The sequence below is a fragment of the Columba livia genome, chromosome Z (genome assembly GCF_036013475.1).
Source record: "Columba livia isolate bColLiv1 breed racing homer chromosome Z, bColLiv1.pat.W.v2, whole genome shotgun sequence".
NCBI classification, from domain to species: Eukaryota; Metazoa; Chordata; class Aves; order Columbiformes; family Columbidae; genus Columba; species Columba livia.
In genome coordinates, this window is record NC_088642.1 from 20,007,243 (window position 1) to 20,295,600 (window position 288,358).

At 42.8% G+C, this 288,358-nt stretch overlaps 5 protein-coding genes and 1 long non-coding RNA gene across 9 annotated transcripts in view; 2 read left to right on the forward strand and 4 right to left on the reverse strand.

Annotated features, from left to right (window-relative positions):
* Positions 1-27,759: 27,759 nt before the first annotated feature.
* Positions 27,760-208,974, reverse strand: ADAMTS12 (ADAM metallopeptidase with thrombospondin type 1 motif 12). 3 transcript variants are annotated; one of them, XM_065047518.1, is made up of 23 exons: positions 208,516-208,974; positions 202,598-202,959; positions 142,477-142,651; positions 118,763-118,959; positions 116,712-116,795; positions 114,902-115,026; positions 113,156-113,305; positions 110,391-110,534; positions 109,479-109,623; positions 105,388-105,480; positions 105,028-105,173; positions 103,998-104,167; positions 82,582-82,715; positions 75,367-75,487; positions 71,321-71,565; positions 69,787-69,928; positions 56,517-56,643; positions 49,120-49,330; positions 45,128-46,276; positions 38,628-38,780; positions 36,523-36,696; positions 32,600-32,753; positions 27,760-30,537 (listed from the first exon to the last, which is right to left on the reverse strand). In XM_065047518.1, exons 1-23 carry the CDS (start codon positions 208,640-208,642, stop codon positions 30,302-30,304), a joined length of 4,764 nt encoding a protein of 1,587 aa, XP_064903590.1. In that variant the 5' UTR covers positions 208,643-208,974; the 3' UTR covers positions 27,760-30,301. The 3 variants fall into 3 exon arrangements, with proteins under 3 accessions (XP_064903590.1, XP_064903589.1, XP_064903591.1); XM_065047517.1 differs by having other exon boundaries at positions 75,358-75,487; positions 208,516-208,794; XM_065047519.1 differs by lacking the exon at positions 32,600-32,753 and having other exon boundaries at positions 75,358-75,487; positions 208,516-208,794.
* Positions 75,905-79,021, forward strand: LOC110361217 (uncharacterized). The gene is made up of 3 exons (XR_010469265.1): positions 75,905-76,026; positions 77,946-78,051; positions 78,941-79,021. It is a non-coding gene; the product is annotated as an uncharacterized LOC110361217 (long non-coding RNA).
* Positions 208,975-217,490: 8,516 nt separating the features above from the next.
* On the forward strand, positions 217,491-223,310 carry RXFP3 (relaxin family peptide receptor 3). Its single transcript, XM_021292300.2, has one exon. It carries the CDS (start codon positions 217,965-217,967, stop codon positions 219,300-219,302), a length of 1,338 nt encoding a protein of 445 aa, XP_021147975.2. The 5' UTR covers positions 217,491-217,964; the 3' UTR covers positions 219,303-223,310.
* Positions 223,311-228,672: 5,362 nt separating this feature from the next.
* SLC45A2 (solute carrier family 45 member 2) lies at positions 228,673-247,264 on the reverse strand. Its single transcript, XM_005506011.3, has 7 exons — positions 246,719-247,264; positions 245,426-245,602; positions 241,452-241,777; positions 237,579-237,722; positions 236,128-236,251; positions 234,941-235,146; positions 228,673-231,771 (listed from the first exon to the last, which is right to left on the reverse strand). The coding sequence occupies exons 1-7, from the start codon at positions 247,152-247,154 to the stop codon at positions 231,547-231,549; spliced, it is 1,638 nt and encodes a 545-aa protein (XP_005506068.1). The 5' UTR covers positions 247,155-247,264; the 3' UTR covers positions 228,673-231,546.
* A 2,518-nt stretch (positions 247,265-249,782) lies between these two features.
* On the reverse strand, positions 249,783-271,457 carry AMACR (alpha-methylacyl-CoA racemase). The gene is made up of 5 exons (XM_013368173.3): positions 271,063-271,457; positions 268,046-268,189; positions 265,312-265,472; positions 258,663-258,849; positions 249,783-250,581 (listed from the first exon to the last, which is right to left on the reverse strand). The coding sequence occupies exons 1-5, from the start codon at positions 271,310-271,312 to the stop codon at positions 250,172-250,174; spliced, it is 1,152 nt and encodes a 383-aa protein (XP_013223627.2). The 5' UTR covers positions 271,313-271,457; the 3' UTR covers positions 249,783-250,171.
* Positions 271,458-276,529: 5,072 nt separating this feature from the next.
* Positions 276,530-288,358, reverse strand: part of C1QTNF3 (C1q and TNF related 3) — a 17,192-nt gene continuing 5,363 nt past the window's right edge. For both annotated transcript variants that reach the window (XM_065047520.1, XM_005506003.3), the window contains exons 2-6: positions 287,835-287,946; positions 285,090-285,244; positions 281,524-281,653; positions 280,050-280,149; positions 276,530-278,588 (exon numbers count right to left, since the gene is read on the reverse strand). In XM_065047520.1, coding sequence (XP_064903592.1) covers positions 278,429-278,588; positions 280,050-280,149; positions 281,524-281,653; positions 285,090-285,244; positions 287,835-287,946 — 657 coding nt within the window. In that variant the 3' untranslated portion in view covers positions 276,530-278,428. The remainder of the gene's footprint in view (positions 278,589-280,049; positions 280,150-281,523; positions 281,654-285,089; positions 285,245-287,834; positions 287,947-288,358) is intronic.

A 288,358-nucleotide genomic window follows, 5' to 3' on the forward strand; every position in this document is an offset into this window, starting at 1 on the left:
CACAGCCCCTGCCGGGCGCCACTCGAGCCACGGGAGCCCGCGGGCCTGCAATAACAGGCGGCATCATAAGGCCTTTGGCTCCCGTCTCTTGTTACTGCTAGCCCTTCTTCCTGCTCCCAGCTTCTCTGCCCACCCATGCAGATCTTTTCGTTCAGGGAGAGAGGGGGAAGGCAGACAGCCTTGGCAACCGGTGCCACTTGCTCTCGGGACAAAGGGACAAAAAAACAAAATCAAAATAAACAAGGCCAAATCCCTAAGCACGGAGAAAGTCCAATCACTGCAGGAACTTGTGGGCGTGTGCAGCCTCCCCGCAGCCCGCTTCCGCCTCCTCAAATGCACGATCGGTGCTTTGCAGGCCCAGGAGGGCTTGATGGTCATCAGGCAGCACAGCAGTGAGGCTCTTCCCTCCTGGAGGCCTGTGCGAGGGGGGCTGGAGAAGGGGATGCCGTGGTGCCTGGAGATGGTGCACTGCAAGCCCTGAGGAGCATCTGCCAAGGTGTTCTTGGGGGCCGACAACAACAGAAGGCGACCTGGTAGCATCCCTGTTGAAGCACTGCCCATAGGGTCAGCCGTCAGCCACACCCGTAGCGTCAAGTCACAAATTCACAGTATCACAGTATGTTTGGGATTGGAAGGGACCTCAGAAGATCATCTAGTCCAATCCCCCTGCTGGAGCAGGAACGCCTAGGTGAGGTCACACAGAAACACGTCCAGGCGGGTTTTGAATGTCTCCAGCGAAAAAGACTCCATGACCCTCCTGGGCAGCCTGTTCCAGTGCTCTGTCACCCTCACTGGGAAGAAGTTTTTTCTCAAATTTAAGTGGAACCTCTTGTGTTCCAGCTTGATCCCATTACCCCTTGTCCTATCATTGTTTGCCACCGCGAAGAGCCTGGCTCCATCCTCGTGGCACTCACCCTTTATATATTTATAAACATTAATAAGCTCACCCCTCAGTCTCCTCTTCTCCAAACTAAAGAGACCCAGCTCCCTCAGCCTTTCTTCAGAAGGGAGGTGCTCCACTCCCTTAGTCATCTTGGTTGCCCTACGCTGCACCCTCTCCAGCAGTTCCTTGTCCTTCTTGAACTGAGGGGCCCAGAACCGGACACAATATTCTAGATGGGGTCTCACCAGGGCGGAGTAGAGGGGAAGGAGGACCTCTCTCGATCTACTAACCACCCCCCTTGTTATACACCTGAGGATGCCTTTGGCCTTCCTGGCCACAAGGGCACAGTGTTGGCTCATGGTCATTCTGCTGTCCAGCAGGACCCCCAGGTCCCTTTCCCCTGCACTGCTCTCTAAGATGTAATTTCCCAGCCTATACTGGAACCTGGGGTTGTTCCTGCCCAGATGCAGGACTCTACACTTTCCCGTGTTAAATTTCATCAGGTTATTCCCCGCCCAACTCTCCAGCCTGTCCAGGTCCCGCTGGATGGCAGCACAGCCTTCTGGCGTGTCAGCCACTCCTCCCAGCTTGGTGTCATCAGCAAACTTGCTGATAGTACACTCAATTGCCTCGTCCAAATCGTTAATGAATATATATTGAATAACATTGGCCCCAGTACTGAACCCTGAGGCACTCCACTAGATGCTGGCCTGCAACTAGACTCCGCACCATTGACTACCACTCTCTGGCTTCTCTCCTTGAGCCAGTTTGTAACCCACCTCACTACTCTACTGTCTAGACCACACCTCCTCAACTTAGCTGTGAGGATACTGTGGGAGACTGTGTCAAAGGCTTTACTGAAGTCAAGGTAGACCACATCCACCGCTCTGCCATCATCCATCCACCTTGTTACATTCTCATAAAAGGCTAGGAGGTTGGTCAAGCATGACTTACCCTCGGTAAAGCCATGCTGACTGCCCCTAATAACCCTCTCATCCTTGATATGCCTTGAGATGGCACCAAGGATAAGCTGTTCCATTACTTTCCCAGGGAGAGAGGTGAGGCTGACCGGTCTCTAATTACCCGGGTCCTCCTACTTGCCCTTTTTGAAGACTAGAGTGACATTTGCTTTCCTCCAGTCCTCGGGCATCTCTCCCGTTTCCCAAGACTTGGCAAAGATGATGGAGAGCGGTCTAGCAATGACTTCAGCCAGCTCCCTCAGCACCTGCAGATGCATCCCATCTGGACCCATGGATTTATGGATGTCCAGACTATTTAATTGCTCCCTAACCCAGTCCTCATCGACTAAAGCAAACTCCTCCATTGACCTGGCTTCATCCAGGGTCTCAGGGGTACAGGGCTCCCCAGGACAGCCTCCAGCAGAGTAGACAGAGACAAAGAAGGCATTCAGTAGTTCTGCCTTCTCTGTATCTTCTGCCACCAGGGCACCCACCCCATTCATCAGTGGGCCTACTTTGCCTCTGGTATTAGTTTTATCTGCTATGTATTTGAAAAAGTTCCTTTTGCTGTCCTTGACCTCTCTCGCCAGCTGTAATTCCAAGGAGGCCTTGGCTATCCCAGCTGCCTTCCTACATCCTCTAACAGCAGCCTTATATTCCTCCCAAGTGGCCAGCCCCTGCTTCCATGGCCTGTCAACTCTCCTCTTCTGCTTAAGCATACCCAACAGATCCCTATTCAACCACACAGGCCTCCTGGCTCCATTCCTTGACTTCCTACGTGTGGGGATGCTCTGATCCTGAGCGTGGAAGAAGCAATCTCTGAATGCAATCCAGCTATCTTGGGCCCCTTTTCCTTCAAGCAGTCTTGGCCATGGGATTTCCCCCAGCAATTGCTTGAAAAGGCCGAAGTTAGCCCTGCTGAAGTCCAGGGTTGAAATTCTACTTGCTATTCTGTTCCTGCCACACAAGATGCTGAACTCCACCATCTCGTGGTCACTGCAACCCCGGCAGCCCTCAACCTTTACTGCTTCGACCAGACCCTCCTTGTTAGTGAGGATGAGATCCAGCAGTGCACCTCTCCTAGTCGGCTCCTCCACCATCTGCATGAGGAAGTTATCATCAACGCACTGGAGGAACCTCCTGGACTGTGGCTGGCTGGCTGAATGGTCCTTCCAGCAAACATCAAGGAAGTTAAAGTCCCCCACAACAACCAGGGCCTGAGACTGTGAGGCCACTCTCAACTGCCCATAGAAGGCCTCATCAACTTCCTCAGCCTGACCTGGTTGCCTGTAATAGACACCTACAACACTATCACCCCTGCCAGCCTGCCCCTTAATTCTGACCCATACGCTCTCAGCTCGCTCCCCATCCGCTCCTGGGCAGAATTTAGTACGTTGTAGTTGCTCTCTCACATAGAGAGCAACTCCACCACCACGCCTGGCTGGCCTGTCTTTCCTGAAAAGGGCGTAGCCATCCATGACCACATTCTAGTCATGTGAACTGTCCCACCATGTGTCTGTAATTGTCACCAGATCATAATGTCCCAACCGAGCATAGGATTCTAACTCCTCCTGCTTATTCCCCATGCTGAGCGCATTGGTGTACAGGCTAATTCAAAGAGGATGGCGAGGAGTCAAGGAATTCCCTGGACCAATCTGGTGCTCAGAAGCGTGGGTAATACGGACACGGGCGGCCAGACAACCAACGAGGAAAATGCAGGCTCATCTATACAACAGGCGCTGACGGGGTCAGAAAGACCTACCCGCCGTACTGCGACCACCTCCACGAGGAAGAAAAGAAGGGTTGTAGTTGTAGGTGATTCCACTCTGAGGGGTACAGACTGGACAGACCCTCCTCTAAGAGATGTCTGCTGCCTTCCAGGGGCCGGGCTTATGGACATCAGCATGGCCATCAGCTAGCCTGGTACGGTTCTCGGACTACCACGCGTTATCGATCTTCCACGTGGGTGGCAACGAGGTTGTGACCCGTAGTCCAAGTGCCACGAAAAGACACTTCAGGGCCTTGGGACAATTGGTAAGGGAATCGGGAGCACAGGTCATTTTCCCGTCTCTCCTTTCAGTTGCAGGCAGTGACATTATAAGAAACAGGTGGACGCAGCCTATTAATACATGGCTGTGTGGCTGGTGGGTTTTTTGATAATGGGATGACCTACGTGGCACCGGGTTTGCTGGCATTGGATGGAGTTCACCTTTGTCAAGGAGGGAAGAGGGTCTTTGCACGTGAGCAAGCAGGGCTCATCGACAGAGATTTGAACTAGACAGGATGGGGAAGGGGGATGATATGAGGCTCGCCCGTGACAAGCTGTGGGATGGGAAACCAAGGATAGAAAGGGCTGGGGTGCTAGAGAGGACCCTCGGCCTCTGGCCTTGAGATGTTCTGGCCTCACTGGAGCACGCTTGAAGTCTGATGGAGGTGAGCCAGGGACTCCTGAGGTAACAGAGGCCACCAGAAAAACACCGGTGAAATACTTCAAAGGAATTAAGGGGTGTTCCTCTAGGAAGGTGGTGCGGCCAACAACCCAGCTGAAGTCCTTCTACACCCATGCTCGCGGCACAGGCAACCACCAAGAGGAGCTGCAAGCCACCGTGCTGCTGGAAGGCTCTGACCTAGTGACCAATACCGAAATTTGGTGCAACAGATCCCGTGACTGGAGTGCGACAATGGGTGGCTACAGGCTGTTCAGAAGGGACAGACGAGGATGGAAGGGTGGAGGGCTTGCCCTCTCCATCAAGAGATGGCTAGGGTGTGAAGAGCTGTCTCTGAAGAACAGCCACGAGCAGGTTGAAAGCTTATGGGTAACAATCAGAGACATCAGGGCAACAAAGGCAACTGGTGTCTACTACGGTCTGCCCAAGGAGGGGGAGACTATTGATGAAGCCTTCTTACTCCAGCTACAGGAGGTACCGCACTCGCAGGCTCTTGTACTGCTGGGGGGCTTCAACCGCCCCGGCATCTGCTGGAAAAGTAGCACGGCGGAGCTGTGGGCAACCTGGGAGTCTCCTGCAGTGCATTGGGGGTGACTTCCGCAGGAGGGTGATAGGCAGCCCGACCAGGAGAGATGCAATACTGGACCTGATGGTCACCAACACAAGTGAGCTAAATGTCGACGTCAAGATTGGAGGCAGGCAGGGCTGCACTGATCAGGCGCTTGTGGAGTTTGCGGTGTGAGGGGAGTGGGACGGGTGAAGAGCAAAGTCAGGACTCTGAATTTCAGAGAAAGCAACACGGGTGTGGACAGCAACACCACCTGCATTGTTAGTAACGCTAGGACCTTTTCTGCATTTTTCATGCTATTGTTTTATTGTGTTATAAGGAGGTCTAGAGGGCTGGGCTCTCTTAGGGACCAGCCTGAGGACCCAGCTGCCAGTCCGGCCATGGTTTGGTAGGCCCTGAGGGACCCTCCCAGCGTCACTGATGGTGGGGTGGCTTCTTGCGGGGCTGGGAGGGCTCCTCAGGGCTGCCGGCCCTCCTCTTCGGGGCTCGCCGGGGCCTCCCAGGGGAGCGTTGGCTGCCCCGGCTGGAAGTGGAGGGCCCGGGCACAGCCTCCTCGGCGTCCTCCTGCAGTTCTTCTTGCTCCCCGTGGGTGGAATGGGGAGCGTTGGGGGTGCTGCTGGGACCCCCTCGAAGAGCTGGGCTGTGGGCAGGAGGCTCCCCGTGGGAGGCCGCAGGGCCCGGAGCCGGATCATGGCTGCTCTCCCGCTCTCCAGCAGCAGGGGTGTCCTCCAGGCCCAGCTGACGTCGGACCTCCCCGCTGCACAGGCGCACGATGGTGTCGATGAGCTGCTGGACAAAGCTCCTCGTGCGCCCGCCCAGGGAGGCCTGCAGCACCCGGACCAGAGACTCTTCGATGAGGCCGAAGCGGCGCAGGCTGGAGATGAGGAGTCTCTGCGCTGATGCTGCCTCCTGGGCATCCTCTAAGAGCTGCCCCAGCTCCTGGCGCAGCCAGGGCAGCAGGGGCTGGAGGACAGCGGGGTGGACGCGGAAGATGGCCGCCCAGGTGGAGGCATGGAAGCCGCCCACTGGAGCCCTGGGCAGCGGCCCCGCGGCCGGTGGCCGGGCCGCTGCAGGCTGATGGAGGCCGTGGGCGGCTGGGTGTCCGGGAGCCCCTCCAGTCAATGGGACGACGACCAGCGGTACGGGTGGTGGAATGACCCGCTCCTCATAGTCGTCGTCTGCCCGCACCGAGTGCAAGATGGAAGTCACCCTCCTCTTGCAGAGGGGGCACTCGGGCTTGGTCTCAGCCCACCGCACGATGCAGGTGTAGCAGAACTGGTGGAGGCACGGCAGGACGTAGCTGGCCTCCTCCCAGCTGTCCAGGCAGATTGGACAGCGGGTGTCCAGCTCCGCGGCCATGCTCTCCACGTGCGGCGGTGGGCTGTGGGGAGCTGGGGATGTCACGCTGCTCCCTCTCGCTGGCGCTGCAGCAGCGGGTGTCACGCTAGGAAAGGAAGAGAGGCCACAGTCCATCGCTGGTCCGGGCAGGGCTGGAAGCAACGCCCAGGCCCCTCAAGAAGGAGAGCCTCCCGGCTGCCCAGGGTGAGCTTTCCCCTCTCAGCTCACCTCTGCTGCTGCAAACGCTCCGCCTGGGTGTCCCGGCTGCCTGAACGAGCCAGGGCCGGGCAAAAACCTCCAATGGCTCTGGGGTCGCGCACTGAGAGTTGCACTGAAGAACTCCCCGAACTCGACCTCAGCACCAGGAACCGCCTCACACAACACACCAACCTCACGTCCTCGCTCAGCTGGCGTGCGGGCAAAAACCGAGTGGGTCAGGCTCGGCGCCCGGATACAAGCAGCGAGGGATGCGTGGTCACAATCCATCTCTCGGTGATGTCACCGTCCATCGCTCAGCGACATCATCGTCCTTCCCTTGGCGAAGTCACCACGGGCCATCCTCTCCCACAGTGCTCAAGCACATATGTGGTGTCACTGCAATGCCACTGTCCATTCCATGCCCCATCTCCTGCCTTCAGCTCAGCATCGGTGTTTCACTCCGGTCACCGACCCCTCGGCCGCGTCTCCCCGTGGTCCCGTCAGGTCACTATGGCCGTGGCTGACGTCTCCAAGCACACACGACAAGAGGGTTCACTTCAAAAACGCCTCCTGCCCCCCTGGGAGGCTGCAGCACAAAGTCCCACGGGCTCTCCCCTCACCCCAGCACTGCTGGCCATCCCTCGGCGCTCCCCTTCTTCCTCCCACAGAGGGTCCCAGGCAGCACCTGGCTGACTCTCAGGGATCCCGTTCTGCCCAGGGGGGATCGAAGCCCACGGCTGCCTCCAGCCCCGAGCCCTGGCTGTCCCCTTGCCAAAGGTGGCTGCACTGCATGCACCCTGTGGAGACTTCACAGGACATGGTCCCTTCTTTAGAAGGGTCTTTGTGTTCAGTTCCCAGTGCCCCTTGGGCCAGGCTGCGTCTGGAGTCTGCAGGGTGACGTGGGACACAGCACCAAGCACCCCAGCGACTGTGCCTGCCGCGAGCCATTGGAGCAGCTTTGGGAAGAAGCGGGAGCCTGTTCCGAATCAAACCTTGGCTCGGTCTGGGCGCTCACGGGTGGGAACTGCTGGCAGTGCAGCTCCGGGACCACGAAGAAGACGGCCACGTGCCGTGCCGGCAGCATCCCGCCTCCCCATCCACGGCCACTGCGCTTGCGGGGCCTGGCCGGGCATTTCCCCGCGGGCTGTCAGGACAGGCACAAGCCCCACCGCATCTGCCGCCCAGCGGCACGGCTCCAAGGCCATCTCCCTGCCCAGGACCGTCAGTGGCACCCAGAGATGTCGTGTCTCTCGAGTCCCCGCCAGGAGCCAGGCGGCGCAGTGCCCTGAGAGGGACTCGCCTGTCCCCCCCAGAGGCTGCGTCAGGCTCTCTCCTGAGCAAGACGTGGTGCGGGAAGGTGCCCTGCCATCCTCCTGGACTCTTCTTTGGGGCACTTTGGAGAGCACTTGATCAAACGCAGGGACTTGGGTTCCCCACAGCCCCTGCCGGGCGCCACTCGAGCCACGGGAGCCCGCGGGCCTGCAATAACAGGTGGCATCATAAGGCCTTTGGCTCCCGTCTCTTGTTACTGCTAGCCCTTCTTCCTGCTCCCAGCTTCTCTGCCCAGCCATGCAGATCTTTTCGTTCAGGGAGAGAGGGGGAAGGCAGACAGCCTTGGCAACCGGTGCCACTTGCTCTCGGGACAAAGGGACAAAAAAACAAAATCAAAATAAACAAGGCCAAATCCCTAAGCACGGAGAAAGTCCAATCACTGCAGGAACTTGTGGGCGTGTGCAGCCTCCCCGCAGCCCGCTTCCGCCTCCTCAAATGCACGATCGGTGCTTTGCAGGCCCAGGAGGGCTTGATGGTCATCAGGCAGCACAGCAGTGAGGCTCTTCCCTCCTGGAGCCCTGTGCGAGGGGGGCTGGAGAAGGGGATGCCGAGGTGCCTGGAGATGGTGCACTGCAAGCCCTGAGGAGCATCTGCCAAGGTGTTCTTGGGGGCCGACAACAACAGAAGGCGACCTGGTAGCATCCCTGTTGAAGCACTGCCCATAGGGTCAGCCATCAGCCACACCCGTAGCGTCAAGTCACAAATTCACAGTATCACAGTATGTCTGGGATTGGAAGGGACCTCAGAAGATCATCTAGTCCAATCCCCCTGCTGGAGCAGGAACGCCTAGGTGAGGTCACACAGAAACACGTCCAGGCGGGTTTTGAATGTCTCCAGCGAAAAAGACTCCATGACCCTCCTGGGCAGCCTGTTCCAGTGCTCTGTCACCCTCACTGGGAAGAAGTTTTTTCTCAAATTTAAGCGGAACCTCTTGTGCTCCAGCTTGATCCCATTACCCCTTGTCCTATCATTGTTTGCCACCGCGAAGAGCCTGGCTCCATCCTCGTGGCACTCACCCTTTATATATTTATAAACATTAATAAGCTCACCCCTCAGTCTCCTCTTCTCCAAACTAAAGAGACCCAGCTCCCTCAGCCTTTCTTCAGAAGGGAGGTGCTCCACTCCCTTAATCATCTTGGTTGCCCTACGCTGCACCCTCTCCAGCAGTTCCTTGTCCTTCTTGAACTGAGGGGCCCAGAACCGGACACAATATTCTAGATGGGGTCTCACCAGGGCGGAGTAGAGGGGAAGGAGGACCTCTCTCGATCTACTAACCACCCCCCTTGTTATACACCTGAGGATGCCTTTGGCCTTCCTGGCCACAAGGGCACAGTGCTGGCTCATGGTCATTCTGCTGTCCAGCAGGACCCCCAGGTCCCTTTCCCCTGCACTGCTCTCTAAGATGTAATTTCCCAGCCTATACTGGAACCTGGGGTTGTTCCTGCCCAGATGCAGGACTCTACACTTTCCCGTGTTAAATTTCATCAGGTTATTCCCCGCCCAACTCTCCAGCCTGTCCAGGTCCCGCTGGATGGCAGCACAGCCTTCTGGCGTGTCAGCCACTCCTCCCAGCTTGGTGTCATCAGCAAACTTGCTGATAGTACACTCAATTGCCTCGTCCAAATCGTTAATGAATATATATTGAATAACATTGGCCCCAGTACTGAACCCTGAGGCACTCCACTAGATGCTGGCCTGCAACTAGACTCCGCACCATTGACTACCACTCTCTGGCTTCTCTCCTTGAGCCAGTTTGTAACCCACCTCACTACTCTACTGTCTAGACCACACCTCCTCAACTTAGCTGTGAGGATACTGTGGGAGACTGTGTCAAAGGCTTTACTGAAGTCAAGGTAGACCACATCCACCGCTCTGCCATCATCCATCCACCTTGTTACATTCTCATAAAAGGCTAGGAGGTTGGTCAAGCATGACTTACCCTCGGTAAAGCCATGCTGACTGCCCCTAATAACCCTCTCATCCTTGATATGCCTTGAGATGGCACCAAGGATAAGCTGTTCCATTACTTTCCCAGGGAGAGAGGTGAGGCTGACCGGTCTCTAATTACCCGGGTCCTCCTACTTGCCCTTTTTGAAGACTAGAGTGACATTTGCTTTCCTCCAGTCCTCGGGCATCTCTCCCGTTTCCCAAGACTTGGCAAAGATGATGGAGAGCGGTCTAGCAATGACTTCAGCCAGCTCCCTCAGCACCTGCAGATGCATCCCATCTGGACCCATGGATTTATGGATGTCCAGACTATTTAATTGCTCCCTAACCCAGTCCTCATCGACTAAAGCAAACTCCTCCATTGACCTGGCTTCATCCAGGGTCTCAGGGGTACAGGGCTCCCCAGGACAGCCTCCAGCAGAGTAGACAGAGACAAAGAAGGCATTCAGTAGTTCTGCCTTCTCTGTATCTTCTGCCACCAGGGCACCCACCCCATTCATCAGTGGGCCTACTTTGCCTCTGGTATTAGTTTTATCTGCTATGTATTTGAAAAAGTTCCTTTTGCTGTCCTTGACCTCTCTCGCCAGCTGTAATTCCAAGGAGGCCTTGGCTATCCCAGCTGCCTTCCTACATCCTCTAACAGCAGCCTTATATTCCTCCCAAGTGGCCAGCCCCTGCTTCCATGGCCTGTCAACTCTCCTCTTCTGCTTAAGCATACCCAACAGATCCCCATTCAACCACACAGGCCTCCTGGCTCCATTCCTTGACTTCCTACGTGTGGGGATGCTCTGATCCTGAGCGTGGAAGAAGCAATCTCTGAATGCAATCCAGCTATCTTGGGCCCCTTTTCCTTCAAGCAGTCTTGGCCATGGGATTTCCCCCAGCAATTGCTTGAAAAGGCCGAAGTTAGCCCTGCTGAAGTCCAGGGTTGAAATTCTACTTGCTATTCTGTTCCTGCCACACAAGATGCTGAACTCCACCATCTCGTGGTCACTGCAACCCCGGCAGCCCTCAACCTTTACTGCTTCGACCAGACCCTCCTTGTTAGTGAGGATGAGATCCAGCAGTGCACCTCTCCTAGTCGGCTCCTCCACCATCTGCATGAGGAAGTTATCATCAACGCACTGGAGGAACCTCCTGGACTGTGGCTGGCTGGCTGAATGGTCCTTCCAGCAAACATCAAGGAAGTTAAAGTCCCCCACAACAACCAGGGCCTGAGACTGTGAGGCCACTCTCAACTGCCCATAGAAGGCCTCATCAACTTCATCAGCCTGACCTGGTTGCCTGTAATAGACACCTACAACACTATCACCCCTGCCAGCCTGCCCCTTAATTCTGACCCATACGCTCTCAGCTCGCTCCCCATCCGCTCCTGGGCAGAATTTAGTACGTTGTAGTTGCTCTCTCACATAGAGAGCAACTCCACCACCACGCCTGGCTGGCCTGTCTTTCCTGAAAAGGGCGTAGCCATCCATGACCACATTCTAGTCATGTGAACTGTCCCACCATGTGTCTGTAATTGTCACCAGATCATAATGTCCCAACCGAGCATAGGATTCTAACTCCTCCTGCTTATTCCCCATGCTGAGCGCATTGGTGTACAGGCTAATTCAAAGAGGATGGCGAGGAGTCAAGGAATTCCCTGGACCAATCTGGTGCTCAGAAGCGTGGGTAATACGGACACGGGCGGCCAGACAATCAACGAGGAAAATGCAGGCTCATCTATACAACAGGCGCTGACGGGGTCAGAAAGACCTACCCGCCGTACTGCGACCACCTCCACGAGGAAGAAAAGAAGGGTTGTAGTTGTAGGTGATTCCACTCTGAGGGGTACAGACTGGACAGACCCTCCTCTAAGAGATGTCTGCTGCCTTCCAGGGGCCGGGCTTATGGACATCAGCATGGCCATCAGCTAGCCTGGTACGGTTCTCGGACTACCACGCGTTATCGATCTTCCACGTGGGTGGCAACGAGGTTGTGACCCGTAGTCCAAGTGCCACGAAAAGACACTTCAGGGCCTTGGGACAATTGGTAAGGGAATCGGGAGCACAGGTCATTTTCCCGTCTCTCCTTTCAGTTGCAGGCAGTGACATTATAAGAAACAGGTGGACGCAGCCTATTAATACATGGCTGTGTGGCTGGTGGGTTTTTTGATAATGGGATGACCTACGTGGCACCGGGTTTGCTGGCATTGGATGGAGTTCACCTTTGTCAAGGAGGGAAGAGGGTCTTTGCACGTGAGCAAGCAGGGCTCATCGACAGAGATTTGAACTAGACAGGATGGGGAAGGGGGATGATATGAGGCTCGCCCGTGACAAGCTGTGGGATGGGAAACCAAGGATAGAAAGGGCTGGGGTGCTAGAGAGGACCCTCGGCCTCTGGCCTTGAGATGTTCTGGCCTCACTGGAGCACGCTTGAAGTCTGATGGAGGTGAGCCAGGGACTCCTGAGGTAACAGAGGCCACCAGAAAAACACCGGTGAAATACTTCAAAGGAATTAAGGGGTGTTCCTCTAGGAAGGTGGTGCGGCCAACAACCCAGCTGAAGTCCTTCTACACCCATGCTCGCGGCACAGGCAACCAACAAGAGGAGCTGCAAGCCACCGTGCTGCTGGAAGGCTCTGACCTAGTGACCAATACCGAAATTTGGTGCAACAGATCCCGTGACTGGAGTGCGACAATGGGTGGCTACAGGCTGTTCAGAAGGGACAGACGAGGATGGAAGGGTGGAGGGCTTGCCCTCTCCATCAAGAGATGGCTAGGGTGTGAAGAGCTGTCTCTGAAGAACAGCCACGAGCAGGTTGAAAGCTTATGGGTAACAATCAGAGACATCAGGGCAACAAAGGCAACTGGTGTCTACTACGGTCTGCCCAAGGAGGGGGAGACTATTGATGAAGCCTTCTTACTCCAGCTACAGGAGGTACCGCACTCGCAGGCTCTTGTACTGCTGGGGGGCTTCATCCGCCCCGGCATCTGCTGGAAAAGTAGCACGGCGGAGCTGTGGGCAACCTGGGAGTCTCCTGCAGTGCATTGGGGGTGACTTCCGCAGGCGGGTGATAGGCAGCCCGACCAGGAGAGATGCAATACTGGACCTGATGGTCACCAACACAAGTGAGCTAAATGTCGACGTCAAGATTGGAGGCAGGCAGGGCTGCACTGATCAGGCGCTTGTGGAGTTTGCGGTGTGAGGGGAGTGGGACGGGTGAAGAGCAAAGTCAGGACTCTGAATTTCAGAGAAAGCAACACGGGTGTGGACAGCAACACCACCTGCATTGTTAGTAACGCTAGGACCTTTTCTGCATTTTTCATGCTATTGTTTTATTGTGTTATAAGGAGGTCTAGAGGGCTGGGCTCTCTTAGGGACCAGCCTGAGGACCCAGCTGCCAGTCCGGCCATGGTTTGGTAGGCCCTGAGGGACCCTCCCAGCGTCACTGATGGTGGGGTGGCTTCTTGCGGGGCTGGGAGGGCTCCTCAGGGCTGCCGGCCCTCCTCTTTGGGGCTCGCCGGGGCCTCCCAGGGGAGCGTTGGCTGCCCCGGCTGGAAGTGGAGGGCCCGGGCACAGCCTCCTCGGCGTCCTCCTGCAGTTCTTCTTGCTCCCCGTGGGTGGAATGGGGAGCGTTGGGGGTGCTGCTGGGACCCCCTCGAAGAGCTGGGCTGTGGGCAGGAGGCTCCCCGTGGGAGGCCGCAGGGCCCGGAGCCGGATCATGGCTGCTCTCCCGCTCTCCAGCAGCAGGGGTGTCCTCCAGGCCCAGCTGACGTCGGACCTCCCCGCTGCACAGGCGCACGATGGTGTCGATGAGCTGCTGGACAAAGCTCCTCGTGCGCCCGCCCAGGGAGGCCTGCAGCACCCGGACCAGAGACTCTTCGATGAGGCCGAAGCGGCGCAGGCTGGAGATGAGGAGTCTCTGCGCTGATGCTGCCTCCTGGGCATCCTCTAAGAGCTGCCCCAGCTCCTGGCGCAGCCAGGGCAGCAGGGGCTGGAGGACAGCGGGGTGGACGCGGAAGATGGCCGCCCAGGTGGAGGCATGGAAGCCGCCCACTGGAGCCCTGGGCAGCGGCCCCGCGGCCGGTGGCCGGGCCGCTGCAGGCTGATGGAGGCCGTGGGCGGCTGGGTGTCCGGGAGCCCCTCCGGTCAATGGGACGACGACCAGCGGTACGGGTGGTGGAATGACCCGCTCCTCATAGTCGTCGTCTGCCCGCACCGAGTGCAAGATGGAAGTCACCCTCCTCTTGCAGAGGGGGCACTCGGGCTTGGTCTCAGCCCACCGCACGATGCAGGTGTAGCAGAACTGGTGGAGGCACGGCAGGACGTAGCTGGCCTCCTCCCAGCTGTCCAGGCAGATTGGACAGCGGGTGTCCAGCTCCGCGGCCATGCTCTCCACGTGCGGCGGTGGGCTGTGGGGAGCTGGGGATGTCACGCTGCTCCCTCTCGCTGGCGCTGCAGCAGCGGGTGTCACGCTAGGAAAGGAAGAGAGGCCACAGTCCATCGCTGGTCCGGGCAGGGCTGGAAGCAACGCCCAGGCCCCTCAAGAAGGAGAGCCTCCCGGCTGCCCAGGGTGAGCTTTCCCCTCTCAGCTCACCTCTGCTGCTGCAAACGCTCCGCCTGGGTGTCCCGGCTGCCTGAACGAGCCAGGGCCGGGCAAAAACCTCCAATGGCTCTGGGGTCGCGCACTGAGAGTTGCACTGAAGAACTCCCCGAACTCGACCTCAGCACCAGGAACCGCCTCGCACAACACACCAACCTCGCGTCCTCGCTCAGCTGGCGTGCGGGCAAAAACCGAGTGGGTCAGGCTCGGCGCCCGGATACAAGCAGCGAGGGATGCGTGGTCACAATCCATCTCTCGGTGATGTCACCGTCCATCGCTCAGCGACATCATCGTCCTTCCCTTGGCGAAGTCACCACGGGCCATCCTCTCCCACAGTGCTCAAGCACATATGTGGTGTCACTGCAATGCCACTGTCCATTCCATGCCCCATCTCCTGCCTTCAGCTCAGCATCGGTGTTTCACTCCGGTCACCGACCCCTCGGCCGCGTCTCCCCGTGGTCCCGTCAGGTCACTATGGCCGTGGCTGACGTCTCCAAGCACACACGACAAGAGGGTTCACTTCAAAAACGCCTCCTGCCCCCCTGGGAGGCTGCAGCACAAAGTCCCACGGGCTCTCCCCTCACCCCAGCACTGCTGGCCATCCCTCGGCGCTCCCCTTCTTCCTCCCACAGAGGGTCCCAGGCAGCACCTGGCTGACTCTCAGGGATCCCGTTCTGCCCAGGGGGGATCGAAGCCCACGGCTGCCTCCAGCCCCGAGCCCTGGCTGTCCCCTTGCCAAAGGTGGCTGCACTGCATGCACCCTGTGGAGACTTCACAGGACATGGTCCCTTCTTTAGAAGGGTCTTTGTGTTCAGTTCCCAGTGCCCCTTGGGCCAGGCTGCGTCTGGAGTCTGCAGGGTGACGTGGGACACAGCACCAAGCACCCCAGCGACTGTGCCTGCCGCGAGCCATTGGAGCAGCTTTGGGAAGAAGCGGGAGCCTGTTCCGAATCAAACCTCGGCTCGGTCTGGGCGCTCACGGGTGGGAACTGCTGGCAGTGCAGCTCCGGGACCACGAAGAAGACGGCCACGTGCCGTGCCGGCAGCATCCCGCCTCCCCATCCACGGCCACTGCGCTTGCGGGGCCTGGCCGGGCATTTCCCCGCGGGCTGTCAGGACAGGCACAAGCCCCACCGCATCTGCCGCCCAGCGGCACGGCTCCAAGGCCATCTCCCTGCCCAGGACCGTCAGTGGCACCCAGAGATGTCGTGTCTCTCGAGTCCCCGCCAGGAGCCAGGCGGCGCAGTGCCCTGAGAGGGACTCGCCTGTCCCCCCCAGAGGCTGCGTCAGGCTCTCTCCTGAGCAGGACGTGGTGCGGGAAGGTGCCCTGCCATCCTCCTGGACTCTTCTTTGGGGCACTTTGGAGAGCACTTGATCAAACGCAGGGACTTGGGTTCCCCACAGCCCCTGCCGGGCGCCACTCGAGCCACGGGAGCCCGCGGGCCTGCAATAACAGGCGGCATCATAAGGCCTTTGGCTCCCGTCTCTTGTTACTGCTAGCCCTTCTTCCTGCTCCCAGCTTCTCTGCCCACCCATGCAGATCTTTTCGTTCAGGGAGAGAGGGGGAAGGCAGACAGCCTTGGCAACCGGTGCCACTTGCTCTCGGGACAAAGGGACAAAAAAACAAAATCAAAATAAACAAGGCCAAATCCCTAAGCACGGAGAAAGTCCAATCACTGCAGGAACTTGTGGGCGTGTGCAGCCTCCCCGCAGCCCGCTTCCGCCTCCTCAAATGCACGATCGGTGCTTTGCAGGCCCAGGAGGGCTTGATGGTCATCAGGCAGCACAGCAGTGAGGCTCTTCCCTCCTGGAGGCCTGTGCGAGGGGGGCTGGAGAAGGGGATGCCGTGGTGCCTGGAGATGGTGCACTGCAAGCCCTGAGGAGCATCTGCCAAGGTGTTCTTGGGGGCCGACAACAACAGAAGGCGACCTGGTAGCATCCCTGTTGAAGCACTGCCCATAGGGTCAGCCGTCAGCCACACCCGTAGCGTCAAGTCACAAATTCACAGTATCACAGTATGTTTGGGATTGGAAGGGACCTCAGAAGATCATCTAGTCCAATCCCCCTGCTGGAGCAGGAACGCCTAGGTGAGGTCACACAGAAACACGTCCAGGCGGGTTTTGAATGTCTCCAGCGAAAAAGACTCCATGACCCTCCTGGGCAGCCTGTTCCAGTGCTCTGTCACCCTCACTGGGAAGAAGTTTTTTCTCAAATTTAAGTGGAACCTCTTGTGTTCCAGCTTGATCCCATTACCCCTTGTCCTATCATTGTTTGCCACCGCGAAGAGCCTGGCTCCATCCTCGTGGCACTCACCCTTTATATATTTATAAACATTAATAAGCTCACCCCTCAGTCTCCTCTTCTCCAAACTAAAGAGACCCAGCTCCCTCAGCCTTTCTTCAGAAGGGAGGTGCTCCACTCCCTTAGTCATCTTGGTTGCCCTACGCTGCACCCTCTCCAGCAGTTCCTTGTCCTTCTTGAACTGAGGGGCCCAGAACCGGACACAATATTCTAGATGGGGTCTCACCAGGGCGGAGTAGAGGGGAAGGAGGACCTCTCTCGATCTACTAACCACCCCCCTTGTTATACACCTGAGGATGCCTTTGGCCTTCCTGGCCACAAGGGCACAGTGTTGGCTCATGGTCATTCTGCTGTCCAGCAGGACCCCCAGGTCCCTTTCCCCTGCACTGCTCTCTAAGATGTAATTTCCCAGCCTATACTGGAACCTGGGGTTGTTCCTGCCCAGATGCAGGACTCTACACTTTCCCGTGTTAAATTTCATCAGGTTATTCCCCGCCCAACTCTCCAGCCTGTCCAGGTCCCGCTGGATGGCAGCACAGCCTTCTGGCGTGTCAGCCACTCCTCCCAGCTTGGTGTCATCAGCAAACTTGCTGATAGTACACTCAATTGCCTCGTCCAAATCGTTAATGAATATATATTGAATAACATTGGCCCCAGTACTGAACCCTGAGGCACTCCACTAGATGCTGGCCTGCAACTAGACTCCGCACCATTGACTACCACTCTCTGGCTTCTCTCCTTGAGCCAGTTTGTAACCCACCTCACTACTCTACTGTCTAGACCACACCTCCTCAACTTAGCTGTGAGGATACTGTGGGAGACTGTGTCAAAGGCTTTACTGAAGTCAAGGTAGACCACATCCACCGCTCTGCCATCATCCATCCACCTTGTTACATTCTCATAAAAGGCTAGGAGGTTGGTCAAGCATGACTTACCCTCGGTAAAGCCATGCTGACTGCCCCTAATAACCCTCTCATCCTTGATATGCCTTGAGATGGCACCAAGGATAAGCTGTTCCATTACTTTCCCAGGGAGAGAGGTGAGGCTGACCGGTCTCTAATTACCCGGGTCCTCCTACTTGCCCTTTTTGAAGACTAGAGTGACATTTGCTTTCCTCCAGTCCTCGGGCATCTCTCCCGTTTCCCAAGACTTGGCAAAGATGATGGAGAGCGGTCTAGCAATGACTTCAGCCAGCTCCCTCAGCACCTGCAGATGCATCCCATCTGGACCCATGGATTTATGGATGTCCAGACTATTTAATTGCTCCCTAACCCAGTCCTCATCGACTAAAGCAAACTCCTCCATTGACCTGGCTTCATCCAGGGTCTCAGGGGTACAGGGCTCCCCAGGACAGCCTCCAGCAGAGTAGACAGAGACAAAGAAGGCATTCAGTAGTTCTGCCTTCTCTGTATCTTCTGCCACCAGGGCACCCACCCCATTCATCAGTGGGCCTACTTTGCCTCTGGTATTAGTTTTATCTGCTATGTATTTGAAAAAGTTCCTTTTGCTGTCCTTGACCTCTCTCGCCAGCTGTAATTCCAAGGAGGCCTTGGCTATCCCAGCTGCCTTCCTACATCCTCTAACAGCAGCCTTATATTCCTCCCAAGTGGCCAGCCCCTGCTTCCATGGCCTGTCAACTCTCCTCTTCTGCTTAAGCATACCCAACAGATCCCTATTCAACCACACAGGCCTCCTGGCTCCATTCCTTGACTTCCTACGTGTGGGGATGCTCTGATCCTGAGCGTGGAAGAAGCAATCTCTGAATGCAATCCAGCTATCTTGGGCCCCTTTTCCTTCAAGCAGTCTTGGCCATGGGATTTCCCCCAGCAATTGCTTGAAAAGGCCGAAGTTAGCCCTGCTGAAGTCCAGGGTTGAAATTCTACTTGCTATTCTGTTCCTGCCACACAAGATGCTGAACTCCACCATCTCGTGGTCACTGCAACCCCGGCAGCCCTCAACCTTTACTGCTTCGACCAGACCCTCCTTGTTAGTGAGGATGAGATCCAGCAGTGCACCTCTCCTAGTCGGCTCCTCCACCATCTGCATGAGGAAGTTATCATCAACGCACTGGAGGAACCTCCTGGACTGTGGCTGGCTGGCTGAATGGTCCTTCCAGCAAACATCAAGGAAGTTAAAGTCCCCCACAACAACCAGGGCCTGAGACTGTGAGGCCACTCTCAACTGCCCATAGAAGGCCTCATCAACTTCCTCAGCCTGACCTGGTTGCCTGTAATAGACACCTACAACACTATCACCCCTGCCAGCCTGCCCCTTAATTCTGACCCATACGCTCTCAGCTCGCTCCCCATCCGCTCCTGGGCAGAATTTAGTACGTTGTAGTTGCTCTCTCACATAGAGAGCAACTCCACCACCACGCCTGGCTGGCCTGTCTTTCCTGAAAAGGGCGTAGCCATCCATGACCACATTCTAGTCATGTGAACTGTCCCACCATGTGTCTGTAATTGTCACCAGATCATAATGTCCCAACCGAGCATAGGATTCTAACTCCTCCTGCTTATTCCCCATGCTGAGCGCATTGGTGTACAGGCTAATTCAAAGAGGATGGCGAGGAGTCAAGGAATTCCCTGGACCAATCTGGTGCTCAGAAGCGTGGGTAATACGGACACGGGCGGCCAGACAATCAACGAGGAAAATGCAGGCTCATCTATACAACAGGCGCTGACGGGGTCAGAAAGACCTACCCGCCGTACTGCGACCACCTCCACGAGGAAGAAAAGAAGGGTTGTAGTTGTAGGTGATTCCACTCTGAGGGGTACAGACTGGACAGACCCTCCTCTAAGAGATGTCTGCTGCCTTCCAGGGGCCGGGCTTATGGACATCAGCATGGCCATCAGCTAGCCTGGTACGGTTCTCGGACTACCACGCGTTATCGATCTTCCACGTGGGTGGCAACGAGGTTGTGACCCGTAGTCCAAGTGCCACGAAAAGACACTTCAGGGCCTTGGGACAATTGGTAAGGGAATCGGGAGCACAGGTCATTTTCCCGTCTCTCCTTTCAGTTGCAGGCAGTGACATTATAAGAAACAGGTGGACGCAGCCTATTAATACATGGCTGTGTGGCTGGTGGGTTTTTTGATAATGGGATGACCTACGTGGCACCGGGTTTGCTGGCATTGGATGGAGTTCACCTTTGTCAAGGAGGGAAGAGGGTCTTTGCACGTGAGCAAGCAGGGCTCATCGACAGAGATTTGAACTAGACAGGATGGGGAAGGGGGATGATATGAGGCTCGCCCGTGACAAGCTGTGGGATGGGAAACCAAGGATAGAAAGGGCTGGGGTGCTAGAGAGGACCCTCGGCCTCTGGCCTTGAGATGTTCTGGCCTCACTGGAGCACGCTTGAAGTCTGATGGAGGTGAGCCAGGGACTCCTGAGGTAACGGAGGCCACCAGAAAAACACCGGTGAAATACTTCAAAGGAATTAAGGGGTGTTCCTCTAGGAAGGTGGTGCGGCCAACAACCCAGCTGAAGTCCTTCTACACCCATGCTCGCGGCACAGGCAACCACCAAGAGGAGCTGCAAGCCACCGTGCTGCTGGAAGGCTCTGACCTAGTGACCAATACCGAAATTTGGTGCAACAGATCCCGTGACTGGAGTGCGACAATGGGTGGCTACAGGCTGTTCAGAAGGGACAGACGAGGATGGAAGGGTGGAGGGCTTGCCCTCTCCATCAAGAGATGGCTAGGGTGTGAAGAGCTGTCTCTGAAGAACAGCCACGAGCAGGTTGAAAGCTTATGGGTAACAATCAGAGACATCAGGGCAACAAAGGCAACTGGTGTCTACTACGGTCTGCCCAAGGAGGGGGAGACTATTGATGAAGCCTTCTTACTCCAGCTACAGGAGGTACCGCACTCGCAGGCTCTTGTACTGCTGGGGGGCTTCAACCGCCCCGGCATCTGCTGGAAAAGTAGCACGGCGGAGCTGTGGGCAACCTGGGAGTCTCCTGCAGTGCATTGGGGGTGACTTCCGCAGGCGGGTGATAGGCAGCCTGACCAGGAGAGATGCAATACTGGACCTGATGGTCACCAACACAAGTGAGCTAAATGTCGACGTCAAGATTGGAGGCAGGCAGGGCTGCACTGATCAGGCGCTTGTGGAGTTTGCGGTGTGAGGGGAGTGGGACGGGTGAAGAGCAAAGTCAGGACTCTGAATTTCAGAGAAAGCAACATGGGTGTGGACAGCAACACCACCTGCATTGTTAGTAACGCTAGGACCTTTTCTGCATTTTTCATGCTATTGTTTTATTGTGTTATAAGGAGGTCTAGAGGGCTGGGCTCTCTTAGGGACCAGCCTGAGGACCCAGCTGCCAGTCCGGCCATGGTTTGGTAGGCCCTGAGGGACCCTCCCAGCGTCACTGATGGTGGGGTGGCTTCTTGCGGGGCTGGGAGGGCTCCTCAGGGCTGCCGGCCCTCCTCTTTGGGGCTCGCCGGGGCCTCCCAGGGGAGCGTTGGCTGCCCCGGCTGGAAGTGGAGGGCCCGGGCACAGCCTCCTCGGCGTCCTCCTGCAGTTCTTCTTGCTCCCCGTGGGTGGAATGGGGAGCGTTGGGGGTGCTGCTGGGACCCCCTCGAAGAGCTGGGCTGTGGGCAGGAGGCTCCCCGTGGGAGGCCGCAGGGCCCGGAGCCGGATCATGGCTGCTCTCCCGCTCTCCAGCAGCAGGGGTGTCCTCCAGGCCCAGCTGACGTCGGACCTCCCCGCTGCACAGGCGCACGATGGTGTCGATGAGCTGCTGGACAAAGCTCCTCGTGCGCCCGCCCAGGGAGGCCTGCAGCACCCGGACCAGAGACTCTTCGATGAGGCCGAAGCGGCGCAGGCTGGAGATGAGGAGTCTCTGCGCTGATGCTGCCTCCTGGGCATCCTCTAAGAGCTGCCCCAGCTCCTGGCGCAGCCAGGGCAGCAGGGGCTGGAGGACAGCGGGGTGGACGCGGAAGATGGCCGCCCAGGTGGAGGCATGGAAGCCGCCCACTGGAGCCCTGGGCAGCGGCCCCGCGGCCGGTGGCCGGGCCGCTGCAGGCTGATGGAGGCCGTGGGCGGCTGGGTGTCCGGGAGCCCCTCCGGTCAATGGGACGACGACCAGCGGTACGGGTGGTGGAATGACCCGCTCCTCATAGTCGTCGTCTGCCCGCACCGAGTGCAAGATGGAAGTCACCCTCCTCTTGCAGAGGGGGCACTCGGGCTTGGTCTCAGCCCACCGCACGATGCAGGTGTAGCAGAACTGGTGGAGGCACGGCAGGACGTAGCTGGCCTCCTCCCAGCTGTCCAGGCAGATTGGACAGCGGGTGTCCAGCTCCGCGGCCATGCTCTCCACGTGCGGCGGTGGGCTGTGGGGAGCTGGGGATGTCACGCTGCTCCCTCTCGCTGGCGCTGCAGCAGCGGGTGTCACGCTAGGAAAGGAAGAGAGGCCACAGTCCATCGCTGGTCCGGGCAGGGCTGGAAGCAACGCCCAGGCCCCTCAAGAAGGAGAGCCTCCCGGCTGCCCAGGGTGAGCTTTCCCCTCTCAGCTCACCTCTGCTGCTGCAAACGCTCCGCCTGGGTGTCCCGGCTGCCTGAACGAGCCAGGGCCGGGCAAAAACCTCCGATGGCTCTGGGGTCGCGCACTGAGAGTTGCACTGAAGAACTCCCCGAACTCGACCTCAGCACCAGGAACCGCCTCGCACAACACACCAACCTCGCGTCCTCGCTCAGCTGGCGTGCGGGCAAAAACCGAGTGGGTCAGGCTCGGCGCCTGGATACAAGCAGCGAGGGATGCGTGGTCACAATCCATCTCTCGGTGATGTCACCGTCCATCGCTCAGCGACATCATCGTCCTTCCCTTGGCGAAGTCACCACGGGCCATCCTCTCCCACAGTGCTCAAGCACATATGTGGTGTCACTGCAATGCCACTGTCCATTCCATGCCCCATCTCCTGCCTTCAGCTCAGCATCGGTGTTTCACTCCGGTCACCGACCCCTCGGCCGCGTCTCCCCGTGGTCCCGTCAGGTCACTATGGCCGTGGCTGACGTCTCCAAGAACACACGACAAGAGGGTTCACTTCAAAAACGCCTCCTGCCCCCCTGGGAGGCTGCAGCACAAAGTCCCACGGGCTCTCCCCTCACCCCAGCACTGCTGGCCATCCCTCGGCGCTCCCCTTCTTCCTCCCACAGAGGGTCCCAGGCAGCACCTGGCTGACTCTCAGGGATCCCGTTCTGCCCAGGGGGGATCGAAGCCCACGGCTGCCTCCAGCCCCGAGCCCTGGCTGTCCCCTTGCCAAAGGTGGTTGCACTGCACGCACCCTGTGGAGACTTCACAGGACATGGTCCCTTCTTTAGAAGGGTCTTTGTGTTCAGTTCCCAATGCCCCTTGGGCCAGGCTGCGTCTGGAGTCTGCAGGGTGACGTGGGACACAGCACCAAGCACCCCAGCGACTGTGCCTGCCGCGAGCCATTGGAGCAGCTTTGGGAAGAAGCGGGAGCCTGTTCCGAGTCAAACCTCGGCTCGGTCTGGGCGCTCACGGGTGGGAACTGCTGGCAGTGCAGCTCCGGGACCACGAAGAAGACGGCCACGTGCCGTGCCGGCAGCATCCCGCCTCCCCGTCCACGGCCACTGCGCTTGCGGGGCCCGGCCGGGCATTTCCCCGCGGGCTGTCAGGACAGGCACAAGCCCCACCGCATCTGCCGCCCAGCGGCACGGCTCCAAGGCCATCTCCCTGCCCAGGACCGTCAGTGGCACCCAGAGATGTCGTGTCTCTCGAGTCCCCGCCAGGAGCCAGGCGGCGCAGTGCCCTGAGAGGGACTCGCCTGTCCCCCCCAGAGGCTGCGTCAGGCTCTCTCCTGAGCAGGACGTGGTGCGGGAAGGTGCCCTGCCATCCTCCTGGACTCTTCTTTGGGGCACTTTGGAGAGCACTTGATCAAACGCAGGGACTTGGGTTCCCCACAGCCCCTGCCGGGCGCCACTCGAGCCACGGGAGCCCGTGGGCCTGCAATAACAGGCGGCATCATAAGGCCTTTGGCTCCCGTCTCTTGTTACTGCCAGCCCTTCTTCCTGCTCCCAGCTTCTCTGCCCACCCATGCAGATCTTTTCGTTCAGGGAGAGAGGGGGAAGGCAGACAGACTTGGCAACCAGTGCCACTTGCTCTCGGGACAAAGGGACAAAAAAACAAAATCAAAATAAACAAGGCTAAATCCCTAAGCACGGAGAAAGTCCAATCACTGCAGGAACTTGTGGGCGTGTGCAGCCTCCCCGCAGCCCGCTTCCGCCTCCTCAAATGCACGATCGGTGCTTTGCAGGCCCAGGAGGGCTTGATGGTCATCAGGCAGCACAGCAGTGAGGCTCTTCCCTCCTGGAGCCCTGTGCGAGGAGGGCTGGAGAAGGGGATGCCGTGGTGCCTGGAGATGGTGCACTGCAAGCCCTGAGGAGCATCCGCCAAGGTGTTCTTGGGGGCCGACAACAACAGAAGGCGACCTGGTAGCATCCCTGTTGAAGCACTGCCCATAGGGTCAGCCGTCAGCCACACCCGTAGCGTCAAGTCACAAATTCACAGTATCACAGTATGTTTGGGATTGGAAGGGACCTCAGAAGATCATCTAGTCCAATCCCCCTGCTGGAGCAGGAACGCCTAGGTGAGGTCACACAGAAACACGTCCAGGCGGGTTTTGAATGTCTCCAGCGAAAAAGACTCCATGACCCTCCTGGGCAGCCTGTTCCAGTGCTCTGTCACCCTCACTGGGAAGAAGTTTTTTCTCAAATTTAAGTGGAACCTCTTGTGTTCCAGCTTGATCCCATTACCCTTTGTCCTATCTGCTGTCCTATCTGTCCTATTCTGCTCTCCACCAGGACCCCCAGGTCCCTTTCCCCTACACTGCTCTCTAATATGTAGTTTCCCAACCTATACTGGAACCTGGGCTTGTTCCTGCCCAGATGCAGGACTCTACACTTTCCCTTGTTAAATTTCATCAGGTTATTCCCCGCCCAACTCTCCAGCCTGTCCAGGTCCCGCTGGATGGCAGCACAGCCTTCTGGCGTGTCAGCCACTCCTCCCAGCTTAGTGTCATCAGCAAACTTGCTGATAGTACACTCAATTGCCTCGTCCAAATCGGTAATGAATATATTGAATAACACTGGCCCCAATACTGACCCCTGAGGCACTCCACTAGATGCTGGCCTCCAACTAGACTCCGCACCACTGACTACCACTCTCTGGCTTCTCTCCTTGAGCCAGTTTGCAACCCACCTCACTACTCTACTGTCTAGACCACACCTCCTCAACTTAGCTGTGAGGATGCTGTGGGAGACTGTGTCAAAGGCTTTACTGAAGTCAAGGTAGACCACATCCACCGCTCTGCCATCATCCATCCACCTTGTTACATTCTCATAAAAGGCTAGGAGGTTGGTCAAGCATGACTTACCCTCCCTCGGTAAAGCCATGCTGACTGCCCCTAATAACCCTCTCATCCTTGATATGCCTTGAGATGGCACCAAGGATAAGCTGTTCCATTACTTTCCGAGGGACAGAGGTGAGGCTGACTGGTCTATAAGTACCCGGGTCCTCCTACTTGCCCTTTTCGAAGACTAGAGTGACATTTGCTTTCCTCCAGTCCTCGGGCATCTCTCCCGTTTCCCAAGACTTGGCAAAGATGATGGAGAGCGGTCTAGCAATGACTTCAGCCAGCTCCCTCAGCACCCGTGGGTGCATCCCATCTGGACCCATGGATTTAACATCGAATTATCAGAAGCCCTCAAGAATCTTCACAAATTTTCTTTTTGATTATTGTCTTTTCCGTAGGCATCTGATGGTAGCCTAGCTATTTAAGAACTTCTGATTTTCATGTATTCACACAGACTCCTCCCAACAGCCAGGCACCTCATCTTAGATAGACATTTGGCTGCTCTGAAGGTACTGCAGTTATTGCTCAGGCTCCTGGCTTTTACTCCTGCCACCGCCATGTCTGTAGGAGAGACTTGTACTCCTTGGCTAACACACCCCAGGTTTTGTTTCTGTGGGTGTGCTGGATATGTCTGCATTTTTTCATTAAGAGAAAGGAGGAGTTTGGGATCAACCATTCGATGAAATAAGCAATATCTTTGTGTGAGCTCCCCATATTCTGCCACCTGCAGGCATCAGGTCTGTGGAGGCTGCAGTGCTGGACAGCAGCAATAAACCACATTTCTTATTAATCACCATTCTGTAGCAGGATGAGTCTCTGTAAACACAGTCAGATCAGTCAGCCCAATGAAGAGAGAGGCGTCTGGCACCAAGTCCTGTTCTCAGATAACCCACTGAAAACAAGAACATCTAGAATATCCGCTTCAACAGGGCTGAAGTTTCTCTCTGAATTCTCCAATGTACTCTGTTTCTGTATCCACAAAATTAATCTATCAGTGCTGCTGCATTAAGCACCTCCATCTAAAACGCCACTCCTCAAATCCCTACTTCTCTCTCACTTTATCTATCATGAGGCAAGTGTGTTCTTGCTGGCAAAGAAGCCTGTAGACCTATAAATCTCCGGCTTATAAGGTCTAGTGCCGATGGTGCCTTGATACCACAAAGCAGCTATTTTAATATTTAGGTATTAATGAGACTCACACCTACGCACAACCCCCTGTCCAGCCCGCTAGGGCTGTAGAGCACAAGGGCAGACCCTTGGTGAAAGCCAGCTGAAGAAATAAGTCCAGTTTGATGGTGAGGATGCTGACCTGGCCTGCAGCTCACCCAGAGCTGGTTCACACCAGGACTCCAGTCAGAAACTGCCACAAACCACACTCACCCTTGCAGTCAGCAGCCTTAGAAAGGCTTAGAGAAGGAAGGCACCCAAAACGTCGGTCAGTGAGCTGCAAGATGGTACCTGACAGTTTAAAGCACACGCAATGTAGGGTTTGCTATCACTATGTGTGACACGTAGATCTCCCTCAGCAGTGTCCTGGGTCACAAAGTGCCTATCCATCTAGAGATGGATAGATGGAGGTTGCATATACAAGAATTAGCAGACAATCAGTCAGTGATTACTTATGACATGTAGTAAATGACTTCTCCCTGTAGCTATCCCTGGATAACTACATCTACATTACATACACTTAAGTCTGCTTAAGCATGAGCAATATCAAGTGCTCCTCATGTATTTCCATGAACTGTTACAGCCAGTGACTGACAACTGCTTTTCTACAGAAGTCACGGGGGAAAATGGGCAACTGATAGCTCAAACTCACCCACACTGCAGGGACTCTTTCTACTCAAACCACTGATAGAATCACTAAAGCCACAAGTACAATGTTTTTCCTGCATGCTGATTTCATTTTGAGCTGATGCTAGGCAGGCAAAAGGCCATTCCTTTCACAGGTGCTGCATGCTGGGCCAGGCCAAAGAAGGGCAGCGAGCCACACCACACAGTGCAGGAGATGGAGAAACTGCTCATCAGTCTGTGTGTTGTGCAGCAGGTCATCCAGTGAGGGTCTAATGAGCCTTTGCAGTGGAGAGAGCTGCCACTCAATTCTCAATTCAGTTCATTCCTCTCCCTTACAGAACCTGTGTATGATGCTGCCCCTGTGGGCTGGAGATCCACACTCAATTTGTGAGGCAAGAAAGAGCAACTTACTGCAACTTCCTTAGGGTATTATGGGGCTGAACTCCCGGATGGATGCACGGGTGGAGTTTGGTACCTGAGTGCAAACTGGTGGTGCTGTCTACCCAAGCATATATGTCAAACAGTGAGTGATGCCTGTGCTCCCAGGTTGTGTGACAAGGACAAGGTCAGTGTGACTAAGTTTCTGGGCATCAGCAGTACTTGCAAAACTTGAGTATTGAAAAGATTCCAGGGGATGGGGTGGGGGGAGTGGGAGAAGTGGGTATGATTATATTGTGTACAACTGTTCAGGAAAACAAATACAACCCACAATAGAAAAAACAGACGTGCATATCTGCTGCAAGTTGCTAAAGCACATCTGCTTGGACTAGAAGTGGTGAGATGTCGTCTATCTGACAGGAAATAACTAAGCCTACTAAGGTATATTTTTATTTAGCACCATACTTTACTCTGCTACTTTTTCCCTCACACTTTTTAATGGTCTGTTTTACATTGGAATATCAAGCATCAAAATACCTCAATGATGAGGAATTCCCCTGGAATATAAAATATACTTTCTAGGCTTTTTTTCTTTGGAATTCCATATTATTAATCTTCTTACACTGGAAATATAAAATACCAGAGACATGAGACATAAGCAATGCCATTTATTGAAGCTTGAAACAAGTATGTCATCATAGTTTACTTTTTAAAGCTTGAAATGTTAGAACAAGCAGTGAATGTGCCAAATACACATTTTTTCCTGAGCAACCTGTTGAAGCTGACGTATCTCAGGCTAATATGATAATATAATGGTATCTCTGCACTTAATACTCTATTCAGTTTTGAGAACAGTGACCATCTGGGCTAGGATCATAGAGCCACCTTTACTTAAAGAGTTATGTCATAAGTAAGAAATCTTGCCAAATCGATGGGAGAGATTACTGCACATATTGTTAACATAGAGGAGATATTAGGCTGATGAGTGCGATCTAAGAACCTATGTAAATACAGCAGTGGCACTGCTTTCTTAAAACTGTTGTCACAATCTTTTCCCTAAACTTTTAAGCTGAGTAACAGTGATGACTGTGCTTCCCTGGGTAAAAAGATTATTTTGTTTAATGTCCATAATATAATTTATTCACTTTTATCCATTTCATAAGAAATCACAGCTCCCTGAAGAAAACAATGAAGCCAGAAATGGTTTTACTCCACACTAGCCATAATGAACACTGGAAGAGACAACCCCCTCCAAGTGCTTTTGCTCCCACCTGCACTATATCTACTCAGTCAGCTCCTTTCTTATTAGCTCACACACCTGATGGTCCACTTCTGCTGACCTCTGCAGGTAAAATGCTGCAGGTACTTCTGAGAACAGGAGAGAATGCTTCCTGAATCAGCTGGGACACCTCCACTCCTTCACATGAGTCAATATTTCTGTGTCCAGTGAAAAAGAACTGCCCAGATTTCTATTGTTCAAAGGGTCAGTAGACATTCAGGACCTCAGAAGGACATAAGCACACTATGAAACTTGACAGGCATTATGTCTGGCATTGGCCAGCAACACCATAGACATGTATTATTTTAAGACTATGTGCATGTATGCTATATACACAAATGCATGCATATGCACCATTGGAAGTTATCCCCTACATCTGTTATACTAGCACCATATTTTTAACAGTGGATTTTAAGTTTTATCAGCACCTATAACTGGGGTTATACTGCCATCACTGAGGTTAATGAATCTAACCTTACCATGCTGCATATCCTGAACTCCCAGAGACTTCAAGTGAAGAAGTGAGACCTTAGCCAAAGGTCGCAAACCTATGAAAAAGGACAATGAGGCTTGTGGCCTTCATTAGGTTAATACATTATAGCCAGACCCAAACATTCTATTAACTTTCAGAAAGATCTGTCTAGAAAGAGGGCTATTGCTAGTCTCAGCTCTGTAACCACAGTGACACTTGGATTCATGGCTATGCATCTCCACTCCACATTGCATAAAATGTGACATTTCCCTGTATTACAATCTCAAATTGTCAGGTAGCTAGGGAGTAAATCTGAGACTTTCAAAAGAGCATGAAGAACCAAGGTGTCCAACTCCTACTGAATTTCAAAGGGATGTAAATGTCAGACTCCATCCAGCTCTTTTGAAAATGCCCAGTTTTTCTTCCAAGGGTCCAGTCTGGTCTCCCTAAAGTTTACCCTGCCATTTTCTGCAATAGCAAAACAGATACGCTGTTTGGCTAGTGCTGTCCTAATGCCTGAGGCCTGGAGCTATGCAGATACTCTGGGTCTCAGGCTCCATTCCCAGGCGCCGTCACGTCATTGTGATCAAGGATTTTCATGGAGAAAAGTTTGCTGTGAGTGAGGTGATAGAGTGTGGATGTGGGCTTACACTCTACTAGGAGATACTGGATTAAATGAAAGCTCTGTCACTGAAGGTGGTACATGCAGCTTTGCTTTCATGGTACCAAGAAATGTTGCTTAAAACTTACGTGGGAATTTAATATTCCAGATTTGGTGTGTATTTTGGGTTAGAGGAAGACATTTGCAGCAGGAGAAAACCGATCAGGACAGGCTATTGTTGAGGTATCCTTTAGAGGTTCAGTCAAGTACTAAACATATTTTCATTTGAAAAATCCAAAGTTTCAATTTGGCTTGCATATTGTAATCAGTTATTATAAAACTATGCTTTTAAATTTATGAAATTAGCAAATGATTTAGAGAAACACTGCCACTTCACTTTGATTCCTAAAACTAGAGAAGTGAGAGAACATAGAGGGATCTGGCCCACAGCTCAGGTCTGTTTCAGCTGCCCTGTGAGCCACCTTCACTCGGAGCTCTTGAATCTTAGTGGTGCTCATGTTTCAAGTGGGTTTCGGAAAAGAGATGGAAGAAAGAACAAGTAAAACATTAATTTAAAAAAAATACAAAAATTCTTGCAAGCTTGTTTCTATCCCCTATGCATGCCTAAGAAGTACTAGCTGCTGGTACATTGCAAATTATATTACAAACGTTGGACTATTACAGACAAAAATTTGAAACAGTAAATTAGGACTGATAACCCTAAGGGATGTGTTTCCCCAGTTTTGATCACAGATTTTCATTTATGTTGGATGGTTCATAAGAAAAAGAAGAAACGTAAAACCTGTAAAAAGAAGCCCTACTCAAAGCACCTAGATAAAACAGCTAGTGCCGAGCAGCTTGGTTGTTGTTTCCTTGGTTTTGAGGTGATTTTCTTCTAGACTTAGTGTAATTCTGTTGTTTGAGGCCTCGGTGATCCCAATATCTTGCTTTGTTACGAATTCGGGGCTGGCTACAGGTGAAGCAACACTGAGTCTGTACGGATGGCAGCAAGCACTTGCCGATGCCTTTCAGCCTCTGGCAGAAGTGAACTGACAGCTGGTCTTTGCTGCAGGGCAGTCCTATGGTAGACAAGATGAGAAGAATTAGTTGTATTTTACTGACAAATTACCTGTATTTCTGGAATTTTAAACTGCTTTATGCCAGACAGTCATGCCTGTTAAGGTTCTTATTTATGATGGCCTTATCTTCCTTTATTATGGGTCAGTTTGATCCCCTTGAAATTTTAGGGCTTCTAAGTGAAGAGGTCTTATTCAACTTTTCATTACCTTCTGTCTTGGAAAACACAGCACTCTTTTATTACCATTCAGTGAGGCTTTACTTTTGCAGTAGACAGAGCTGATCTAAGTTCTTTGCTTTAATGCTTCTACTTTTCAGAAGTGACAGAGAAAGTGTAGCAACAAAGATTTCCAAGTCTGGTACTTTCACAGTCTTGTAACTGTGCATTTAAGACAAGTGCAGGGAGCTGGCAGTGTGCTGCAAAGCCATGCAGGGCAGCCAGAAGAGCACTGACAAGGCATGTGAATCTTCACGTTCAGCTTGACTACGCTTCGGTTTCTGCAGCGCTAGAACAAGCCAGGGACTGGTACCATCTATATTATGGTGCTGCTAGCTCTGTGGTAGCTTTAACAAACTGAGATGTGTCAGATTTAGTTAGGTATTACAAAATGGGTGTCCTGACCTACAAGATAGCTGGTGGGAGACTCGAGGTTTGCAAAAGCAGGAAGGTGGTGGATTAGTCAAATGCAAGGTTGTTGTTCAGCAAATCCCTCAACACTAGAACTAGGGAAACTCAAGATAGTTTAAAACAGATAAAAGCATTTATTTTCACAAGAGGCTGTGAAGCTTTGGAACTTGGTGCCACAGGAGGGGGGAAGCAGAGAGCATTTGAAAAAGGGATGCAACATATTAATGGAATAAGTTCTGTAAACTTCAACTAAAAGACATGAGAACAGGTGCCTTTAATAGCACTAATAAGTCACCTGGGAAGGCTGGAGGAATATCATGGAAATTAATCACAGGAAAGGACTGAGCTCCTATATTTTCCCTAAGTAGCATCCTCTAATGCCATTGCTGGAGACACAACATTGGGCTGCATGGACCACTGGTCTACCCAGAAGGGAATTACGTTTTACTGGCCCCCTGGGCTTTTACTCACAGAAATACCTACTCTGTGTAGGTAGTATTTATTTGAGTCTGTCTTCCTGAACATGAGATGGACAAGAGATAAGCAGACCAATTCAACCTGAGGGCAAAAACATGTGCTAAAGATCTTTGAGCAGTAGAAGGGATGCATCACTCTCAAGTGTATGCCAGTTCCGAATTGCCCTTGGGACTCAACCTCTTAACTCATTTCCAGATTGGACCCTTACTTGCTGACTTGCTAAGAAAGAAAAATCCTCCAAAAGGCCTTTGAAGACTCTTCCAGAATGACATTGAGCTGTTGCGGTTCTTACCTAAGGGTACCTCTTAGATACTGCAGAACACAGACTACAGATAAATATACCCTTCCATAAGCTTCCTCCCTCCTCTGCCACTTCTTTTCTGGGCTATCACCGTCTACACAACTGGGCTCCTGGACCCTTGAAGGAGAGAGGCTTCTCTCTACCTCTTCATTTTGGAGACAGTCTCACACTGTGTGACACTGAATTCATAATGCCAAGACTGTATCTGGCTTCACTGCCACTCAGATTTTTCTTACAGTGTCTCTCTCACTTTGCTTTCTTGCTCCCAGTCCAGAATTTGCAGATCCCATAGGGGTATCTGTCTTGAGAAATGGCATTTGTTTGGACACACAGCCTGCAACGTAGCCCGTGAGTTACCTAAAACAGGTCAATACAAGCAGACCTATTCTTTTAGTTTTGGCATCATAAATTACAGATGCGCGCTCAGAAAACTGCATTCCTCATCATGGCAACACAAAGCCAGTAGGGCTAGAGAACATGACAATGTGATTCTGCCAACAGTGCAGCTGAGCAGTAGCAGGTAAGGCTGAATTATAATTACTGAGCCTGCAGTATTCACAACAAGCTGATAAACTGGGTCAGCTCCTAGTGTTTTGCAGAATTTAAACACAAATTGAGAGCTTTTCAGAAACTGTCTGATACAGCTGTATTATTGTACCTGTGCTTTTCCTGCATTCTTGAAGATTGCACTTCTGATGCTCTGTGGGCTTGGGCTTATCCACACACATACTGTCATCTTCAGTTTCATTAGTTTCTATATTCATGCACTTTGTAGCTCTTTGCTGAATGCCCCCTCCACAAGAAACGGTGCACTGAAAGAGAGTAATTTTAATATATACAAAAGTCTTTTACACGGAACTTGGGTAACATGCCAATATTTGAGCTGTCATGTGACAGAAAGCTAATATGATCCAGAACAAATGACACTAAAGTACTTCATGTACTGTATTCTCTGTCCAGACACATCCAGGGTGCATCATAGACAGATATGGCAGGATACAGTAGAGTGGTAAATAATAAAAATTCAGCATTCTTGAAGGTGTAACCAAGGTAAGAGGACTGTTTTCTACAGGGGAGGGGAAGGGTGATCTGAAATGCCAGTCCTACAAAGTAAGAGAGCAGTAATCCAGATTAGTATAGGATACAGACATATTTTGTATCCTGTGTTTTCTCGTATTCTAAATTAAACGTAAGTAATCAACTGCAATGTTAGGTTTAGAAATGAATGAGTTGAAGATTTCAAAAAAGCTCAGCAAGATGTTTTTCTTTGGTGATATTCACTCTGTGGTTACTCTTTCTTTATGACCACAAAACAACTGCCAGCTGCTTGTTCTGGCTGCATACAGATGGCCATAAAAAACAAACATTTTCAAAACATGTTCCTGTACTGTTCTGTAAATGTATTTAATTCTTCTGGCATCCCAGTGCGTCTGAGAATTCCATTTAATTTTAAATTATTTTTCTCTTCAGATAAATAGTGGCCAGCAAGATAAATACTTCAACAGATAGAGAATGCCAGCAATGAAGAACAAGAGATCAAGAAAGGACTAGTAACTCTCTTAATTTTTCTGAAAATCATCCTCTTTCTATCATATATCTCTGTGCATAAGATAAAATATTACTGCTGTGAAGCACATGCAAACATTTTAGGTACTCTTGAAGCAACTTTATTTTAATGTTTAAAATGTTTTCCTTTATAAAGTAGAATAAATGCAATTAATAAATCAGCAAAATAGCTACTATAACATTCTGTTATTCAGTTGCTTATTTTATGCATATCCCAGTATTTTCATTTCCATATTTATGTGTTAGAATTGCACTAACTCTACATTACATTATAATCCCCACCTGACTGCTTTATGTCAAAAACAACCCATTAAATTTTCTGTGTTAAATGACTCCCTGTTATTTTCTTATTTGAGGCTCCTGGCTTTCATTGTTCTTTCAATGTTCTCTTCTGCTGCAAGGACTACTTGTAATGTATGAATAGGTTTATTAAGGAAATTGGAGGGAAAGGTTTATTAGATATACCAGTTTATTTACAACCATACATGTATGACAGACACTGAAAGGTTCCCCAATGATACACCCAACACTTGTCAATTAGATTTCCAGAAGCCGAAGTAGAGGGCTGCTGGTCAAAATTAAGAATTTCTGTTTGTATGGGCATGTCCAATAATCCAAAAATTTGCTTTAAAGCTCAACAGAACAGTATTACAATGACTGGAGAGGCTCTGGAAGCACAGACAGAACAAACAGCCTGGCTGTACTTGGAAGGATTCAGCTAGCCACGTATCAGAGACTATTATTACCAATTCAACCTTTTCCCTCCCTCTCTAAAGATGCTTTTATTCTGCCATCCTCTTGAAATGTTGCCTTACTCTATATCTAACTGAACACGGTTGAATTTACTACCCAATAGTCTCTTCCGGTGGAAAATTTTAAAGGAGTAATGGAAGAATGTCAATAGTAACTCCTTTTTTATTAGAAAAGGGGGAAAGAAAAAATAAAACACCACTACCACCAGACCTCTATCCAACAACATCCAATGCAGCAACAAAAAGTAAAAGCTACAATATCACCTGAAGGAACTGAGATGGGCTGGCTCTGCAATGTTTAGTAATATTTTCAAAAGATTTTTTTTTGTAGCTCCAGCTATGCATAAGAAACTGTACTTGCCATAAGCACTGAAGTTCACAGACAAGTGGATAATATGATCAAATACAGCCAATTTATGAAAACAAATGAAAAAAAAAAAAAAGAACTGAATCCTGCCAGGCCCCATGTTTGGTTAATCCACTGTGTACAAGGTGGCCTGTTACATGATGCAATGACATTAGGTCTTTTTGTCTAGTCACAGTAGCCGCCTTCTGGGCAACAGATACTTTGCTTTTGATGGCCACCACCACATGTTCTCAAACACTAACAAAAGAGGTGCACAAACCCAGGAGGAGAGAGATGGGAATAGATGAAAAATGCAAAACAGACCATAAAGACAGTAAGAAATCATCTCAGTTTAGAAATGTGGAGCCACAAGTGAAAAAAACACCATATCACTGATCCACGTGATTTAAAAGATGTAGAGGGCATCCTGGATACCAAGTCTTACAGCCCAGATATGAAGAAAAGCTTTACACTGAGGTATTTATTTAATTGTGTGTTTGGAAGGAAACAGGGAAGAAGATATTATTGGTCAAAAAAACTTGGTAAAAGGCTTCTTCTGACATGTATTAATGCAAGTAATATAGGACAGCACAGAAGAGACAACAAGAAGAGGCAACACAGAACTGTTCATGCAGCACCACCAGCAAAAGTAACTTCCCCAACAGGAATGAGATTGGAACATTAATCCTGCACATGTTTGCAGGATTAATCTGCTCTATTTAGTGAAGACACCACAAATTCATGAGATCCAACATCTGGTTTTATGAGGAAACTGAAGACATTAAAATTCATCCAATGCATACAATAAAAGCATCATACAAAGACAGTGACCCATGTTATTTTTTAAGCATTCTTTTGTCCATAATTGATTACCTTTTATTGATTTTATTGATTACCTATTATTACCTACCAACTAATTTTTCTACTATTATTCATTAGGTCTACAGTAAAACATTGAAATACACAGAAAATTTTCTACTCTGACATGAAATAAGGCACCAAAGGTGCCAGATAGACTTTGAATAATGCTTTGTTCCTATCATACAAGGAATTGCATCCCTATGGATAGAGAACTAGAGCTGACATCTGATAAATGAACCTCTTCAGTCTCATTCTGTCCAGTATCCTCAGCATGAAGACAATTGCCAGGGTTGGACAAGTGGTTTTGTAAGATATTTGAGTGCCCAACAAGCACAATCATTTGGCTAGTTTTATTTTTCAACCCTTGCTGACTGCTCTGACAGGAAGCCCTGCATTACTGTATATAGGATGAGGTCTCCTCCTTATTGCAGGTGTGACTTTGCAGGTGTGACTTAGAGTGGCCTGTAAGGAAGCAATGTGATCACCGCCCTTGAAACACACAAGCATCAGGTCCATGGTGCCACAAACATTGCGGTGCTTTCACCAAAGCTGCTTTTAGTGGGAAAAAAACACTAAAATGTAATCACATCACATGCTTTAGCTGACATAAATATGTGCCTGGCTGCCTACAAATGTTTGTTGGCACAGATTTATATTGCAAAGTGACACAAAAGTCTGATTTATCTTAAGTCTGACCTCAGTTTCTGGCCCCATAAAATTACAGCCCAAAAGTGTGAAGGAAAAGTCTAAACTAATCATAATGAGAAAGTAACATTAAAATGGCAGCAAAAGGGATTACTCCAAAGGAACGTTTCAGGGTGTGGCAATCAACAGTTCTACCTGTATGTCACATGCAATCCTAGGCATGACTATGGTCAATCTTATGAACATCTATGATAATTTTTACTGTAACCATACACAAGGACTGCAGAGCCTCTGAGTGGTACTGTATGTCTTCCTTTGTGCAAAAGTTTACCTACCTACCAAGGGATCTAACAGTTACTGCCAAGCGACAGCTAATTGCTCATTCCCAAAGCTTCTTTTAAAGAACAATACCTCATTCCAGGGCTCCACATGCCACTGAAGGCAAGGCTCCATGTTACAGCTCGTGTTGACTTGTGGTTTATATCCAAGCAGCTGGCAATGAAAAGGCCTGAGAAGTCGCTTTTCACGAACATCAATGCAGTGAACATCTCGGGTCTTGAAGCCGCCGTTGCAGTTAGCAGAGCACTGTACAGAAAACAGAAAGGGGCACATCTCCAAATGATGCTCTGCTGAGCAGCTGTTCCTTCCCCGGTCACAGAAGAGAAGGAGGGGCTTTGAACATCCTGACTCAGAGAGGGAATTTCCACTTTAACATATAAACAATCTGTTGTTAGGCTTAAAAATGGTGGTTTTCATCACAGCAAATCAGAACATGCTGGGTAAATATTTCCTTGTCTTCACTGGAATACCCATTAGCAACATGGATACATATTTAATTAAGAAATCCTGCAGCTATTTCCAAGAATGTCATAGTGAAAGAGGCATAATGCAATAAATACAAAAACCAAATCCTGTATGCAGGGGAACTGTCAGTTCTTTAGTTTTTTCTATGGGAGAGGGGGAGTGTGGGAGGAAAGAGGCACAGCTGTGTGAGCTGATTTCTCATTCAGTGCTGGAAGAGGTAGGTGTCCATGGCAGCAGATTGCTCAGGCTGGCAAAAATGCTCCTTCTCTTCATCCACAGACTTGAGTCCCTGCTACCTCTGGGAGACAGTGGACTCATCCCATACCAGCAGTTCACATTCTAACTTTCCTTGCTCCTCCATGGCACCAGAAGGATCCATACCCCCATTTTTATATATGAAATTGTAATTAGTTTGTATAGTTCAGTTGCTGAAAAATAAGGGTGGCGAACACAACAGAAATCCACTAGGAAAAGCCATTTTGTTCAAACTGGCCTTACAAATGGACTGACACTTTAAACCTTCTGTTTCCTGTAGTATTTTATAATTAAATCTGATTTCTAGCTATTTTCTGAGACATAACTGTCAACCACTTGTTGCAAGTACAATAACATTTATGAAGAAAAAGTGAAGGTGAAATATGCCCTACTGCAACTGCGACTGCAGAATGTGTATGCATCATTTAAAAAAAAATTCAAAGGCTTAAATGTGGTTATGTAACGGCTTGGCCTTGCCTGGACTTTTAAAAAGGCATGTATTTAATGTAAAAATCAATTCTATGTCAAAGAGCTCAATAATATAACAGGTTTTGTAACTACAACCTTTCTTACAGACTCTTATTTGTATCCATCTGCCCTCTAGTCCAATGACAACGTTGTCAGCTAAAAAAATGTATACTGAGAAAGTTTGAGAGATCTGTCTTTTGCTTTGTTAAATCAACATTATTTCAGATAGAATTTTGTAGTTTTTCTCTTTTGAGTCTTGAAAAATAACCCACTGTTTGAAGCCTCAATTTTAGACATTGTTTAAACAAAATGCAACAAGCTTCAATAAGTCACCAAAATCCTTCCATCAGTTCATGACACTTCTTACAATACTAAAAAAGAACTCAAATGCAATTCCTTGGGTTCCAATTACCAACATAGACACTCTCCTGTCTCTTGTCCAGGCCTGTGTACATAACAAGGACCAAATAAGACAGTAGACATAACAGTCATTCTTGCCAGTATATTTTTCTTTAGTAATTGTAATGTAAAACTTTGAGCTTACATGAATGGGGAACAGACCATGTCACATAAGAGACTAATATCCACTGGCAAGGGTGAACAAGAACGTGCCAATTCGCTCTCCCAAATTCCCACCTGCTTTTTAAAATTCGGATATGTCTTTGGAGGCAGAGATCAACAGGAAGTCACATGCAAATATGTAGAACTTTGCCCTAGGATCTTCACAAAATATGGATGAGAAGCCCTGCTTTATCTTTAGATGCAAGAGTTAATGATCATGACCCCCATACAGGAAGAACAAAATTTGCAGCAGATGTGTTTCCATAAATAACTTAGTCAGGAAATTAGGAAATTAGTGCTGAATGATCAGCTGGGAATCATGTGTGCATTCACTGAGTAAATAATTATTTTTAAAATGAAGTATTTAGAACTCCCTACTCTTCAAAGTTAGCAAGTTTACTGTTCACAACAGCTCTGAATGAAGTTACCTTGCTCCAATTTCCTGTTTTCCAGCTAGCGCATGGGCGGAGATAGCATTTTCTTGCAGTATCAGGCTTTTTCTTGCGCTGACAGTGAGATGTGTTTCCACTGCTGCACTCCACGTGTCTCCAGAAAGCCCCCATTCCACAGGTGGTAGAGCACTGCACAAGGATGAGAGGACAGCCCAGGGGTAAACTCAAGATTAAGCAAATAACTCTAGAAACAATCCAGAGACCTAAATAAAAACAACTACAGCCATTTTAGATGACCTAGATTATCTGAGATACCCCAAAGAGGATTAAAAATTAACCTAAATCTTACTTAAGGTTATGAAGGAGGGCTTTTTGCCGATTTGTTAAGAAAACACCAATTCTGGTTTATAACATGCACTGCTCTTCTTTGGCAAACTCGTTGCTTACTGAGACATTCTAAATCTGTATCAGCTGTTCCGCTGTTTCCTTCCGTGAGCTTTCGGGATCCAAGGCAAAATGCCATTGCATCTTATCTTCATCACTGTTCCCTCTCTATCCCTAATACTGTTGATTAAATATTCAGCAAATGGAGTGCGTGACGCTGAAAATCTGAAATAAATTGTGTGAGGGTCTTCAGAAAACTGTTCAGGAAAAGGAGTTTTGAAATGAAGGATTCAGAAAATGGCTGTTTCCAACATTTGGGAGGGTTTTAGTGTCTGAGGTAAGAGAATATTGATCATTCCAGTCCACATCCAAAGACTGCACACTCTTCACTGAAAGTCACCTTCATTATATTCTGAAGCAGGAAGAGGTGAAAAGTGGCTGGAGACACCCATTTACCTTTTTCTCCCTTAAAAAGGGTGGGTCAGTGAACTATACGCATAGGGTCAAATTCACACATGTCAAAGAGCCTGTAGCTAGCATGGCAAACAGCATCAATAATCTTGGATTAAGACTGCATAGAAATGAAGAAAGCGACTGCTATTGTGTGTTTTGAACGACCTAAACACAACTGGGAGAGTTTAACAGGGAAAGCTGAGTAAGTATCCCCAGGAAGGCAAGCAAAGCTAAGTTGAAGTTAAGGCCATTGAAGACATGAAGCTGTTACCAGATTCAATCAGAGAAATGGAAAAATGTTTAAGGGTCACAACAAAGAATTTTTTTTAAAACTGCACCTTATGAAGAGTACAAATCTGCAAGGCGCCTGCAGCATGCCGTCTCCAGCTTCCGAGATTCCCAGGACATTTGACCAAGAGGCCACAAAGATCCTGCTAAAGGATCATTCAGGATCAAGTCTTTTTCCTGTCACAGTAAATGTCTGTTACAGTGGGAAGAGGTGCAGGCAAATTTTCATGACCAATAGGAGGTGCAGAATGAGCAAATCTGGTGGTAATGGGGTATCTTTGGTAGCCAGAAAGCTCTTAGAAAATGACAGCCCAGAACGACCCAGGAAAGTGATAGGAAGGAAATTAGAAGTAACAGAGGCAGCAGTGTCATTCAGCACTGTTTTGCCCTACTCTAATTAGCGCTCTCCCTTGGGAGGTGTCAACAGTGTCAAGGGACATGTCACACCATTCCATCGCAGTAACTATCACTATTTTTGGGCACTAGTATAGACATACTCTAAAGAGCAAAGAAATGTCAGAATATTGGCAGTCACTAAAAGAGAAAGATGGAGAGCATAGCAAAAGATTCATCTAGGTAGATGTGGCAGTCTTGAAATACCAATGCCTTGGAGAGATGTCATTTAAAAACAGGCACAAAGTTTTACTAAGGATAGGTAAACAGCAAAAGCAAAAATAAAGTCAGAAAATTGTAGACAAAAATAAATTAAAAGTAATGAACAACAAGAAAAGGTTCTGTGAATGCTAGAAACAAGGTGGTGGGGGGAGAAATATGAAACTTTTAGTTAATGAGAAAGATAATAGCTGACTTATTTACAGAATCACAGAATGGTTGAGGTCGGTAAGGACCTTTGGATGTCATCTTGTCCAGCCCCATGGCTCAAGCAGGGCCACCTACATCCAGTTGCCAATTTGGATTCAGAATATCTCCAAGGATGGAGATTCTACAAATTCACTTTTCCACCACCCTTTCTTCTTCAAACTTGGGAAAAAACAAACAAACGAACAAACAAACAAACAAAATCAAACCAAAAATTAAACATGCCAGGATTCACATGAAGTTCAGGAAACAACAGCTTGAATGAAAATAGCAAAAGACTACTGAAACATTAAGGAATAGTAAAGTTAGATGCATTAAGCATCCTCAAATTTATTTCATCAGCTCTCTGAAAGTGAATGTATTGACCTTATCTCAATTTTCATTCAAGTACTCTTGAATAATCTTTGAACTGTTGAGAATAATTTTTTTTAAAAATAGATTGGGAAAGTCCCAGAGGATTAGAGAATAACATCTTTCAAGTTATCTTTAGGAAAAGAAGTAAGTGGATCTGTGTTCTAACGGTACACTTCATGCAACTTCACTTCACAAGAAAATACAAAAGCAAATTATTAAACAATCAAGATCAAAATGGTAAATAATAACCGAGATGGTAAAGCAATTAAAAAGCCTACATAGGCCTATATAGAACAAATTATTCAATTCAATCTAAAATCCTTCTCAGAAAGGGGAACCTGGTATAATGAATATAGAGAGCCAGTTCATGTGATGCCTTTTTACATGATCTCATAGATCATTCTTTCAGCAAATGATGGAAATATGGTCTACGTTAAATAATTACAAGACTAGCGCACAGCTAACTGAAAAACTGTAATAAACTGTAATAAAGTGGTCCACAGTAACTCAGTGTCAAAATGAAAAGACATTTCAAATATGGTCCTGTGGAGCTCTATTCAGAGCCAAGAGCCGAGCTCTCCTCAGTATTTTCATTAACTAATTGAATGACGAAAGCCAGCATGCACTCATAACATTCGCAGATGATGCCAAGTTGGGAGAGTTGGCAGGAATGTTGATGGACACAATCTGAATTCAGAAACATCTCACCACTTACCCGCTGTCTGCACCCAGACAGAGGGCACCAACAGGATCTCGGTGGTCTAGCTGTGCTTTAACTCCACTGCCATGGGATACACAAAGTCATCTCTTGCTGTTCTTTTTAGCCCTGCATTGCCATTAATTTGCATCATGCTAGACAGACCCAAGAGAAAACAAGGTACAGAGAAACAGACCTTTGATAGCCTTCACCACCAACACTGAGACACAGAGGCAAATCAACACAAGGAGGTTTCAAGATCTGGACCCTTGGCTGTTCTGATTAGCTTAGTTTAAAAAGGCCATCTGAAAAATGAGGTAGCTTGTTCATGTACTAGTCCCTCATTTTAAGTATCATGATTGGAAGAGTACAAAATCCATTAGCATAAAAATAACTCTGTTTACATAAAAATAAAATTTTACAGTGGGAAGGATATTAAATAGAAGTTTGTAAAATGTGAGTGAGCACCCTGATGACTATATTCTGTAATTATAGTTGCCAGAACTGGTGGCTGCCCAGTCCCTAGCCCTGACCCCAAAGTAACTAATGTCGCAGACACAGCAAGGCAAGAGCACAGAAACATAACTCATGAAAAGCCTGGTACTGGGTATTGGCAAAGAAAAGTCAACAGCAATACACAAAAACAGTAATCACTTATCTGAGGCCCTAAAAACCTTTGCAATCTATATTGCTCTTGCACAGTAAGTAGAAGTTACCCAAGTATTATAACTACTCAGTAATAATCAGCTATCAGGTGAAACTGGGAGAAGCCATCACCTTTCAGATCAAGTATCTTCCAAATGCTTTACATCTCAATAGAGCTTTCAAACTCCCTGTAAGCTATACTTGTTTCATTTACTGAAATGGAAAGACAGTGCTTTTGAAAGTGAGTATTATAGGACGTTAACCTCTGTTCTGATTGAATTTTGTCACCTTTAGAAATTAAAAAAGTTCATTTTGGCACAGCCATTAATACAGATAAAATGACCGTTCATTTCTACATTCAAACAAGACATAGTATGACACTGTAATTATCAGCTGCTGGATCCAAAGAATACTGTACAAACACAAGCACTGACCTGAAAATTTTAATTTCTACGCCAACGAGACAAAATGCTTTTAATTTACCTGCTGCTACAACCCAGTTCCCACACACAATCACCTAAATTTCTAAGGTGCACAACTCCATATTACAATGTCTTCCCAAGGGCATGTGCTGGACAGATTACAAACCCTGGATATACCAGCTCAACTTTGGACTAATATCTTTGCTTTGTAGATTCAAACTGGTTTTACCAGGCTGAATGCTGCTCTGAGTTCAGAGCCATTTGCTTAATGGTGGATACAAATGTTGATGGTTGGATGAGATAGAAATGCACCACAAAAATCTGTTACGTTAATAGCCAACTAAAAATATGTTTAAGTATCCATGGTATTAATATGCTTCATACAGTACAAAAACTAGCTTACCTACATGACACTGGTCATGTGTTGAGTTAGAAAACATATAATTTAGAGAGAAATTATATGTAAGTGAAGGTTAGAGCATAATAGCACATCTATAGCTCACTTGCATTATGTACTTATTTGGTAATACAAGCATATTCATGTGGTGTCTCCAGGATTCATCTAATAGCTTAATTTTTTGCTGTGCTCTAAAACAAAACTCTTAGGATATTTCTAGTTATAGCCAAACCCGAATGGCATGTTCCTGGAAGAGGAACAGAATTAGAATTACAAATGAACAGGACAGGATAGGATACAACAAAATATTTCAGTTGGAAGGACCTAGAATGATCATCTACTCCAACTGTGTGACCACTTGAGGACCGACCAGAAGTTACAGCAGGTTTTTAAGGGCTTTGTCCAAATGCCCCTTAAGCACTGACAGGCTCGGGGCATCAACCACCTCTCCAGGAAGCCTGTTCCAGTGTTTGACCACTCTCTTGGTAAAGAAATGATGCCTCATGTCCAGTCTGAACCTCCTGATGTAGCTTTGAACGTTTCCCATGTGTCCTGTCACTGGATCCCAGGGAGAAGAGCTCAGCACCTCCCTCTCCACATCCCCTCCTCAGGAAGCTGCAGAGAGCAATGAGGTCCCCCCTCAGCCTCCTTTTCTCCAAACTAAACAAGTTCAAAGTCCTCAGCCACTCCTCACAGGACATCCCTCCAGGCTTTCCACCAGCTTTCTTGCCCTCGTCTGGACACATTCAAGGGCCTTCACATGCTCATTAAATGGTGGGCCCAGAGCTGCACACAGTGCTCAAGGTGAGGCTGCACCAACGCTGAATCCAGCAGGACAATCCCCTCTTCTGACCACTGGTTATCCCATGTTTGGTGCTCCCCAGGATGGGGTTTCTGTCTTGGCTGCTCATCATGTTGAGCTGCTGTCAGCCAGCACCCCCAGGTCTCTTTCTGCAGGGCTGCTCTCCAGCCACTCCTCTCCCAGTCTGTACTGGTGTCCAGCATTGTGCTGTGCTGGGTGCAGAATCCAGTATTTGGAGTTGTTACATTTCATCCCATTAATCATTGCCCAGTGCTCCAGTCTATCCAGATCTCTCTTCAAGGCAACTTGTCCCTCAAGAGAGTCAACAGCACCTCACAGACTGGATCATCAGCAAACTTGCCACTGGTGCATTCAATTCCTGCATCCAGATCATTGATAAAAATATTCAATAGGACTGGTCCTGGAATTAAACCCTGAGGAACAACACTGGTGATCCACCACCAGCCAGATGTAGCCCCATTCACTACAATCCTTTGAGCCCTGCTGTCCGGCCAGTTCTTCACCCAGCACATTGTGAACCTGTCCATCTCACACCTGGACAACTTGCCCTGAACAATGCCATGAGGGACAGTATCAAAAGCCTTACTAAAATATAAAAAAAATATATCCGCCACCTTCCCTTCACCCACTAGGTGGGTGACCTTTTTAAGAAGGATAGCAAATTAGTCAAGCAGGATTTTCCCCTTGCAAGCTCATACTGACTATGCCTGATGATTGCATAGTTCTTTAAATGCCTTTCAACAGTACCCAGTACAAACTTCATAATTTTTTCCAGGAACTGAGGTTACACTAACAGGTCTGTAGTTCCCTAGGTCTTCCCTCACACCTTTTTTGTTAATTGGAATAACACCAGCTGGCTTCCAGTCAGTATGGATCTCCCCAGACTCCCAGGACCTTTGGTAGATGATTGAGTGGTCCTGCCATAACATCAGCTAGCTTCTTCAGTACTCTGGGCTGAATCCCATCCAGCCCCATGGACTTGTTAATGTTCAGTTGATAAAACTGGTCCCTTACAATTCCAGTGTCCAGTTTTGCAAAATTTTACAGAATCCATAAATACAGCCACATTCTATTTAAGCTATCTAATATTAGATATTCCAAGTTACCTTTTTTTTTTTGTGTGTGTAACAAGTATTTTGAATGTATGATACTCATTTCAGATAATCATGACAAACTAAGAAGCTTTATTTCCTCAGCACTGGTTCAGACAGCTGTTCACACTCTCTTATTTCTTAGGAGTTAAAAATAACTTACCTCACTCCAGTTGCCTACTATCCAGTAGGCATCACCAGGCAAACTGTTGGATGTTATGAGGTGGCTGTTTTCTGTGATGTTCAAGAAAACACCCCCAGATCTTGCACTTTGGTTTCTGAGAGGATGCTTGAGAGTGTTCAATTGTGTGCTGGAGGTGATGGTGTCAAGTAGCTTAATTTCTCTTCTGTTGTTGGTCTGGTCTCTTGGTACAGGAGCAAACACAGTGGGCATTACTGCGACGGATGCTTGTGGTGTAGTTACTTCTACAACAGGTGCATTGACTTGCAGACTGATAAAGTTTGCTGTTGTTGGAAATGCCAACCCTTGTGCTCCTCTGCTAGGAGGAAGGAGTGTAGAAGGGCCATGGTGATGAGATGCTAGGGAGGGCCGAGAAGTCATGCTCTCATTTTGAAGGACAGGAGAGCTGGTATCTGGGGTTGTGCTCCTGGTTCTAACTTCAGGACTGAGTTCTGTGCTGTAAAGGAGATCAACTGATTTCTCACTGCTTCCCACTGACCCATCAATGTCATCAGATTCTTCAGTTAAGTAATCATAGCTGGAAGTTATTTCTGGACTACTGGTGAAAGAGGAGACAGGAGTGTCCTCACTTCTTTGCACCTCATTCTCTACAGTAGAAACTAGCTCACTTTCAGACATATTTTCAGCATGCCTTATAATTTCAGTACTTAAGCTATTACGAAAAGGCCGTGAAGTAGTATTTTGGTGTGAAATATTTTCAGTAGAAACAACTGGATAATTGTAAACATCACTTGGTCCAGCAAAATTGTTTTGTAATGTTTTGTTGGCTGTTCCTTCTTTTTCTGAGACATTGCCCAAACCAGATGATGTAGTCAAACAGGGAGTTATGCTTTCAGACATGGGTATTTTTGTTGTTGTATGGGACCTTGGGCTTGGTGTGGATATTCTGTGAGATGGACTCTGTTCAGGATTAGGGGTTGTTTTTCTAATTATGATCTTTCCTCTTCTGGGTACCAGTGGGGGTATCAGAAATCTTCCAGCAGAAGGACATTGCTGCAGACCACACAGGGCCTTAGAGTTCGGTCTCTTGGAAGTATCACATGGCTCATCGTTATTTTTGGCACAAGTGACATTACGAGTCCTTATTCCACCACCACAAGTAACTGTGCACTGCAAACAAAACAGATTTAATATATCTTTTCCCTTCATTCTGCTGCATATATCAATAACAAGAAGTATCAGATGGCATCTGCTTATAGTAAAGAAGCATCATTATAAATAATCAATAAGAAAGGTTTTATTGAGGAATAAGCCCTTCATTCTAGTGATGTTCTGCTATCATGGGGCATTTTCCAAATTTTTATAAGAGTAAATGTCACCTTGGGGAAAGAACAGTGTAAAAAGACTACCCGATAAAAACAAAATATGAAAATAATATACTAAAATTTGATTTCTTCAATGAATCACAAAAGTTATTTAGCCAATACCTTTTCCACCACAGTTATAAAAAACAGCCTAAAACCCTGCCATCAGAAACATATCTGACTGGCTCAGTGTCAGCTACTCACAGTGCCACAAACCCACTCTGATCATCCATGCAGCCCACAGATCCTTGTTTACTTTATGAAATGGATTTTTCATTAAGTCTCAGTGCAATCACCACATGCTGCCAGGGCTGCTAGCATGTCTCTCCTAAATTACAGACTATTGAAAGTAATTAATCTGGCTTCTATTAAATAGGAGCACTGTTGTGTATGAAGGGTGCTGGAAGCTAAGGAGACCCAGTTATTTTGTGATGTTTTCCATCCTCAGACATGATGACACAGCCATGCCTTCGGCAGCTGTTGCGCTGCTGAGGACTTTTTGAAATTTCAACACACTTTTCTGGTTTGAGATCCTGAGGCTGGATGACTGGCTGGGTATGAATAGAGATGTTACATACAACCTACTTGAGGAATTCCTCCCAGGATGCAAGGGAGCCCAACCAGATGAATATGAACCAGGTGAGAGCTAATCTAGGTCATTGGACAGTAGATACAACAGTACCTTTGTGTTGTTAACACCTGTCACTCTCTGTTGCTAACATCTGTAAAATTACATCAGCTCTGCAGCAACAGGTATAAGGAGCAAATCAGAGTAACCTCGAAGTAGGTAAGTTAATTAGCTGTTCTGTCTGTCCTCCTTGCACTTCCAGCTATATAGCACATTTAAAGTACTCAGAGCTATGCAAGTTTCCATCAGCTGCAAATTGACCTCTGAAGTTATTCAGTAAAGAATTTTCCTTATTGAGGAAAATAGCAACTATTATTTTGCTACTTACACAGAAATAACAACACACTTACTTCGTCAGACTTTGCCAGTTGGATGATTCAGATTAGCATTTGTGTGAGTTAAAAGGAACATCCAGCCTCATTAATTTTATGGGGTAATGGCTGCCTCTCACAATTAGCTTTGAAAATCTCTGCTTTAGATTATGACCATGTATTAAAAAGAGATTTCAGAACAGCTACAACACTCTATCCTTATTATCCTCATAATTAAGTACATTCAGGTGGTAAGATACAGCATGATTTCTAACAGCCAGATAAATTCAGAGCAAAAGGAAGTTTTGCCTATGTAAAATCTCATCCTTACATTCAACAACAAAGAACATTCTGCAATTACAAGTCTCCTAATGATCCTGTGATTTGTGCAGGAGAAACAGTCTGTCCTATGCTCCCTTCTCAATTTCTACAGGTATAGAAATTGATTTTTGTCAGTAACCTTCAAATATAATCCCACAGTACATGAGCATGGGCTGTATTCTGTAACAGCACGCTATTTCTATATAATCATTCTGCTAGCCATTGACTCTCAGTCTATTTTTTCACAGGTAGTTAAAAAGTGGTGACTACTCAGTTCACAAAACAATTAGCACTCAGTGTTTGTGAGCAGCATAAACTGAATTAATACTGTCACAAAATGCAGTTAGGTCATTTTCTGAATCTGCTCTCAAGCACAATAGTGAGTTTAGTTTAAAAAAAAAATAAAAAAGAAAATAAAAAGAAAAAAAGAAAAAAAAAAGGAAAAAGAAAGGAGAGGAATTTTCCAAGAGGAAAATCTTTGAAGTTTTGAAAAATACAGTACCCTTCATTTTTATTGACGTCCAAAGTGGAAAATATTTGCTGTGCGTTTGTTGTTATGACTGTCAGCTACACTGATAACTAAACTGCCTATTTGTGAGACGAACCATGAGTAAGTCTTAGTAAAACAGAATCAGAATAAAACCATTTTATATTTTTTACATGACTCAAAACCTGCTTTCCTTCACAGAAGAAATATCTTAGTGCATTTTTAGTTTAGGGGACCCTGAATTTTCCTTGATTTCAATGGAAAGTGAAGTTGTGAAGCAGCTGCAAATACCAGCATCCTAATCTAAAGGAACCTAAGAAGCGTGAGGTCCTTCCACAGACTAAAAACTATGACAAAGAACAACAAATGCGTGCTCCTTCTTAAAACTAACAAATATTGCAGCACATATTACAGTTTATTTAAAATATTTAGTGTACTGCAGTCATCATTTTGATGACCTCAAATTCTGCAGTTCATCAGCTGCCAGTGAAATAACTGTGCAATATTTAATGAACTCTTGAAGAATGCACAGACATTCCAGTGTTTGTCAAGGTTCCAGACTAATACTAGAAGTAGAAAGCTTGCATGCTGTGGCAAAAACATCTGGTCGCCAGTAGTGATGAGTGTTTCATAGGTGCTTGAGCATGCAAGCACTCTCTTCCACAGTTCCAAAAACTCTGCAAGCCAAACCCCCAGAAACAGCTAACATGCAACAGTTGCTGAGGGATTTAGGAAGCAGTGCAGCTGTTCTTACTCTGCACAAAGGATTTGTGAAGACACATTAACAAAAAAACTTTTCAAAAAGACAAAAAAGCAGGTTATTGTTTCTCCCTGGTGACTGTAACAAGTCTTTAGGGGAAAAAAAAAAAAAAAAGTTCAAAATTCAGTTGACATGAATGTACCTCAGTCCAGTTGCTCACTGTCCAGTCAGATGGGCACAAGACATCTCTGTTGCATGACAGATGCGTCTTTGGTTTGAGCAGGTGCTGGCAATCCGTGGCTGCCAGCGCCTGCTCATCAGATCCCACCGTCTGGATGCAAAGTACAGTTCGCTTCTTCTGGCCTGTCGGGCCACAGGTAGTTGAACATTTCTGCCATTCTCCTGCCCACCACCTGAAAACCAGGGGGTTAAGAAACATCATCATTACACAATCCATCACAAGCACATAAAGGAAAAAGTCAGAGACCAGAAGAAAAAGCACCAGTAATTTCAATCCTGGGTTCAGACACACACTTTTCATATTAAATCCAGGTCACTCAAACTTTCCTGTCTGCCTTGTGCTCTAGTACAAGCCAGTCACTGAGGGACACAGAGTTCTAGACAGCAGCAGGCGCTCTGATTATGTTTCTATAACACATTAAGAACCCACTGAGTAGACAGAGTTTCAAATCCAAATTGGAGGAACCGCTAGGAAGTTTAGTAATCTATTTAGTCTATCCTATTGTTTATATGTGTATTGTTGCCTCAGTACAAAAAGAGTTAACAAATGAAAATCACCAGAGGGCCTGTAACTACAGCAGGGAGGTGGAAATGGTCCCCTCACACATGTCTATAGAAGTGCTCAAACTGGCCCTGTGTCATTTCCAGAAGAGGAAGCAGCAAGGCACCCTTAATATCTGGTTTAACTTAGTCTTTCCCCAGCTTCATCTGCCTCTTTCTTCTCATGTTGATGCAGACTGGGTCAAATATCTGCATACCTGCTATCTATAATAAGAAAGGAGGGCAAATACTTCTGGTTTTCTATTTGAGAAGCATTGGCATCAACTGTGAATTCTGCAACTTGCCTACAGATTCCTCTTTATACTTAAAAAACCCAAGAAACCACATGTGTTTTTCTGTCCAGTTTGGAGTAACCTGGGCAAGAGTATAGCTCAAAACTGCTGTATAAGAAATCAGGCCCAGCTATGAACTCTGTGCCACAAAAGCTCCTCTACAATATTACTTGTTCCTGAGTTTTAAAGCAGGTCATGACAAAGCCTTACATTGGAAACAAAACAAGTATATATTTAGAAAACACCTTTCTATACAGAAAGGTGGAAAAATTTGGTTTAGGCTTACAACTACAATTCCATTGTATTTTTTTCCTTTTAAGACTAATGAATTTAGAGCAAAATAATCTCATTCTGTTAAATACACCAAAGATCGATGTCCTGATTTATTACGGTTTTTACTCCTCCTTTTGTCTACCATCTTACTGCATTTCTAGCTTCTTCAGTTTGCTTACAATCCTTTTCCTCTTTCCTCTGTAGTTTCCATGTTTCTCTTCTGTTTCTTGATTAATTTAATCTTCAACTGCAAATGAGCTGTCACTGATGTGGAAGGCACTGATATCTATTCCTAATAATTTGAAAAAAAAAGAGACTCAGAGCAATCAAGCTATGCACACAGCTCATTTGTGCAACCATCTGGTCTTCCCTGGAGTACCTACACCTGTATTCCTTTTTTTTAGTTACGTATACATACTTAATTTCCTTTCAAATTACTCTATAAGCCCTTTGGGGCACTGACTGTTTTGCTACATGCTCTTGAATGCAGCCCATTGCCACCACAACCCTGTGTGAGGCCTCTGGACATTGCTGTCATGAAAGAAAAAAACATTTTTCTCCTTCTCCTGCCTTTCTTTGTATTGTTTCTTGCTATTCCAGGCCTCTGTAAACAGCAATGGAAAACTAACAAGTGGTTAAAGACAAAAAAGCGCATGCACCTCAGCAGAAAACAGCAATAAAAAAGAGAAATATATATTATCACAACCTGAATCCAGCAATTTCAGGGTTGTTTTCATCCATCGCCTCTTCTTTCCAATTTTATCATCTCTAGTATTTTGTAAATTGCTGACACCTTGGCACAAATGCAACTCACAGTATGTGAATTGCCCTATTAACTTTAATGGGACCAGATCATGTATTTCAAGCTACAGGCATGCTAATCTGACACCACCTCCCTCACTGTTTTCAAATGGCTCTGAGTGAAGGTTCAGTAATTTGCAGGTTTAAATATGGAACTCCTAGCCATAAATTACCAGAGCCTGCTACACAACCTATCTTGATCAGCAGTAATGGTGCATGATTCATTACTGCACACAAAACATTTTTATAAAGTCATGGAAGAAAGCAAGGTGATCTAAAGTTCGGAAATCCCAGAATTAAGATTTTATCCTATTACAACTTTATGGTCAATCTTAAAACTACATTTAGCCACATAACTTTTTCTATAGAGTCCTTCCTCATTCAGTACAGGGACCAGATGGTACTGGTGAGTGAAGCAGTTAATTGCCCGGCATCTTGTTTACCACACACACGTCAAAAAACTTGCTTTGACCGAACGTTTATTCTTATCAGTAACTAGAGTTTATGAGGGTGCATTTTGCATGTTTGCATTCTAGGGTACATGCACGTGTCTTAAACACGCAAGCATGAGAAACGTAACGTGGAATCACACGCACTCTTGTCTCTCCATGGTCTCCACTGAGGACTTCTGAACTGCGGCAAGAACTGCGCGAAGAAAGGCAAAGCAAGGACAACAGGACATCTACTATTCATTTATCTTTTCTGGTACAGGATGCCCCAAAGCAGGTTGTGGACCACGCAGCAGGTAGCAGCGCCCACATGGCTGCTTTGCCAAACACTTTTTATCTTGAAGCTTCCGCTGTCTCCTCACACTGCAGAGACATAACCAAAACTGGGAGTGACTGCTGAGCACACATCCAAAATTGACACAGCAATTTGAGATCCAAACATGTGGCTTCTAAGTTGAAATGACCAAGCTGTTCGACCTCTCAGCTGTAAGCTGAAGAATGTAGAGCAGTTCCAGACAGACTTAGTTTTGGGCAAGTGATAAGCAAGGCTTTGTTCACATCACACATATAGAGAGATGCTTGGCAAAGAAAAGGACATAGGGAAGAAAAACAGTAGGTAGCTGCGCTGATTGTGATGAGAGACTGGGATGAGTTGTTGGAAACTGAAGCCTGATGGGAGTTGCCATCCAGTACTTGTTCCTGACGGCATCCATTTCTGGTTTCTGATGGCATTTACCACTACAGCAACTGAGTGGTTCTTACATATTCATGCATCACCTGGGCCCCGCGAAGTGACAGGATTGTCTTATCTCCAGGGGCAGGCATGGCATGGAAAGATTGTGCTGATGAACAAACAAACAAAATGCATGATTTGGGTAATTGATTTGTCTGAGTGCTAATTTTCCCAAGGTTGTCAAAGTAGGGAGCAGTCTGTGCAGTGAAAGCATAACCTCACTTGGTTATCAGCTGCTGCTGTGAGTGCTCAGCTCTTCTTCAGTCTGGCCTGGGAGAGATGTAGGGAGAAAATCTAATTCCCTCAGGTGGCATTCAGCTGCCTTAAATGAGACCTATCTCCTTTTCCTATCACACTGAGTTTCCAAGGTCTGTAACAGTAAAGGCAGGGCCCAACAGCCTTGTTCATTATACAATCCTCATCTATACTCAAACGATGTGTGTCGAATGAGGTACGGATCCTGTTGAAAAAGCAGTTGCATGGGATTCTGGAACCAAAATTTGCTATATTAATGCCTATAGGGCTGAATGTTCCCTCCTCCCACCATATGTGTCACACCTAAAGACAGACTTGTTTTCTTTCACTGCATATTTCTATGGCATCAGGCACAGCAGATACCAACAAGGTACTGATTTTCACTCTGTGTATTATAATAGAAACAAGATTTCCTGTTATTATGCTGTTGGAGTTTACTAAGCAGTTTGGAAGCAGGACAATAAAGTCAGAGCAGAGAAAAAGCAGGAGATCCCAAGTGCTTGTAAAATAATCTATGATTACTCTGTTTAAGCGGGTAGTCAGACTAAAAGGCTCTGGGAAATTTTCTTCAGAGGAGAGAGCAAAACTTTCATTTATAACACTATAACTAGCTAAAATCTCACTCTTTTTCTTCAAGTAGTATCTACTGACTTTTATCATTAACACTTAGGGACCTAAATACCTGCCTAACAAAGAAACATATAAATGGAAACCATAACACATAATATAATGTGGAATCGCTTAAGTTTTATATGAGTGTTTGTATGACATTTTAACTCTCAACTGTTCAGCTATCTTTATTTTGTTCTGAGTCAACATGTGGCATAGGTGTACTGTGACATTTTAAATATTTTATTTGTTTTGCTCCAGATTCTTTTAGTAGAAGGTGTGGGAAAAATAAAGGTAGACCAAATCAGCTAACAAACAAGAATGTTAAGACTTGGGCTTCTCAGAAGCTTGTCAATTTAACAGTTTATGATTAACTTCCTGAAACGGATTAATGAGATAAGATCGGGTTTGTTAGTAATGTTATTCTTTGCCTGTAGCTACTGTTAAATTATCTAATTCTGATTTAGCATCTAGTTGCTAGTTTCATGGTAGCATGTTTTCCATCAGCAGGACTTAGAAGATCACAGGAGGGAGGGTTATGCAAGATATTTTCCTTCTCAGTTTAGACAGGATATTCCTATAAAGAAACTGGTTCACTGTTAGGAAGCGCTAGATCATGTAACAGTTTCAGTCCCATGGCTACAGCACTAACCAGAGGTCCCCTGCATCAGTGCTATGTTTAATGTCACTGTCCTCAACTCCAGCATAGAATTTAGCCGTCACTCTACAGAACACTTGTTCTTCAATTACGCTGCATCATACCATACAGGACAGCCACACCTTTCTGCAGCATTCAGATTTTCTTTAGAACCAACAAAACTGTGCTATCCATGGGCTTTAAGTGCCCTCTTGCTTTTCAAATGGAGATGTGTATCTATCTGTCTGGACTAGAGGTGACACATATGCCATGGAAACTAAATACCAACTAAATTCCATGCTCGGACTACAGCCTGGAAGTGAGACCACATCTATAAAATGAAGGGCTTGCGAAGGGTGGATAGGAATCCTTTCTTCACTGCCATCTCTTTCAACAGAAGAACTTGGGACCATCGACAAAAGCTAGTGAGAGCCAGATAAAAATAATTAAAATGAGGTGGTGTTTCACACAGTAGACGTTTAAGCCATGGAACTTCTTGCAGAGGAAGTTGTATGCGGTAGAGGTTGTGGAGGTAGGCTGGACAAGTACTTGGAAAAGAGGTCTATTGGAGGTCACTGATTAGACAAGCCATAAATGCCTCTGGAAATGCCTCAAATTAAGAAAAATTACAAGCTGGAAGAGCATTAGGGATATAATTTATGACTGCCTTGTCTTTACTCTTCCTTAGGCATGTAGGCCCTTGTGGGAACAACAATTCCAGCTAAAGGGCCTTGGACAGATTACACAGAAGTATGTTTTTTATGAGTGTAAGAAGTGATAGCCCAGGCCAGTGAGAATGGTATCTTGGGTCGGAAAACCGCCCCCATATGTATGATGTGTGAATGTCCTTGGGCCTGTTTTGTGAATGAGTGGGAATGTAACTGAAACAAACATAACATGAGTGTAGTGTGTTTTTAATAACAATTATTGGAAAAACATCTTATGTAACATCTTAGTCCAGGCCCGTATCTGTAAATCCTATAAATCGTCAATGGCTAATAAAGAGGGCCTCAGTCTGGCTCAGCTCTCTGCTCTGCCCGGCTCTGTGCCCCTTCCTGAAGGAGCTCTCTGTCTGTGCGTGCATCTCTGTCTGCGTCCCAGTCTGCATCGTTTCTAATCGCTGCAGGCCCTGCTGGGAGCCAGAACAAGGACTTAGACAGACCCTTGGTCAAACTACTACAGTCACTCTTCTTTTATTGAGAGAAAAATAAATGTGCATCGTGACCCTAGAACTAAATACATATGGGTTTCCTGCACTGCATTTTGTCAGTATTTTGCTCTCCTCAGAAGGATAACTTGTCCATTCCTCTACAATGCAGAATGAGCCTGAGAAGCATCAGTCATGCTGGCAGCCTATTAGAATGTTTCTGCATGGCCTGCAGAAGAACTTGGTTCACATGTCACATAACTCTAAAATCTGCCCAACAAGGGACAAATTCCACTCCCTCATTTTCAAGAGCAGGTCTGAATAGTGCAGTCACTTCAAACAAATGGGATAAACTGAGTTCATTTGGAACTTTGTAATAAATCACATAGTTTATACATGCTATAAATAAAAAACACCACCACACACGTGGGTAGCCTCAGCTCTTAACTAGTCAAGTAATTAAAAAGTTTAATCCATCAATTGATTTCCTAGCAATCTACACAGAATTATAGAATGCTGGCAGCTTATGCTTTTAAGAGTCATTTATAGAGGCTGCAAGTGCAAAGATGTTGCTCCCAGAGGAGGCATCATATACTATTGTGAAGATACATGGAAACAACTAACAAAACCAACAGCCATGCAGAATTCTTTACATTAAAGCTTCATGAAATTCACTGCTGGCAAATATAACACAATACACTTCAAGGGAATTATTGTAAGGACTTCGATTTCATTCTAATTTAACTGGAATTATGAGGGAAAGACTGTTATACCATTGCAAACAGCATGATAAACAATTTTTGAAGACAATGAAAGAAAAAAGCAAGATGTTGCAGCACCTGAAGCATGAAACTAAACCAAATATTGATCCCTTCCAGCAAATCTATGCCTATTTTACAAGCCCACAGTTCTGCTATCACATGGAATGTTTGCTGTGCTTAGTCTTCCTTAAAATTGTACGACCCTGTAGTCCTCCCTAAAATTGTACAACAGAGAAAACAGAGATGAAGAGGAACTAAAATAACATTATGGGAAGGGAAAAAAATATTCCCATGCGATCACAGAATAAAGAGAGCTGCACTTCACTGAAAGGGAAAAATAAGAAGGGACATGGTAAATACATGCCAAACAAGTGTCATAAAGAAGGTATAATAATTAGAATTATAGAGGTGGGCATTTCCACTCACCCTCCCTCATGAAAAGGACAAAAGAGTATTAAAAAATACTGAAAAACAGTATCAAAAGGCTTAAAAAACCTCTCTGCAAGTTAGGTTTTGGAACACCCAGTAATACATTATCATTCAAGCTAAGACAGGAATAAGACTTTCAAAATAAATCAGAATTTTCAGTTTTCAGGCATATCTGCACCTAGTATCTATACAGATGAGAGAGCAATCTCTGCCATTCACAGCACAGACCGCTCAGTAATTTGCACTGGAAACCCCTCAGGGCAGCTCACTTCTAATTTGCCCACTACTGGGCTTCTGCCACCTTGCTCAGAAATGCTTGGGAGCTCTCACTGTGGCAGGCCACAGATGACACTAATCTGGTATTAGAAACAACATTCTCCTCTGAAAAAGGCTGCTGTTTAACATTACCAGAGCCCTACCAGTCCCCATTACCTAGGCGGACAGTCCTTTTCGTAGCATTTCTTTTGTCGCCCTTTTGGCTGCGTTGCTGGATCACAGAAGGAGTTTTTGATCATTCCACTCCCCTTCCGCATGCAGTGGGCAATCTGGCGCCGCACCCCTGAGAGAGAAAGACAAAGAAAAGGAAGAGTAATCCCTATTGTTTGGGGATGAGCTGCAGAAATCCTCTCACATGCAGAATTCAAACTGGTCATACTCCACATCCCAGAATACAGTAACAGCTGTGAAAGTCAGTTCTGCTGAACATCTGAATGAAATCATAGAATTCTTCTTGTTGGAAGAAACCCTCAAGGTCATAGAGTCCAAACATTAACCTAACACTGGTACTAAACCATGTCCCTAAGAACCATCCCTACACATCTTTTAAACACCTCCAGGGATGGTGACTGCACCACTTCCCTGGGCAGCCTGTTCCAACGCCTGACAACCCTTTCCATGAATAAATTTTTCCTAATATTCAATGTAAACCTTCCCTGGCACAACTCTTGAGGCTATTTCTTCTCATCCTATCACTTTTTACTTGGGAGAAGAGACCAACACCCTCCACGCTACAACCTCCTTTCAGGTAGTTGTAGACAGCGATAAGATCTCCCCTCAGTCTCCTTTTCTCCAGGCTGAACAGACGCAGTTCCCTCAGCTTCTTCTCATCAGACTTGTGCTCCAGGCCCTTCACCATCTTCAGTGCCCTTCTCTGAACTCTCTCCAACACCTCGATGTCTTTCCTGTAGTGAGGGGCACAAAACTGAACACAGGATTCAAGGTGGGGCCTCACCAGCGGGGGACAATTGTACAGGGGGACAATCACTGACCTGGTCCTGCTGGCCACACTATTCCTGATACAAGCCAGGATGCTGCTGACCTTATTGGCCACCTGGGCACACTGCTGGCTCAGCAACCCTTAATCAAGCTGCAAAGGTGTTATGCAGAGCTGTTTTGGATTAGACAGATCAAGCAACATATTAAAAAGCACTATCTTTAATCTCAGTTGTTTTCAGCCTCAGAAATGGCTCCTGCAGGCTCTGAAGCAGGTTAAAAGGGCTGTGAATGGTTCTTGGTTTACTCACAGATAAGAGGCAACACAGCAGCATAAAGCAATTCACAGCAAGGGTATTTTTGCTAATCTTTTCTTCGTACTTCTGGGAAGGCTGTGTAAGCACAATACAAACTGGAGTGTATCGAGCAGAACTATAACTTCGTGATTTCTAATGCTGAAATCCACTTTTAAGAAGTTTCGGTACAAATCTTGACCAAAAATGATGACACCATAATATGAGGAGAAAATCTTCTGTTTTCTAAATAATACACAGCACTTATCAAAAAAGGCAAAGCACAGTAAAGACAAGAGATAGAGACATCCCATGCATAAAACTGGGTTATTTCCTAACAGTTAAACCTACAGAAAATTTCACTCGTTTACAGAAAGGAACATGAACCAAAATACTTCATTACCTTAGCATTAATCTAAAGAAAGCCAGGCTTCATGGGCCTGCCTTCCACAGAGTTTTGCAATAGTTTGAGGTAGATCCTGTGCTGTACACCCAGTATACAAAAACTATCGCAATATCAAAATTTGTCTGTAGCCAGACTAATAAGAGGGATTAGAATAGTAGCATTAAACCCAAACAAATTCTGAGGACTAATAAATACTGAAGAAGCCTTATTTATTAACTCCATTAAATTAACTGTGCTATTAATTCACAGCAATCAATATGCACATGGCAGTTCACTGTATCTCTGACTTTTAGCCTCCTCCTGGGAAGCAAAGTGCCTAATAGCACAGTTACTATCACGTCAGGGCTAAGTGTTGGGCTATTTTGCCACATGTTTAGGAATCAAGCTTCTCCTTGACCTCAGACCTCATAATAACCAGTGTGGGAAACTATCTGGAAAATAAAACAGTAATCCATAGATAATACTTGCAAAATATGAAACTATCCCTCTATACAACATCTACTTATAAAAATACATTTTTTTAAAAAATGCCAACTCTAACAGTAGGAAATCCAAGGCTAGCAACAGAGGTAATTTCGGTGGGAGAACGGAGCATGGACTTGTGTGAAGGGGAAGCCTGAAAACAGATATTACTGAAAATGGCCTTCAAAACATAAGGAAATTAAAAACTTTCTATGCAACAATTTGCCTTGGTTGATGAGGACTGGGTTAAGGAACAGTTGGGCAATCTGAACATCCACAAATCCAGGGGCCCAGATGGGATGCACCCACGGGTGCTGAGGGAGCTGGCTGAAGCCATTGCTGGACCGCTCTCCATCATCTTTGACAAGTCTTGGGAGATGGGAGAGGTGCCCGAAGACTGGAAGAAAGCAAATGTCACTCCAGTCTTCAAAAAGGGCAAGAAGGAAGACCCAGGTAATTATAGACTGGTCAGCCTCATCTCTGTCCCTGGGAAAGTAATGGAATGACTTATCCTTGGTGCCATCTCAAGGCATATCAAGGATAAGAGGGTCATTAGCGGCAGTCAACGTGGCTTCACCAAGAGTAAGTCATGCTTGACCAACCTCATTGCCTTTTATGAAGATACAGCGAGGTGGATAGATGATGGCAGAGCGGTGGATGTGGTCTACCTTGACTTCAGTAAAGCATTTGACACAGTCTCCCACAGCATTCTCATAGCTAAACTGAGGAAGTGTGGTCTGGATGATCGGGTAGTGAGGTGGACTGCGAACTGGCTGAAGGAAAGAAGCCAGAGAGTCGTGGTCAATGGGGCAGAGTCCGTTTGGAGGCCTGTATCTAGTGGAGTGCCTCAAGGGTCGGTGCTGGGGCCAGTACTGTTCAATATATTAATCAATGACTTGGATGAGGGAATAGAGTGTACTATCAGCAAGTTTGCTGATGACACCAAGCTGGGAGGAGTAGCTGACACACCAGAAAGCTGTGCTGCCATTCAGCGGGACCTGGACAGGCTGGAGAGTTGGGCAGGGAAAAATTTAATTAAATATAACAAGGGCAAATGTAGAGTCTTGCATCTGGGCAGGAACAATCCCAGGTTCCAGTAAAAGTTGGGGAATGATCCATTAGAGACCAGTTTAGGGGAGAGGGACCTGGGGATCCTGGTGCACAGCAGGATGACCATGAGCCAGCACTGTGCCCTTGTGGCCAAGAGGGCCAATGGCATCCTGGGGTGTATTAGAAGGGGGGTGGTTAGTAGGTTGAGAGATGTTCTCCTTCCTCTCTACTCTGCCCTGGTGAGACCCCATCTAGAATATTGTGTCCAGTTCTGGGCTCCTCAGTTCAAGAAGGACAGGGAACTGCTGGAGAGAGTCCATCGTAGGGCAACCAAGATGATTAAGGGAGTGAAGCACCTCCCTTATGAGGAAAGGCTGAGGGAGCTGGGTCTCTTTAGTTTGGAGGAGTCTGAGGGGTGACCTTATTAATGCTTATAAATATTCAAAGGGTAGGTGTCATGAGGATGGAGCCAGGCTCTTCTCGGTGACAAACAATGGTAGGACAAGGGGTCATGGGTTTAAACCGGAACATTAACAGGTTCCACTTAAACTTGAGAAGAAACTTCTTCTCAGTGAGGGTAACAGTGCACTGGAACAGGCTGCCCAGGGAGATTGTGGAGTCTCCTACTCTGGAGACATTCAAAACCCGCCTGGACACGTTCCTGTGTAGCCTCATCTAGGTGTCCCTGCTCCGGCAGGGGGATTGGACTAGATGATCTTTTGAGGTCCCTTCCAATCCCTAGCATTCTATGATTCTATGATATTTTGGTAATTCCATAGAAGCAGATGCCAACCTCTGTCTCATTCTTACAGCACCTTAAGATACCGGGTCTGTGACACTATGAGGAAATGCTATAGCCTTCAGAGTACTTTTCAGACTTGTGACTGAGATAAATAAGACGATGACCAACAAGACCACAGGATTTGATAACTGAGTCCCCTCCAGTCATACATGAAGGCTGTTTTTCTAGAACAAGGATTAGTTTGTCTTAGAAGGGAGAATTACAGGACTGCAACCCTGTGCTCCCACTAATACTCTTTGCTGAGGCATTCAAGTTCCAGGGCACATGGTGTGGAAGGAGCTGCATGACTCTGTAGCATGGTGGACATGGCTTCCCTGCCCCCTGGGGACTTCAGGCAGCAGAATGGCTCCCAGGGAGCCATGCTCTGTTCTACGTTATTAAAGATGTAACTGTGCTAGTTAGCAACCTTCCTGCTAGTTGCCAACAGAGCAGATCACAGAAATACATTTCTGTCCCTTTCAAAATCATATGTTGCTGTTACAAATGAAAATAATAGAACATTTTTGCTTTGATAATTTTTAGTGCCATTTCAGCTGCTGTAATTCACTTTAAAACCACCATGAACCTTTGCAACAGTTTTGTTTTGCAGCTGTGTCTTCTCATAAAATATTTGCTGATTGCTGGCACCAATAAACTAACTTATTCACACAAACAATTTTTATTATGGAAATTATATGAACTTCTCCTGTAGTTACAAAATCTGGAAAGTTCTGTGATGGATGTATATATTTAAAGAAGCCATGAATGCACAGTTTTTTCATCATGACTACATACAGTTCAGTTCCAAATTTGGAAGGAATCCTACATGCATATATCTATTTGCATATCTATATGTAGCTATATATATGACATAATGAAATACAGGTTTTTTTTCAGCTTGAACAACTTGAACTGGAAAACACAGAAGGAGTAGAAAACTACACACTGACTGCACACTGACTGCACACTGACCCTGCCCTACCAAACATTTACAGTTACATAACTTATATGCATAATATTCTATTTAAGTCACAGATTAAAAATTCTAAATATACTTAAAAACTCAGCAAAATTGGAAAACTAAACACTGTTTCTATAAGGGTCTGCCAGGACTGCTGTTTTCCTCACTTCTTACTTATCTCTGACCTCAGTGGTAGCTGGTCCCCACTGACAACTGTTTTGCATGCACCAAGATGTTGGCTGTATTGATCAGGACATTGCCTCTGCGGCCATAACCCCACTGCAAAGATCTTGCTTTTTCCTCTGGAGGGGTAACATGCCCTTCCTTTCTGCTCACCTCAGCACTCATTGCACCTTAGGTATCGCTACCATCACTTCACTGTCTCCCTTGTGGTAAGACTCACTTGCAAGTAAAATATTAAGTTAGCTGAAGCAGCCGTTCCCACACCCATGTTTCTTTACACAGAAGTTAACCATCTCAGCTCTAAAAAAAAAAAAACCCTATGAATATTTCTGGAAAAACAAAACAAAACAAAATCCCACAAAAACATCAACAACAAAACATAACAAAAATCAAACCCAAACAAACAAAAAAAATCAAACAAGAATGACAACAACCAGATTAAAGAACAGTGTTCATTTCACAAAATCTATTCAGAGATCGCTTCTACCTCCCTCTGCCACTTCACCACCAACGCAGGACTTTCTAGATAGAAAGTTGACCCATTCAGCTTCTGATTTCTCACTTAGCTTGCAAAACAAGGTGCCAGTTTAAAAATCATTTGGCTGTGGAAGGTTTTTGAAACAGCAATTAGAATTCTGGTGACTGAATAGCCCTTAGTTTGGGCCAAATTAAGGCTGATAACAGAAATGAAGGACCAGAAGCAAACATACAAAATGCGTATGCAAAAGCGCATATTTGATTGCAAAACTAATTTGAATGTGTAATTGTCACAGTGACGCATCACATCAGGTATTCTGCAAGGAGTTCACTTTGGTATTTGAATGAATGGATTATATTCATTGCACGTACAAGCTATATGCAGAATACAAGTCTGAGCCTTTACACTCTTGGTGTTAAAAATCTTAGACTCACAATAGCAAAGGAAAATACAATGACCTCTGTTTTTTAAAATCCATGCCACAAGTTTAGTTCTACATCTCAGTTCAGGAACACCTGGAGGTAATTTTGCAAAGCAGCCCTGATAACAGTTGTGAAAGATTTAGAGGGCACATAACAATTAACCCCGAAAACAAATCTTACAGTTAAGTCCTTTTACAAAGCTTTGAAAATTTGCCAATTACTGATGTTATCTATGGGGAAGTAAATTGTTGAAGTTGCCTAATATTCTCCCTTAGTTGCTGCTGTGTTGCGCTTCACTTCTTGTTGTGTTCAATGCCACTCAAAGGTAGTTTTAAGAAACACAACTGAAGCCTTTAAACAAAGATGAAGGATTTACACTTGTAATTTCAAATTGACCATTATTTAAAGAAAGAATGGGTAGCTGGTCTAGAAGAAAAACCTCAATGTGGCATTTAAATTAATCCTCCTACAGAGAAGCTTAAGCGCTTTACATGTTGTCTTTACCTTAGGCTCTTGGCCAGAAAGCGCGGAAGTTTGTAAGACACTATCTGGTGTGCACACATCGTGACTGCAAAGCAATTCCTTTCTGCATGAAGCAAATGGCAGCCAGAGATTCAAACTGCACTGCACTGAGGACAGGGCAAAGCTTATGATTCTTACCATATATTATTTCTTTCAGAATTCTTTTGTCAGGAAATGGATTGCAAAATAATACCTGCATTGTTTTCTACACTGCAAATAGATATCAGGTATTGCAATGTGTTCTCCTCTTTCCTGCATTCAGTGTTACATATGTTTTCTACAGAAAACACTGATGTTTAAAGACAGTATTTTTAGCCTGTCCCTCAGGGAGACAGAGGGCCCAACATACAGAACTGACCCTCATTGTGGGGAAGTTTGTAGTCTACCTAGAGCCCGGATCAGGGACATCACCAGGATGCTCCCCAGCCTGGTGCACCCAGCAGACTACTACCCACTGCTGATCTTCCAGACAGATGGGGAGGAAGCTGTATCTCAGTCTGAGGGGAATGAAGAAAGATTTCAAGGCCTTGGGATGGATGGTAAACGAGTCTGGGCGACAAGTGATTTTCTTTTCCCTCCTTCCAGTTTTGAGTGATGACATGGGATGGAATAGAAAAATTCAGTCCATAAACAATTGGCTACAAGACTGGTGTTACAGGCAGGGCTTTGGATTCTTTGATAAGGGTTGGTTTTACAAAACACTGGTGTAAACAGTGATACGCAGGAAAGGTTTATCTCACAGGGGCAAAGGGAGGCTGGGACAGGAATTAGCAGGGTTCATTTGGAGAGCTTTAAACTAGACTCGAAGGGGGATGGGGTTGTAGCTGGGCTTGCATCAGTGGGGCAGCACTCTAGAGTTGATGAAGCCTGGGAGGCCTCCCATCCCCCTAGGGTGAAATCAGTGTGCTCAGCTCACTCCCTGAAGTGCCTGTACACCAATGCACGCAGCATGGGGAATAAGCAGGAGTTCGAAAGCGGTGTTCAGGCAGGAGATTATGACCTGGTGGAAATTACAGAGACATGGTGGGACAGCTCACATGACTGGAATGTGGTCATGGATGGCTATGTGCTTCTCAGGAAAGACAGGCTGGCCAGGCATGGTGGTGGAGTTGCTCTTTACCTGAGAGAGCAACTACAATGTAGCGAATACTGTCCAGGGGCAGATGAGGAGCGAGTTGAGAGCCTGTGGGTGAGAATCAAGGGGCAGGCTGGCAGGGGTGATGGTGTTGTAGGTGTCTATTACAGGCAACCAGATCAGGCTGAGGAAGTTGATGAGGCCTTCTATGGGCAGTTGAGAGTGGCCTCACAGTCTCAGGCCCTGGTTGTTGTGGGGGACTTTAACTTCCCTGATGTTTGCTGGAAGGACCATTCAGCCAGCCAGCCACAGTCTAGGAGGCTCCACTAGTGCCTCGATAATAACTTTCTGATGCAAATGGTGGAGGAGCTGACTGGGAGAAGTGCACTGCTGGATCTCATCCTCACTAACAAGGAAGGTCTAGTTGAAGCAGTAAAGGTTGAGGGCTGCCTGGGCTGCAGTGACCACGAGATGGTGGAGTTCAGGATTTTGTGTGGCAGGAACAGAATAGCAAGCAGAATCGCAATCCTGGACTTCAGCACGGCAAACTTTGGCCTTTTCGAGCAATTGCTAGGGGAAATCCCATGGGCAAGGCTGCTTGAAGGTAAAGGGGCCCAAGATAGTTGGTTAGTGTTCAGGAACTGCTTCTACCAAGCTCAAGATCAGAGCATCTCGGCACGTAGGAAGTCAAGGAAGGGAGCCAGGAGACCTGTGCGGTTAAACAGGAAATTGCTGGTTAAGCTCAAGTGGAAGAGGAGAGTTTATAGATCACAGAAGGAGGGGCTGGCCACTTGGGAAGAATATAAGGCTGTTGTCAAAGGATGTAGGGAGGCAACTAGGAAAGCTAAAGCCTCCTTAGAATTAAACCTGGCAAGAAGGGTCAGGGACAACAGAAAGAGCTTTTTCAAATACGCGGCAGATAAAACTAACACCAGAGGCAATGTAGGCCCACTGATGAATGAGGTGGGTGCTCTGGTGACAAAAGATACAGAGAAGGCAGAGTTACTGAATGCCTTCTTTGTCTACTCTGCCAGAGGCTGTCCTGAGGAGCCCCATACCCCTGGGGCCCCAGGGGAAGTCAGGATAATGGAAGAGTTTGCCTTAGTTGATGAGGACTGCGTTAGGGAACAACTAGGCAATTTGGACATCCATGAATCCATGGGTCCAGATGGGATGCACCCACAGGTGCTGAGGGAGCTGGCTGAAGTCATTGATGGACCGCTCTCCATCATCTTTGACAAGTCTTGGGAAACGGGAGAGGTGCCTGAGGACTGGAGGAAAGCAAGTGTCACTCCAGTCCTCAAAAAGGGCAAGAAGGAGGACCCTGGTAACTATAGGCTGGTCAGCCTCACCTCCATCCCTAGGAAAGGGATGGAACAACTTATCCTTGGTGCCATCTCAAGGCATATCAAGGATAAGAGGGTCATTAGTGGCAGTCAACATGGCTTCACCAAGGGTAAGTCATGCTTGACCAACCTCATAGCCTTTTATAAAGACATAACGACAGGGATAGATGATGGCAGAATGGTGGATGTGGTCTACCTTGACTTCAGTAAAGCCTTTGACACAGTCTCCCACAGCACCCTTCCCCTCTATTCTTTCCTGGTGAGACCGCATCTGGAATATTGTGTCCAGTTCTGGGCCCCTCAGTTCCAGAAGGACAGGGAACTGCTGGAGAGAGTCCAGCGTAGGGCAACCAAGATGATTAAGGGAGTGGAGCATCTCCCTTATGAGGAAAGGCTGAGGAAGCTGGGTCTCTTTAGCTTGGAGGAGACTGAGGGGTGACGTTATTAATGTTTACAAATATATAAAGGGTGAGTGCCACGAGGATGGAGCCAGGCTCTTCTTGGTGACAGCCAATGGTAGGACAAGGGGTAATGGGTTTAAACTGGAACACAGGAGGTTCCACTTAAATTTGAGAAGAAACTTCTCAGTGAGGGTGACAGAGCACTGGAACAGGCTGCCCAGGGAGGTTGTGGAGTCTCCTGCTCTGGACACATTCAAAACCCACCTGGACACATTGCTGTGTAGCCTCGTCTAAGTTCCTGCTCTGGCAGAGGGGTTGGACTAGATGATCTTTTGAGGTCCCTTCCAATCCCTAACATTCTGTGATTCTGTGATTCTGTGAAATGGTGTTATTGTAGGCTGACCAGACCCACTTTTTCAAACTACAAAAGACAGAGGAACATAAAAGAAATAAAGGAAAACACGAGCACATTTGCATCTTCTCTTTCTCAGTTGCAGTGAAGTCAGGGAAGCACACAGCGTGATGCTACCTTGAGGCCAAGAATCTTTTGGGTTGATTCTGAGAATGGACAGCGTCAGTCTACAAAGACACTATATTATTCATCATTGGGAATTTTTCCAGCTACATTTCCCTTGGATGAGGAGATCTATCATGGGGCTAAACCCATATTTTTTCTCTTAAGACAGATGAGGCTTTCCTGCACCAGCCCATTCCCGTGCCTGTAGCTCCATTTCTCACTCCTAACTCAGCTTCGATCTCTTGACTCCAGAAAGCATTTATTTGCATTGCTCTGCTCTCAGTGGTTACAAAAAGCCAAAGTGCCCTTGGATTTACTGCTGTCACATTGAGCAGTCAAGATGAGAGACCCTGGGCTGAATCTTTAGATGGGTCTAGGTTTGCCAAGAGAACAAAACTCTAATTAAGGATCAATTTATCCCAGTGACTATGGCTGTCAAAGTGAGTTCAAATGCCTGCCTTTCTTGGCCCTCCCTTTTACGCTGAAAAACTAATCGGTTATTATTATAAAGTGATGACCTCAGAAGTCCTTAAAGGTTATTTTACTCTCACACTTAGCCTAAATAATTGCAATTTTTCTTATCTCCTTGACTCCCATTGTAGGCTTTCCTTCAGTAAGACTTATCGCGCAGCATACTGGTAGCAGAAGATTATCTTCTTGCCTACTTCAATGCATTTTATCTTAGAAACCTTTCAAAACTCTTCATATACCTGGGATTTGGCACAACAGGTCTGTTACTGCCAAGGGCAATATATTGTGAATCTAAACATAAGGTACGTTAAGATAAAATCAATCTCATCATTTAAAGCCAGAAGGAAGTCGCGTGGAAGTCAGAGAAGGGTGTTGCTTAATCCAGCAACACTGGGAACATTCAGTTCTGCCTTAATTCTGTTTCCTGATCCTGAACTGAATTCAAGGTGCTCAAACCACAACAATGCGCAACCATGTAAGACTTTCTGGTTCTAGGTCAACAACTACTACTATGCCCACTCCCTGCTAAATGTAGCAAGACTCAAGAGTTTCCAAATTTCCATAATCACGGAGAGTTAACATTTACCAAATAAACCTTCTTTACTACTACACTCTTTTTTTTATGCAGCTGAACTCCAGGTTTCAGTGTGGGGTTTGTTGTTGTTGTTGTTGTTTTTGGTTTTTGTTTGTTGGTTTGTTTGTTTTTCTGATGTGATTGTGCTCTGCTCATCTGGGCATAAACCTGCTCTATTACAGCACCAGCGTGGTGCTTAGGAGGGCTTTGACTCGGTGCAGAGCTAACATGACAACAGCTTGTCTGGTCCACGTTCAGACAGCCCAGAGCACAGCCAGATTAAGCACGGAGTATCTGGAGAAAACTGCAGATAAGCAGAGCTCCACTGGTCCAGGTGATGCACTGAAGCTCTGTGCCCAGGTCTTCCCTTTTCTTCTGCACAGGGAGTAAGAAGCAGAACCCTGACTGTATCAGATATTAGCAGGTAACATCCTCTTTTAGACATGTTCAGTTACTTTAAAAAATGCATTTATCTAAAACAAAAAGGAGAAAAGGGTCTGTTCATTCCTTTTCTCCTGTCCATGAAGGAATGCAGAGAACTGGGAAGATTTCTGTGCTTTTTTGAATTGTGTTGCACCTTTTGGTTCCCCTGCAAACTCACGTCAACAAGTCCACAATCTTGCCTGAAACATATAATTTTTACTTATCCAAAGAAAAAGCCAATGACTGCATGAAATATTTACTAAACGCCCTACAGCAGTAAGCAGGGGAAGCCACTTATTAAATAAAAACTGAAAAATACCCCACATATCCTGCATTACTCTATTTAAATAAGCTATGTAGCAGTTAGAAATCAAAGCCAAGTCACACAGTTCTTCAGCCAGAAGGTAGTACACAGGGTTATAATTTACTTAGTAAGAAACAGTTCTGGGAAATCTGTGGCTGATGTCAAAAAAAAAACCAAAACAAAGCAAAGCAAAACATCATAATAAACAGTCTAATAATGCTTTTTTCTCTCTCCTTGTTATCATCCCAATTGTTACACTGAACACTAATCACAACTAGGTAACAGAGCTAGAACATACAGAACGCAATTAAGCAAAACACTTGTTTTAGGTATCTTTTTTTTTTTCTGTTAACCAAAATGTACATGGTGTTTTGTGCTGAGAGACTGAGAAGTCAAAAAAAAAGAAAAAGCCAGAGAGATATTTACACAAACATATATATATATATGGATGGATGGGCACACATCTCTAAATTGGCCTTTATATATATCCAAATATTTTTTTTATAATATATGAATGTTTTTGGAGTGGGGTAATTTACACTATTCTTCTAAATTTCTTTTAATTTTCTAAAGTTAATGCCAATGCCCTTTGTCCAAATCACTGAAAACGCACTATTTTAGTTTTATTTCCTGACAGGAAAGATTTAAAAATCATTACTCCTGTAATCATTGCTGCTTCTAGACTCCCAACTGAAGTTTTTACAGCATTGGTTTGTCTTTTACTTTCTGAAAAGTAGTTTAAAAAAGCAATAATTATTAAAAACAAACCAAACCAAACCGAAACAAAACAGAAAACAAAGAAAACCAAACAAAACAAACAAAACCCAAATGCAAACCCTAGTATTAGAAAGAAAAAAGGCTTATTTCATGTTTTGTCCAGTGTCTGTAACAGTGATCTTTACTGTTCTGTAGAGTTTTCATACAGACGGTCAACGAACAAGGTTCCCATCAGATTTCCAGGACTCTTCTGCACAGTCAAACCAGGACTAATTCAGACAGAAGGCCGCAATCTCTTCCCCAAGTGCAGACGATCTTTCACACATAATATTTTTCTCGTATTTTAAAAATTATTCTCACAAAGAATGGCTTTAAAAGCTTTACTTTTGTAAAGAAACCTTCAGTCTTTTTATCATTATCAGTTTACAGCTAGCATTATCTTCATCTCATTGATGTGTTAAGTACTTTAAAGAAAGTTTTCCCGCCAGCATTTTCTGTGCATTACCAAAGGCAAACTTCCAGACCTGTTGTTAGATCCTCCTTCACGGTTGTCATTCTGCTTGTCTGGTCTGATATAACGTGCAGAACTACAACATAACTGCAGCTACTCCCAAGCCACTGTACTGAGAGTGACAAAGATACATAAATTCTAAAGACTGATTTAAATACAGCAATTATTGAGCAATGCACAGAAAGCATTGTTGCTTATCAGGGCAGAACAGAAATGAAGAATATTTTTTGTAGTTATTATATTGAAAAGACTCAATAGGGAAACAGGAGCAGGTCGCAAATTAGTTTGCTGGGAAGCAGGGTTACTGTGAAAAATATTGACAAGAAATTATGAGGAAAATATAACTATAGTTCTTCAGTTCACAGAGGTTGAGAATTTCAGGGCAGGTGTTATGGAAATCTATTTGCTTGAAATTATTTAATAATATTTTATTTTAATGCCAAAATACTTCATAATAACCATGTGATCTGCTTTCCTATGAAATGTAGATTAAAGGACATTACCTCTTTGAGAGTGCTGTCTGGATAACTTAAAAGATGAGATTTGCCAGTAATGAAGAGAAACAGTAATAGAAAAAGGACATGAGTAATTACCTCTTCCACAGGTAACACTGCAGACTGTCCAGTCTCCATACTGCCAAAAATATTCTGGCTCTCCAATCTCATTCTCATGACTTTCTTCTTTACGTACAGTATATTCATACTTGATTCCAGGGTTAGTTTCTTGAAAAAGTAGCTGGAAAAATAGTGGAGTTTATTTAAGTTCTTACAATTTTAATAGTCTGCTGGCCCAAAGCTTTCAAAGTGTGAAAACAGAAAAACCAGCAAGGTTTAAAGCAGCCCATTTTGGAGCCCACTATCAGTTCAGAGAAGCAGACCAACAAAACTTCCATTTGTGCTCTGACAGGAATGCATGTCTGTCTTTTTAAGACACAGTTGCTTGCCATGCACTTTTGTGAGCACAGGTGGGAGTAAGTGGGTCAGCACAATTGGTATCCTATTGACTGTAAGAAAAGATAATGGAAAGTCCATCCAAGGCACTGTCAAATGTGCTGCTGATTACGAGCTATTACCTATCACCATTATAAATTCTAATTTCCCTATCCATATGAAATAGCTGTTAGAAAACAACCAGTAGGTCAGAAAATGACAGACTTTATTCAGATACTATTTCAATATTATTTTTCAGTGTTTCTGGATTAAGAAGGAAAATTCCAATTGAGAAGAGCCACTCAAAAAATTTACTGTTTGGCTGATGAGAGGCAGAAAAGAAAAATATCATCAAGGGATAAAAGACTTCAGCATGAACTACTCTTCTTCCTAATTGCTGCCTTGACCTTGTTTCTGACAGTAAACAATGAGCACCCATTGGATGTGCCTTCTCACCATACACTCAAAGTATGGAAGTGGCTCCTGTAACATCCCTAATACTTCTTTTAACTGCATGGTGGATACAGAGGCAAACAAGCCAGAAAAGATACATTCAGAGAACAAAGGGATAATTTAAAAGTAATTTTGCAGAACTAACAGAAGTAGATTACATTTAAGTTAGAATATATAAAGCAACATAAAAAAAACAAAAGGGAGCGACCTCAGTGGACGCTAATTGGATCCATTTCACTTACCATAAGCTATTAATCCATCTATCTAATGCTGTATTTTCTTGCGCAGTGTAAGCTGTCCCTGCTGTCAGCCATCCCTAGCTCTCACTGTTCACAGTCCGACATCAGCTCCTTTTTTGTGATAAATAGTTGCTTTTGAACTGGGTCTAGTTCAAATCACAGCCACATGTTGGTTTAAGCTGGCACAAGACCCAAGGAAGTTTTGGCAAAGGACTGACCAACTGCAGGTGGAAGGATCTCCATCCTAGAGGCAGCACGGGATCAGACCCACCTTTAATAATCATCTGAGTATAACACTAGACATCTGTTTTCAGGCAGGATGAACAAATCTTTCAAGAAAGGAGTTTATTTCTCCCCAAAATAGCTCAATTGATTTTCACAAGACAACATGCTAATACAATATTTTATATATAAATATATGTATTTTTTCAGCCTCTGTTTCAGAGCCAGAGCACATTCTGCTGCTAACCAAACCCAGTAAGTTCTGTTAGTGATCTCCTGTTTACCTGAATCCATATTGATTCATTGGTGGGTCCTGGAGCAGTCAGATTTTCTAGATCCCCTGTTCTGTCATACTGAAATATCGTTCCTGCCACTTTGTATTCTCCGTTCCACTGGATGATAAAGCCTCCATTCAGGTAATATTTTTCTGGGTCTTTACTTCGCACAGCAAGGAAATTTCCTGCTTCTGCAACTTCCATGACTTTGATTCCCCTCGCACCTTTTGGAATTAGCCCAATATCAACGTATCCTAAGAGACAAGAAAGGTTCACAGAGGTGAACAATAAAAATGCTATTGCATTTTACTTATGTATCACATAAATTAAATATCAGCTTTTCTTGAAAAATTATACAAAGGTGCTATCACAGAGCTTGTATTTCAGTTAGTTAATAGTGTGTCTTTCCAAACTAGGTTTTGCAGCATCAGCTGGGGAATACAAATATGTATTGTGGCATTTATAAGTGATATGGAGCTGAATGCTTTTCTGATCTACTCCACAGATGAGCATCACTATCTCCATAACCATATCCAAGGTTTTTGGCATACTGCAATGGGAAATGACAGGGATTCTTAGTCAGTTAACAGCCTTTTGTGGGAAAGGTCTTTTTAGTTTTCATCAGTCACCAGTGTACAGGTATGTACAAAATTCCATCTACCTTCTGTTAAGTAATTCAGTTTCTCCCCAGCTGTTTCCCACAGATAGCCTCGCTACAAAAAAAAACGTATTTCATTCAAATGCCTCAAATTACAATGATCAGCTAAACAGATATTTATGAACTACTGACTTTCACAAGGAAGTTCAACAGCTCTTCATGTATAAAGTTATCTGTAAAAAGAGATTTTTGGTATGTGTGTTAAGAATGAACCCAGACCACCTATTACAGAATTTTGTTTGCATCACAGGCAATATATGACATCAAGATCTGTGCTTCACACCTCAAAGGGACCTGCTCTTGCTATTGAAAAAAAACTGTAAAAGGAAGTCCACATGGAAATTTGAACAGAAACTAGACATCTTTCTTGCTATTGCTCCTGGCTGGGCTTTAGAAATCAGAAGGATGACACCTCTGCAAGTAAGTGCCCTGGGAGCCTGAGCTGCAGTTTCTGCTGGTTTACCTTAAGACTGGAACATACGTGGTTTTCCAGTTCTCATCGCACACTCCTAAGGTCATGAATTAAATTCTGAGATTCACATCCCACTCACCTTTCTTGTGAAATAAGCTTATCACCTTTGATCACTCACTCACACGAGTGAGGTAACCTACACTGGGCAAACTACATAATCTTCAATATCAACGCTCTCCACCTACCAGATGTATTTACATGCTGTACAACAACGTACTCTTGTAAGTAAATGCCCCAAAGTCGTCAACATTTGAATTTTCTTCACAGCTCTCTTGTGGAGTGGTAAGTATTGGTTCTAATGTCTTATCTTACTTATAGTACAAGAAAAAAAAAGGATCTGTCTATTTTAGGCCGTTCCAAATTAAACGACAAATATTTTTCCTGTGAGTAACATTCAGCAGGGAGTGTTTTCTAGTTGTCACCTCTTGCAAGGTTCCCAGACTGACTGCAGAAATTCAAATTTTTCAGTTTTTCGTAAGTGAAGGAAATTACAAAATCTGGAAGATTACTGAATAATTTATATTTTAGGAAACCAGTGGTCTAGGTCTATTATAAGTAACCAAGGTCTAATGATTCTCCCAAATGTTCTTTCTATTCATTCAGTGTAGAGGAAACGTGTTACAAACACAGTGTGTGATCGTGTAACTAAAGACTTGATTAGAAAGCATACTAACAAGTGGGCCAAATTAACACAGCATGGAAAATCTTAATTATGTCACGTCCTAAGAGCTTGGCTTTGTAACCTCGGTGTCTTTTTTGTGTTCTTTTTTACTTCCAGGTGTAATTAGGATAACATTTGTTCAAAATACAAAGTAAAAAAACAATAAATGAAACATAATTTGCTTTCTGTTGTAACATAAAAATCTGCATCCTCTCAAGGTTTTCCATAATTATTTGTCTGTATCACCTGCTGTTGCTCATGAACTTGATTTTAAATGCATCTCAACTGTCTGATGATAGATGTTACTATTTGGTCAATGTATCACGTTCCTTTTCCCCTAGCCCTCCCTTTTTGGAATAGCTAAATTATCTCCTGATTTCCCAGAACCTCATATTAATTCACAATCAATGTTATCTGCTTTTGAAAGCAAAGCTAATCAGCAGCAAGCTTTCCAGTTTGTCACTCAACATAATAATTTTTTGTTTAAAAATGATGTGGATGGTGTTTATATAATTGTTGCTGGTTTTATGGTTTCATCTGATAAGGATATTGAGAGATCTGAGATTCAATAACAGTCAAAATGTCAGCTAACCTATATGCTGTGTTCATTAAATCCTGTAGCACACATACTGTGGGTGCTCCCACACACACCTGTGAAATTGTAGCTCTCAGATTGATGCTATTAATGTTTTCTTTTTTAACTAAAATTAAATCTATATTCTCTTAAACATGGATGAGAATACAATGTGAATAAATTGGACTGAAGAGCTTGTTTCTATTTTCCAATTGCTGTGAAAGAGGAGTAAATTCACCGAGGTGGTTAACACAGTCTTGCAGATAAGATGATAATCAGATATCACTATTTCTCCTTATTGCAACAGCTCGAATCCCACTCTCCAGTTTGTCACATCTGTGAGCTTCTCTGTCTTAAAAATGAATGGGTCTGAGACACGACTTTCCTCTAAGCCAGGCTCTAGGCGCTACCAATAGATTATTATGTGGAAAACAGCACAGGCCCCCAGTGGCATATCAGGTTTGCAAGTCAAGGTATGGCTGCATATGGCCTTCCCGTGGAATAGGTGGATGGTAATGGTAAAAAATCACAGTCCAGAGACAACTTCCTAAGTGAGGATCCAGGAGACTTTCCAGTCTCTCAGATCCATATTTGCAACATGGCTATGTCCAGACTTCATCTTGAGGCTGGGTTCAAGCATGTACCAGATCTGTCTGCACCTTGGTTGCATGAAAGAAGACCACAGCATGTGTTGATTCAGCCCCAGCCAAGTTAGTCAGGAGGTAACAGGACTAGAATAAACCTCCATGTTAGAGGGAGTACAGCCACAGTTTTCTTGTTTGCCTGTGACTCTGCTAACATACAGCCTCTCACGGGAGTGACATGCACTTAAATTCACCTTCTGACTGTCAGAGTAAGATAACCTCCAGCCCTACTGTAGAATCCCTCATTCCCTAATGTTCCTAAATTTAAGTGCACTGACCCCTTGCTACTGAGAACTGTAAAATTCACTTCTCCCTACATGCACAATGGACCACTAATCCCATTTTGCACCCATAGGAAAGGCAAACTTTTCTTTCTGATCATGAAGAGGTAAAGCTGCAGGTAAAACTCATCCCCCTGCCATGCAGTGAAAGGCTGAATTATTAAAGCTCTTTCCTGGCATTCCATCAGTCTGACCTGGAAACTCAGTCAGCTTGTAGACAGATCATACACTGCTTCAGAACCAAACCCAAGAACCCAGCTGGACTTAAGTTCTGAAGAAAGCTTTAAATCAAAACAGATTAGCTTTGATTTTGTATTTTTCTGTGCCATTAAACATAGAAAAAACTCTTCAAATCTTCCTTGCCAGTAACTGGCTGTATGCTTTGGTCCAGTTTTGTTACCTATACTGAATTTATGAGCCTGAAGTCTTTACGCTTACATAAACTTTTCACTAGCCACTCTGCCATTAATCTGTACTGCAAGACAGAAAACCACAGTAATTGTCAGAGACAAAAAAGAAGACAGATATTGTGAACAAAACCATTTTCCCATTGCTGGTCTCTGACATCATTTTTATTGGACGAGGTGAACTTCAAAAGCACAGACCACAGATATTTTCTGGCTTGAGCATGATTCACTGTGAAACATCCATTTACAATTCCCTACACATATCAGTCACTCAGTTAGCAATGAAATGTGCTTAAGTCTTTCTACATAGAGAAATCACCATATCAACTGAAGAGTGTAAAAAAATAACCTATTTTACCAAATCCTTCACTTTGATTAAATATCATCTTCACTGTACGACAAGCAGAGCCATCTCCCAGGCAAACTCCACACTGGTCTTCAGTTGCGTTGGAATTTATCTCATAATCACAGCCAACAGTCTAGAAAGAAAAACATTTTCAGAATAAATGTGGTCTCCATGATGAAATACTCAAAATCCGGTATCACTGCCTTCAGTGTACTCTACTTTTCCAAGAAAGGGGGAATCAATTGTGGAAAAGTATATATCCTATATAAACAAACTAAGAGTACAGATTGTTATATTTAAGTCAAACTCATACGTATTAATATGAAGGTGAAAAAAAAAAACAAAACCACCACCATATAATGAAATCATAGTGTAGTGATCAGTTAGTTACTTGAGATGAAAATGTGCTACCAAAACAGCTTCGACATCTAGGGCAGGTCAACATATCTAGGGTTTGTGTCTGCTTGCTTATGTCATAGAAGCAACCACGGATTCCCAGGAGCACAACCCAGTGACAGAACTGAAATCTCTGTGCCAGCTTTTCATGGCAGTCAGTCAGTGCAGGACCGCTACTGCAGACAAACCCTCTTCAGCAGGCGTGAAGTTTTATAGCTGTGACAGCTGCTTCTCCAGCTTGCCAGCATAGGGCAATGAGTCAAAGAGAAAGTTCTGGTAAAGTCTGATTTTTCAGTTCATGCTTGCTACAGAGAAAAAAAAAATATTGATTTTGAGACATGACAAAATTCGCTCTTTGCCAAAACAAAAAATTCAGTGCTCTAATTTCTTTAAACCTCAGCAAAATCTTCATTTAGTTTTAGGGTGTTTTTCACCTCTCTTTCAAAAGTAGCAATGTTGCAGAACACAACCTGATGCCCAACACTTAATGGTTGTTAATGGTATCTAAGACATCTGGAGGCCTGTTATTTAGATGAACATCCATAAGTCTGGTAAAATGTAAAGTTTTCCTTGGCTGATTTTTCTCAAAAGAAGTTTTCATGTTTGATAATGCCAGCTTCTCTAACACCCTGTATGAAAATCTGAGTATCCCCTCTTTTGATTTTGATTTTATTTTATCTTCAGTACATAATCTACTGCAATGTTCTGTAAGTTTCTGTCAGGAAAATCCATCTACTAGATTAATCTAAGTATAATGGCTCCTTCATTCTCTAATACATTTATGTCTTTTTTAGCTCAAGAAGCACTGAACTTTTCCTCTATGTACCAGCGACTTAATGAACAGCTAGAGAAGTGGTAAAAATGGAAGCAAGGAAAAGCCTCAAGTTACAAACAATGTTAAACTGTCACTTGCACTTTTACAGAGGATTCAGAAAAAGACTCATCCATCACTTAATGCCAGTACTTGGCCAGTGCTTCTGATTCCTGCTCTGAAAAACAACAGACATGCCAAAAGGTTTTGCACCAGCCTCAGCTTCAACCTCTTTTCAGAGAAGGTGACTTTCAAAAAAGGGAAGGCTTTGTAAGGTCTTTCACATAGGCCAGTCTCAGCCCTAACAACCACATTTATGAGCAGCACAGAATGTTACAGAGATAAGCACATGCTGAGAAGGTTCGTGACTACATTTTTGCCTCAAAGCACATCGTTATTTGATCAAGGATTTATTTCACAAAGTACTCACAGTACTCAGACACCACTGTGGTAACTGAAGGATGGTTCTTTATCTCTCCAAGAGTTCAGATTTGACTCTTCACCTGTTAGCTAAGGATGCATTGTAGTTTATACTTAACATTTTCTAAGAATTAAAAGAGGTAAGTGTGCAGCTATTTTCTTAAAGATATGCATTCTGAAGTATATTTGCTGTACTATGAGTACATTTGTTAATCATCTACAACAGTTAGTAAAGCCATTGTTATCAGGTTTATTATTAGACCAGAGCAGCTGCCCTGGGGAGTCCTAACAAGTTGAAGTTTATATTCTATGCAGACATTCACTATTAAACAGAAAGCTAGGGAGAAAATTTTTCAGGCTGACAGAGATTTGTCATTGCAATTTTGATTTTTTAGATTTCATCTTGCCATAAAAAATATTTTTGAAAACTATGAAAAGAAAAATCTGGAAATGGAACACTTCATTTTGTGTTTTGCTATTAGAAAATATTAATAATGAGTATTTTGGAGTGTCTCTTTAGAACTTCTGAAAAAAAAGGCATGCCTTCAAATTGTATCATTTTTGCACTAGCAAATGTGTCAGTAGCAGCACCACAGTATCATCACTTCCCTGCCTTTGGGGTGACAATTCTGAGTCTCTGCATGGGCCGTACTCTGTATCAGCCCGGTCAGAACTGGCTCAGAACTTTCCCACTTCATCATACACTTCCCTCAACAACACATTCATGGCATCAACATCTGACATCACTATGACATGAAGGGAATCCCTTTGTCCCTTCCAGTTACAACCACAGAAACTTGTATTTTGTTTTTCTTCTGGTACGTGAAACACAGTTTGTATATGATCAGATATCATCGCCTTACCTACACATCTGTCACAGTTTGGTATGGGGATCCCCAGGAATGAGGCACAGTAGACAATTCTGGCAGGCCACAGCAAATAAAGCCTTCATTTTATTCCCTAGCTCTAGGGTGCTGCTGGTGGTGCAATGACCTTCATATGTGGCAACAGGCCATCATCTTACAAGGCTGTTAATGTCCACCGCAAAGTGTATGTTCTCGTGAGTCACAGTAAGCAGCTTCAGCAGTTATTCATTCTAAATACATTTACATGAACTTTAATTTCCAGGACATGTTTTACTTTCCCACTCCAGTGAATATCACATTATTTTTGTCATTCATTAGATTAATTTCTAGGTGCTTCCTCTTCCTTTTCACTTCACTTTCCTCATTCTTCCAATTCTTCTACATAGCCATATATTTCTAAAACTGTCTTAAATAATGTGCCTCAAATTTCTGCCAAATTGCCTGCTAAAAGGGATATGGAGACTAAATGCATGTTATTAAAACTGGAAAAGAAATCAGCAGGAATTAGGCTCTGATTCTTTTGCACACATATATCCTTGTGCACCCTCTGTCAGTGAAACACGCTGTGCTACTGCATCCACTGCTGTGCCTCAGCTTGTGCATCGCAAATTAGCATTACTCCATGCAGCCCTTTGCCATTTCCCCATTCACCAAGAGCCTTTCCGATGCACCTGAGACTGGCTTTATTACTGGTCCCACCACACAGTGTGGAGGCAGAAATAATGACGTGAATCACCTGGCTGCACTGCAGGAAGGGGAAACAATTTCCTTCCTGCTGCTCTGTGAGTAAAGGGAAAACAGCCAGAGATACCACCCTTTTGCCATTTCCAGAAGGAGAGACTTTTCTGTGAGATTGGCAGTGGGGGGCAGATACAAAACATCCTTGCTGTCACTGAGGAGTACAGCCTGGATGTACTGCCTGAATATCAAAGTTACATGGGTGCTACGTTGCACTTTTAAGCTCTTCCTTCCATTTGCCTCCCACACTGGTCTCCAAATAAAGAAATCATGTTCATGTCTTGTTGGCCGTGATATTGCCTTGAATGGGGAGAAATGTGTCCTGATGTGCCTATTTCTCTTATAATTTGTCTAGATGGAGCTGAATCAATGTCCTGTTGGGCTAGCAGTGGGAAGAGGAGATTGAACCATAGTGAGAAGTACCACAAAAAACCTGAGATGTGCAATCTGCTCTTCAGCAAGAGAAAAAAAAAAGACACTTTTCTTCCTACTACTATGTAGCTATGTTATTCTTCAATACAATGTTAGTCCCTCAACACAATGATTACAAATCACCACAGAGAACAGCTCACAGATTTGCATGACTGAGAGTCATTTAAACGTACTAAAATTCTGAGCCAGAGATTAATTCCTGTTAGAAACAGCACAGATCCAGGTCCTCCACTCTCAGTGTCTGCACACTCTCAGTGCATATGCCACACCAGCTTTCACTTTTAGGTCATGCCATGACTTATATTTAACCAAACTCCTCCATTTTGTATGTATCAGGGCTCAGCAAACATCCTTGGGTGGCAGTATCTTTGCTTATTAACACTGGGGCAGCAAGCAGCTGCTCTAGTGAGAATTAAGAGTCTATTTGTGATGTATAATTTCCAAAACAGGAACATAGGGTATGTACTCTAAAGATCTTCTACATAAAGGGAAAAAAGTGAACCCCAAAAGATGTGTGTGGAACAATACAGGTAAATGGCAAACTAGTCATGATATATCTTGATGATTTGAGACAAAGTTACTGACAGATCTTGTTGGCTGCCTCTACTCAATGCTGTTTATAAGTCAGACATCATGACAGAAGTAGGTCTAAGAAGATATCTGAAGGCCAGGCTAGGTGCAAAAGGGACTGCATCTTTCATCTCCTTATTAGCATCAGCTGGAAAAACAAAACAAAACAAAACAAAAACCCCAACAACTGGTTGCAACTGCAGGCATGTGGCTTTGAGATTCTCCTTTGCAGCCACTGGTTCCAGCACTGAGTAATTTAGTGGCGTTATACACGTTTAGGGAACTCTTCTGCCATGGTAAGCACAAAGCAGAGAGAGGACCCAGCTATTTTATATGCCAGGCCCTCAAATGAGTTAATAATTCTAGTTTGTCCTTGAACTGATGAGGCAAGTTCTAAAGGAACACCACACCAACACCTCAGTGGTAAGGCTTCCTATTGCACTGAGGCATAGACAGCTTTTCTGAAAAATTAGGACCCATATATTGGCCAAGTGAATTAGCACTAGTATCTGTTCGTACTTACTTCTCACTTGAAGATGTACATTACGGCTTTGCCAAAGTGGCTAGAACAGCACCCAGTATACCACAGGTAGCTAAAATGAGGCATCTCAATCCACATTTAGCCATCTAGGTAAGACCAAGTTCTCTTGTTGCTCTGAATAAAATCATGGCAAACCACAAAATCAGAATTTAGGATTTTAAATTCTTGACTGAATTTGAGTCTGCCTATCTTGTTTTGACATATTCGTTAGGAAAACTGAACTTTCTTGTTAAAAAAGAGCTGCTCTGCATACCAAACACATGTGAGCAATATGGACAGTGGTTCTAACATACAACACCTCACCCATATCATCATCTGAAATTTTCACTCAATTTCAGACCTAAGGGAAGTGTTATTTTAGTACTCAGAACAAACATGAAGTGCTTTTATGAGACACAGTGCTGCAAACCAGACTAGGGCTTTAACAGACACTGCGTTACTGTTTGTGAACTGCTTTTTCACATAATCAGTAACATGTTGCTATCAGAGTGCAAGAATTCATGTACCAGACTCATTATATTAAATGCATTTCCAGATATATTCACCATGACCTGTAATGTATGTGTTTAACTAGCTGGACTAAAATACTAGTGAATTATATGGAAATACTTGAAAAAGCTTCTCCTCAAATGTTATATTGGGTACATATTTCAGATAAAAGCACACTGTCTTTCAGAAATGTGAGCTATTTGGGTTACCTATTCATCATTTGCTCTCATTTGTGGCAGTTTCATGATTAAGTTTACTCCACGATTCTGATTCCAATTAAATCTGTCAGAAGATGTGAAGCAACAGTCAACATGTGAAACACTGACAGAACTGTATTTATGCTAACACCAGTACCTTGGAGGAAATTTTTCAGAAAGGCTTTGAGTCCCCACAACTATTTATGATAAAGTATATCTAGTATCTACAAACTGCAATTAAAATTATCTTTCCTTTCACCTCTGATCTGTTGCTTCTGATGAATTGAGTTTTGCCATTTTTAAAACAGGCATGAATTAGAGCTGTCACAGGCAATGTTCAATACAGAATGCATACAGAAGCTAAAATTAATTGTAATGAGCCCAGTCCATTTGTTCTGGAAATCAGAAAATGAAAGTACAATATCACAAAGACAGCCTTCTGAGTTTAGCACTTGATGTCTTCTGAGGGAAGGTCAAAAGCACTGCTATGGTATGCAACATCAACTACACGCTTTGATAGGTTTGTTTCCAGCTGGCTTGAGCTGCGCATGGCCAGGTCAGCCCATCCTGGCTCTCAGGGAAGTCAAGTACAGAATCTTTGCATTTGTAAACCTGAGTAGCACCTCAGTAACTCCCTTTCACGAACATATACCCTGCAAGGAAACGTCTTAAAAAAAGCTTTTATTGCTGCTCTCTGAGACACAAGCATTCTACTAATACAGAAAGTCTCCAAAGAGGATATGCCAGTTGCCTACTGAAAATGTGGAGTTCCCACCACTTTAGGTCTTCAAGAGAAGAATGCAAAAAATTACAAAAAAGGAAAATTATTTTGTAAAGAGATGAAGGGACTTCTTGACGTCCCTTCTAACTGCATTTTTATATGACTCATTGGCTTAGGACATCCAATCCCAAGCTCCCTACAACAAGCTAATGTAGTTTCCACAAGACACCACGTCTGCTTTTGTTTCAAATGACATTAAAAGCAAAAGAAATATCAGGCCTCAGGGGGGTACAGGACACAAATCCCCAGTTTCGAGAAATAAACTGTAGTTGTAATACATCCTCTACAAGTAAATTACTTGTTTTATTTATGAGAAATTCACTAAAAGCAATGTTATGACTGTATTATAGCATTTACAGAACACACCCTCAAATGCCACACACACACACATCATCCTGGAAACCTACTATGAACCTGCAGAATATGCAGAGAACTTTACATTTATTCTTCAACAAACAGAACATTATTGAATCATATACTTTGTGTTTGCCTGTTATCTCATTGTACAGCGTTATTCAATTTACTGTTGTAAACGAAAATAATTTTTACTGTCTTCAAGTGCAAACATCCGATCTTATTACAAGTCACTTCAGAACTACATAATGTGTAATGTTAAACTGTATTTTTGTAATAAAACCACAGAGAGTAGTGATGCCAATTACAATGTTAAAGCTATAATCCTTTGTAAAAACGTTTCATCAAAAAGAAATAGATTTTCCTAAATCGATATTTTAAAATAATGGAAGAGGAAGAGAGGACTCCAAAGGTAGCAAAAGTAATTAGCACTCAGTCTAATGGGTTCATTAAAAAGCATAGAAATTACTCTTATGTCCACTTAGAAAACTGTTTCTAACAACTTGTTTCCATGATCATTAAAAATGTAATAAAATGGAGTATCTGGCTTCAGTCTTCAAAAAAAACTGTTAAACATTTTCCCATAACTTTATAAAATTGTAGAGAAAGAAACATGCAAACATACCCAATACCTTACACATGCCATTAATACAGATATCTCGGCTGTGCCTTCCTTCAAAGCAAGGAGTACCATCAGTAACGGCATCAAGCATCTTCTCTGAAAAATGGCCATTTATTGGGCGACAGTGGAGCTCACAGGGGTTTGCTGAAAGGAAAACAAAGATGCTTTCTCAGGAAATACTTCAGTGGAACACTGAACTGTAATGCACAGGGAATGACAGGGTGCCTTTACTAAACCATCAACTCACTTTTCCTGACTGACATTTGCTGACAGAAATGTCCTAATCAGAAGCAGTTACCAGAGCCGGGTCATATTGCTAACAGAGTGACACGGGCCTGATAAATGCCACTTCGTGGACTTTGGGGAAGCAGCTGGAGGCACGTGCCCTCACGCCTCCCAACTCGCCATCACTGGTACGTGAGCAACCAGCTGACTGAGTCAAAGCTCTGATGGAGAAAAGGAAGATAAACCAGCAGAAACAAATGGCAATAATAAGGGGAAAGGAAGAATCTGGGGGTGAGATTGCCAAAGACACTGACAAGCAACAGTTTTCCATCAGCTGATGACTAAGTGATTTCAGAGATAATTCATAACTGCATATCACTGCTGCCACCCTCTCTCAGAGTGCAGTGAAATGGCTGTGTCTGATCTTCTGCATGTCAGGAGAGTGTCACATCACTGCTTATTTTCAGCTATCTGCTGGCACTTAATAATGGCATCCCATCCCTCACGCATGTCAGCTGCACCACTCAGCTTGGTTTCATCCACAAACTTGCTGACAGGGCACTCAGTTCCACTTTCTACGTCATTGATGAAGGTACTTAACAGTACCAGTCCCAGTACAGACCCCTGAGGGACACCGCTCATCACTGATCTCCATCCACACATTAAGCTGTTAGCCACTACTCTCTGGATGTGAATATACAGCCGATCACAGAATCACAGAATCATTTAGGTTGAAAAAACATTAAAGATCATCAAGTCCAACCATTAACCTAACACTGCCAAGTACACCACTAAACGATGTGCCTAAATGCTCCATCTACTTGTCTTTTAAATACCTTAAGGGATGGTGACTCCAGCAGTTCCCTGGGCAGTCTGTTCCAATGTTTGAGAACCATTTCAGTGAAGAAATTTTTCCTAATATCCAATCTAAACCTTCCCTGGCACAACTTGAGACCATTTCCTCTTGTCCTGTCACTTGTTACTTGGGAGAAGAGACCAACACCCTCCATGCTACAACCTCCTTTCAGGTAGTTGTAGACAGTGATAAAGTCTCCTCTCAGCCTCCTTCTCTCCAGGCTGAACAGCCCCAGTTCCTTCAGCTGCTCCTCATCAGACTTGTGCTCTAGACGCCTCATCAGCTTCATTGCCCTTCTCTGAAATCTCTCCAGCACCTCAATGTCTTTCCTGTAGTGAGGGGCCCAAAACTGAACACAGGATTTGAGATGCAGCCTCACCAGTGCCGAGTACAGGGGGATCATGACTGACCTGGTCCTGCTGGCCACGCCAGTTCTGATACAAGCCAGGATGCTGCTGGCTTTATCCAGTTTCTTATCCATTGAATAGCCCACCCATAAAATCCACGTCTCTAATTTAGAGAGGATGTTGTGGGAGATGGTGTCAAGTGCCTTATAGAAGTCTAGATAGATAACAACAGTGGCCCTTCCTTTGTCCACTGATGTAGTCACTACAACATGGAAGGCCACTAGATTGGTCAGGCAGGAATTGCCCTCAATAAATCCACGCTGGCTGTCTCAAATTGCCTCCCTGTCCTCCATGTGCCTTTCCAATGTCCTCCTTTCTACTATTTTTAAAAATGGGAGCAATGTTGCTTTTTCCAGTCTCCAGGGACTTTGCCTGACTGCCATGACTTCTCAAATATAATGGAGAGTGGCTTGGCAACTACATCTGACAATTCCCTCAGGTCCCATGGAACTGTTCAGGTTCCTGCAGTGGTCACAAACCTGATCCTCACTTACCCTTGGAGGGACTTTCCTCCTCCAGTTCTTATATGGCAGTTCATTTTCCACTTGAGAAGTGTAGGAAGAGAGCTTGTCAGTGAAGACTGAGGCAAGGAAACTGTTGAGTACCTCAGCCTTCTCCCCATCGCTTGTTACTAGTTTGCCAGTCTTGCTAATTGGGGGAGTACGCTTCCTTTGACCTTCCTTTTCTAATTAAGACATCTGCCGAAGCCCTTCTTGTTATTCTTTGCATCCCTTGCCAAGTTCAGCTCCAGCTGTGCCTTGGTCTTCCTGACCCCATCTCTGCACAACTGGGCAGTGTCCCTGTGCTCTTCCCAGCATCCCTGTCTCTGCTTCCGCTGCCTGTGCATTTCCTTCTTGCCCTTTAGTTTGACCAGCAACTCTCCACTCAGCCATGCTGCCCTCTTGCCCTCACAGTATCACAGTAAGTTTGGGAATGGAAGGGACCTCAAAAGATCATCTAGTCCAATCCCCCTGCTGGAGCAGGAACGCCTAGGTGAGGTCACACAGGAACATGTCCAGGCAGGTTTTGAATGTTTCCAGGGAAGGAGACTCCACAACCTCCCTGGGCAGCCTGTTCCAGTGCTCTGTCACCCTCAATGGGAAGAAGTTTTTTCTCAAATTTAAGGGGAACCTCTTGTGCTCCAGCTTGATGCCATTACCCCTTGTCCTATTATTGTTGGTCACCGAGAAGAGCCTGGCTCCATCCTCATGGCACTCACCCTTTATATATTTATAAACATTAATAAGGTCACCCCTCAGTCTCCTCTTCTCCAAACTAAAGAGACCCGGCTTCCTCAGCCTTTCTTCATAAGGGAGGTGCTGCACACCCTTAATCATCTTTGTTGCCCTACGCTGCACCCTCTCCAGCAGTTCCCTGTCCTTCTTGAACTGAGGAGCGAAGAACTGGACACAATATTCTAGATGAGGTCTCACCAGGGTGGAGCAGAGGGGAAGGAGGACTTCTCTCGATCTACTAACCACCCCCACTTCTAATACACCCCAGGATGCCATTGGCCTTCCTGGCCACAAGGGCACAGTGCTGGCTCATGGTCATTCTGCTGTCCACCAGGACCCCCGGGTCCTTTTCCCCTACACTGCTCTCTAAGATGTAATTTCCCAACCCATACTGGAACCTGGGGTTGTTCCTGCCCAGATGCAGGACTCTACACTTTCCCTTGTTAAATTTCATCAGGTTATTCCCCACCCAACTCTCCAGCCTGTCCAGGTCCCGCTGGATGGCAGCACAGCCTTCTGGCGTGTCAGCCACTCCTCCCAGCTTGGTGTCATCAGCAAACTTGCTGATAGTACACTCAATTGCCTCGTCCAAATCGTTAATGAATATATTGAATAATATCGTCCCCAGCACTGACCTCTGAGGCACTCCACTAGATACTGGCCTCCAACTAGACTCCACACCATTGACTACCACTCTCTGGCTTCTCTCCTTCAGCCAGTTTGCAACCCACCTCACTAGTCTATTGTCTAGACCACACCTCCTCAACTTAGCTGTGAGGATGCTGTGGGAGACTGTGTCAAAGGCTTTACTGAAGTCACAGTTTACGCAATTTCTTACACCTGGGAATCACAAGCTCTTGTGCTCTATGGAAAGTGTCCTTAAATATCTGCCAGCTCTGTTTTGCTCCCTTGTCCCTGAGGGCAGCTTCCCAGGGGTATGTGTTGACTAACTCCTTGAACACCTGGAAGTTGGCCTTCCTGAAATTCAGAGTCCTGACTTTGCTCTTCACCCGTCCCACTCTCCTCACACCGCAAACTCCACAAGCGCCTGATCAGTGCAGCCCTGCCTGCCTCCAATCTTGACATCACCAATTAGCTCACTTGTGTTGGTGACCATCAGCTCCAGTATTGCATCTCTCCTGGTCGGGCTATCACCTGCCTGCAGAAGTCACCCCCAATGCACTGTCGGAGTCTCCCAGATTGCCCACAGCTCACCATTCTACTTTTCCAGCACATCTGGTTGAAGTCCCCCAGCAGGACAAAACCACGAGAGTGCAGTACCTCCTGTATCTGGAGTAAGAAGGCTTTATCAATTGTCTCCCTCTGATCAGGCGGCCTGTAGTAAACAATACCAACGAAGTTGTCTTTGCTGCCTCGGTCTCTGATTCTTACCCGTAAGCATTCAATGTGCTCATGGCTGTTCTTCAGAGACAGCTCTTCACACCCTATCCATCTCTTGATGAAGAGGGCAAGCCCTCCATCCTTGTCTGTCCCTTCTGAACAGCCTGTAGCCACCCATCGTTGCACTCCAGTCATGGCATCTGTCCCACCAAATTTCAGTAATGGTCACTAGATCAGAGCCTTCCAGCAGCACGGTGGCTTCCAACTCCTCCTGTTTGTTGCCTGTGCCGCGAGCATGCGTGTAGAGGGACTTCAAGCTGGGTTGTTGGCCGCATGGCCTTCCTAGAGGAACAGCCCTCAATTCCCTTGAAGTATTTCGCTGGAGTTTTCCTGTTGGGCTCTATTACCTCAGGAGTCCCTGGCTCATCTCCATCAGACTTCAAGCGTGCTCCAGTGAGGCCAGAACATCTCAAAGCCAGAGGCTGAGGGTCCTCGCTAGCACCCCAGCCGTCTCTATCCTTGGCTTCTAATCCCACAGCTTGTCACGGGCGAGCCTCATATCATCCCCCTTCCCCATCCTGTCTAGTTCAAATCTCTGTCGAGGAGCCCTGCTTGCTCACGGGCAAAGACCCTCTTCCCTCTTTGACAAAGGTGAACTCCATCCAATGCCAGCAAACCCGGTGCCACATAGGTCATCCCATTATCAAAAACTCAAAATTGTGATGGTGATACCAGCCACGGAGCCATGTATTAATAGGCTGCGTCTGCCTGTTTCTTCTAATCTCACTGCGTGCAACTGGAAGGAGAGATCGTAAAATGACCTGTGCTCCTGCTTCCCTTATCAATTGTCCCAAGGCCCTGAAGTGTCTTTTCATGGCACTTGGACTACGAGTCGCAACCTCATGTGCCACCCACATAAAAGACCAGCAATGCGTAGCAGTCTGAGGACCATACAGGAGGGCCTGTCCAGCATATTGGACCCTCTGTACCCCTCAGAATGGAATCACCTACAACTATAACCCATCTTTGTTTCCTCATGGAGGTGGTCGCAATACGGCAGGTAGGCCTTTCTGACCCTGTCAACACCTGTGGTGTAAATTAACCTTCATTTTCCACGTTCATTGTCTGGCCGTCCATGTCCATATTACCCACTAGAGACACTTCAGAGCACCAAATTGGTCCAGAGAGTTCCCTGACTTCTCCGGATTATCTTTGAATTTGGGACTTAACGCTACGGGTGTGGCCGACGGCTGACCTTACGGGCAGTGCTTCAACAGGGATGCTACCAGGGCACCTTTTGTTGTCATCAGCCCCCAAGAACACCTTGGCAGATGCTCCTCAGGGCTTGCAGTGCACCATCTCCAGGCACCACGGCATCCCCTTCTCCAGCCCCCCTCGCACAGGGCTCCAGGAGGGAAGAGCCCCAGTGCTGTGCTGCCTGATGACCATCAAGCCCTCCTGGGTCTGCAAAGCACTGATCGTGCATTTGAGGAGACAGAAGCGGGCTGCGGGGAGGCTGCACACGCCCACAAGTTCACAGTATCACAGTATGTTTGGGATAGGAAGAGACCTCAAAAGATCATCTAGTACAATCCCCCTGCTGGAGCAGGAACGCCTAGGTGAGGTCGCACAGGAACATGTCCAGGCGGGTTTTGAATGTCTCCAGACAAGGAGACTCCACAACCTCCCTGGGCAGCCTGTTCCAGTGCTTTGTCACCCTTACTGAGAAGAAGTTTTTTCTCAAATTTAAGCGGAACCTCTTGTGCTCCAGCTTGATCCCGTTACCCCTTGTCCTATCATTGTTGGCCACCGAGAAGAGCCTGGCTCCATCCTCATGGCACTCACCCTTTATATATTTATAAACATTAATAAGCTCACCCCTCAGTCTCCTCTTCTCCAAACTAAAGAGACCCAGCTCCCTCAGCCTTTCTTCAGAAGGGAGATGTTCCACTCCCTTAATCATCTTCGTTGCCCTATGCTGCACCCTCTCCAGCAGTTCCTTGTCCTTCTTGAACTGAGGGGCTCAGAACTGGACACAATATTCCAGATGTGGTCTCACCAGGGTGGAGCAGAGGGGAAGGAGGACCTCTCTCGATCTACTAGCCATCCCCCTTCTAATACACCCCAGGATGCCATTGGCCTTCCTGGCCACAAGGGCACAGTGCTGGCTCATGGTCATCCTGCTGTCCCACCAGGACCCCCAAGTCCCTTTCCTCTACACTGCTCTCTAATACGTAATTTCCCAACCTATACTGGAACCTGGGGTTGTTCCTGCCCAGATGCAGGACTCTACACTTTCCCTTGTTAAATTTCATCAGGTTATTCCCCGCCCAACTCTCCAGCCTGTCCAGGTCCCGCTGGATGGCAGCACAGCCTTCTGGCGTGTCAGCCACTCCTCCCAGCTTGGTGTCATCAGCAAACTTGCTGATAGTACACTCTATTCCCTCGTCTAAATCGTTAATGAATATATTGAATAATATTGACCCCAGCACTGACCCCTGAGGCACTCCACTAGATACTGGTCTCCAACTACACTCCACACCATTGACTACCAGTCTCTGGCTTCTCTCCTTAAGCCAGTTTGCAACCCACCTCACTAGTCTATTGTCTAGACCACACCTCCTCAACTTAGCTGTGAGGATGCTGTGGGAGACTGTGTCAAAGGCTTTACTGAAGTCAAGGTAGACCACATCCACCGCTCTGCCATCATCCATCCACCTTGTTACATTCTCATAAAAGGCTATGAGGTTGGTCTAGCATGACTTACCCTTGGTAAAGCCATGCTGACTGCCCCTAATAACCCTCTCATCCTTGATATGCCTTGAGATGGCACCAAGGATAAGCTGTTCCATTACTTTCCCAGGGACAGAGGTGAGGCTGACCGGTCTATAATTACCCGGGTCCTCCTTCTTGCCCTTTTTGAAGACTAGAGTGACATTTGCTTTCCTCCAGTCCTCGGGCACCTCTCCCGTTTCCCAAGACTTGGCAAAGATGATGGAGAGCGGTCCAGCAATGACTCCAGCCAGCTCCCTCAGCACCCGCGGATGCATCCCATCTGGACCCATGGATTTATGCGTGTCCAGACTATTTAACTGCTCCCTAACCCAGTCCTCATCAACTAAAGCAAACTCCTCCATTTATGTGGCTTCATCCAGGGTCTCAGGGGTACAGGGCTCCCCAGGACAGCCTCTGGCAGAGTAGACAAGAGACAAAGAAGGCATTCAGTAATTCTGTCTTCTCTGTATCTTCTGCCACCAGGGCACCCACCCCATTCATCAGTGGGCCTACTTTGCCTCTGGTATTAGTTTTATCTGCTATGTATTTGAAAAAGTTCTTTTTGCTGTCCTTGACCCCTCTTGCCAGCTGTGATTCTAAGGAGGCCTTGGCTATCCCAGCTGCCTTCCTACATCCTCTAATAGCAGCCTTATATTCTTCCCAAGTGGCCAGCCCCTGCTTCCACGACCTGTAAACTCTCCTCTTCTGCTTGAGCATACCCAACAGATCCCTATTCAACCACGCAGGCCTCCTGGCTCCCTTCCTTGACTTCCTTCGTGTGGGGATGCTCTGATCCTGAGCGTGGAAGAAGCAATCTCTGAATGCAATCCAGCTACCTTGGGCCCCTTTTCCTTCAAGCAGTCTTGCCCATGGGATTTCCCCTAGAAATTGCTTGAAAAGGCCAAAGTTAGCCCTGCTAAAGTCCAGGGTTGAAATTCTACTTGCTATTCTGTTCCTGCCACACAAGATGCTGAACTCCACCATCTCGTGGTCACTGCAACCCAGGCAGCCCTCAACCTTTACTGCTTCGACCAGACCCTCCTTGTTAGTGAGGATGAGATCCAGCAGTGCACTTCTCCCAGTCAGCTCCTCCACCATCTGCATGAGGAAGTTATCATCAATGCACTGCAGGAACCTCCTGGACTGTGGCTGGCTGGCTGAATGGTCCTTCCAGCAAACATCAGGGAAGTTAAAATCCCCCACAACCACCAGGGCCTGAGACTGTGAGGCCACTCTCAACTGCCCATAGAAGGCCTCATCAACTTCCTCAGCCTGATCTGGTGGCCTGTAACAGACGCCCACAACAGTGTCACCCCTGCCAGCCTGCCCCTTAATTCTGACCCATACGCTCTCAGCTCACTCGTCATCCACTCCTGGGCAGAATTTAGTACGTTTTAGTTGCTCTCTCACATAGAGAGCAACTCCACCACCACGCCTGGCTGGCCTGTCTTTCCTGAAAAGGGCACAGCCATCCATGACCACATTCCAGTCATGTGAACTGTCCCACCATGTTTCCGTAATTGCCACCAGATCATAATCTCCCGACCGAACACAGGATTCTAACTCCTCCTGCTTATTCCCCATGCTGCGCGCATTGGTGTACAGGCATTTCAGGGAGCGAGCAGAGCACACCAATTTCTCCCTAGGGGCACAGGAGGCCACCCGGTCCTCATCAGTTTTAGAACGCTGCCCCACTGGGACAAGCCCAGCTACAACCCCATCCCCCTTCAAGCCTAGTTTAAATCTCTCCAAATGAGCCCAACTAATTCCTGCCCCAGCATCCTTTTGCCCCTGCGAGATAAACCTTTCCCGCTTGACACTGTCCAGACTGGTGACTTATAAAACCAACCATTATCAAAAAATCCAAAGCCCTTCCTGTAGCACCAGTCATGGAGCCAATCATTTAGACACTGAACTTTCCTATTGCATCCCACTTGAAGATGAAAGGAGTGAAGAAAAGATCACTTGAGCCCCTGAGTCTTTCACCATCCTTCCCAAGACCTTGAAATCGTTCTTCATTCCCCTCAGACTACGGGAAGCAGCTTCCTCCCCATCCGTCTGGAAGACCAGCAGCAGGTAGTAGTCTGTCGGGTGCACCAGTTTGGGGAGCTCTCTAGCGATATCCTTGATCCGGGCTCCACGTAAACTACAAACTTCCCTAAGATGAGGGTCAACCCTGCATATTGGGCCCTCTGTTCCTTTCAGAAGGGAATTTCCTATTACCAAGTTCCTGCAGTGATTGGACTTTCTCCGTGCTTAGGGATTTGGTCTTGTTTTTTTGATTTTGTTTTTTTGTCCCTTTGTCCCGAGAGCAAGTGGCACTGGTTGCCAAGGCTGTTTGCCTTCCCCACCCTCCCAGAACGAAAACATCTGCATGAGTGGGCAGAGAAGCTGGGAGCAGGAAGAAGGGCTAGCAGTAACAAAAGACGGGAGCCAAAGGCCTGATGATGCCGTCTGTTATTGCAGACCCACGGGCTCCCGTGGTTCAAGTGACGCCTGGCAGGGGCTGTGGGGACCCCAAGTCCCTGCTTATGATCAAGTGCTCTCCAAAGTGCCCCGCAAGCGTAGTGGCCGTGGATGGGGAGGTGGGATGCTGCCGGCACGGCACGTGGCCGTCTTCTTCGTGGTCCCGGAGCTGCACTGCCAGCAGTTCCCACCCGTGAGCGCCCAGACCGAGCCGAGGTTTGACTCGGAACAGGCTCCCGCTTCTTCCCAAAGCTGCTCCAATGGCTCGCGGCAGGCACAGTCGCTGGGGTGCTTGGTGCTGTGTCCCCCGTCACCCTGCAGACTCCAGACGCAGCCTGGCCCAAGGGGCATTGGGAACTGAACACAAAGACCCTTCTAAAGAAGGGACCATGTCCTGTGAAGTCTCCACAGGGTGCATGCAGTGCAGCCACCTTTGGCAAGGGGACAGCCAGGGCTCGGGGCTGGAGGCAGCTGTGGGCTTCGATCCCCCCTGGGCAGAACGGGATCCCTGAGAGTCAGCCAGGTGCTGCCTGGGACCCTCTGTGGGAGGAAGAAGGGGAGCGCCGAGGGATGGCCAGCAGTGCTGGGGTGAGGGGAGAGCCCGTGGGACTTTGTGCTGCAGCCTCCCAGGGGGGCAGGAGGCGTTTTTGAAGTGAACCCTCTTGTCGCGTGTGCTTGGAGACGTCAGCCACGGCCATAGTGACCTGACGGGACCGCGGGGAGACACGGCCGAGGGGTCGGTGACCGGAGTGAAACACCGATGCTGAGCTGAAGGCAAGAGATGGGGCATGGAATGGACAGTGGCATTGCAGTGACACCACATATGTGCTTGAGCACTGTGAGAGAGGATGGCCCGTGGTGACTTCGCCAAGGGAAGGATGATGATGTCGCTGAGCGATGGACGGTGACATCACCGAGAGATGGATTGTGACCACGCATCCCTCGCTGCTTGTATCCGGGCGCCGAGTCTGACCCACTCGGTTTTTGCCCGCACGCCAGCTGAGCGAGGACGCGAGGTTGGTGTGTTGTGCGAGGCGGTTCCTGGTGCTGAGGTCGAGTTCGGGGAGTTCTTCAGTGCAACTCTCAGTGCGCGACCCCAGAGCCATTGGAGGTTTTTGCCCGGCCCTGGCTCGTTCAGGCAGCCGGGACACCCAGGCGGAGCGTTTGCAGCAGCAGAGGTGAGCTGAGAGGGGAAAGCTCACCCTGGGCAGCCGGGAGGCTCTCCTTCTTGAGGGGCCTGGGCGTTGCTTCCAGCCCTGCCCGGACCAGCGATGGACTGTGGCCTCTCTTCCTTTCCTAGCGTGACACCCGCTGCTGCAGCGCCAGCGAGAGGGAGCAGCGTGACATCCCCAGCTCCCCACAGCCCACCGCCGCACGTGGAGAGCATGGCCGCGGAGCTGGACACCCGCTGTCCAATCTGCCTGGACAGCTGGGAGGAGGCCAGCTACGTCCTGCCGTGCCTCCACCAGTTCTGCTACCCGTGCATTGTGCGGTGGGCTGAGACCAAGCCCGAGTGCCCCCTCTGCAAGAGGAGGGTGACTTCCATCTTGCACTCGGTGCGGGCGGACGACGACTATGAGGAGCGGGTCATTCCACCACCCGTACCAATGGTCGTCGTCCCATTGACCGGAGGGGCTCCCGGACACCCAGCCGTCCACAGCCTCCATCAGCCTGCAGCGGCCCGGCCACTGGCCGCGGGGCCGCTGCCCAGGGCTCCTGTGGGCGGCTTCCATGCCTCCACCTGGGCGTCCATCTTTCGTGTCCACCCCGCTGTCCTCCAGCCCCTGCTGCCCTGGCTGCGCCAGGAGCTGGGGCAGCTCTTGGAAGATGCCCAGGAGGCAGCATCAGCGCAGAGACTCCTCATCTCCAGCCTGCGCCGCTTTGGCCTCATTGAAGACTCTCTGGTCCGGGTGCTGCAGGCCTCCCTGGGCGGGCGCACGAGGAGCTTTGTCCAGCAGCTCATCGACACCGTCGTGCGCCTGTGCAGCGGGGAGGTCCGACGTCAGCTGGGCCTGGAGGACACCCCTGCTGCTGGGGAGCAGGAGAGCAGCCATGATCCGGCTCCGGGCCCTGCTGCCTCCCACGGGGAGCCTCCTGCCCCCAGCCCAGCTCTTCGGGGGAGTCCCAGCAGCCCCCGCAACGCTCCCCATCCAACCCACGGGGAGCAAGAAGAGCTGCAGGAGGACCACGAGGAGGCTGTGCCCGGGCCCTCCACTTCCAGCCGGGGCAGCCAATGCTCCCGTGGGATGCACCGGCGAGCCCCAAAGAGGAGGGCCAGCAGCCCTGAGCAGCCCTCCCAGCCCCGCAAGAAGCCACCCCACCACCAGTGACGCTGGGAGGGTCCCTCAGGGCCTATAAAACCATGGCTGGGCCAGCAGATGAGTCTTCAGGCTGGTCCTCAAGAGACCCCAGCCCCCTAGAACTCCTTATAACACAATAAAACAATAGCATGAAAACTGCAGAAGAGGTCTCAGGATTACTAACAATGCAGGTGGTGTTTCTGTCCACACCCATGTTGCTTTCTCTCCCTTTTCCTGATGCATGGTTGGTTCTTCTGCAGATGCCAGATCCTGTGTCCGTGTTCCCTTTGCTACCCCCCAAAAGCATGTTTCGCCTAGCTTCAGGCCTGTGACTCTGCTGCTGATTCTAGCTTTGGGGTTGAGTATACTGCAAAAATCACAGAATCACAGAGTCACAGAATTATTTGGATTGCAAGAAACCTTCCACGTCATCTAGTCCAACCCCTCTGTAATCAGGAGTGACGTCTTGAACTAGATCAGGTTGCTCAGAGCCTTGTCCAGCCTGGCCTTGAATATTTGCAGTGATGGGGCACCTACCAACCCTCTAGGCAACTTCTTCCAATATTCATCACCCTCACTGTAAAACAAGTTCTTCCATATCTACTGTCTGTATCTACCCTCTTTGAGTTTAAATCCATTGCCTCTTGTCATATTGCTACAGTCCAGATGGACAACATGTCTAGCCCTTCCTTTAGTCCACTGATGTAGTCATTCCATCACCGAGGGCCACTAGGTTGGTCAGGCAGGACTTGCCCTCGGTAAAGCCGTGCTGGCTGTCTCAAATCAACTCTCCATACTCCATGTGCCTTAGCATAGCTTCTGAGAGGATCTGTTCCATGATCTTCCCTTGCGCAAAGGGGAGGCTGACAGGTTGGTAGTTCCCAGGGTCCTCCTTTCTTCCCTCCGTAGAAATGGGTGCAATATTGCCTTTTTTCCAGTCTCTGGGAACTTCACCTGACTGCCAAATATCATGGAGAGTGGCTTGACAACTACTACTATTCCCTCAGGACACTGAGATGTATCTCATCATGTCCCATAGACATGTATATTTGGGTTCTTCATGTGGTCATAAACCTCATCGTCTCTTACAGTGGGAGGGACTTTACTCCTGAGTCCCTGCTTCCAGTTCACCCACTCAAGAGGTGTGGGAAGAGAAGCTGCTACAGAAGACTGGGCAAAAAGGTTGTTGAATATCTCAGCCTTCTCCTTGTCCGTTGTTACCAGTTTGCCAGTCTTGCGCACCAGGGGAGTACACTTTCTTTGACCCTCCTTTTCTGGCTGACATATGTGTACAAGCCCTTCTTGTTATTCTTTGCGTCCCTCGCCAAGTTCAGCTCCAGCTGCACATTGGTCTTCCTGACCCCATCTCTGCACAACTGGGCAGTGTCCCTGTGCTCTTTCCAGGACACCTGTCCCTGCTTCTGCTGCCTGTGCATTTCCTTCCCTTCAGTTTGACCAGCGGGTGTCAACTCAGCCATGCCAGTCTCTTGCCCTCCTTACCCAGTTTCTTACGCCTGGGGATCGAGAGCCCTTGCACTCTCTGGAAAGTGTCCTTAAAGATCTGCCAGCTCTGTTTTGCTCCCTTACCTCCGAGGGCAGCTTCCATGGGGATCCTGTTGACTAACTCCTTGATGAGCTAGAATTTGGCTTTCCTAAAATGCAATTCACCTGCCCCATGTCCCTCAGGACCGCAAATTCCACCAGTGCCTGATCACTGCCGCCCTGGCTGCATCCAGTCTTGACATAACCAATTAGCTCACTTGCTTGGGTGACCATCATGTCCCACATCACATCCCCTCTGGTAGGGCTGTCTGTTACTTGGCTTAGGAAATTAACCTCTATGCACTCCAGGAGTCTCCTAGATCACCCACAGCTCACCAGCTACTTTTCCAGCAGATGGTGGCTGAAGTCCCACAGCAGGACGAGAGCCCGAGAGCATGATGCCTCCTGTATCTGGAGTAAGAAGGATTTGTCAATTGTCTCTCCCTGATCAGGCAGCCTGTAGTAAACACTACCAACGAAGTTCTCTTTGTTACCCCAGTCTCTGATTCTTATCCGTAAGCATTCAATGTGCTCGTGGCTGCTCTTCAGAGACAGCTCTTCACACCCTATCCATCTCTTGGTGAAGAGGGCAAGCCCTCCGCCCTTCCAACCTTGTCTGTCCCTTCTGAACAGCCTGTAGCCACCCATCGTCGCACTCCAGTCATGGGATCCATCCCACCAAGTTTCACTAATGGCAACTAGACCACAGCTTTCTAGCAGCATGGTGGCTTCCAGCTCCTCTGGCTTGCTGCTCATGCTGTGAGCATTGACGTAGAGGCACTTAGCTGGGCTGTCAGCTGTGTCACTACTTCCTTTGAAGTATTTCACTGTGTTTCCCTGTTGGCTTCTATTACCTCAGGCAGGAGTCCTTAGCTCATCTTCATAAGACTTCAAGGGTGCTCCAGTATGGCCAACATGTCTTATGGACACCAGTTGAGGGTCCTTGCTAGCACCCTACCCCTCTATCCTTGGTGTGTGCTGGATAGATGCACATGGAAGCAATAGGGAAGGGAACTGCTGCAGCAAAAGCAATCCATTGTTCTCTGAAACAAGATTCTCTCCGATGGGACCAGTCTAATCCATCCATGAAGTAAGGAGACCCAAACACACAGTGCCCTCCCTCACAGACACTGGCCCTCGGGAATGGGAAATTTTGAAACTCAGGCTTTAGAAAGTCAAAGGACACAAGTTTGATAAATAGTTGTATAAACTGAAAATGAGTTCAAACACAAACTAGGGTCAAAGCAAAGACAGATACAATCCTTGCCCTTCTATCGCTCCCCTAGAAACACTCCAGTAGTGCTAGAGGTATCTCACTGAAAAAAAATCATCCACTGTCATAGCTATGAGGGACAGCAAACAGAATAACTGTCTTGTGATTTTGGTGCATAAAAAGACTCCAGAGCAATCTGGTCATCCTCATCAAGCTGAAACGCTTTCCTGAGAAAAGCACTAGGCCTTAAAATTTCTGGTCAGTTGAAGATGCTTCAAGGCACCATTATTGAACTATTTTAATACAATCTTCCTGTGTGCTGCAGAAGTGTCTCTGCTGAGTGACAGTTTCATCCTGTGCCTGACAGAGCTGACAAAAGCCATCCCTTTGATCTCAGAGGGATGCAGGGTAACTATACATCTTATACACAATGGCTAATGAATTTCTTTCTCCCTCTTCCACCCCTTCCTCCTTTGCTGACTTTGATTGTGTCATACAAATAAACATTTTTAAAACTGGAGGAATTTCTAGTAATGAGAGAAATTAAAATTTGGGTAATGCAAAGAAACTAAATAATTTCCTACAAAAAAGTTTATGCTTTTGAAGGGGGATGTTCACTTTCATTGCTCTGGTTGGTACAGCACCAACATATACACAGCACCACACAGTGTATACAAGTGACAGCAGCTCCTTCCCCCGACGTCCTTGCAGCTCAAGGACTGAAGCCTACACAGTCTTAACTTTAAAAATATTGATCTCATTCATGCAAACAGCACCTCTGCAGAACTGGGATCAAACAAGAATTTTAAGAGGGACACTGAAGGAAATCCAAAACCTTAATGAGGAGTTTTGTGTTTTAACTCTTGTCTTTTACCTCTTAGAGCTAATTTAGCTTCTTAGGACTGACAACAATGTCATTCTTGTGGCTTCTGAAACAAAGAGGCCTCTGTAAAGGGCAACAGAAAGATTAGAGGCAGAAGATACACATGGACTAAGGTTATAACATTGGTGGAATTCAAGGTGATATGAGTCATGCTCAAGAATATCAACAGAGATCAAGCTATCGAAGAGTCTCAGGCAAGAACATAAATTTTGTAACCCTTATCAGTCCTCAGCCCCTCTGTGAAAACTGCCAGCCACAACATCCATTGGTTGTTCTGATAAGAGCTGTTACAATAAGTGACAATTAATTTTACTTTTATCTGCAGAAGCCTTCTTCTGGCTGTGTGGCTAATTTGATTAGTGCTCTAAATTTTGTTCCACTTTGCTTACCTTCTCAATTCACCATTTTTAAAATTCAAATCACAATACCATTATGGAAAGGAGAACCTCAGTTTTCCAGCTACTCTGTTACCAACTCAGAACTGATTCTGATGGCCACAGACTTTGCTGAAAGTCATTTCAGCTTTTACATTGTCATAATGGAATACGTAGAACAGCAGTTGGATATCTGTACCTCCGCCTTAGCTGTGTGTTGACATAACAAGCAAGATAGTATCCAATTCCATCTCAGAAATTACTGAGCAAGAAAAAGCAGGCAGTGCTGACTGCTGACATATTCCTGTCCTAACTATGACAAATCTAAGTATATAATTCAGAAGAAGTTTGCAGAGAAAGAGAATTCCCTTACTATGCCAAAATAAAATGTAAAAATAAATAACAAGGAAACTTTTGGACTTGCAAAGGGTCATGATTCAAAGAAGGACTTCCTAGGCATGAAAGCTTTCTTGGTTTTCCTAACTGTAGTAACTAATCTAAAAACAGATCCTACCTTCCTATCATTTTTCTTCTGAGGCCCATTGGCAATGAGAGAGTATTGATCCCTCCTCACAAACTCAGTCCTACAAAACCATCATTCTTTAGTTACTTCGATATTCATCTGCACAGAAGGACGGTTAGAGCACCACTGAGGAAATTATTCTAGCACTGTATTAGCCATTCATTTTCTAAGTTTATTTACTTATCTATCCTTGATTTTTGTGCAGCTCAGTTCAGGGACCTGACAAAAGATCAGGGCTCCATGACCCCAGGGCTGCAAATAAACCATATCAGAATCAGCCACTCTCCACAAAAAGTCTAATAGTTTAAACACAAAATAGATACAGATGCAGAAAGTACTTTTAACTCCTATTTTCAGATAGATAACTGATACAGAAGCAAAATAAACACACTTTACAAAATTATGGAAGAACTTGAAAGCGAAGACTGGCATTGAATTCAGATTTTCTAAATCTTATTTCAGTCCTGAAAATCTAAAATGACTAAACTAAGATCAATATGAGCACTAGGGTTGCTCAGAAGGAATTCATTAAAGCAGCTGGTTTAGTTTCAGTTACTTCACCAAATTTGATTAATTCATGATGAGACTTTAACAAAAAAGCTGTAATCTTAGTAACTTCTAGGCCAAAATATACCAGAATTCTTGCAAGCCAGCATATGCACGAAATACTAGATCCAATCTGCGAACACTCAGTCATGACCATGTTCACACAATCCTATTCACACTGAATTCCTATTTAAACAGAACTGATTTCTGACTGGGTACAGCCTAGAGAGTTTCGCACATCACTCCCCACCAAAGCAGTACAAAAGCCATTTAGACTGCTCCTGACTACATCGTATTTAAACTACAACAACATTAATGCCTCAAACCTTTTAGGTAACCTGCTCTAATGTTTAACCACCCATACAGCAATGAAGACAATGAAGATTTTTTTACTTGGTAACCTAAAGTTCCTTTGTGTTATTTTGGCTGTTTCTGCTTATGCTACCACTTACAGACATGAAGAACTGCTAGATCCTGTTCTCTTTGGGGATTGCTGCATTACTTGAGGGGAGAGGGTAGAAGTTGCAGTATGAAATACAATGACAAAACACTTGACTTCAAATTCAAGTTTGAAAGCAGAAAAGCTACATTCAAACTGAGCTGATAGGACTACGGGATCCTGCTTTTCAGAGTCAGTTAACATGGACATGGGACTGCTTGGATATCAGCAGCTTCTTCCAGACCCAAGCACAACACCGCACAGAGCCACGCAGTCTTGCTAGCCTCTACCTCTACTAACTCACGCATATGCATGAAATATATCCTTAGAAACTCTCTTCAGATAGCTAGCATTCAATTCACTCAACCTTCTTTTATTTTTTTTCTAGAGCAAAACTTGCTTTTCTCAGTCTTTTTCATAAACTATTTTTTTCAAGTCACTTGGCTTCCATGTTGCTCTCCTGCAAACTTGCTCCTCTTTGGTTGCATCCTTCTGGCAGTGTGTTGCCACTTGCTGGACTTGAGATTTTAGCTGAGGTGCCACTAACACTCAAAAGCCCAGAAAAATTATACCCTGTTTTTTTCCAGAGTGCACACATCCTGCACCAAGATTACGCTGCTTATTTGAACAGGAACAAGATAAACCCTTTAATACATAAAGGAAACTCAGACGTAATGGAATCCCAAACCACACAGCTCCCCTAAGCAACCAGTGACTTATCTGTAATCAGAATGGGACCAAGGAAGCGAGTCAGCTAAACTGACCTAAAATTCAGGTATATGATATTTTTCCCCTGTGTATTTTATAACAGAGTTCAGATTCACTGAATGTAAACAGAACAATGTCAAGGTGACTAGAAAGGAACACATTCCCCTCCCAATTTAAATTTGTTTCCCCTGCAGCTGATTCCCATGAGTTCACATGCAGGAGGGATCCAGCTTAACCTGACTGAGAAGGATGTGATTAATGTGTCTGTCAGCAGAAGATAAGGCCTCAATATTTTTTCCTACCTCACAAGGAAGAAAAAAGGTGGGCCTCTTCTCTTCAAGGCCTCACCTCTGTGAGAACTCAGGACTGAATGAGAAAATACAAAACAAAGTAAATCAGACAAGGCAATTACCAAACACAGACAAAATGGAAAATAAAGCCGAGGCAAAGCTACTTTACCACTTTCACCAAGCCTGGATCTCCAAAGAAAGTTTAATTTTAAAGCAGTAGCAGCACTATCTTGTGCTGTTAGCTCAGCCCCTGTGACTGCACCAGTACAGATGTTATTTGATACAGATATATATTTGGGAAAAAATATGAAGTTTTAAACATTTTAGATACATAACCCCTATCTGACAGTACATGAGATCTTCCTGGCACTGACTGAGAAAAGAAAGATATTTATATGATTCAGGATAGGAGTCACTACATGAAAGTTAAACCCTGAGAAACCATCAGATTGAGATAAACGTAATTTGTAATTTGTCAAAAGGTAGGAAATAAATAAATGTGGGGTCAGTCTGATGGCAAAAGAAGTGCATTAGCACCAAAGTCTGACTAAAGTGTCAAAGCAGGGGTCTGGGTAATGAGAACAGTTCAGAATATATCCTGGTTAGAGCTGCTGGATGTCCCCTTCATGTTGAGGCTCCCAGGGATACTCAGATGCTCCAGCATGAGGTAGGTGGGTTTCTCTGCTCCAGGGCAACTCCACAATAGGACTATGCAAGTTCTCCAACAGGCCTAAACTCATTTAAAACATGAGGGAAAAATCCAGACTGGAACCTTAAATATCATTAGCCTATGTAACAGTGGATATCATTCATCGTTCTGCCAGGCTGCTTGTTAAAGCTGCTTGTTGCATCTCACCTTATTTTAAATTATAAACTATTCAAAAAAGAGTCTTTGTCCTCTTATATACAATTTATACGAGAGAAAAGGACATTCAAGGTGTTCAATTATGTGACATTCATTAGAACTGGCTTATGTAAGCTATGAGATTAAAGCCAGGAGACACAACTCTAACCATCATTTACCATTTTTCCAGTCAGATGAGGAAACATCGAATGTATAAAATGCCACAAAATGTCTAGCTCAGGGTTTCACCTCCTCAACTAGAAGCTTCCACACAAAATGTGTTACACGTACTCAGGGTTAGGGAAAGCTTGATGACATTTTCTTTTCCACTTATGTCCCATGTGCAGCATAAGAAGATAATGCCTCATAATGAAACACAAGGAAATATCTTCTTGGCAGCAAGCTGAAGTAGTAACAGACTGCTCTGATAAGTCTTTGAAATGGGATGGCACCAGTTAATGGATACACTAACAAAGGCTGGTGGACATACAGCAGATATGTTAATTAAGTCTCCAGGGCCCTGAAACGTCAACTCTTTTTTCATGTGGCACCATTGGTTTACTGTTGTTTAAAGTCTTGGTCTAAGACAAACACTCAGAAGAAAGGCTTACACTGTTCCACCTCACTGGGAGAGCACTGTCTCATGACCCTCTTTAAAGCTGTTTTGCCCAGGACACCTTTAGCAAACAATGGAAGGTGAAAGAAATTTTGAAACTGAGATGGGTGCAAAACTCTCAGATATATTTCAAAGCAGTAGGTAATGCCATGGGCTTTACAAAATTGAAAGCTGTGTCGCCCACAACAGCCACCCACCCTCAGTCATACAATGATGATGTCCAATGAAGGATCAACACTGGACTTGGCCAGCTCCCTGCCTAGGAGAGCCTATCCTGAGGAATCCAGGATTCTGGTAAATTAAAGTTTAGCAGCAAGTGTTGTTAATGGAATGTAAGAATAAAGTTACAAACATTAAGGATCTCACACATCACGGGGTAGACACGTAACTCTAGACTGAAGTTCTGTTGCTGAGAAAAGAGTTGAAAACAGTCAAAAACCTTTTTTAAGTCACAGAATAAATATTTGCTTGGTATTTGAAGGATTTTGCAAAAGGTCACTGAAGCCCATGATGTTCCAGATGAAATATGTCAGGCTCAACAAACCAGCATTTTAAAGATAAATGGTTTATCTGTAAAGCTCCAGTCACTTCTATTTGAAATATGACATGGACACATCACAGGCCTGCCTTCCAGTGTGCAGGAAGCACTTATTCATGATTCTAAATGCCCTTTAAGAGCAGACCTTCTGCAATAAATGAACATGCAGAACTACCAGTTCTACAGCACTGTCCTGAAGAGGACATGAACTGAACTGACGGTGTACCCAGCAGTGGTACATGTGAGTAACAGAGAGGACTGGAATCCCAATTTCAGTGACAGGGGACTGCAGAAGATACTTTATGAGTTTGGCTTTGGACTAAGCCCTAGAATGTTACCATTTACCATGGTTTATTTTACTGGGTGTCCTTCTGAAAAAGTCTGTTCCACCAACCGCATTTTCTTTCATCAGAAATTTTCCTGGAAGTCTGCTCCAGGTTCATCTTCAATGGTGTACTTGTTACATGAAATTGAAACAGTAGTTGAAATTTAGGAAGCCTATTCAGAACTGCCAATAACTGTGAAAATGCAATGAACAGGCTGAAAAATACTACTGGCAAATGAAGCTGAATCTTGAGCTCCACTTCCCTAAATGGTTCATTTTTTCTTAAAATAATTATATTGATAGCTTCTACTGGCTAATCTACTCCCTACATTTATACATACACCAAAAATCAAATTGCATGGTAATAATTATTACCCTTGTATTTAGTAACTAGCTGTTACAGAGCAAGTTATAAGGCAGAGGCATCAATTTTGTCTCTACAAAATACCCGTTAGTACATTACTGAACCAGTTGAGGCACTATATTATTTCCTCAGTGTAGCACCAGCTGCACTTACCATGCAGATCTGAATTTGGAGGTAGTAAAGTCACATTTGTGCAGTGGAAGAGCTTTGCTCATTAGGTGCAGCGGTGCCTAAAGGTCCGAACATTCAGCTCTACACCAAACCACTGTACTTCTCGTTCTGCAGTTGACACTGGAAAAGATGGTTTAGGTCTACCCAAAACAATTAGTATAGATGTGCCTTAAACAGCTTTTCTTAGTGTAATATCTTTCCAGGAACTGAGCTAGTTACACTCAAAACTCCCATCAGTAAAGCTTTGCAAAAACTTCTGTGTGTAGAGGAGAACCACTGCCTTTGTGTATATGTAAAATTCACATCTGCTTATGGAGACAAACCAGATTTTTCTCTCTAATGAAAAGACTTAAAATTCAGTGACTTCTTGCCCTCATAGAAGTTTCTCAGAGGTCTGGATATTTGACTTTTTATACAGGATATTAAAAAATCTGTAGTTTCATACCTGTGTTGTAAAGGGGAACCCAGTGGTAGAATTCATTCTGGTAGGGAACTGTGTCAAATTCACTGCACTGCATCTGACGAAAGGTTGGCAAGCCTTTGCGACAGGGGCTAATGTTACACATACGATAGCGTTTTCTTTCTCCAGTGCAGTAGTCTCCTCCAAACTGTGGTCTAGAAAAGGAACATTGAGATTGGGATGTGAGATTCTAGGTAAAAAGTAATTTTAGAAGAGCAAAAAGCAAAAGAGCTTTCAGGTTCCCATGGGATAAAAAGGTGAATCTGAATCTTTGACAGGGTAGAGATACCATTCACGTGTTTAAGTATTCAGACATGTCAATATGGAGCACACAGATCTAGATATACCTTGTGTCCCAAAGAAGTGCCTGGTACATTGCCTGGCTGAGCTCACAACAAAATACCTTATGAAGCAAACTCCCTGAAAATACCATATTTTCCAGAATGTTTGACACTTCTTCCAGAATAGCCAAGCGATTTCTGCTGTTAGGCATCCTTTTAGAGATTTCTGAAAATCAGATGTGGAGTCATAATGAACTCAGGTATGTATTAGAAAATTCTGCCCCCCATGTTCTGTAGCTATCAACTCACGTGTTGGGAGCTCAAACAAAACTGATGACTAGAACAAAAAATGAAAGGTGAGTCCTTTATTTCCCTCAGGAACAGACTGTTAGTTATTGTTCTCATCCAGTGTTTGAGGACATCTATCTATTCATGGTAGTATTATTAAAGCAACATTTCTATTACTTCTGCAAAACTTGACTGCTAACTAACAGGATTTTTTAAAATTTTGTGTAGAAATAAGTTCCATGGAGAGTAAAAATTAAAGAATGAGATGACGATTTCAAAAGGTGAGCCAAATGAATTTCACACAGGTATGCTTAACTGGGAAGAACAGATGTTCAGCACCTGTGGCACCTGTGGATAACACAGTATGATACAAAAATGACTCCAACATCATAAGTATCCCAAAGGTCTTGAATAAAAGGTATGAAAAGATTGTGGACTCAGCTTACTCTGGGTTATCACATGGTCTCTCTGCGCTCTGAACTCCTGCCCCACATGTCCTCGTACAATGGGACCAGGACGACCAAACGCCCCATCCACCATGGACTGCTTCAGGAGTCTTGCCTACTGTGATGCACTCACCAGAGAAGCACCACTGCAGAGAGGAGAGAAAGGACAAACAGCCTGAGATTATCATCACAGGAAAATATTATTGTGAATTATTTGTTATTTCAGCCCCTGAAGGTCAAAAACTTGAGTAGAAATTTAAATGGAGATGTCACAGGATGCCCCTCCTTCACGCTGAACAGTGGCAGAGCTACTCATGGTTCCCTCACTGTCCTTTGGCAGGCAGCGTGGCCCACAGTCACCTTGTCTTCTCCACACTGCGTTCCATCTGCAGCTGCATCCAGTTTGGAGCGGCAGGAGCCTTTCACTGAGCACCACAGCGTTTGGCAAAGGTTCTAGAAAAGAAAGAAAACGACGGCAGTCTGAAGCAGAGCTGAACTCCTATGGTCAAGATTTTCAAAAATCTCCCACAGTTTTGTACATCCACTTACAAAGCTGCATCTCCCACAAAGGGTCCAAATTTAGGCACTCCTCATTAATGTACATTGAGGGACTATTTGACAAATACAAATCAGTGAATACTTTCTATGAAGTGAACTATTTGAACCATGTGAGTTTAAATATTCTCCTCATTGGCTGCTCAGCTCCCAGCTACACAGAGGAAAAATTACTTTATAAAGTTCGGGCACTACTGTTCAAAGCAAAAGTGGACAGAGTTTTTACTGCTTTGATTTGAAGAGCACTAATGAAAACAATGTTCAGTTTTGCTTTGCTGTCTGCCTGAAAAGTGCAATCAGAAGTTAGAGAAGGTAGCCATGCGAGTAAAGGCAATGTTGTGTCTCCAAGTACAACAGCCAGTTTAATATTTGTGGAGGTCCCAAAAAGAAAGCAATCAAAACAAAGGTATCTTAAAACATCAGCCAAGCAGACAGCAAAGGAATGATTTAAAAGAAGAAGTCCAGGCTAGCTGGCAGAGAAAAAAGACTAGTGAGCTGGGTAGAGTAAGGGCTCTGGTTAGGGAATACTAGCACTTAAGTTACTCAGAAACTGGTGCCAGTTTAATGCAGAAGCTTGCCAGTAAAGCACAGCATTTCAGCTGCCGCTCCGCAGACAGTGGTCAGCCCCATGGAAGGGACAGAAAATCCTGAGAGTTACTAAAGCTAGCAGGGCAAGAAGTTGTACAGCTAACATAGAACAAATCTACTTCACTCAATCACAAGTATTCTCTGGAGAGTGAGGACAGTCATCCAGGGCTATTCCCTCTTCCAGTTCACATGCACAACAGTTTCTCTTTTGGTTGACACACAGTTCCCTGCATGCTTGGGAACTCCTGAATAAGCAGGGCTTTGTGCGGAAGACCACTTCCAAGTTGGAGAAACCAGGGGTGTCCCAGAGACTGTGCACTCCCAACTGGAACAGCAGAAGCAAAAGTCCAGGAGCTCTGGGCCAGGTGTTGGCTCATGGTGTTTGAACTGCCGAGTTCAGCATTGGAAGAGGGAACAGAGCTGGCAGCATTCCCCTGTGAAGCAGGGACAGTTGTAAATGTCATCAGAGAATGGCATCAATAAGAAGGGTCCCACTAGCAGCTCCCACTGGGATTTTCAGAGCAAACAACATGCCAGGTCTGGGAACCAATACAGAAACTGGGCACTTGTGAAAATCCAGCCACAATGAGCTAGCAGCAACACCTGGCCAAGTATTAAATGCAAAACTTGGCTGTTGGTTTCTGACCTGCTTCTATTTAAAACAGATAAGCTTGGGCAAAGTCTGGTTTGAGAGAGTTGCCTTTTATTCACTTCTGCTTCGTGTGTTCACCTTGGTTTTCATCTGGAACACCCAAAAGAAAGTTGATAGCACAGAACATCTCAAACCACTTCAAATCTCCAGCTGCAATACAACGTCTGGGGCATTGCATCTTGGCTCATTTAGCTGGTTTTGTATACAAGTCAAATGTCGGTTTGCAGTTCCCTATTAATAGTTCAAGAGTAGCTCAGCAACTCTTTGCAAAGCCATCAGTGTCAGGTTCTTACGGCAGAGCTACCCAAGTGTTCTGGCTGATGAATTTTCAGTCATTATGGAATTAATCCTTTATTTTTAACTCTTGTATATAGATGTTTCATGCTTTTTAGTGTATAAAGTGCAGTACTGCACTGGGCTTCAGATACAAGAGAAAGGCACAAAACTTGAATACAGCTTTTCACATTTTTATGAGGTGCACTCATAGATTTCCAAGTTCATGGAGGAAATTCTTTAGCTTTGCAATAATGTTTCCATATTTATCTCCACATACCAGAGGTTTTTTCCATCTTTAAGAATACTGGAATAACAACAGTGCAAGAAAAAGCACTGTTTACTCTGTGCATTTGAGGTAACAGCCAGAAATTCATTATCAATTACTCACTGCAAGACAAGTGATTTGTATCATCAGCAATACAACATACACTTTCCACCCAACCACAGTTGTGCCTTAAAGACCACAGTCTGTGCCTTAAAGAAAGCCAAGTCCAAAAAAAATCCAGTTTCACTGCAGTCAGTGGAAGTTTTGGAGATAAAGAGAGAGTGATAAGGATTCTGAGCTCCCACAGCCTGTTCTATAGAAAGCTATGGGTGTAGCTACCACTTGGAAGACTCCTCCCCCTAATCAGTATTTGATTATCTTTTCGTTATTAGAGGGACAATATTTATGTACTTACGAAATGCTTAGAGGACTTACTACCTAAATGGTTTGTAGAAAGCACTACCCGAATTCTACATCTCAGCCTTTTCTAAGTGAAATCACTGAACTCTTGGGCATCTTCAGCTAAATACAGATTCTCTCAAAAAGAATCTGTGGATCAATTTCAGTTAGACATTAAAGGTACAGAACAAATATAGCCTGGTGAGTGAGTGAGCACTAAGTAAACAGTGGAAAGGCAAAGAACAGTCAGGCCTCTTAGACAAAATGACTATACTGATCATTAAACTTGCCAGGAAGAGTATACTGTTCACAATTCCTTTCCCTGCCAGTGCAGCTACGTGCAAAACACAGGCCTTCCAGTAAAACACAAAATCAGATGATTCTAATTAATTTTCTGACATATGTCTACCTGTAAAATTGGTTAACCAGGAGATGCTGAATGTAACAGCTTAGTGGGTTCAAACCCAAGAGAGACAGAAGGAAGCAATACTGCAAAATTATACTATAATTTTCTATCTGTACCAACAGACAAATAATAGTAATGGAGGAAACTGGAACAGTGGGTAATGAAAGCAATCTTTCAATACCTGCTTCAGATTCAGTAGTTGCAGTTCAACATCGGTAATCATGTTACCTATTAAGGCTGAGAAGATTAATCAGAAGTAATCTCCCTAATAGAAGGGTGGATGAGAATACATATAATTATCCAAATTGAATAAACAGCCAACACTGGCAGTCCCCAGTCTACAGCTGTGTGCAATACCTTGCCTAAAAAACACGTCAGCACTGCTGACAGCCACAATGCCACAGCTGTGTTTAACAGGGCACGCAAGCTGGATGCTGTCTGCAATGTTTGCTGCAGATTGCTGTCCAAAACACAGCAAAAATTAGTGATCACTTAGCTAGACTAACACTTGAAAACACTGTTTCTGAACTGCTCTATGTAGAAAAATGCTGTGTGGAGCCAAACAGCCCTGAACATGCTAGGTACAGTTAAAATGCCACCGCACCTTAGAGAATATAACCTGCTACTCTGCACTGGCTCCTAGCTCTTGTAGAAAGATATGCTGCTATGACTACACTGCTCCCTTGCATGTCCACACAATGCTGCTTTGCTGTACTGTGAGACAAACCCCAGGGTACTTTTTAAATTATGCATTTCCACAAAAACATCTCATGTTTGATGGGAAAATAAAGATTCTTCAAGGTACATGGACTGAAATTGCCTTTAATTAGTCAGAGCATCAACAGTGTGAAAAATCAGGACATACGGGAACAGATCACAGCCCTAATTTCTCCAGAAAACTCTTCCTGGGACTGAAAACTTGTTTCTAGAATGATTTGGTCAGTTTAAAGCTATAAGACTGAAGCATCTTCATTTTTTAAAATGAGATTTAAAGTGTATTGATAATTTACCTAAGATCTGTATTATAAGTTTAAAACCAAAATTACTCCACTGCTGAAAGACAGGCATTTAACAACAGATATCCGGCTAGATCCAGTAAAGGTCTTGCAAAATACAAGGCAACCACTCATAGAAACTGTAGAGTGGAATTAAAACGGTGTTAGGGAACACCTGCACTGCACATCTAGTCTGTGAGACTCTGAACACGCTGCATTTCCAGTTAGCAGCAGAAGTTCACTGACTGCACTTCCACATTGTTCAAGAAGCTTAAGTTATTATTAGGAGAATGAAGGAAAACATACAGCACTTACATCCACATCTTCACAGAAAGTAGCATTGGAACCATACTGAAGCTGGCACTGGTGATGCACATCATAGATCACCCCAGGAGCAATGATAGGGGACTTTAACACTTCTTTTTGGGGGATATCATCCAGACAGTATCCCCACCCACGGCTGAAAGATAAAAATTGCATTAAAACAAACCAACAAACAAAAACACAAAAAACCCAAACAAAACAAACAGACCAACCAACCAGCCAAGCAAAAAAAACCAGAAACAAACAGAACCACACTTTTTTGGTACTTTTGTAAAGACTTTCAATATCTAATTCTTAATGGTCATTTTTATACAGCCTTTGGAAGTAGTACCTCCAGATTACAGCTAAAATAATCTAAATTGCTGCTAACAAACAGCACTCTATCTAATTAGGGAGGGTTACAAAGGCAAAATATAGTTTGTCAAAGTAGAAATATTATGAGGTCACTACAGTTTGCAGAGTGGCTTCAGAGCGCACAACAGGCTCTGCTTAAAGTTATACTATATTGTCGCTTTTAGAAAGAACATAATGAATTTGAACAAGTAATTGAATTCAAGCCCATGTCATTGCGGCCAAAGGCAAGGTTTATGATGTTCCATTAGAGTTCTTGACAAAAAGGCTTCTTTCTTCCCAATAACTGCAAAAAACTGCAGGTTGCATCACACCTGAGCTGATATGCCAAGACTTGAGTTCAGTTCCAGAAAGCAAGAATATAATGGAGCTTTTCCCAAATACTAAGTGAGCAGGAAGCCTAGGGTATGTTCTCCATGGGAATTAACTCAAGCACACTACAAAAACCCACATCTAATAATGTAATAATACAGGATTTCCTTTAAACTCTGCATAAACTTCTCATACACAGTTGTACTTATTCCAGGGAAATATTACAACCTGACCACTCACTCTAGGAAACGTGTGATGTATTCCTTGCTGCACTGGGACCAGGTGAGTGGAGTAGGATCGTATTGCAACTGTCGGGACATAATATATGGGCGTTTTCCAACAGGTTCACAGTCATTTTCTTTTCCATCATGCTGGATACCAAAACTGGAGACAAAAAAAAAAAACAAAATCTAGTAATTCCAGCTGATTGGTTGTAACACAAAACCTATCTATGTGTTCCACGCTGTGCTTAAAAAAGACACTAAGGTTGCTTCTGACACTAAGGTTGCTTGTTCCCTGGTGGGCTGTAGACATCTTTCACTAAAAAAAGTATATAAAGGATCTGACCCAAGTTCTACAAAATGTCTACAATCCAACAAGGCTTTCAAACATGCCTGTTACTCACAGCAATATCATCCAGCACAAAATAAATAACAGGCTGCCAGAGACTATATTCAGGAATATTTTTAAGGGAGTCAAAACACTATTATACAGTTGGGCCAGGAGTCACAGTTTAAACCCTAGTTATGCTAAGGTTGCTAATGCTAGGAGCTTCCTAGCTCTTGGAGCCCAAGTACTGCATACTTGTACCACTTTAAGATCAGGCTTTGTTACACTGTCTTACACAGTCTTGTAATCACGTCTATACCGCTTGTTTCTTTTTAAACCTCTTTTAAGACAGAGATGCTGTTTTCCAAGTTACTGATCATTCAGTGAATAAGCTTCCAAGCTACAGTCCTTCCTAATTAGCTTTTTCATACTGTGCCTTACAAACAGACCTCCACAGCAGGTCTTCCCAACATGGTTTTCTGAGCTTCTCTGACTTATTAAGGGATTTCTTCATTCAACAACTTGCAAAAGTCATAAACATTAAAAGCTTTGGGTGGGATTCGGCTGATTAAACATACATTCCCTCCAGGTCATTTTATCATGAAGGAGATTATCTGAAATACTAACATACAAAGATATTGATACATGAAGATGTTGACATCTACACTGTTAACATCTGAAGGTGTGTAAGCCTTTGTATGAAAGAGCAGCAAAAACTGACTCAGGGTGTGACTGAGTCATGAATAAGACAAAGTAAGTTTAAACCACTTAAGACTTTGTTTCTGGGAAATGTAATTGTACTATGACTCAAATGTTCCAAAAGCAGGGCACAATTTCAGTCTGAATAAACTTTAGTAATGGATCTGAGGTATAAAAGCAACTGTATCCCCTCATTGACAGGCTCTTTTCCACGAACTGTTGACACAGGAGGCAGTGAACATTTAGAGGGACAGGACTGGGAAGAGTTGACTTTCAACATCCATCTAAGGAACAGGTGCTCAGCTCTCTTCTCATTTTTTTGTTCACCTGTTTGGTGACTTTTACTGTTCATATTTGAACTTTTTAACACATATTCTAATGCACCTTGAGGGGAGGATGGTTTCATGTTAACAACAAACCATACGGTATTCAATTTTCTTTGTGGAGACAATTCTTACAGACACAGCCCTGCATCACTCCTGCAGAGGCAAGTGCAGCAGTACTCTGTCCCACAGCATCCCAAGAACAATGAGTTGCCAGCCACCCAGGCTAGACCAGGAGAAAGACATGCATAGCTCTGTGGAGAAGAAGTGTCTTCTGCTAACTAGTGTTAATAAAAAAAGCTCCCTGTCAGCAAGAGGTTGTGAGGATCAAGTAACAAAACCCAAAGCCCCCCAGATGCAGTTGTAATTATTTCAGTATTGTTTACTTATACTACTTCCTTTCTGGCAAGTGAGACGTTGAATAAGGAAAGGCCAGTTAATGGGTGACAGGGTCAGTACTTCAGTAATCTTTGTATCAGATGATGATAATGATTATTATTATTATTATTATTTCCCACGATGAAATACAGACTTCATCCTGATCGGTGTTTGGGTGCATAATGAAAGTACCATGATTTTAGATACAGCGGTGAATGTGTCACCTAGCCAAACAATATGGCCCAGTTGAAAAGTGCAAGCATTATAGCCAAAATGGAGTATCCGTGAGATAAATCCCTACCCTTGGGAAAAGAACTCAGTGTCAAAACAGGTTCAACAATCAGATTTTTCTCATGTGAGTTTAATAAAGCAACTAACCTGCCAAAACACCCTTCGAAAATGGAAATACTGAGAAATCCAGTTTCAAGCAAAAATACCCAATCATAAAAAAAGTTTAGCCATGTCCAAGGCTAATCACCCAGGAACTTCAGTTAACTTGACCTAAGTGTATCCACAAGAGAAATATTACTATATAGAAGATACCAGTTATTAAGAAATGCCTCAAAGTGACTTCAGTTGTTTGTCAGAAGGGAGAATAAATATTTGATATTTCCATTAAGTTTGACTGCTTGAATTAAAAATGGTTTCCGACTAATCTGCAATATTGAAATATTCTGATACAGTGAAAAAGATAGGTTTTATGTAAACTATTTGGATTCATTTGGAGACCATCTAATCACAAATTCACTGTATGCTTTGAAAAATTAGGATGACTAAGTGATGCTTCTATACAGCTTAATTATTTCATCCTGATGCATTGCCCCAGCAGACTCTGTTAAAAGGTGGAGACTGAATAGATGTAAATATACAAAAAAGGTCAGAGGTTTAAGAATCTCTTATTCCTTTGCTTAGGAAAAAGAAGCACAGTTTTTATTTTAATAACAGAGATAGTAATTCACTCCTTGTTTTGTTTTTGTCTGGTGGTTTGAGTATTAATGTACAAATAATAAATTGAACTCAGCTAGTTCTCCCTTCCCCCTTCACTTTAAACTGTACCTGTGTCCAAGTTCATGAGCAATAGTGAAAGCCAATGGAAGGCCAGAATCTTCATTGATGTTACAGCTTCTGTGAGGTTGACACATGCCTGACAGGTGAGACAAACCTAAGGTTTCACATGGACGATTCATGCCAGCACAAATGTCCTTTCTAGAATCATAAAAAAGGTTTGCCATTAAAAGAGCTTAAAAGCAACAGTAGACTGTCACACTGAGTGGTAAGTCTCCATCTCACAATGTACTAATGCTAATTTGCATTTTAAGCAAAGCATAATGCCAACATTTTTACACATACGCAAGAACAACATACATTTGTTCTGCTACTATCATACTGCTATAATTTCTAGTCAATATTTACATTGCTGTAGTGCCTAAATACATATGTTTATTGTTAACTTGCGTAAGAAAAAGTTTTAAAACTTCCACCTTTAACAGCATTTTGGTTATAGCACATTCGAAGTTTTCTAGTACATGCCTGATGGTGATCCCAAAGTCTATAACCTGCAAAGGAGGAAATGAGACAGATACTCTGTGAGGGTCAGGGTGTTTTTTCTTCTCCCGGTTCAGTCAGCAAGGTGAAGGCAGCACAGCTGAATCCCAGGCTCTTTGCTCAAGGAACATCCCACTGTAAGAGAGCCTTCTCCTACAGTATGTGGCAGATTTACTAAGAGGAACAGAGGTTCTGATCCTACACAGCAGCACTGCCGAGTATGATGCACCTGTAGCTGTTGAAGGGCTGCCCTAGTGGCTATCCAACAAATCCTCAACCTCATTCAAGTGAAGTGTTTGAAGCTAGTTTATTTGGAGAGGTAAACCACACATCATTGTGAGACTTCTTTTTCTCATTCTTATTTTAAGACTTGTTGACTCTCTAGTTTATTGCACTACTTTAGGGAACGGGGGAATTGTGGCTTTGTTTTGTGTAATAGACTTTAACTTTTGACTTTTTTTGCACACCTTAAACCCAACCTCTTCTCTCAGTTGTGTGCAGACTGGATCCATTCTTGCAAATCTTTAGAAATTCTGTTTCATGCACGGCCACAAACTCCCCGTGTAACCTCAGTCATCACCTTCATGTTTCCTGTGTCTCCCTTCTCACACATAAAAATGTTTTGTGTCTCTTTAGATATGTAGATAATATTTTAAAACCATACACATTAAAGCTTAAAATAAATCACTGTATTCACAAAATGCTCCTCCATTCTGAACTGTACCTGTATATTATTTTAGGATTTGTCATTATGGAGTTGTTCATCTGTGCATTATGTTGTTTTGGTACATTCCCTTAAAGGAGAACAGAGAAGTGACTGAGCGCAAAATGAGAGAGGATCAAGCAGGGAAAATGACAAGGGCTCTGCAAATTGCTAATCTCACGGAACATACAGATCTCAATTTCCTGACTAGGATGCATCTCTAATAAAAAAAACCTGCATGCATACATGAAGTGTTATATGTACTTTGAAAACAAATGAAAAACAATCCTGTTAAAAGGTACAGGAGCTCTAACTTTAGCCAAATTTTTATAATATAGCTCATATTCTCTACTTGTATGAGTGTCAGGCATGCTCACACTATGCTATTTTTGCATCAATCCTGTGTTTCAGAAACAGCATGTCTTCATCAGACCACTTCACTATGTTCTGTGTGGCATGAAATAAAGGATGATATAAGCCTATAAAAAGACACTATCATAAAAAAAAATGCAACTAAGCAATAGTCAGTCACAGCTGCTGAACTGCTGTCATACCTGGTTAGGAGGACGGCCACATCATGGTGCGTTGGGTTAACGTCACTCTTGGGATTGACACTCTTCTGCCATTTGCAGAAGCTGGCCAGTGTCTTATCAGCGTGATGAACTATCTTCAAGCCTTGCTAATGGGAAATGAAGGAAAATATTACTGTGAAGACCAGAGTGCATTGCAATAATAAGTCAGTGATGTTAGCTGTGAAGCCAGGTAATCTTTGAAATGCAATTGGTTATGTTTTTGCTTAAAGCTAGAGCTATCATTAGGACAAATTACATGTACTTATCTAACATCTTGAATATTAAGTTTAAATGTTCACATTTTTGTAATGGTGCAGCTAGCTAAGGGAAAAGTTAAATGCAGAAATGTACATATTTTTTGGAAAGTGAGCTTCATAAAATCCAACACTGAACTGACACCTTCAAACAAACTTTTTACATTCTCTTGAAAGCCAGTTTTCCTCTAAAGAGAAGGTAAAGATTAATTAATAAGGGACTTCATGCTCAAGTTTGTCACTGAACGGTATGTGAACAATCTCATGCTAAAGGAACAATTATGCTTCAAAGGGTGTATTTCTTTCACAATATTTTTCAATTCCAAAGAGAGACAAGATTTTTCTTCCTCATCTTATTATATGGTATACATGCAGTTACTTAAATTTCTTCTGAAAAAAAAATATGTAAAATACATTCATTCAAAAATATTTTTTCCCATTTCTGGTCTTGGGCATTCACTGTATCTTGTTTCAGCTTAATCTACTTAACTTTAAACTTCTTACAAAGCATCTAAATAACATGGTTAACAGATAGTAACTTCTGGGTAACTTAAAACCAAATTTTTAAAGTTGCCCAACACCACTGCTTCCAACACTGCCATGCTTAACTGAACAGGAATCCATGGTTTATTTTCAAAATAGCCATAAAAAATTTAGGAAATAATCTTCACTGGAGATCACCATGGACTTCAGGATCCAATTGTCCTGTTAAGATGTGAACTACAGTCTTTGGCCTGCATATTCTTACACTGAGGACTATTAAGATAGACTTTATCTTAATAATTATTTCAGAAGATATAACCCAGCTCTACGGCTTGGTTCACTGCTTTCAATAGCATTGGGACCATCTGGCTTGTGGTCATAAAAACGAGAAAATCCCCTTAATGTGTTCCTGCAGACAGAGCAGGCTACGCCGTACAGTGTGTTTCAAGAACAACTATAAAATGATGACAATCAGCATGTATTTAAACGTGTAGCAACATATTTGTGAATGACAGACATCAGAAACTACCAATATATAGCTAGTTCACAGCAATTAGCATCTACTCAGTCCTCATTTTTGAGTTTTGAAAGAGATCTAAAAAGAAAAACCTGTGTTGGAGTTACACAACAGATTTACTTTTTCAGAGTCCTGCAAATACTCTAACATTAGACTTTATAATACACTTCAGGTAATGCTAGTTAATTAGATTCTGAGCAATGACACATACATTAATTTCTGTTTCTCATCTAGTCTTCCTTGGCATCCTATTTTTTTTTTTTTTGACACTGGGGAGATTCCATTTACCCATTCCTAATTTGCCCATTTTAATTAAATTTTCCTTGGTGATTTTGTGCAGAAATACCTAAAATCATGAGCTAAATACTTTGCTGTCTGGGGCAACATTTGTTCAAAAACCAGAAATGCCAAAGATTAATAGAAGAGCAAAACTAACACACTATTTTAAACAAATAAACCCTCCTCTCCATAATTATGCCTCAATGCATTGAACTTCCAAGTTTCACAAGTGACATTTTAAGGAAAATAAAAACCTTACCTCCTCCTCCTCAAAGAGGATGAGCCGGACCAGCACAATGTGAATTGCATTGCCAATGCTTGGATCATGGAACAACCCTGTGACCTGTGCCAGAGCCAGGAGGTATGAGATTAACTGATTCCTCTATAGCAGAACAGGACTTTAGGAGAAAACACAACATTTACTTCAAAGCACACTGTCCATCTTGGGGTGGGAGGCAGGGGGGGGTGGTTCCTAAATCCTCAAGTCATTTATGTGTTTACTGAAATGCAGCAGATGTTAGAACTCGTGCAACAGGCAGCTCTGCCAAATGAGTGATGATACAGGATTTGGCAAAAGTTACTAAGCTAAAGAGCAAAAGCAGGCACAAGATTATTTTATTATACATCCATTTCCCCTATAGACAAATGCACCAATTTTGGGCCTGTCTCCCTCATTGTCATCTCAGCCACTTCAGAGTTCTTGAAAAACCTTAGCAGAGAAGAAAGTAACATCTAGAGTCATGTAACACTGATGGAGAGGTCCATTGAGGGCGCATAAGAACCAGCTTATCAAATAATCCTGTTTTTATTTGGTAGGAATCAGCTTCTGCCACAACAAAGCAAAAGAAGTCAATGCTAGGCAAAGAGAAATCAGTTAAGTGATGGATACTTGTGTTTTCACAGGACAGAAGTGGATGGTAGGAACAAAAGTAAGGATAACAAATCCGTTAAAAAAATCCACATTAACACAAAAAAAGAAGCAAGAACTGAACTCAGCAAAAATTTGACCCAAATAAAATGCAATAAACATCACCACAATGTTGAATTAGGCAGGAGGAAAGGGAAAGAAGATAGTCATAATCTATCTATGAGCTATGACATACATCACAAGAAATATTAATGCAAATGGTTTAAATGGATTTTGTTTAGCTCAAAACTCTTTTGGAGAAGATTGTTAAAGGAGAAATTACCAAAATAAAATGGAAATTGTGGTTTCGAATACAAAGGTCGAGATTTGGATACGGGCCTTTTTCAAGGTATTAGACTGGAAATTGAATCATTGTGGGTAACCCTATCATCTCAGGTAGAGATTGCAGGGAAAACATTAAGACTTGTTTGTTCCTGATTCAGATCATGGCAGGGTTTTATTCTACATACTTTCCCTGTGTGGACAACACCTCACATGCTCAAATCAGGTTTGTGTCTGTTTAGAGAGGCTCACTGCCTCAGTAGCTAGTCAAGCTGCTCGGGCACAGTCAGGAACATAATGTGTGAACACAAGGGAGGAATCAGTTACCATGGCTAGAATTACACCATGATTAATTTCACATGTACCATGATAAAGACATAGAAGACATCCTCAATAGCCTCTCCAAGGTCAATATCTACTATGATACAGATAATAACAGAAGATATATCTGTAAGCAGCCTCAATATTGCTTTTTGCAGGTCAACTTACATTTTGAAACTTGCCACTCGGGAAAACATCAGAAGTTAAACTTTTGTTTTTTTCTTTTTTTTTTTTTTTAATTATGTGGACTTTGTATTGGAAGCAGGACACTTATCCAGAAAAATAGCTGTATTGCTTTTAACCGGGACAGAGTCAACTTTCTTCATAGTAGCTCTTATCGTGCTGCTTAGATTTGTGACCAGAAGAGTAACACAATATTATAGCTCTTGCTATATTGTGTACTAAGTTAGTACAATTTCCAGTGGGCTCCTGTGTGCCTTTCTCATCCACAGATACAGCAAAGAATCCATAAGCTTAAAACTGTAGAACTTCTGTTGCTGTAGTTACCAACCTGGAATCACCCATAAGCAAACAGGGGAGACAGGGAATTTCAGTGGAAAGAAAATTAATGCTAGCATTTAGAGCTATGAGACTTCTCTCACTTAGAATCCAGAGAAAAGTAATGCCTATGCAAAATAAAAGGGAAAAATGCTTTAAAATACCAAGTTTTAATGAATACATATGAATGATATTCCATTTCTTTTAGTACACAATATTACAGACTTGCTTCAAGGTGATCTGTTAATAAAGTTAAAATTTGCTTCATTCATCTAACTACATTAAGGAAATACTGTACATACCATATTCATTATAGTGAGGATATATGATTCCACATGGTCACTTCCATGATATTCAACCATCTTACTGTCTGCAACCACAAGTGTCTCCACCCATCTCTCTTTGCTGACAGAGCGCCGAGAAACCTTTCTGACAGCCATATGATTTTGTTCCCATTTCTCCCTCCGATGCTGCTGCTCTTCGAAAAAGCTGAGGGTATCTGGAAGAGTAAAAAGCAATCAAAATGTTTCCAACCTTGATTTGAAGCGTATGGCTGTAAAGCTTGCAGACAGAGCAGTAGCAATCAGGAATCACAACACAGGTTGGAAGGGATTTCTGGCTGCCACCTACCTGACCAAGCAGGATCAACTCCAAAGTGACACCAGGAGGTTGATGGCCCTGCCCAGAAAAGTTCTGAATACCCCCACAGACTAATTAAACATGCATCCAGAAGTTAACGCTACTCAAACACAAAGGATTGAGATGCAAGACAGAAACAAGCTAAAAAAATTGGATTGGGAATGCCATTTTCAAACAATTTCTCTTCTGGAGTTTGGCTTCAAACTTTGTAATGACACCAGTTCATAGTCTAAGATAAGGGATAACCTTTCTCCACAGGCAGCTCTTACTTTCAGCAGGGTGACGCGTTAAGCCCCGTCCCTTGGCACACCATGAACTGTCTGTTCTGTGCATGGAAAGCATCCCCAAAGAGCAGGAACGCTTCACCAGTAGGTGTCATCTAAATACCAGGCAGCAGACGGCTGCAGGCTCCTCAGCCGCTGTCATCTTGTCTGACTGACAGGCTAGACCTGATTAGCGCTTCCACTGCAGTTTTGGGATCTGTGCATCCAAATCCTTTCCAGAAGGCATATTTGCTCTGTAGAGTTGCTAGCAACCTTGCACTGTGCTCAGTGGTGCTAATTGCTCTCCAATCACTTTAGCTTTGAATGCCAGCTGACTGTGTTACCAGGGAAATAGCAGGAATGTAAATACCACTAGGCCTGAAAGAAGAAGTGAGAGATGCCAGTTTGACAGCAAATGGTGGCATTTTTCCAGCCTAGAAGCCAGAGAAACACTTCTACAGTGCTGGGATTCCTTGAGTCCTAGAAAGAAACAGGAGCACTTGTTGCTATTACAGATACTGCAATAGTCCTTTGGTATCTCATTTACAGAAGAGGATGTTCTTATTCCAGAGGAGGCAAATTCCCAGACCAGAATGACAGCTCCTGCCTCAAAATGCCTACAGTCTGTCCAGCATAAGTGCCACTACTGTGTGGTAGGGGATGGATATCCAGCACTACCTCCATCTCTCAGCACTACCAAGTGTTAAGGGACAGTTACCCAGAACACTCGTCCCTTGAAGAATGGCTGACATGGCAGCTAGGTCCCAAATCTTGTGTTCATGCCTTCAGGAGATATGTTGTGCCCCTGGCATGGGCACACTGATTGCCCTTAAGAAGAGCCAGGTTCAGCCAGGATGTACCATGGTGTCTTGCATGTCTACAAAATGTGGCACCTTTGGGCCATTAATATCCAATTAGAATGCACATAATACATCTCCTAGAGTAAAAAAAAAGGTAATTGACATCTTGGGTTGCTGTATATGCACAACAGAAAACGTATGTATTTTTACAAACGGGTTCTCTGAAATCAGTCTGAAAGATGCCTAGGAAAAGAGAGGCTGGTACTGGTAACATTTTATGGATAAAACTGAAATGCCACATTAATAACCAAAAGCACAGCAGCCACCTTACATATTAAGAGCAGAGCTATGATGCACAAGTGTGCAGCACAGCATTTCCGTTAGTTGACACACACACTGTGACCAGTTAGCACGTCATTGTGGTAGCAGTTCAGGACTTCAGGCGGCACCAGCTACAAACTACCGGGAAGCACACAAATCTGCAAACATACCCCAGCCAGGTTCACTCAGCTAGATGGAAAACTGTACCTCCCTGGACCACCTTTTGAAGGACACTGTACAAAGGTGAATTAATATAATATGCAAAATGTAATGTATTCTATATTGTAGACTTAGAATACAATAAATAAATAAAATACACAGATAGAAAAATATAGTTGTAAGTAGATTTCTTTTTACATGAACTGGCATTTGCATTTCAAAAGATGCTGAAAGTACAACTTGTATCGGACAAAGAACTATAAAATTCAATAAATGTAATGAAAGCCCAATAAATATGTAAGCATATCATTTTATAGACTTAGAATATAATAAATAAATAAAATACACAGATAAATATAGTTGTAAGTAGATTTCTTTTTACATGAACCGGCATTTGCATTTCAAAAGATGCTGAAAGTACAACTTGTTCAATTTTATGGTTCTTTGTTCAATACAAATGTAATAACAGCCCAATAAACATGTAAGCTTATCATTTTTACTATCCACACACTGTCACAATAAAGAGCCCAAGAATATCAATTTCCATTGTGATTATCAACCCACATCACTTGTCAGTGTCATCCTGTGCACCCACACAAATAACTCTGTCCTGTAGATTTGTCAGCTAGTAAAAAAAGTTAAGTTAATAAAGAAAGTTGCCTTGCCACCAAGCCAAGGCACTCAAAGAAAGGCATACATTTTTGTATCTTAATCTCAAAAAACGAGCTGCATGGAATAATAGCTCCTTGTCTGCAAGGAAGAATACAATTTGTGTGTAAAGACAAAGAAAAACAAGTGGGTGGTTTATTTGGGTTTGTTTGTTTGGTGTTTGGAGGGTTTTGTTTTAAGAGGAGTGAATTTGACTCTCACTACTGTAACCTCTATCCCACTAACCAGTACTCTGCACTTCACTCCTCCTGCCTCCCTCAGTCTTTGTTCAGTTACTGCAACAGTCACCTCTATGAGGGGCTATTTATGAGCTGCATTCATTAGTGTCTCTTGTGTATCTGCATGTTTTTCAGCATTCTTTTTTTCTGTGAAGTGCAGTTCTCAGTATATACATATTTAAGCAGTTCATGCTGAGAAAAACCTTTCCCACAGCTATGTGGATAAAAAATTCTGGCCAGGCTGCTGGTTAAGTGATTTTTTTTATGACAAAATAAAATATCACACCAGCTGTCAGGCTTTGTATGCACATTTAGCAAAGATATTTTTTGAATTGTCTGGACAAGTGATAGCACTAGAGGTAAAAAAGTCCAAAGCCACACAGACTGCAACAGTGAACGATCATCAGGGCAAAGGCTGGAGTCCTGGTTAAGCATGAGGATATGTACTGCATGAAATCTCATGAACAGATTCCAGTTCTGAAAATTAATGCCAAGTAGCAAGAAAACTTGCTGACTGCTGACAAAACTCAGTGACTGATCTCCTCTAGTGCAGGGATTTCGCTTGGAAAGGTGTCACCTAAGGACTAGATCCCTGCTGTGCAACGTCTCCTGTCAGCTTTTATGGTTAGATGAAGCAGAGGGAGAACATCTTGGAGCAACACTAACATACAGGCAACTATGAAGTATGGTTCTACTTCTGCTTTTATGTCTCTCCAAATGATAATTGTCTCTTGCTAAGCTTTTAATTCTGAAGTAAAATAATCTTTGCTAATTTAAGGTAAAAACAAGATAAGTGTTGCGAGTGATTTCAGATTTGGTGAGAAATCCCAGGCATGAGCAGGAATGGAAGTCTTGACCAGCAACCCACCAGTTCAGGAATACCCATGAAGTGATGGATGGTCTGAAACATCATAACGTGCAGTGCTGTCTGCAAAAAGCCTGCTCCCCATACTGTTCCATCATAGCTGCTGAGCACAGAACACTTCACAAGTAGTAGATGAGAGAAAGGGGGTACTTGAACCCCGAGGGTTTCCGTGTATTTTTGAGAAAGATATATGACACAGGCAGGTATAGTGCTGGAGTCCTTAAGAAAAAGGAATGAAAGTAGTGCTGAAAAGATACCCTGAGACTAAATTAAAAGAAGTTTGGTAAGAGATTCAGCTAACAAACTGCATGAAATTCAAGCAGCAATACTCAGAAGTTCCTGTCAGTTCTGGGAGATAATTTTGCAAATGTGAGGCTTTTATTAGAAAACCTTATCAGCTTAATGAGTCACACATAATGTTCCATAAGTCATTCATGAGACCCTGCCTTTTCACTGCCTAAACAGGAGAAATGGCACAGGAGAAATGGTGCAGATGACAACATTCCACCAACTTCTAGTTAGAAATGGCTGATGAATTTCAGCAAAAGGGTTCTTTTTTAAAATCAAAATCCACTTTTTTGTGTGTGTGTGAAAATAAAAATGTTCCTGAAACTATCTATATTAATCCTATGTGACTAATTCAACAACATGCAAGACCCTTTACTCTCAGCTACAAGGAAAGATTTAACTGTAAGTCTCAACTATACATGAAAAAACAGTATTGTACAAACTTGCCCAGTACAGGTTAAAAGCTGCAGGACTTTCATTAGGTGACAAAAGAACTATATCAAAATTTGGCAGTTCTTATGAAGAACGAGCTTTCTAATATTTAAGAAATAATATTAATAGTGTCACTATAAAAACAATGAAGTTCTTCACTTTGAACAACTCTGCACCCAGAATGCTGCTTGACTATGTTTTTTTTGTTAATTTCTGCTTTTTTTTTTTTTCCACACAAACTCCCTCAAAGAACAGATATGATTCACCTCACTTAAAGGTTTCCATATCACAGGCTTTTTTCCACCTTCGTTCCCTGCAGATGTTGCTCAAGGAAGAGCGCAGCATTCAGTGCAACACGGGGGGAGCTCAAGGTGCTAACTGCACACAGCCACCTTTCAACACCTTTGGAGATAAACAGGGCTTTGAAGAAACATGAAAATGTCCAGAAATTCTTAAAAGACGAGAATGCAGCCTATGACTGAAGGCTGTCAGGCAAAATATAGTAGTACTGATTTACATCTTCGCTTCCTATCCTCACCTTTCTCTATGCGTAAGAACTCTTTCTATATTACTTACAGCCATATTGCTACATCTCTGGACATGAGGTACGAACACACTGTTCAGAACATGCTATATTACGATTTTCCCTACAACCATCACTTTGTTCTAAGATGTACCTTTAGTTTAAGTATTAACAAAAAGACTATAGTTTTTCAATGAGTTCTTCAAGAAGTCAACAAGAACCGTTGAAAGAGTCACTGTACAAGGGAAAATTAATAAACACACAAAATGATCATTAATAACATTAACCTATCACAAAAAAAAACGTACTCAACTTCAACCATAGACTAAATAAAGGAAAGGCTGAGGAGTGACTCGGCTAATAAGAATTAAAAGGCTAATGAGGCAGAAGAAACCAATGCAGTTTTCTAAAAAGCTATTATTACCCCATCAACTTTGGGCTAGACCTAACAAAGGACCTGGGATTTCCCAGGACAGTGCTCTAGGCACCACACATTCTCGTCTTTCACTCAAGAAGGAGGAGAGCAACTCCAATATCTGATTTACTGCAAGAACTTACTAGTTGTTTACAAAACTCAAATACAGTAAGTGAATCCCTTCCCCTGTTCTAACTCTCTCTGCTGAAATAAATAAGGCAGCTATCTAGAAAAGCTCAGTGAACACAAATACACTAGAAATTTTTACACATAGTATCTTCTTATACATACAGTCATGGTTACAAATATTCCTAACAAAACAAAGCCTGGATGCTGATGATGTGAGAAACAAGGGCTCATATGCTATATGGAAAAATTGTTGTAAAACAAGGAAGAAAGGATGAATTTAAAACAGAACAGGTAACCAAAACAGCTCTTTTTACAAGTATTTCTCAAACAGGCTACCCTAAATCACACTAATGCTTTTTAAGTGTGAAGCACTGTTCACACAGGAAACTATTACAGCTATTTTATCACGTACTTCCCTGTGTTGACAACTCCCAAGTCCCAAAAAAAACAAGCACAGGGAAAGAAAGCTTACAACTTTGTAAGCTTTGTGTAACATTCCTGCTGTCAAAAACACGAAGTATCAGTGGAGTCACACCACCTTAATAAAAAATGAAGCTAAAATTGGACCTGTGTTGACTGATGCACTTAATCAGATACTGCTGTTGAGTATGTCTGCTGCTCATCACCACTGATGCTGGAAGGATGTAATGATAAATGTTCTGGGCATCAGAAGGTACATGGAGAAAAACGTCATGGGAAACAGTGATGCCTGGATCTGCCTACATTTTACAACCACAATTTTCTTTCTGCCTGAATATTTTATTTTTTTCCCCCATGGATTAAACTCAAGTCAAAAAGGGACAACAAACACTTAACAGCTGCATGAGATGCTTTTCTAGGAGTACATTACTCAGTGTAATTTGAACTTTCCACTCTCATTCACTTGGTAACTTCAGTGGCTGATTCCTCTTATTTTAGTAAAAATATTAATGTGATGGCTTAGAACATAGTTACTTTTCTATGCATTAACCTAGTACTTGGAGAAACTTCATCTGAAAACAATTTAGCTTGCAGCACAATTCTATTTTCATTTGATGAAAAATAAACATCTTCTAAAATGGAATACATCTCATTGTAAAACAAATTTGCAGATTAAAAACTCTCAACAACTTATGTCTATGTCCTAATGCCTGTTGTAAAATACTTAAGAATGACTTAAGAAAGACAGAAAATGAAGTTTTGGGGAGCCATGATGATGGGAATTAGAATTTAAACATATTAATAACTTTTCTTCTTTTTACATATCTGTATGAAAATTAATTTGCACAAAATGAATGCAAATAACTGAAAGTAGTATCTTGAAGCAGCTGTCTGTGCATTGTCAGAGTTGATCTGCTTTCTAGTGAGGTTAAGTGAACAGTATCCAGAAGCTCTTGAATCAGCGTCTAAAAATTTCTATAAATTTTCCATAAATTTCATTCACATAATAATGAAGAAAAACCAAACTGGCTATATGTTGGTGATCAGAGGCTACCAAACTGCTTAAGTCAGCAATTAGGCTAAAGAGCTACAAGGATCTTATTCACTAGGAGAAAGACATTGAGGTGCTGGAGAGAGTTCAGAGAAGGGCAATGAGGCTGGTGAGGGGTCTGGAGCACAAGTCTGATGAGGAGCAGCTGAGGGAACTGGGGCTGTTCAGCCTGGAGAAAAAGAGGCTGAGGGGAGACCTTATCACTGTCTACAACTACCTGAAAGGAGGTTGTAGCACGGAGGGTGTTGGTCTATTCTCCCAAGTAGCAAGTGATAGGACAAGGGGAAATGGCCTCAAGTTGCACCAGGAAAGGCTTTGACTGGATATTAGCAGCCTTCCCAAACCTGAAGGGGACCTAAGAGAAAGCTGGAGAGGGATTTTCACAGGGGTATGTAGTGACAGGAAAAGGCTTTAAACAGAAAGAAGGCAGATTTAGCTTAAAAGTAATAAAGAAATTCTTCCCCGTGAGGGTGGTGAGGCACTGGAACAGGCTGGTCAGAGAAGCTGTAGATGCCCCATCCCTGGAAGTGTTCAATGCCAGGTTGGATGAGGCTTTGAGCAACCTGGTCTAGTGGAAGGTGACCCTGCCCATGGCAGAGGGGTTGGACTAGGTGACCTTTACGGTCCCAAACCAGTGTATCATCCTATGATTATGAAAAACTTCTTCACAGGAAGGGCTGTCAGGCACTGGAACAGGCTGCCCAGGTAAGTGGTGGAGTCACCATCCCTGGAGGAGTTTAACAGGCATGTAGAAGTGTCACTTAAGGACATGGTTTAGGGTGGACTAGGCAGTGTTAAGTTTCTGGGTGGACTTAATGATCTTGGAGGTCTTTTCCAGTCTAAATTATTCTATGTTTCTACTCCCAAAGCTTGCATGCTGCAGGTAGCTTTGTGCAGGCACTACAGAATCCAGCAGTGAAAGAAAGAGTTGAAACTCCTGAAAGATACTTGGAGCTTCCTGGACATATGGAAGGCAGTTACCAACCAGCAGTATCCAGAAATTGGCAGCACAAGGCTCCTGAGTGCCCATTAGTTCTTCAAAGTTCCCAAAGGGATTTTCACAACAGACACTCACTGCAGGCTGTCCTAATGCCAAGCTTCAAGAATTGGTGAGAAAGTAGGAATGGCAGACAGAAAGTATCGATGCAAGAAACAGTGTCAGAAAAAAGCAAAAAAATGCTGGAAGAGGCAAAGGAAAGGACTAATAAGGCTTGTAATTCCAAGGATTTAGGCAGTGTGTGTGATTTAGATGTAAATTTGCTCTTTATGTGTGTGGTTAAGACAAGAGAAAAACATGGTTTTCAAGCTGTGCAGATTCCAACCAGCAACTACAGAATGTGAGAGGCAGCTGGAAGAGGACTCCCCCTCCTGGGCTTTAATAAGTGTGTGTACCCATATGCAGGCGGGTGCTGTATCACAGGGACTGCAGAAAGCCATCCCTCTGGGACAAAAGCCATTAAGGCAGCTTATGTACCCACACTTACATATTTAAATTCACAATACTAACTGAATCTAAAACTGGTGAACATTAGCAGTCCTCTCTTCAAGAAAGAATAACTGAGAATAATCGCATTTGATTCAGGGATTATAAATAAACTGGTGCGTTTCCTTGTGCAAACATTTTACTCTAGAAATGTGCAGCTCTTCTTTTATCAAACAGCAAATTCTGCATGGTGCAGATACCTACCGAAGTCTTAAAATTAACAAACATTTTGTTCTGTTCCCCAACAGACCCACAAGATGAAATACAGCAAAGGAGGTGGGTACGTGACCACAATGCTCTTCTCTGGTCAAGAACATCTGCTTCCTTCCACACTGGTCCATCCTCTGGCTGGGGTGTAAGTTTCCTGTGCTTTGACCAGGTATAAACAAGTGCAAAGCAGAAGGAGAGGGTTTGGGATTCTCCCTGGGTGGAAACAAGAGGCTCTCTTGCCACTTGCTGTCTTGCTGAGCTCTCTGCAAGCACCCTGAGGTTTCCCTGCCCCTCCCCGGAGAGGACAGACTGCTGCTCCATTCACCCAGGGTGCCCACAATGGCTTTTTCTGCCTTGCAGCAACTGTGGAAGGAGTGCCTCCACATGGATACCCATCACACCATCCTCACTGTACTGTCACCATCATCACAAAACCAATATGCCTAGCACTATTTTGCCTGCTCCTGTTTCCCCACGCAGAATCAGAAATGTCAGATGGTATTAAGAGCCTTCTCCAGGTCTCCAAGAGCCAACTTGTGCACCACAGGGACTCCTTTCTGGCTCATCGTTTCCCTTCACTAAATACAGCAAAACCAGTCACTTGTGTCTCTGTGCTTGCAAATGATCAGTAAAGAACCAGCTGGGACCAGCTGTTCCTGCCTCCTCTCTTGGTGGGACAGGAATTCAGAGGCAAACACACACAGGCAGCACAGAGCAGCTGCAAGATGCCACCACTCCTGTGTTTACCCAGCCAGATGGGTGGTCTCAAAACAGGATGCAGCCTCCCTGTGGGCTGCAACCCGGCTCCAGCTCAGAGCTTCACCCTCACTGAGATAATTCCCAGTTAACAAGAACTGAATTTCAGCCATTTGATTTGCAACTGTCTGTGAAAACACACATACTGAACTGAATCTATATCATATCATCTAACTCTGTCCTCTTGCTTGGCCGGATCTCTTTGCGTTCTTTTGCATCTCTTGTTGGAACTGCACCTCTTCCCAAAACACCAAACAGCTCCCCCCGTTAAATACTCTGCAAGGTTGCAGCTCACCTGTGACTCCCATGCGCATGCCCAGGCATTCTGAACCCCTCATGCCATTTTTAGGGCAAACTCTCTCAGATGTCAGCACACTCTGATCCGCTGCCTCTGCTCTGCTTGGACTTGTTCTGGGTCAAAGACAGCTTGGAAAGCACTGCTCAGCTCATGCCCCAGGAAGTGCCAGATAGTTCTGTCAGAACCAGCAAGCAGGCAGTTGTACCTGTCAGACCTTCTTTGACCTTGTGAATTAATTAGCCATATTCTCCTGGCTGACGAGTTGAGTCATTGAGAGATTTTTCAGCTGAGGGAAACGATAACTTCACTTTGCAAATGGCAAATTTTTGTCACCACATTCCTAACATGAGTGTTACAAAAATATAGGAACTCAGGATATGACTCCAGGTCAAAAGCTTGAGCTGAAATTTGATGTGTCCTAGGTGAACTGTGAATGAATGAATCACATCAAATGAAGGAATGAATCACATCAAATTTCATACTGGGACAGGGCCCACTTATCTATACATGGGCTGACTGAGGACAGAACAGACTCCAGAAATATTTAGAGATGGAAATAGGCCCTTTAAGTCATGTCAAAATTACTTAGCTCACCAACAGGTATGAGCTCTTTATCTTTCCAAAACTGTTGCCAAGCCTATAGCATATATCCCCCACTCCATACATGCTACTGGGTACCATGAAGGAACATTATCTACAGATACTGAGTGCCTGCAGAAAACCTAACAGCTATTGGGGTAGAGTCTTGTACTTAACCAAGGAGTTTCATGTTCTCTGTATAAAGTTTGCTGATATGAAGAGGGCTCACAGTCTAAATAGTTTCTATAAAGAAAAAGAAACTTAACAATATTCCATAATAATTGACTGTCTCTAGCTTCCAAATAGCAAATTGTCTTCTGGAAGCCAATGGCAGTTCTTTCCATCTCAGTTTTGTTACTAGAAACAGAAATTTTGCAGATTTTTTTGCACTTGGGCAATATTACCAGTACAGTGGACCTCTACCTTATAGATAATCATCTCACTGTTTTCTATACATAGAGATTATTTTTGCTAGAAATGCAAAGTATATTACATTCCACATCTCTTTATAAGACTAGTATTTGCTTCATTCATTCCCAAGCCAAAGGAGAACAAAAACTGATGGTATTCATGTGATAGGAGATTGAGAAAAACATGGCAAGAGGTTAAAAGCAGTGGCATCCAGTATAGATCAAATTTGTCATTTAACTAGTCTTAACTATTATGGTTGACCTCATTAAGTTAGAGACTGACTGAAGAGTTCTGTAGCAGTGTTTATTGACCACTGATGATCCATGAGGCATCTACAAGACAGTTCAAAAAAACCAGACATTTCTACATGTATAAGCAAGTCAACAAAATAAAACCCACACATGACCCCTCAAAGCTGAGCCAATTTTTAGCTGGACATAAATGAAAACTGTACAAAATACCTTTTCTTTTTTTTTTCTCACCCAAACCAACTGATCCTGCAACTAAAAAAGGCTCAGAAACACTATTCTTCAACATCAGTTACTAATGTCCAGCATTCTTAACTTGCTATGAGTTAGCATGGAGAATATAGTTTATTCCAGTTAATAGGTCATGTGAACTAAGAGGATTGGAAAGGGGTTTTAAAAGCTAAAAAGCAAGACAGTAACCAGTATTTTCCAAATACTCCAAAACTGTTGAAAAACTAGTGTCCTTGGCCATTAGTAAAGCAAAGATGAAAGCCCAATTTTGTATCCATATTAGCTATTTTATGTATTATTGCTATTCTCAGACGTTCTCCAATGCTCCCATTTACAAACCGTATCTGTTCATTAATTCAGCTAAACCTAAGTTTACGCAGGACAAAACAGAAATTACTGCAGCACACTGGACATGGCACAGCAGACACCACAAAATTCAAATCACAGTGCCAGACTCTCCTGAGAATTTACAAAGATGAATCTGTGCTGAGAGCCCTGTATTGGCACAGCCAGCTTAGGAGTGTTCCCAGCGCCCTGCACCCACAGCAGCTCTGCAGACCCAGGAGCAGCAGCTTCCTCCGTGCCTTCTCCTGCGATGGGGAATAAAACATACCATGGTGGATCACGTAGCATGATTAAAGAGCAAGTAAAGCTGACCCATGTATCCAAAATGAAGTGCAAACAATCACACCCAGCAAACATGTCTTAGCTGACAGTTCTGCTTCACCTCAGGCTGTCACTGTGCCTGTCCTGCTGCCTTCTTGGGATCTCCAGATCTCTTGGAAATATGGCAGTACCACAGTGGTTTCCATAGCACAACCCAAGCCTAGAGGAAAATCCAGGAGCATCCCTAAACGTTTCACCCACTACCATTGCGTTTTACTATGTAAAAGCCCAGAAACGACAAATCAGTCTGAAGGCATCAATAGATGGTAATGTTCAGAAAGCGCTTATCTGAACTAACAGAGCAACCAAATAAGTAATGCCGTTAGTTTATAACAGAATTAATTAGCTATTGTAATGGACTATACAAGTCCTGGCGTTTGCCTTCTAACATTAAATTTACAGGATTTAAATTTCAACTGGGTCTTTTTTTTTTTCCCCTTCCTTCCTTAATCTAGAATTACAGAGAAAACGGTACTTTTCTCCAGATATCACTCAAAGCTATCATTACTTACTTTCACTGTGAAGGGACTGTGATGACCAAGATAAGCATAAGCCATTATGCTGGAACAAGAGCAAAAACTGGAGAAAATGGCTGGATCATATTCCTTTGCTCATCAAGTCACCCTTAGAAACACCATGAACGATTCAATATTTCTGGCACCATGATATGAGACAAAATTTGAAAGCAAGATAGGGGAATGGACAGTGCTGGGTGGCAGGTGTCAAGTCAGTGAAATTCTGAGCCTCATTTTCCCCCATCTCCCAATCTTGATGCACCTGTCTGAAGACCTTCATGCTGAAGGCATGCTGCAGATACAGAGGTCAAGTTCTCATGAACGCACTATCTACCCGCAAGTGAACATTCCTGGCACAGCAGTTTGTTACACAAGGAAAATAGTTCACCCATGATTCCAGAAGCTTGAATTGTTTAGAAAAATAAATGTCAATTTTAAATGTTCCAAAGATAGTTTAAGAAATGTAAAGCACCCCAACTAAATTAATGTATAAAGTTTGTGTTGTAAAAGAGAAATGGCCACTTACAGAATAGGTCTTGGAAGTGGTAGTTAAACTATGCTTTTTAATTAGTTTGGTTTAAATTCAGATTGCTAAGGCAGAGAAGTCTGGAATTAATCTTGAAATGAAAGGCCTTTTTTTCAAGGTTTGATATGAAATCTTTAAGAAATGCTGCATATGCTATAGTCTTTTTACCTCTAGGCTTATACAACAGAGTTTATTTGGCCTTTCTCTGGACCAGCTGTTGTTTTTTCCATTCCATTTCTCAGCTGTATTTAAAATATACCCAAATCCCACTAGTCCGCTCAAAGGAAAAAACACGCTAGCACTCTGAGGGGCCTCCTTGTCCTTGGCTGAGGCCAAATGTCTTGTATTTCAGATGACGTTACTAGAGCAATTCCGCCTTCAAAGCCTCAGCCCCAACCCTGCTGTGCTCCTGCAGCAAACACCAGCAGTGTGAGATCAGCTCTCACAGGTGAGGATCCTTCTGAGCCTGAGCAGGGGTTGGTCTTTCTGGGAGTTAACGAAATGCATTATGCTAATATGACATCTTGAAAATCTCACACACACACTGCTTTTCATTTTTTTCTATTCTTAGAAGCATGTTCCAGTAACAGCATTTTTGCAACTTCATGACAATTTGAAAGATGATAGTGGAAGCTCTTGGCACGCAAGATTTCATTTTGCTTGATGAAGCCCCTGAAGAGCCACCCATGCACAGACACCAGGGGCTGTGACAGCAGGGCAGGGACAGCCCATCACCCAGCTACTCTGCCCTGCAACTGGGGAGAGCTGACACAGGTGCCTGCAAACTGCCAGAAGGACCAAGGGAAGGAAGAGTGCAAATGACATCAAGACATCTCAGGGGAGGCAGATGACAGTGTCTTTGCACACGAGAGGTTAAGGGCTCCTGCCACCAGGCACCCCACACAAGCACTGGTGTTAGCATAACATCATCTTGGGATGCCATTCTCAGCTCCTCATGAGTACCACCGCACAGGCTAAAGCATATTTCAAGTTTTAGCCAGAACGTTGAGAGTGACTTTTTCTGTTTTCCTATCAGAGACTGGTTATCAGGGGCATTACACCTTCTTGGATGTCACAGTCCCATTAATTCGCTCTCATTTTTGTCATGCATAGGGCGGAGGCTCACCAATACCACCCACTGTAATTAACAGGACTCCCTATGGTTCTCTTCCTACAGAAAACTATGCCAGATTCCTTCACAGACAGGAGCTATTGGTACTCCCACAGTAAAATGCTGAGAAGTTTGAAAGTGTTTGCTTAGAACTGGGTTTGAGCTTTGAAATTTGCACTCCTGTGGAAAGAGAATCAAGCAAAGCCCTGTCAACAGACTCAGTCTCTATTATTTTCTAAATGACAATCTCAGTTTTCGTTTACAGAAAATACCTGACTCCTCTTCTCTCCAGGGAGCCCTGAAATTATTGTATAAAGGTATGTAAATGCATACAATCAGAAGGAGAAAAAATGCAAACACCTGAAAGAAACATCCATTTCACACACACGATAAAATAGTATGATTAACTATAGCTTAAGGAGAGAAAAATACCCCCAAAATGGATAATGATGAATAAAACCAGGTTACACCCACCAGCTGAGAAGGGGGCTGTTAATAATCCACTCATCAATGTTAAAGCTACCATATAACTTTGAACTGCCTGCCAAAGGGACTGGGCTTTGCAGGGAACTCCCTTCTTTTACTGTCCTTCTTCCTGGTTACCTCCCAAATAGATGAAATTTCATCCCTCTCATCTCCTTCCATCTCCTCTGAGGAAGACCTGACTGACAGAAGAACCTCACAATGGGCAATGGATGCAACTGGGACACTGAAAAGAAAATACCATAAAGCAGAGAGTGGTTCAGTGAATATTTTACCTAGAGAATGTCAGGCAAATAATAAGGAAAATGTCAGGAATGATCCCTTGTTAAAACCACAGCACCTGAAAGAAGACTTTGATCCAGATCCAAATCTCCACAAAGCTGAGGGGAATCCAGACTGGGGGCTCAACTGGCAATAATGCAGACCAGAGGGGAAGGAACTTGATACAGCTTGGTTTAGAGCTCAGGCAGGCAAGAAATTTGCTGCTAATTCCTATTTTGGCAGAGTGGAAGACTCAGACTGAGGCTGTGTTTTAATTGTGTTTTAACAGTATTTAAAATACAAAAATACATCTTCCTGCAGCTTCAACTAAAACAGTGTTTTGCACCTAAGCAAAATATTAGACTTCTTTTTTTAAGAAGAAATTAATAAAGGACAACAAGACTTCCTATTTTGCACAAAAATTCACTTTGGCACAGTGTTTCTTGAGACTGGTTAGAATGGTTTAGAAGAGACTTTTTCTGATTTACCAGCCTAATTCACGTGTACAAAGCCTTCACCATTAGTTGTTTAAACCAGACAGGAATACATAGCTTTTTCAGCTAAGCCACCTGATGTTTGCTGAATTAATTTTGAGCTGAGTATTTGCAAGAGAAGAAAAGCAGAAAGTGTAGAAGAGATCATGGCAAAAAAAAACCCACAATATTCTCTTTTATGCTGTTCCATACAGAAACCTGGATGTACAACAAATGCTTCCACAAAGTCTTCAAACAAGTGCAGTATTTAAGGGCCTCAACTGAAAGCATTCTCTATATCTTTCAACACGGCAATCTTCTGTCCACTTTTTTACATAAAGGTGGATGCCTACTTCTGTTGGGCAATTCCTTTTTCTAGAAAAAAAAGGTATGTATAATTCTGCATGACCTTTAAGTGAATAGTGTCCCTCAAGTCTGCTATTTACATACAGTTTTTTCACAACAGTTCAGAAATAGCACAGAGTGAAGAGGTATTATTTGAAAATATATCCTGCAACACGTATTCTTCACATAAGCACTGTGAAACCAAAGATCACACCTCATCTTCTAGAAGTCTTCCACCACAAATCAAATCCAGCTAGCAAGTCCAGTGGCTCACTAAATCTGTGCTGAGGCAGATCTTTGTTTTCAGTGACCAAATGTAAAGACAGTTTGGACATAAAGATCTGTGTCAGAAACGACATCTCAGACTCCCAAAGATGCTCTTTGCAGACTGCTGCTTAGTGAAATAGTGTTGACTAAACACACCATCCCAAGCTACCCAACATGGCCAGAAATAACTTACAAGAATTTTCCCCACAAGCACCCATCACTGGAGTTGAGAACTCCATCCTACACTCAGCAGATAATCAGGAGTAGAGATAGGATCTGTGCACCCCAGAACATGCTACCGAGCAATTACGTATGCAGTGCAATAAATTCTGATATGGCCCCACTTCTACCTAAAAAGGAGAAAGCTTGCAGTTCTCTACAAGAAGACTGAAGCAGTGGAGGGTAGAAAAAAATCTCATAACCTCGCAAGTTATGCAGTTCCCCTTGTTCCCAGCTAATCATAAAGCTAAAATCTATGCTGAGAGGAGTATTGTGATCTCCTTCAAAGTACAATTCATCCAGAGGAGTCTCTCCAAGTACATAAAATGCATCCAAGTCCAAGCAATTGCTGGGAGCATGGAGTGAAGAACACCAGCCCCAAGCAAGGAGTGCACAAGCCACAAGGATGCTGTCCTTCATGCAGAAAAACTGTGCTCAGGCACCTGTTTGAAGTGGGTCACAAATGACAGGAGGCTGCCAGAGGCTCATCGGGGACATGCAGACTTCAGAGAAAATAATTGTGAACGCTGAGCCCGTATCAGTGCATTAGGCCGCCCAGCACAAGTCCAACACTTCTCAGAAGAATCAGAGATCTGTGATCTGCCCAGAAATAATAAGGTAATTGTAGTTTCTTCTTAGAAAGTTCACAGAGAGTTCAGTATGACTGAGAAATCTGGCACTAACCAGAATGAAGGCTGAACAGCTTTGCCAATACTACTCCCATTAATGGGTCAAGTGTACAGAGGAAATTTTCAAACTCCTGCAACAAAATGAAGCTTTCTGGGTTTTCTGTTTCAACTGTGGGAATAAGGTTTACAATTGTTCAAGGCCAGTGTTATCCTATGAAAGGGAAAGCAATGGCCTGTGACATGTAACAGTTTAATTTTAAAGCATGCTACTGCACTTCTAATAATACTGCAGCAATTTGCCGTTTACATTATCAAAGCATTTGTTTACCCAATCAATGGACATACTCAGGAACTGCATTAGCATCACATACAGTTTGATAAGGAAAGCTGTAGGCCCAGAGCAAGAGCAGAATAAATCCCTCTATAACATTACACAGTTAGAAATGCTGAATAAGTTCAGTCTGGCTCCTGAGACTCCTCAATCTGACAAGTGGTTAAGGAAATTGTTTCACTGAAGACACAGAAGAGACCCCAATCTGCCTTTTAAACTACAGGAAAGCAAATGCAGTGAGCAACCACAGTGTAGCAAACAATACTTCTTTCCAGTGACACAGGGACTGAACAGAAGGACTCCACAGAAGCACAATGACACAGATTTTTCCCTCCTTATAGTTTTGCCTCACGTTATTTAGAAAACGGCCTGTCGCAGAACTTTAAAATGTATTCAGTGACTGAGTGAGGAAGGATATCACATTTCTGATGCCTTTTGGTGACAAGTGTCTACTGTTACATTATAACAACATCTCCCATTTTCACATTTTGCTCCCTGATCCCTAGCACAACACAAGTAGTTATGGAAAGCACCTTGTCTTAGTTAGTAGGAGCTAGTGAAATACCAAGAGTTAAATTCCAGTGGAAAAGATAAAAAATATGAGAACATAATCAGGGACTGGGAAAGCAGGTGCCAGCACTCTGCCAGCATTGAGCTTTCTCTGGCGCTTCTTCAGCAAAGATTTTGGATCCACTTGATCAAAGTTTTAGTTAGTGTACTCACTTAACCGGAGAGGAAGGTTTATACAAAATACAGGATTTTATCCCTTTCTCCTCTGCCAGTATTTCTACTGCCTGTAACTAAAGCCTAGGCAGCTCCCAAGGACAATTCATCCCAAAAGTCAAAAACGACATCTTAGGATAGGATGAATCAGCCTTTGACAATGACTGTTCTACTCCACTATAAAAGGAGCTAACTTGTAACACAACTAGCTTAAACTCAAGTATTTAACTTCTAGGCTACTCAAGAGATAAGAACCTTATCCTGTGTCCTTAAAACCTAAAGTTCAATTAATAGTAAACATATTGTTTAAACACCTGTATGTTAATTAAACCTGGGATTGTTTTTAATTGCTTAGCAAGAAGGCCACACATCTGTGTCTGCTCATCTGTTAGAAGGTGCACTTCTAGTTACAGTATTTTTGACAGCAAAGTGACACGAACATAGAACTCTTCTTATAATCATATGTCAGATGTTTTAAAGTTTAAGTTCAACCATTCTTATCTCCCAGGCATAGAATCCAGATATTTTAGAAACAGGAGAGGAACTCTTCCTTCTTCTGGAGAAGGAAAGCACAAGACAATGGAAAATTCTATCTTATCTCTGATTAGTTTCTAATAAACTCCAGAGAGCAACTGAAAAAGAAGTTCTTCCTGAAACCTGAAAGTTAGAATCTTCTGTCTTCATTTCATGAGCTTTTTTGAGGGTGGGGGGTGAAATCTTTTGACATCAGTTTGCAGCAATTGTTTCATCCACTGCTATAACAAACCAGCAGTCATGTCTTTGTTTCCCAGGTATCTCACCTCTGAAATGTTAAACCTCCTCCTATCCGCACAAGCAGGCACTCGCAGTTTTCAGTTCGATGCCTACTGTACCAGAGATGAGAGAGACTCCATGTACTCCTGCAAGCTGCTTGCTCTGTTTTTCCTGCTTTAAAATAGAGGTCACTCTGACTGAATGTATCTAGTTGCTCTTTTTTCATGGCAAGCATCTTTTAAACAGGTTAGTAGAGCCTGTTCCTAGTATGCAGAGGGATGCAGGGAAAAAGATGCTCTTCCCTCTACATCAAATTAATCTCAGTTACTACAATTCAATGTGTGAAGTTGCTACCCTAAGAATAATAGTTTTTGTGTTTGGGAGAAATTAAGCAAATTAAGCTGAATAGTAATTGATGTGGTTAAATACTGGGTAAACAAACACTGGAAAAATGTCAGCATCATTCTTTAAAAGATACAGAAGCTACACAGTATGTACCAGGGGTTCTGCCAGCAAGCAAGGCTGCTTAGGTTGGCCACAATGTTCTTCCAAAAAAACATAGGCTATCCTTTGAGAATAAAACAGTGTCCTGGGCTATTTTTCCTTCCTTCTTCCAAGTGGTTAAACAAAGGACTTCACTGTCAAAAGCCAAGACTAACAATTCATGCTGTACACTTGCAAGACAGAAAAAAATTAAGAGAATGGTCTGGCAGTATCAAGTAAATCATCAAAAAGCAAGACCATGAGTGAATAAAATCCTGCACTCAGACAGGACCTTTAGGAAGAACAACAGGTAACTTTTATCTAAACAGCTTAATGGCATTCTAGTCACCTGTTAAATGAAGTATGCCACCAAGCCATCATTCAGAAGATTTAAAACCCATTTTTTCACAGAAAATGCTGCTCTGCTCCTTCAGCTGCCCTCACGTCTCCACTCATTTCACACAGCACCCAGCCTGTGTCTCCGCACTCCCACCCCAGCCTCACCCCACCACAGCTTCAATGCAAAACTGCTCCAAATGCAAAATTGTCAGTTACAGGATTTATAAATCCTCTGCAGACAAGGACTTGGAGGTTCATGTACAAATCAGACTAATCCTAACTTCTGATCTGTGTAGCATCCATCTATTAAATCTTTTCAATGTCAAAAATAGGGCAAAGCATAAAGCAATTTCTATACATCTAAAGCTCCAATGAAGCAATCTCAGAGACCTGTTTTAATACCCTAAACCTTTCTTTCCTTAGTTATATATTACAGCTTCCTGCAGCAATCACTGGGTCGCTGTCTGAATAAACTCAGCTACCCTCTTTCTAAATGCCAGCAACCTGACGACCTCAACAGTCTAAGAAAAAGGATTCCATCTATTTGTATCGTATTAGTCTCCTCCATAGCACTGAGTCAGGAAAGCCTGCATTACTTGACTGCATTTTCATTCGTAAACTTGACAAAGTTTCCCCATTTTGCAGCTCACAGTCAAACCAACACCTTGTGGCAGACTGCATGAAAACAAACAGAAAGTAACTGAAGGAGATCTCCTATTCTGTAGAAAGGAGGATAATTCCTTTTCTCTTCATTGTATCCCTGAGCATTGTCAAGTTTTTAAGATAACCTATTTAGAAAAAAAATCCAAATCCCTAAATCCTTATTTTTCTTTCCTACAGGCATAAATTATTAGAAAAGTTATTTATAAAGCTAAGGGCCACTTTTCATATATCACTTTTACCACTTCTCACACAGATTTCAAATGATATAGTAAGAAAGAAGCTTGCAAGGTACGGTATTGCTATGCTGCTTTCAAGACTAGAACTCGGTTCTGCATGCAGCTAATGACTGAGTCATCTGGCAGTTGCCTTAGCAGCAGTGGAAGTATACAGCATAAACCTAAGTTTTAATTTACACAAATTTCTCCAACTACCAGAAACTGTTAAGGATACCACAAGTTATAAACTAATTAATATGATCATTGCAGGAGCACAAAAATGTAAATGATGCCAAAATATTGCTGTATGTAGATGAGACGGATGATAAGCAGGTTGGAGCCTGGAGGTTCGTGTAGTTGTTGCCACAGTAAAAGCTGTGAGCGTGCTGCAAAGGGCTTCTTGAAAAAGACTGCACAAGAGGTCAGCATCCTCTACATACTCCCTCCTGCACTAATTCCTCTCTTTTGATTTTGCCTATATAAATAGTCTTTATATTCCTTGTCTGACAGACAGGTTAGTTCTGACTAAAAAACTACTATTATTGCCATGCAGCTTTGTGTGCTGACTTGAAAGCATCCAAGTGGTTCAACTTTTGCAAGCAAAAACCACCACCACATTTTAGCCTGGACGTGCAAAGGGTTTCCCAAGCTTAAGTCTTAGAAATTACTCAACTGTCTTAGCTTAAGTTTAAAAAGCAAACAGAATCAGAGCTCAAATAAACAAAAGCAGATACTCTTTACTATGAATCTTTGCCAACAAGGTCAAAACACTTGATTTTGAAAACCAGTTCTTATCAGTGACATTGCAGGCAACTCTTCATCAGTTAAACTGCAGCCCAGTGGGTACAAAGCTAGGGCTGAGAATGCAAAATAGTCATGATTTAAAATCTGTAAAATAGAATTTGTTTGTACAATTAAATGTGACCTGTAAACTGAAAATGTTTGGCTTTAAAGGGATCCCAAAAGACATTAGTCTGAACCATCTGTGATATCATGTGGGTGTACCAGACTTCTGGCATCAAACTTAACAGCGTGAAGTGCTTGAGGTCTTGAAAAGGGGGAAGAGTCAGCTTACCACCTTTAAAATTTATTTATGCACCAAGTATTACCCAAAGCCTGTGCAGTGAATGTATTCAGCACAGAAAGCAAGAATTAACTCACTTTTCTTTTTTGTTCTGTATTTCACTCCTAACAGGAGCAACTGCTTTTTAACAATGCATAATGTAAACAGGAGATGACTCTGACTTCTTTCTCTTTTCTACCCTGGTTGAAGAGCTAGCTAAAACAGAAGCAAGATAATAAAACATAACACACAAATTAAGAGTTAAGGCCTTTACAGAAAACAATGATTATTCCTGTCACACAAAGGACAAAAATGCAATGAAGGAAATTCTTTATTTTCCCCATGCACTTTTTCACACTGATGAGGTAACTTTTGTGACAGTGAAGATTTTTCTTTCACCAAAAGCAGACATAGCCTCTACAGGCTTGTTGAGTCCATTAAACATAGAAACATAAATGACAGTATATTACTTCATTAATTCAAACCACATATTACCACAAGGAATAGTTCTGTCACATTAAACTGAATACCATCAGACAGGCACTTTAAATTCAAAGGCCCACTAGAGCAAACTTAGCTAGTCTAAGTGACAAAATCTCAGAGAAGCTACACTCAATTTTTCCCAGTGTCCAGGTACAGGCAGCCTTCTTCTGTCTCATTCTACAGGACTTTGAAGATATTAATGTCTATAAATATATAAAAGGTGAGTGCCACGAGGATGGAGCCAGGCTTTTCTCGGTGGCAAACAACGATAGGACAAGGGGTAATGAGACCAAGCTGGAACACAAGAGGTTCCACTTGAATTTGAGAATAAACTTCTTCCCAGTGAGGATGACAGAGCACTGGAACAGGCTGCCCAGGGAGGTTGTGGAGTCTCCTTGTCTGGAGACATTCAAAACCCGCCTGGACATGTTCCTGTGCGACCTCACCTAGGCGTTCCTGCTCCAGCAGGGGGATTGGACTAGATGATCTTCTGAGGTCCCTTCCAATCCCAAACACACTGTGATACTGTGATACAAGAGGTGAAAAGTGAGACATAGAAAGAAAATAAGCAGGCTACACAAAGCAGATACACAGCATGACCCCTTGTATCTCCTATTGTCTCCTCTCCATGCTTACAATTATTGCTTACAGATGTTATTTCATCCATAAAAGAAACCTGGATAACAGTAGGCAAAAGCACTTCCTCACTTTTCACAGGTGAATCTAAACTAATTCCTCTTTATCTATGCCAGTAGTCATCGGAGGAAACAGAAATCAGGGAAAAAATTTGGATTTAAGGCAAAATAGACATCAACATTAGAAATTCACGGCTTTTCAGCTTCAGGGTTATTTGTCTAACAAGTGGATATCTTTTTATTTGATGAAAAGTAATAAGGAATAGCATTCATGTTAATTCTTATGGCTTCCCCTTATCCTCACCTACCTAGTATCACAGAAGACTGAATAGCTCTCCCCTGACATTAGCTTTCTAGTTTTCCCCAGCTATCATTTCACACTGCTCTTGGACAGCGAGCAAGAAGTGCAAAGCAGGTCTATGACCAGAAACATAGTGGGGCTGAGCTGCTGTCTGCTTCTTTAATTTATCTATTCATATCACACAGCAGTCAAACTTCAGCAGTAGTCATGACTGAGGATTAGAAATTTCTACATTCCGCCTATTTTTATTTTTTTTTCCACCTCTGGAAAAGAACCAACTGCTCTTTAACCATTAACCTGTGAAAAACAGACAGGAACATACCCCTGAGTATTCTGCATCTCTATTTGTACAAACTTAAGCCTTACATCATTAAGGTTAGTATTCATTTTCCCTACTAATACCGCACCTTTTCTAAAGTTTGGTGCAGCCTCAGCTTGAAGGCTTCAAACATCAAAGAACCAATGCAAGATCTGCACATTTTTGGTATGAAGTCCATCAAGTAAATAATTTTACTGAATAAAGGAACTAATATTGTAATTACAAGATGTTAACTACCCTCTCAATACACTCTTCCTTTCCAGGATAGTGCATTAGTTTGTTTTCCCAAAAGACACAATGCTGAGCATTACTACACCAATATTTAAGATATTTTTACTTCTACCAAAAACACCTTCTTGTTGATGCCCTGCACTCTTTCAGAAACAAATAAAAGTCTTTAAATATTCTGGTAACTAACGCAGAGAATCTAGAAGTCCTAAATTTAAACCATAGATTAGAGGGGAGATATTTCAAGATGAGGATAGCATTTGGGGTAGAAAGCTTCAACACTGTGAAAAATATATTCCAGCTCTCATAACAGGGATTTAAGTTTTCAGAAAGCAACATAGATGGGTGGCTTCTGAGGTGTTTTGACTGAGATGCTCTCATTTTGCATAATCTCTTTTTACAGAATTTAAAACAAAACAAAACAAAACACACAAACAAAAACAAACAAACAAACAAACAAACTGCCAGAAGGAAAGTCAGAGACCACTGGAAAATTAAAGCTGCTTAGAAAGATGCACAAAGCAAGCAGGCAGGGCAAGTAGGCAGCAAGTAGGCAGAGATCCAGCAATATTTGTACCATTCAATCCACATGCTTTTTCTTTTTCCATCAGGATTGCTCGTCTTCTCCTTAAAGCATTTTGAAGGATATTCGCCCCATAGATAACATGGGGATGGGGTGTTCCCTCCTTCTGTGGATGCTTTTTAATGGGCTCAATGAAGTAATCCCCATGGGGCAGATGGAAATATCCAGTCTGAAAATAAGCACAAAAGAGTTAATCTCTACTGTCCAGTACTGGAATTCAAAGATAAAATAGACTCTTTTCATATCATCATCCCTGAGTTTTTCTCATAAGACAGTCATTACACCGCAGAAATACAAAACCAACAGGTTTTCAGCATTATTTTGCTGCATACGTCAAGATTGCTTTGTACCTCACAAAGGCATAACAGTCCAAAGGGGAACAGAAAAACTATCTTCTTCCTAATAACATGAAATTCTGTATACTGAGGCAGATGCTCCCATTTTGTACAAAGTCACTGAAAGGTCAAAAGTTAATTTGTCAAACATGATGCACTAGAAGGAGTTGTGTCTTGTTCCTCTGGTGTTTTGTATGCATTCCCCAGAGAACAAGCCCTGAATAGAAGCTGCTTCATAAATGCAAAGCATAATTCTCCTCCTAGCTGCAATTCCACAGTCAAATTACACAACCCATCAGATGGGCTAGACTGTGTGGTCCAGACTTGACTCAGACTACAACCTCCCCTGGCCCCCAGGCTTCCAATAAAAGAAATAAGTAGCTTTTCATGAATTATAGCAAGCTATTGTGATCATACAATAGATCTGCCTAACAAAGGCTGTAACTTTTTTCATGCTATAATCTCTGCATCAACCTCCCAGCTTTGATTGAGCTACAGGGCCTTTGACATCCATGATCCAAGAGACACATGCAATCAGACATGGCTTTGGTCTCTTGTGTCTTGGCATTTTTTCAGGGATTGCTAACATTGCAAACCCATTGTATAGCCCTTCCACTTCAACACATGCAGAGCAGTACTGAATCTAAAGCAAAGAATCTACTGACATCCCAGCCCACACGAATCGATCAGTTGAGGTATCCCACTCTTATGGCTCCATTTCCTCTGCACTTTCTTGCTGCAGTCAGTGCAGCCTTCTTGAATTGCTCTAGAGCAGGAAGAAATGCAGCAACACTGTATTCCTGCAGCTGCTGTATTCAAACCTAGAAGGACAGACAAATGTAAAGATTCTTTTGAAACACTCCAAGGTCTTATAGCTTTCCTGGACAGCTGGGAAAGCCACTATGAGGCTAAGGATCAAAGGGGAAATCCTACAAATAGAGGAAAAGCAGTCTTCAAAAATAAGCGACCATGGGATTTATGTTCTAGGAGCCCAAAGGCAGGTCAGTGAGATCTTCACACAATGTGCTTCGAAGTCCCCTCTGTCAGATACCTTCTGCCTCCAATCTCATTGTCACAGACTCAATACATCCCACAGCAAACTTGTACAAATAAGTAACTGTTATTGCTGTTTCATGGAGCTTGCCCAACAGTTCTTAAGAGCAGAAACTCCTTCCAGTTTTTGCAGTGCAATTCAAATTACATCCACAATGTTTCACAGGTTCAGGACTCGAAGTCACATGCTTGCTCATCTGGGATTACAGTTACTGTTTGTACATTCGTTTCATTTCTAAGAAAAAGGAAATCAAGGCCTTTCATTCATAAACTTGAGATCCAAAAATACTCAGGTTTCTTTTTCCATGAAGGCTACTTTTGACATAGGAGCCAAGATGCACTACAAAAGCAATCAATCCTGTGTTCAGATTGGATAAAGATGTCAAGCAAGCATGAATCTACAGGGCACTATGCCTATACAGAGGCTAGACCAGCAAATCAGTACATGTGGCTTTTTTTCCTGCTGCTCAAGGAATCAAAGCATGTCACAAATCTTTGCCCATTCCTTTTCATTCCACAGTATTTGACCTTCCCTGGGTATTCTGAAAGTCTGGCTTATTTGGCCTTAATTTCCTGTTGTGTTTTTTAATCCAGGTAGAACCACGAACAACCACCTTCACTGTAGACCCTGATTTTAGAGGGGAGGCTGACTAACCACTGCGTTATTGTGTCAAAGTTTCATCTCTAAGAAAAAAGGTCAGCAATCATATCAAAAAATGAAGTATATTAGTAGTGACTTTATGTCCCAAGCTGTCCCAGCAATGCTTGCATGTTAAAATTCAGCTCTCCATCCAAGCTCTGTATGGAGCAGAAGAAAAAAAAAAAAATCGTATTTCATACTGCACTTGCACACACACAGATGGCAGCAAAGGTTGTTTAATGAGCTAGCAAACAATGGCTACATCAGAACCTGGATTTAGACATTCCCATTGATTTTAATTATTGTTTTCTTGAGATTATAATTTTTCAGTATAGAATATCTGTTTTCACAGTCTTACAGCTTTTTGCTATAACAATTCTATCCCAAGCCATCCCTGTTCCAATACAGACACAACACCCCCAACCAGATGGCATTCTGTAGACAATATCTGTTAAGTTCAGCACCATGACTGCACCATCCCATCCACCTGTAGCAGAAATCCTGACAGTCTACCTCTAGATCTGGGTTGAAACTAGGAGTTGTCCCTCCTGTCCCCTGCAATGACTGCTTGTCTGCACTAGTTCATATATACTGTTCTTGTCACTGTCATGGTTGCACTTTCCAGAAGTGTGTGTGGCTATTTGACTCTCATCTACTGCATGTGCGTCATTCTTTACATTGACAGATAACTGAATATGCATACAAACACAACAGCACCGTCCTTCTCTGTATTGTAATTACTATGTTCCTGTTTGTCTCCTCTTTGTTATCTGAGACAACATCCAAGAGGAGTCTCCTGCACTTCATGTAGAAAAAGCGGAAATTTTTTACGTACCTTGGCCTCTGGAAGAGGCCATGTCTGTACGTTAGATCTCCCCTGACGAAAGCTACTTCAGGCATGTATAACTTCTACATGATAACTTCAACATTTGCTCTTTAAAAGAGGTTGATAACAGTGAGAATTTTCATATTTCTTGGTTACAGATTGCTGAATCTTGGGAAGATAAAGGCTGCTCCCACACCTAACACAGACTAGAGTCACTGTAGAGCATGAAGAAGTTTGAGGGCCTGTTTTACCAAAGAGACATGCTGGACTTTGCAGAGAGTGATCAACTCGCAGTTCAACTTGCCACAACAGCTCCTGACACCATGGGACTATCAGAAAATCACTGCTTACCGAAATTCAGCTAAGCCCGTAGGATAGCAAAACTAAGCTGGAGCTAGAACTATCGGTCAGGATAAAGCTCAAGAAGCACCCCAGGTGTATTTTCAGATTATGCACAACTCTCTATGGTTGGATTGGCAATACCACCGGGCACACCCACACAGATATTTCAGGCACTAGTGCAATGGTGTGTCCCCACAAACAACTTATAGGACAGCACAGAAGCAGATAAACCAGATTTGTCACCAAAGAGAGTGCAACTGTACCAACCAGCCCAATGACCAAATTTCTGAACCACAGACATGACATGTTGAAGTTTCTCTGGTTTATGCTCTGATCTCATGATGACCACTGAAAAACTCTATTAATGTCAGCCAAAAATTGGTTCTTGGGACAGGAGGATGCTTCCTTCACACCTGTTGCTTTCTGCAGGGTTGAAAAGTATCAATATCATGAATTCAAGACTACTAGCCAGTAGGCCAGTGTTCTACATCAAGCTCTTGGTTTAAGCCAACAAAGAGTTTGGGAACAAGGTACCCTTGCCTCTTTCTCATCCCCAAATACTTGTTCCTGTCATCAAATTATGGCCACAAGTCACTCCAGAGTGCAGTCCAATGAGAGAGGAAGGAGGAGCAGGGATACATTGAACCTGCATTGCCTCTAAATTCATTGTAGTGTGAGCCTTCCATCTTGATTGATTTATGGAACAGACCTGACGTTCACCATAAGACTGAACATACATACAGCATTTAGGAATCCTCATTGAAAAACTAAGCTATAGATCATCACTGTTGTGTGAAAGTTTCTCCTGTTTTATGTCAGTCTACTGACTAAAGCTCAGCTCTATTTGCAGTATCTAAAACATCTGCAACGAAAGGGCTGAGGTGACAACGTGATACTGTTTTTACACAAAAGATTCAGCAGAATACACAGTTTTCCAGGTATTACACCTCTAGATAAAGTGACAGATAACAAACTGTAACAAAAATATAATTTCCTTCAATGTTCCTCCCATGGATCCTAAATTCTAGTAGTGGTAGAATTCATTAAAACAAGCAAACAAACAAAACCACCTGCCTGCTCTGTTTGTAACAAATTCCCCAATAAAGATAGATCTTCATAAGCAATCTTTCCTTTCACTTGAACTTTGTGCTCTAGCAGTTTCTGAAGGAATTTGAAATTTGGATGAAACCCTCATCTCTACAATACAAAATTAGAGAAATACCATTACATCCTACATAGCATTTTATTGCTATCTGCACTCTGCCCCGTAAAGGGAGCTGCCTTGATGTGCTCCCTGATACAGGACAGAAATGGGATATTGTAACCAGGAGAGATCACCTCTCTCCGAACCCATCAGTCAGCACATTACCAAACATCCCTGAGTGCTCTGGGTAGTCTCTAGCCATGTTGCTAGTCTGAAATCAGTGCGTGCCTTGCCATAATTTATTATGTACCTGCAGTTCTCATGGTGCTACAGCATGTGGAGAAAGTAAGCTGGAAGAGAAGATTAAAACAGAAAAAGTAAATTTATCTGAATAGATTCCGTGGTCTCTATTACTACTCCCAGCCACCAGTCCAAGAGGAAATAAGGGTTCTTCAGACCAGTGTCTTCAGCAGACCTCTGTAAATGTGGTACAGAAATGGTCTATGTCCTGTGTTACCTGAAGTACCATAAGCCAAAGAAAATTTAGGAAGGCCCAGGAACTGCAGACCTTTCTGCACAGACGTGTTACACTCGTGACTGCAAAAGTAACTGAAGAGTGATACCAAAAACATTCACTACTCCATATCCTCTAAACATCTGTAAAAGATTATAGAATCATAGAATATCTGGTTGGAAGGGACCTCAAAGATCACCTGGTCCAACCTTTCTCAGCAAAAGCATGGTCTGGGGAAGATGGCCCAGCACCCTGTCCAGATGAATCTTAAAAGTGTCCAGTGTTGGGGAATCTATCTCTTCCCTGGGGAGATTCTTCCAATGGCTGATTCTTCTCACTGAGAAAAATCTTCCTTATATCAAATTGGAACCTCCCCAGGAGCAACATGTACCTATTATCCCTCTTCTTTGTGATGTGACTCCTTGTAAAAAGGGAGTCTCCATCTTCATTGCATCCACTCTTTAATTACTGGAACATGGTGAGGAGGTCTCCCCTAAGCCTTATTTTCTCAAGGCTGAACAAGCCCCATTCTCTCAGTCTTTCCTCACATGGCAACTTCCCAGCCCTTTGATCATCTCTGTGGCCCTTTTCTGGACCCTCTACAGCCTGTCCAGGTATTTTTTGTGTAGCGGGGACCAAAACTGAACACAGTATTCCAGGTGTGACCTGACAACCACTGAGTAGAGCGGAAGCAGAACAATTACTTCCTTGCCTCTGCTGGTGATGCCCTTGGTTATACAGACCAGCATCTTGTTGGCTTTCTGTGCCACAGCAGCCCATTGTTCACTCATATTCATCTTGCTGTCCACCAGGACACTCAGGCTCCTTTCCATAGAGCTGCTTCACAACTGGGTATATCCCAGCCTCTGCTGCACCCCTGGATTATGATTGCCCAGGTGCAAGACCTTACATTTGCCCTTGTTGAACTTCTAAAGGTTCTTGTTAGCCCACACATCCAGCCTTTCCATGTCTTCCTGTAGGGTGTGTCTCCCTTCAGAAGTGTGCGCTTCCCCACTCAGTTTGGTGCCATCAGCAAACTTCAGCAGGGTACACTTGACATGCTCCACTTCTATCATCTGAAAATAGTTGCACTGTGCGCCTAAACTTACCAGCTATAGAAGACAACACAATGTTTAGCTCATGTAAAAGATCAGTTCTGGATCGTGCCTCAAAACTTCCCCCTAATTCTAGTAACGTGATTTTTTTAAAGTCTAAAAACTTCTGACAGTTCTACTTTTACAGGACAAGAAGAGCTGATACCCTTCAGAAGAAAAGTTCTTCTCATTGCTATTCCCAGAAGTAACTGGGAGATCAGTTAGACATTTCTGTATCTTCTAAATCAAAATCCTTTATCCTTACTTTGTTTATCCTGAATCTATTTTATTTTTGACTGATTGACTGTCAAGTAGGAATTACGATTTTCATTCGCAGAATCACAGACTGGTTGAGGTTGGAAGGGACCTCTGGAGATCATCTCATCCAACCCACCTGCTAAAGCAGGATCACCAGAGCAGATCACACAGGAACGTGTCCAGGCAGGTTTTGAATGTCTCCAGATAAGGAGACTCCACAACCTCTCTGGGCAGCCTGTTCCAGTGCTCTGTCACCCTCAAAATAAAGAAGTTTCTCCTCACATTCAGAGGGAACCTCCTGTGCTTCTGCTGCTCCCCATCCTGTCATTGGGCACCACTGAAAAGAGTCTGGTCCCATCTTCTTGACACCCACCCTTGAGATATTTATAAACATTGATGAGATCCCCTCTCAGCCTTCTCCAGGTGAACAGACCCAGCTCTCTCAGCCTCTCCTCATAAGAAAGATGCTCCAGACCCCTCATCATCTTTGTAGCTCTCTGCTACCATCTCTGCCATCCAGTAATTCCTTGTCCTTCTTAAACCAGGAAGCCCAGATCCAGACACATTCCTGTCCAGAATCATAAAGAAGAGCAGACAGAAGTTATATATTAAGCTACAAATTTTTTAAAAAAATCCATCCATTACATAATCTAACAGTTGGAAGTATAAAGATCCTATACATTAGCACTAATTAATAAAATTATAATGGTTTAAACTCTGAGAAATGTGGTTCTCAGAAACAGTCCATTACTGTTAAATATATATATATATATTTCAAATGCTAATCTACTGGGGGAAACAGTATTTTTTATTCATTCAGTTTCCTGCTCTGGATTATAGAGAAACGTGTTACAGAGATACCTGTGTGAATGTATGGGGTAAAGCCAGTTAAGGAAATCAGAATGGGAAACGTACCATACTCACTAGCACTGCTTGCGATTAAGTGACTGTAAGAGTCTGCTTCCAGCACACAAATGTGCTCTCCAACAGCTTCCAGAGACTTCCAGCACTTACTGAACTTGTGCTTTGCACTTGCACTTCCATCCTGCACAGGCTGCACAACGAGAACTGGAATTCTGAGACCAACTGGCAGAAGACACCAGCAATCTTCACATTAAAGTTAATTCAAACCACTCAGAAACAGCAAAATTCCTTTTGCCACTTCAGTACTTCTTTAGTTTTGCTCTTTATATCTGTTCTTTTCTAATGCACAAATATAATAGGAAGCATTTTTCATTCAAAGTCGACCAGATTTCAAGCTATATATACATACAATATATGATTTTTTAATCAGTTTGTAGCATCATCCACTTTTGAATGCATTCACATGGCCCCAGAATACACAAAGGAGCACTATTATGAGGGCTTCATTGGAAATAAGCCAGCCTTATTTATACTCATTACAGAGTTAGTTTTCACCACATAAAAAAAGACCACAACCAAGTTTCCCTCACTTAAGCTTCTTTATTAAAAGCTACCATGTAAAATACTAATGGAACGGTCAGAAAATAGGAGGTGCAGGGTAGGAGTGGGGGGGAGTGTGTGGTATGGGTTGGGTTTGCCTGTGTGTTTATTTCCCTCTGTGCCCACAGGGGAAAATCTAAAGATCTAGCACTTAATTTTTTTCTAAATTGTTGTTCTTTCCTCCTTTAAATCTCTCCCTTCAGCCCAAAATTCTAACATATGGCCAAAAATGTTTCCCAGACTGTAAATGTAAGAGCTGCTACATTACTCAATGAGATTTTTAGTCCAAGTGTCTCATATTTTGACATGAACAGCTCCCTAGATGTGTCATATCTCCCACACTGCATGTCCTTTGCTAGGAGGACATGGTGATCCTGGGACACTTCTGACTCAAATTTTTCAACCAACTTCTTTGATTTCCACCAGAAATTTGTGTTATCCATTGGAAAGCAGGTATTTTTCACATATTTATTTTAGTCAAAAGTTAGGAGTTTTTGTCAAAATATATTTTCTGGCAGAATTTTTTCAATCAATTCCACGTGAGAAGCTGAAGCCAAGTCCTGTGGGAAGGGAAAAGAGCAGCTTTAGCCTTGGCTAAGGTTTTGCAATTGCAATGTTATCCCAGACAGGAGTGGCTGGAATTAGTGGGTGTATGTCAGGAAAAAAAAGGGAGGGGGGAAAAAACAACAATTTGCAGTCTGAAGCTATATAACCAAGTATGTTAACAATAATGCCAAAAAATAACATCTGTGAGAACAATATGTAACTCACTGAAAACAGGCATCAGTATTTCTGACAATACAGCAACAATGGAGTCTGAAAACATGTTGAGTTTTTAGAAGCAATATGAAACAAAAATAAAACAAGATGCTGGTTTTATCTTTTAAGTACTTTGCTCCAGATGCTTATTACAACTGTAAAGCATAGTAAGAGAAATTCAGTTTGAAGGAAATTATTTTCTAATTTAAGAAAAAATTGTGCCATGGCAAACATGCATGATCTGAGAGCTTTAGCTGCAAATAATCAAAACTGAACTGGTGAATTAATTTACCTGCAAACATTACACATGTTAAGTTTATTTTCTTTTTTCAGCTTATGACTTATTTGCTTTCTATAGGCCATTTTTTCTTCCCAATAATCTTTCTCTGAATCATCATCTGTTCTTATCTCAACCAGAACTCAAATCCAGTGACATGAGGGTGCACATGAGATTTTCACCTACATCCTCAGCTGGGAGGAAGAAATGTGTGATATCCCACAGTTTCCAGGCGCTTAATGGCCAGACATGAGTCCTGGACAATTCAGAGATAAGGGTCTTTCTGGCTGGGGACATACCCTCAGGAAAGGAAAAAAGTCAAGTTTCTATGGCCACGTCAATCAGGTACCATGCAACTACTTACAATACACAATCACTCAGCTGAGACACTTGGCAAAGAATCCTTACTCTAGATTATGGCATCAGCTTGCTGGTGACCACACTCAACTTCAGTTCTTCTTGTTACTGCACTTGAGCAGCACAGTTTAATTCCTCTCCCCACACTTTAGTGAAGATGGGGACTTGGATGAAGGTTATCTACAATCTGTTTCAAGAAGCTATGGCATTATAACTCCGTCTTTTATAAAAATGTGTACAAGCAGCAAACAGCCCAAATCTTGTGTTCAGTTGCTACTTTGCTGTGCCCCAGAAACAGTTCATTAAGTAATACTGATAGTCAGGAGTAATTTCTATGCACATGCAGATCACTGCAAACTTTGCATCTCTTACAGAATCTGAAGTACCCTGGCTATGTTCAACTCTACTTAAGGAAATTCTCTGTGAAATTAATCTGTGGGGATTTGAGCATGCTCACATGAAAAAAAAAAATACAACCTGGAACATACAGTTTTAAAAGACATCTTTGTTCGTAACTAAGGTCATGGCGTCCTTCACTATCAATCTTTATTGTCCATCCTAAAAAACATTTATTACTTCTTCGAACAATTTTCTGATTATCCTTAGAAGAAACAGACCAGGTGTCTTATCCACGCATTCACTTGTAGGTGCCCTGTTGGCTGCAGCTACATTTCCATTGTACAAATATCCCATCTTCTTTTCTTATGATACAAGATCCACAAATGAAGGATGATAACTGTGTGGCCGTGAGGCTGCTTAGAGCCTCGTCAGTCTCTGTGCAGGCTTCTGTTTTGAAATCTCCAGCAGTTCATGAGGAACATGAAGCTATGCTCCTATAGTTTCTGCACCTCTGTGTCACAGTGCCCAGCAGCAGTCACTTCATGTCATTCAATTCCCCAACAGTCTTTCAGCTTCCTTCTACACTCTCGTTTTCTACTTTTTGAAATATGCCCCATTTGATCTGCTTAAGCCAGAACTGTCCTCCTTTGCTGCATCTAAAGCTCAGACACACCATTAAATTCCAACAGGGTGAAAATTCATTGTCCATTAGAGCAGATTTAGTAACTATGCATTTTTATGGTCTTAAAATACAGCAAAGATGGCATTTAATAAATCTTACACAGCTTCCAGTGCTAGTGATATTAAATTGAAACAAGACCACGTTTGCCACAGGCTGAGCATCCAGCAGGGAGACTGCATGGCACAGCTGATCCTTAATCCATTAGCTCCAACACAGTTTGAACCCTTATTCTATTTACCAGTATGACTTCCACATCGCAGATGAGTGACAGACCAACATGGGCACTCTGAAGCCAAGAGCACTCCTGAGATCTGGGGCTCCTCCTGCCAACATTTCCTTGTCACTCTACTGCTGGCAAGTCCATTGTGTCTTTGGAAAAGACAATGTTGCGGTCCTTCAGGCTGCCCAGCCTGCCCAAAGCCAGTGAGGTGACACCCCACTGGGGCCAGCTGAGTGGATGGTGCTGAGTCTGCGCTCTAAGCCCATCCACACAGCAAGGTACGCCACTCCTTAGGATAAAGCATACCCAGATTGTTTTCCTCCTGCAAAAATCAGCGAGGTCACACAGGGCACTCCATCAAGCAAGGAGTACAAAAAAGCAGACAATACAGCCTCAAGCTCTACCTCAGGGTGAATCTAATAGCAAGTTAAATCTAAATTAAAAATCAATAAACTTTGCTATCCAGCCTGAAAGACACTCTTTGGTGAAGAATAACACAACACCTTTCTGATTCTTTGACTCTTCCCCTTATCCATACTTTATTCCTCCCTCCCTCTTCTCTCTTGTTTTTGTATTGGAAGTTTTAATGGCAACTAGTGCTGCAAAAAAAGTGAGCTGTTTCTCCAGGTGCAAGAGGCTTCCTTTGACTCTAGTCAGGGAAGGGTCAGACTCCAGCAAGTTTTGACTTCATTTGGGATCCAAAAACAATTTGGCAACTGCCAGTGTTCTGAGACAAAACAAGAAGTTTGCCCAGTTCCTCCAAAAATGACCTTTAGTTTGTAAGAGCAGGAAAGAGCAACAGCTGTTTTATTCCTGGAAAATACTCTTGGAACATCTAATTCATATCTTTCTGATGAAACTTGTTCAGAAAGCACTATATATATCCAGGGTACTTACATTGTACAAATAGGGTTTTTTTAATCTCATTAATATCAGAACAGCCTCTCATGATATGAAAATAAACACTATAAAAATGGTTTGTACTACCCAGGACTTGAAATCCCCTCTGAGACTTTTGATAGTAGAATAAGCTCTACAGCTTGGATTTGGAAATCAGTAAACTTTTACAATTTGCAAATCAGATCAAGTTTGATGATTTAAAGCTGATGTAACACTGAAGAGTGGAGATTTAAACACTGCATTGGCAAGAGGTTCCTTGCCTAAACTGTGTTTTCTGTTCACAATAAAAACTCAAGCAAGAAGATACACAGAGTGGACATAATGTCTAATCCTAGAGACAGAAAGCACCATGGCTGCTTTGGCTTCCTGCTCGCTTATATACTAAAACTAATTTCAAGCTAGTGAGCATGACAATGTTAGTACTGCTGAGCTCAAACTTTATTAGAGAAAAAGTGAATGCAATATTTTATCAAATGACAAGTGGCATTGTTTCTATTGACAAGTATTGTTTGTATTACTGTGACCCACATGAACCCTAGTCAACAGCCAGAAAAGCAGAGATACAAATGATGACAGCTGCCACAACATGTGCAGATAGATGGAAGAAAGCCCAATTATCCCATTTTCCAGTGGATGAAAGCCTGACACGAGCTTTACTCTCCTCAAGAGCAGAGCAAGGGAAGGTCACAACCCAACTTCTGCTGCTCCACAGAAATTATTTTGCTTGAAGAAACAGAAATCTGTTAGGAAAAGCAACATCAGACTGGACTACACTGACCTACCTGCTGATGCTCTTCTAGCTTTATTCTGTCCAGTCCAAAAGCAAGCAGAGATATCAAGAGCAGATCGTGTATTTTAGGTCTGTAGTTGTGACTATAGGTGTGATGGGAGAGAAGGCTTCTGTTTCTCTTCTCCAAACCCATGAAGCCTTTGTCTTTGCACCACAGAAAGGACTTATGAATGAATTTCAGCAGGCCTAGGAAGGGTCGTACCACCACTTATCATGAAAGTGCCACATCAAGTTGACCTAAAAGGCAACCCATACTGATGCTCTCAGTCTCTTCTTCACTTATCTTTATGCTTTCAGTGCCTTTCTAGAAGGTGACTTCCCCACACCAAAGAACAAGCTTGGAGCAGCACTGTGACATGGAGTTTCAGCTCCAGCGCCTACAGGAGGCATCATGGCTCCTGCTCAACAGCTGGAGCTTGACAGCCTCTACCCTTGTTTCCATGGGTGATGTGAAATAGCAGCTGCTCCATTTGCTCTGCACAGCCTCCCAGCAGGCTGAGAGCCATGCTCTGCCTGCAGCTTCCTGCAAGGTCACTGGGGAGGAATGAAGGGGGCAGGAGCTTATCGAAACCAAATACCTTATGAAACAGGAAAATTCAGTCCCCAGTTGCAGGCACCTGTGGCACATTGAGATATCAGTGTCAAGTGAGTGACACACTGCACAGAAAAGGTTACTTTGCGTCACAATCAGTGGTCATCCTGAGAAAGAGGATGAAATGGGATGTGGAAGGAGTTGGGAGAAGAAATGAAATGAAACCCTCAGAAGAAGGTTCAAACTGAGTCCCAGAACTTGGAAAACAATTGCAGTCTCCAGCACACTGCTGATATTCAGCACTTGGCAGTCTGGGAACCAGCACAATGATAAGTGGCAGTCACAACCAAAGTGCTAACTTCTGCTGGCCTGAGGCAAATCACATGCCACTCATTTGACTTTCCCCATTATTTCTCTCTGCCTGAGAAAGGAGAATAAAGTGACTTTGTGACCACATCTGGCACAGCACCATAAATGTTTTTACAAATCTAGTACCAGTCCCAGCTCCCATGCATACCAAAGCTGAAGGCTGATCGGACTCAGCGTTGTGTTCAGGTCAGTTTAAAAGCATAAAGCACCTAAGTTAGCTCTGAAATTGACTTAAATTCCCCACTGAAGCTTGAATTCTGATTGAAATCCATTTCTGTTGATATGAGAGGTACTGCGCACACACTGATGTATCATCAAAACTACTTGCACGCATGAGATGCAACAGCTTGCAGGTAGAACATTAACAATTCTTTCAGAGATGCAGCTACTGTGAAATTTCACTTATGCAAAAAAAACACACCCCAATAAGAACGAAAGCCTGCAAGATGAAGAAATGCTCCTCAATCTACTCACAGCCATGTTTCAGCTCAAAACATAGCACTACATATACATAATTAGAAACAAATCAAATTTGGTACAAAACCAGTAACTGAGTAAATTACTTATGCTACAACTAGTGTAAAATCTCTACTATTTCCAAGGCCCCCATGCTAGGGGCTTGATCTGATGAAATGCCAACTACAAATGCCTCCTCTAAAGTGCTGAATACTTTAAGGTCTTCCTGAAGGTGATGTGAAATCAGCAAGCTCAATGCTCTCCAGAGCAAGGCACTATACAGTGAGCACATGAAAGGGCTGGAAAAGAGACAATACCGGGAAGCAGCAAGCGCCACAAAGAAAATTGAGAGTTTCTGGCAATTTGCTGCTTGCTTTAAGACTAGAAATATGAAGCTTCAAAAGAAGCTGGCAGGCAAAAGAAGGTTTTTTTCACCCAAGACATGCTTAAGCTGAAGGAGCATTTGCCACAGAAAATTGCAAATCAGAAATGTTTCAGAGAGGTACCAGAAGTGGCTGGATAAATACTTTTGGGAATATTAGGCCTGCATTTTTAAACAGAAAAATACTACTTACAGCTCAGAAACAGACTGAATGGCTAGGAGATGTCCTCGTTTTCCAGCCCTGCTCTTAAACGTCTCTCCAGGAATCTGCTGTTGACCACTACTTCCTTCTGAAAGTCAGTGGCGTGCTCAACAAAGCCAAAGGTCTGGCAAATTAACATCCTCCACCAACGTGTAAACCACAATCTGCTGCTCAGGTGCTGCCTTTGTAGGAGATTTTCCAGTAGAAAAAGAGGCTTTCTCACTTGGGTGCTTAGCCTTCTTGGTTGCTTTTGGAGCCTTTGGGCGTTGTTACTATTGTGCCTTTCACACTTCAGGTTTCTCTTCTCTTTTAGTCGTAACATCAGCCCAAGATGCCCTTCTGGGACTCCATGCAGGACATGTGCAGTCCTTTCCATCTCTTTAGACTAGACCTTCTTGCCCCAGGCTGACTATAGGGCAGGCTGGACTCCTGGGCTGACCTGGTACTGCCACAGGTCTTAACTTCCTTTAAAAAGTGCCCCTTTTCCCAAATCATTCTTGGGGATACACTTTTGTCTGCTTTCAAAATGAAAATGTCTCCATTCTGCTGCTCACCCACAGAGATCAAAGGGATAGATTTCAATCTAAAACTGATGAGTTTAGGATTTTTATTTTTAAGTGCTTTGATAGACATGTGTTTGTTTCTTTTGCAGAATATTTCTGTAAAAAATAAGTTTTGCCTGTTGAAAAAGCTTTTTTTTTATTTGGAACTGACTCAAGAATTAGACTTTCCATCAAAATAATTTTTTGCCTGCAAAGAGATTGCTTTTGTTATTTTGGAATTACAACACTGCTTGGCACAAAAGCGTTTCATTTTGTCTTGCTTAAAAGCAGCAGTCAGCCTTGTAGGTTTGAATGGGGTATCATGTAGCAACAACAACAACAAAAAAAAAGACAATATGGAGAAGAACTGGGCTATATTATCTGAAAAAAAATGCAGAAAAACATTCTTTGAACGAGGCAGGTGCTATAGGAAAAGAACCCATCTTCTTTCTGTTAAAGCTCTGCTATCACTTCTTTTGCTCAATGGATGTTAAAATTTTGTCTTTAAAATTGGCATGTACCTTTCAGGAATTCAGAAGTTATGAAAATCCCTTTTAACTTGTAAGAAAAAAAAAGGCACAGATGTTCAGCATTACTAAGAATCCAGCAGCTTGTTTCCTTAGGATGTATCGTACTTTTTATTTGAAACTAATACAGTGATATGTAGGAAGATATACAAAAGAACAAGAAAATAATTTTTGTACAGATCAGGCAGATGTTTGCAGATGAAACACCTTCCCAAAGGCATGCTCATAGTTCTGTAGAATAAAATGTTTCATGGAAAAAGTGAAAGTTTACTCAACCCTAAAACTCTCATTCAGCATGATTCTTCCTAGTCTGAGAATGCTGAAAATTCAAAAACTTGATAACAATGGAAAGAAATAGAAGATAACAGGTATTAGATGACATACAGTCCTGACAGAACTCAAATGCACTTAGAAGTTCTTTAAACAATAGGTATATTTGGCTCATAAAAATCTCATTAGCTTTCGGGGGGCCAGATGACTGTTTGGAAAAAATTCTAGAAAGGAATTCAGGACAGAATGACTGATAATTCAACCCTAACAAAGGTGCACTCACAAAAAATGGTATGTACAATGAGCAATTCATTCTGCTCTCACTATTAGCCAGAATTGCACAGCTCAACACCAGAATTTTACCACAGAAATGCTTACAAATGAGAGATGAGATTGTTGCTTTTTAAGAGAGACATTTTTTAAAGTAGAATTTTTTTACAGGATGATGCCATATCATGACAGAGGCACTGAAGCAGCAGTAATGAAAATACCGTCATTGAAAAACAAGAGGTTTTCAGTAGACAAGCAAAAACTCTTTTCTTTCCTCCTCAAAACAATTCAGGCGAGATTTCCTCAAGTTGATGTGTTGCTGTGTCAGTGCTATGTCTTTCTTCCTTCCAACAATGAAAAACAGAAAACACACACTGAACTAAACACATGCCTTGCTCAACCTCCTTGATTTATTGGCAGCAGGAATGAATCCAACAGCCTATATCACAACAAACTATGTGAAGATTCCAAAGGCAATGAATAATTCCCTCTAGGCTCAGATGCGAAACACATGCATTATCTCCTTCCTTTCTTTTGCCATTTTACAATATGTTTGACCTTGCTCTATGCTCAGTACTCAACACACTTACAGATCCACAACAAGTGTTTTGTAAAAGATGACTTTCGAGGCAGGTTCTGGCAGAGCTGACCTGGAAAAACAGAGGTGGTTTAGTGGAACTGGCTGTTAAAAGCCACTTTTCAGTAGGCTTCTTTCCCCAGCACTGCTGGCTGTTTTCCAAGAGCTACAACACCTGCTCCTAGCCCAGGATGCAGGTTCTTCCACAGACTGGCTCATCCCCACAATTTTCTTCAAAACATCAAGATTTACAGATGCCTTGTTACAGCTTCAACAGGTCTGCCCGATGCTGCTCAGATGGTAACAGCTGTCCTTCCCCTGTGACTGCCCACCCAGCGTCCAGCTAATCTCCTCCTCAGGCTCTAGACCTCCCTGTGAACTTACTGCCAAAACTGTCCAAAACCCTGCGGTCAGTTTCCCTACATAATCTGATCTGATTAATTTGGCACAGCCTTTGATTACCTTTCAATGAGAAGCATTTCAGAATATTTAAAGATAAGAGCTTTGTTTTTCTCTTCAGTCAACTTAGTTTTCAGTCTTTTCCAAAGTTTTTTTCCCCATAGTTCAAGTCTCAGCTCCAGGGAAGCTGCTGGGATTTTCTTGTCTGCTGTCCTTAAATAATAATTCTGCTAATTCAGGAAGACTGTAACACAGCTGCAGAAATGAAAGATTAGCTCTAGCTCCAGTGTTTGAAATCATGTCCAGCTCTCAGCCACAGCAGTGCGAAGTACAGAAAGCACATAAAGGAAGGACAAGCATAGGATGCAGTTATACACACACACACACACACAGAGCAAAATAAAGCACACATGGAACATGAGAACTACAAAAAGGACCTCAGTTGGATCCCTGCAATTATAAAGAAGAAGGTTCGAGCAATTGCACGCTACAGCTAGACTAGAACTGAGAACTCTTAGCACAGCAATTTTTAATTAATCCTCGACTTGCAACAAACCAGCAGACCTTTGTCTCATTCTATTGGCAATGCATAAACAAATAAAAGTCATTTTAACTAAATTTGCAGTCCTCCAGATGCAACAGTTGTTAAAAATATTTAAGTTAGTGTTTTTCAAAGTGTAGATAAATAATTTTCATCTACAGTCATAAATCCTTTAGAAATAACATACTTGAGCTTGCTGCAAATATGCGTGTCTGTATATGAGAAAGAGAGAGAGAGACAGAAGTTCAGAGCATATGAGCCTATTTTACTGATCATCTGCCATGGATCCCTCATACATACAGGTTCCACAAGGATTTTTTGTACGATACAGTGTAAGCCACAGCTGAATTATCTGTAAGACTAACAGCCAAAAAATGGCAGATTCTGGCCTACTGACACTAATACCCAGTGGCAAATGCTGCCCCACTGGTGAAACACACCATCTGCACATTTTGGGACCATTTGCAAAATTGCTGGGATCTGCCAGTTGGGTTTCAGAACTAAAAGGCTGAAAAATACCTCAGAATCAAAAAGAAAACTACATTCAAAAGTAGAACACCAAAATCTATGTCAAATGTACCATTTCCAAACTGCACTCATCCTGCTGCTTTTTGTTCTGAAGTCGGCCTTACAGGAATGAATAAAGTTTTGGTGACGTTTATACAGAACTTAAAACAATGCCTGTGACTCAGAGAACCAGTCCTAGAGCCATGTGAACTATTACTCTTGATAATAATAACAATAAAAATGAGTAATACCCAACAGAAGTAAAATTTATTTTACTGCTTGGGCTCCCTTTAGAGATATGGCTTGAAAAAACATCTGACAAGCAATACCATGTACACCCACTTGCCACAATGGAGCACGTGTGTGTCCTTACAGACCTCCCTCCGAGTTTCAGCAACATGAAATATCCATGTTACAGCCAAAGCTCCAAAGATCTCACAAGTCCTGCATTATCTCTTTAGGTACCCAGCAAACCCTCTGGGTGGTGGCCAGGATCACTATTTATCACAAAAACCTGCTTTCTGTAAACCTCTATGACAAGCCACCAATTAAGTGATTATTTTAACACTTGACAGACTCCAGAATCTCTTAAACACACACTAAATACAGAGGAAACAGGAGCATACTAGAAAGCCAATCTGTTACAGAGGCAATTGTCTGAAGTTTATCTGTGTACCAAATTATTTACATTTGTATACAGGCCACTTCTGATCCTCCAAGCATAGCAATGCATTAGTCTCCTTTTAAACTGTAACAAGTTCTGTGGTGATCTTTTTCATTTATGTGGTTTAACTTTGCAACACTTACTACTTTTCAAACAAGGTGTTTCCATATTTCCATAAAAGCTTCATAATCCCTATGCTGCAAATTAAATATATTAAAAAGATTAAATATAATCTTTTCCTGGGTAATTAAAATCAGGCATCTCCTTGGTATTAAAAGTAGTTGCCAAGCCACCTTCGATGAGATTTGGAAACTTGTGGCAGTCAGTTAAAGTCCCCAGAGACTTGAAAAAGGGAAAAATTGCACCCATTTTTAAAAAGGGTGGAAAGGAGAACCCTGGGAACTATAATACAAGCTCATTAGCCTCACCTCTGTGTTTGGGAAGATCATGGATCAGATCCTCCTAGAAGCTATGCTAAGACACATGGAGAACAGGGAGGTAATTCAGGTCAGCCAGCACGGGTTCATCAAGGGTAAGTCCTGCCTGACCAACCAAGCAGCCCTCTGTGATGGAGTGACTACATCAGTGGACAATGGAAGGGCTTACATCCCAGGCGAATTCCCCAAATGCTACTGGAGTTAGTGCTGTGTGTGGGATCCCAAACTGAATTTCTGTGGGGTGGAAGAAGCTGAATAGAGCTGGACAGGAGCAAGAAGCCTTCTGAAAGGCAAATACTTCAGCCATACTGGTGCAAGGAATATCCTTAAACTCTTCTTTCCTCTTTTCATGTTTCCTTTACTCCTTCTAAAACTGCTTTGGTAGAACTCAGCCCTTTCCCATTGAGACACCAAAGCATCTTTGAAGATTCAGAGATTTGAATGGATCGGAAGAGTCAAGCCCACACAGAGGGCGGGGGAGCAGAAAGTGCTACTACACAGAGCCCTTGAGCTCATGAGAAGTTCTGCTGCTTGTCCATAAGCAAACCCAGTGAGGGTATTGCAAGCTGCCATGAACAGAAAACTCCAGGGTTTGTGTACCATTATGTAGCACTGAAGAGCAGGAGGATGTTTTGACAAGCCTTTTGCTTGCCACAGACTAAGATCTCCTGGCTCAGTGTCACAGCACAGCAGTGACTACTAACTGGAATTAACACTACCACTTCGACAACATCAGTTTCTGATCTCATATCACCACACACATAACTCTTGAGTTGTGCTGCCTTTTGTGATTTTGTCTATGGAAAGAGACAGGCATCTCCCGAGTATGATTGACACCATGAGCCACAGAAGGACCACAGATTGAGGAGATGTCTAATGTAAAATCTCAGTTAACAAGTTAGGAAGATTCTAGAGTGAAATAGTCAGGGTAACTTTGTGTGGTAAAAGGAACAAGAATTAGCAGAGGCAGGCAGCAGAAATCAAAACTGACACTGAACTGTTAGCATTGCCTAGTTTATTCTGCATTTGTAATTGGCTCGAGCTGAGGTCTTTTGGCAAGGCCAACATGATAGAATAAACACATCCCAAGTAGCGCTGCTGTCCTGCAGTCCCCCATGAATATGGAGGGGCACAACTGGTAACCTAAGCAAGGGATTTATGCAGGCAGGATTTTGCAGTAAATATCAAAGGTTTTTCTCTGATCTTTTGAGAAACTTTTGAGCCTCACAAGTGTAACTTTTTCAGGCCTTCTGAGTTTGAGAGCATGATTTAAGAGACACTTAACACATTGAGATCCAATGATGATTCCACAGAAAAACAATTTAGCTTGCTAGAAAAATTTCTGTGTGGTTTGTTTTGTTTGTTTGTTTTTTAAAATACTGGATTCAGCCAATAGCCAGGAGTAAAAATAGTTTCAAATCCTTTCGTGGTAGCTCAATACACCAGCACCCAATCAGTGCACCTCTGCGGAGTACTAACTCTTGAAGATTCGAGAAAAGGACTGTCTTTGTCTGTTTGAAGTAGAAAGGAGCAGCTTTCCTTCCCAGACAATGACAGCTAGGCCAATCTGCCCGTGGGTGGTTTAATTAAAGATCTCTAATCTCCTGGCATTGACTAGCCATGTTTCCCCATCCCTTTTCTTCACTGATAAATCATTTGTTACCATCACAATCAGAAGCATCTGCTCTCTGTCTGAGGGAAAAACACTATTCTCTTGTAACTGGCAATATATAGAACGCAATACTTGGAAGGGTCTTTTTTATTCTGACATGCAAGTCTGGCTGACTTGCATTTTGATGCAATACACGAAGTAACAAATAACAGTACAGAGTCAAAATAAAATCAATTGCTCATATGCTGTATTATGAAGCTTCTAGCAATGACATGAAACAGAAGGGAATTTAAAAAAGCAAGAACAGCATGAAGACTCATTACGTGTAGCCTTACAGCAGGAGAAGCAAGTAAATTTCCCAGTTCCAGCTAGCCATCAGTCTAAATCATGACCAAACACACTTATGCAGTTACTGTGCAATAATGGTCTTGTTTATGCTCTGATTCTTGTCTAAACTATGCTTCCTGGGAGTTTAATGTAAATCTAGTAGAGTACAAAAATTGCTATCAGTGGGAACTGGATTGCAGTGAATGCAACAGTGACTGAGAAGACTCCTGACAAGACTTGGAGGGTCAGTGATCCCAAGCTGAAACACATGTCACAAGCACAAGTTTCAAAAGCAAGAGAGAAACCAGATCACTGGTTGTGAAAGGAAAGGGACTTACACTGCCATCAGCCCACATTATTGCAGCAGGATGACTGCAGAGTCTTCAGAAGCATCTCTGAAGTAACTCAGAAGATCCTACTCAGCAAAGCCAACAAGCAACTACAGATTTTGTGGCTACGTATTACTTGTTTACAGGACTGTAACTTCATGTAAAGCAATGTTTACTTTAGTGCTACATTAGGGGACAGGCCACATATTGACTTACTTCTTAGGGAGACTTTTCATTGTTGCTTTTATCCCTTCAGGTTCCCTCCCTGCCCTCCAGTGTCTTGTCTCTGGCACCATGGACTGGCAAAGCTGGTAAAAATGAGTCCCAGATGTTAACCTTGTTCTTAAAAGCAGAAACAAATTAAAAACCAAAAATCCTCCCAGTGCTGGGCAGATTGGATTCAATGAGTTCCACTCATAATTTAGTATTTTTTCAAGGCCAAAATCAAATTCCAGATGTGGCACTCATCTGGCCAAATGTAAACATATACCTCTAAGCTTGTGCCCTCAGGACCTCTTTCATAATCAATGAAGAACAGCAAGTTCATCTGATCTGAACCATCAGTCTTGGGATGAGTCAAGCTGCACCTGAGAAAGTGTCCCAGAAGTGTCCTTCCTCTTCATTGGCCTCATTGTTGGTCTGGACAAGCTGAGGGGTGGACATCTACACATGAGACACTCATGTTTGGTCACATACATCTCATTTACAGGGATTTGGGATACCACTGGAGTATTCTGTTTTCCACATAAGGGTTTGCTTCCCACCACAGCTACACTCACTTGTAAAAAACAGACTCCTGCTAAGTCTGTATTGCTGTGTGAAGTTCGGACACCTGGGGCACAGCAGCTCCATCTAATTCATGTGAAATTCAGCATGTGTGCATAACACTGCAGCCCAACAGGCACTGCTGAGGTGATTTCTTAAGAAAGATATCTTAAGAAAGGATAGAGATTCTGGAATATTTTTTATTTCCAAATTATTATCATTTGCAGTAAGTCCTCACCAGTCCAACTAATAAAACATGTAAAACCGTAAAGTGGTGGAAGCAAACTATAACAAGCATTTCATTGGGAAGTTGTCCTGGTTTTGCCTAAATATTCTCCTTAACTTACATAACTGAATCTCTCTCCTGCAGTGGAATTTTTTTTTCTGCAGCTTTTTGATTTTTTTTTTTTTCCTTTTTTAATCTAGGGTTTTATAATTCTATTATTTTCATTTATTTCTTTTTTAAGATCATTTCATAACATTGAAGTTGCAGTAAATAAAATACTGTACCAAACAGTTGATCCACCATGTAGTTCCTATACCTCCATGTAAATTTTTGCTGCTATGAATGTCATTACTCAGAAAATATGACCTCCCTCCACTGTCTTTATTACTACACCTCAAAACGCAGACCTGCAAGAGATTAGATTTTTCTATCCTGTTCAAATCCAGCTGAATTACAGCACTAATTATCTTTAGCAAATTGCAGCAATAAAGAAATAAAAAATAACAAAGTAGTTTGTAAAAATGACACTCCATAAATACCAAAAGATGTTACCCCAGAATGACATCATTCCATCAGTACTATTTTTACTAATTCATATAGATGATGCTTATTATACATTGTCTCTTGGATCTCTATATTGCATAGTGATGTGAAAGCTAGTTTAGAGCACAGAGTGCTACATACACTATATTTGTTCCCAAAGTATAGAGAACTGGACCCTGTCAAGGAAATAAAGACAGAAAATACTACCACTTCAGACCATTCTGGTTTTTAAAGCTAGATTCTTGCTGTTACAGATGTGAAAGACTTGTGAAAACACAGCCAGAGTCTATGTATGAACCTTTATATTTGCTTGAGATTGCAGAAAGCCTGAAACAAGAGCTCTGAGATAACACTATTTCAAAACAAAGTGGCATGTATCTCGGATACCAACAAGAAGACAACAGCCTTGTGCAGCCTGCCCTTCTTCAAAGTGCACACAGAGGAATTCAGACACCAAGAACTCTGCCAGTGCTTTCTACAGCAAACGTTGCCTGTGTTCAGAGCAGGGTTTAAAAAGCACAGGTCTTGTCAAGTGGGCCCAGGACAAATGCATTAAGAAAAGGGGCCAATCCTTAATTTAACAGGGGTGGAAAACACAAGCACATTCTTCCCCAAAGTTTTCTGCCAATAGTGCTGTTATATACTGTGTGGCAGACAAAAAATATTCTGCTCTGATACAGTCACTTCTGCAGTGCTATAAAAAAAGATACTTTGGAGCTTGGCACCAATTTCCCAAAGCCTTGTTTGCAGGTCCTTATTGTCCTACAGAATCCCTTCCTAGACAGCTGAGCCAGAAATGCTTGTTTATCTGGCCCTTAGGAGCTCTCTCCCTCACCCTTTCCTAATGCTCCATACCCAGTTTCCAGTAACTGCTAACTAAAGTCAGCAAGCAGCAGCTAAACTGGAATTACCCCAGCGCCTCACCTACTGCTGTGTTTGCCTTCCATTTCAAGCTGCTCCTGGAGCAGAGGTGCCAATTAGCCAAATGAGACCTTTGCTGGCTAATTAGGAATCCTTAACTGGTTTAAAAACAGCAATATGGGTAAAACTGTACACAGACAAGGTCTTCACTGCCAGTTACGTGCAATAGACTTTTTACAATACTACCTACATTCTTCCCCTTAATTCCACTAGCTCTATGAGTCAAAATAGTGAGCCTTCATCTCAGAAATGCATTGGTTTTAACCCAAACTACATCAGCTTTGCTCAGTCACTCTGACAACCTCAAAGGCTGGTGCTGCAAGATACTAGGAGAGTGTTAGAAACTCTGTTAAAACGAAATGTAGTTTACCCAAACAATTAAATGCTAGCTAACCATCAGAATGGCATTTATGTGCTAACAACCATGTTCATATTCCAAATTCCAGTCCTCATGTGTAATCATTCCAACAAAATTGCAACCGATTGCAACTATACCTAATATGGCATTGAGTCCAGATTTTGGACCATATCAACTATGCTATGGGCTATTTCTGAATAAAATCTCTCTCATCAGCCAAGTTACAAAACCAACAGAAAGAGCAGTGGCACATTCCACTTCAATTTATGCAATAACTTTGTTTTTCCCCAATATAATCAACAGTTTCTCAAAGCCCCACACAATTATCTTACTAACCTTTTTCATATATTAATATCAACATACAGTACATTGGCAAAAAATGACATGGCTGTTACAGACTTGGAAAAAAATGAAATTTTACTTGGACCTCCCAAAGCAAACAAAAAGTAACTGATGTCTGATTCTCCTCCTTATGTGTAGAGCTGCAGCCACAGGACAATGCACAAAGCCAGATTCTCCTGTCCACTTCTGCTGCTGTAATCATTCATAGCAACTCACCACATTTTATAAAAGAGAAATAAAAAGGTTGCGTGATTAGACCACCATTTGTTTATATCTGCGAGCATATGATTGAAGAGAATAAAGGAGCTATTCCTAGAGCAATCTTCAATAATTTAATTTTACCACTGCATCTGTTGTAGCATTCTTATTTGATATTGGGCACATCACTAACAAAAAACCTCATAAATGACCCCTGATAATGTATTACTTGGGGTTTTTTTTTCTTTTTTTAATATCCAATCTGCAATGAAAGCTGGCAGGAGCTGAACATACAAAAACTTGTGACTTTACGTTCCCAGTAAGAGCGTAAATTAACTTCCTGATACTTTATGGCAAATATCTCAAAGGAGTGGGCACATCTGATTTTTATCTCTCTGTACTCAGAGTTTAAATATGTGAAATTGTGTAATACTATAACCTTAGCCACTTCAGCTTTGTGAAAAATGCATGCATTTTTGTGAAAGTCTCACTGATGAGCACAGAAAACCTCAGGAACCTCATTAAACAAAACATGGGTCCACACAGCAAGCAATGAGAAACAGCTGAAATGGTAACAATTAAGAGTTGTTCGGAACACTTGAAAAGAACTAATTAAAAAAAAAAAAATGACGGAATCTTTTAAAGTTGTCATACAACATGCACCCGATTCCACACTCATGTTGTAGCTGCAACACTGCAGCGGGCATTTTTCAACCTTAATAAACCTGTTACTGTAGATTTCTTCAATAAAAAACATGTAACAACTCAATTTGCTGCGGGTTCTTCTCACAGATCACCACCTGTTGTAGGAGCGGTACATTTGGCAAGTGCATTACATACTCTGCTCCAAAGTATCTTCCCACAGCACAGCCATCAATAATACAGAGCACACAGCTTCATGTATCCTATCAGGTGGCATGGAGTGGCAACTGTAGAAAGAAGACAGACAGAAAGATACAACAGAAGCCGCACGCACAACCCATCAACAACAGTGCTTTAATGTTTCTAATTCCGAGTAACAGAATTACAGGATTGCAGGGAAGTGGGGCTGAACACATGGCTTCCCCGTATCTGCTATTCACACACACACGAAATCAGCAAAATCTCATTTTTAAAAAGTAAAAAGGATGCAGGAGACAGAGCCTGTTTCCTAAAGACCGAGCCTTACTTTGAATGAACATCCAGACATAACTAGGCATACATGGTCTCCAACAAACTTCCACATAAAATAATCATTTGGGAGACAAAAATATTTTTGTTGCTATTTTGTATCTGTTCTTCCCTAATTTATTTTGCATGTAATCTGCAGTCTACTCCTGAAGCCTAAGGGCAGGTTTATTTCTTAAGTTCTTCTAGGGCAATTAACAGCTTTCTATAAAACATCACATGAAGAAGAAAAATTAGGGACTTCTCTGGTACCTTTCAGATTCACCTACAGTTCTTTAGTTCAGTTTCCTTTGAAACAACCACAACTAAGAGAGTTCCAAATAAGAGTTTCAAGCAAAGAAAAGCTCATCTAACAGAAACAGATTTATCAGCTGTTGTATTTCTCCCAATAACGTCATTCCCTGCACTTTTTCTTTGTGTGCAACTTTCCTGTGCTTGGACTATGTACTGCGCCACCCAACCGTGCACAGCATGCAGGTCTTGGTCCAAGACACCTTTCTCCTCTCCCAGTAATGCTAATGACTGGCTGTAAGGCTCAGGCAAGCTGCTGCTGTGCAAGTTTACTGCCTGTAAGAAAGACAGCACTTCTCAACCTCACACCGAAGGAACATCAAGAGGAATAAACCACAGATGAGCATCTTCAGATTTCAGATGCAATTCTAAACTCAAACCAGCTTCCTCTGCCTGTCTGATGACATGGGGGATGAGTCAGATGCAAATAAATCCTGGCTTAGGGACTGGAAAAAAGGCTTCTGCTAACATCCTTTAGTTGCACATAGTTGTGGAAGAAGCCTAGAGAAACCGTCCTTAATTAAAACTCGCATTTGGCAAAGAGAAATAATAAGTTCAGAAGGATAAAACCCATCTGGGTTCCTCATTTACACTCTGCAGAAGCAACAGGAACATCTGCACAGAACTGCCCCCTTGCACCTACAGCAACAAGAAAGTTGCAAAGCTCACTAAAAATAAGAGACATTACTCATTTTTAATGGTCTTTCTATAAAATAAACAGTTATATTTTGCATCAGTGGAGTTTCCTTTTCAATCCTGATCGTGAGAAAGACCAATTTTCAGTCAGCAGCACACATTCAACAGATAATTATAACCAGCTATCACATACACATGAACAACAGATTTACCAGAAAAAAGACCAATCTTCAGTCCATCCTGTTGCATGGTCAACAGCATCCAAGGTCTGTTTATAACATGCAGTGTGCACATATTTGAGATTGTAATCTGAACATCTACCTAGAAATAACAATAATTTACCTCTGAACAAAGAATGAAAGTATATGAATATAATCTGTGCCAGTAAACATCTTTAGATGTGTGACTAAATTTGTGAACATTAATCTCCAACTGTGGGACTAGGATAGGTCTTCCTCACATCAAACTTCCAGGGGCTACCAGAAAGGAACCAGCACCACCCCCTGCAAAATGGCACGACTTACCAGAATCCTCTGGATACATCAAGCTATTCCCCACCACTTATGGGACTTCAGGTATTTAAGGTGGCCTTGGTATCCCCTCTTCACCATTAGCAGCACACTGAAGTTTAGTTCCCTAATGTTAAACACTGTCAAAACATGGCTAACTGGGCAAAGTTTAAGGTGAGAGTTTGATACCTCAATTCAGATAGGTAAGTCTTATATTGTATTATCTTTTTAGGCCACACAAGCTAATTGATATCACTCTGAGACAGAAAAAAAAAAAAAAAAAAAAGAAAAAAAAATATCACCACCACTGCAGTTTCACTATAATTTCAATAAAAAAATTTCAAAGAATGTTGCATGAATGGGTTTGAAAATAAGAATTCTGAAAGTGCTAAACCCTAAGTAGTAAGTTAGATTAATCTGTCTAGGACTCAAACTAAGTTTAAACTTTTCAATTTCAGAATGGGATAGTACAAAAGCACTTTTGTCTGTATGAGAAACAGCAAATATGTAAGTCTATTCTATACCAGCATCACCAGCATGGCATTAAATGACATTAAGTCCCCAGAACAGCCTGGACAGATTTTCAGTGACAGAAACACCAGCCAGAATTGTAAGGTGTTTGTTTTCAAATGAGATTTTAATCACTTGCTGCCATTCATGCATGTCAAAAATCTCAAGTCTAGCACACGAGGTGCTTAATGCATTAAGACAATAAATAAATAAATAAATAAATAAATAAATAAATAAATAAATAAATAAATAAATGCAGTTGCGCATCATCCATCTTGTTTTTATTGCTGTACTGTCTCACACTGCTTTTCCTCAGCATGCACACCACCAGCTGCTTTTGGTCAGGGAATTTTTGATGAAGGTTTTGGTTTTGAGAGTGGGGTGGGGGGAAGTGGAGTGGGTTTTTTTATAAATGTGTATGCTCCCTCTTCATTTCCAGAGGGAGTAGGTACCTACCCCCAAATAGAGCAGGGAATGAATGCTATCTTGTCTACAATGAGTGCAGATATAAGAAACAGCAAAACCTCCCCCTGCTCTGTTTCTGCAGTGTTTGCATATTTTAAGAATCAGGCACCACACAGTCCTAAGGAACCTACAGTCAGTACTAGAGAAACAGTCTCATTTCCCAATTTTATTACATCTGTACAGCTCCTGATTTTGTAAGTTCAGAAAAAAAAACTGGAGGTGAAGGATGAAAGATCAAGTTTCTTACCTCTGGGATGTTAATAATGTGTTTACATTCAGAAAGCCTAGAAATCTTTCTTTGAAAGGCAAATGAAAAAAGCAAACACAGGATTAAGACCCATGTGGTCTGTGGAAGAGCTGTACAATGAAGTCCACTCAGCACAGCAACTTTGAATATTTCACTTGGAATCACACAGCCAGATTAGTCATCTAATTATGCAGATACACCACATATTTAAGCATTTAATTCTAGATGGTAGAGATCCAAGGTTAAAGTAATCCCTGCATTTCCTGGATGCACCAGGGAGAAATGAAAACCTCTTGAGTTGAGCCTTGAAATGGGTCGTCTGCTCACTGAACAAAATATTCTCACAAGTAGGCTATAACACAAAATATGAGCATCATTTCCCAAAATAATTGCCACAACCATAACTAACTTTGCACTGCTGTCACTAGAATCTAGGTGTGCAGATGAGAAGCAGTTGAGATGTTAGTGAGTAGGAGCTTTCAGGGTTAGATAGATCCAGCAAGTAATCAGACTGAATTCTTTGTGAGACTCTGTTAGGATTCTACATACCCAGCTTAACAATTAAATAGGATTCAGACAGAATCTTACCCTCAGGTATCTGGTCTCCTTCTCCCTTCAGCACAGCTGAATGGAAATACACATTGTAATAACTTTTGCAGGAACATGATGGGTTTCTAAGCAGTCACCACTTTGAAAAGTAATGTCCTGAACCCACCAGTTTCACCATGCATTACAGACACTTCTGAAATAAAATTCATTACTTCTGTCTGTCACTAATGTGGCACTATCAATGCAGACAAGTCAGTCTTGTCCGAAGCCCTGCTTTATTCAGTAGACTCAAGTACATCATGCAACAGCAATAGGCATTGTACGTGATAAGAGCATTTCAAAGACAGGATGACCATGCACCAAACATACGTATTCTCCCGCTTACTTTCACAGGAGAAATGAGAAGTGACTGGTTTTGGAGCTGTCACACCAAAGAAGGGGAAATAACGTCACTGATAACTGCAGGAACAACCTGTGCTCCTGTAAGACAATTCTGCGAGAAGATGACATTTGAAAGCTCAGATCCGGCAGGAATTTAAAAAAAAAAAAAAAGAAGTGGGAATGAATTTCAAGAATGCCTCAGCCGGAAAATCCACTCTTCTCATACATACCATCTTCGTGCAAGCTAAAGCGCATTCACCAATTTTCCTGTGCTCAGCACATACAACAAGAGAACTGACTGGGGAGAAAAAAAAAACGAAACAACAAACAACTATGAGATATAATCTATAAAAAATGCTTGAGAAATTAGAGTTTCTCCTGATTGTTACCTTTTATTTTGCCACAAGAAAAATAATTTTAAAAGAGCTCCTTTGAAGACAATATACAAGAACGCCAGCTGTGTCCGTCACGCACATCCCTCCACTTTCTCTAAAAAGAAGAGTTATGATATCAAACACATTCCTCTGTACTCCCAGGTGTGAGAAACCTGTAGCCTAGAGCCACACTGAAAAGGCCATTTCAATTTGATTTATTGCCTTCACACACCAGAGCTGCCAAACAGGCAAACACCACACAGGGAGAGCTCTGGACTTTTAAGTTTTTAAACAGAAATGCTTACTTAAGTTAGGCGCGTGCAGAACTAAAGGTCCACACCAACTTTAAATTTCGGGTAAGTGGTAGCACTTAAGCAACCGGAGTCATTAGATTAAAACTTAGCAGCTGTAGATAACAAGAATAAATCTTGATACCCAGTTAGTTAACATGCTTTTAAATTTCAACAAGCTCCCTCACATTTAGGACAGGTAACAGGGCCTGCATTTAGTTCCAACACTGCACAAGACAGCTATGGGGTAAAGCATCACAGTCAGTGTCGAATTCACTTTTTCCAAGATGTGAGAGAAATGCTTGGTTGCTGTCAGGAGGTGGAGTTTGCTGGAGCTGGACCTTTCTGGTGACTAAATTAATCTAATCCTTGTTTACACATCTTCATGTTCCACCATGTTACAAAGCACAGATGTCAGCAAAGACACACAGATACCCAGGCCTGGAGACAGCCCAGCTGCTACACAATCTCTTTGCAGCTCTCCTTTGATTACCCCACATTTAACAGAACGCTACCCAGCCCTCTTGGCCACCTGAGCAGCACCTCAACAGTCCTTCTGCCTGCCAGCCCTGTCCAACTCTTCATTCTTCGAATATTGTTCCAGAGGCTGTACCCTTCGTTACAGCTGCATCACATGAAATAACCCCTGAACAAAACAGATTTACATCTGTTATACTGAGAGCAAAAATTGGCCCTCCATGATGAAATTCAGTGTCTTCTGCTACACATTTAGAGGTAGTTCACCCTTCATATTAAAAAAAAAAGTAATATTACAACATAAAACAGGATTTTTTTTTTTAAATATAAAAGCACTTATAAACAGAGCTGAAAGTCATATTTCTAGTCACTTGATAAGACATTTCTGCAATGTATTGATATCTCCACACCACACGTATTAAACCACCCAGTAGGAAACATTGCTGGAAAGATCAAAACCACAAAAGAATGCACGGTGCCTACCTCTAATAATTTAAGGCACAACAGGTCCGTGTAACATTTCACAGGGGCACAGAGAGGAGTGAGGCACAACAATGTTCCAGCATTAACTCTCATTTTCACTGTTAGCTATTGCTGACTTTGATTGCCACAGATCATTAACAAGTTCTTTGAACAAATGAAAAGCAGTCGGAAATAAAATGAGAAAAAAAACAACCCCGGGGTTATACTTGAAATGAGAAAGATGCACATATTTTAAACCAGATGGTTTTCTCTCTGAGTTAGAAGCTTTTATAATATGAAGTCACTACTCTGCATAATAGGTATTAATACTCTCTTGCTTGCATGTTTTTAAATTCTAAGAAAACTACTGCATCACCTGCAGTGGAGACTTTCAGGAAATGCTAAGAATCGCGATACTAGTCCCCCAGTGTCAAACTGTTTCTTGACCAGCAGCCCAGAGCTAAAAACCAAATCGACGGTGCTATGGGCTCATGCATCCTCATTGAAGTCAAATATTTGTCAAGATAATTTGCTTCAGTTGGGATCAAAAAAAAAAAAAAAAAAAAAAAAAAAAAAAAAAAGAGGGAAAACAGCCAGGATTATGAAAAAGCTACCATTTTTTCCAGTGAAGATGTTAAATTATGGAGCCATAGCCTAGACAAAGTGTCTCATTGAAGGAGTCAATAGGTAAAGATTCAGAGTACCCTTTTAAGAGCTGTTGGGTATGAAAAACCTGAAGTAAGAGCAGATCAGCAAATGGGAAAATCCTGGCTCTATTAACTCCATTCCTTTCAGCGTATGCAGAAGTCAGGGCTGTGCTTAAATCAGGGATAACACCATAGGTTCCCTCCACACAATTTTAGGCACTCAAAATGCCTGTTGAAGTTATTAATGAAATATAAACATGACCTGTGCTAGATAAGGCCTTTACAAAGCTATGAAGCACCAACAACCACAGTTAAGAGCTCTGCTGCTGAAGGACCTGTTTAGAGGTCTTCAGAAGAATGACTCTGACCTTCAGCAGGCTGGACCACTCTTTCATGTAACCATACTTCCACCTCAAGATCCTTGGGTAAGTGTCTAAAATAAACCCATATGAATGCAGTTCTAAGAGCACTGGTTTGAAGTATTATACAAAGAAAACTAAAATCTCTCTGAATGCACCACCTGGTTTTGTTCAATCCCTCTTTAAAATGCTGCCAACCAAATCAGTAATGTAAAACCATCAGATAGTTACCTATCCCACTTAAACAGTCCGCAGGAAAGCACAGTTAACATCTGTGACTTGATTTATTTCAAAACAAAGAGAAGACATTAGCCCTTATCAAGATGCCATATGGTGGTGCTAACCTATGGTTCACATCTTTCGAGAACTGGTTTCTCAGAAACATGTGAGCACAAACGTCTGGCCTTCTAATCCACAGCAAAGAATTATTTTATGAGACATTTCATCAAATGAGGGCAGCATATCAAATGACGATTTTAAAAAGTACAAGAGCAAGTTGCTATGTATTTTTCGGCAATAATTAACTGACCACCAACTTTGCAACTGCCACTTTCTTTCTTTCATATGATAACTGCTTTATCTCTCGTTCCAATATGCAACAGCCTGACAGAGAACAACTGCAAACAGCTTTCTGGATCATTGTTCTTGGACTCAAATACAAGCTGTATTAATGTTCTTTTCCCCAGTGTTAAATGTTTTTGATAGCAAAGAGAAAGGCTCCACAGTGTAAGAGCTAGTTGCTAGATGAGGGCATCCCACTGTGGGCTGTATTTGGCACTTCTTTCCTATAATGTGAAAGCATGACACCCATTAGTATAATTGGGATTTACAAGCCTGCACAATGAAGCAAAACTTATAAAAGACCCAAGAGAGTGAACATAAGCTATCATCAACAGGAGTGAATTTGACACGTAAGCCAAAATGCCACTACTAGAGCATTTCTGGCTTCCATGAAAAACAAAATTCTTAGTATTGTTTGGTATTCATCCAGTTCATCTATTTTGTGCTTTTACCTCACACTAGTTTTCAAAAATAAAAGTTAAAAGACAAAACAAACAAAGTCATCCTAAAATATTGTACAGTCTCACATTAATTAAAATATATACATATATTTGAAAGGGAGAAATTGATGGAATAAAACGTGCAGCAAGACAGATGTGCAGGTCTTAATTTCTTCAGCTTTCTTGTTAACTATTTTAAGGGATCAACTTTATGCAGATGGCACAGTTTCAATAACTGATTTATTCTGAACTGCACTTATGAAAGGATTTTTTAAAAGAGTCTGTTTCTTTTTAATGCTGCTTGAATTGCAATCAAAAGCTGATAAGTATAAGCCACAGTCCTGCATCTGTGCACTAAAACTCAGCTTCGCTCATGTCCAAACTGAGTTTAAACACAATGGCTTATCTGCCTGAAAAGCTGCCCACATCCTGCTGTGTTATTATAACTTGTACTGTCCTTGCAATCTCATCCTAATAAACTGTGCCTACTATGTGTCTGTCCACATCCATGAACTGACTCAAAAGCAAGGACTGTGATTTACAAGTTTGCCCTAGAAGTAACTTCAAGCAAAATGAACAGATGCCTGGGTCACCGTAGAGGAAGAATTAAAGAATTCATTTGAGGTGGACATCTACCCTGTCTACATCCTTTCTACCCCTCAGACAGTGATTATAAAGCCAGTGAAACACAAGTATAACATACCTATTGGAAATGAAACTAGAAATGTAACTTCTGGGCTCTTATTAAATGGAGATGATCAAACTGTTGACACATAGAAGACAGACAGAGGGAAAAAAAGTAAAACCACAGCAGAATTCTTTATCAAAGTGTTCTTGCTTTGTAAGCAGAAAGACAGTCCCTGCAATGTAGTCATACTAGTTCTTTTTCAAAAGTAACTATGCAAGATGTTAAAGAGAAACTCTAAGGCTTGACACTTTCAGGGCCAGAAAGTTTTGATAACTTGTATCCAAGACTTGTAAAAGGAAAGGTCAATAACTGTGTGGGAACATCTTGGTGTTGTTCAACAAATTTGAGAACAAGAAGCATTTTCCAAAGAACTGACAGAAGTCATTGCTGGCACAGCATGGCATTGCTGGCACTGAGGGCACACAGCGCAACATCAGTCATGTCAGCTGGACATGGTTCTGGGTAGGCAGAGAGGGAAAGAAGGAAGGACAACTGATATTAACCAGAATTAACAGCAGGAAATATAGCAAAAGCACATTTCATAAACAACAGTTCCCAACTAATGAGATTACAATTTTTACATTTTCTAATCACATTTGCTAATGAGATTACAAGTTTGACCAGTAAAAGATACAGTATTGTTATGATACATTTAGGCTTTGTAAGGCATTTATCTTGGCACATTTTGGTGAAGAATTATTTAAAAGAAAACCAATGCTATACATATTCCACTGATTAAAAACCTAGCTAACTGAGAGAGCTTAAGATACAATTATAAAGGAGGAGCCATTCTCAAGCAGGTGCCTTTCTACCAAAACTGTCCAGAGGTATCAATTTGTCTGCAAAGCAGCAACCCTGAGACTCTTGGTGTCATCCTTAAGTGGCTGTACACCAGCTCTTAACACACCTCTGCAGTCAAAAGGGTTAAAACAATCCTGGAAGACGCACAACAGGATCTTGGAGTCTTTCGGCATTGCCATCTATTGCTGCAGGGGCCTGCAGGGGCCAGCTCTGCTTTACCTGAGCTACATGTTTACTTCCACCAATACCCAGGCTTCTCTCAGCACAGAAAAGCTTTGTTAGAAAGAAGACATCAAGCCAGTATTGCTTTCTTTTTTCAGAGCTGCCACATCAGCTGACAAGAAAAAGCATACACTTCAGAATTACATATTGCCACCTAACATCACAGGGTAAGTAGTATGACGTTTTGTATTTTTCTCCACAGCCTTTTTGTCTCCAGCTGCCTGTACAGTTAGACCTTTACTTATGCAAGCTATACTTACTACAATTTCATTGTTTTTCCACTTCTCAGTGCCAACTTGCTCACATCAGCAGGCTGGATTATGTTTCCTCAGAAATGAAGAAAAATACATCTTTCTCTCTGGCACCGTGACTGCCATTGCTTCACCCTTCTCTCTACTCATTGTGTATTGGCAAATCTAATGCAGCACATCTTTCTTTGCAAAGGCACACATCAGCTCCCAAAAATCAATGATCCAGACTGTTTAAACATGTCCCCATTATCACCCCTTCAATTACTATTTATGGACAGGTGGTTCTGAAGTGACACAGATGCAGTATTTTTAGAACAAAGTATAGTGGACTGAGTAAGAGGAAGGTATGTGTAGCAGCTCAGGAGAATATCCTCTGAGTTTGCAATGAGGCTCAAGTCAGTTCAGTCCTAAGGACATGAACTTGCTATTTTTCCCAGTAAACTAAAAAGCATCACTATGCTTGCAGGAACACTCTACACAGAAAACAAATGGTTTGAGAATTAACTTTGATTAGATTCCCAGGGTATTCTTCCTAACAGCCTGCTGTCTTTTTTATGGGCTTGTTATTTCAATAAATATCAGTTGTGGCCTGCTATAGTTTGCTGTATGTAAATGAATTCTGTTTTCTACCTTAAACTGAATTATAAATATTAGAGCAAAAAGTCAAAGTCAAAAAAAAGGTCAAAGTCAAAAAAAAGGTCAAAGTCAAAAAAAAGGTCAAAGTCAAAATCAACCCCAGTTGTTGTGTATGCGAACTCCATGTTCTGGAAAGGATGCAGTAATTACATCAGCAAACTGTTCTGATGACAGCAGCGGGGAGTGAGCCGGCTGTGCATTCTCATGCCGGACATTCAGTTTCCACTGCCACATACACCTTGTGAACCACCACAATATGAAACAGCCTGTACTGCAGCAAGCAGACCTTCAGCACTCACGGGTAACGCCTTCTCTAATAATCTGACCCACTCTATACTGCTCACAGCATCAGAATATCATTTCTACTCCATCCCATCCCTGGCTTCTCCTGCCTGTCTCATCTAGCTCCTTACAGAGCTTATCAAACACAATTCCTGATTTCTGTAAGAGTTTGAAAACTTTATTGTACCCTCACTTCTGTGATTAGTAGTTACACAGATCAGTACTTCTCTTTAAATTTTGTACTAAGCATCAACTCCAGTTTCAAATGGTACTGAAATACGTTTAACAGGGCCAACTAGATACCCACATTACTTCTGCATACAGTTCTTGACAAGACTACACAAGTAAGCCCAGCTACATTGAAAGGGCTGAAGTTGCACTCTTCACTAAAACACTAAGTCAGATTGTAGACCCTGCCCTTGTGTGATAGTTGTGTTGTCTAATATGCTTACAAAAATTATTTGGAAGAACTACATTTTTGCTTCATCATACACAAGGAAATGTGTACAACCAAAGACCTAAAGTTGCCCTGAGCATACAAAAACATTTAACATCACACTCTGATGTTTACTATTTTCTTGGCTGTGAAACCAGAGCAGAATTTGGCCCTTAGCTGTGACTAACTTTTGCAAATATTGTTATGAGTTCTTATGCCTCAAATGTTGATTTACTTATGACAAAAATCTCTGCTCTTTTCACACTCCAAAATCCCCTGGAGATACCATACCAAACTGCTACCACTGCTTAACTAGCCCTTGTATAGGGTAAATTCATGTTCAAAGCCAAATAGTTTGCATTTAAACACTGCCTTTAATTTGTATTTCACAACTGGATGGGGCAGGCAGTAATGGGACTGACAAGGCAGAGAAGCCAGCTGGGCAGTTCATGGGAGCCAGGAAACCTGTCAGAGTCTGACAAGACCCACCACTGGCTTCTGCCTGCAGAGGCAGCCAAGAAAGCTCAGCGAGGTCCCCCGTAGCCCCCTACACCTGCTCGCCATGTTGCCCAGCTGTAACTATCACCCCTCCATTCCCAGCCCTGGCCCCAGCACCTCTTCTCAGCTCTAGTGGAAGCAGTTCTACCCATTTTACAGATTTAAAAAAAAAAATCTCGCACAGTTAACAAGTCAGAAACAATGCAGTATATTATCTGGGACTACTGTCTCTTTTCCTACTGTAACCACAGTGTGAAGCTGCCCCTCTGGGTAAATCTTTGCTCTAATAACACATAATACAACATGAAAAACTGTGTTACAAGTCAGCCATTAAATTTACACTGCTGCAGGAGACACAGAGAGCATGTTTCATTCTTCAACACTATAGTAATACAGAAAACCAGAGATGGTCTTTGTCTCAGCCTCTATACAAGACAGATCTGGAAGCACAACCAAAGTATTTTCTGTGATGTTGTCCAACATTTACACAGGGCCAAACAATTAGAATTCCTTGTCGTCAGCATCAAGTTCATCACTCTTCTTTGGAGCACAAATTAGCCTTTCAGGGATAAAAAAAAAGCAGAGACTACAGAGTAATTACCAGGCCTGCTGTCTGACTAAAACCACTGCAAGTCTATACAGAAAAGAATCCAAGCCAGAAAGTAAACAGTTTGCTGCCTCACATATTTGCCCAGTAACTTCTTAAAGTGAAAGGTGACCCCAAAAGCCTTTCCAGTTCTGGCAAACTCCTCAGAAAATAATTCTCTAAACAGTTAATCTGGCTCTTACATTGCAGAATTTAGCATGCAATACAGGGTGCCCAGGCCTGTCTCTCTGCAACCTCAGTGCACCGCGATCGTGTAACAAACCAATGTAAGAGATGTTATCTTACCTCAGCAACAGAAAGCAGGGAATTGGAATCCTCCATGAAAACAACACCAAAAAGACACGTGGTAGTACTAGAAACCGTAGTACTATTAAGCCTTTTGGCCAAAGGGTTAGTGAGCTTCAGGGAACTCTGAGCAGCACCTGTAACAGCTTGCAGGTTACTCTGATCTTCCTGACAAGCAAGTATATGGCCCTGGGAGACACCAACAAAAGATAGCAGGCAGTAATTGAAGACTATCTAATTACAAAAGTCAGAGGCTCTATTTAGAGTAACTTGTACCCCCGTCATCCTTTCACCCCTTCAACATACAAGGCTTCTTTTCTCAATCAGCATGCTCCTATAAACAAATATTTCTGATACCACACAAAGGCACCACGGCACTTTGCTGAATTAAAACAAAGGATGCTACCAACTGCAGAGAGGGAAAGGGGTACCCAGCTGTGCTGGTTTGACTGAAAATGAGTTAATTTTCTTCATGCAGTTAAACTTTCTTTTTGATAGCTTGGACTTAGTTTGAGCACAAGCAATAACATCCCAGCACAGAGTTAATGTTTTTAATTGCTCTGGTCTGAGAGCCAAGGACATTCTGAGTGCTCTGCCCATAGGTGAGGAAGTGGGGCATGGATGGGGCAGAGCTTGACTGACATCCACACTGATCAATAAGAGTATTCCATCCCATTAGTGTCATGGTCATATTTAAGGAGAGTTGGGATCTTCCAGTCTCTCTCTCTCTGGCTCTTCTCTTTGCTCTCAGAGACCTGTTCAGGGGAGTGCTGTTCAGGAGGCTCAGTTCAGCCTTTTGCCACTTTGCAGAGACTTCTGAGCCTTTCCGCCTTTTTTCTCTCTTCAGGATCGGCTGTTTAGGAATCAGGTGCTGTTTCCTGAGACTGGCTGCTCAGTGTGGATGTAGTTTGTGAGGAATTGCATTGATTATCTTTTATATTCTAGTTCTATTTTATATATATCTTTACCAGTAGTATATTAGTATTTTGTTATTTTACTAAACTTTGTTAATCTTAATCCAAGTTTCTCCCTTCCCTTTCAATACTCACCCCTATCTGGGGGGTGGGGAGGGGGTGAGTGAGGAGCTATAATGGTTGTATTGCTAGCTCAGGCTAAACCACTACACCAACCTACCTTCACCAAACCCATCACACTTCCCATTTTTGGACTGGAGAGGTCATGAAAGCAGATGACCCCAGCTGCAAGCAAGGGTCAGAGCAAGTATGAGAAGCCGAAGCAAGCAACGAGCAGAAGAGTGATGAGCTGCACTACACAGAGACAGCAGATGACAGCCACACCTAAAAGCTAGCTAGTATTATGCTACAGAATCATGTTCACAAAGCAATGCGGCATCAGTATGTCACCCACGAAAGGACAAAAGGGGTCTTATGACAAACTGATGTGAAGACAGAGACGGTAACTTGTTTTAGACATTATATAGTCTAAGAGATGGTTAATACTACAGCAATTACAGTGGGACCAAATCAAAGGGGAAATTTTTAAGAGGACCTTTTTCTTGCTCAGTATTTGTAAAAACAACTATTCATGTTCCTCAGTGCATCCTGCCTGAATGATCCAGCAACTCCCACCACTCTGTTCAGAAATTGTTTTTGTTGATGCTGACAGACATGGCTTTTATCAGGCTATGCATGGCCAAGTGAGCCAGAGCATCACATACAATTAATGCTCCCCAGGGTTCAACATCCACAGCAGACAGGTACGAAACGTATTTGCATCTCAAAACAGGACAAAACAAGAGGTTACAAAACCTCCTAAGCCTTCTCTGGAAATCATGCTTGCATACTTCCTTTCACTGCATCAAATGCCAAAGAGGTTGCTGTTGTGAACACTGCACCCTTCACGCACCAGTGTACTGAAATGTTCTCTCCTGCTTTTCTGAGCTAGACACTCCGCTAACCTAGCTTTAGTTCTCCTGTAGGAAAGAGGTTGGGCAAAAGTCTGATAAGGAAAGGATAATATTTGATCAGGTGCAGAGTCCTCATGCAAATTCCATTTTCAGGATCCATTTATTTTTCTCTTGCTATTCATACACACCAGTAGTGACCAGCAGCAAAACACTTCATACTAGTGAACAGAAACGCCCCAAATGGAAAGGCAGACAGGACAGCCTGAAACAACCTATTTTGTCCAGAAGTCTTCTGCCACAACCAGCAGGAAAGAGGTTAGTGCTATGCCAGACCCCACAGCTGCAATGCTGTGGAATCCACACCCTGCTGTCAGTGACTGAAAGTACCAGAGAATTGTACTACAGCACCCCTGAAAAGCAGGGCACACTTCAGGTATTTTGCTGTTCTTTTAAAAGGTCTTCAGCAGTTTCTAATGTTCTGATGCTGTCTCCCTGAGTATCCATGTTCCCAAATAAAGCCACTGGCAAGTGGATGCTCCTGATGCAAACGGCTGCCAAGCACTCCCTGACACAAGCCCTACAGCAATATTGCTGTGCTTACTGTCCTGTAGATGTATATACACTGCACTGCCTCAGCTTCTGCGTATAGCAGATGCCAGACAACTGAACTTTACAGTTGCCAAGATTTTTTCTCTGTGATCAGTTACATAAACAACGCCCACTTCTTTTTATTTTCCTTTTTCTTTTTCTTAAAGTTCTGTCTCTCCTTTACTTCTCTGACTCACTGTATTATCCACAAGCATGTCAATTTAGCTCATGTTAGGCATCTCACTTAATTCAAAAGTCTTTGGGGTGTTTGAGGAGTTATACTTGGGAAGGGTTCTGGTTTTAATTATTTACACAAATTGCATTACCTGGATTCATATCAAATACAAGCACATTGAGCCCTGGAGAATTACCTTCACTTAGCCTTTATATCCTTAAAAGAAAGATAAAGCTGAAGTGAACAAAGGCCACTTGTGAAGGAGATAAGATGTTTTGATAAACAACAGATTTCACAGTATTGCTAAAAGGGAATGTCCTGACTTCTTGAAATCCCACCCTCAAATAGGTTCAAGTATGCCTAAACCATTGCAATCCTAATCTCGTGTGGTCCAATTTCAAAGTTTATTTACTTTTGCTTAGTTTTCCAGGTCTTCCCAAGAATGTTAGCCTGCTTGTTCCATGAAGTCTGTGAATCCTCACAAACCACTCCGGTCTGAGCATCCAAAACAGTGCTCAGGCAAGCTAGAAACGGGACCTGAAGGGAAACCCTACATCAACAGATCTGGTTGCCAGTTCTCCATCACATAAACTAAATCTCAAACAGAAGAGTAGGACTGGCTCAGATCAACATGTCTTACCCCCCACTCTGTTCTCCAGAACTGACAAACACAGACACGTGGAGAGTAAGGTGGAATATTTCCCTCTAGTTGTTTCCCTGCCTTTTTCAAACCGAGTGATGAGAAATGCCCGCTCTAGTCTAAGTGAACCTTTAGCCACATTTTACCATATTTTTCTAATCTCCGCTCAATCCTAGGGTCTTCCCCTGCTCCCCGCCCCTGCAATGTAACATCCTGCTAGTAATAAACTATAAAAAAACCCTGAACTATAAAGCCACAATCTTAAAGTCTTGATCTTACACTTCCAACAGATGAGCACTTAAAAGCAGAATATCCTATTATTTGCTGAATTTATTACTTCACACTCCAAACTTTGACACTTGAATTCCTCCCACTGCAACATCAAGTCTATCATTATCTGGTTTTAGCCATACAACATCCCAGTCTGTCTCTGTACTGATGACACTTTTCAGCTTTAAGTCTGGAGCAAAATTCACGTGTTCCTTATTCCTGTCCCATGAGTACCAACGAAAATGTTAAACAAAAGGAGCCCCAGAACAGAGACTTAAGGGGCTATCCAAAGTCTTACTTCTCCCAATAATTTCCCCTCACTTGATATTCTTCCAGTTTATGAAGCCACGTAAATCAGTAGAATTACTTAAAATCTAAGGAATTTACAGGTTTATCAGCATCTTTCTCTCGTACTCCAGAATGAAAGTTGTTACTGTCTTGCCCAGGACCTGTGGTATATCTGTCCCAGCACAACGTCGCTAGCCCAGCAATTAGGTTTCTAGCACACCAGTAGAGGTTTCTACTACCTGTTCTACAGGGGAGTCTGTTACACACCCTGCCACAGTCAGAAAACCTCTGCAATCACCGATTACTATCCACTTGTCCCTAGGGGTTGCACGCAGGTTACTCTTTACCACTGCCAAATTAGACAAATCAGAAACTATTCCGCAGTCAGATATCACATGCAGGAGAGTAATGAGCAACTCAGATAAGCTGAGTCAGCCAAGCTCAGCTCCCCTCCTAGTCACTGAAGCGCCACAGTGCCCAAAGCAGAACTGAGCACGGCTCACGTTGGGACACCAGACAGCAGGTACCACTGACCTCCAGCCTGCAAACTCAAGTAACCCAAGAGTTATCATTACACTTGATCTGTGCCAAATACTGGAGAGTAACTGCTACATGGAGATACATATTAATACATACTCATCTTGCCACATATACATCATTGGCCTGCTTAGCTGGATGCGGCCAAGTGGGTTGAAAGGATGAGCAGCAGTTCCCAAATGCCTAAGATGACTCATCTCAGACACAGCGATGCTCCATCAACGGTAGATGTGCCATGCAAGCATATAAATTAGTGTCCTGATTTAACCCTACAGTGGACAAATGACAGTGAAGAATACTACTCAGTTCTCTGTGCCATTGCTACAGATCTAACACAGATAAACAGGTTAAACACCTGAAGTGACCTTATCTAGTAATCAGGTTAAAAAAAAGGAAAAAAGAGAGACACTGAGCACACTGGTTGGGTTTTATGGGTTTGGAGGGGGTCTGTGGAGGTTTTCAGGTTAGATTTTTTGGTTTTATTTTGTTTTTAAGTTAGACCAGCTTGATCTCCTGACTCAGACAGAAATGGGACCCAAGTGACTTTCTCAGTCATAAAAATAGCCTGTATGAGGGCAAGAGTCAGAAATGCCAGTGGCAGACTGACAATTCACAAATTCCTTGACTTCAGAAACGCATCCACTTTGAGAGTCTGAGCTATTTGGCCTCATGTGTTTTTCCAGTTTGGGCTTTTAACTACCCCAAGACATCCATTTACAGGTTTTGTACCTCACTGCATCTCTGCATTCTGCATCTTCAGTCTTCATGCAGTAGAGGCTGGACAAAAAAAAGTGTTAGCTGGGACTTCATAGTTCAAAAACATAAATTCGTAGTAAAGGGGAAACATGGAACATTTGTCAAAGGATGAAAAACGCAACTCCATTTGGCTAGCTTTAGTATCCATGAAGAAGCTTGACACAAACAAACTTGGCTAGTTTATATTTTGAAATATCTAATTGTCATTCAAGCTCTTTACAGAACACATTTACTGACAAGTGTTATGATAATCAACTTAACTAGAAAAAATACCATATAAAGTAACATTCACAGCCATAACGTAAAGAGACTATGCCAAAAGCTGTTCTGCTATCTTGCTAGGAAAAAAAAAAAAAAAAAAAGTCAAAAAAGTAACAAAACTGGGTTGGAGATTGTATTCCTTTCTAATGACCAGAACAATTCAGAGCACTGCCACCAATCAAATTTGATGGCCTAAAACCCCACCTGGGTAAACCTGTGTAGCTGATGATCTGGCAATACATATTTAGTCTCTCAATACAGAGTTTTCCTTTTATTGGAAGACAGCAGTTAGTTGTAGCTAATTTACACTCTCCAGTTCAACTCCCTTGTAAGACCTGTATTGTCTCCCATGGGGGCAGTAATGCTCATTTAGCTTCATAACCCTCCTTTGGCATCTCTCTCCTAAATTACTACTACTCTCAGACTTTTGAACTCTTCTCCAAAGCCAAGTGAAATCCATTTCCTCATTTGAAAGAGAACATTTAATTGGATAAACAAGTGGCATGTTGTCTCTGTAGCTTAGCTAGCAATAAAATATGAAACATGCATTTCTCTTTGTAATGATAAAACCTGTACTATTCTAATTTATCCCTTTTCTTCTGACTGTTAGAACTAGAGTCCTACTTTGAAGAAACATCAGTAGCTTCCTCTGTGTATTTTGATGCAAAAAAAGGTTATATGCACCTGCCATTTTTTGACAAGTGTCTGCTACCAGGCTGTAATTTAACTAGATTATATAAAAATACGTCAAAAACTGTCAGGAAGCACAGAGCTACTTTGAAATGACATAATGTAAAAATCTGTTGACTGAAGAAATATGGCTTCTCCCTTTGGCTATAAGTCACGAGCATAAAGACAACAGCTGTTGCAAAATGTGTAGGCAATGCAGTTCAAATGCTTTGGTGTCATCTACAGATGTGGCCAAGACTGCTTAAAGCAGATTAAGATCCAATGAGATCCTCTGAGGACAAAGAGCAACAGAGGACATCCAGATTTCATGTGGAAAACAAAGCCAGAAAGAGATAATTTTAAAATAAATCCTCAAATCTCATGGCAACAAAAGCAGCCAATTCTTGTTTCCTATGCTTTGCACAACAACTTTCAAGAGAAGGTCATCTATATTAACAAATAGATATAGCAAAATTTCTCCGGGTTGGTGAAAACCTATTACATACCCAATGCCATAAGAACACAGGATTGGTCAGACTGGATTAAAATCAATATCCCTTCAACTCGGTAGCCTTCATCTGGCAGCAGACAAGAGCAGGTTCTTCCAGAAAGGCTGTAAGAACAGTACCAGGATGAAAGGACATAAACTCTGACCTCCAGATGTTCCGGCAATCTTCCAGCTAGAGACTTCTCGAGCTGTAGGCTCTTTTCTCAACGCTTCACTGGAACTTTCCTCCATCCATTGCACATTTGATCCATTTACTATTCTGCCATCCATGATACCTCATTGCCCACATATTTGCCCACCTTCTAAGCTCAATGTAAAAGACAGATTATGTTTCACAGTTATTAATTCAGCAATTTTATGTTAATTTTGAAAAGCACCTCATATTAGTGATTTTTTGTTTTTCATTAAATAATGTAAGTTCTCTACTATGGCCTTGTCTCCTTCAAACACTCCTTTTGTTCTCAGTCACAAACTTGTTAACAAAATTTCAGGAAGCCTTCCTAATTCTGAAGTGTTTGAAAAAGCTGCTAGTTTGTGCACCTTTAACAAGCTTCCCTTTAAGACATTTTCTGCTCATGAACCAAGTTTTTTCAGTTATCTTACCATCTTGTACATAATTTTTTTTCCCACCTGAATATAACTACTACATTTGCAAGAACAAAATTTTGGTTTTCCTTTTACATGCTTTTACTTGTTCCTCTGTTTATTCCCACTAGCTTCTTGTGGTTTTATTTTTTTAAAGAATTAAAACAATAATCATGAGTTATCACTTGTCTTGAGCTTCCAATAAGATACCATTAAACAAGTCTCACACAACTTCAGTTACCCCACCAGCTGCTTCTTTTTAACCCTTCATCATTTTTAAGCAGTTTCCATTTTAGAAGTTAAGCACACCCATAGAGGACATACACTAGATTTACATAATTAGAAATCAGAGCTGCAAGCTCCAGCAGTAGTTAATAGTTATGAAATATTGCTTGCAATTATAACATATCTCAAGTGTCCTAATCTTAGATCCTTAGTACCTTATTATATTCAGCACAGCACTAACACAACATAAAGATGCTTTTCACCCTAGCAGAAAGACCCCTGACAGTCCCGGTGTAAAAAAGAAGAGAAAATAAAGACTGAGAACCAGAACATTGTTTCCTTTTTTTTTAAACAGCAAAATACAATATATCATTAAGACAAACACAGTTTCCTCTTCCTATAAGAAAGACTGGGGAGGGCAAATACTATGTATTTAATACCTGTCTGTACAAACATTTGAAGACATAAACAGTGTTCCTCATCAGAATAGGACCACAGGTGAAAGAAACACTCACTGGCAGCTATGGTAATAAAAGCTGAGTTGGCTAAAGAAACTTAGCTAGAAGAAAGTGCAAATGAAATACAGCAATCTCAAAGGTGATTATACTTTGGCAGCTGGTGTAATTATGCCATGCTGCACAGCAGGCAAGGGGGAGGTGGAAATATAGCACACATCAGTAATGCTGCAATGAGCAGTTTTATTCCATTTGTGATTCCACACTCCATTTCAGATGCTTGAGTACACAGCCATTAACTAAGAAGTGAAGCAACTACACCAACTTTAATTGCCAAGGTAAAACAGGGACTACACGTAAGACATTGATTCCAGGTATCTGCGAGCAAAATTCACTTTGATTATTCATTAATCAAGTTTGAAAGTCCTTTATTCTGAGACATTAAACTTCCCTTTTCCTGAAGGAACAGCAGATTGGAAACCTATACAGTCATCCCAGAGACAGAGGGCTTTTTGGCTCCTGTGCCCTCTGAGAGGAGGGCTGCTAGGGTCCACTGGTTTTATTCTATACACCACGTTATACCCCACCCCAGACAGTTTGTCAGCCCCCTGCTGGCATACTGCTCTATGTTAGAAGTGCCTCTTTATATGGCAACTGTGCTAAAGGTATATTAAAACATCCACCTTATGAAAAAAAAAGAAAAACAAATAAATGAGATGCAACACTCAGACCTGTTTGTACTAAATAATATTTTTTTAGTGTCACACTGGTACATATGACAGAATCACAGAATGTTAGGGACGGGAAGGGACCTCGAAAGATCATCTAGTCCAATCCCCCTGCCGGAGGAGGTACACCTGGATGAGGTTACACAGGAATGTGTCCAGGTGGGTTTTGAATGTCTCCAGAGAAGGAGACTCCACAACCCTCCTGGGCAGCCTGCTCCAGTGCTCTGGCACCCTCATCACAAAGAAGTTTCTTCTCATAGTTAAGTAGAAACTCCTCTGTTCCAACACCTGAACTCTCAATCTCCAGTGCAGTTCAGAGCAAGACGCACACATTACAATACCTTCAGATCGAGGTGGAGACAAAAGGAACAATGCATGTTTTGACCTCCTCACTTTTCCTGGCTGAAGTACATTCTGAACATGCTGTGTTTCCTGGCAGGCACAATCAGGTGTAGTGGCTCCTTTACACTGCGCAGCCTTACAGAACCACAGACTAGTTGTGGTTGGAAGGGACCTCTGGAGATCATCTAGTCCAACCCACCTGCTAAATCAGGTTCACCTAGAGCAGACCACACAGGAATGTGTCCAGGTGGTTTTGAATGTCTCCAGAGAAGGAGACTCCACAACCTCTCTGGGCAGCCTGTTCCAGGGCTCTGGCACCATCAAAGGAAAGAAGTTTCTCCTCATGCTCAGACGGAACCTCCTGTGCATCAGTCTGTGCCCACTGCTACCTGTTCACCTGCCTCCTGTGTGATACTTCCCACACCTGGGAAGCAGCAGCATCAAGTAACAGCATGAGGCCGAAGGGACATTACAGCTCCTTGCTGCTTCACAGAGCCACCCAAATAGATCCAGACTTCAATGGCTTCATGCAGCCCTCTCGTACATCAATGCACTGCAAGAACCAGTTGTGTGATCTCTACAGATGCTTGCTCAACCCTCTGGTCTTCATACAAATTTAAAAACTTACAACCCAGTAGCATATTCATATTCATGCCCTGAGGAGGAAGTGCTTCATGCCATGAAATGATATGCAAAGGAGCAGTGAAGAACAGTCACAGCTTATATTCACCAACTAATCTTTCTTATTCAAGCTCTTTCTTCACTTAACTGCTTGCAAGTGAGCAAAGTTGTGAGGGGTCAGAGCAGTCACAGTACTGAAAATATCGTAGAGTCAACAGCAACAAAATTAATTTTAACCTAAATGCACTTAAGTCTGCAACTTCCCCATAAGCAATTATTATTTACATGTCAAGACACAGCCCCTCCAAGTCCCTGGCACCAATGACTGCAGAATAAAAATGATGCCTTTCAAAACCAGTTACAAGATTGTCTGGGGTAAACCATGGTATACTTGATCTAGAAAGACTGATGAACACTGGCTTATTAAAATTAGGGAGTAATAGTTCTGGAGAACTGCACACACAATTTTCTTTCATTTAAAGGGCCCAAGGAAAAAAAAAATACATAAATTTAGGAAATTAAGTCCCAGGCTTGTTTGTTTTCAGTTTATGATGTTTCTGACTATAAAAATTCACAGATAATAATATTCCTCTGCCAATCTTGCTAATACAAATTTGATCCACTGTAGAAAGCAAAAATGATTTGCAATTAATAGATTGCCACAACTGTGCAAATTACAAGTAATAATTCTGCAACATTCAAAACATCAAAGACACTGGAAATATATTTGCAGTGGTGCACTACAACATCATGTCTGTCATTCAACACAGATGGAAACACAGCTCAAAAGAAAATTCTACTAGTTCAGCTGCCTCCATGCCCACCCCCCAAAATAACAAGCAAAATGCATGAGGTAGCGGTAATTGTTTGGGATTTGTTGTTAAACTACCTGGCATCCAGGAATATAAAGCTGAGAATTTTTTCTCCCAATTCACGCCCCCTTTAAAAAAAAAATGTAGATTGAGATCAACTAAAACAATGTAATGAACAGAAAGAATTTTTTTCCAATAATTTCCATAATTCCAAAACATATAACTGTTTGCTAGCTTTTCTTTAAGGATGTCATCCAAAATTACATACTGAGAGGCAAAATCCTAAACCAAAATTTAGTTTTGGATCCAAATAAATTTGCAGTTGAAATCATGCTATGTGGTCATGTCAGGAAAAGGAAGGTGGAAAAAAATGTTTAGTTCAGTGAAAAAAACTCTCCAAATTAAATGTAGCTGATCTGAAGTGACTAACAGTAATTATTCAGAGAACGCTTTTTGGCAGAGACATTATTCTCAACGGGTACATATGAAGTGAAGTGTAATCGACTGAAGTGTAATGGACTTCGGTAAGGGTGAAACACTACCTACAATGTCATTCCAGCTATGTAAGTATCCACCAAGGAGATTTGTAGTAATACAAATTATTTATATTTCTCTTGCTAGCACAGAAGTGTGTTAATTTTTCATAGAGGAATTTCTGCAAAGGGAAAATAAATCACCTAGCAATTGTTTTCTGCCAAAAACAATCATGCTTTTTCCCGTACCTAATCCATTATTTGCTTGATCTGATCTAATTATAAGGACAATGGACGTGACTAGATCTTGATTTAATAAACTCAAACTTGGAAAAAAATTGAGAGAAAAGAAAACGAAGGTAAAAACAACAGATATCAAAAATTAAGAAACACATTTGTTGAACTATTTAAGTTCCATTGAGTGGCAGAGCTATGGCCATGTTAACAACATTGCAAAAGAACTTAAATAGTTTTTTCTTCATGGCAACTTTCATTGTGTTTACGTTTTGGATTATAAATTGGTTGAACATCTGCTATACAGAATAAAACACAGCTAGAAGAAGCTACTCAGGAGATTAGGGACAAAGGATGACCAATGAACTCCAGAAAACTCTCCTGAGCTTGAGCAGCTGAACAAGAAGGAGTAAGATGTAATTCATTGTCATTTAATTAAAATTCATAAAGCATGGCATGTTGAAGGGGAAAAGAAAGCTGAAAAATAACCCCAACCTTTTTCGATTAAGATGATGGGCTCTGATCTACTTGCTACTGTACAAAATTGGAACCTGAGCTGCCATTTTAATAGAAAAAAATTCAGACCTATATAACAAATCCATCTCAACAGCTGTCCAAAAAGGCTGCATCAAGCATTCAGAATTACCAATAAACAAAAAAATAATGAAAAATACACTATGCCATCGAGTAAACCATCTCAAACACTGTGCTGAGCATTTGACTATTCTTTGTCTCCTCCAAGACAGTAGCTTCAGGAAGCATAAAATGGGGCCAATAAAAAGCTAGTGAAAAACAAAAGATACATCTAAGATATATCTAAATCTATTCTTAAGTGTTATAATTCACAGTAAAGCACCAAGTGAAACAGGAGAGATTAAGAAAGTATGTGAAAAACCAATCCACGATAGATTCTGGACAAAGGAAACATACCAAGAAATTTGATCTGAGTTGAAAGCAGTAGAAAGAGTAAACAAAGGGGAGATGTCTTACTGCCATGCTCTTACTCCTCCCTCGATATTTACTTAGTCACTGTTGGACAGAGGACGGTAGATAAAACAGAAATTCACCCTATCCACAGTCTCCATTCTTACGATTTTTAGCAGATTTAGTCCATGAGTGTTCTAGATAAGGAAACAGAGTTAACATTGCATCCAGATAAACAAATATTAATATATGGATTGAGCTTTTAGAATCATCTTTGGTTTAAATATATGCATTTAAAAATGTAAAAAAAAAAAAAAAAAGAAAAGAAAAAAGAGTAGAATTTCAATAATAGAAAACTTCAAATCAAAACCAGTGTCTACAAGAGCCTTTATTGTGTGTTACAACTCAAGTGGTTTTAGATCTACTCTTAGGATTTCCAAGCAGCAACAAGCCTAAGCAGTTTATCAGGGACTTGCTGTTTGCCATTGGAATTGGAATGCACAATAGATGTGTTTAAATACAGGCACTGCTTATCCAAAACAACCAGCTTTTTAATTACTACCTATTTAATTATTTGGTTTAGAAGTTTGCAATTTCAGATGAACCTTTCTCCAGAGCATGCGCTTGAGCCAGCATGTATATAAAACACATAAATATTCCAGTCTAAATTACTAAATACTTAAATTCTGTTGCAATTTACAAATGATCTGAGAAAGTCTACTGTTAAGCACCAGTTGCTGGAAAAATCAAACACATTTGGCCATGGCTTCATAATACACAATACATACAACAGCACAGAAGCCTTCTCAGCACACAGCATGGATCTTAAGCAAGAGTTTTAGCTGAGCAAAACTGTTTTGCAATGACAGAGCTCAATAGGTGCGAATAGATTTGCATGTGTGTGTGTCTAATATATGTGTATATACAACCATGTGCTGATGCTGAAGGATCGCAGCTGCTCCTCTTTGACAGATGAAGAGAGGTGAAGAGGCCAGACCTGATCTTCAGGCATGCTGGTTTTCAGCTGGTGCCAGAGCCAAGCTCACATGCCTGCTGTAAAAGCACCACTAGCCCTCTGTCCTCTAAGCACAAGCAGTAGGGACAGACTATTTGGCTCTGCTGTTTACATCATCCATTGCTGTTTATCACTTAACATCCTGCCAATGTTTGTCTACTCAGAACAGGAGCCAGGCAGGCTTTTCTTGATAAATTTCCTTTTTTGAACAGCTAGAAAATAAGGCATGCAATTGGCAAGATCTGTCCCTATTGATGCCACATTATATGCATCACTGACTGGGTATATACGAAAGCTTCAGTTCTTCCTCTCTTCTGCTCATCATTAATGACTACATACAAAGCATGTGCTGTGATGGGCAGCAGGTACAGCAAATTATTAATATGACAACCAGCACAAACAATTCTGTTTACTTCCAAGCCAGACCCTTCTTTTCAGCATCATGAAATGAATTAAAGAAAAAAAGTTCTATGAACAGCAGAACTAATAAAACCTTGTTTTGCCACTAATTTGCTTCTCACATGTGCACTTTTCCCTCAAATTTTCTCCAATTCCTCTCCTGAATCCTCCAGCTCTCCTCACCATCACCTGGGCCAGGAGTAGCACAGCACCCTGCTCAGTAACAACTTACTGCATGTGTTCATTCATCATTTCACTGATCACAAGTTGCCACCTTCACCTGCAAAATTCATAAAAACTTAATGGCTTTGATACCTCCATTTACCCATTTATCTTTCACATTGGGCTGAATTTGGCCAAAAACTTCCAAAGATACTAAGAGCAACAAAGAACAGACCATATTACAAACCTCATATTATTAAGAATCAAGACAAAATAGATGGTATGTATACTTCTGGATTCTGAAAGTTTAGACTAGAGTCACAATTCCACAAACAAAAAACAAAACAACAACAACAAAAAAAAACAAAAACAAAAAACAAAAAAACAAAAAAAAAAAAAACAAAAAAAAAAAAAAAAAACACCACTATCACACATACCACATATATACATACAAGATTCGTTAAAAAGACTCATGGAAATTATGGAAATTGGAAATACAATTGACAGCTCTGTATACTAATAATATTACTAGGTAATTATCAAATATGTAGGTACTGATTTAAACACAAGAATAACATTTATTGAAATTATATATATAAAGTTCTCAAAAAATAGTTATGTTAACAGAGCAAGACATTCTCACGCGAGGTACTCCATTCAAATCATCTCATACTGACTAATTCTAATTTTAACCTGCCCGATCAATGACTGTTCCACTGAAACGTAACAACAACATAATAAAAACTCCAGCCATACCCAGCTTCTGGGCTAACAACTTCATATTGGTTAAAGGTGACAAGGCCAACACCAGGAGCCACAGACACAGTCAGATTCTCATGTATTGAGATCACTGATGAGATTCGTTTGTCCTGTCAATTAGAGTATTTTTGCAGACAAAAGACTGGGGGAAGGGAGCTGGCAGATGGATAGTTGAAGTTCAAACACAAAGGGATGGATGTTAAAGCACTGCAGCAAATACTAGTCAAAGTTTGAAGGATGAACTGGGGCGGCGGAGGGCGGGGGGAAACACACCACAAGAAAAAAAAAACAAACACAGCAGCACAGACCCTACTATTTTTGGATCATCTTGAAAACAAAACAAAACACCACCACACAACACAACCACAACACTAGTCAAGTATGAAGAATATCCACACATTTATTACTGTATGGAGAAAACCAGGAAACTAAGCCTGGCATAGAATGATGCACAGGGAACACTGTACTTAACTTTTACTGTAATTGTTTCTCCTTAACAGTATTTTCCACACTACTGTCTAAGAGAAGATACATACTGTAGATACACATAGTCACTTAGCAAGTCTTTCCTTCTTTGCATGTGCCAGAAGAAGTCAAATCACAATACTGAAATTTTGGAAGCTCCGTTATCTCCAGCCATGGAGCAATTTTCATCCCCAAAGAAGAGGCTGGCACTGGGCTTTCATGCCTGGCATTCTCCAGACACCTTATTCCTACATTTTAGTTCCAGCAAATTATCACTATCTGTACAAACCAAAAGAGGCTGCTATGGAGATGTCAGTGACTTCTAAATAAAGAGACACAAATGGCAAATAGGGCCACCTGCCATAATTTCAACAACAAGTAGGACACACCAAGTACTGTTATATAAGGCAAGAAAATGGCAAATTAATAAATAACTGACTCTGTTCAATTAAGCAAAGAGAGATGAGTGAAGGGGAAGAGACCCGAGGAGAAGAGCTTGTGCATTTGTCTCTCAGAAGGAATTAATTTACTTGAGGTAGCACAACAAGAATACACTTCATTACAACAGCCACCCCAAGTATGTTCTAGGGCTGTGCAATTCCATGTCAGGCATCATTAAAGAATTGAGTTGATCACCAGTGCAAGCGAATAAAAGGTTACATCCCCCCCTTCCTTAAGTGTATTTCTGCCCTGTTACATACTTGTCTACTTACTGTAATTGAAAACTACTTACATTTGAAGGGAAGCAATTTTGTTGGTTGCAGGAGGAATAGATGTCATTTTTCTGGGCTATAAAAGTCAAATGTGTAGAACAGTAGCTCTGAAGAGCTCTGTTAGCTACCTTTAACAACAGACTAACAAAAAAAATTAGTAATAACCAACCTCATACATTAGGAGATACAGAAGCAGATAAATATCCCTATTGTAAGCTTAGCAACGGATTTTATTCTTCCATTACTTTAGACCAAAATGTTATAAAGCTGTTTTAAAGCAAAGATTCCTTTATCCCTAAACCTCATCTGCAGAAAACACTGCGTAGCCCAACATCCTGATACAGGCTTCCCATATCCATAGGAAACAAAGATTTGAAGAGCAGTATTAGACCATTTTCACAGGGCACACTACCACTGCAGTGTTGTCACAGAACCCGCACAGAACTGTTCAACCTGAGACAGATCACAAGATGATAACAGATGGGTCAATAGGGAAAAGGCATCTCATGCTAACTAGAAAAGCTCCTTAGCATAAGTACCAGAGCTCAGTCTTATGCTTCACACAGTGGTGATGTCCTGCAATAAGGAGAACAGTTACATTTCAGAAGAATTCAGTCACCATTCTGCTTTTTGGTGAAAAACTTGCCACATCTATCATGACAAACACAGGTCTGCACGGACAGGACCTGCTTGGAGCATCTCCCACCAGCTGCCATGTAAAGACAAACAGTTATACAGCCACCAATTAAACATCCACAGAGGTCTGCCCTGACTGTGGCTGGGCACAGGGAGAAGAACAGAGGTGGGGGAGACCTTTCAGAAATCCTGGGCACAGGCTGCAAACTTGACTCAGTTTTCTACAGATCACCAGCAGCCACCAGGTTTGGCATGTACGTCTGTCACTGCTACGAAACAGCATTCCGCAGTAGCTAGATTTCAGGAAGGGGAGTAAATAAAAAAACAGTGCTTCATGACTTTGTACTGCACTGCTGTTGCCTGGGCAGTGGACAGTGGCAACACTTCTTGTAAAATCTGACGCCCATCAGGACAGAGGTCATCTCTCCGACCAGCTGGAGATACTATACAAGTCCCAGTATGGCCAGAAACCTACCAGGTGCATGTGTACAGATCATTCTCAATATCCATATGCTGATGTTCTTCCATTCTTCTGCCATTTCCCTGCTAATGCTTGTAAAGCCTTTGAAGACAAAAGTATTACCGGAAGCAACTGTCAATTGACAGCTCTACGTTGTAAACAAGCATCAAGGAAACAAACCTTTAGTGATGCTCTGTCATCTAAAAATACTATAAACAATGTCTGTGTTACTGATGAATAAAAGAAGGCCTTGTTCCTAATGAAGAGGATGGACTATCAGGGAATAATTCACTTCCTAGCTCTATAGGACTGAGTACATAAACCCAGGGTATTCATTCAGTTTTGCCAAGACTGGCTCCCTCCCAGCTCTACTCAGAGGACAAGCTGACACTAATGCTACAACACAAGGAATCTCAGGACTAACACAGAACTAAGAATTAAGGCATTATTATTTTTAAAAGTTCATTATAATTTCTGGAAAGGCACTGTAGAAACAAAGTATTACTAGAAGTGTGCCCTAAATAGCCTGCTGAGACAAATCCAAAAACTTCCACTGAGACCAAAATGACACTATTTTCTCCCTTTACTTCCTTTTGGAAACCTTCCTGTACCTAAGAGATCTCATATCTGCTCTTTCCAAGTGCCACAGTTTGATCTGTTTCTGGTGTTTCAGTAGTGACTTCCTCTCTGGGTTTCCTTCTCCAACTGTGATCCAAAATAAACAGCAAGGTCTAACCCACTCTTCCCATGTTAACACAATCTCATGCATTATTCTGCAGGACCCAGAAGCGCAGAAGACTTAACAACTGACCCAGAGAAGATGAGGTAGAGCTTACAGCATCATGTTCTTCAACCTATTAAGAAGGTCATGACCCATTTAGCGTAAAAGGATATCATAAGGTGCCAGGAAAAAAAAAAAAAATTTGGAAATTACAATTTAGTTCCTTGAGACCTCTACTAGTTTGTCATTTTTATCCTCTTGTTCAATTCTGCCCAAATCCCTTCATGAGCCTAGCCATTTGTTTCCAAAATGTATTTCTGAAAATAGAGACATATTTAGATTTTCAAAAATTAACAACGTCATACAATGACTGTCCTTCCTATTCTTCTGTCTCAAATCCATCACTCTGTTACACCCCTTATATGCCATTTTGAGAACATATAAATACACATGAAAATTAATTTTGTAAGACATCAGCATACTTTGTTTTCAAAACAACTAAAGAAATGCTGCAGTTCCCAAGTATGATGACATTGTAGCTGACATTGTGGCTAGCCGGCAGGGAAGACAACCAGCTTGGCTAAACAGGGAGATTCTGAATGAAATCAGAAAAAAAAGAGACTTTTCCGACTATGGAAAAAAGGGCTGGCTACTTATGAAGAATTTATGGAAATAGCTAGATCATGCAGAAAAAAGATCAGTGAAACAAAAGTGCAATTTGAAGTTAATTTGGCCAATTCTGTCAGGGATATTAAAAAGTCCTTATTCAAATATGTTAATAACAAAAGGAGGGGCAAGGAAAACCTCCATTCTCTGTTGGACTTTGAGGGAAATATAGTTAACAAAGGTGAGGAGAAAGCTGAGGTATTTAATGCCTACTTTGCCTCAGTTTTTACCAGTAAGACAGGTGGCCCTCAGGACAACTCATCTCTGGAGGTGGTTGACAAGAGATAGGAAGCCAAATAGGCCCCTTGTATTCCAGGAGGAAATAGTTGGTGATTTACTGAGCCATCTGGATCCTCACAAGTCTATGGGACCAGATGGGATCCATCCTAGGGTGATGAGGGAGCTAGCAGAAGAACTTGCCAAGCCGCTCTCCATCATCTTCCAACAGTCCTGGCTCACTGGGGAGGTCCCATATGATTGGAAATTGGCCAATGTTACCCCAGTCCACAAAAAGGGCTGCAGAGCTGACCCTGGCAACTACAGGCCTGTCAGCCTGACCTCGGTGCCTGGCAGGGTTATGGAGCAGATCATCCTGAATGGAATCACACAGCACCTTCAGGATGGACAAGGGATCAGACCCAGCCAGCATGGGTTTAGGAGGGGCAGGTCCTGTCTGACCAACCTGATCTCCTTTTATAATCAGGTGACTCACATGGTGGATGAGGGGAAAGCCGTGGATGTGGTCTATCTGGACTTCAGCAAGGCCTTTGACACTGTCTCCCATAATATACTCTTGCAAAAGCTGGTAGCCCATGGCTTGGACAAGTGTACTCTACGCTGGGTTAAGAACTGGCTGGAGGGCCGGGCCCAGAGAGTGCTGGTGAATGGGGCTGCATCCAGCTGGCGGCCAGTCACTAGTGGTGTTCCCCAGGGGTCAGTGTTGGGTCCAGTCTTGTTTAACATCTTTATTGACGATTTAGATGAGGGGATTGAGACCATCATCAGCAAATTTGCTGATGACACCAAGTTGGGAGGGAGTGTCGACCTGCTGGAAGGCAGGACGGCTCTGCAGGGGGATCTGGATAGACTGGAAAAATGGGCTGATTCCAGTGGGATGAAGTTCAATAAGGCCAAATGCCGGGTGCTGCACTTTGGTCACAACAACCCCCTGCAGCGCTACAGGCTGGGCGTAGAGTGGCTGGAGAGCAGTCAGACAGAAAGGGACCTGGGGGTACTAATTGACAGGAAGCTCAACATGAGCCAACAGTGTGCCCAGGTGGCCAAGAAGGCCAACGGTATCCTGTCCTGTATCAAAAATAGCGTGGTCAGCAGGACAAGGGAAGTGATCCTTCCCCTGTACTCTGCATTGGTGAGGCCACACCTGGAGTATTGTGTTCAGTTCTGGGCCCCTCAGTTCAGGAAGGACATTGAAGTGCTGGAGCGGGTCCAGAGAAGAGCAGCACGACTGGTGAAGGGACTTGAACATAAGACCTATGGGGAGAGGCTGAGGGAGCTGGGGTTGTTTAGTCTAGAGAAGAGGAGGCTTAGAGGTGACTTCATCACTCTCTATAACTACCTGAAGGGAAGTTATAGCCAGGTGGGGACTGGTCTCTTCTCCCAGGCAGTTAGCAATAGGACAAGGGGGCATGGGCTTAAACTCTGCCAGGGGAAATTTAGGCTGGATATTAGAAAGAAATTCTTTACAGAGAGAGTGGTCAGGCATTGGAATGGCTGCCCAGGGAGGTGGTGGACTCGCTGTCCCTGGAGGTTTTTAAACTGAGATTGGACATGGCACTTAGTGCCATGATCTAGTAAACGAACTAGAGTTGGACCAAGGGTTGGACTCGACGATCTCTGGGGTCTTTTCCAACCCAGTCGATTCTGTGATTCTGTAAAAGCAACATACTGTCATCCTGGAGAAGCACTAATGGCAAAAAGCTGTTTCCCACATTTTGAAAGTGTCACTTTCATTTGGCAATATGATTTAGTCAAACAGATGCCTCTCTGAAAACCACATCTTCTCAGCTCCATCCACTTGATTTACACAGAAGAAATTCGATTCTGAAGAGTGTTTCAAATAAAAATTATTATTAAGAGCTATATCTTTGCTACCTGAGCAATGCCCATGTAATGCCAATGGAAGCAGGAATATATTTCAAAGTAAGAACACAAGGGAGATGAAAATCTGTTTCTGGGTTTTCTATATTTCCAGTGCTGTGTGCGAGTGATGTTTATGACAGAACACAGATCCACACCACACTTTGTTCTTATACACTGCTATTATCCTGGAAATTCATGAACTTTCAAATATGAACCAAACAGACTTCACATGAGGGGAAGCCATTTCAGAAAGAGGATTAAAACTAGGATTCCCATCCCATGGGCATCTTTAGTATTTCATTTTGCTCCACTTCAGGCCAAAATTATTGGGGGGGGGGCGCGGGGAGGAGGTGGGCAGTGTTGCAAAAGATTACATATTCTTTAGCAATTCACTTGGACAAAACTGCAAGGTAACATTTCAACCATTTCTCACTAAAAATGTCAACAAAGGGGATATTCCAGTAAAACATATTTCTTTAATCAAATCAGTATTCTCCACTACTATCATTTTAACCAGCTCTTATCACTAAGAAATGCAAAAATCAGCAGTTTATGGATCACACATTTTCCAGTCACTCATTACCATGGTAAACTGGTGCCTCATGTAGCTTATTGACGATCATCTCAAAGACAAAATGAAAAAAAAAAAGCACAGCATGTTTATCTTTTTATAACGTACCTGAGCTACCAAGCCAAAACAGCATCAGGAAAGGAACATCACCAATATTCCCACTCTCCTTATCGGAAGGCTGAGATACCAGTTCTTACCGGCTCTTGAGTTATGAGGTTTGAGCACATCAGCACTCTGTCAGCTCGCAGAGCTGGGCCAAGCAGCAAAGTTTTACTGGGACCAGTTTGGCAAAGCACACACTCAGCATGCGGTCCTGACCCAGGATGTCCCAGGTGAGGACGCATCCAGCAGCCACCACTGCCAAAGCATATTCTGGGAACTTGGCACTTTGAAGTGCAGTGATTTGTTATCTTCTTTCCATCTCAGCCCCAAGGATCCTTTTTATCTCGCCCTGTGCAATGCATTATTTCACAGAACTCTTTTTGTCAAGTAGTTGAGAATTAATCTCCCACAGTAAACCAGCTTATGATTCCTCCTAATCAGACAGATTTTTAGTATCTCAAATAATTTGTTCTAATTCCATGATGTTTACCTATTCTCAGTTCTCCTTCCCTCCCTCATAAGAAAAAACAGAAAAATCTTTTTCAGTGGAGAAACAAAACATTCCAGGAATTAAAAAAAAAGGCAGAAATAGACATAGTGCTGAAGAGCAAAAAAATGGGGTTCTCCAGGATGGAAATAATTTAATCAGGAAGCACAAGACCACCACAAATGGTTTCAGAAATGTTAAATTTTTATCCTGAAAACCAGACTGCACTTCTAAATGATGGCAAAACTATATGTTAATAAATGTTTTCGTATTACACTGCACCTGTTAGAAAACTTTTAGGCAATCTAAGACACCCTTCCCCAGCTTCTGGCACTCAGAGGAATTAAGAGGTTCAGACTCAACTCTCACTGCAAACTCTTCAGAGCGGTGACTCCTGGGCAAAGCCATCTTGGTTTTGCCCAGAGTCGCTTTCAACCTGAATTAATTATGATTCTTTATTTTCAAAGTTTCGGTTTGGTGGGGGGCAGGGAACCAAACTACAATAGTATTTTTCTGATACAAGTGTTTCATCAAAAAGAATCCCCAAGCCTGTATTCTAGCAAACATTGCTTCACAAACCTCCAAATTAAAGTAAAACTCAAAAAGTTTGTAACCCATATGAAAGGATCACTTTGAAGGTTATTACCAAGCTGAATTTAAAATGCAATTTGAGTACCTTTTTTTTTTTTAATCTTTGTTGCAGACTAAATACTTCAGAAGGCATAATGAAGACTCAGAACCTCATTTTCAAGTTCTCATCCCACCGAAATAATTCCTTCAAAAATCCCTGATCTTCAGGCTCGTAAGATTGAGGCTTCTGACCTGAAGCAACGGTCTGTTTCTCTAGGCAATGTGCTGAGAGCACTCCTAAATGAAATAAGAAACTTTGGAACCTTACACATCAGAGGTGCCTTCTTGTTACTTCTTGCACATTGTCAGGATACTTCCGTAACATAATGATTTTTCAAAGCTTCTGAAAGCTTCATACTTCTCAATAGCAGGGAGCACATTTCAAAGTTTACAGGAAGGCAGGGAAATGCATTTCTGAAGTTGCAGTGCAGTTCTGAAGCAAATTTTCCAATTTTTCCAACGTACCATCAGCCGGTTTGATTTGCAGAGGAGTTTCAGTGCACCTGAGCTACATTATTTTTAGAGGCAACTAAAACAGAAGCCCACATCCAGCTGCATAGCAAAGGCACTCCAACTATTAACAGGAGCAAAGCAGTGACTGGATATTTGCATAGCATCAATTTGTATGAATGATACAGATGTTCAGTCCATACCACCAGGAAAAAAAAAAATCTAACAAAAAATAAACCCCAAGTGGACTCGGCATCAACTTTTGACTTTCTGATTCTCTCTTCCAAAAATCCAAATAACACCCATAGTACTGAACTGATTATTTCAGAGCAATATGTCAGTAAGGTATCAGATTGGCTCATCCAGTTTCTTACCAAACATATTCCTATATAAAAGCTACAGCTCAGTTCTAATGACACCAAAATTAGCCGAGAACCCTAGCAAAGGTCACATCACTTACCAGGCCATTGCAAGCGCTGATCGCTGCTGTCCCACTCCCAGAACCTGGATGCAACACCGTGCCAATGAAGTGGCAAGGAACTCCCAAGCCAGTTGCAATCTTCGCACTAGTGTAGTTGCCACGCCTCCGTTCTACTACATAGTTACGGGAAAGAAATCCCATGTGGACAGTCAAGTTAAAAAACAGATCCTTCTCCTTGTAGTTAATTTTGTAATATATGACATTTTCCTTTTTGCTGAGATCTCTCTTCTTCCTCGTGTTTGAGATGTGATGGTGTAAATTAAGAGAAAGAAAATTCCCGCTTGCATCTACTCTTGCTGGATTGACCACGTGGTATTCTTGCAATGTCTTGATAAATTGCTCTGAGAGGAAGGTGAAAAGAAGAGAGAAAAAAAAAGCAAAACTCCAGTGAGTACTGGCCTGTTCAGATCTTGCATGATTTAAAGGGAAACTCAAAAGTGACAGCAATTTACCACAACAGCCTACCAAATCAAAGGCGGGCAATGCACAGGTTATCACACAATACAATCCTCATTTGGGCTTTCTAATCTCCCATTGTAACACTTAATTAGAAGCTAAACATTCCGCTTTTCATATATTTTGTCAACATTCATATAAAGGATTGACTGTCACACACACCCCTTCCCAGTCCCACAAGAGCTGGGAACCCTCCTGTCTTGTGTCCCCAGCACGATACTCTGATCAAGATGATCCTCACACATCCAGAAAACTGACCACCTGAAAAATAGAGATGGAGCCTTATAAATACACCTGGGTGAAGAAAACACCACTAATTGGTTTGACAGACTGTAGCAGTAGCACCTCAGTAGCCTCAGCTTTAGCAGATGTTGCAGTAGAGGAGGGAATTTTAAAGAAGGGTTTGAAGGAGAATGAAGTAACTGTGCCCTCTGGTATAAGGGGTTCCAACAAGGGTAAGATTGGACACCTTATCACTTGTCAGGGGAAGAAAGTGTTACTGACATTCTTCTCTCCTGCTATGATGCAGAACAAACAACAGCTGTTCTTAATTTTACTTTTTTTTTTTAATTAGTGTAAAACTCAAAAGCCCCAGGCAAATAACATAAATCCATGTAAAACACAGTCCCTAAGAACTCACACCCCAAGGGACAGATCTTCCATTGGCACACTTCAGCCCAAGAAATCACATACTGAATTAATTTCATCAAAAAGAAATTGTGAGGGTACATGTCATTACAGTTTCTGTTTCCCCAGGGCTCTTCTTCCTTCCCCAAGGCCCACTCACTTATATGTGAAGTGATTCTACCCCATTCATTAATTAAGCTGGTTAATAAAGCCTGCCCTAGGTAGTTCCAGACCAATTTACTCCTCCTCCTTAGACTAGTAAGACAATCCTTGTAGGCATCCACTGCCTGCACCTTCAAAGCCACACCAGATAAATCATGCCCAGACAGATTGCTGTCTGGATTCATCCCCTTTGGGAAGGAACTTATCAGCTGCAGCATGAGACATGGCTGCTTGTGTTTCCTGAGGCCATGGACCCTTGAAACACGTGCACTGAAACACGTACCATTCAAAAAAAAAAAAAACCCTTTTCATCACATGCAAAACTTTGTGAGAAATCTGGCCTTTTCTCAGTAGCATCTTTACTTCAGAAACAAGCTTATTCTCATACACAACAGATTTCATCATAGGCAAGCCTTCCTACCAGCCTGCAATGACTTTGTGCCTTTGCAGGACAAGCCACAGCAGTGGGCTCTTAGATCTCCACAGTCGCAAGCCTTAACACCATAGAGATTAACACCTACTGCAAATTCTGAGAGGCATCTCCTGCTCTTGTCCACATAAGCCCAGCAGGAACTAAGACATGGAAAACTCAGTCCATACCTTCATGTCTACAGTTTACACAGCCCATTGATAGCACAGAAGGTGCCAACTGCCTGACAATTTGGCAGCTGAAGCCAAACCAAGGTCAGTCCTTCCTCACACTCCAGAGTGAAGCAAAAAACGGGTACGGAGAAGAGAGAAGAAACACCAAAAAAAATATAATTCACCTTCTGCCAGTAAGCCATAAGATTTTAGGGAAGTCCCACATCTGATATTGTGCTAGCAAAGACAGGCTAACAGAGAATGCCGCAAGACCAGGCCTACATTTCTACAGTTTTCAGCACAACTCATGAAATAATCAAATTAAATGCCTGAAGGGAAAGTTACTCATTTGCTGTCACTGTGCTATTCATCTCTACTTGATGTCTTGAGCTTAATCTGTTGTGGCTTAACTGTTAAGCTTAATGCAAGACCAAAGACTTGCAGTTTTGGACTTCAAACTATTCAAGGAAGTTTTTATTTCATCATTACAGTAATTAGTGTATAAAGGTTAAGGCAAATTAGACATCATCATCAATAAAATGGAAAATCATGCCTAAGCATCTGGTGGCACCAGGATTATCAAAGCAGAGAAGTCTAATTTCTTCCATTCACTCCTTAAATACTCATTTCTGAATGCTAGTCACTAGAGAGGGGAATTGTGCTACCCTAATAATTTACTCTAATATAACTGCAGAAATGAATTATTAAAACGTTTCAAAAAGACCACAGGGAATAAGATTACAACACAACAAAGTTTAACAAGACAAGATTAAAGATCACTATCAGTTTTGTCTAGACTGTTGGGTAGAGGTTAGCAAAGGCTATCAATAACAGAACAACTTACTGAGCCTAATATTAAGCCTAACACACCACTTGACCTTACTAGATGGGTGAGAGTGTAAAACAAAGACAGGACATACGATTTTGGTGATGGTTTTCTGTCCTTCTAGGAAAGAGCAATACTAAACTAGAAGGCAGAGGCAACAAACAGAATAACTTAAGACACGCAGCCCACAATGCAGAAGAACAAGAGCTGTATTCTTCAACACCAACTGCCTCAATTTTCCTAAAGTAATAATTAATTCATAGAATGATAAATGTCCTTGACTTGGAAGGTACCCACAAGGATCATTGAATTCAACTCCTGTCCCTGCACATGACAACCCCACAGTCCACACCATGTGTCTGAGGACATTGTCCAGTCTCTCCTTGAACACTGTCAGGCTTGGGGCTGTGACACCTCCCTGGGGAGCCTGTTCCAGTGCTCCAGCACCCTCTGGGGGAAGAACCTTTCCCTAATGTCCAACCTAAACCTCCCCTGGCACATCTTCCTGACATTCCCTGAGGTTCTGTCATTGGTCACTAAAGAGAAGAGATCAGCAGCTTCTCCTCCTCCTCCCCTTGTGAGGAAGCTGTAGACTGTGATGAGGTCTCCTCTTACGCTCCTCCAGGCTGAACAAACCCAGTGACTTTAGCCACTCCTCATAAGGCTTCCCTCCAAACCCTTCACCAACTTCATAGCCCTCTTCTGGACACTCTCCAGCAGCTTTATATCTTTTTAGCCTGTGTTGCCCAGACCTGCACACAGAGCTCCAGGTGAGGCCGCACCAGTGCAGAGCAGAGCGGGACAATCGCCCCCCTGCCCGGCTGGCAATGCTGTGCTGGATGCACCCAGGACACGGTTGGCCTCTTGGCTGCCAGGACACACTGTTGGCTCATGGTCAACTTGACACTGATCAGAACCCCCAGATCCTTCTCCACAGAGCTGCTTTGCAGCCTCTCTTTCCCCAGTCTGTATGTACAGCCAGGATTGCCATGTCCCAGATGCAAAATCCGGTACATGTCCATGTTGAACTACATGCAGTTGGTGATTGCCCAGTTCTCTGATTTGTCTAGATTCATATTAAAACACTACAGGTTCCCATAAAACTTCGTGCCATCAACGATTAAATTGATGGAATCTACCTCTGTGCCACTGACAAGCCTTGGAGTTGGCCTCCTTCTCCTTAGACACCTCAGTCGAGCAGCACTGCTCAGGGATTTACAGGCCAGGAAAGGGAATACTTCCCTGCATGGCTTGAGTAGCTCCATAGAACACTCTGCCTTTCTGCAACCACAGCCTGAGCACATGGGCTTGCATTGGTGTGGCCAGCAGGACAGAAACATCAGGCTGAGCAGGACATGTTCAAGTCAGTGCTTTGCCTTGCAAGCACAGTGTTTGCACAGGGCATGAGCAAGGTTCAGGTCCTTCATGCTTGTTTGAAGCATCTAAGAATTGTTTCAAGTTGCTGAAGAAACCTTCCCTGGAGACCCTTCTAATTCTACATCATTAGAAACATCTGATAATACTCAAAACCATTGCTGTCTGTTCTGCTACTCTCTGGATTCAAACTCACCACACATGGCCTATATTAAGAATGGCTGTACACAAAATGAATAAACTAGGATAAAGAGAAAAACATACATGGTCTGTCACTAATGACAGGAAATGCACCGTTTCTTTTAGACAGATAACATATTTGCTGACAAAATTCCTTTAAGATGTGACACATAATCATTTGCCATTGTTTCACCTCCATCTTTGTAGTTCATCTACATCTGCCCCTCAAGACTCTCTGCCTTCTTTTCAAATGATTGCTTGGGATAGGAAATAGCACCGTTCATCTCTGCAGGAGGCCACAGAAAGGCTGTTTACTCTGGAAATGCTCCAAGCTGTGAAGCCCCATGGCAGAGAGCAGGTCTTCAACATTCAGCAAGGGCATCCTTAACTGCACCATTCTCCACACTCATCACGGATGTGGAGGTAGTGCAACACTTAAAAGTCACTTCAGCTATGCAAGACATAAATTTTAGTCCTTCACACTTCATTCAATCTTCCTTTGCAAAAAAAAATAGCCAAATTTTGAACTGTTCCTTTACAAACAGTTATTTGCAAACACTTAGAAAAGCCTAGGTTTTTCATGCATAGAAAGTTATGTTAATTCTATATTCATTTCCAAATGCCTAACAATTAAGCAGTTACTAAGTGCTAGCACAGCCATCCCTGTTCTGTCCCATGTAAAGTCACAAAAATGCAATAATTGTTTGCATTCACTTCCGATGAATGCAGCAGGAAGTAAGTTCAGGATAATTGTTCATTTATCAGGCATCTTACTTCACCACTTTCCCTTTCCACCATCTCTAAGGGACACAGAAGATTTTCTCCTGTGTTCAAACTCTCCCACTAGCAGCACCACAGCTGCTGATCACATCAGGAAGGTTTTCAGGAAGAAAAATTTCCTCCTGCACTTTGGGGTCCTCTTCCATCAGGCAAAGTCTTCCAGCTAATTATACTTTTTCTCTCTTGGGAGCTGCTTCTCTGATTTTCCTTATAACAGGCAGCAGAATAAAATTCCTGAGTTACACTCCCCCAGGGAGGTGTGCAGCTGGTACCTCTGGTGGAATAAAATGAATCCACCTGAGGGAGCAGCCTCAAGAGACTCCTCTCACATATGAAGCCTCTCTCTTAATTTAATCCCTCACTGAATACAAGCAACTCGCAGTGGGGCTTACATCCTGGTAACACTAATCCTTTTGTGCAGAAGTTATAATTTGTTTAAAAAAAGAAAAAAATGAATAACCAGAACAGTAAGTTTGGTGGGTTGTTTTGGTTGGTTGGTTGGTTTTTGTTTTTTTTTTTTTTTCAGTTTAGTAGTACAAAAGATTCCGGTATTTAGAAAGATGCCTCTTAACGAGGAAGATGAACAAAAAGCAACATTTAGCAAGACCTTCACCTACACAATGCAACTCAACGACTCCCAGAACACAGCTGGAGCCGTGCGCTCCCACTTCCAAACTTCAAATGCCCCGGAGCCGCCGGTGCCCGGGGGCGCTCGGGCAGCGCCAGCAGCAGGCGGGGGACGGCGGGGCCGACACAGCGGGGCTCACCGCCCCCCGTGGCCCCGCCGCGACCCGAGCGGCTGGAAGCACACCCGCGGCGAGGCCGCTCGGCGGAGAGGCGGCAGGAACGCACTTTCCCTCCCGCCGTGCCTGGGGAACTCCCCGCACCCCAGCCCGCCCCCGCTACCCACCTTGCCTTCCGTCGGGGAAGAGGGAGTCTCCGGCCGGCGGGGTCCTGGCCAGACAGGGCGCTTGGGCGTGAAGGACGAGCAGCCAGAAGGAGACGTGCGCCGCCCGGCTCCACACGGCACATGGCATGGTGCGGGCGGGGAGCTCCGAGCGGGGCGCCGCGACCGCCGAGCCCTAGCCGGGCCGCGGCATGGCCGGGCGGCGGGGCAGCGGCAGAGCGGCCTCTCGGACCCAGGCGCCGCTCCCCACAAGCGCTGCGCGGGGCCGCCCCGGTGTCTGGTTTCCACCGGCGGAGGAAGGAGGGCTGTGGGGAGGGAGCCACTCCGCCTCGGAGCCGCCGGGGTTAACACGCCGGAGCGAACCGGGCCGGGCCAGAGGGGAGGGGAGGAGAGGCCGCCCGCGGGGGCTGCCGTCCCCCCACTCCGCCCTACATCGTGGCAAAGGTGGGGCGTGAGCCCCGGCAGCCCTCGGGGGGGCCGGCCCGGACGAAGCAGCCTCTTCTCAGGGGACACCCGCGGCGGGGCCGAGGAAAGATCCCGCAGCCGCCGCGGCAGAGGCTGCCCCTGCCCGGCTTGTGGCAGGAGCGCTCGAAGCACGCGGGGATTCAACGCGTTTTCCGCCTCTTCCCGCCGCGACGGCCTCGACTCTCCCGAAGCGCCCGGAGCCCAAGGACCTCAGGGCCCGGCCGGGGCCTCTGGCTCCCGCGCAGCCACAGCCCGGCCCTCCAGCTGGTCTCCCCGGGCGCCGGGGCCGTTCCAGTGGGCTGGCACGTTGGGACCCTTTCTGAATGTCCTCCCTGTGTAGGGGAAGTTTCTAACAGCCTTGGCACCTACTTTTTTATGTGTATGCCATGGACTATTGAGGTGCTGGAGAGAGTTCAGAGAAGGGCAATGCAGCTGGTGAGGGCTCTGCAGCACAAGTCTGATGAGGAGCAGCTGGGGGAACAGGGGCTGTTCAGCCTGGGGAAAAGGAGGCTGAGGGGAGACCTGTCTACCTGTCACTGTCTACAACTACCTGAAAGGAGGTTGAGCATGGAGGGTGTTGGTCTCTTCTCCCAAGCAGCAAGTGACAGGACAAGAGGAAATGGCCTCAAGTTGCACCAGGGGAGGTTTAGATTAGATGTTAGGAAAAATTTCTTCCTGGAAAGGGTTGTCAGGCACTGGAACAGGCTGCCCAGGGAAGTGGTTGAGTCACCATCCCTGGAGGTGTTTAAAAAGCATTTAGATGAGGTTCTTAGGGACAAGGTTTAGTGCTAGAGCTAGGTTATAGTTGGACTTGATGATCCTGATGGTCTCTTCCAGCTGAAATGATTCTATGACTCCATACCACCGATCCCCTCAGGCGAGGGATCCTGAGGTTACTGCACAGACGCTGCTCCCCAGATACCAAGGTGGGTGCCCAGGGCGCTGCTTGGGTGCCGTCCTGTCCTTCACACTTGGGCTGAACTCCTCATCTGCCTTGGTAGCCTTCTGCTTAAAACTGACTCAGACTTTCCTGAAAGTGAACAGCTGTCGCAGTTCAGCTGCCTTAACTGTGAGAACGGAACCTCGAACCCCAAAGAATGAAAATGCAAGAAAGAGTTAAAACTCCAAGGATTTCTAAATCAGATGGAAACGTGGCTTCTCACAGGCTTGAGACTTGATAATTCTGGAAACAGAACATGTTTATAAAAGAGTGATATTTGACTTATGAGTCATAATGTGCCCTCTTCTAGCTAACAGGATGACACTATGCAAAAGATGATTTATGTAATATTTTACATCCAACAACACTTGCCAAGAGAAGATTTGTTCATTGCAAAGTGTTTTAATGTAGCTGTCTATATATTCTACATATGAATAACGTTACCTCGCTTGTTACAGGGACAAGTTTCCTGGTGTGCTTACCATTAGGATTCTTAGAATAGTGTAGCCACATAGTGGGCACTAGACTGTTTGATGGTATTGGATGTTGTAGCCTGCTTATCTTCTTGTCAGTAATCCCATGAAGTCAATTTAAAGATGTGAGCTGAAATTGGTATAATGTCTATAACACTTAACATTTTAAAAACACTTGACTATTGTTGCATACAACAAGCTACACAATTTGCTGTGAATATTTTAAAATCATTTAAGAATAAGGAAGTACCTAAAGGAATAAAAAGGTAAAGGACTGTAGAATGAGCAGAACAGGCTAAGAGCATTGAAAAAAAAGGGGTGGAAGTTCAAGGCATGGGTGTATGTTTACAAAGTACTGTTTTAACAAACTTACTGAAGGCAATCAGAAAAACAGCCCTTCTATAAGAGGTATATAACTATTTGCTTCAATTTCCAGTCATCGTTTTAGAGAGGTGTTCACTGTGTCTGATGTGAGGCAACTAGTATTTCATGTAGGATCCCATCTTGGTTTCTTCCTCAGCAGGAAAAGTTAATGCCTGTTGGGTGTAATTCTCTCCAAGCATGAGTTGGTTTTTGTTCTGCCCCTTCCTGAGGCTACAGAGTTCCTCATTCTGGACTAACTCTCTCAACCTGTTGCTCCTCTTCGTTTTCTTCCCTGTTATCTCTTCTCCAGACAGCATCACATGAGTGAAAGAAAATATCAGGAAATGATGAAAAAATAAAAGCCTTAGTAACTCAAGAAGAATTTGTGGGAATATGGGTGGGAATATGGGTGGTTTTGTTTTATTTGATTTTTTTTTTCTTTTTTTTAATGACCAAAAATTGTAGATGCAAAAGTCCTACAGAATGGAGAAAGGGAACTGTGGGAATCTGATCCAAAACATCTATAATTCCCTGGGCTTTGGGCCAGCATGCACATACAGAGAAGAAATTATTCACTGTGTGTAGTGTCAGAGAATACCCCGGGGGACAGTAGGTTTCCTGCCTAAGGGATGCTGTGGCTGTAGCTGACACAGTCACGCACAGTTAAAATGTGAAGCAATGGCACAAACAGAAAGGACTTTCCTGCTGCGAGGACATACTTAGGCCAGCTATTTAAGTGAACAGGATTTATGGCATTGTGTCTTCCCAGTACAGACTTGATTCAGAAGAGCATTTGTGCACTATTAAAATAAGATACCTATATTTTAAACTATTTGGTCACTCATTAATAATTGTAAAAATCTAATTATAAGGAGTTAATTAATGGTTTCCTGTTCTGAGAGACATAACATGAGAGACATCACCTTGGAGATTTTTATGAACGTAAGGGCATTGTTTTAATATACCACAACCTCAGTTATAAAAAGAAAATTAATACAATACCACATCAGTTGTGACATCAAAAGTATTGCAGTTCAGTAACTGCAGCTTAACACAGAAAAGCTGGCACAGTTATTGAAAGGAGGTCAGAAGAAAACAAGATTTGTGATCAAGAGACACAGTCAAACCAATGCACAGTCCAAGCACAGTCAATATCTGTGTTCTTTTTAAATGGAAGTAGACCTTAAGGCCAGAAGTAAAAGAACTGTGTGTATAGGAATGTATATGCTTGCATAAACGTGTACAGAGAGACAGAAAAGCAGAGATGAGCAGTGAGGAACAGCAACATAAGTTATGTGATTTGACGTTGACGGGTTGCTACAAAATGAAGCCAAACTGAAGACAGTCAGGAAATTTTGCCTCACTGGATATGAGATTCTCTGACACAAACTGTAAAAACCTAAAAGGCATATAATACGCACTTGCTTGTCTGCTCGCCTGGTGAGTGGGGAGAGAAGATACTTCTGGAGGATAATGCATCCCATTCTGTCACGTACAAGATGAGGCACTGTCTGGACCTGACTATCTATTAACTATACAGGCAGATTAACAGTTTGCTTGGACTAGAAATGTTGAGAAGATGGATCACACATGATATGGTGGGCCATGTTAAAGGTACTGAGTATTAGCAGAGAGAGGAATTAAAACAGAATTACTCTGAATCCCAATGACTGTGGAGTTTGCTGGGTAGTTATTGTGCATTCATCGATATTTTTTCTTGACACAGATTTAGATGGACGTTTGTGAGTACTTTTATTTTTGACTTATCCCCTCTTTCTTATCTACAGATGCAGCCTCTTAGTACAGCTAACTGTCAGTAACTGAATCGGAGACACTGTAAATCTCTCAACTTCCATTTAGCCTTCCATAGCCTTTAAAGATTTTTGGAATTTCTTAAGTTACTCATGCAAAAAAAAGTATTTGCTGACATTCAACTTATGGTGTGTCTGTAGGAAGATTCAGGTAACAGGAAGAAGTAAACTCCAAAGTAGTCAGTGATTCTATTACATGAGGTTTTTTGGGATGCCGGATTCCTGATCAGTGTTCAAGCATGGGTTGTTATTTGTAATTGGTGAGCTAAGTCACAAAACGGTGATTTCTTGCTTGGGCTATGTGAGTTTAAAAACTCATTTGGTCTTAGTGTCAGTACTAACTGTTTCAAAGCATGTTTCTGGAGCAACTTTGAGATTAATTTTTTGTGAAAATTAGTGCCAGGAAAGCATGTGATCAGTGATCTACCTCAAAAGCAAATGAGGAGACGACATGAACAGAATTAGAGTAATTTTTAAGTTAAAATTTTTATCTGTATTCATATATTCATTTCTGGAGAACATGTCAGTGGTCCATTAAGCATACCAATTATGTTTTCCTCTGGGTATGATGACTGTGTTGTCTAACTGAGATTTTGTAGTGAAAACCTGTGTACACTTCTTTCTGCACTTTTAAGAAAATAATTGCCATGAAAATCTTACCACGGTGGACACACACAGAGTCACACCAAACATTCACTCGCAGGATGGAGAAAGTAGAGTTGTAGAATTACAGAATCATTTAGGTTGGAAAAGATTGTTAAGATTACCAGGTCCAGCCATTAACCTAATACTGCCACGTCCACCACTAAGCCATGTTGCTAAGAACCTTGTCTGAATGCTTTTTAAACACCTCCAGGGATGGTGACTCTACCACTTCCCTGGGCAGCCTGTTCCAGTGCCTGACAACCCTTTCCGTGAAGAAATTTTTCCTAATATCCAATCTAAACATGCCTTGGCACAACTTGAGGCCATTTCCTCCTGTCCTGTCACTTGCTACTTGGGAGAAGAGGCCAACACCCTCCATGCTACAACCTCCTTTCAGATAGTTGCAGACAGTGATAAGGTCTCCCCTCAGCCTCCTTTTCTCCAGGCTGAACAGCCCCAGTTCCCTCAGCTGCTCCTCATCACACTTATGCTCACAAAAAGACAAGAGAAGACCATATGGGTTCCAGAAATTAGAAATGAGAAAATAAACAAATATGTGATGTCCATTTTTTCCCTATTTCTCTTTCCTTCTCCTGCTCCAAAAATCTGTTTTAGTGAGAAAAAATGTCATAAAAATAACTATTCATAAAACAGAATTCTTTGGCAAGAATGCAACATTTAAGAATAATATAAAGCTAATCTGAGTAACACATATTAATAATTCTTTTTAGTGAAATGTGTTCATGAGCGTTAGTATTGCTACTCATTGCTTCGGTATGTTGAATAGAGAAAGATAAAAAAAATCCTTTGCTGCTACAACAATGCTGCAAGAAATAGTGCCATGTTTCTGTATTTAAAACAGTGATACATTAAATATTTCAAAAATCTGCTTTAAGCTGCAAAAATGGCTTTCGTATTAAAAACAGAACCACAATTCCCATGCCAAAACATTTCAGAACAGCATGGAGCTGGCTTAGTCACTGCTGTAATCATAATACATCCCTCATTTGTGAATGAGATCTGTAAAGAAAGTGAAAAATGATAGGGATACTTCAGGGTAAGTTGTAGAAAAATTATGATTTTCAGCAAATGTTTATTTGGCGTATTATGTGAAATATTTTTGAGTGCTATTTGAGAACTACTTACAGTGACACTTTTATCTCTGATACAATATATTCTAAATCAATGTGCCGTTTCTGTTGGTGGTCTGATCTGGTGCAAGCTTTTTAAGTTTCAGATTGATGCTATCTGAAGACAAACTAGCAGCCCTATGGATTGTTTTAGCATAGTACTATGTAAACCCAAAAAGCCTCTTAAAAAACGCTGCAAGATCTGTTTGAGATTTTCAAAGTTAACAAATCAGCCATTTTTTCCCTATTATCACCAGAATACTTACCAAAAGGCTGTGCCCATCAAATTTATTACTGTTTTCAAAAAGCTTGAGTCCAATTACACTGGCACATTGATAAAGACTCCAGAAAGTCACATATTAACAACAAGCCTTGGGCAGCACTGGTGGAATAAATCATGAACAAACAGAAGACAGTATTTTCCAGAATAATAGTCCTTAGGTAATGTATCAGATTAATTTTGCAATACTTTTCAAAATAGCAATGACTTTTAAAACATTTTTCCAGCTATGGAAATGTTCTGGTGGTGCGACATATAAATTATTCGGCTAATATTTCTTTTATTATTCATCTAGATTTAGCAAGTTCCCTTACCTGCCTGTAAAACTTCCTCTCTGAGGTAAGGAATGACTGAAGAAAAAGACAAACCACTCAACACTGAAAATAAATTTGTCCAGTGGTCAAAATATGAGCCAAAAACCTGGACAAGTATTTCCCATTTGCAGCTCTGAGTTCAAAATCAATGACCAGTGTTCCCAGGAGATACTTCAGTTCACACGCTGGTGATTTCTCTGGGTGGACAACAAAAAAAGCAATATATATTCAGACATTATTTTCCTCCCCCTCCCCTTTCTGAATCTTTACTACCGTTCAGCTTCCACAGTATATCAACAAGATATACAAGCAGGGAAATATTCAAATGGTAGATGAATTTCATGCAAGACGTGGTTTCTCCAGTTTTTTCCAATGAAATATTTAAAATTGGACGTGGAGATGGCAATGTGATCAGAATGGGGCAGAATTCAGTCTGGAGAAAATATACTTCATTGTCCATCCTACTAATGATTTACCGAGTGAATGTGTCACAGCCTCTGCGTGGCTCAATTACAGATGATGTTTCCCTTGTGAACTAATAGTGGAAGGACCAAGTAGATGGGGTAAATTGAACAAGAAGTTGCTTGTTTCAACCTTCATTTCGGATAAGTGATGACACTAGTGCCAATGCAGCCAGAGCTGCTGAGGGCTGCGGGTCACTTTGCCTCTGGAACCATTTGCAGAACCTCTGCAGTGGTGCGGCTCTGACTAAAACTCGACATTTTTGCTTTGCTTGTTTATATGGTTGTTGCACTACTCATGCTAAAGAATCCCTGTCTTTCTCTCCTGCCTGTACTGTTTTACAGTCAGCGGAGCAACAATGATGGGGCTGATGGGGTTGTTTGGTTTCATGGCAAGGATGGTTTACTTTGCATGAGAAAGTCTGAGAAAGTGTTGCCATTCAGCAGCCCAGGGGGTACCACTTACTGCCCCACTATTGAGAATGCCACCTGAATGCAACTCTAGTCAGCAATTATAAGGTACGGAAGCCTAGAAAAATTCCATGATTTGCAAAAAGCTCGGAAGAAATGTCAGGAGTCCATTTTTCAAGGTCTGCTGCAGTCAGCTTTTTGAAGGCCCATTATTTCATTTATTTTGTTTTGTTCTAGTACCAATGTATTTAGCGTAGCAAGTAATCTGGAGGCTGTCTTCGCAGAGTATTACATTGCTTATTCCCATAAGTTGTACCCTCATCATATACAACACAAAAAAGGTATGAAACTTTGTAGTTACTGTTGTTCCCCTTTCACACTCCTGTGATCCAGCTGATAACTTTTACAGGGTCACTGTAGATGTAAACCAGAGTAATGAGTGGACTGCTGGCAACAGTTGGCACACACGGCCATCTCTTTGGAGGGATTTTGATGAGATAAATCAGTTTAAACACTAGGGAGAAATAATGTACTTGTTAAATCTTTCCTTAATCTCCCCCAGATGGCTGATTTACAGTGCTTTATTTAGGTATACTTAGTATATATTTCGCTTTCAGAATGTGCACTTACCAAAGTAATTTATTCGCAAGCAGAATAGGAGAAGGAAAGCCTCGGTTCCTGTTTCTATCGGTTGCTGTTTCTGCAGCAAATTGGGTGGCAGAGCACAGGGCAGGGGTGTGCCGGCTGCCGCTGCTCACCTCCCCGGGCCGGCGCTGCCGCTGCCCGGCGCGCCGAGGCCCTCTGCGGGCGATCGGCTTCCGGGATTCCGCGGCCGCCCCTCGGCCTCCCGCGGAAGCGGCATCTGCCCCTGGCGGGTCCTGCCCGCTTCTGCCTTCGCCCCGGCGCTGCGTGCTACCGGCAGCCGGACTTCACAGCTTGGTTGTCCCTGCCGTTCGTTCTAAAATTAGGGATAGTACCGTCTTCCCATGACCCGAAAGTGGGAAAGGTGTTTTGTCTGTCTCTGCACTGTATCACAGTATCACAGTATGTTTGGGATTGGAAGGGACCTCAGAAGATCATCTAGTCCAATCCCCCTGCTGGAGCAGGAACGCCTAGGTGAGGTCACACAGGAACATGTCCAGGTGTGTTTTGAATGTCTCCAGGGAAGGAGACTCCACAACCGCCCTGGGCAGCCTGTTCCAGTGTTCCATCACCCTGACTGAGAAGAAGTTTCTTCTCAAATTTAAGTGGAACCTCTTGTGTTCCAGCTTGATCCCATTAACCATTGTCCTATCATTGTTTGCTACCGAGAAGAGCCTGGCTTCATCCTCATGGCACTCACCTTTTACATGCTTATAGACATTAATAAGGTGCCCCCCTCTTCTCCAAGCTAAAGAGACCCAGCTCCCTCAGCCTTTCCTCATAAGGGAGATGCTCCACTCCCTTAATCACCTTTGTTGCCCTACTCTGGACTCTCTCCAGCAGTTCCCTGTCCTTCTTGAACTGAGGGGCCAAGAACTGTACACAATACTCTGGATGGCGTCTCACCAGGGCGGACTAGAGGGAATGTGGTCGACAGAGAAGCACGTCCAGGGTTGGTGCCGAGGTTTCTCAGGCAGGAAAGCGCAGGTTGTTTAGGGCTTGCCTCTCATCTGAGCAGAAGAGCGACGCCCAGCAGCACGTCCCAAGCGGAGGAGGGAAAGCGGCGGGCATTTTGGAGCCGACCCGCTGGGCGGACTTTTTTGGGAGAGGGCATCGCCTCGGATCGGGAACTTGCCAAACTCAGCCCACGGAAAGGCGCCGCTCGGTTGGTTTACACGCCCGGTCCCCAGCCGGGCAGGCGGAACGGGAGGGAGGCGAGCGGCAGGGATGCAGCCGCTGTGAGTGAGCGAGTGAGAACTGCAGGGCCGGGGGGGGCGGGGGCGCGGCCGCCCCCACTCAGCACCCGGGAGAGCTCCGCCGCCTCGCCGCGCATGCCCCGGCCCCGCCGGCGCGGATATAACCGCGGCGCGGGGCGGGATCGACTCCAGCCGCGGGGACCCGCCGAGCGGGAGAGTCGCCGTCCCCATTCCTGCCGCCGCTCCGGCAGCCCGCCCGCCGCTGCCGGCTCGGGGCTCTGGGAAAGGCTCCTGCGGACCCGGCGCCCTCCCTAGCATGGGATGGGCGAGCCCTGCGAGAGCGGTTCCTGCTCGCCAGCCGGCGGCATGAAGGAAGGAGCGGACTGGGAGTCCTGGGACTCGCCACTGGGTTTGCTGGAGGGTGCCCAGATGGGCAACAAGAGCAACATGTCCTTCCTGCAGCTCTTCAAGAACATCAACCTGGAGCGAGCGGACGGGATGCAGGGGGACAGCTCTGATGTGGTGCGGATTGTCATCTCACTGGTGTACTCTGTGGTGTGCGCCATGGGGCTGGTGGGCAACCTGCTGGTGCTCTACCTGATGAAAAGCAAACAAGGCTGGAGAAAGTCCTCCATCAACCTCTTTGTGACTAGCCTGGCAGTGACTGACTTCCAGTTTGTGCTGACCTTGCCATTCTGGGCAGTGGAGAACGCACTGGACTTCAACTGGCTCTTCGGCAAGGCAATGTGTAAGATCGTCTCGTATGTGACAGCTATGAATATGTATGCCAGTGTCTTCTTTCTCACTGCCATGAGTGTGGCTCGATATCGCTCTGTGGCTTCAGCCTTGAAGAATCAGCGGCGAGGTGACCCACTGGGTGGCTGCTGCTCTGCCAAGTGGCTTTGTGCACTCATCTGGCTGTTAGCTATCCTAGCTTCCCTGCCTCATGCCATTTTTTCCACCACTGCCACCGTATTTGATGATGTGCTCTGCCTTGTCAAGTTCCCCGAGGGCCGAGGCAGCAATGCCCAGTTCTGGCTGGGTCTGTACCACATCCAGAAGGTGCTCCTGGGCTTTGTGGTGCCACTGGCCGTCATCAGCCTCTGCTACTTGCTCCTGGTGCGCTTCATCAGTGACAAGCATGTTGGCAGCACCTGCAGTGGCCCCAGCACCAAGCGCCGCTCCAAAGTGACTAAGTCAGTGTCCATCGTGGTGCTGTCCTTCTTCTTGTGCTGGCTGCCTAACCAAGCACTCACAACGTGGGGCATCCTCATCAAACTCAACGTAGTGCACTTCAGTACCGAGTACTTCCTCTCCCAAGTGTACCTGTTCCCCATCAGCGTGTGCCTGGCACACTCCAACAGCTGCCTCAATCCCATCCTCTACTGCCTCATGCGCAGGGAGTTTCGAAAGGCACTGAAGAGCCTCCTCTGGAGGATCACCTCACCTTCCCTCACCACCATGCGTCCTTTCACCGACACCACCAAGCCTGAGCAGGAGGAGCAGGCCCTGCACGCCTTGGTGCCTGTCCACCCTGTTACTGCTGCTTCTCCTGCTGCAAATGTTCAGCCGGAGGTGGCCTACTACCCCCCTGGGGTGGTGATGTACAGCAGCCGCTATGACCTGCTGCCTGCCAGCTCCACGGAGCAGCAGTGCTGAGATGGGCAGGGGGTTCTGGGGGGTGGGACTGTGGGGTCCATTCAAGATGTGGCCCTGGGATATTGAATGCCTGGTAGGGACAAAGGGAGGAGGTATGTGTAAAGAAGGGATTCTGTGTGAAAGATATGCTTTGGAGGTTGTGCCTGCTCTCAGAAGCTTGTTGGTGGAAATTGTTTTCTTGAAAATGTCCCCCAGACTGGAGAACAGGAGTAGGAGGAGGCAATGGTGGTCCACTGGGGATTGGAGTATCTCTAGGAGATGCTTTTAGTGTTTGTATGTGTTCTGGGGAAGAGGAACTGGGGAGGGTGATGGGACTCCAGTCAGGGGGGATACAGGATGTGAAAGGCATTGTAGGGAGGAGAGGGGCTGGGTGGGTTGGAGCAAGGCTGGGAGGCCTCCGCTCTGTCACTCCAACCTGCAGGTGCAAGTAGCAAAGGGCCAGCAGCCCTCACAGCCCTGTGTGTGTGTTTGTGGCAGGCGGAGGGAGCTGGGCTGCTTTCTCACTGCTGCGTAGCATTGTAAATAGTGCCAGCCTGACTATGGTCCCTGCCCCCCGGGCTCCAGTAGGGGCACAGGGATCAGGCAGCCTATGTCCTGTTTCACACCTGCCTTGGTGGAACAGCCAGGACAAGTGGGTACAAGGCTCCTGCTTGTTCAGGCTTGGCTCCTTTCCCCTCTCTTAGGGACCCAGAAAAGAGAGGGGACAAGGAGCACTGTGGGCCCCTCCAGATTTGTGCAGGATCTGCTTTTCTAGCTCCCCCCATCCCCTCTGCTGCTGCCAGGACACAGAGCAACCCTGATAGCTAAGGAGAAAGCCAAGTACAAGAACTTGCAGCTTCATGAAGAGGTGTTGCTTTGCCTGGTTTTGGAGTGGATGAGGTCAGACCCCTGATACAGTGTTCACCATCCTCTCTTCAGGCTGATGCGGGAGAACCCACAGTCCCAAACTGTGTGTGGCAAGAGAGATGTCTCTCCCAGGGCACTGAGGCTGCATGTTTCTGTCTTGCTGCACTTCAGACTGTTCGTATTTCACTCCAGCACAACTGTAAACTAAAAAAAAAAAAACAAATAAAAAAAATAAAAAGGGGGCAGGGAGGAAAATAAACAAATCATAGCCACTTCAAGCTGCTTGCTCGGGGATACTTCTAGGTTCAACTGAAACCAAGCACAAAGCTTTTCTGTTCTGTGAAAGTGTTTGTTAAGGGTCTGCACTGATACTTGCCAGTGTTTCAGTCAACTCCAGTTCAATTCCTCTGGTGTGAGGAGCCCTAGAGCCTGCAGGTCACTGCTTTTGCACCCTGGAGAATGGCAGGGACAATGCCTGTCCCAGCCTGTGTTCCAGAGAAACAACTGGGAAATAACTAGGTGTTGACCTGAAAGAAACTTTTAAGGGCATGAAAAAAGCATAATTTTAAGCTGTGAAACTTTTTATGGTAAGCTTATGTATTTACTTTTTTTTTTTTTTTAATTAGGAATAAAAATAATTTAAAATGGAAAGATAAAAATATTTCTTTTAAAAGATGAAAAATTCAACAATTCTGCTTTTGTTGTCAAAACACAAGTTCATTAATCCCAAATACTGCAAATGGGAAGAATATACAAACACAATATTCAACGTCCCTCTCTATTTCTAGCCCCTTACCCTGGAGCCTAACTCCAATATCTGCTTGACTCTGCTAAAAAAAAACATTTCTGCAGAGGGTTGTTTGTCACCTCTAAGTACTGATGTGGAGAAAACTTGCTGTTTCTCTCCAGAGAAAATTGCTGTGCTGTTAGTGGCAATTATGCTTTGCAGACTCTGATAGGTTTATTGTATGTGTTGGTAACTCCTGTTGTAAAATTCAGGTTTGGACTGGAAGCAGCTGGTTCTGCTACTTGTAAGAAGAAGCTGTTCTGTATTTTCAAGGCAGAAGAGATTTCTACTACAGCCTTGGGAGCTTGCTAACTGGGAAGATACATGTGCCTGGAGAAGAACCGCAGAAGCAAGCTGGCAGCTGATGTACATACTTATACAGATGCAAAGACTCTGAAGAAATCAGATATATCCACGGAAGAACTTGAGCTTCTAAGTACTGTACAACTGCCCCTCTAAGTTCCTAAGTCCTGACTTGGCTGCCAGTTGAAGTCTGTAGGTACTTAAAGGTTTTTTCCTAGTAAATTTTTTTGTGCCTAGAAGTCTGCTCCTGAGCATGCCTAAATCTGCTTATGTCTGTAGCACTTACCTCTGTGCTTCATGGGGATCTCTCAGTCAGGACTGTCCTCAGTGTGTATCTGAAGTGAGGGAGGCAGCTCTGCATCCCAACACAGACCACATGGTGCCAGGCCACACTAAGGAGGGGCTGTAAACTTAACTCATTCCCCCCATCCTTTTGCATGTATGTACAGATGTGCTGCTTCTGTCCCACCTTCAATGCATGTGCAGATTATGCTCCTTCCTTTTCTCTTTTGAAATGCTAAATAAGTGGGCAGAGCTTTTGCCCATAGCCTAGGAAACTCAGCTTCCCCCCTTGCACATCCCTGGGGAATGACTGAATCTCTGGTCTACTCCATGTATGTGCTCAAGTCCTCTGGCTTGAAACAGTTCCCTGTCGCATGAGTTGCTCACTGTTGCTTGGTCATAAAGGGAAAACAAGCCCTTGAACACTGTCTTGGAGCATAGTGGTTGGGTGTAACCCCTGAAGAGGAAGTGCCAAGATTTTTTACCTTGTAAACACAGATGAGGATATTGGATCCAGGCCTGGATTCTAGGTCTCCCCTTTCCGAGAACAATGATTAACTTGCTCTCAGGTCCTGGTTCAGTTAAAGTTTCAGTAAGCCATGCAAGAGCCTGAGAGCTTTCTAGACCTATAAATCTAGCAGCCCAATGTGTCAAAGCATTTGCAAGAAATGCATCTGAGTCTCGCATGTTCTGGGAGAAAGCCCTAATGCCTGTGCTAGCAGATGAAGAAAGCTACACAGCTGTATGAGAAAAGGATGTCTCCTTTTCACTTAGCTCCAGAGTTCAGAGAGATCTAACCATGTCTAAATGGGCCAGAAGAAAGTACCTAAATTAAGAAAAGTGAATGTGTCTCAAAGCCAGACTCTCTTCTTAGTGTTTGCTTTTGAACAGCATAGTTTCTTACTTGGCTTGCTGGAATTTTAATCCCTATCCTGATGCTTAAATGTTCTTGTACATTACATAAAAAGCTTTCCAGGTGTCTAAAGCATAACTATGAATGTCTATAGATAGGAAATTGCCTAAAAGACATCCTCTGTGCTGCTCAGCCTAACAAAACCTGTGTGCTTTTGTGGACGTCAATGCAGACATAATTTTACGCCAGCAAAACAACACAGTAAAATAGATGGTGTTCAGAACAACCCACAGCTAGGCCATAATGCTAGCAAGGTACCATGCTCAGAGGAAGCCGCAGGTATCTGATCACTAAAGACATGAAAACTTGACATTTTGCAAATCACCCAAATAGAAAAATACCTTGAGGGACTGGTCTATGAACTTAGACAGCAGCTCTTTCTTAAGCCACTGATCAGGTGTAGGTCATGAGTTCAAAAAAGGCACAATCCACCCATTGAGCAAATGTTGGTTTAGGCCAGATTGGCAGGTCAGGCTGTGCAGGTCAGTGTGCGCCCAGCATGGCCAAAGAACACTGCTCCAGCTGCATATGAGCAGAGGGAAATTCTGTTTCACATGTGCTGCAAGTCCCAGCTATTTGTACATGAGGTCTGCGCTCTGTAGCATGGGCAGGGGCACCAGCCTGGACATCGCGAGGAAGGGGCAGCTGCTCTGAGTGTGCACATCAGGCCTGTGGCCTGGACAGAAGGTCTTTAAAGCTCCAGTTTTGAGACTACGTGTTAACTACAACAAATTCTGCTGGGTATCTGGTGGTTTCATAAGTAATCAGCACAAGATGCTTCAAAACCACTTGCGTTCCCTTCAAATGTTCATGTCTTCATTTGTAACAATTGCCTTTTCATGGACTAAAATAAAGACAGCTGAAGGATGCAAAACAATACTTATGGAATTCTTTAAGAGATTTTTGTAACCAGCCTCCTGCTGTTGGAGATTCCTGGTGGGGTGCTGGTAGAGAGGGGCACATTGCCACAGAATGACAGGAACCCGAAGGTGCAGGCTGACATCTAGTGACGAACTGGAAAAACCTTTAAAGCCCAGATGTTCTCATTAGGCACTAACTTTGATTGCCTAAGGACCTTTAAATATCTCTCTCCCTCAAATGACTAACCAAGCTCTTAATGTAATAACAACCTCCAATTTCCAGGTTCCCCTTTTTAAATGCCTCTTCAGTAGAAATATTGCTTCACTTTCTCTTTGAATTATTTAAGTACTCACTTTAGCAGTATAAATCAAATGCAGTCCCCTTCATTCCAGTTCACTACTGTCTGCTTTGAAATCCGATTATTCAAATGACTGCCTATGCAGAAGCTCCGATCTAATCACCATCCCTGAGCTTGGGCAGGCACAGGTATGGGTATGGTGCAGCTCAAGGACATTAGATTGGGAGCTTGGATTTCAAATTCTTAGTAAGGCTTATTTCTCTCCTGCTTCAAAAGAGAATTCTGATTAATCCATTCAGAAGGAGTTATCAAAAATATCTTTTTATAATGATTAAGCAGCTATAAGAATCTCCTCCATGTACACTCTCAGCATCAGTTGGTGCAGTAGCTGTTGAGACGAAGTCTGCAAGAAAAGGCTGAGCAGCCAGTTAATACATTCCTTTGTTAAAGTGCTGCTGGTAACACACCTTAGACCTGTTTCCTAGTTGCAGGAAGTTGTTTTCCCTTAGAAGTGGCTCCTTCAAATCCTCCATATGTTTGTGCATAGCCTCAGCATCCTTCACAAAATCATAACTGTAAAATACAGGCTCATAGGATGCCTGAGTAAATTGGGCCAAGACAGAAACAATTTATTTGGTCATTTAAGTTTTTTGAAACCTTGGCCTACCTGCTTGAAGAGTGCTAACAGAAGGTTAAGGTGATCAACTGCAGACTATTCAGTGTGGGAAATAACAAAACACTTGGATGTTGACTCCCTCACTCATCCATTCCTTGGGAGAATGAGATACTGTTTCTCCAAGGACCTGTGTTATGAATTGCACAGAACAGCTGAATGACTGCACTCATTGCACAATGGTCAAATTAACTGCTCAACACTGGCTTCTATATCATTCTTCAATGAACCATTCCACTTCCATTCAGAAGTCACATCTAATCTAATGTTGGATAAAACTGGAGTAGTGCAGAAAAGTTCTTTGTCTCTGTAGTTCTGAAAAACTCCCTGATCAGCTTAGACCAGAAGTCTGAAAACCAAATATCTTCAATTTTCTTTTCAGGCCAAATCCTAAAACTGAGATTATTAATAAAGTTGCTACCAATTAATAGCTACCAACAATTAGCCGGGAGTTGAGATGATAAGAAAATCACAGCTGACCAAGCTAGTAACCTTCTATGATGAGACAACTGACCTGGTGGGTAAAAGGAGAGAGTGGATGTTGTTTATCTTGACTCAAAAAAGGTTTTGATGCTCTCCTCCCTGACACCCCTAATCAGTAATGAATGGAATAGATAAGTGGAAAGTGAGATGGATTGAAACTGGCTGAACTTCCAGGCTTGAAGTGTTGTGATTAGCAGCACGAAATCCAGCTGGAGGGCAGTGACCAGTGATCAATACTGAGGCCAGTCCTGTTCAACAGTTCTGTTACAATGAGGGTAGTAAAACACTGGAGGAGGTTGCCCAGATAGGTGGCAAATGCCCCATCACTGGAAACATTCCAGGCTACGCTGGATGGAACTCTGAACAACCTGATCTAGTTGAAGATGTCCCTGCTCATTGCAGGGTGGCTGGATTAGATGACCTTTGAAGGTCGCTTCCAACCCAAACCATTCAATGAATCTATGATTCTATCAATACCTTCATTAATGATCTGATGATGCAACAGAGTGCACCCCACCATGTTTGCAAATGATACAAAAATGGGAGAAATGGCAGATACACAAGAGGCTTGGGCCACTATTCAGAGGGACCTTGATGGGCTGGAGAAATGGGCCAAGAAGAACCTCAGGGGGTCCAACAAAGGGAAATGTAATAAGCAGAGCATTGCCAGCAGATCTAGGGAGTTGATCCTTCCCCTCTGCTCAGCCTGGTGAGGCCACATTTGGGATGCAGTGTCCAATTCTGGGCTCCCCAGTACAAGAGAGAGATTAATTTACGGAGAGGCTCCAGTATGATGTAGGGCTTGAAGCATCTGTCATGTAAGGAAAGGCTGACAGATCTGGGGAGCTGAGAAGATTCAGGGGGATCTTATCAATGTGTGTGAGTACCTGATTGGGGTGGGGGTTAAAGAAGATCGAACCAGACTCTTCTCAGTGTTGTCCAGGGAATGGACAACAGGCAATGGACAACAGGCAATAGGCAGAACCTGAAATTCAATACATTTCATTTAAATGAGGAAAAAAACCCACCTTTTTATGGTGAGTGTGGTCAAACACCAGAAGAGGTCACCCAGAGAGACTGTGGAGTCTCCATCTTTGGAAATACTCAGTATCTGAGCACATGCAGTCTGGCCAGCTGCTGTAGCAACTTTGTGCTGAGCCCGAGGACTGGACTAGGTCACCTCCAGAGGCAACCCCAACTATTCTGTGCCTTGGTGTGATTCTGTGACGGCAAATAAATTGCTACGAATACGTCTTTGTTCCAATACAGTAGAATGTGCACATGTCTGTCTTGCCTGACATTTTTTCTGCAAAAACTCTAAAAACTAGATCACCTCCTATTGTATATTCTAAATTATCTAATATATGTTTATGGTCATAAAGAGATTTCAAAAATGCTTTCACTGCTTTTTATTACTGCTGAAACAGTTGAGGGAAGCTTAGAGGAAACATACTCTTCCTTTTGCCCATCAAAAAGCATTTTCTGCTGAACCCCAGTCCCTTATTAATAGGCAAATCCAGTGATGCATATACAGGTAGAGAGCTATCCATGAGCTCCTGGACTGAAAGTAACAGGTCTCCTATAGCACTGTATTAAATAACTGCTCAACATGTACAGCTGATAATAAATAGTTAAAAAGAAGAATCTAGTTTGAATTTCAGATTTGGGATTACATTTTCAGAGACATAGACTGAAATTTTGAATTTTGAGCACACTTGGTATGAAGTCATTCCAAGTAAAATGTTCAAAAAACCCCAACATTTCTGTTCAGAAAGGAACAACACCCTTTAATAAGGTGCCATCTCTCAGAGAGAAACATAGTTTTAACAGCTGTTTTATTGCCATATTTTGCAATGTTATGGCAATCTAACTATATGTGGCATATATTTCTTAAAGGTCTTTTTATTGGGATTGGGTGTTATGTTGAAATTTCAGCACGTACTAAAGAAAGAGGTAATCCAGCCCCCAAAATCCCTGGAATCTGATAACTTGCAAATTGCATTGCAATATGTATGGCATTTATTTTATTAAAAACAAACAAACAAACAAACAAAATCAGATCTGAATGTTGAAGAGCACAACAAATCATTTGAGATACATTTGCAGTTATATGGTGACACATGCAACTCCAGGCTAGTGCTCCCAGCCTTTAACAAAAGGTATCTCTGCCAGAACCTTCTTCTTCCACTCATGTCTCTCCTTAGACCCCGCATTTCTGCTGTCTTTCCCTCTGCTCCTCAACACCTTATGAGCAGAGGCGCACTGAAAACAGAGAGGTCAAAGACCCTGAGGCTGTCTGTTGTGCTCTCTGTGTCCTCCACTGTCCCTTCCTCCTGTTGCACCTTACTTGTCAGGAAGAAATGCGACAGAAATTCATCCACCAAACAAATGAGGGATGGCTGCACTCCAGGACTGAGTCTTGGCATTAGCACTGAAGGTTTCAAAGGCCAGATTCTACCATGAGTTTGGTGCTAAGTGTGTTCTTGGTGGGCTCCTACCTATGTGTTCATGTACTGGTGTCTTCATTGGCATTACACAGCTGGGTTACAGCTATTAGTAAGCAACTTTCTTTTGCTGACACATGAAAAGAGAGAGCTGAATTGCAGCAGCACGTCACTTCAGGGTGAGATGAAACAGGAGGAGAATTGATGCTAGAAAGCAATGCGAGGCAAGGCAGGGAGCTCCTACGCCCTGGAGAAGTGCTATAATGTCATTAAACACCGGGGGGCAACCAAGCACCCAGCCTTCAAGTAAGAAAATACTTGATCTACTGAAAGACAGCAGCTCCGTTCACTCTCCTCTTTGGAGCAGACATAGCCTTTGATAATTACCCTTTCAAAAATAAATCAAATTTTTTAGAAAAGGTCACAGATCTCTCTCCTTGAAAATATCAGGCAGGATCTGCTTATCTCAGTCTACTGTGCAATCCAGAGTGAGAGCACTGAATTTTGTTTTCCCACTACTGCAAGTGCTTACCTGGAGCAACACAAGGCCATACTCTCTGGTTTGATGTCTCTGCATGATGTGAAATCATTATTCTTTAATACACGGGTAAAATATGAATACATGGGGAAGTAAAAAGTTCATTTTCAAGAGGAAACATTAGGAAATACAACTGATTAACATGTTTTGCATACCTAAAGGAGCAATGTATGAAACTGAATACACCATAGAAATCAACAGAATTACAGGTTACTTTTCACAATTTAGTCTTGAACAAGTGACCCTGACCATTTGCTGCTTAAATAAAAAAAGAAGGGGCAGCTAGGGAATAATAAATGAATGCTGGAAACTTAGAGGGAAAAGTTTGGGCTTATAGGTCATTTTTCATAGCTTTATCATGCCAAAAATAATTTAAAGACACTTTACAGCAGATGCTTCCACCCATATCCTTCATGAAGCAATCCCTCTACAAAAATATCAAATGTCATCATTGTCACACCTCCTGCTCACACCACTCTCCCTATCTTTTGATATGCTGCAGGGACTGGTACCATTTCATGGGCACCAATGCTAAAGTTGCAAGTTCATCCTGACTTGCGTAGTTTACCTGGAAGAAAAGTGTCTCCCACAAACCACCTGAGTTGCTTTTTTTCCAAGAAAGTCAAACAAATGTAATGAGATCACTGTGAAGACCAGAATGAACATCAGGGAAGAAAAATGTTACTAACACTGCGAGTGCTCTAAACAAGAGAACCAAAACTTCCTTGAATGGTTTGCTTGCATGACAGGCCTGCTTGTGAAATGGGAATGTGGCAGGCATTCATAAGAGAAAGAAAAAGGAAAGTGTCATTTAGATAAGATGGCAACCTTGTTTCCTACCTCATTTCATTCAGTCATGACTAATTCTGTTGAAGTGGGAGGGAGGAGGGGTTGGTTACCTCAAGACCCCTTGTCTTTATCTAAACATATCATTTGCATAAACACAATACAAAGGTCTTTATTTATTTGATTTCATGTCTGGAAACAAAACCAGATGAGAAAGATCACAGTCAGGATACTTCTAACTTTGAAACTCACATCACTGCAATAAAAGCCGATAATAAGTGCAATAGATAATCGTATTGATAATTCAAGTCCTGAACTATGTAAAATATCAGGAAAGGTATAACTTCTTAAATTAGTAACACCACAGTACAGTTTTTCAGTGCCTTTAACATTTTTAACATTTTAGCATTTGCATTGCTGAAATACTTACCTTATCCCTTCTCATGAATCAGTAACATTTTAGATTGTTTTCAGTAACACTAGAAATATTTTTTCTACTTCAGAGAGATCACCATCACAATTTTTCTGGTTTAAACACTGTATTTCAAGTTGTATGTAGTTTTTTGTCTGCTTGCTATTCTATTTTTGATGAAGACTCATTAAGAGAGATACTATTTAGTCTTAGAAACAAATATGGGATGTTTTTATAGTAAGATTTCATGTTCTGTGTTCTGTAGCATGCAGAAAATTATAAAAGGAAAGATCATAAGAAAGATGATAATGTGAGAACTCGAAACACTTTTCTCTGTAAAATTTCGTAAATAAAAACATTGATATATGTGATGGTCACATTTCTGTTCTCTCTGCAGGTCACAATTCTTATTTTGCTACAGATCCACAGTCGCTCTGTGGGCCTGAATCAATGCCAGCTTTCTCTTTGTGTAACAGAGCAGAGATAGCACTGCCCATTCAAATTTTAATGTTCTGACGGCATTTGACCTCAGAGAAAATATTGTCAAAAACGCAGGTCTTGTGAAGTTCCTTTCCCAGCTTCACACTGAGATGGGAACTTTATGTCTTCAGCTCCTGGAGCACGGGTTTACATTGTGCTTCAAATCCTGCAGTTCTATAAGACCAGATCACCTCTTCTTATCTCAATTGTTATGGCTCCACAGAAGCCTCACTCTTCCCTTAAAGATTCCTCCTCCCAGGAGATATGGAGTTAATGGAAGTTAATTAGTTAATGATGGCATAAAGTGAACTGAGAAGACAACTGCTCTTCATTCTCTGGCCTTCTCCTGTTTGTCCTGGTTGAGACCCTTGTGCTCCAGCCATGAGCATCTATGAGGTTTTCAATCACAGTTCAAGGGCTCAGCTTTTCTCTTCCATGAGTGTGAAATGAGATGGATTCATGAAGAGCTACAAAAATGGAAGAAACCATAAAAAGTGGCTCTTTCATACAGCAGAATGAAGAAGCTGTGAAAAAGTTCAAGGTTTGCCAGGCACTGAGCCCTGATTTGGGCCTTCATTGGAGACACAGTCACCAACAAGAAAAGGTAGCTGAGGCTGTCATGGGCTTGTTATAATTAATAAGAGTGTGTCTAAGGGAAAATTGTTTTTCCTGAGAATAAAAGACTCGCTCTACTCTTGAAAACATACAAAAAGGATGAAGTTAGTGCATCTCAACAGAGGCACCTTATGCTCAGATCTAAGTGTTTATTTGTGATGGTGTCAGTTTGTATCATGCAGAACTTCTAAGAGCTCATCAGTGCATTTGACTGAACAGTGTTAATAATATATGTGCAACATTTAAAAAACAAAACAAAACAAAACACCATACCTGGTAATGGTCTCTCTATGTCACTGTTCATTAACAATATTGTATTGGCAGATGGCTTCATGTGGCTCAGCATATAACAGCAAATGGATATGACAGTTTTCAAGACAGAGGGAGCACAGCATAAATACAGTTTATCACTTTCACAGACACAGGATTTTCAAAACTCTGGCAATATTATAAAAATAAGAATGAAGCTTCACATGCAACTGCACTTTAGTATTTACTGTGAAATAATTCCTGATTGCAGAGCTGAATTTATTTACAATATTCTGTAAAAGAGCAAATACCATTCCACTCAAAGCTAGATGCATGAAGGAAAACAGAGAAAACAGAGATGCCACTATAAGCTAAATACTGTCATATCTGATATCAAGATTTAAGTGGATGACAAGCGTTCATAAAATTCTTCTTTTGGCCAAGTTTTTTTTTCAATTACAGTATCAAAGTCAAGAGGTGAGCTTCTTAAGAAGGAAGAAATGGCAGCTGTTTCCCATAGATGGATTGTTTAGGTGCCTACACATGGATTTGCAGAGCAGAGTTAGGCAGACTTTTGTGACAAGCTCAGTCAGTATAATACTTCCATTTATACAGAAGCAGCAGGATCGAGTATAAAATAATTACTTAACTATTATGCTTTAAACAATAGTCTTCAATCTTTTTACATTTCAGTCATCTTTCACACCCAAATCTGCTTTTGACAGTAGCTGGGAATAAACTGATTCCATGAAACAGTACTACTAATCATAACACAGTTACACCCTGCATGGCCTCTTAGACCTGTTTGGCACTCCTGCAGCTTTTGACTGCCAGAAGCAATATCCCCAAAATTAAGATACCTGAAAAAACCCAGGATAAATAACAACTGTCTTCCTAAGCCTGTCCATTTTTATTACTTCTTCAATTTATCACATACTTATCTACTAACTTCCACAAATAGGTAATGAAGAGTTTTGTAATGACTCCTCATGTAGGGCATCAAGATACCATGGGCGTACACACCGTTATGTGTAATAGCACATCAGCAGGAATGAAGTAATAAAGCAGGCAAAATACAAAAGCTTCCTAACTCAGGCATTAGGTTACCAGTTTTATCAAGTCTCCATTTCATAAAGCTCTGGAATTGCAACCACTCCGAGGAAGGAAGAGAGTAGGACGTGCCAGCAGTACTAGCATGGCAACAGCGCCAGTGCCACTGACACAAAAAGAAAATGCTCCCCTGGGGAGATGTCTTCCAATTGCTTCACACAGTCCTACTGCACATATCGAACACGAAAAGCAACAAAGCAGCAGCCAATCAGTGACACCGTAGATGCCGAAATCACAGTGACTGTGCTGCCAGCGATACTAACCAAGAACCCCAGGCCCACACCAAGAATGATCTGGGCCAGCTGGACCATGCAGGTGAGAGCGGCGCAGTCGATGCCCTTCCCTCGCTCATGATCTCCAGCTTCTACCCCGGCCTGCAGCTTGAGGCTCTGAAAATAAGCACAAAACAAAACACAGTGAAATGAGACAGCTCCAGCAACTTGCAGCTCTCAGGCAATGTTCTGTCCAGACTCCCAGATGCCGCAGGATGGGTCAACAGTGTGTCCTGGCAGCCAAGAGGCCAACCGTGTCCTGGGTGCATCCAGCACAGCATTGCCAGCCGGGCAGGGAGGTGATTGTCCCGCTCTGCTCTGCACTGGTGCGGCCTCACCTGGAGCTCTGTGTGCAGGTCTGGGCAACACAGGGTAAAAAGGATATAAAACTGTGGGAGAGTGTCCAGAAGAGGGCTATGAAGTTGGTGAAGGATTTGGAGGGGAAGCCGTATGAGGAGCGGCTAAAGTCACTTGGTTTGTTCAGCCTGGAGGAGACTGAGAGGAGACCGCATGGCATCTACAGCTTCCCCACAAGGGGAGGAGGAGGGGCAGGCACCAACTCTTCTCTCTGGTGACCAACGACAGATCCCGAGGGAATGGCAGGAAGATGTGCCAGGGGAGGCTTAGGTTGGACGTTAGGAAAAGGTTCTTCCCCCCGAGGGTGGTGGAGCACTGGAACAGGCTCCCCAGGGAGGTGTCACAGCCCCAAGCCTGACAGTGTTCAAGAAGCAATTGTACGATACCCTCAGACACATGGTGTGAACTGTGGGGTTGTCATATGCATGGATGGGAGCTGGACTTAATGATTCTTGTGGTTTCCTTCCAACTCAGGATATTCTATGATTCTGTGATTCTATGAATAGCTCACTGCTTCCTACCTGTTTATTCTGCTTTGTCCCACAGAGGTTACAGAATTGAAAGAGAGATTTTACAAGTGATAATGGGTTTTCCAAGCTCCCCCTAAATTTTCCCATTTCTCCCATCTGCAATTTTCCCCTCTATCCTTTTTCTCAATGAAATAACTGTAACTTGATCAGAAAAATCAGCTGTTCCCTTGAAGTTCAGTTCTATTAGAGCTCTGGCAAACTGACATTTCACAGTACAGGACAACCCATCATAGATAATTTAGCTCCAACTCTCACAGTTGAAGGAGAGCTTCAAAGGGATGTTGAGTCACACGATGTCCCCCACACATACAGATCTGAATTTGTTATAATGGAGTACTGTCCTCTGAAGTTATACCTCAAAGCACATAATGGAGTTCAGTACTGAAATGTAAATGTAATGCTTTTATTGCTGGGGAAAAAAATAATCTGAAAACAATGGTCCAGACTAGGATTCTTCTACATTATGGAAGACCATAATTAACAAGTGATTATCTGTATATCTGCTACAATATACATAGCAGAGCAAAAGACTTCACTTATTATGTACAAGCATCTCATATATAAGCACCCCATGAGGGTAGGTGATCACTGGAACAGGTTGACCAGAGTGGTTGCAGAGTCTCCATCCTTAGAAATATCCACTCCATAGTGGACATGATCCTGGACAACCTGCTTCAGGTGGTCCTGCTTGAGCAGGGGTGTTGGACTACATGATGTTTGGAGGTCCCTTCCAACTTAAGCTGTTCTGTGATTCCCTCCAGTAAGGAACTATTCTATTTCGTTGGGAAATTAAATGATCATTTACATGTTTATTGTTCTTCCACAGGTTGCTGAGTACAGAAGGTTATAGTGTAACAAACAAGAGGTTTCCACACTGTAGGCTAGCTGTGCTGCTGTCTTCTGGTATCCAAACACTCTTGGCCAGTAAGATGCTTTTTGCAAGTCCTGTTACATTGCCTTCAAGCTGTTACCACACAAAGCTCAAAAGTACTGGAGACAAACAGTCCCCTCGTAATCCAGTAGACAAAATTGAATTTGAGGCCTAGGGAACAGCAGCAAAGAACAGGAGTTGAAATGGCAACATTTTAAAACCACATGATTTTGGTAGAATGCATAGTGAGCAAAATGTCTGTTCTTTGTTCTGGAATGATACAGTCCTTTCACCTAAAGTATTTCCAATTTTAGACACTTTTTTTTTTTCTGTGCACACTTCAGTGTATTTTATTTCACTTCTCTCTTGAAACAGCTGTGAAACAGAGCTAGACTACTCTTTTGCTTTTACTCCCTTTCTCTGAGTTGGCTGATGTAAAGTTAGGACTGTGATCTCACCTGAAGGTTCATTCCCTGTCCTTTGTTACATCTTTCTAAAAATCTCATAATGAGCATTCTCTATTGGAAGAAGCAGACAAATTAACTGAAAAATTAGGAATCAGATCTACAAAATATTTAACCACATTGAGACTTACTCCTATGATTCAATAGAATAATTAAGAGTTTTCTTGTATTCATCATTCAGATGATGATGGTTAAAAGTTGTACAGAACAGTGAGACATGTTCTCAAGGACTTGATCTAGCCCTGTGCTGGTCTCAACTATGTTTCTATGTTGTTTTTCAAAAGTTCAGCATTTCCTTTATTAATTTCTTCAGATATCCCCAGATACAATGAGAACTTTTCCTAAGTCCTCCCAACTCTCTTCAATCCTCGTTCTTTCCAGCGCTCTCACTAACTTGAGAGAAGTTTTCCATTAAAGAGCTTAACACTTTGAAAGACATGAAGATCCTGCCGTGCCCAATAACACGATATAACAAATGCAAGCTTTTCCATATTCTCCTTGGAAACATGATTTCTTGATGGGGAGGACCAAAAACCAACCCCAGACATTTAGAGTGATAATGAGAATGTGGTATATAATGTAATACTGAACTCTATAAAACTGTTCCTTAATTACATATCTTTATTAGCTAGCAGTTTTCGTAACACTTTGCAGTTAACTAAAAACTCTTCCAGCCTTTACAGTGTGGCTATTAACCTTAGGAACTCAGAAGTCAAGTCCTCAGCTAATACAGCTGGAGGGAAGAATATAAGGAAGGTAGCACTTCAAGGCAACGCAAAGAGAAGCCCTGTTATCTGCTTACTGCCTGAACATGTACTGTGATTAGCTTTGTTCCAGTTCTGATGATAAATAATTACCAGTCCCACTACAGGACTGTTCAGAAAGTTTGGAGCTGAGACGTCACCTCTCTCAGTCAGAAAGTTTCCTTTCATAGCATGTGTCATCATAAATAGTTTGAAATTAAAATTAAAAGCTGCTCACCAGTTCTAAACAGTTTTCACCCAAAACACACTAAACAGACCCAGACATACATAAACTTACCTTTCTTCAGACATTGAACTCACCTCTTCTTCCCTGTGATACTCTGCAATGAGTTGGAAAGGCACCGTGTACAGTGTGCTGGACATGACACCGAACAGGGAACACAAAGCCAGAGTGGAATGGACGTGGGGAAACAAGCCAATCAATCCAGTACCCAATCCAAAAAGTAGGTATCCAATGAAATAAAGTCCCTTTAATCCTATGTATGGCAGAAGGATCTTCTGCAGGTCTGTGAAAGAAAGTGAAAAAGCTGATAAGACTAAACCAGAACAGGTTAGATTTCATGAGGGAGTTCCTTTTAGGGGTTATATTTTGTAAAATACAATAAAGGAGATAATCTTACTGATTTTGGAAGTTGCCTCAAATTATTGTAGGTATAAACTTGCCAAAGAATACTTGCTTTTTCTGGGGATAGCCTTATTCTGGCATAGCCAACTCCAGAGAAGAAGTAGTTAACAACCATCCTGGAAGAACTGCCCCCATTGACAACTTCAGACACTTCCGCTGTTTGATTATAATGCGAATGTTTGGCACCAACCTCTGTCTGAGCTGAGAAAGGCACTACAGAAATGCCTACAGTTCAGCTCCAAAGGAGAAAAGATTTCCCTCAAGACTCTTTTAGACGCTCAATTCAGCCTCCAAAATGCTACTCATTTGAGTTTTCAGATCATAAGCAATTTTTTTAATCCATGGTAAGACCTACGGTGAAATCTATCTGGGGAACTGTGCTATCATATTTACACGTAATTTTGGAGAGCAAGGTTTATGCTTCTGGCAAGAACTTCTACTGCATTGTGAAAATTGTTTTATGAGAAATACAGACAGGGAGAGGCCAACAGAGGGACCTTTGAGAAACTACAGCTACAGCAGTGCTAGGCAAAAGAACATCTCAGAATGATGCCCATGGCATGAATTTCTGTCTGAAATTTAGCCTCAGGATTTTCAGCGTTCAGGGTCAGTTCACATGCAGAGCAATGCCTTAACCCAAACTGACCTCTCATCATATGGTCAGGAAGTGTTCATGTTGAGATGCAAGTTTCAAACAATGCTGAGAATGTAACATTTCTTAGAGTTTTAATGTGGGGAAAAAAAAAAAAAAACAACAACCTGTTAATTTGGCATTGCTCCATTTTTTTAAACAGTGTCAAACAGCAAACAGTTTAAACACTGTTTCAAAACAAAGTGTTGGAGTACTTTCCTGGGTACTTACAAGAATAGACTGATGAAGCAATTGCATTGATGCACAGCCCCCAGCATCCCATCTCTACTCCTGCTTTGTAGGTAAGGTAAAGCGTGGAGTTATGAGGTGCATAAGGACTACCCTGGTATACAACCTGGAAGAGACCACAAGATCACAGAAGGCAAGGATGGACTGCATGTTTATAATACCTCTCTCACACGGGAACGGGGTACCGCCCTTAGGCCCTCATCTCCGGTAGAGGAGATAATTAGCACCCAAGAAATCTGTTAAGCAGTGCTCAAACTATCCTTTCACAGTTCACCAAGTTTCATAATCATTTCTTTCAGATTCACACATCCCAGGTTCCTCCTGATTTATTACCCTCTGCCTTTTCCTGGGCTCTCCACTCCACACTGACTTGTTTGCTGTTTTTCCTTTGGGTGTCTTATTTCCTACTCTCCTTCTCTCTCCCCTTCTGTCTTCTTGCCTTAGTCCTTCTTTCCTGAATTTATCTAAAATTAATTTTTGTTTTTTCTTTCAGGTTTACCCCAAGACATTGATTTTTCCACCCAGTAATTGTCTTACTCAGTTTCTTATCTAGGCAAGCAAAATTTTTTCAATCAGTTGTTCGTATACACTGCAGAGAGAAAAAAACAACCAACAAACCCACCCCAACAACAACAACAACAACAGTCAAAAAACCACAACCCTCCCTCTCGCCTACAGAGACAGAAAAAGGTAAGGAAATGGGAATACTGCATGGAAATCACAGAAAAAAAAAAAAAAATGGCAATGAGACAATTCATGCCAGGAGCATATTTGTACCCTGGAAGAAAGGAGGCAGACAAGGTCATATAGGCACTAATCACTGGCAGGTAAATACAGTCTTACAGCCTATGAATGGTGGGGGAAAGGGAGCACTGGATATCAAGAAGGCAAGTAATAGCTGGCAGAAGGGACTCAGGGAAAGGTTTAAAGGGGTATGGTAGGGACAGCCAAATTCAGCAGATGAGCTTTCAGCTACCCAGTATCTCACTGTGTGCAAAGAGCTGCAGAGCCCGAGGCCAGGGAGGCTGCAGTGCAGGTGGACATCTCTGTGCCAACAGTGCCAGGGTGTGGACAGCTGCATTCAAGCAACATCAGCATTACTTTAGTTAGGAAACATGCCCACCTCAGAGGGGCTCCAGAGCCAAAGCAGAAAATAGATGTGTTCGGAACAGCTCTGAGAGCTTCATCTGGAACAGTTAAATAGATACAAATAGCCTTACAAATACTAAAAGGTTTTCCCCAAAGATCCAACAGACTAGCTTGGAACAAGGGCCTGAGATCAATTAGTGGTTTTACAAAAGTCTTGTTGAGCCATCCAGACACAGCTGGCTCTGCGATCACTGTGATTCCTTCAGGATTACAACGCTGTCTTATTTTCAGTGGAGAAGAAGATGCTATGAGGAAAGAGAAGTGAAAGGATTTTATGCTTTTACCTGTCCCATGAAATCTGTGAAGAAAAGCATGTTGGACAGGAAAGCCATCCATCCAAAGAGGTGACTCACACACAGATGGCGATAGTGGGATGGCATATTTAGAAGTGTCTTCAGGAGTGATTTAAGGGTCATCCGCCTCTGATCCTAAAAGCAAGTATATAACAATAATACAGTATTATTGCCCTGAAGGCTAATAAAACAGCTAATAGCACATGAAAGGCCTCAGCATCTGTTTGTTGTTAAACTTCACAGTTTTTTACTTTTTGGGAGGAAGGGTTGTTTGGGTAGTTAATGTCCTTCAATATATATTTGATTTGTAGAGCCACTGCCTAATAAAGTCATCTGAAAGATTCACAGAGATTCTGGGAGAGCTGGGGATATATCAGCAAGGATGTATCATTTCTTCCTGTTATAATCAGTAGGATTATTGTTTACCTGTACAAACCCCAGAATAGGAGCAAAAATAATTACTTTATAGAGACAATCAGCTTTACATTGAAAATTTAAAGCTGCCACAGAAAAAAATGAAACTCAGAATACCTCTTGAGAACTAGAATGTATCAGTCGTGGAATACAGCACTTCTGAGACCTTGTTGCTGTTCCCTTCTATGTGCTGAATTCCCTAGACATCTTCACCTCTTCTGGCATATAATAAGATTTCCGCTATGTACTGTCCTCCCCTCCATGCAGCAGGGAGAGACTGTGGCACATCATGGGAGACACAGCACCTACAGATCCTGGCACTCAGAGAATGCCAGCTGCAGCACCTGAATGCCTCATCCCATGGGAGAAATATCTCATTCAAAAAAAACCCCATTATTCGTGTTGGTTAACAAATCCCACTGATGCGGAAAATCAAAATTTTGCACCACCTTCAATGCCCTGCCTTATTTCCCTCCTCTTTTTCTAAGGCCTATGTCTCAAAATTTTTCTAGACACATTCATCAGATCAGTTGCGTCACATGAATTTTTTCAGTACTGTAGGTGACTTGATGTCAGGCATTTGTGACACACAATTCTTACTGCTTTAAAGTGCCTGCATAGTTCTTTGCTTTTAAAGAAAAAAAGATATTATTGTATCTGTATATGATGGAATACTTCAGATTTTCTCTAGTGATGTTTGGAGGTAACAGTGTTGAGACAGATCATTGGGGGATCCATGTGGTCATGAAATGTGGAAGAACTGTAAAAGTTACGTTCATTACTGGTAATCTGATTTTTTGCCTTCGATTTTCTGGAAGATAGTGATATTTTTCACTCCTTTCGGTGTTCTACTTTTCACAGTTCCGTTTTCCTTTGAACTGGGTTATGCTGCAAGCTACTCTATGAGTAATCACCACATATAAAGTTGGGAAATATTTTGCTGCAGTGAGAGGTTTTTAATCCTCACAGGAATGCCAAAATTCAAGTTGCGGACTTTCACTTTGAACTGTTTGTTGTCCAATTCCCTTGGAATTTCTCTGGGCATCACTGTCTCTCTTAAACAGGGTAAGCTTCCTATTCTTCTACAGTTATGAAAAAACAACAACAAAAAAATCCACATTGTCTCATTAGTGTTCTTTCAAGGACAATAACTATCGTCTGACTTTAATTTGTTCAACTCTTCCACACGGTTCTTTAAAACAGCTTTTCCAATCAAAGTGTTATCATCAGGTCAGGGAACTACAAAGGATACTGCTGTAATTGCAAACAATAATTTGACAGCTAGACAGAAACACTTGCTTTCTATTTAGATATTTTAGAGAGTGGAAATGGAGACTGAAATGTTTAATGCATACATTCAATACCCAGCAACACACAAACCCCAAACTAATTTAAATGATGTGTTGAAGTTTGGCTCTGTTTAAGTGCCTTATCCTTTAAAAGCTCACAATGCCCAATCATTTTATCTATAAATTCTCTACAACTCAAGGCCTAAGATGATTCTTAAGGATGCAGAGGAATCAATATGACTTGGGTTTTATGGCAGCAGATCCTGAGTAACTTGGCACAAAACTAAAGAAAAAATATAAATCACTTTTAATGTGTGTTCATACTGTAACAGGTCAAATCTGATAAATAATCATGGTAGCTATTAGCACATAAGATCACAGTCCTTAATTTAGAAGATATAGGGTCATGATGCCTGCCACAAAAAAAAAAAAAGAGACACAGAAAAACAGGAAGCCAAACCACTTATTCAAGGAAGCAATTACAGTAATGAATGAACTCAAAAACCATGTACCACAAGAGACAGACGATTAAGGCAGTGGCTGTCTGGAATTTATAGATAGCCAGGCACATCAAAGAAACATGAGACAGATCAAAGCACTGTGAGCCTCTGACAGACTGTCCAGATAAAAATATGGAGAAGAGAGCAATGGCACAAGCTGTCCCACCGTGGACACCAGAGCTTTACCTCGGGTGTCAGATGTGACTGATTCAGTGGAATCAGTTCTTGCCAAGGTAACCTGGCCCCTCGTCTGCTCCCCGTGCTTTCACTGCATCTGCTCTCTCTTCATTTACCTTCCTTCTTTTTTAGAGCCCATTTGGGCCAAGCAGTCAATGACACTCGGCATCTCTGGTGATTTGGAGGATGTTCAGAGTGAACAGTGCTGTTGAGGGATGTTGGCTGCTCAGCCTGGCCCATGGTGGTGAAACAGGCACAGCATTGCAGTCTGCTAGCCGTGTTCTCCTGACACATTGTCACTTGCTGTCCCTCTCTGTGTTTGCCCAGCATTATCATCAGGCAGTGTTCTATTCTACCTTTGTGTGTTGTATCTGATATAATAATATTTTTCTTTGAGTTAGGAATGCCAAGTGCTATTATACTACAAATGAAAAATAGCAAAATACAATCAATCCGTCTATTTGTAGCGTAAACATGAGTTTAGGTTTCTAACTTAGAACAACCTACACATTCTCCATATTTTTCACCTGATTTATCAAGACCTGTATCAGGGATAAATATAAATAACACCTAGAGATCAGAAGGGAAATTAAAACAACAGGCAACTGTTTCATCATTTATTGTTACACTAGAAGCCAAACATACACATTAGCATTTCCTTGCTCAGGGTACCATGAGAGTACAGTGAGGATTCCTAGCACTAAAAGTCAACAAAACAGTAAAAACTATTTCCTGTTCCCAAGACCATTCTAGAAATGTGCTCTCCAGACATTTTTCAGGTAGATTCACCTTTTCCTTGTTGCCCTAGGTTGAAGCAATTGCTCATAGAAACACATCAGAAACAGAATTAACAGTGATGATTTGAAAGGTCTCGCTAGTCTCTCCCACCTAAAAGCTCTGCCAAAGTCACAGCTACAAATCACTTCAAAATAAAACTCTGTAAGTGAGGTAGCATTGTTACAGAAGTAACGATTTTAAACACATCACTACTGTCACTAAATCCTCAATTAAATGCTAAGCAGTAGCGTAACTGGAATGTTTACTAGACCAGGGAACAAATGCTTCATATGTTTTATGTATGTAAGTGCATGGACTTCAATGGGGGTTACAGATTTACATCATAGATTAATGGTCTGTAGTCCTTGTCCGCAACATGATGTTAATTCTACCAGGAGTGAAGGACAAAGTATATCCTCTTTACACAATTCACATGAGGACGGTATCAGGAAACTGACACAGTTTCTCCCTCATCCCTGCCAATTATTCAAAGCGTCAGGATCAGTCCATCTAGGCCCTCTTGGTGGAAATACTTTGTAAATACAAAAAAAAAAAAAAAAAAGAGAAAAGCAAACAGGCTTTCTATCGACCCTGTGTCCTAGTGGAGAATTCTTTTGCTATGTGTGAAGGGGATCTATTGCAAACAGTCAGGATCAGCTAATTACAGGCTTTCCAAAGATAGAACGATAAGCGTTACAAAATCTTACCTCTGTACGTGATGGAACAGCACATTTCTCTGATTCAGTTCCAGCCATTATACCAGTACATGTTGATTTGAAGTCACTTTTCTTGAGTTCCTCCTCTATGGAGCTATATTTATAGGATCCAGTCACTTCCAACAGCAACTTTGTCTCTTCATTTTCATATCTGAGTGGGACTTCAGGAATACTGTACAGGTGCACAGTAAGGCAGATTAGGAGAACCAAGGCTGCGAATAAGAAAATCACCTGGAATTCCGATGCCAAGGAAAATCCTAGCACAGTGTGACCCCAATCCACAGCACCTGTCAGGTAACCCAGGGCTCCTCCCAAACCTACAGGGGTGGGAAAAAGGACAAAAAAAAATCTACTGGCATTGATAAAATAAACAATCTGTACACAATACCCCCAACAGGCAATCCCCTCAAGAAATGACTGAATAATCACTCTCCAGATATTAATCACAAGAAACAGGAATACTGAGCTAAATACATACATAAGCAGTTACCAAAACATCTCTTGAAAAATCTCCTCAGCTCTGGTGGACAGAGGTCTCCAAAAAATGCATGAACACATAGCAACACGGGCCTCCACCTCTCTTCTCTTTGAGCTTTTATTTTCTTTGAAACAGTGAGTAATACAAAATAAAGTTCTACTGAAACTTATGGGTTTTTTTTAACTTCAAAGAACAAACCTTTTTAAAACTTATATTGAGACTATTTATAGTTTTGAGTCTGTAAAATGTATTTTATACAGCTGAATCTAAACAGAAATACTGTCTCCATGTGAAATTAAAAAATATAAAAGGAAATAAAACCAAATGCATTTTCTTGTAGTTATCAAAGTCCAAGTACCTCACCACTTGGAAAAGAAAACAAAAAGGATCAAATACAAATGTGTAATTCCATTTACTGATTTTCTCAGAAAAGTCAGAAAAAAAAAGGTAAAATGAGAATGTGACCTTGTGTCTTGAAGCTAAAAAAGCAGTGTTCAGCCCAATTAAAAAAAAATAAATAAATTATTTATGTTATTAGTGCATACAGCTCCAAAAGCACAAGAAAGCACACTGTGTACAGAGCTCTGGTAGGGGAAGCAGGTTTGTAGAGTTCTGACACCTTGTTAACTTGGTGGCTCTGCAGGACATGGGAGTCAAGCAGGAGAGAAGCATTTGCAGGACTTGGAAGCATTTCTGTTCTTCTGCTTAGGAGAGCTGAAGACAATATATGGCAGAACCATTCTGTCTAACTGAAAGTAACATCTGTTTCACCTAAAACCAAAGTGATTTTAATACCATTCTGGGCTTTCTGTACTTTTTTCCCTCTTGGTTCTGATTATGGTCCTCCTTCACTGTGCCACGCTGCATTTTACAAAGGACTGTATCCTCGCTTGTTCTCATGAAAAACAATTAGGCTGTTAATAATTATTTGAAGAAAACCCCTGCAATGAGCAGGGACATCTTCAACTAGATCAGGTTGCTCAGAGCCCCGTCCAGCCTGGCCTTGAATGTCTCCAGGGATGGGGCATCGACCACCTATCTGGGCAACCTGGGCCAGTGTTTTACCACGCTCATTGTAAAAAATTTCTTCCTCATGTTTAACCTCATGTTTGCGCAGAGTGAATGTTAGGTATCTGATGGCTTTGCATACTTGTCCTGGTTTCAGCTGGGATAGAGTTAATTTTCTTCCTAATAACTGCTGTAGTGTTGTGGTTTGGATTTAGCATGACAATAATGTTGGTAACACACTGATGTCCTAGTTGTTGCTGAGCAGACAAGGGCTTTTCAGCTTCTCATACTGGCCTGCCAATAAAAAGTTGTGGAGTGCACAAAAGGTTGTAAGGAGACACAGCTGGGACTGCTGACCCCAATGGACCAAAGGGATATGATACCATATGATGTCATACTCCACATATAAAGCTGGGGGAAGAAGAAGGAAGAGGGGAACATTCAGAGTGTTGACGTTTGTCTCGTCAAGCAACTGTTGTTCGTGATGGAACCTGGCTTTCCTGGAGATGACTGAAGACCTGTCTGCCAATGGGAAGTGGTGAATGAATTCCTGTTCTGCTTTGCTTGTGTGCGCAGATTTTGCTTTACCTATTAAACGGTTTTTATCTCAACCCATGAGTTTTCTCACTTTTATCCTTCCAACTCTCTCCTCCATTCTGCTGGGGGGCGAGTTGAGTGAGTGGCTGTGTGGTGCTTAGTTGCCAGCCAGAGTCAAACCATGACAACACTGTTTTGGCAAAAAGTAATCATCACATTGGAGTGCAGTCTGAGTGTGCTTGCTGGATATGTGCACTCTTCCTTCTACTTATATCAGTGGTCCTAAGATTCACAACTGCAAAGCTACTGAGTTTCATGTTCAAACCTTAAACTGAAGGCAAATTGGAGAGCAAAATCTTGGAGATATTTAGTATAAAAAGAAGAATAAAACAGGGGAAATGAACTCAGTGTCTAAAACAAAAGATAGAAAATAAGTGGGAAGATTGTTGTCTGTGTCTAATAGGGATAGAACAAGGAATGATAAATGGAAATTGTAGGGAATGGATATTAAGGTTAGATTTTAGGTAAAACTGTCTAACAAAAAGGCCAGTGGAACAGACTGTTTTGGGAGGGCTGCAGAACCCCTGTTAAGGGAGGGTTTCAAGCACAGGCTACGTAATTACCCGTCAAGAAGGGTTAAGATACAATGCTCTTACTCTAGAAGGCACAGGGTGATGGACAAAACAATGCAGAGAAATCTGTTCCAGTTTTATTTGATGTGATTTTATTTGATGTGATTTGTCCCACATCCCTTTTCGCAATTCAGTACACAAATGAATCAGCTAAATCTGTAGCTCTGAATTTGGAAATGAAGCTTTTTTAGAATCATCTGAGGAAAAATTGCAACCAGAGTTCTGCTCAAGGCAAGAATACATGTAGAGACTCAGTTTCCTCTCTGTTCAAACAGGTGCTTGTTAAAAATTTTATCTGTTAGTTTCTAATGGATAATACTGATTTCATTCCCATGTGGCTTTAAGGTTCCCTTTTAATCTGTCTTCCTGGCACAGCTATTTCATATGTACAAAAGAGGCCCGTTGTCAACAGCTACTACACCTCTCTCCTAGTCTAGAGTAACTGCCACTGAATCTGCGGGCCTCTGCTCCTGGTACAGCTCAGTGTTCTCAACAATCTGCACCAGCACAGACTGCATGACTTCTCATCCAGTCTGCTTTTTGTCTAGTCCCTTCACAGTGACTGCTCACAGACACAGATGGAAGCTCCTACTGATTCACATTACAGTTACACAGCCTTACATGTCTTACCTGTGCATTTTCTCAACATAGGGCTCATGTAGCACAGAAGGTTTCCTTCTGTAATTCGGCAATGTTTTCAGCATGTATTAGCGCAAACAAAGCTCATACTTCATTTGCAAGAGCCTGGACTGAACCACTTGGACTTATTTTGTGGAAGTTGTGAGTTCTGAATTTTACACAGAACTCATTCTATACAGGAAGGCAGCACGTATTGGAGAATTGCTGAAGAATGGAAATCAGCTATTCTGGTTTGTGCAGCTCTTGCCCTATGTTTATTCTGTGCAGAATAAATATGTTAGCTTTATGTGCTATTGCATGGAAACAAGTTACATATCCTATTTTCTTTTTTCAGCAAAAACTCAAAAAAAACCCACAAGACAAACCAAAACCAGCAACAAGCTGCATAAACACTATTTCACTTTTTGAAATAGTTAATTGTTGTTACTTCAGTCATGGCTATATTGCTGTAAATGTTTATGCCCACAGCTTTCTGCAGCAGAATTCTTGTAGCAGTAATCACAAGTTGCTATTCTCCAGAGTAGTGGAAACCCAGCAACAAAAGACTCGTGACTGAAGTGTGGGATCAGATGATCAGTTCATTCAAGATTAGAAACACAGTAAGGATAAAATCCATGCAGTTACTTTCCCCTCCTTTGAGACACAGGGAGAAAAAGAAGGCCTCTGAGTACCTGTAAGGAGGGCGTGGTAATGCAGACCCTTCTCTTTATCCTGATGAGAGCAGACATCAAATAAATATGCTTTGATGGGGCCATCAATAAAATCAGCTGCAAAATCAAAAAGCACTACTCCCAGCATGGTAATGACTATTGCCCACGTCCGCTGCTTGCTTCTCTCATCGATGAAAGCTACAAAGAGAAAAACACCCTCATTCTGACAGCAACAGTGCCATGTTCTGCAAAACCACATTTTATTTTATCTTTCCTGATACCTCTGTATCTGAACAGCGCTCAGATATGCAAGAGAGAGCAGTGATATGAGCATCACATCAGAGAAGCAGGATAACTGAGTCTGTGTAGTCTTGAGCTGTGCCAGGCTGACGTACTGCCTTGAGCCAGCACAAGCTCAGGGTACTCCAAGCTCCACAACCAAGAGCATCGCTAGCTCCTAACTCCTTCATTCCTCCATGGCATGCTCTGATAGCCTAGAATACAAACATTTTGTAGTACTTTTTTGTTCTATTTGTTCCACCTTTCCATTGTTTTAGATAATGAGGGGTTGACTGGAACATCCATTTTTTGGGGGCAAAAGAATACAAGTATATTCAGCACCAATCCAGGAACTGAAAATCAATCCATATATAAAAACACACACCTCTCCCCTTTGCCAAGTCGTAATGACAGCAACAACCTTCCATCAAGGCTTTGAGAAGTTACTTGTCAAGATTAAATATAACGTGTATCTAGGGATATAACTCCTATTTGATTTTGCACATTCCAGGTGCAACACTGTTTCCAAGGAGCTGTGGGCTTCTGTTACTCACCAGCATTACAGAGTTTGGAGTCAAACCAGTGCTACAATAATTAAAGATACGTATTTCAATGCTAATCCATCTAAAATATGGGTTAACAGATATTCAGTTTGGAAGTGTATTACATCACACAAACAACACTGATCATTTAACTTAACAAGATCGATTTTAGTTCCTAAAAACTGGTCTGGGCCTAAGCAGTGCTTTACTTCTATGAACGGATCAGGCCGCCACACCAACATACAACATACTGTAATCAAACATACAAACTACAGAACACTATGTACAGGCTACAAAAACAACATGCTGCGTTAGGATTGAATGGGTTTGAAGATTTCAGTGCTCTCCAGCGCCTTCAATGCAGCTGATTAACATGATACCAAATTTTAACACCCAGTTTTAGCAGAGAAAAAAAAGTAACCCCTCTCTTCTTTCTGATTCAAAAGGCTAGAATGGTATTTTTCTGTTAGCAGAGCGCATGCCCCTCACTCACCTGAGATCATCACGTCCCCATTGAGGTACAAAGCCATGCCTAACAGCATTATGAGGCCCAGACCCAAAATGTAAGGTCTCCTCCTGCCCCAGCTACAGGTGCAGTGATCGCTGGCTGAACCTACCACAGGCTGCAGCATGAAGCCCAGGATGGGGCTGATGAGCCACACCAGGCTGTAGAGGTTCTTGGGCAGCCCTACACTGAGCAGCACCGGCGTGACAAAGGCGGCCTCCACGGCATAGCAGAACTCCCGGCCGAACATGGCCATGCTGTGCATGACCAGCCTTCCCATCGCCCGCTGCTTTGGCACCACTGCTCCGGTCCTGGTCACAGATTGCGGCACAGCCTCCTCCTCCCTGCTGCTGTCCATATCGGCCTTGGACACCTCAGAAGGGGGTGGAAAAGCCCCGTTGAAACTCTCTTTCGATAAGGTCATCGCTCTGGCTTCGCTCTGGTGCAGCTCTGGCGCTCTGGCGAGTCGGTGCTGCCTGCCCCGGCTGACATGGAGCCCAGATCATATGCCGGGTGGGATCGGTCTGTGCTGGGGGAGGGACTCACATACTTTCATGGCTCTGTGATCACAAGTTATGCAAGGAAGGGGGCGGGGAAGTGTGTCTTAACATTAGCAGATCTGAGCTCTTGGGCGTCTTTAAAACTCTCAGCTCTCCACAACTGAAGAACTACTGTTTAAGCATGAAATACACACAAAACAGCAACATACATCACATGGGCGAGGTGCAGGATTAGCCTGACACAAAGCTATTCCTCTTGTTGCTGCAAGAAGTGATACCAAGAATCTAGAGCCCCCATTTTTTCATTCAAAAAACAACATGAGAACCAGTCAGAATGACGATTTCCTGTTGACCGAATCGGGGAAAGAATTTGCAATATATATCTAAAAAAAAATTTCAGTCCATTTCATTAAGGTAAGTGAACCTACCTATTGCTCTAGAGTGTTAGTGGCAGACAAAAAGCCTGACAGAAATCTAGGGAAAAACTTTTGCAGCTGTTGTGTGCCACCCTCAATAAAACTGATTATTTTCTTTATTTCTGAAAAACAAGGATATCAGGATCACTCAGTGTTTTTTTAAACAGTTTTTCCTGCCAAGAGAAGTTCTTAAAAGAAATCTGGAGTGAAATACCAAAACTGTAGCTTTCAGGTTGGCCACCTGAGTGAGCCAGCTGATCCAACATATGCTGAATCATAGAATCACAGAATGGTTTGGGTTGGAAGGGACCTTTAAAGGTCATCTAGTCCAACCCCCCTGCAATGAGCAGGGACATCTTCAACCAGGTCAGGTTGCTCAGAGCCCTGCCGAGCATGGCCTGGAATGTTTCCAGGGATGGGGCATCTACCACCTCTCTGGGCAACCTGGGCCGGTGTTTCACCACCCTCATTGAAAAAATTTCTTCCATACATCTAGACTGAATGTTCCCTCTTTTAGCTCAAAACCATCACCCCTTGTCCTGTTGCTATAGGCCCTACTAAAAAGTCTGTCCCCATCTTTCTTACAAGCACCGTCCAAGTACTGAACTGCCACAATAAGGTCCCTGTGGAGCCTTCTGTTCCCCAGGCTGAACAACCCCAACTCTCTCAGCCTGTCCTCACAGCAGAGCTGTTCCAGCCTCTGATCATTTTTGTGACCTCCTCTGGCCCCCTCCAACAGGTCCATGTCTTTCCTGTGCTGAGGGCTCCAGAGCTGGACACAGGACTCCAGGTGGGGTCTCACCAGAGCGGAGCAGAAGGACAGAATCACCTCCCTCCACCTGCTGGACATGCTGCTTTTGATGCAGCTCAAGAGACTACTGACCTTCGGGGCTGTGAGTGCACACTGCTGGCTCATGTCCCGTCTTTCATCCACCAGCACCCCCAAGTCCTTCTCCACAGGGCTGCTCTCAATCCCTTCATCCCCCAGCCTGGACTGATACCAGGGGTTGCCCTGATCTAGGTGTAGGACCTTGCACTTGGCCTTGTTGAACCTCAGGAGGTTCACATGAACCCACTTCTCAAGCTTGTCCAGGTCCCTCTGCATGGCATCCTGTCCCTCAGGTGTGTCAACTGCACCACTCAGCTTGGTGTCATCTGCAAACTTGCTGAGGGTGCACTCGATCCCACTGTGTCATTAGTGAAAATACTGAACAGTACTGGGCCCAGTACAGACGCCTGGAGTTAACTCCTGAAGTGAATGTGAGCTTTTAAATTCACTTCAGAGATTTTTGGTTCAAAACTTAGGTGCACTGGAGATGAGATCATATTTGAGAACATTTATTGTTCTCAGACATCAACAGATGCATCTGGGACTAAGCATATCATCAAATCTGTCCGTAAAGGTGTACTGTATTCAGAAATCCACATTAGAGTGATTCTCAGCTGTAAACTGACATGATGTTTTGGCCAGCCGCTTACCTAATTTGTCAGGACCTACAAGATAATCCTTGTTTCCATGCAGGCGTTTATCTAGTAGAATGTAAGGCTTATTCATAGTAATAATGCTAATCTCCAGTAAGATAAACACTGACAAAATTATAAAAAACCCCAAGTCCTCATATCATGATTCCTGACATGTCAGACTAAAGAAAAATGAATTAAGGCCATCTAACCAACTTTTTTCAAAAGGTTGTGGGTTTTTTTTGTTTGTTTGGTTGGTTGGTTGAGTTTTTTTTTTGCTTTTAAGGAGACTGTTTCAAATGATAGTTTAATTTTGAAGGAAATGAAAACCAACATGGAATAGCCATTGTTTAAAACCTGGGCAGCTAAGCTGCCTACCATTTTTCCAAAAAGAGTGGAAAGGATAAATACTTGGCAGCTATTTTAAAATAACAGATTTCATTCTGAAGTGATTTTCTAGGCATACTGAAATTCCAAATGTAATATAATCAGGAGACTGCATTAGGAAAATATAGTCAGGCTATTAAATATAATTACTTTATGATAATAACTCTACAGCAGCATGTAAGAAAATAGCATTATTTCTATCATTGTTTTGGCATGAAAAGGCAAATGAATTAATATGATAAGAGAGAAAAAAATCCCTTCTAATCTATCGGTAAACAAGACAACCACTTGTTTAGGAAGAATATAACTATATTTTATGAAAAGTATTGCCTTCATATAATTACAGCGTACATTGCAAAGTGATGTTGTAACTAAGAATTAAAAGAAACAAACATTTCAGGGGACATGATAGTTAAAGAAACATTTTGAAGATATACAGCTGCTTATTAAGCAAACTACATAGATATTCAGAAAACAATTTTGGTATTATTCTAGCTTGTAGACCATCCAGGTACACAAATATATAACTCCCAACTGTTTCAATTAAATTTAAAACTTCAGTAATTAAAAAAATATTAAAATGCTATATCATGCACACATTCGCCATATAATTCAATTTTAATGCATAAAAACTTACTGTACCATCCTGAAATTTGTCTGATCTGCATAGTTACAGATTATAAATTAGCTTTTGGTTTACCGAATTCTATTACTTTGTCAGAATAAAGCTTAGTAATCTCTTGCTTAGTAAATCCATATTCTAGAAGTATCTCTTCTGTGTGTTCTCCTATAAAAGGATCTCTTTTAAACGACGGAACAGCAGGGGTCCTTGATAGAAGAGGAGCAGGTCTAGGACTTATCTCTTCCTGATCATTTTTGATAAAAGAACTTCTTTGTTTGTTATGCTGATGTGAGGCAACATCATCAAAGGATAAAACAGGGGTCACACAGGCATCAGTACCATCAAATATGCTGCACCACTCAGCTTGTGTCTTCTGTGCAAATATGGATGCAAATTTTTTCTTCATTTCAGGCCAGTCAGAGAAACTCAACTGACTGGGGAGTTCATCTGAATCTAGATTAAGACCTGAAAGGAGAAAAGCAAGGTTTAACTGTAGTATAACTGAGATTAATTAAAGTGCTGCTCACAATTAAGTATCTTCCTCAATAAGCTAATATTTTGCAGGCAGTCCAGCAGCAGAGCATAATAACTAAAAGTCACTTAAAATATTATTAGGATATTTATGACTGAAGGGGAGGGAAGAATAAAATGTTCTATTACTTCGATTAGACTAGACCACATCACCTACAGCCTTTTAACTAAGTACACATAATAAACACTCATTTGTGTAAACACTTCGTAAGAGTAGCAGCTGCCTACAGATAACATTTTGTCCTGCAAACATTTTCTATAGTATTTATTGTACTCTGCCTGGCAGTAGCAACATGAAACGGGTCTTGGACTACAGCAATACACTTGTCTCACAGAAGCCAGTACACCTGCCAGAGCTGGATGCTCAGCGGTGTGCCCAGCACGATTGGGTTATTTCTACGTCAGAGATGAGAACATGGTGTGGATGTGCATGAGGTAGCTCAGCTGCAGGTGCCTTCAGGGTAACTGACCTGCTTCTTGACTCCCCTGATACAAATGGACTCCAGCAGTGCTTGCTGCTCTGCCCTCTTCAGCACACTTCCCCATTTCCAGCTCTCCACCGCTGTTCTTACGGGAAAATGAAACTCATAGCCCTTACACTTCTTCCCAGAGGATCAGTTGCATGGACCACCTAGGTATGCAATACGCATAACCCTTCTGAGACACAAGAGCAGAAAATGGACACGCGGGCTTTGTACTACAAACTTTCTAAACCTGGCAAACCCTAAGTCCTTCCCTTAACTAAGCACCAACTTCCCTCTCATCAAGGAGTTTACATCTCTCCTGTGCACACCGTTTCCCATCTCTGTTTCTGTTCTCAAGGATTCTGCCTTCTGCAATCCCTACCCTTCCATTCTCCTACTTCAAGGAGATGCAAGGATTGTTATCGCTTCTTGTAGAGTTTATCTCAAAAAAGGAGGTAAGAAACAAGACAAAGGGCAATTAAACCACGCTTCCAAAATGGAGATAGTACAAACAGAGCTACAGAGCCTAGAGTATCAAATAGAATTCAGAAGTGGTATATTGCAGGTTGTTCAAACAGTCACGTCTTGAGCTTCAGGAACATGACCATAGCAGGAAAGTTCAGTAAAAGCAGGGATAAGAAAGGAGTTAATTTGACAAATCAGAAAGGCTAGAGAACAACTATCATCATAATGCTTCACAAACAACAAAAAAAGGGACCTGCGTAGAAAACAATGTGTGAAAAGCAGAAAAAATGTGTAACTCTGCAAACTAAATTATTATATCTTCGGATATCTGATATTAGATTTATTATTTGACTTGCATCTGTTAACAGGCTTGGCTACTAGATGCCTGTTTGCAGGTAAAATTTACACAGAACTCCTCTAATCTTTAGCTGTAGATAGGCAGAAAAAACTTTCTCTCTTCTAATTCTACATCTTCCTTACCACTAAGAGGGGTAAACATATCATAGAATCACAGAACCATAGAATTACAGAATCATGGAATGGTTTGGGTTGGAAGTGACCTGGAAGTTCATCTCTAGACTCCGAAATACAGATTTGTGACTGTTCATGTTCAGAAGAAAATCAACACAGTTGAAGACATAATAAGCATTGTCACATCATATCAGAGATTCTACATATACCAGGATTGCTATCAGGTAAGCACCAGTCCGTGTCCAGTTACAAAGTCATGTGCACCTTAAATCACTAAACTTACAATCTAGTCTTCATAACCACTCATATCATCCTAAAAAAAGATTATTCATACTGGTTGAGCATCCATTAAGGAAACAGAAGCCAACAATGCTTTCACAATTAATTTTATTATTAATTATCGAAGTATAATACTGAAGATGAATGGTGCTATACAGTTTACTTAAGAACTAGGAAGTGAGGCAACTTTACCTCCCACAATAACTAAAGCTAAGTAGCAACACACTGTCAGAGACTCTGTCTCAAAGCGCGAAGTCTTGTGAACTGGCAACATTGTTTCATAAGCATTTATTTGCTTATTAATTATGGTTTAGATTCTAGTAGCCAGTCCAACATGAACAGAGCTGTACCATTACCCCATTACGCAATTATATTTTAAGACTGTGCCAGATGGAAAGTTGGCTGAACCTAACTATGCACACTCCAGCAAAATAGAACAATATGCAGAACCTGGAATTTAATATAACATGCTCATTTTCCGTTGACCACTGAAGACTTCAGCTTTAAATAGCCTGAACTGATGGCATTTAAGCACCATAGCATCTCATTTTCCAACTTGTGCAAACCGTTTGTGGTGCAGACGAACAGAATCACAGCAGGAGTGACTGAGTCAACAAGGAAACAATTACACAGCGCGGAATTGTCTGGGATACCACAGGATGACAGATTTCACCCAACATAATCAAAAGCAAAGTATCTTTTACACAGTACATGTGGTAAAGCAATCACACTTTGTTTCCAAGCTTTTTTGTTCAAGTTTTCATTTAGGGATTTTTGTTTAGAAAAGCTCAGTAACCTAGCCCAGTACAGCTTTGAAACAATGATTTTTTGAAAAATGAAAAATTAAGCCTCTTTATAATGATGTAGCTTGAAGTAAGTCTCCTTTAAATGCTATAGCTTTAGTGACACGTATCTGCATGACATTTATTAATGCAAAAAAATTGAAATTTCTATTCCTACAGAACTTCTTAGACAATAGGCATCTACTTCAAGAGAGCAAACAGTAAAATTCATTACATAAATCAGCAAAGTTGCTTGGGCATGTTGGAAGCAAACAGTTTCTTACAGTATTGCAGCCACACTATTTTAAAAGGTTATTTAGGATCCATAGCAGAGCTTTGTACAGGATTTTATCGTTTTAACTTGCTAATTTTATTTTAAAAACTTTATGCTCACAGCACAGTAATTTTGAAACTATGTTGCCACAGCGTGACTGAACAGAACCATCTGGTATGGGAATCCTTCATTTTGGCCCAAACCACAGCCCAAAGGCATCTGCCATTGCTCTCTCTCTAAATGTAGTTCATTCTCACTCCGAGAGGGAAATGAACTTTGTTCCAAGACAGCAGTGAATTTTCATTAAAGCAATTACGTGGAATTTTTTCTCAGCTCAAAGTTTCTGACACTAAATAATTTCTTTTAGAAAATGATAGTTCAGCAAAAGGTTGAGCAGATCCAGAGTACTACCAGAGCATCACTGCGAATGCATCCACAGCTGTAGTCCAAGTTTACGTATTTAATTACCAGAACTGTAAATGTTTCGGTGTAGAAAGAACATGGCTCTCTACAGTACTTGTACAATGCTAAGGCTTATAATGATAAATAAATTCAAATCAAACTGTTCATCCACTTTGAACATCTTAATAACAATGTTGCATTGAATTCAGTACATTAACAGATTTTTTAATACAATACGCAATACTTTACAATCTCTAAATTGAGAGGCCTATGGAAATTCTTCAGAATGACATAAAATATGTTTTTCAAGTGCTTCCTATTTATTTTTCCTTATTTTTAAATAGAAGTCACACAATGTAGCAGTATCAAAGTAGTATGACGAGTACTATCAAATACATGCTCAGAACTCTAGTGACTGTTAATGCTTTTCACATTAATGTAAGTTCACCTTATTTAACCAAGTTCACACCACATGGTAATGCAGGACCAGACCTTTCCATCTCACCTGATACACAAAATGTAATGTGTTCTGCAGGCCTCTTGTAGACTGGCTACAGCAATACTAAGCATATATTGCTAAAAGTCAAGAGAAACCTGCAGAAGCATTTTACAGGTCAGTTGGAAGACATTCTGTCTCTTTCAATCAAAACACTGAGGCCTAACATTAGTAGGACGTGTTTCATACATCAGACTTTCCATAAGATATATGATATATAGCTTCAGTTTCTCATATAACTTTTATTTTTTTTTAATTCATAAACTTGTGGTAAGCAGAAATTTAATTTTCCCTGCCACGTACGATCTACAAAGCCAACAATCTTCTCAAATTAAGATGCTGTACCTTCTCAAACCCAGCTAGTCTACCTCTGCAGACCCCTGAAGAACTTTTTTCGTCATGTCACTGACTGCACTCTGGTCCAGCACTGGGTTCCTAATACTGTAGGAAAACACTGAAGTGAACCAAAACCAAAAGGAAATTAGCTTCACTTCTGCTAACCAGAGTTCTGTGAGCAGTAACACATGGTTCAGAAACCATGCTCCTTTCTGAGGTCCGCAATCTTTAAATCTCCAACTCTTTAAATATCTGCAACACCCACATCCTTGTGTTCTCATTACAGAGAAGTGGCAAAAGTAACTTACTCTGAATATGGTCAGAGAGACAAAGTGGCTTTTGAATATATTTTATTTGGAACAGCATCAAATTGTTCACCAGCATAACTGAACAAAATTATGGTAAAAAAAGCGTGAAATAAAATTGTGGAACCGGAACACACAATTTTAAAACTACTTCAAAGTGGGTAATTAATGCCTGGAACAGACGACTCAGCCTAAGTCAAAGCTCCTCGCTTTGGGAAAGGGCAACACAGTTCTCACAAACAGCTTCTTCTTCCCCATAACATTCAAAGGCTTTAATTCTAAATTGAATTTCTACAATAGATATCCCAGAAAGGAAAAAAAAAAAACCAACAAACTAAGCCAGAAGAAGGATCTGCTGTTCTAATTCAGTACACTATTGCTTCAGAAAGCTTGAAACTATAACTACTGAAGGTCATAAACATTTCCTATGTGAAAAACTAAACGATTTCTAACATGCACCTAAAATACAATGAAGACAGGCTACTTATTTTAAATGCAATGTTGTGAAAAAATCTTGAGTTTAGTGTGATACTTTAAATAACACACTTTTACAAAATAAAAGAAAAATTCTTGACTGTAAACAAGCAAAGATAGTAATACAACTGAATGCAAAAAGCAAAATTTTCTTAAAAGACTGCAGTCTGTATGTTGGATTTTTAGAATACGACAGAAACAGGCTGAAACACAGACACAGCTCTGACTGCACTCGTCTACTTATGAACTGAAACACCATTTTTTTATTGCTGGAATAACTATTTTTTAACTACAGCTGTTAAAATCAAGCCATTTCTGTGCATTGTAAGCATAAGGAATACTTTCACACATGAAAATAAAGTTGTCCAATGTAGGTGCCCCCATACAGGCAGTTGGATTCATATTTGCTGCTGCAACTTTATGTTTTGAGAAACGACTAAGAGGAAAACAGAGCATTTTAGCATTTTCCTCAGTGCAAAGTTATGTCAGTAAGACAGAGACAGGTCAGTGATCATACTATATTGCCTGACCACTGGATTAATCCACCACAGTCTTCTTTCTAGATAAGCTGTCTGTCTGGTTGAGAATAAAAGCCTGACTCTGCCCTGCAACAATGACCAATACAGGAAGGCTGGAGTGTCCAGCAAAGGTTCACTGAGAAGAGCAACAAACAAGACCAGAACCTATTACAGAATTTGTTTTCCTTTTGAACAAACGTAGGTTCCATCCCGCTCCTGTACCTTAAAAGTAAGCACTATTCCAGCTAATCTCTGGAGGAGTATACAGCAGCCATGAATAATGCAGCCCTGTGAGTAAGGAGCTTTATTCTTTTCTTTTTGTCTTTGTCTTTCATACACGCATTCTCTGTGAAGGCATATATTGGAATTCCAAATTCCATAACTTCCAGAGCATGGGCTTACATTTTACATTGATAGAGTTTTACATTTATTTTTGTTCTCCATCTCTTGCAAGCAAAAAAATGACAGAGACTGGATGAGAATAACATTTCAAAGAACTGCCAAGTGTGGAATAATCAACTACACCTCATTTTTCAAGACTGAGTAGCTTAGAACTGAAGTTTGCAAACAAGTTATTCTCAGGACAATGATGGACAAAGTAGCAGCTTCTTCAGCCAGGAACATGGCTCTTCCAAACTCGACATATGAACTGGGGGCAGCATATAACACTGGACATGTCCCTGGGAGCCTGCCTGGTGCATTTCATGTATCAGCATGTCCCAATTTGGATATTCTAGGCAATTTCACAGCCCTTTTCAAGTTACACAGAGAAGCAGTCATTCACAGCCACAGATGTGCAAGAACTTTCTGTAGGAGCACCGCAGGCTGCAAGAGAACAAAGCCAAAGTGTACAGAACACAATCTCTCCTTAGGATTCTGCTCAACAATCGCATAGCCCACCTTACAACCTCATACCTTCGTTTCATCCTACCATGCTCCTGAATTTCAAGAACTCCTGAAGTGCAGACCTTGTCACTGACTATGATCTCGTTAGCACAACACAGCTGATCAGTGCTAAGCTGGCAGTAATTGCTTGTTCTTACAGGTATGATTTTGGTTCAACCCCAGCCAGTAACCAAGCACCAAGCACAATACAGCCACTCAACTCACCACCCTCCTGCTGGTGGGATGTGGGGAGAAGTGGAATGGTAAAAGTGAGAAAGAATCTCATGGGCTGAGATAAGAATATTTTCGTAATTACAAACAAAAACAAAAAAAAAAAGTAAGGAAAAGAGGGAATAAAATAATAACAGAGGAAACTCATGAAAGACAAGTGATGCAAATGAAAACAATCACTCACCATCAAACAAATGAGGCCCAGCTAGTCCCCAAGCAGTGGCTCCCTGCCAACCTGACCCGCAGTTTTATTGCTGAGCATGATGTCATATGGTGTGGAATATCCCTTTGGTCAGCTGGGGTCAGCTGTCCCAGCTGTGTCCCCTTGTGGTTTCTTGTGCACCCCCAGCCCTCTTGCTAGTGGGGCAGGGTGAGGAGCAGAAAAGTCCTCAATGCTGTGTAAGCACTGCTCAGCAGTAACAAAAACACCAGTGTATTATCAACACTATTGTAAACACAAATCCAAACCATAACCCCCAACAAAGCTATTATGAATAATTTTAACTCTATCCCAGACAAAACCAGGAGAGGTATCCATGCTGCAATTTGAGGAATAACCAGTGGGGAGAAACTGAACAAGAATAAGAAACTCCTCCACTGCCACCCTCACTCAGCAAAGATTTTCCACAGGTAAGTCATGCACATACAAAAGTGGTTAATACAACACTGGGTACATCCACTTCAGGTATATGCTTTTTTGCTATTCCTTCTACTCATCGAACAAAATGAAAATTAGATTGAGGGCCTTTTATATCCTACATATTCAGCACAGTGGAAACAGATAAATTCTTTTGTGAATATTTTGTATTTTCATAAATTCTGTATGAAGAGCATAGTAATCGACCAAAGAAGCACAACGAAATAAATTATTTTTAAATTAAATAACTAATAAGAAGCTAAGAGCATATCTGATCAAAAACTTGAAGCACACAAACAGTTCAAAGGTAAAGAGGCACCTGCAAATTTATATTTTAATTTCACACAATTATTTTACATGACATACTCTAATTTCTCAAACAGATAAATCATATTTTATAGTAATACTTAAAGAGTCTTCAGTCACATGTAAAAATGATATCCATAGCTCAATCCTAAAAGCACTCTGAAATCATGCGGTGGAAAATAATTTATAAAGCTGACTTTGCTTCTAGAAAAATTCCATTCTATCAAGCAATATTATTAACTACTTCCAAAGAACATTCATTTCTGAAACAATTTAAATAGTTTACCTAAAATATATATATAGCAGAAATAACTGACATTTTATTTGCAATACCAAAGAATTAGGTCTCCTTTTTCAAGCATATTCACAATCCCTTGAAAAAAGTGGTTTCTGAAAGCAGTTCTCTAGTGCTGCAGTCACATAACAGACTCTATTACCATAACTCCAGAAGAAAATACGTTGTTTAAGTGTAATTTCAGAGGCTAAAGTGAAGAAGGGATGAAAAAGACAGAAAGAATTGCTAGAAGGAAAAAGTCGACTAAACTCTACATTGCTATCCAACTAGTTCCAGTAAGTGTTTGGCTTTTACAAATAAATCAACATAACCAATGTCACGAACAAAAATCAAGCACTGAATAATTCATTCTGTCATGCTTTGCTGATGTGAAACAACTGCTCCAGGCTACTTACCCTTTATTAACTGTTCATAGAATTGAGGCTCAATGGCACCAACAGCCATGTATTTTCCATCGGAGGTCCTGTAGGTTTCATAAAAAGGTGCGCCACCATCTAGCAGGTTCTCACCTCGAGGTCTGTTCCAAAGTCCCAGTTTTTGTGATTTCCACAGGAAAGAACTTAGGTATGCTACTCCTTCTACCTTGAATATTTACAGGAAAAAGTAACAGCTTTAGTAAATTAGTTGGCATGTTACCTTAATTCTACATAAAACAAAAGAGCAAAAATCTAATACCAGTTCTGTCCTTTGTTAAGATTTTTAATGGCAAAATCTCTGGTAAGCAGTCTAATTTCTTAGAATTTTCAATTACTGCTTATATTACATTTGTGAAATCATCTAGAATTAGAGAATAAGAAGGACCGTAAATGTAATACTGCAGCTTCAAATGGATAAGACACTTTCAATGCACAGTTTCCTAGTTTAGCAATTTTATAATCATTAGGAGTTCACATAGAGAATCAAAGTAATTTTAGGTGATAGAACAAGATTCTCAGCTCTATAGAACATTAAGTATCTGACAGTCATCAAGCCTTTTAAAACTCTGGAAATCAAGATGCCTATAGCAGCCCAGTAAGGATCAAGTTTTTATCTCAACATGAACTTCTTTGAATTGGCTGATTATAATAATACTGCTATTTTTAGAAAAAAAAGTGGAAGGACATCAAAGGTTAAAGCTCTCTTATACCATGGGAACCAGGAAGCTCATCTCTATCACTAAGCTAAAACAAAAATTACTCTCCCACTCTCATCACTGGCAGGTACATAGACATAGCAAGGGAATCTCTAAATAAGCAAGTGTCTGATTAATACAGATCTAGAAAACATGATTAATCCTGTTCCAACCTGCTCCTTAAAATTTTGGCTACGGGGAGTACAACTAGATGAAAATTCAGCTTGTTCGGCCTTTCAGAAATAATCAAGCTTGTACCAGTCCTTCCAAGAAAAAATCGCATCCTACAGTTTTGCTCACCAGAAGAACCCATTTTCTTCCAGCTCCATTAGAAAAACAGTAAGAGAAGATGAGGTACTAACAGTATATGGCCAGAAACTGCCCAGTGGATCAGAGAAAAACTGAACTGTATCGTTTCGATTCATGCATTTTCAGCCACGTAAAATTAACCTACTTTTGCCTAGAGAGAAAAGCACAGTGATCATACCAAAAGAAAAGGCTACTGAATTTTCATGTGGAAAGATGTATTAGTTTCTAACTTTTTAAGAAAGAGTTTAAAACGTGCAAATCTTTTAAGTATGCAGTCATGAAGGCTTCTTCCTTTAATGTATATAACTTGGCATCTTCCTCAAGTACTCGTCACAAGGAAAAGAATAGTTCTCCCCTACTTGTCGTATGTTAATGTCAATTAAAGTACCTTTATAGGAAAAAACACTGTATATCTTCATCTACATGTCTGCAAAATGATTGCAAGGTTATCAAAATAGTATTTGCTTTACTAATGATCTGATCTTGTACTGCTCATATGAGCAAAAAGAATTAAAAAAACCCCCCACATTTAAAGTAAGAATAATAATAGATGGAGATATCAGAATAAGCTCTAACTGGAACTTAGATTGTGGTGCTGATGGAACTACTTACAATATCTAGGTACAGTGCTACCTACACTGGAAACACTCAAAATAAAATAGCACATCTGTTTTAGACTGGTACAGGGACTTTAGAAATACCCCTAGCTGGGCAAATGGATGGCTAGCTCGTGCCTGAGGCCCACTGAAATTCAGAGACAAGTAAAACAGCCTCTAACATCTGCACCAAGCCTCCAAAGGCACGCTTAAATAACACTACACACACACTAATGTGGCCACTTTCTTTTAAAACATGAAAAGGACAACATGGGGAGACTGATTACAGTAAGTTACGCGTTTCACCTAATGGCTGCCTCACGCTAAAGCACCAGCAGTCTCTGAAGCACAGACAAGAACCCAGAGGCATCACATCACTTGGTGATCAGTCTGCTCCACATTTATTCTGTTCCTTCTGCAGCGTGAAGGAGTTAAAAGAAAACTCCACCACACCAACCTAATCTTCATCCTTGTGACTGAAGAATGCCTCTAGGATATGCAAGTTTTGGTTTTGAATACCTCCAGGCTGAGAAAAGCCTGGAACCTCAGTCTTCCGTCAGATAGCTAAATGCTCTTGCCATGAGACTATTATGCAAGTGAACATTACCACCATGTTCTCCTGTTGCTGTCTTTTCACAAAGAGTCAGTCATGCCTGGTCAGATGCCTGTCATTTGGAGTGAATTTAACGTGTGGCCTGCTGCAAGACTGCAGATGCAATTGTGCTTGTCGTATCACTTTGCGGTGTCCACTCCACATCCTATTCAACACACGGGAACTATCAGGCTCACTGTAAGATTTGACCCCTACAGAGTCAATGTGAAGGGACAGCAACTAACATGAATCAATACAGAACAGGCTGTCATGGTTTAGTCCTAGCTGGCAAATAGGACCACATGGCTGCTTGCTCACTCACTACAATTCCAGCATGTCTGGCACAGCAGCACTTAACGTCGGCGTGACTTCATTCAGGCCACAATAGTCTACTGTTAGTTTCCACTCTCCATTGGACTTCTGCACTGGCCATCTGTGACTCTTAAAGGGACCAAACAGTCTTGGTTGGTGCAATATTGCTGTTGGTGCACCATCATGGTAGCAATTGACACCTGCTATTCTTTGACCCTCAGCAATCCTGCAACAGAAGCATCATCCAAGAGACCAGGTAAGGTAGACAGCTGTTTAATGTTCTCTGTCTCCACAGCTGCTATGTCAAAAGGTCACCAGTACCAGCACCCTTTTGGCTCCTTAAAATACCCTCTCCTGAGGCAGGCTATGCCACAGATGCATGGAGCATCTGGGCCAGTTACAACAGGGCGCTTTTGCCAGTCCTTCCCAGTTAGGCTCACATCAGCTTCTACAACAGTCAAGTGCTGGGATCCCTCAGTCACTTCAGAAATACTGATTAATTCTGCCCCCTTACAGTCTGATGGAATTAGGGTACATTGTGCACCAGTGTCCACTAGAGCCTTCTACTCTTGTGGGTCTGACATGCCGGGCCATCAAATCCACACAGTCCAATAAACCTGGCTGTCCGTTTCCTTCACCTGATTGAAGGCAGGATGTCTCCAGTCCTGATCACAGTATTTGTTACTTGCTTGACCCTTCAGGAGGATCAAAAGTAAGATCAGCCCTTCTGGTCTGTCTGAGGAACTGCTCACTGGAAACGGAAGCATCATTTTTCCTGGAAAAGTCCCCTTTTGTTTTTCCTTGTAACTCACATACACATGCCTCTAAGGTTGAGGTGTATTTTCCATTCCACTTCCTCATGCCCTCTCTGTGGTCACACAGATAAAACCACAGGGTGCCTCATGGTGTGCACCCTCCATACCCGTTCTCTGGAGCATGGAGCTCAAGAACACTCACTCCTAATAGCTGAGATACTGATTCATGCAAGTGGGAAAAAGAGCTTGTCTTGAATCGCTGGAACTCTAAGTAGTTTCTCAGCTACCATGTCTGGCAGTTTCTCTATAGTCAAGACACAGGCCCGTCACCAGGAAGAGAGACATCCTTTTTATTGTCAGAGTTGGCCAGCCAATTCATCCACCATTTGTCCCTCACCTTTTTTCTACAATATTACTCCCAATAAGCTGGCACAGGACAACGGTGCAGTCCACAGATACTTCTGCCCGCCACATGGGTTGTGTGCATTGGACTCCATCTTGATTTGTGGGTAACTCCTCATTATTCAGATCATTATAAATCACCTCCAGCATGGCTAATTCCCTCTGGTACTGGGTACCTCTCTTCATGGTGGTCCACTTGCCTGGATGACCAGTAACATCTTCCTTGAAGCAGTACCTTGCATTGACGCCTGACAGAAGTTGCCTTCAGAGGCTCAGGACTTGTGTCTTTTTCCCAATCATCTTGTTAATGTCCCCTTCCCTAGACAGGGATCCTAGCTCCTTGGCCTCCCTACCCTCTAATTTGAAGCTACTGGCCCGGTTATCCCAGCATCAGAGCAATAATGTGCTCACCTCGATGCTGGCTAAAATCTTTTTGCACATCTCGCAGTTCATTCAGGCATAGAGATCGGGCGATTGTCTCTGGTTCTGCCTTTTCCTCCTGTTCTCGTGATGACCCTGGTTCATTTTCACCCCTCACCAAGCGAAGCGACTTTTTTGTGTATGTTGTCTTCTGTATTGGGGTGACTGATACAGACACAGGCTGGTTCTCTGGTTTAGCCATAATGCCTGTAACCAGGGTTGGAGCAGCTGTGCTGCTTGGCACAAGGGTGGGAGTAACCACAGTGTCTGTCCGTCAGTTTTCCTTCTCTTCCTCTTCAGGGTGCTGCACAATATCCAGCAGTGTTTGGTAAATGATGGCCATGGCCCAGCACAGTGTGGTAAGTTGTGCCTCTTTGGAATAGCCACAGCATTTTCTTTTTAAATATTCTGTCACTTCATCAGGGTCCTGTAGTTTTTCAGGAGTGTAGCTCCAAACCATTGGAGGTGAAAAATTCTGTAGATACCTGCCCATATTCTCCCACATGCCATGACACCCATAACTATCCAGCTTCTGCTATTGACAAATGCATATTTTTCATCAGCTGTCTCAGTGAACGTCTGTTCAAGTTGAAGGCACACAATAAAACGCCAGGTAGAGTAGTGACACTAAGCAATATTCCATTCATTTCACGGGACACTAGGAACATCAGCAGGGAACTGTAAATTCCACGTTAAAATGAGATAAGAAAAAATTGAAATATATAAGTTTTGAGGCCATAAAAAACCCACAAAAGACAAAAGCCTACAACACGTTCCATTCCCTATGAGCCAGAGATCTCATTAGGACATAAGTGGACTTTCACTGATTCTTCTCATAAGAAATTCTTTAATGACTTCAAGTACCAGTAGTGAAAATAAGGTAATACTCCAAACTGCAAGAAACGTACCTTTAAATACTGGGAGACTTGTCATCATTCCCCATAGATTTACAAGTATACAAACTCCTTCAATTTTCCTCTGTAGATCACGTTTTAAGACTTACACTCGTTTTCATCATGTTTCTCAGACTTTCTCAAGTTGGCCTTTTTTTTGGAAAGATGATGGCCAGCATCAGAAACAGTACTTTCCTAAAGCTTTATAAATGTTCGCTTGATTAGAAGAATTACTTCAGAAACTTTGCTAGCTCTGTTTCCTGTTTGTATGTCCTAATAGAGTGTGTGTGTTTTGCAATAGCATGTTATGTTGAGTCATGCTCAGCTTGTGACTACCACAAACCCCCAGGACTGTACTTCAGCCAATTGTTCTCACACTGCATTTGTGCAGCTAATTGTTTCTTTGTAAAAGAACTATAGAGCAGTGGTCCCCGTGAATGTCAGCAAATTTTTTTCAGGTCATTTCTCCAATTTGAAAGGTCTTTTTCTATTCTAATCCAAAAGTCCAACATACTTGCAGTTCTTCTCACATGCGTATCATCTGTAAATTTACTAAACACAGTCACTCATTTATCATTCAGCTGATTGGAGAAAACACCAAAGAAAAAAAAATAGACAGATGTCTGTGGAACTCCAGTTGATACGTTTTTCATTTTGACAATCAACTCCTAATAATTATTACTGGAGTAAAAACATTAGAACGGTTTTGCAGTGATCCCACAGAATTTTCATCTAGGTCACAATGCTGCGGCCTGCTTTTGAGAATGTCATGTGAATTTGCCAAAAACTTAATCAAATCAAGATAGTGAACATCTCTTTCTATTCCACCTTCAAGACCTCTTCAAAGATTTTTTAAATTAATATATTTTTTTTCAATTTATATTTACAAGTCCAAATCATAGCCTCCACAACACCTCAAAGGGAGGTCAAATTTTAATTGTAATGCTCTGTAAAAATAAAAACAGAAAAAGGGAGAGACCGAGAAAAAACACTAGCAGCTCATACAGGTTTCAAGAATAAAATGTAAATATGTATTTTTACTCTGTAAGTGGGTGGCCTTGCAGTGAAAAATTTCATAGTGATCATTATTAAGCTAATTTAGCCTTACATTTATTTTACGGCACATTAACGCAAAGTGTTTGAAATTGATTTCTTGGCAATAATCCACAGTGGTGTAATTATTCAAGGGAACAGTGCTTCTAATAAGACATGACTTGCCACAAATTCATAAGCAGATATATCCTGGATAAAGCTAAAGCAATTCTTTATTTTATTAGGATCAACATTTGCTTTTGTGCGTGATGTTAACTGTTTATTACACACCCTATTTCTACACACCAAACTTACTGATCAAATATATACAGCTAGTATTTTGTGAAGAAGGCAGATGGGTAAAAGGAAAGACAGGGCATGGCACGGGGGAAAGCCGCAGTATGTCTTCCACGTCATAAAGATGTTATGGCAACAGTGATATGGGAAAACTGCTTGCAGCTAAAGGAATAGCCATTTAATGAGATTACTTACTTTCCTTTTCCAAAGTTCTCAATTTTAAACCTTACAAATTGCTCCAATTTCCTCCCTGTTACAGACTTAGAGTAAGAAAAAGCCTGAACAAGCAAACCTGAGACCACACCTCCCTTAACACCAAACTTACCATACTTGCATCAATGACCTGCCCTTTACCAGATCTGGTACGTTCATAAAGGGCTGAAACAATGCCCATTGCGCACATGACACCTCCACCAGCAAAATCAGCCAGAAGATTAAAGGGTGCATAAGGATTTTCATCTTTTCTACCCAGTTTTGACAGCACACCTGACAGCAGAGCAAAAAACCACAAATATAAGTATAAAATTAATTATAAACATTAATTTATACATTTCTACAATTAACATTTCATCCTTTTCCATCTATGTAAGTATACAAGGGATAAATTACCAACAGTTTTCAGTCTCTACTTAGTTGTGTCTTATCAAATAGTTACTCTTTAATTCACAAAAGACTAGAATATTTGAAATTGTAGTGAAGATCCATTTTATTTAAGAGATTAATAAAAGTCTCACAGATAAACCATTGATAATTTGTCTACATAGGGAGAAAATGACATCCAAAAAAATCTTGTGTGCAACAATTTCATATTAATACTTTGTACGTGCACAGAAACTCCCCTGTAAGAATTCACTAAGCATTATGAACATGTCTCAAAACAACCTTGGTACATTTTTCTTCTCCGAATCTTTTAAAGTAAAAATGCAGATGTACAGTCTTCTGTGCACATAACCCATGAATTAATAATCATAAGGAAGGATTTAACATCAATAACTGCACTTCAAACTTATCCTCCCTCCTCACTACCTCTGGAAAAAAAAAAAATCGTGTTGGTGAGTAACACAGAAAGGTGACCTCTGATTGCCTGCAACATAGGCACATGGAACCTATGTTTATGCCAGAAAATACGTAGAAATTAAAAGAAACAGAGCAGAAGTTTAATGAGCTTACTTCAGGCAGGACTTCGATTCTGCTAGCACTCCTTTGCTATCCTGAACAACTTGTTTACTATCACCTTACTCTTTGTAGCTCCCTCATATTGATTCCCTTTGGCCAAGCAAGAAACTCTGCAGTTCAATCATGTCTCTCCTGTGGCTGTAGTCTAAAGTCTGAGACTTGCATCACATAGGGTCAAAATTTCCTGAGAACTGCATGATTTTGATGCATTGTTTAATTAGCTAATGATCTAACGCACTTCCTAAGTGCAAGCAACTGAGTGCGCAGTATAAAGAAGTTTCCATAGCCTGTAATTCAAGCATAAAGCTCTGTCGCCAGCTAAAACCTCAGTTTAACAGTCTAAAGGTCATCACAGGCATCAGCAGATTAACATATTAACTTATATTTGCAGTTTTGAATGCAAGCCAGGTTTTAGTTAAAGGTGGCCAAAGCTCATCAGGAAAATACTCAGGATATGAGATTCTCTGAGGAATGATATGTTCCAAAGACCTTTTTATTTCTCCTTTAAACAGCAGAAAAACTTAATATGTGAAATTTCAAGCAAAATTATTTAACTTTAGGAAGACAGCACTAACCAAAATACTAGTGATTACATCAGCTCCAGAGAAAAAGACACTTTCTTTTTGTAAACAGAACACACTACAATCTAAGGTAGCGATGGACTATTCTCTTTCTTTACTGACCCTTTCCCTACATTAACAATAACTAGAAGTATTATAATACTTTGAAATCATCTGGACATGAAGTCAAAAGTGTTTCAAACAAGGCATCCTTTCTTTATCTTCTTTTATTCTCTGACAATCTTACATAATGAGAGAAGACTGAACCCACCCCTGAAGAAACTTAATTCCACCGCACGTCTCCTCATTGTATGTAATACCAGATTATCACATTTGTGGTGCCTCTGCTCAAGCCTTTTGCTGGGGCTAAAAGAAAAGCTTTATCCAGTGGGAAGCCAAGAAGTTTGGCTCACTTTCTCTCGTCTCTCACAGGCTCAGAGAAGCAGCAGAGACAGCAGCAGCATGAACAGCAGTAGATGGGGCCATGCCTGACACACTGGCTGCGATCACCAGAGCTGGGTAATTTAATTGCTGTTTGTTACTGTGTACTTGTAGAAACACAATACTTAAAACTAGCACACTGTCTACAACACTTTAAGGAAATATAACATTGCCATTTTATTTTAAGCCTGCTTTCCTTTTGGTTGGTATCAATGAAGGGATATTTACAGCAGAAAAGCACAAGAGCTCAAACGGTTAGGCTGCCTAGTTTTCTTTGCTCAAAAAAAGCTCCTGACAAACATGAAACATAATCTGCAGCCCTTTTGGGATTATACACAAACAGATTTTCCAGGAGAAAAGCTCTGAAGAAAGACAAAAATGCATTAAAACTTCAGTTCTTTCTTCAAAAAGAAAAACTTTATTCAGATAAAATAGTGCAAAGGAAGGAAAACACTGTACAGCTTCAGAAGACGTGCTGATGCAACCAGAGCTCTGCTGCTGCCAAAAGAAACCAATGCATGTTTCCTCCTTTCTTGTGCTGACTCTTTATGTTTGTTTGGTCCCTTAATGAATGGTTCCACCTCAATAACCTGGCAGAAAATCATCCTAATTTCTCCTGGCCAGTTTTTGACTTGTTAGGGAGATCACAGAGGGGTTAATCAAGCACCAGAGCAGACTGGAGAGGAAGGAGCAGGGAGAAGCACACAGCGCGAGAATGAAACCCTACTTTCACTGACAGAGATGCTTCAGATCTGCTTAGCTGCTCTATCAGACTGCAGCCCAGGTAATTTGAGCTATCTACAAATAATCTTCAAAAAAATTCTCGAGTCTTGATTTAAGATCGATAAAAAACCTTATTTGACAGAAAATTTTACAGCATACCTGATAAAGCCAAATAATTGATGTCATGACCTGCAGAGCTGGCATATTTTCCTGTCTGGCCAAATCCAGTAAGCCTAGCATAGATGAGTCTGGGATTCTCCTGCAGAAGGACCTCTGGACCAAGCCCAAGTTTTTCCATGACACCTTAAAAAGACAAAGGCACGAATCCTAACTCACATTTATTTTTAATAAGACTCAAAATATACATGGTTCAAGGTTAAATTACACAAAAACAAGAGGACTGAATTGCAATTTATGAAGTAATACATTCTAATTCAGTATCCATGTCACAATGTGAACAGCCAGAATGTTATGTTATGCATTACCAACATACTCCATATATTTTGAATACAAGCCAAATACGTGGAAATCAAGCTTTAGGGTTTCTTCTTTTTTTTTTTTTTTTCAGCTTTTCTTCCTGTTTTACTTCCCCAAAAGATTGCCAGACAGCTTGCTATAATCTCTGTACTGTTGAATAAGTGAGAAAGCTACCAAAAGCTTGTAAAAAAAAAAAAAAATAATGTGAGAGAGAGCTTGAGAAAGAGCAAACTCTTACACTATTCCATAAACGATTTGCGACAACTGCACAAAAGCAAACACGTTCTTTTGTAATACACAAAAAAAGAACTTTGAGAAATCAATGGCCTGTAGGTTTGGTCAGCATGGGTTTACAGTAATCAAGGCCAAAATATTGATCTTGTAATTATAGTGGTTTTAAAAGAAGCAAATTCAAGTTGCAGTTACATTATACATTATGGGCTCAGTGCAGCATGGTCAGACTATGAACTATAATCTATACTGGCACTAAAGGGAGACACATTTTGGAGTGGAAAGAATAACATAACTTCAATGCCTATTCTGCCCTAGAGTCTTATTAGTGCAACTTGTTTCACAGACTAGTCCATAACACTACTAAATCTTCAAATTCCTCAACATCTCTTTCTACTACATTACTTACTGGGTAGTGGTAAGTGATTAACACCAGGGAGGAAGAAGTGAAATTCAGTAAAGAGCAAGATTTTCAAAAGCACAAGTCAGAACTGGGTGCCAAATAGCCCCTTGTGTCACAAAGTCACTGTCAGAAGGTCAATGGTAGGTGTGTGTTGAAAGAAACTCTACTGCCTCTTGAGCCCTGATCTTCTCATTGGCTCTCACCAGCTTCATGCTGGATCTCAGATTTGCCTTGTTTAAGTTACAGGCCTATAAAACATAATGCCTAGTTACAAAACTACCTGCATTTCCAGATTTTTAAAAAGTGCCTATAAAACCAAAGAAAACAGAAAACAGAAAAACTAGAAGAAAAAAAATCCCACTAGCAAATAGGAATCTAGCTACAATGAAAAGTGGTCTTTAATGTCTTGATTTTGTCTGCACAGCTTCTGAGGAACAAACAAAAAATTCTTAAGGTAAAAAACATCACAACCATAAAACACTGTTTTCAGACATTAGCTGTGATACAGGATAGGTAAGCCTGTTTATGATGTTTAACTGATAAGACCTCCTATTTCTAAACTGAGTGCAAACCCCTCAAAACAATTCAGTTAGCTTCTCACCAAAGCATGATCATAGAACCACAGAGTAGTTTGGGGTTGCACGGGACATTTACAGGTCATCTGGGCCAACTCCCCTGCAAGGAGCAGGGACATCTTCAACTAGATGGATGATACTCTTAATAACAGAATAGCATCCTCAAGGAACAGCAAGGACACTGAAACAGCCCATGCATGATCATCAGATCATGCCTGTGTGTGGTTTGTGAACGAGAACAGCATGTTAGATCTGTTGTCTTCAGAGGAATCATAAGCTCTGTGACTCAGACACTATCTGCTACATCCTCCCCACATTACAGTTGGACTGGACAATCTCAAAGGTCTTTTCCAACCTAAATGATGCTATGATTCTTTGCTAAACTTACAAATGTGAGTTGAACTGCATCAGCAGGCCTGCAAATCACTGCAGGCCTGATCACAGAATCATAGAATCATTTCAGCTGGAAGTGACCCTTAAGATCATCAAGACCAACCATAACCTAACCTAACTCTACCACTATACCATGTCCCTAAGAACCTCATCTAAACACCTTTGAAACACCTCCAGGGATGGTGACTCCACCACTTCCCTGGGCAGCCTGTTCCTATACCTGACAACTCTTTCCAGGAAGAAATTTTTCCTAATATCCAATCTAAACATCCCCTGATGCAACTTGAGACCATTTCCTCTTGTCTTGTCACTTGTTACCTGGGAGAACAGACCAACACCCTCCATGCTACAACCTCCTTTCAGGTAGTTGTAGACAGTGATAAGGTCACACCTCAGCCTCCTTTTCTCCAGGCTGAACAGCCCCAGTTCCCTCAGCTGCTCCTCATCAGACTTGTGCTGCAGAGCCCTCACCAGCTTCATTTCCCTTCTCTGAACTCTCTACAGCACCTCAATGTCTTTCTTGTAGTGAGGGGCCCAAAACTGAACACAGGATTCAAGGTTTGGCCTGTAAATACTTCCCTACTCCTGCTGGCCACACTATTCCTGACACAAGCCAGGATGCTCTTGGCCTTTTTGGCCACGTGGGCACACTGCTGGCTCATGTTCAGCTGCTGCCAATCACCATCCCCAGATCCCCCTGTGCCAGGCAGCTTTCCAGCCGCTCTTCCCCGAGCCTGCAGCGCTGGAGCCTGATGCTCAAGCTCATGCACGACTCCTCAGCTCAGACACCTCTGGTGCCACCCAGAGCTACTTGTTCAGTGTTGCGGTCGGCAGGACAAGGCCCTGGCCAAGCACCTCTCCCGGCTTCTTCCCTGCGCGGTTGCAGGTTTCTCACACTTCACAAATCCCGCTCCTTCCCACGGCGTTTTTCCCTCAGTCACATGAAATAAACCCCCTTCCCGCCATGCGTTCCCGGAGGTCACAGAGTGACCGGAGTCCCCTCAGCACCGCGGCCCTCACTCGACCTCCCGCCCACATCTCCACGGCCCGAGCCCCAGGCTCCCCGCTCCCGGCCCCGCTGCCCAACGCCGCCTCACCGTGGCGGAAGGGCTCGATGAGCACGTCCGCCCCGCGGCACAGCCTCCTCAGCGCCGCCGCCCCTGCGGGCCGCTTGAGATCGAGCGCCAAGGAGCGCTTGCCGCGGCCCTGCACGTCGGTGGCCACGGCGGAGCGGGTCGTCCGGTCCACCCGCACCACCCGGGCCCCGAAGTCGGCGAGGATCATGCCGCAGAGGGGCGCCGGCGCCAGCCCGGCCAGCTCCAACACCCGCACCCCGCTCAGCGCCATGGCGGCAGCCGCCTGCCGAGCGCCGAGACATCGATCCCCGCGGCGGTTCCGGTGAGGGGCTCGGCGGCCCCGCTCCCCGGAGGGCGGCGGGAGGAGCGCGCTGTGCCGCGCACACCGGCTCGCTTCTGCTTGGCTTTCCGCCCTGGCGCCTGAGGAGGCTCGGGCGGCGCTTCGCGAGTGGGAACGGCCGGTGTTTCCCCCCGAGCCGCCTCAGCAAGGGGAGGGTCCCGTGGGGGGTCCTGAGCGAGGGTCGCCCCGTGTCCCTCCGCAAGTGGGTTTTAGTCAGGAGACGGGCATTCCTTTGCTGCCGGGGTGCGGTGTAAGAGACAGCGGAGGACGTGAAAATCAACACACAGTTTTCAAAAAGCCTCCTTGGCCTCAGCTGCCCTGTGTTGCCGGGCGGCTCACAGCAACACCAGGCCTGGGGCTGCCGTGGGTGCTCCAAAGCTGCACGGGCTGCGGCGTACCCCGGTCACACTCCGGGACGTTGGCAAAAGAGCTGATAAAAAACTTATTATTTTCACCAGATGAGCCTTTAAACGGGGCTGTCTGGTCCTGTTGCTGCTGCTACCACAGCCATAGCCTCTCCTAGAGAGGCAGGGGCGGCAGCTACGGTTCGACATTGCACGCAGCCTCTGCTCAATCTGGTTAGGCCGGGGCTGGCACAGCTGCTTCTGGAAAGCATGCCACCGGTGTTTTGAACAAATACAAATTTTAATGACAACCCTGATGCTCACAGCTCACCTGTGCAAAGCCATTAGCTCACCGATGCTACAAAGGGAAGACCATCACCATGGGTGACATCACCCCAGCCTTCATCACAGCCCCAAGCCTGGCAGTGTTCAAGAAGAGACTGGACAATGTCCTCAGACACATGGTGTGAACCGTGAGGTTGTCACATGCGTGGACGGGAGTTGGATTCGATGATCTTTGTGGGTCCCTTCCAACTCAGGACATTCTATAATTCTGCCAGCCAGGAATGTCATAGACCCTCAGCCATAAACATCTCCTGTCTTCCTAACACTTCCACCATCTCCTCTGCACAGAACACAGGGGGTTGTGTTTGGTTAAATCAGACAAGGTTTAATAAAGCCCGCATTCGTGCACAGCCATTCTTTTAATAAAGCCTGTCAGAAAAGCAGCCGTGTTTGACTGGAGGCCATGCTCGTTTTGTTTTTGTACAGGCTGGTCACAGGAACCAGCATCTATCCAGGGGAGGTGACGAAGCAGGCATTAGATTAGCACAACTTTTCAAACTTATGTCTTGCTCCCAGTATTTCAGGTTACCAGGTATGAGACAGAGGGAAGAGGCCCTGAAAATCAGTTTCACCTTCATTTTATTTATTTCTTTAAATTAGTTGGACTACAAAAATGGGCAAAGGCTCCAAATACAAATGCAGATTTTGTTCTAACCCCTGTTCTAAACAGAAAAGGTCTCTTGCAGGAATATCCTTTATTTTCCAGGCCATATGTTTTTCCTGGTCCTATAATGCAAGTACTTCTCATACCCACTGCTGTGCTGACACCCACAAGAAATGGTGGAGAAAAAAAAAAAAAAGTGTATTTTCATTCAAATGAAGCAGGCTTGTTTTGGTTATTATCCATCTCCCTTAAAGACACTTTTTCATATAAAGGTTTGTTTCCACAGTTACCATCATGTTACTGGGACACAGCATTTTTAAAAATAATTTGCAGTTTCACTTGTCCCTCTCATCTTCAGGTCTTGGAGTTTGTGTTGAATAGAAACAGGCAATTTCTGTTGAGTCACCTTCTTTCATTTCGCCTAATGCTTTTTAGTTTATCACATCCAAATGACACCGTAATCACATACTGCATAATGCCTGGATTTTGCTGTGCTTTAAGTGAGCACCTGCATTTTTGCTGTCATCCACCACTACAATGGGCGCTCTGGGGCAGAAACATTTGAGTCAGGACCTTACTAAATTATTTCAGTCTCAGGGAGGTGAGGGCAGCATTTCACAAGCTTTTAATCCACTTTCAAATTAAAAAAAAATATTTTAACAAACTAAGAAGTAAACAGACATGAGAGATAAACAGATATTCTAATTAACCGAGAGATGAGGCTAGTAACCTGAATCCAGCAAACTCTCCTGAAGCAACAAGTTGGCCAGCAGAAAATACATGGTAAAAACAAGGAGCCATCCCTGAGTGTGGATTTGCAGTGAAAACAGTGCAGTGCTTTTCTATGCGATACCATTTTATATGCATCATTAATATGCAACATCGAGTAGGTGTCTCTATGAATTCAGCTGCAGAGGTTGTTTTGAGGCTGAAATCCCAGTGTGGGTGGCAGGACACTCAGTTGTGTTTCACACCTTGTCAGGCTGCTTTTGTGAGTTTAATTGAATTGCATTAGTGAGTCACTATCCATCATCCTATGAAATGTTTGTAATTCATATACTGAAATTAATATATTCCCCAGTCAGTGTTATAAAGTTGATATGTATATTGTGTGTTACATCAAAATTTCTTGCAGAGGTGCAGGCAGTTCTGTGACAGGCTGGCCACACTGCATACCAAGCTTTTACAGTTTGTATCAGATTTGTTGTTTACAATTACTCTTTACTTTTTCGTCCTTTAGAAATACCAAGGCAGGAATGTAACGTTATAGCTGGGTGCAAAAAACCCTTGATTCTCCCCTTTCACTTTTATAATGTTTACAGTTTAGTCCACCTTAATACATGGTTAAAGAGATAATGGTGTCAGTACAGTTTGTATTGATTTTGTTAAACAAAAAAGAAGGCATTGCTCACATCTGTTGTAATATTTCAAATCCTGATAATTGTAATTGCCTAAAAATGCAAGTAGTAGGTTGCTAGTTAGGGTGAAAATTCTGTAGTAAATTCAAACATACCTGTATTAATCTGAAGTTGAGAACTTCAGATTTCTAATGAAATTTATGGTAGTGTTTTTGTGTCGCAGATTTATCAAAGCTTTCAAGCGTGGGTGCTTTATCCCAAAGCCTGCATTTATGCATTGCCTGAAAAGAAGCTGTGCTCAATTCATAACATGTTTTCGTATCCACCAAGACAGCATATGTGATACTTCACATTTCTGACCTAGTGTTGTGTGCTGTTGTGACACACTGTCCCTCGTACAACGCGCTCATCTAATGCAGCACTTTAATTTCTGCCATTTCAATAGGTTCTTCAGCTTGGAGCATCTCTTTGCCTTTCTGTGCTTCTGTGTGAGAGTGAATTTGCACATCATTGCTTGCTGTCTTAAACATACATCCCACCACACACCAGAAAAAAGCCCAGAAGTGAATCTATCCTGAGATTGATACATCCCTCTAAAGTAGCTGTGAATGCATGCTACGTGAGAATCTTATGAATTACAGATTTAGAAATGAAAACTCACTCTCATCCACAGAAGGTATTTGTATAAGCTGCCTTGTGCTACTTCATTAAAGTAAAAATATCCTGGAAAAACTACTCTTTGTGAGTTGTTTAGTCCAGTCAGGCATTGGGATGGTGATCTGGCCTTCCTGTAGTGAACAAGCTTTGCCATTGATTTTCACAGTGCCAGAAGTTCCCACCCTGATGCGCAAAGTAGTAGAACAAATTACTAATGGCTGTGACAGTTTTTTTCTGTACTTTGGACCTTTACCGTTGTACCTAAACCAAAATACTAATCTTTTTATCTCCTTTTAGTCACAGCTTATGGTATTACTGTGCTTTTGTGATTTACAGTAAGAGAATAGCAAGTAGCTCTATATGGCTAATCTTCATATTGGCTAATTGAGGGAAAATAAATATTTTCCTGTGAGTTTATTATTAACCACTGCTGTAGGGACTGGAAACTCTAGACCAGGGTTATTGACAGATTTAATTTGCCTGAATACTGAGCTTCAGCTCTGTGCTGGGCACCAGACATGCTACTGCTTGGCCATCCTGCCCTAATTTATTTCTGGAGAACCATTCCTGCTGGATAGGGTTGTCTACCGCATTCATTAAAGACAAATTCTCCTGCATTGCTAGTGCGATGGATTTATAAGCCTTTGTTTTTATGAAGTCTTTCCATCACATTGCCCATGAGCCATTTATTTGCGCCTTAGCTATGGCATACATAATTCATCATCTTTGTTTTGTGTGCCTTTGATAATTAGAGAAAGCAAACATGAACCATTCTGAGAAGCAGGTGGTCTTGGAGGGAAGAGAGCATTGATTTGAAGTGATGCAGTATCTGGAAGATTTTGTTCAAAACAATCATACTTCTACTCTTTTCTAGTTTAAAAGATGAAGAGGAGACAAATTAAATTCCATCCAGCACTTCAGCTGCAGGCCAGGACTTTTTGCATGACAGAATGGCACAAACTCTGAATTCCCATCTCCTGACCTGGGGTTCCAGCCCTTATGGACTCTCATCAATTTTAGTATGCTGTGAGCACCTGAAGTGCTTTTCTTTCAAAGGATCGCTAAGATTGAAAAATGAAGCTCCTAGAAACTTTAAAAATGCTAAAACAAAGGTTGCTGCTCTGAATTTAATTTGGCTGTTCTTTCCTACATATTAGTATGCTCTGTTTTCTGTAGTAACAGTGCTATACATTTGGGTGAACATGTTGAACGAAGCCGTTCTATATTATTCTCTTGCTATCATGGCATCATATAATCGCTGCTGTATGAGGCCAAGAAGTAGCATGTGACTATGTGATGGGAAGAACATACTGTGAGAAACATTCACAGGAAATAGGACCTAAGGTGTCAAAGATGATTTCAACATGGGTATTTCCATTCTTGGTGTTGTAACAATGTGATTCTTTTAAAACGCCAATTTTTGTGGAATTTCTCACATCTGCTGGATTGTTTTCAGAAAAACAGAAGGATAAAACTCCCATTTGTGCATTTTTTTACCAGTTAACACAATAAGTCTTTTTGTTTAATAAAACTCTGCACCAAATGGGTTTTATTTTTCCGTGAATGTGTTCATGGAGGATGCCCTGCCCCATTTCAAATGCAGATGAACAATATCGAGCCTCTTCCACTGTCATCTTCACAGTCTTCGTGCCAATATCTGAGCATTGATTTCATCAATCCAGTGGCAGAAAAGAGAGACCCAGCCAGTCCCTCCTGTTGGGAGGAATTTGCAATGTCAAGAAGCCAGCGTAGTCTCTTCCCGCACCTATTAGCTATCCTTGGTAAATGTCCTTACAAATGGTGAAGGTCCTCAGTAAATATAGATATGAACAAACCAGTATAGTTTTATGACTATTAATCTTTATTGGGTAAATGTGTGTTTTACAAAGTAAGCAAAACATTCCTAACACAAAAAGAAACAATTTTTTTAGAGATTTTTCTTACTGTGAACGTTAGCTTATGATGCTGTATACCTCATACAACTTGTCCACGTATTCCGAAAGAATAACATTATCTGATTACCTGGTGGGCGTGGTTTAGTTTGAAGGCATGCCAGAATTTTACTAAAATGCGTATTAAAAAGACGTGGTCTCAGGTTTTGAAAACCTTCATGATGCAAACCTGACCCAAGTTCATAAAGAAACAAGAAAACTCATCAGATGTCAGTTCATTAAAGCTAACATTTTCAGTGGTTGATGCATAAAACCAAAAATATCACAAGTCATAATCATCAAGTATCAACATGCATTTTTCATCACAAGATGTGGTTTACATACACTGGGAACGTGTAAAAGGACATAAAAATTCATAGAGCAGATTTTGATTCATTTGCTCTGTTGTCATGCTAGTGCTATCTGTATCTAGTATAAAAGAATTTCAAATAAATGTTTTCCTAACCCCACCTGCTTGTTATACATTAATGGCAGGCAATGTTTAGTTAAAATGTAATGTCTGTTAAAATGTAATTTCTACTTCATTAGTCTGTGTGTGGAGAGCCAGAATGTGCAGAAGATACATTCAAACTTCTGTATTTTCTTAGTATACTTGTGCTGATTGTGATGAAAAGTAAATAGCAAGACAGGAGTTCATTTACCAAAAATTTTGGAAAGCCAGTGGCAAATTTTGGTGCTGAAGAGTGGCCCAGTTTACTGTGACCACAGCTTCTGAGCCAGCCAGTGTTTGCTTTCACCAGTTAAATATTGATCTGGGTTAGCTGCTGCCTTGCCAGACAGCAACGTCTTTTCCTGTAATACTGGTTCTTGGAAAGCTGGTAGGAAAACTGTGTCAACAACTTCGCTGTTAAGTAAATATGCAATATTAAAATGTAGATCCTTCCAGAAGAGCTCCGAACTCCACAAAGTGTCTGTTTCTCTGTTTGTACTGTGGGCATATCCCAACTTCTCCAGCGTATATGTCTCTGCTTTGATACCTTGCACTCAGTTACATCAGATTTTGACAATTTAAGTCTAGGAAGAAACGTTACAGTTCCCCTGTCAGATCCCCATACACTGCAGGCTAAATTACTTTAGCTTCAAGCTCTATTAAGGCAAGAATTACTACCACTCCTTTTCTTTTTTTTTTTTTTTTAAAGAAAGATTGAGTGAGCATAAATATGTACTAGACATCTATGAAAAATGACACCAGATGTTTCAGAGGTTTGAGATGGGAATACAATAACCCTGAATCCTTGACATTTTTATTTTCACATTTTTTCTTCTATTTGTAAAGTTAATTCTAGTTCAGTAAAAACTTCCTCCTTTAAATCTGGTTTCAGCTGAGCCTACTTTTAATTCATTCAGGCCTATTTCCGTGATGCAAACTGAAATGAACATATAATAAGAAACAAATCACTGAACAGAAAACCATTGATCAATTGTTCAATTCCTGACATACACTTGACAAAACTATTTTTATAGACAAAATTGGCTTTACTGTGCCAACTACTCTCTAAATCATTTTAAATCCTTTTTCTTTGTTTTTAGTCAGTTTGGAGAAGAGAGCAATAGCAACATTTAATAATTCTCTAGATAGAACCCAGGTGACAGTATGTCTTCCATGTGTCTCTAAGTGTGTCAGCTACCCAACGTATTCAGCTCATCTACACAAATAGCAACTCATTGCATCAAAACAACCGTTCCTCATCTTTCAATGTCGTAATGCTAGTCCACAGTCCAAAGAAAAACACCAGTTCCAAAAAAGAAGTTTCCTCAGATAAACATCTGTTGGGTTGTTTCTTTTATTACTTGGTTTCAAAAAGCAGAAACCCAGCAAAGGTGGAGAAGCGTTGATGGTCCCCATGGAGGGCTCCGTTGCCCATTCGCAGCCAAACTTCATCTCCCTTGGCAAGTTTTAGCACCGCGCTGTTTCCTGAAGTGTCTGCTTTCCCTTTAGATTCATAACTAAGGATGAATATTTTAACAAGTCAGCTTTTTATTTCTCAAAGATGATGAAGCAAACAACTTAAAAAAAAAAAAAATAATAATCCAAGCAAGCACCTGGTTTTCCTGAGCAAAACTCTCTTAAAAGGCTTGCCAAATTTTTTTTTTCAGTTTTAGGAGGAAATTTTGGCATTTTTCTGCATTTGTTTTCCTAGTCAAATTTTGCACCTGACTTAATCACATAATTTTGCTTCTTTTTGGAGTTCTGGAAGTTTAACCTACGTGTTTTTTTCCAGGGCACAGGAACAAATTTATTGTCTAAAATAAAACTCTGCTCATTCATCACAACACTCCAGGTTTCCCATGATGCTCCTTTTCCCTTGGATTGATCCCAGCTAATTTTAAATTCCTCCAGGTCATGAGTCTCATGTGAGCTGTGTCCCTGTGCTCCTGTCACAAGCAGCCTCAGAGACCAGCAGCTCACTCCATCCCAAGCCCTTCCCTTGCGATGTAGGTACGTTTGGTGTGGGATAACCTGCTGGTTTTGTGCAAGCACTAGTTCCCTTTTTTTTCACCTCTTGCCTTTTCTGACACCAGTGCTTCAGGGGAAGAATACTGGGCACTTTTTCTTTAGGAGGAAAGACCTATTTGGAATGAAGCAGCCTTTGGTGGTGCTTCAGGTACGGGCTGTTGAAGGAACCTGGACAGCTTAAATGAACCTGCCATCATTCAAGTGCCTAAAATCCAGTGTGACCAATCTAAGTTGTTGTGTCTGTTTATTCAGACTCATGACCAAAGCTTGATTTCGGCATCAGACCCTTAGCTGGTGTTAAATAATTCATTTTTTTTTTTCAAACATGTATTTTTTGTAGATATCCATCTGGCTACAAGCTTCTTGACCTGGTCCTTATAGAAGCTGATAAGCTAGAAGTGGATCCTAGTCTTCCTAATCCTCCAGGTAACAAAGAGTTTAGAAATTTTTATTCAAAGTGTGCTAATGATAACAAAGCCAGTAAATGCAGGACCTTTGCTTCTTACTCATCCTTACTACAGCAGTTTAAATGCTCTCCACCTTTAAAGCAAATTGCTCTCCCCTGATCTTTAACAAGACTGTTTACTAGTTGCTGAAAACTTTATTATGCCCTGTCTCTGACAGGCAAAATGAGGATGAAAATGTGTTTTAGCAGAATGACAGAGTGTTACCACTGGACTCCAACTCTGACTTACAGTGCTAATTCCTTTCCCCGGAGCTCTGAGGAACTTGTGAGAAAGGCTGAATTTTAGGTCCAGAATCTGTGGCAGGTATGGTCCAAATTTGCAAGTTGAGGAGAGCAAAATACAATTGTTTTACTTTGTTGGTTATTTTACTCTACAGAATTTCTTTTAAAAAATGCAAAATTTCATGTTTTGTGAAATGTGAGAAAGCTGTCACATCTGTGCAAGCCTGTCTTTTGCATTAAAATGGCCTGGCCCTCCACTTACCTATATAAGCTGAAAACTGTATTGCCATTATGCATCAGGTACACATACACTTCCTCCACATCTTCATGTTTCATCATATTGAAGGTGAAGAAGTACACCCCTGAAAAGATTAACACATACAACATATTTGCTTCCTAGAGGCAGGTAGTCATGCTGCAGACTCGCAGTTCTTGTTCAGAAAACATAAGAGCTGAGGCCAAAATTGCCTTCCAGTGGGTATTTTGTTTCTGCCTATAGTGTGCCAAAATCTGATTCATTTTTATTCTGCATGTGACAGGGGTTCAGCTACATCCTGTTCCAGAGAAATTGCTCTATTTGAACATGGCAGGACCACTCATCCCTTCCTCCTCACTGAAAGGGAACTTTTCCAGAGGCTCAGTTGAGACCCCTCTCTCACCATTGTTCCTTACCTTCTTGCTCCCACTGTCTCCCAAAAGGGCATTCCCATGACTCAGCCTCAGAGGCTGTCAGACAAGCACCATGTCGCCCAGGTCAGGAAGGGCACAAGCGGTTCTTGCATGACACACCCTTACCTTCACCCTTTTAAGCTCTTTCTCTGTCTGAAAGGTGCCAACAATGTTGTGTAACCATGTCATGTGTCGTGAGCTCTGCAGTACTCAGGAGGGGCAACAAGCTCCTCATTCCTGAAGAGCGAGTTTGTGGCATTGACCCTGCAATGGGAGCTTGGAGTTTCCTTCAACATCATTAAATTATTTTGGGTCAGAATTTATTGACATCCACGTATATTTTAACCTCAAAAGGAAGCAGATCTGAGGACACATACCCTTAACTGTCAGTAATACGTGCTACAGCAAGCTTGGACAGCCTGACCTTTACTTAATATGATTTCCCATAGCAGTGAGTAAATGAATGTCAGGGTGAGAAAAGCCAAGTGAAGGAAGGTGCCTTCAGGCTTTACTTAGACATGGTTTTTGTTGTGGTCCTGCCTCGTCCATCTCCTATTGTTCTCCCTGTGCCACGGCTGCATAAGATGGGGGACTGATGCAGCTGAAAAGTAACTCAGTGAAAATGGTAATGCCTCATTTCCAGCCAGGCATCTGCTGCTGGCCAAGTTGCTACTGAACTGGCATGAGGGAAGCTGGGATTGAAGAGAGTGTATGGAGGCAGGAAGTAAAGGAGGCAACCACGAATCTGCTGCTGCTGTAGCATCAAAGCCATGGTTATCACAGTGGCTGAGGAGCTAAAGGTCTCAAAGCAGATGGTCCGGCTCCATCCCCAGCTTTGGCCGTTCCTCTTCCTCCTGCCTCCATGCATTGTTCTCACTGCCTGACAACCTTCTCTTGGCTTGCTTGGTTTCCTATTTCATTTCTCCTGAAAGCAGGTAGCAAGAACTACACAGATTGAGTCTCATCAGTGCGTTGCGCAAAGGCAGAGAATTAGTTTCTCATTATTATAGACCACGCTTCTCCCTATAGCTCACAGAATCGTATTATTTTGTTTGGCAAATACTCACCATTCACTGGAGCACCAAATCTCCCAGTCATTACATCAAAAAAATTCCCAACGTTGGTTTCAACACTGCTGAAGATGATCCCACTGTTCTGGTTGCTGAAGTGAGTAGCCATGGAAGCCATAAATGCGACCTGCAAAATGCATTTCTTATTTAAGCAGTCATTTCCAAAATGCACATGTGTAGGGGAGCCAGCTACAGATTTTTTCCCTGTATTTGCGGTCTGTTTATTTTCCTAACAGAGATGTTCTTCTAGGGCCTGCTCCAAGGCCATTAAACACCAGTAACAAAACCCCCATTGAATGAAAGTGGACGGGACTTCTTGCATTCAATTGGACTATTCATGACTGTAAAGGTAAGTGTATGGGCAAGTGCTTGCAAGTCAAGACCTTCGTTTGGGATTTTGTTTACTTTTAAATCTCTATAGAATTAAGCAATAGAAAACTGGTGTTGAAATGAATGGTGTTTCCAATAAAAGTAATTTAATTAGTTTTTAGACATTCCCCAATGCATTTAGACTAGATATTGCTTTTAACTGAATGTGTGAAACAAATAATGCTTGGTAAAATCTATACAAATTAGAGTTTCTTGCTAACTACCTTTAGAGATACATTCAGCATTTTTATTAGAGTTCTCCTAGAAGTGCAGTTGCTGGGACTCAACAGTTGGTGCTTTTTCTTTCTTATTTGTTGCCCTGTACCCTCAGTCATGACAACAGAGGGTCGTAGAGATGAACAGAGGAAACTAACAAAGTGAAAACTGTGCTCCAACTTACTGTTACACTTCTTACAGTGAGACATATTGGCTGTGGAAGAAGTTTCAGAGGCAGCAGTGCAAAACCGCCCACACTGGACAATTCAAATTGCCCTCAGCGAGATACCAGAGAATGACTCTGTAAAGTTGCATGGGCAGGAAAGGCGGTTGTTTCTTCTGTGAGTCTGTGATCCTCCCCATCTGCCTGTCAGTACATGGGGTACAGGCAGAAGTGCTGCACCTGGATGCCAGAATGTGACATAGGGACTTGGCATTTTATATCTGTCTCTTAACTTCGTAGATGAGAAGTATTCAATTACAGTTGTTACTGCTCCTCACAAAAACTACATTTTTTGTGAGATTCCAGCTATACTGGCATTAAAAAAAAAAAAAATAAAAAAATCCCACCATAAACCACAAAACCCTCCCCACACCAACTTCTTTTGATTTCAGATCCAAATAAGAACAAAACTGAAACAGGCAAGATGAAATGCAAGTCTCGATCCAACAATGGAAATAATTAGCCAATTGCTCAGAGATTTGAGGAGCTCCAGATGTGAGCTGAAAGCTCGGGCTGATTTTCCTTATCCCTGCTTGGATGCATTTTCTGTGATGGCAAGTTGTTAACTTCTTGCTTCTCAGCCAGGATCACATCAAAGTTCATCATGTGTTAAAGCAAAGCAGCTGCAGTGGCAGCCTGAGGGAATTTTTTACTTTTTGTCTAGATTCAATTTCACATTCTCCTTGACCCTGAGCTGCATTTCTTGGCCCGATTAGAAAAGTTGAAAAAGATGTCCTTTTTCCCTAGGTCTCATTTTAAAGTAGCAGATCAACATGAACACACCAAGACTTTCAGAATAATCCTGTACTTAAACCAGTATTGTATTCAAAATTGTTTTTTCCTGTACCTACGCTCCTGTACCTACCCTGTACCTACTCTCCCTGCTGTAAAATTCTTAAGCATGGCATTAACAAGAAATGATATGCTATACTGTGTAAAGAATTTTTAAACACATGTTAAAAACAGTGATGGAATTCTATATGGATGTAGGTATTGCAATATAAACTTTTATTTGTCTGCTTTCATAATCACATTTTTAATCAAATTACTACCACTCCCTTTAGGTAAGAAAAAAATACTAATAGCTAATTTTAAAACTGGAAAAGAATTTATGTTGAATGTAATCACAACAAACATATTTTTAAGATGTTCAGCTATGATGTTAATTCCAGTAATTCTTTAAGAATAATAAAATAATTCTGCTTTATTACAGAAGTCCAGTAATTTTGGAATATGGATCTGTAAATAGAACAGAATTTCACTTTTTCCCGTAGCCAGAGCATTTGAAAGTGGAATTTCTATTTGTGCATATTTGCTATACCCTGTTTTGTCCCTTCTATGGTGAACTTGGTTTGGGGGGATATGAATCATATCAAGACAAAGACACTTCTGTTGAGGTTTGTACATGTGAGGATGATTTCCGTTATAGTTTCTGGACATCTATGTATTCTGAGAAGTCCCATTTGCCCAAAAGCAGCAGTGACCATCAGATTAAGCTGAGTTGCTCTTCTAGATCCCCAGTAACTGTAATGGGAGCTTAGGTGCTTCCCTCACAGGGAGGCTTTCTGGAGCTGAAACTGACTGCAATCACTTGCCCACACAAATGCACCTGGTGCCATCTGCAGTGCTTTAGAGTTCAGCACTTGGGGCTGTCTGATCTGATGCAAGATCACCAGAAGCCACGTCTACAGTGACAACTGGAGACCTGAAGGGATACATCTCGAAGGCTTGCCATGCATCTAAATCTTGCCTTTAGCACCTTAGCTGCGATGCATCACAGAGACAGTGAACCACCCATATGTTGCTAGACTGCAGTATACAGCGTGGACAACTCTTTTAAATCCTCTTTGCAACAGCAACCAAGGATCCCAGTTACCCATTTACTTTCTCTTGCCTTAAGAGCAGGACTGCACCACACCTCCTCTGTAGTGTAGGTATACGTATATGTTAATATTTATACATATATATGCACTATATATTTTTATACATAAGCTCTCTGCCATCTGCCAAGTTCCTGGTACCTGTAAAGGTCTAATACAAAAGCTGTGGGACTATGTCAACACAGTGTTGAGACCAAACAAGTATATCCCATCCCTCAGCAGAGCTTGTCGCCCAAGGATTGAACCCATTTTGTAATACTCTCCTTTTCTTTGGGAGCTCATTCATAGACAGAACCTACATACTTCTCAACATATTTAAGGTTTTGAGACATTTAAAACCACAGATAGCTAATGAGGGCTATTTTTCAAAACCAGAGGACTTCTGTCTGTGCTCGGAGGTTTTGACCTGAGACTCTGAGGAGCTGAATACATCTGCTTCAGACAATCTCACGAAGCCTGACTGACATGAGAAGCATGGGCCTGAGTGGCTACTTTGCGAACAGTTTTCCATAGGAAGCACAGTTAGGTATGTGATACAGCTTGATAGAAAAACGGTAGTGCCTACTTCCCCTTTAATGATGCAAATACTGGTGTTCTGTCCTAAAAGGGAACTGTATATATGTTCCTTCCTGCCCATTTCTCAGCTGGATACTTACTCTTCAGAAAGACTAAGCACTGATGTCTTTACTTTCCAGGAAAATCTGGCAGATCACATTTGTCAGTCATGACGAGGGCTATATATATGTCTCTTACTGTATTAATTTACAGGTGGATTTGCGTATTAAATATCTTACAGTGGTTAGGTGCTGTTTTTCAAAGAAGAAAACCTTAACCTGCAAACTGCTGCAGCCAACACAAGCCAGAGATTTTTGTACCTGTAGCTCTGGAGGAATCCCAGGGTAACCCTTCTCGCCTTTGGGTCCATGATGGCCACGCTCTCCTCTCGGTCCCATGTCTCCTTTGTCTCCTTTTTCACCTTTGGCTCCTTCCTGGCCAGTTGCTCCATTATTTCCATTGTTTCCATGGTTTCCTTAAAGGAAACAGCGCTTTCTGTTTAACTTAAGTAATTTAATGTAAGATATTTTAACAAATAATTGTAACAGGGTCTTTTCCACCAGTTTGGAACACATAGGCTTTTCAGAACCATAAAACATAGGCTGAGATGTGATGGATAAGAAACAGCTGTGTGGCTAAGCTGAAGGTAAAGGTTTTGAATGTACACTGATGTCTAAGAGTTGACCCTGATGCTATCTTGGTGTTTCTGTATAAAAGTGTTTGGTGTTTCTGCCAGTGTCTTGGGTCATAGCATTGTTGGGGAGTTTCCAAGGACAAGACATGAGGCAAACATGAGGCTCAAGGAAAGCGAAAGCCATCGCCTGCTGACATATACCAGCTAGCCTGCATGAGTGCTCTTGCTTTTCCTTTTGTGTAAAAGCTTATTTCCTGATAATTTGAGTTAATTAGGATAGGATAAGATAATTTTGAAGAACAATTTGCTATCTTTAAAACATGCATACACGATGAAGAATGACTGTAGCCTCAAACTAGCTAAATAACCCATCTGTGCCAGAAGTGGGAGGATCTGCCTTCTCAGGGTGCTGGTTAGCTTGAAGGGGTTGACTGATTGCATGTTCCTAGATTTAAAGAAATAGTTTTATAATGAAGCTTTTCTGAGGTGGCTTCTTGTAAGAATGGTCATTATAAAAATATATTCCTGCATCTGCAATATTACTTATTTCCTGATGTTTACTAAGGAAACTACTGAGCAAATTTCTATGTGATTGAAAATATTTTAAAGATGAACAGAATCACTGAGCAGTTATTATGGCTACCTGAAGCAAAAGCTTGACCTTTCAATTAATTACTCATGGGGTTAATTAGTGTCATCATTGTTCTAATTCTACCTGAATTTAAATTAGGTTCTTTGCCACTCTGCCTGTTCTCCGATTAGTCACTCTGATTATGAATTTGCAAGAATAATGGTGTTGTCTGAGATCAAAGCTAATGATTAAGTGATTCTTCAGAGTTTTTGTGTTGAGAAGAAAAATCTATTTCAAACAAGGAAGCTAAATTGTGGAAGAAATTAAGCAAATTTTTGTTTGGATAGAGAAATCAATAACTCTTAAGGATAACAAGAATGATCCTTCATGTAAAGCCAGAACTACTTCACTACCAATTCAGAACAGAGGTCTGCAAGCGACAGTCAATTCAATCAAGGGAAAAGAGGCTGTTGTTGTTCCCCTTATGGCCACAATGATATGAAATGCAGCAGATGAAGGAGACAAAGAAATTCCAGGGTACGGACGGCTGCTGTCAGCCACACATTTGCGGTGTCTGTGGTGGCATGAGAGTGTGACTGAGATACATCCTTGCATGAGGAAAAGGCAAAGCTGGGACTAGGCTGTGTTCTGGTGTGTCCACTGCAGCCATGAAATTGCGTGTCTAATAAAAAATTGTGTCCCGCTTCCAAGTGGCCAACCATTTATTAATACATAAAGCAATATTTATGCACAAGAGGCCTCACCATTAGATTTCTCTTACTTCTCTAATGTTCAATACTATTTTTATAGAGGGTTGGTGCATTAATAGCACATAGCAGGCCAGTACCGAATATGCCTTATTTTGCCTGATACCCAAAATATGTCAAAGTGACGATTTATTTCAATAGTTTGCCTACTGAAGCTAGTTCTTGAAAGACTTCGTTTACTCAGATTTAACTTCATAACAGTCAGATTTAACTGTTACTGTAAACTGTTTCTACCAAAAATCACTATATTATTTTTTGTGTGCATGGTTATCCATCATGTCTGTTACTTTCAGTATGTTTGTGAGACAGAAGGATTATGAACTTTCATTTTTGTTGTGATAACATAAGGCATAGGCTTTTGAAGGTGAGACAAATTTGTCAGGCAGTGATTTGTTCATTTACATTCTACATTCGCTATAGGAATAGCAGGTTTCAAATCCCTGAAGGTAGCTACCATAACAAACTTATACCAACATGCAACTATCTTTTTCCCTTCTCTAGGCTCTTCTTTTTCCGTATTAATTATCATATAAAATTATGCCATTTTCTTTTGTATCCCATCTTTCCGTGTCCATTTTTAATGGCCAAAAAAAGATACTTTTTATTGTGGAAGACAAGAAGAAAGAAGGAAAAGAAGAAATTTCTAAGAGAGAATTGAAATATGTGAGTCTCTGTAAAATATTGGCTAGTAGTATGCTAGAAGAAAAAACCTCCTGAACACAGAACACAATAGCACAGCTGGATATTCAAAGGTGAATGCAATCATCAACTTCAGGGAACAAGTTCTTCCAACTTTGATGGAAGCTTCATGCTGCTTTAAGAAGACAGGCCAAATTGCCATAAAAATGTAATAAGATTACTCTGAATATGAATTTGTGAAAACTGAATTTTAATAACAAATGGGTTTTCACTGGAAAAGACTTTAGAGTCTAATTGAAAATACCTGTCTCCTAAGAAGTTATAGAAAAAACCTGTTCCTGAATCTGTCCCCAAATACAGACATTTGGACCATTTTTTGATATTTCATAGAATAGCCTGTAACGTATAGCCTGTAATTAGACTGACCAAAAAGCCAATTAAACTTCATCTTTACCTGGCATCCCAGGGGGCCCGGGAGGTCCTGGGGGCCCTTGGTAGAGTCGAAGTCCAAAGTCACCACGGCAGCAGGAACTACAGTCTGGATTCTGAGGTCCTGTTTGTGGGGGCTAGGTGCACAAAAATAAATGTTAAATAGCTCATTCATGGAGGGGACCAATCATATACATGTTGGTTACAGGGTCTTCATTATATATTCTCTGTTTATGTATTTGCTAAGTTTTCAAAACACTTCTTACCTGGGCTGAAATCTCCCATACTTGGGTTGTCCCTGAAGATGTTTGTTTTGGAAAATTTAAGGGAAGTGTTCTGTGAGCTAGGAAAACAATGTGTCCAATCAAATAATGAGCATTTTGAAAATAAAATAATATCAAGTAATGAAGGTTAGATCAAAGTTTCAGTTACATTCCTAGTCTGCTTTTCACGGCTCCTGGATTTCAGTTGACCTTTGTTGACAAATGAACTCATGTATAAGGACTGGTAGGACACAGGGGACTTAATTTGACCTTCACCAATAAACTA

Bases quoted from the DNA above. Each gene is read 5' to 3' on its own strand.
- ADAMTS12 (XM_065047517.1), bottom strand. From the start codon at position 208,642: ATGCCATGTGCCGTGTGGAGCCGGGCGGCGCACGTCTCCTTCTGGCTG. The intron at 116,796-118,762 runs GTATGTACAGTA...GCTCTGGCACAG, and splicing joins TCCTCACTATAATGAATATG to GTCACAGGGTTGTTCCATGA. The intron at 113,306-114,901 runs GTATGACAGCAG...TTATGATTCTAG, and splicing joins GTGGCCGTCCTCCTAACCAG to AAAGGACATTTGTGCTGGCA.
- RXFP3 (XM_021292300.2), top strand. From the start codon at position 217,965: ATGGGCGAGCCCTGCGAGAGCGGTTCCTGCTCGCCAGCCGGCGGCATG.
- SLC45A2 (XM_005506011.3), bottom strand. From the start codon at position 247,154: ATGACCTTATCGAAAGAGAGTTTCAACGGGGCTTTTCCACCCCCTTCT. The intron at 245,603-246,718 runs GTGAGTGAGGGG...TTCTCTTTGTAG, and splicing joins TGGGGACGTGATGATCTCAG to CTTTCATCGATGAGAGAAGC. The intron at 241,778-245,425 runs GTACTCAGAGGC...CCACCCCTGTAG, and splicing joins TTACCACGCCCTCCTTACAG to GTTTGGGAGGAGCCCTGGGT.
- AMACR (XM_013368173.3), bottom strand. From the start codon at position 271,312: ATGGCGCTGAGCGGGGTGCGGGTGTTGGAGCTGGCCGGGCTGGCGCCG. The intron at 268,190-271,062 runs GTGAGGCGGCGT...TGTCTTTTTAAG, and splicing joins CATCGAGCCCTTCCGCCACG to GTGTCATGGAAAAACTTGGG. The intron at 250,582-258,662 runs GTAAGTAGCCTG...TTCTCCTTTCAG, and splicing joins CTATGAACAGTTAATAAAGG to GTCTTAATCTAGATTCAGAT.